General features: G+C 37.0%; 1 protein-coding gene, 1 long non-coding RNA gene and 1 pseudogene across 2 annotated transcripts; 2 read left to right on the forward strand and 1 right to left on the reverse strand.

Annotated features, from left to right (window-relative positions):
• Positions 1 to 24,013: 24,013 nt before the first annotated feature.
• Positions 24,014 to 36,630, reverse strand: LOC126972857 (trypsin-7-like). Its single transcript, XM_050819962.1, has 6 exons — positions 36,540 to 36,630; positions 35,087 to 35,279; positions 26,730 to 26,781; positions 26,066 to 26,245; positions 25,002 to 25,142; positions 24,014 to 24,224 (listed from the first exon to the last, which is right to left on the reverse strand). Exons 1-6 carry the CDS (start codon positions 36,586 to 36,588, stop codon positions 24,072 to 24,074), a joined length of 768 nt encoding a protein of 255 aa, XP_050675919.1. The 5' UTR covers positions 36,589 to 36,630; the 3' UTR covers positions 24,014 to 24,071.
• Positions 36,631 to 40,595: 3,965 nt separating this feature from the next.
• Positions 40,596 to 146,288, forward strand: LOC126972905 (uncharacterized; annotated as a pseudogene).
• Positions 146,289 to 187,961: 41,673 nt separating this feature from the next.
• Positions 187,962 to 210,202, forward strand: LOC126972900 (uncharacterized). The gene is made up of 8 exons (XR_007731211.1): positions 187,962 to 188,000; positions 192,027 to 192,178; positions 194,111 to 194,168; positions 195,662 to 195,919; positions 196,978 to 197,165; positions 198,896 to 199,019; positions 208,344 to 208,431; positions 210,061 to 210,202. It is a non-coding gene; the product is annotated as an uncharacterized LOC126972900 (long non-coding RNA).
• The last annotated feature ends 78,156 nt before the right edge of the window (positions 210,203 to 288,358 follow it).

Genomic DNA, 288,358 nt, shown 5'->3' on the forward strand with positions numbered 1-288,358 from the left:
TCCGTTGTGTCATTAAGAAAATCGTTTATGCTATTATAACCTTTCCCACGCAAATGTTTTTTAACAATTCTTTTAAATTTCGTAACACATTTGTTTTGTATATTTTCTGGGACCATATTGTAGAAGCATATACATCGCCCAACAAAAGACTTACTAACTCGACCCAACCGAGTAGTAGGCATAACAGGTTTATGTTTGTTCCTCGTGTTAACATTATGAATGTCACAGTTTCTAGAAAATTCCTCAATGTCCTTATGAACATACAAAACATTATCAAAAATGTATTGAGAAGCAACAGTCAAAATGTTTATTTCTTTAAATTTTTCTCTTAATGATTCTTTAGGACCTAGGTTATAAATCGCGCGAATTACCCTCTTCTGCAGCACAAAGATAGTATTTATATCGGCCGCACTGCCCCATAACATTATACCATAGGACATAATACTATGAAAATAACTAAAGTATACTAATCTCGCCGTATCTATGTCAGTCAACCGTCTGATTTTCTTAACCGCATATGCTGCAGAACTAATCTAAGAAACTCTTAACTCAGATCTTACCCTCATCGTTATTTTAACTCAGATTTTATCCTCATCATAACTCTTAACTCAGATCTTACCCCCATCTTAACTCTTAACTCAGATCTTATCCTCATCGTTACTCTTAACTCAGATCTTAGCCTCATCGATATTTTAACTCAGATCTTACCCTCATCGTAACTCTTAACTCAAATCTTTTCCTCATCGTTACTCTTAACTCTGATCTTACCCTCATCGTTATTTTAACTGAGGTATTATCCTCATCATAACTCTTAACTCAGATCTTATCCTCATCGTAACTCAATACTCAGATCTTATCCTCATTATAACTCTTAACTCAGATCTTATCCTCATCATAACTCTTAATTCAGATCTTATACTCATCGTAACTTTTAACTCAGATCTTATCCTCATCGTTACTCTTAACTCAGATCTTACCCTCACCGTTATTTTAACTCAGATCTTATACTCATAGTAACTCTTAACTCAGCTCTTACCCTCATCGTAACTCTTAATTTAGATCTTACTTTCATCGTAACTCTTAACTAAGATCTTATTCTCATCGTTATTTTAACTCAGATCTTATCCACATCCTAACTCTTAACTCAGATCTTACCCTCATCGTAATTTTAACTCAGATCTTACCCTCATCGTAATTTTAACTGAGATCTTATCCTCATCGTAACTCTTAACTCAGATCTTTCCCTCATTGAAATTTTAACTCAGATCTTATCCTCATCGAAACTCTTAACTCAGATCTTACCCTCATCGTTATTTTAACTCAGATTTTATCCTCATCATAACTCTTAACTCAGATCTTACCCTCATCTTAACTCTTAACTCAGATCTTATCCTCATCGTTACTCTTAACTCAGATCTTACCCTCATCGATATTTTAACTCAGATCTTACCCTCATCGTTATTTTAACTGAGGTATTATCCTCATCATAACTCTTAACTCAGATCTTATCCTCATCGTAACTCTTTACTCAGATCTTACCCTCATCGTAACTTTTAACTCAGATCTTATCCTCATCGTAACTCTTAACTCACATCTTATCCTCATCGTTTTTGTTAATTCAGTTCTTATCCTCATCGTTACTCTTAACTAAGATCTTATCCTCATCGTAACTCTTAACTCAGATCTTACCCTCATCGTTATTTTAACTAAAACCTTATCCTCATCGTAACTCTTAACTCAGATCTTACCCTCATCGTAACTCTTAACTCAGATCTTACGCTCATTGTAATTTTAACTCAGATCTTATCCTCATCGGAACTCTTAACTCAGATCTTACCCTCATCGTTATTTTAACTCAGATCTCATACTCATCGTAACTCTTATCTCAGATCTTACCCTCATCGTTTTTTTAACTTAGATCTTATCCTCATCATAACTCTTAACTCAGATCTTACCCTCATCGTAACTCTTAACTCAGATCTTATCCTCATCGTTAGTCTTAACTCAGATCACAACAATCGCTCAGTTTAGAACAGCATGGTTTTGTTAAAGCAAGATCTTCCAATACGAACCTCGTCAGCTACCTTCAGTATCTTGTCGACGCGGTTGATTCATCCCACCAAGTAGATTCTGTATACACAGACTTCTCAAAGGCGTTCGACACCGTGCCCCACGGACTACTAATTAAAAAACTAGAAAAATATGGTATCTTTAGAGCAGCCCTAAATTGGTTTGCCTCTTACTTATCGACTAGACAGCAATACGTGGTAGTGAAAGGCTATAAATCGAATACATTCACATCAATCTCAGGTGTTCCACAAGGCTCCCACATAGGCCCTTGGCTATTTAACGTGTTCATTAATGACATAGTATCTGTGTTCAGTAATAGCAAAGTTTTTCTCTTTGCTGACGACCTCAAGCTTTGCCGAGTGATTAGAACCTCTGAGGATACTGAACTGCTACAGAAAGATCTTTCAAGTTTGTCGAGTTGGTGTTCGGAGAATGGAATGTTATTAAATACCTCGAAATGTCACCATATAAAATTTACATGCAAACATAACATCATTGAATCCCGGTACCACTTTTGTGGAACAGCATTGGAAGAGGTAAATTGCATTCGTGATTTAGGAGTAGTCTTCGATAATAAACTGACATTTCTCCCACATATTGACAAAATCGTAGCTAAGTCTTCTAGAACTCTTGGTTTCATATTAAGAAATTGTAAGTATTTTAAAAACCCGCTCACTAAGATTATTATTTATAACGCCTTTGTGAGGAGTACCTTAGAATATTGCAGTGTTGTGTGGTCACCAGTCTATAAGGTTCACCAATTACGCATTGAGCGAATTCAAAAAAGATTTTTGAGACACCTGTCTTATTCGGTTGGTCTACACAAACTCCGTAAATCATATGTCGAAAGACTGAATTATTTTAAAGTGGAAAACCTATCAGTTCGTCGTCAATTATCAGATATGGTATTCTTGTTCAAAGTACTGCGAAGTTTTGTCGATTGCCCTATATTGCTTGAATCTTTCACTTTTAGAGTTCCTCGCCGATTACCATATAAACCCCTGGGTCTTTTGCGTTTACCGTTAGCTCGTACTAATCTGAAAATACACTCTCCTATATCTAGACTAAGCCAAACATATAACTCTCTCGATGTATCTGTAGACATATTTAACACGTCACCCATTGCATTTAAGACTGCTGTTCGGAAATTTTTGAATATTGTTAAATAGTATTTAAGTTAGTTATAATTCTTAAGCTATATTAATAGTAAGTATTTTTGAATGTAGTAGATAATAATAGTTCATGTAGTTTGGAACTTAATGTACTTGATATATTTTGTTACTTGATTTGCATGTTGTGGCACCTATATTCAGTGCACTTACAATTTTATTTAGACATTTACTTATTTTAAGATTACTTTTAGTGTAACTGTAACTGGATGTCCTTAAATAAATAAATAAATAAAAATAAATAGATCTTACCCTCATCGTTATTTTAACTAAGATCTTATCCTCATCGTAACTCTTAACTCAGATCTTACCCTTATCGATTATATTAACTCAGATCTTACCATCATCGTAATTTTAACTCTGATCTCATACTCATCGTTACTTTTAACTCAGATCTTTCCCTCATCGTTATTTTAAGTCAAATCTTATCCACATCGTAACTCTTAACTCAGATCTTATCCTCATCGTTACTCTTTACTCAGATCTTACCCTCATCGTTATTTTAACTCAGATCTTACCGTCATCGTAACTCTTAACTCAGATCTTATCCTCATCGTAACTCTTAACTCAGATCTTATCCTCATCATAACTCTTAATTCAGATCTAACCCTCATTGTAACTTTTAACTCAGATCTTATCCTCATCGTTACTCTTATTTCAGATCATACTCTTACCGTTATTTTAACTCGGATCTTATCCTCATCGTTATTTTAACTAAAATCTTATCCTCATCGTAACTCTTAACTCAGATTTTACCCTCATCGTAACTCTTAACTCAGATCTTACCCTCATCGTAATTATAACTCAGATCTTACCCTCATCGTAATTTTAACTGAGATCTTATCCTCATCGTTACTCTTAACTCAGATCTAACCCTCATCGTTATTTTAACTCAGATCTTATCCACATCGTAACTCTTAACTCAGATCTTATCCTCATCGTAATTTTAACTCAGATCTTACCCTCATCGTTATTTTAACTAAAATCTTATCCTCATCGTAACTCTTAACTCAGATCTTACCCTAATCGTAATTTTAACTCAGATCTTACCCTCATCGTAATTTTAACTCAGATCTTATCCTCATCGGAACTTTTAACTCAGATCTTACCCTCATCGTTATTTTAACTCAGATCTTACCCTCATCGTTATTGTAACTCAGGTCTTATCCTCATCATAACTCTTAACTCAGATCTAACCCTCATCGTAACTCTAAACTCAGATCTTATCCTCATCGTTATTTTAACTCAGATCTTATCCACATCGTAACTCTTAACTCAGATCTTATCCTCATTGTAACTTTTAACTCAGATCTTAGCCTCATCGTTATTTTAGCTGAGATCTTATCCTCATCGGAACTTTTAACTCAGATCTAACCCTCATCGTTATTTTAACTCAGATCTTACCCTCATCGTTATTGTAACTCAGGTCTTATCCTCATCATAACTCTTAACTCAGATCTAACCCTCATCGTAACTCTAAACTCAGATCTTATCCTCATCGTTATTTTAACTCAGATCTTATCGTCATCGTAACTTTTATCTCAGATCTTACCCTCATCGTAATTTTAACTCAGACTTACCCTCATCGTAATTTTAACTCAGATCTTATCCTCATCGGAACTTTTAACTCAGATCTTACCCTCATCGTTATTTTAACTCAGATCTTACCCTCATCGTTATTGTAACTCAGGTCTTATCCTCATCATAACTCTTAACTCAGATCTAACCCTCATCGTAACTCTAAACTCAGATCTTATCCTCATCGTTATTTTAGCTCAGATCTTATCCACATCGTAACTCTTAACTCAGATCTTATCCTCATTGTAACTTTTAACTCAGATCTTAGCCTCATCGTTATTTTAACTGAGATCTTATCCTCATCGGAACTTTTAACTCAGATCTAACCCTCATCGTTATTTTAACTCAGATCTTACCCTCATCGTTATTTTAACTCAGGTCTTATCCTCATCATAACTCTTAACTCAGATCTAACCCTCATCGTAACTCTAAACTCAGATCTTATCCTCATCGTTATTTTAACTCAGATCTTATCCACATCGTAACTCTTAACTCAGATCTTATCCTCATTGTAACTTTTAACTCAGATCTTAGCCTCATCGTTATTTTAACTCAGATCTCATACTCATCGTAACTCTAAACTCAGATCTTACCCTCATCGTTATTTTTACTCAGATCTTATCCACATCGTAACTCTTAACTCAGATCTTACCCTCATCGTAATTTTAACACAGATCTTACCCTCATCGTAATTTTAACTGAGATCTCATCCTCATCGTAACTCTTAACTCAGATCTTACCTTCATCGTAACTCTTAACTTTGATCTTACCCTCATCGTTATTTTAACTCAGATTTTATACTCATCATAACTCTTAACTCAGATCTTACTCTCACCGTTATTTTAACTCAGATCTTATCCTCATTGTAACTTTTAACTCAGCTCTTACCCTCATCGTAACTCATAACTCAGATCTTACCTTCATCGTAACTCTTTACTCATATCTTACCCTCATCGTTATTTTAACTCAGATCTTATCCACATCGTAACTCTTAACTCAGATCTTACCCTCATCGTAATTTTAACACAGATCTTACCCTCATCGTAATTTTAACTGAGATCTCATCCTCATCGTAACTCTTAACTCAGATCTTACCTTCATCGTAACTCTTTACTTTGATCTTACCCTCATCGTTATTTTAACTCAGATTTTATCCTCATCATAACTCTTAACTCAGATCATACCCTCATCGTTATTTTAACTCAGATCTCATACTCATCGTAACTCTTATCTCAGATCTTACCCTCATCGTTATTTTAACTCAGATCTTACCCTCATCGTTATTGTAACTCAGGTCTTATCCTCATCATAACTCTTAACTCAGATCTAACCCTCATCGTAACTCTAAACTCAGATCTTATCCTCATCGTTATTTTAACTCAGATCTTATCCACATCGTAACTCTTAACTCAGATCTTATCCTCATGGTAACTTTTAACTCAGATCTTAGCATCATCGTTATTTTAACTGAGATCTTATCCTCATCGAAACTCTTAACTCAGATCTTACCCTCATCGTTATTTTAACTCAGATTTTATCCTCATCATAACTCTTAACTCAGATCTTACCCTCATCGTTACTCTTAACTCAGATCTTACCCTCATCGATATTTTAACTCAGATCTTACCCTCATCGTTATTTTAACTGAGGTATTATCCTCATCATAACTCTTAACTCAGATCTTATCCTCATCGTAACTCTTTACTCAGATCTTACCCTCATCGTAACTTTTAACTCAGATCTTATCCTCATCGTAACTCTTAACTCAAATCTTACCCTCAGCGTTATTTTAACTCAGATCTCATACTCATCGTAACTCTTATCTCAGATCTTACCCTCATCGTTATTTTTACTCAGATCTTATCCTCATCATAACTCTTAACTCAGATCTTACCCTCATCGTAACTCTTTACTCAGATCTTACCCTCATCGTAATTTTAACTCAGATCTCATACTCATTGTAACTCTTAACTCAGATCTTACCCTCATAGTTGTTTTGACTTAGATCTTATCCTCATCGTAACTCTTAACTCAGATCTTACCTTCATCGTAACTTTTAACTCAGGTCTTATCCTCATCGAAACTCTTAACTCACATCTTATCCGCATCGTAATTTTTAACTCAGATCTTATCCTCATCGTAACTCTTAACTCAGATCTTACCCTCACCGTTATTTTAACTCAGATCTTATCCTCATATTAACTCTTAACTCAGCTCTTACCCTCATCGTAATTTTAACTCAAGATCTCATCATTCAAATTCAAATATTTTTATTCAAAATAGGATTTATAATCACTTATTGAACGTCAAAATCTACCACCCATTCAAAAGAGACTGCCTCAGACGTGAGAAGAATGGGCAAGAAACTCAGCGGGTTTTTTTTTTTAAATATTAAATATGGATTACAATGTAATATCGTACAATAAACATTTATAATTAAAGAGCCTGAGGGTGTTCGCTTTAATCCCAGTCCGTTGTGTCATTAAGAAAATCGTTTATGCTATTATAACCTTTCCCACGCAAATGTTTTGTAACAATTCTTTTAAATTTCGTAACACATTTGTTTTGTATATTTTCTGGGACCATATTGTAGAAGCATATACATCGCCCAACAAAAGACTTACTAACTCGACCCAACCGAGTAGTAGGCATAACAGGTTTATGTTTGATCCTCGTGTTAACATTATGAATGTCACAGTTTCTAGAAAATTCCTCAATGTGCTTATGAACATACAAAACATTATCAAAAATGTATTGAGAAGCAACTGTCAAAATGTTTATTTCTTTAAATTTTTCTCTTAATGATTCTTTAGGACCTAGGTTATAAATCACGCGAATAGCCCTCTTCTGCAGCACAAAGATAGTATTTATATCGGCCGCTCTGCCCCATAACAATATACCATAGGACATAATACTATGAAAATAACTAAAGTATACTAATCTCGCCGTATCTATGTCAGTCAACCGTCTGATTTTCTTAACCGCATATGCTGCAGAACTAATCTAAGAATTTCTTAACTCAGATCTTACCCTCATCGTTATTTTAACTCAGATTTTATCCTCATCATAACTCTTAACTCAGATCTTACCCTCATCTTAACTCTTAACTCAGATCTTATCCTCATCGTTACTCTTAACTCAGATCTTAGCCTCATCGATATTTTAAGTCAGATCTTACCCTCATCGTAACTCTTAACTCAAATCTTTTCCTCATCGTTACTCTTAACTCTGATCTTACCCTCATCGTTATTTTAACTGAGGTATTATCCTCATCATAACTCTTAACTCAGATCTTATCCTCATCGTAACTCTTTACTCAGATCTTATCCTCATTATAACTCTTAACTCAGATCTTATCCTCATCATAACTCTTAATTCAGATCTTATACTCATCGTAACTTTTAACTCAGATCTTATCCTCATCGTTACTCTTAACTCAGATCTTACCCTCACCGTTATTTTAACTCAGATCTTATACTCATAGTAACTCTTAACTCAGCTCTTACCCTCATCGTTACTCTTAATTTAGATCTTACCTTCATCGTCACTCTTAACTTAGATCTTATTCTCATCGTTATTTTAACTCAGATCTTATCCACATCCTTACTCTTAACTCAGATCTTACCCTCATCGTAATTTTAACTCAGATCTTACCCTCATCGTTATTTAAACTGAGATCTTATCCTCATCGTAACTCTTAACTCAGATCTTTCCCTCATTGAAATTTTAACTTAGATCTTATCCTCATCGAAACTCTTAACTCAGATCTTACCCTCATCGTTATTTTAACTCAGATTTTATCCTCATCATAACTCTTAACTCAGATCTTACCCTCATCGTTACTCTTAACTCAGATCTTACCCTCATCGATATTTTAACTCAGATCTTACCCTCATCGTTATTTTAACTGAGGTATTATCCTCATCATAACTCTTAACTCAGATCTTATCCTCATCGTAACTCTTTACTCAGATCTTACCCTCATCGTAACTTTTAACTCAGATCTTATCCTCATCGTAACTCTTAACTCACATCTTATCCTCATCGTTTTTGTTAATTCAGTTCTTATCCTCATCGTTACTCTTAACTAAGATCTTATCCTCATCGTAACTCTTAACTCAGATCTTACCCTCATCGTTATTTTAACTAAAACCTTATCCTCATCGTAACTCTTAACTCAGATCTTACCCTCATCGTAACTCTTAACTCAGATCTTACGCTCATTGTAATTTTAACTCAGATCTTATCCTCATCGGAACTCTTAACTCAGATCTTACCCTCATCGTTATTTTAACTCAGATCTCATACTCATCGTAACTCTTATCTCAGATCTTACCCTCATCGTTTTTTTAACTTAGATCTTATCCTCATCATAACTCTTAACTCAGATCTTACCCTCATCGTAACTCTTAACTCAGATCTTATCCTCATCGTTAGTCTTAACTCAGATCACAACAATCGCTCAGTTTAGAACAGCATGGTTTTGTTAAAGCAAGATCTTCCAATACGAACCTCGTCAGCTACCTTCAGTATCTTGTCGACGCGGTTGATTCACCCCACCAAGTAGATTCTGTATACACAGACTTCTCAAAGGCGTTCGACACCGTGCCCCACGGACTACTAATTAAAAAACTAGAAAAATATGGTATCTTTGGAGCAGCCCTAAATTGGTTTGCCTCTTACTTATCGACTAGACAGCAATACGTGGTAGTGAAAGGCTATAAATCGAATACATTCACATCAATCTCAGGTGTTCCACAAGGCTCCCACATAGGCCCTTGGCTATTTAACGTGTTCATTAATGACATAGTATCTGTGTTCAGTAATAGCAAAGTTTTTCTCTTTGCTGACGACCTCAAGCTTTGCCGAGTGATTAGAACCTCTGAGGATACTGAACTGCTACAGAAAGATCTTTCAAGTTTGTCGAGTTGGTGTTCGGAGAATGGAATGTTATTAAATACCTCGAAATGTCACCATATAAAATTTACATGCAAACATAACATCATTGAATCCCGGTACCACTTTTGTGGAACAGCATTGGAAGAGGTAAATTGCATTCGTGATTTAGGAGTAGTCTTCGATAATAAACTGACATTTCTCCCACATATTGACAAAATCGTAGCTAAGTCTTCTAGAACTCTTGGTTTCATATTAAGAAATTGTAAGTATTTTAAAAACCCGCTCACTAAGATTATTATTTATAACGCCTTTGTGAGGAGTACCTTAGAATATTGCAGTGTTGTGTGGTCACCAGTCTATAAGGTTCACCAATTACGCATTGAGCGAATTCAAAAAAGATTTTTGAGACACCTGTCTTATTCGGTTGGTCTACACAAACTCCGTAAATCATATGTCGAAAGACTGAATTATTTTAAAGTGGAAAACCTATCAGTTCGTCGTCAATTATCAGATATGGTATTCTTGTTCAAAGTACTGCGAAGTTTTGTCGATTGCCCTATATTGCTTGAATCTTTCACTTTTAGAGTTCCTCGCCGATTACCATATAAACCCCTGGGTCTTTTGCGTTTACCGTTAGCTCGTACTAATCTGAAAATACACTCTCCTATATCTAGACTAAGCCAAACATATAACTCTCTCGATGTATCTGTAGACATATTTAACACGTCACCCATTGCATTTAAGACTGCTGTTCGGAAATTTTTGAATATTGTTAAATAGTATTTAAGTTAGTTATAATTCTTAAGCTATATTAATAGTAAGTATTTTTGAATGTAGTAGATAATAATAGTTCATGTAGTTTGGAACTTAATGTACTTGATATATTTTGTTACTTGATTTGCATGTTGTGGCACCTATATTCAGTGCACTTACAATTTTATTTAGACATTTACTTATTTTAAGATTACTTTTAGTGTAACTGTAACTGGATGTCCTTAAATAAATAAATAAATAAAAATAAATAGATCTTACCCTCATCGTTATTTTAACTAAGATCTTATCCTCATCGTAACTCTTTACTCAGATCTTATCCTCATTATAACTCTTTACTCAGATCTTATCCTCATTATAACTCTTAACTCAGATCTTATCCTCATTATAACTCTTAACTCAGATCTTATCCTCATCATAACTCTTAATTCAGATCTTATACTCATCGTAAATTTTTACTCAGATCTTATCCTCATCGTTACTCTTAACTCAGATCTTACCCTCACCGTTATTTTAACTCAGATCTTATACTCATAGTAACTCTTAACTCAGCTCTTACCCTCATCGTAACTCTTAATTTAGATCTTACCTTCATCGTAACTCTTAACTTAGATCTTATTCTCATCGTTATTTTAACTCAGATCTTATCCACATCCTAACTCTTAACTCAGATCTTACCCTCATCGTAATTTTAACTCAGATCTTACCCTCATCGTAATTTTAACTGAGATCTTATCCTCATCGTAACTCTTAACTCAGATCTTTCCCTCATTGAAATTTTAACTTAGATCTTATCCTCATCGAAACTCTTAACTCAGATCTTACCCTCATCGTTATTTTAACTCAGATTTTATCCCCATCATAACTCTTAACTCAGATCTTACCCTCATCGTTACTCTTAACTCAGATCTTACCCTCATCGATATTTTAACTCAGATCTTACCCTCATCGTTATTTTAACTGAGGTATTATCCTCATCATAACTCTTAACTCAGATCTTATCCTCATCGTAACTCTTTACTCAGATCTTACCCTCATCGTAACTTTTAACTCAGATCTTATCCTCATCGTAACTCTTAACTCACATCTTATCCTCATCGTTTTTGTTAATTCAGTTCTTATCCTCATCGTTACTCTTAACTAAGATCTTATCCTCATCGTAACTCTTAACTCAGATCTTACCCTCATCGTTATTTTAACTAAAACCTTATCCTCATCGTAACTCTTAACTCAGATCTTACCCTCATCGTAACTCTTAACTCAGATCTTACGCTCATTGTAATTTTAACTCAGATCTTATCCTCATCGGAACACTTAACTCAGATCTTACCCTCATCGTTATTTTAACTCAGATCTCATACTCATCGTAACTCTTATCTCAGATCTTACCCTCATCGTTTTTTTAACTTAGATCTTATCCTCATCATTACTCTTAACTCAGATCTTACCCTCATCGTAACTCTTAACTCAGATCTTATCCTCATCGTTAGTCTTAACTCAGATCACAACAATCGCTCAGTTTAGAACAGCATGGTTTTGTTAAAGCAAGATCTTCCAATACGAACCTCGTCAGCTACCTTCAGTATCTTGTCGACGCGGTTGATTCATCCCACCAAGTAGATTCTGTATACACAGACTTCTCAAAGGCGTTCGACACCGTGCCCCACGGACTACTAATTAAAAAACTAGAAAAATATGGTATCTTTGGAGCAGCCCTAAATTGGTTTGCCTCTTACTTATCGACTAGACAGCAATACGTGGTAGTGAAAGGCTATAAATCGAATACATTCACATCAATCTCAGGTGTTCCACAAGGCTCCCACATAGGCCCTTGGCTATTTAACGTGTTCATTAATGACATAGTATCTGTGTTCAGTAATAGCAAAGTTTTTCTCTTTGCTGACGACCTCAAGCTTTGCCGAGTGATTAGAACCTCTGAGGATACTGAACTGCTACAGAAAGATCTTTCAAGTTTGTCGAGTTGGTGTTCGGAGAATGGAATGTTATTAAATACCTCGAAATGTCACCATATAAAATTTACATGCAAACATAACATCATTGAATCCCGGTACCACTTTTGTGGAACAGCATTGGAAGAGGTAAATTGCATTCGTGATTTAGGAGTAGTCTTCGATAATAAACTGACATTTCTCCCACATATTGACAAAATCGTAGCTAAGTCTTCTAGAACTCTTGGTTTCATATTAAGAAATTGTAAGTATTTTAAAAACCCGCTCACTAAGATTATTATTTATAACGCCTTTGTGAGGAGTACCTTAGAATATTGCAGTGTTGTGTGGTCACCAGTCTATAAGGTTCACCAATTACGCATTGAGCGAATTCAAAAAAGATTTTTGAGACACCTGTCTTATTCGGTTGGTCTACACAAACTCCGTAAATCATATGTCGAAAGACTGAATTATTTTAAAGTGGAAAACCTATCAGTTCGTCGTCAATTATCAGATATGGTATTCTTGTTCAAAGTACTGCGAAGTTTTGTCGATTGCCCTATATTGCTTGAATCTTTCACTTTTAGAGTTCCTCGCCGATTACCATATAAACCCCTGGGTCTTTTGCGTTTACCGTTAGCTCGTACTAATCTGAAAATACACTCTCCTATATCTAGACTAAGCCAAACATATAACTCTCTCGATGTATCTGTAGACATATTTAACACGTCACCCATTGCATTTAAGACTGCTGTTCGGAAATTTTTGAATATTGTTAAATAGTATTTAAGTTAGTTATAATTCTTAAGCTATATTAATAGTAAGTATTTTTGAATGTAGTAGATAATAATAGTTCATGTAGTTTGGAACTTAATGTACTTGATATATTTTGTTACTTGATTTGCATGTTGTGGCACCTATATTCAGTGCACCTACAATTTTATTTAGACATTTACTTATTTTAAGATTACTTTTAGTGTAACTGTAACTGGATGTCCTTAAATAAATAAATAAATAAAAATAAATAGATCTTACCCTCATCGTTATTTTAACTAAGATCTTATCCTCATCGTAACTCTTAACTCAGATCTTACCCTTATCGATTATATTAACTCAGATCTTACCATCATCGTAATTTTAACTCTGATCTCATACTCATCGTTACTTTTAACTCAGATCTTTCCCTCATCGTTATTTTAAGTCAAATCTTATCCACATCGTAACTCTTAACTCAGATCTTATCCTCATCGTTACTCTTTACTCAGATCTTACCCTCATCGTTATTTTAACTCAGATCTTACCGTCATCGTAACTCTTAACTCAGATCTTATCCTCATCGTAACTCTTAACTCAGATCTTATCCTCATCATAACTCTTAATTCAGATCTTACCCTCATTGTAACTTTTAACTCAGATCTTATCCTCATCGTTACTCTTATTTCAGATCATACTCTTACCGTTATTTTAACTCGGATCTTATCCTCATCGTTATTTTAACTAAAATCTTATCCTCATCGTAACTCGTAACTCAGATTTTACCCTCATCGTAACTCTTAACTCAGATCTTACCCTCATCGTAATTATAACTCAGATCTTACCCTCATCGTAATTTTAACTGAGATCTTATCCTCATCGTTACTCTTAACTCAGATCTAACCCTCATCGTTATTTTAACTCAGATCTTATCCACATCGTAACTCTTAACTCAGATCTTACCCTCATCGTAATTTTAACTCAGATCTTACCCTCATCGTTATTTTAACTAAAATCTTATCCTCATCGTAACTCTTAACTCAGATTTTACCCTCATCGTAACTTTTAACTCAGATCTTATCCTCATCGTAACTCTTAACTCAGATCTTATCGTCATCGTAACTTTTATCTCAGATCTTACCCTCATCGTAATTTTAACTCAGATCTTACCCTCATCGTAATTTTAACTCAGATCTTATCCTCATCGGAACTTTTAACTCAGATCTTACCCTCATCGTTATTTTAACTCAGATCTTACCCTCATCGTTATAGTAACTCAGGTCTTATCCTCATCATAACTCTTAACTCAGATCTAACCCTCATCGTAACTCTGAACTCAGATCTTATCCTCATCGTTATTTTAACTCAGATCTTATCCACATCGTAACTCTTAACTCAGATCTTACCCTCATCGTTATTTTAACTCAGATCTTACCCTCATCGTTATTTTAACTAAAATCTTATCCTCATCGTAACTCTTAACTCAGATTTTACCCTCATCGTAACTTTTAACTCAGATCTTATCCTCATCGTAACTCTTAACTCAGATCTTATCGTCATCGTAACTTTTATCTCAGATCTTACCCTCATCGTAATTTTAACTCAGATCTTACCCTCATCGTAATTTTAACTCAGATCTTATCCTCATCGGAACTTTTAACTCAGATCTTACCCTCATCGTTATTTTAACTCAGATCTTACCCTCATCGTTATTGTAACTCAGGTCTTATCCTCATCATAACTCTTAACTCAGATCTAACCCTCATCGTAACTCTAAACTCAGATCTTATCCTCATCGTTATTTTAACTCAGATCTTATCCACATCGTAACTCTTAACTCAGATCTTATCCTCATTGTAACTTTTAACTCAGATCTTAGCCTCATCGTTATTTTAACTCAGATCTCATACTCATCGTAACTCTTAACTCAGATCTTACCCTCATTGTTATTTTAACTCAGATCTTATCCTCATCGGAACTTTTAACTCAGATCTTACCCTCATCGTTATTTTAACTCAGATCTTACCCTCATCGTTATTGTAACTCAGGTCTTATCCTCATCGTAACTCTAAACTCAGATCTTATCCTCATCGTTATTTTAACTCAGATCTTATCCACATCGTAACTCTTAACTCAGATCTTATCCTCATTGTAACTTTTAACTCAGATCTTAGCCTCATCGTTATTTTAACTCAGATCTCATACTCATCGTAACTCTTAACTCAGATCTTACCCTCATCGTTATTTTAACTCAGATCTTATCCACATCGTAACTCTTAACTCAGATCTTATCCTCATTGTAACTTTTAACTCAGATCTTAACCTTATCGTTATTTTTACTCAGATCTTATCCTCATTATAACTCTTAACTCAGATCTTATCCTCATCATAACTCTTAATTCAGATCTTATACTCATCGTAACTTTTAACTCAGATCTTATCCTCATCGTTACTCTTAACTCAGATCTTACTCTCACCGTTATTTTAACTCAGATCTTATCCTCATAGTAACTTTTAACTCAGCTCTTACCCTCATCGTAACTCTTAACTCAGATCTTACCCTCATCGTAATTTTAACTCAGATCTTACCCTCACCGTAATTTTAACTGAGATCTCATCCTCATAGTAACTTTTAACTCAGCTCTTACCCTCATCGTAACTCTTAACTCAGATCTTACCCTCATCGTAATTTTAACTCAGATCTTACCCTCACCGTAATTTTAACTGAGATCTCATCCTCATCGTAACTCTTAACTCAGATCTTACCTTCATCGTAACTCTTAACTTTGATCTTACCCTCATCGTTATTTTAACTGATCTGAGTTAAAATAACGATGAGGATAAGATCTGAGTTTAGAGTTACGATGAGGCTTAGATCTGAGTTAAGAGTTATGATGAGGATAAGACCTGAGTTACGATGCATCTACTATACTCAATAACTCTTGTGTTTATAAGTATTAATTTACTTTTTTTTCTTTTTGAGTTTGACTTTTGAGTATTTTTGTTGCGTCACAATGTAAAACAAATAAAATGTAAATCTTGAAGTAAAAGAGTGGCAATGAGTTTCTTGCTACTTCTTCTCATTAGCTTTATTATCTCGCAGTCTTTCTGTTTTTTTATGTTTTCTAATCGTTCCTTGAATTTTCTTACTAATACATGCAATGTTTTGTTTGTTATCTTTTCTTTTGCCTAACATTTTATTTCTCTCTTCCATCAGTTTTAAAGTTACTTCTCCTAACTTATTTTTCTTCACTTTTTTATTTTCCAGAAGATTATATTTTTCCTGCACTGTTTTAGCGTCTTTTATTTCATTTAGTGTTGTCTCTAGATCATTCAATATTATTTGTGGTATCGGTGATGTTATTATACTTTTTATGTAAGAATATATATAATACGTTTTCTTGATTTCTTGTTTATGTCTTGTATTTGCCTCTTACCATTCTATGATCTGTATTGAAATTTAACTTATTAACTACTTCAATGTCATTAAATATGTGTTTTTCTCTTGTTAATATAAAATCAAATTCATTTGTATCTCTACCATTCGGTGCAAGCCATGTCCACTTTCTCGACTTTCACTTTTTGAAGAAACTGTTCATTATTTTTAAATTGTAAGCAAAGGAAAAATCTATGGTCTTTGCCCGTTGTCGTTTATGTAGCCACTACTGTACTCACCTAAGACAAATTCGTCTTAGTTTGGTTTCCTACCAACCTTGGTGTTAAAGTCACCCATGGCAATAATGTTCTTCTTTTGCATTAACTCAGTCATATCTTTGTAGAATTCATCTTTCGCTAACTTTGTATCTTCTTCGCAGGGTGCATGTACTTGGATAATCGACTATGGATGTTTAGATTTTGTTAATCGAATGTTGAGTACGGCAATTCCTTCTGATATTCCTTGGAAACTAATTATTACATAATAGTAAAAAATGTATTTCTCATATTCTCTTATCTCTTATCCTATTCTTCTTACTTCACAAAGACCTATAACGTCCCATTTTATATGTGCTATCGCTTCTTCTAGTTCTTGTAGTCTGCAGTCTGACATTAACGTTCGAACATTTAAAGTTGCAATGTAAATCTTATTGTAATTCCTATTTTGATATAGGGATGCATTTTATGGAGGGGGGGGGGGTGGTGATCGATGCAATCCCACGGTGACCAGCCGGATTGGGGTCGTCCTGTCTCTGTTTGCTAATGTTTAGTTGCTACTTAGAGTTTTATGAAATATTAGTAATTGAGCTTGACCTTGGTCTCATCAAATCAAATGCGTTTTTTCTATTTTCCTTTATTATAGAACTGTTGGTTACTGTTGTCTTTATAGCTTGATTTTGATTGTCCGGCGAGGTTAATTTGTCTCTTTTTCTCTTTTCATTGATTAGGGCTCCTTCCTTCACTACTAGTTGACCGTAATAATCTTAATAATCGTAAGTACATTACTTAGGATCCCCTTAATCAATAACAAGTTATACACTTCTGGCCGCTTTCACAAAATCTGTGTTATGGCGGCGTATGTAGCGTGTCAATGACTTGGAGATCTGTCTATTTAGCTGCCTATACTGGGAAGCATCATCCGGGAGCTGAAGGGCCATTTGGCGTCTTACATTCTCTTTGAATAGCTTGCTTTAAAAATCTTAGACTCTGCCGTTTAAGCAGCTTCCACGAACCTGTTATTATACTCATCCACGTCAACGCCGTCACCGAGGCAATCGAAGCTGTTTTACAATTCGGGTTTACAGTTTTCCGGGTTTTGGATCTGGATGGTTGCAGGTCGGAGCATAGGTTTCTCCAGTCAAGACCACTCCAATTTTTCGGATTGATATTCAATGTCCCTCTTATAACGCGGTGATCACTCCCAGTTTTCACTGAGATGATCACAGAGTCATCACTTAATATATGTCTTTTGGTCGACATAATGAAGTCAATCTTATTTTTGTGGCACCAACTGGGCTGATCCAAATCTATTTGCATTGTTCTAGCTTCATGATGAAGGAGTTTATAATATAGAGATCCTCCTTCTTCATGAAGTCAGCCAGCATCTGGCCTCGGGCGTTCTGGTTTCCATTTTTCTCTTCGGAACGCAGTGTCTTGACATTAAATGTTGCCAGAGCCAATGGTCTTCGTTGGTAGTAGTGTTGCCAAAACCAGGGATTCTTAGAACCCCCCACCCTGTCACTTAGGTGGCTACTACCATGCCCACCATGTGCGGGGCCGCCGGGTACTGGGGCCAGGGCCTTAGAGTGTCTGTCATGTTTTTCTGGGGGATTTTTTTCCATAACTGCCACGCTTGGCAGGCGGTTGGTAGGATGCTGCTGCCCACCCTCCGTTCTATGTTTCCCCTAGCCGCCCCATATGACACGGAAGGAGATGGGGTGGTTCTATAATGGTGCGACACCACACGCACTTGTACAAGACATTAGAATAATTATAATAGTATGATGTATAATTTTTATTAGTATAAATTCGGCTTGAAAGAGCGTCCATTCAAATTTAATGAGGACTTTGAAGCGTCGTTCATTTCGAATATGTTGAAATATTTTACTTTACTTGAAAAACTATAGCAAAATATATTTCAATAGTTATCTTGTCCAAATATAGCATAGTATAAGATTTTAAAACATACACAAGCAATCTCACACTTCAAGGTCGATAAAGGTCAAGGGATTCTTCTTAGTCTTTCGGAATGAAACTCCAAATTCTTAAAATGAAAGCTTGTTAATTTGTTTAATAAGAACATTTAAAGATCATTATAAAACCATAAATTCTAATCAAATTATTTATAAATTTATTATTGGTTATGGTTTTATAATATCATTTTGTTTACTATTGTTTATGGTTTATATATTTAAGTTATAGTTATAAATTTATTTCATTAATAATACTCATTTATTCTAAAATAACGGCTTTTCACCTTTGTGTCGTGCATGTAAAATAAAATACAGCACAATATGAATTATTTATGGATGGTCTTATTGCTTGTTTTAATAGCTTTTAGATTCATTCTTTATTATTATCCTAACTATAACCATTATTTTGCTATACGTAAAATATTACGCATAGATACAGATTTAGCGCGCGTAAAATTTTCGTGCGAAAATCAAGTGTTCTGTTCCAACAAAAAATGTTTCTATAACTTATTAATTTATAAGTTATTTTAACAGACAATTGAAAAGGTTGCTGCACACATGTTATTATTTTTTTTCTTCTATTTACCTAATTCTTTAAGCATTCGCAATTACTTTAAAACACAATTCTGTAATATCCGGCAAGCTTCTGCGCAATTATTAAAAAAATTACTATAAGTTATTTTTGTGTAAAAATATTTTACACTATTCTATATTAGTATTCAAAATAATTCCTGGAAAATAACATCTCCTGATGTATATATATTATTTTTATGGAAAAACATTTGTCAGGAAATTATGAATAGTTGGTTATCATCGGCAAATCGTTCTAACCTTCTCGAGGTTTGATTAATTTATGTATATTATCTATGTATGTCTTCTTAGGCATACATAAAGATATGAGCAAATGATGAGAGTTTTTAGAACACGTGTCTATATCAATAATGTACGATATTAATATAACGGGACCTAAATGTGAGCCCTGTGGTATACTCGAAGATACTTCAAGGCTCTATAGCTCTTTAGTGCAATAGCTTGACTTCGGAGCTATACTAGCTAGGAGATATAAGAAATCAACAATCAAATTAAGTCATAATGTAAACAGTATTTTGAAAATTTATTAACCTCTCGGTAATATGGTTTTATTTATGAAAGGTTTTGGAAAAATCAGTCTTCAACGCGTAAACTTGATAATCTGAATCTACGATTACCACGACTCGTCTGCAATATTGGTCATAATCAATAATTGGTAGGGTAAGGAGATACTCTTTTGCTCATAATAGACCACCCCCCTTGAACTAAAAAGAAATGCAGACCCGTAGAATGGCTGTCGCTACTGCACAGGATGTCTATAATTTTTTTATATATCTAAGAGGGGGCAAACGGGCAAGAGGCTCACGGAATGGGGAGAGGTAAACTGCCCATGGACATCCGCAACATCAGGTGTCAAGAGTTTCGTTGCCGGCCTATACGGGGGGAGTATGCTCTTTTCTTGAAGGTTCCTAAGTCGTATCGGTTCGGAAAAACCGCAGCTGGTAATTGATTCCACAATTTGGCTGTGCGAGGCTAGAAATTTCTTGCAAAACGCACGGTTGTGGTTTACCAGAACCCAACGTTATGCGGGTGGTACTTTGCATGTAATGTCTGGTAGTGAAATTCGGCTGCTGGAATCAACCCGAACACCTCCTCTGAGTACTCCCCGTGATAAATCCAGAGAGAACCCACATCCCTACGCAACGCCAAAGAATCAAGCCGATTGGAGGTGACATGATCGTCGATGATTTGAGACGCTCTACGTTCTATGCGGTCAAATGGAAGAAGCTGATACTGGGCCAACCGCCCAGAGGTGAAAACAGTACTACATGTGAGGCCGAATTTGTGCCTTATATAGTTGCAGGCGGTGGCTTATAGTGAAGTACTATCTCGCCTTACTGAGTACACCAAGCTTTTTAGAGGCCAGTGTGGCCTTCTCTTCTTGGAACGCTCCATATATCGACGCCAAATATTCCAATACAGGCTGTGGCAGTTTGAGGATTGATCTCAAATCGAGGGGATACGACAAAGGGAGACTTTTTAGTGGTGAACGCATAAATTTGTGTCTTCTTGGGGTTGAATTGGATTAAACTTTGTCGGCCTCATTCCGAGACTTTGCAAAGTATAGTCTCGATTTCAGGCACAAGTTAGCATGAAGCATACCCTGTGCTGTCGTTTGCATAGAAATGAATACTGCTGATTTGCAGCATATAACTGATATGTAGAAAAAGCAGTGTAGGGGATAGCACGCAGCCTTGCGGGACACCAGCGTTTATAGGTTATAAGCCAGAGCATCCACCGTTGATCACAACCTTGATGCTCCGATCGGCCATAGAGCTAGTGACCCATTTGCACAACCTATCGGGAAGCCCATAGCATGGCAATTTCACTATCAGCGCTTTATTCCACACAAGCTCACCGCCAAAGCCTCTCCCTTCGACTCAACCGCTTGCGCCCATTTATGGATGAGGTATGCAAGAAGATCACCAGATGAGCGACTTTGACGGAGTTAAACCGTACTGGCAGTCACCGATTAGCTGGTGCTCCTCTAGGTTTCCCAAGAGCTGCTCAAGATCGAATCCATTACTTTGGAGAAAATGGAGGTAATGGCAATGGGGCGGTAGTTGAACGGATCCGATACACCTTTCTTAGGGATCGGGTGCACTAAAGTACCTTCCATAATTTCGGGAGTACGCCTGATGAGTAGGAGAGCCGGAAAAGACGGGTCGGGACCGCAGCACATGTCTGCAGTACTATTAGGGGTATGCCATCGAGCCCGCTTGATTTATGAATGTCCAAGGTTAGAAGCGCCTAAGCACGGCGCCATGCTGGATTTTTGTATGACGCGCACGGTGGAATATTCGGTGGTGATGACCTTGGTCATCCAGAGTCGAGTTGGACGCGAAAACTGAGCCCAGGAGATCAGCTCTCTCTTTCGCGTCATAGGCCAGCGAGTCTTCGTCCCTGTGCAATGGTGGAATGGCTGGCTGGCAGAAGTTTCCTTGGACAGCCTTGGCGAGCTAGTGTCTCGCCAATTTTACCAATGTGCTTCGACTTCGCGGCAGCAATAACTCTTTTGAAGTACCTGGAAGCATAATTGTAGTGTTTTTTAAGTTCGCTGGGAATCACATCTTTAGATACCACCGCGTTGACCCAAACCTGAAAGCACTCCTGCTTTCGGCGAGAGGCCCTTTTGCAGGAGTGGTCAAACCATGGTTGGGATCTGCCACGGATAGGCACAGAGCAGGATGGAATGAAGAGTTCCATACCATGCTGTACCACACCAGCAGTGGCATCTGGTTCACCCAGGGACAAGCAGATCTGCCTCCATGGGTAGGATGCAAAAAAGTACCCATGCTTGCAAAAAAGCATCCCACTCTGCTGACCTATAGTAACACTCGCGGTGACAGGCTAAGAAGCGGGGCCGTGCTAGGCGCATTATCTCCACGGTGCTCCGAATCAGGCAGTGGTCCTACGACCCCAGAAAAATGTAGCCGTCCGGATGTGAGGTCAACAGAAGGTGCAACAGTGAAGGTGTATGATCTTCCACATCTGGGATTCCCGTTAGTGCAATAACCAGTTGCATCAGATCATATGCTAAGGCAAAGTCGTGAACAGATCTCAATGCATGATCGGTGATACGTGAGCCTAGCCATTCAACGTGGTGGGCGTTAATATCGTCAAGAATTACGAACTCTGTAGTGGGGATCTGCTCCAACACGGAATCTGGATCCATTTGGATGTGCTCGAGGAGCCGGTCAGTCTCTGCGTTACCGTTATGACCTAAACAGGCATACGTAGATACGCGGATGGTCGTCGCAGTCTACACGCAGCCAGATGATGGACAGGTCCTGTCCTTCAAGAAAACTCAGGCATCGAGAACAGACATCTTCCCTGACGTAATCGCCACGCCAGCTCGTGGTATAAAGGAGTGTTCCAAATTATAACCCGGGTATGAAAGGTAAGATGTCTATCTATATCAGCTAGAGAGGATATCTGTGTCTCGGATAAAAAGAGCAGGACCAGCTTCGGCGTCTCTAGGTGGAAATGGACGGCATTTAAATTTGAGCGAAGGTTGTTGCAAAAGTCCACTGCGAATGTGAAGGAGGTGGGTAGAGCCTCCTGCTCTCTATTCCCCGAGTCAGCACAGGTTTTCTCCCTCCAGAATACGTGGGGCAGCATGGGAGTCCACTGTCAGGTATAGGTCCTAATTGTGGACGCCCAGGGACGGATTCTCCAGGACTTCATAGCCTGGTACCGTCCTGGAGTATGGGGGTGTAGGCATCCGAATGCTTATTGATTTTTATTGGATTATTATCCTTTTCAAGGGTAGGTTGATGAGAGTTTGATAAGGTTCTGACTAGGAGGACTAGAGATTCAGTACGAAATAACGTTACTTTTTTACAAACTCGGTCGATTATTTTATATACAATACGGACATTTGTGTAACAGCGAATATGATGATCAATGGAACTCCTTAACGGCTTACAGAAATGCTGCGATTTGTAGCAGGATTTGTGCCCGTTTATCAAATTGCAATGCGCTTATGTTCGTTGCTGGTTTACAACATATATTTTTGCGCTCTTCGCAAGTCTCCTTTGAAATTGTCCTCGAGGTTTCCTTTGTTGAAACAGGCGTTAACAGCACGTTAAGTAGGTTTAGATATCTTTAAACAAAATACTTAGTGTGCTTCATATTCACAAAAAATAATTAAACATTTAAAATTTTCTAACCGATTTCTAAATAATAATAATTGTTACTTTATTATGTTATCGTAATAATTTCATTGACTTTTAGGTAGTCTTATATTTTTCATTTCATTTTCCTTAGAACTCTAAAAATTTGTTGATTATTAAATTGTAGAAGAATTCAAAATAATTTTTTCGCTCTTTAGTGAATATTGTATTGTTTTGGAATACATAATTTTCTTGAAGTCGGTTGTTTTTTTGTTAACGTTCTTTCCATCTTGAATGGTCCTATATTTTTTCTGTACAGCCTTTCATTATAGTTCGAGAGTACCAGGGTGAAAACTTATTATTATCTTCTTAAACGTTTTTTTTAAGATATTAATCCATCATAAATTTTCTTTAATTATGTACGTCAGCTATACTATAATATAATGATTTTGTTGCCACATGGATAAGAGGGGTTTAAATTAAATACGACATGTTTTATAACAATTTATTGAAATGAAATTGTATTTAAGAATATCAAGTGTTGATGTTCTAAACACCTGTAACAGATTTTATCCAGTTTCTGATCTCTCCATTTGCTATTTTTGCATAAACAACAGATGCACAGGCGTCAGTGGCACTATACAATGCAGTACCTATTTGTTTCTTAGATTTGGTAATGACGACAGGAGATCCAAAGTCACCCTAAACAAACACAGATTGATATTAAATAATAAAATACAACCAGCGCAATAATAACGTCGCACTTAATATAGAATAAAGTTATTACTTAAATTTGAATTCATTAGAAATTACTTGGAGATCTGTATATTAACAAAACAAAACAAATCTTATAACTATATTTACAATAACTATGACTATACGAAATTAAAACTATTATAACGTGGAAGCGTACCAATAACTCTGACAGAAATTCCGCGTTGGATAGCTAGGCTGATCCGTTGACTTGTGTTTAGAGGAGCCTTATTGGAGCGCGAATATTATTTTGATGGGTGCAGTTCTTACCAAGGACTTCACCAGTCGAGACCGTTCCAGTTTTGGATTGATATTTTTGGTGCCTTTTTTATGCGGTTATCAAATTACTAATATGTTATAATAATGTGGGTCGTCTTTGAAGTGTGTTGGATGTTAAATTGTTCTCATGTGTGGTCTCCACCTCCTCATCGCTGTATGTTGAAGTTGGAGCGGAATCTTTACCGACCTTCAACGAATATCGTTCAGTAATTCTAAGTATTTGAAACACCTAGTCGATACACCTAGGTAACGGTGCAAACGAGAGGCTTATTAGATTATCGAGTCTGCACCCGGTCTTCGGACTTCAGATAACCCTATTCGCAAATCTAGAATATTATCGAATAATAATTACCTGTATACCACGATTTACGATTCCGTCATGCTGATGGTAAGGAGTTAAGAAAACACGTCTTTATTAATATTAAAAAATAAAATAATAGTAATTACTTGGCAAGCATTATAGGCTCCTTCAGATCTTTCTCCACATATCATTTTTGGCGTGTAGTGGGGAAAAATTCGTTTACATCTCTCATCCGATTGCAATGTCGTTGTCACAGCCCGTAAGTTGCTACTTAATTGTCCATCTTGCTAAAAGTTACCAAAATCATTAAAATAAAAAGTTTTAAGCAACGTTGTTCTGGATTTTTTATGATACAATGTGACGAGATCAGCACGACGTCCACCTGAAAGTAAGATATACACTCTGCACAATACAATGTAGTGCCACTCAGTGGTCTTAAAAACACAAATAATAAGGCAGCATCGTAATTCCGCTCGTCAGTTTGAGACATAAGCTGATGCTATCTAATCAGCAGTAATGTTTCAAACCAAAACACAATAATGTTTGTAGGTTGCTGCTTGACGGCTGAAAAAGGGCACCCAACTTTCCTGCATCATGTTCAAGAAGTTCCCACAGGTTTATGCAAAAATTGCAAAAGTCCTGTAACTGATATCTAACCAATGAGCATTAGCTAAGTAATGCATTGCCTAACGTAAAGGATCTCAAGTAATATTAGCTCTGAGATACTGCAGCGCAAAATACCAGCCATCAAGAAGCGGCTGAAATTCAAACTCGAAATATCCAGTAGAATTCATATAAATAAGTAAATTAAAAAAATATTATTTGCCTCCCAACTCCATCTTAAAATGTTATGATAATGTATGAAAAAAAAACTTTTCGGGTTATTCTGTGGTTAGTAAATCTCGGTATATCTTTCACTCTCATCAATCAATTTCATAATGCAACTATCAGTTTCTTGTTATTTCTTCACATTAAGCCCAACTCTTTCCGTAATAAATAGAAATGGTATCATGTAAAACTTTTCATGTGTGTTTGATAGGTATCATTTTTAAACAAATTGATTTGATTTAATTGATCATTTGAATGATTCTTTCTCATTATTTTAATTTGTAATGCAGTTTTCTAGCAACTGTTTCCGCAGTACATCCCAGCTGCCAGTCAAACGTCATTTTGTGTAGCTCGAATGCTTGTACTATTGGAAAATACTCACAACAGTACGACCCCATCCACTAACAGTTATATTAGTACCAGCTGGAATATCTGCACCAGATTCTATAAGTTCAACGGCCTTCCTAATTTTCCCGTCAAGCTTCATTTTGCTTTTCAACTTTATTATGGCAATTCCATGATTTGGACTTATCTGATATGTTCCTGGTTCTAACTGTGCGGTCTGAAAACGGCAAAATGAAAGAATTCAAAAACATTTAAAATGACACCAGTTTTTACTAAGTATGGATGGAACTGTTAGGAATAATGAAGATAAATAAAATAAAATAACTTTATTTATGTAGGTCACGCACTGACTTTATAAATGCTGGACATGCTGTTCCATATGTTTGACAGCAAATTGTTTGTGCCTCTCGCGAGCGTCCAGAGAACTAATTTTGACGTATAATACAAATAGCTGCGAAGGAACGTACAATACTCTGAAGTATTATTACATTTTTAATTAATTTTGTTCATTTTCCGTGTTACAAATAGTAAAAAGTACACCATTTCTAAATAGTTTCCTACTATTAATATATCGATATTTACTGAGGTTGTCATCACTAGTTTTAGTGCCACAGACTCTCGCTACATGTAGCTACTGTATATTATTTTCGATTTAAATAATACTGTTGCTGGATACGGATGTTAAACATTTTTGTACATACCTGAATATTTGCCGGTACGACTGTATTACCAGTATCCACGAAAACATCTTTCCTAGATATAAATAAAATAGATTAATATTTGTACAAGCCGTAGTGCTTTAAGTATGTATATGTATACCTGAAAATGCAATATACTAAAGTCAATCCTATAGTTTATTTTTGAAGCAAATGCCATGAAAATCACACTTTGTATCGTTTGGTCGCTTATTTATGTCAAGGGCTGCAGGTACGAAACCAAATTGAGTGATGTCAACTATCAAATTTAAATATAAGTTAAGATGGATTATGCTTTCTCTGTTATAGTACCGATTTAAATAGGTCTATAATTTTAAGTTCTCGACATATCTGTGGAACAGGATATACAATAATTGTCTGCAAAGTCTTGGAATGGTTCCGACAAAAAGACTTGTCCATAAGTGGTCCTTAAATATTTTTTTTTAGAAATTTTATAATTGAAGGCTTTTTAGGTAAAGGCTACCAATCTAGCCTTAGTTGATGATTAAAATAAATTTAAATGCAGGTGCGTTTTCACAAAAAAAATATTTAAATATTACTATCACTAATATCTAAAATATAATTTTTAATGGTTTTTAGTTTAAACTAGATGAATTTATTGTTTTATTGTAAAAATAACATTCACTGATATTTATTTTCATTTAAATTAAGGTTTAATTTTTAATTAAAAATAAATAAATATATTTTTGTATGTATTGCATTTGTACAGGCTAGCAATAATCTCAGATTATTATTTTTTATTTCCAAAGCGTTATCTTTCAGTTTTCAGGTTGAAAGTAGGACTCGGGTCTCTCTCACATAATATTGAAGTGATATTATAATAATATCAACATAAATATAATATAATTAATCGATACATAAAATGTAATCCAAGTCGGTCAGGCTTTCCAATTCTTGGACTTTTTGCTAAACATAAATACCATGTTGAGATAAGGCTAGTAATAAAGACTATAATATATTTTTGGAACGAAGTTCCTTATGGCACAATGCGGAGGGGTACCCTAACCGAGAACAAATATACGGAACGTAAGATAATAATTATTTATATTATAAAAATAATTGTGAAGTAACAAATTATTATCATTTTACACATTTTTTCATTGCTATCAAGGCCAAACCAAAACAAAATACAATAAACGAATACTTAAATCATATTTAAATAGGTGTATAACTGCAAAATTACATTGGCAAAACATGTACATCATATTGTATAGTCTATGCGAAACAAGAACCGACATAAGATTTGAGGGCGCAGCTTCATTTAATAGCCGCATTTACAAATACAAATATACAAATATTTTATTTTGTTTCTAAAGAAAAGTTAGTATACAGTAAGCCATGTACAAGTTACTACAAAGTTACATACTGATAATACCTACTACACAACATTATACATACATTATAACATACCATTAGGTACATACATTAAGAAGAAGTTTACATAGGTACTTAAGATTGGTAAATGAATCTAGACAAGTAGTTGTTACTGCTAGTACTTCTTAAATGATCTGGGTACATACAGATAGTAGGTTTATGTAAAACAGTCATAAAAGCTTGTGCCTTTTTCCACAAAATAGCTATTTTGCTGGAGATTAGGTATGTAGTTTACATTATGACAACAATCCATTAATACATAGCTGAGCTCTAACTCCTAACTAAGTTTCAATGTGTCTAGGATATTAGTACTCCCCGTGTATCGGTCGGTGATTGCATAGTTCAAGAATGTGTAGATTTGACTATTATAATGCACAATTTGAGTAGTAGTTTAAAAATTTAGAGAAGGAAAAACAAATAAATAAAATAATATAATATTTCATGTAAGTAGGTAAAATATGATTTAAAGGTATGAGTAGTAATGAGTAAATATGTAGGTAGGTTAGGTTAGGTTAGTATTATAGTTAGGTAATTATACTATTAGATAATTAATAGATAAAAGAACATACTAGTGAAGGCTTGTTATTGTATATTTTATTATAGGTGTGGAATATAGATAGATATAATATATTCTAAAGGAATATGTGATTATCTGCTTTTACGGAAGGTATCTAAATTATTACCTAGATTTAAATTAACAAAGTTTAAATCTATCGGTATGTCTATTGAAATAAAAGTATTAATTATTAATATCGTATATTAATTAAATTATTACTTTTTTAGGCCAGCTCAAGTAATGTAAATAATACGTGTTATGTGATATATAAGTAAAGTAAAATTATTTTCGGTACATACCCAGACCATTTCGGCAGTTGAGTAGTTAATAAGGTAGCTAACGTGATTCACATCTTTGGTATGTTACACTAAATTAATTAACAGGATGTCTACCAATTAATAATAAAACACACTACATTATTAGCACAGTTTCTAATAAAAATAGTATTCATTGCGCAATATAATCTTTACTTCACTGTTGTATCAAAATTAGATGTACCTTCAATAAAACAATAAGTGTGTTGATACCGACATGAATCGACACATTATTAGCAGCTACTAGAAGCGACAAGATGCAGTTATTAGTTTTAAATTATAATTTTTTTTTTAATAATTTTTTTAATTTTTTTTTAAGTGGATTTCATTTATTCATCCTAAAGTAGATTTACTTACTAGCGAGATTACAGGAGTAATGTTTTTAAAAGTGTTACGTTATAATTTCTAGCAATTCTTCAGTTTCTCTGTAGTCTTTTGTAAGAAACCAGTTTTGAACTTCATTTTTGAGTTTATTTCTAGTCATTTCAAAAATATTCAGATCTTTATTTATTTTATTATATAGAGAACTTGATAAAAAAGGGATTTGTTTATTAGTAAATTTTGTTCTATTTGATGGAATTTGACAGACATTATGTCGCAGCCTTTTTTGGTTAATTTGTTCACGTATTATGTTATACGGGAGTTGATTATGTTTATATAAAAGCACATGTAAAATATACAGCTGTCTCACGCTCATTAGTCTGTTGTCACGGTACAGCTGCTTTGTAGAATGTCTAAATCGTTTAAAAAACATTACTTTAAGTATACATCTTTGGGCCCGTTCTATACTTATTAGGTATGATCTAGGGGCTCCTCCCCATACCGGGAGGCAATAAATTAATAGCGATTGGACCAGAGATACATTAATCTTTTTAATAAGTTCCGGATCAGCAACAAGTCGTAAGCTTTTAAAAATGTATATTAGCTTCCGAATTCTACTTGTCTGATTATAGATATGTATGTGTGGTGTGTGTCCATCTCAGGTGTCTATCTAGGTAGACTCCTAAGTACTTAATATGGTCAGCTTTTTCAAGATTTGGACAATTGCAAGAGACAGATCGATTTGGAAAATGGTTACAGGAATCTATTTTAATCTCATAATTCTCATCGGGACTGATTCTGCTTGAAATTGAAAAGGGGGAAATGGTTTCAGCCATTTAGCTACTCTGCACGGTCCAGTTTTTCTGCTATTTCCTTAACGTCTGCCCATGAACTTTCTGAAAAAATTAATGCAGTGTCGTCGGCATATGTTGAAATGACAGTGTTAGGTAGTTGCATGTTACAAAGCTCGTTAATGTATATAGTGAATAGCGTTTGCCCGAGTATGCTTCCTTGTGGAACTCCACAGTCAACAGTTTGCGTTTAGTAAGGTAGCTCTCAAAAAGTTTTAGCTGAAGACCCCTTATACCGATTTGCTCTAGTTTGTGTAAAAGGTTGGGAACAGAGACAATGTCGAATGCCTTCGTGAGATCCAAGAAAATGCCCAAACACTTTTTACGTGAATCCAGTTTATTGACTTACTCATAAGTAATTTTTGTTACAGCGGTAACAGTTGATTTTTTGGGTCTGAAACCAAACTGATTATTCGATAGTAAGTTTTTACTCTCTAGGTATACCATCAGCTTTTTATTTATGATTTTTTCTATGATCTTGGATAGTGCAGGTAGCAAGGAGATTGGACAATAGTTCGAAGCACTGTTTCTCTCTCCACCTTTATAAATGGGACATATGATAGATTTTTTCAATGCAGTGGGGAAAACTCCTGTCACGAAACAAGTATTGCAAATATGTGTAATTGGTTTGCAAATAGCATATTTACAATTTTTATAAATATCATTTGATATTCCGTCCCATCCTGGGGCACTTTGAGATTTGAGAGAATTAATTGTGCTGATAATTTCTGATTCAGTTACAAGAAAAAGAGCAAACGATGATGCAGGAGTTGTAGTAGGTATGTATGTATTTGGTATTTCACTGTCTTTTTTGGACATTACTTCTCATGAGAGACTAGCAGTTATATGTGATGCAAGGGAGGATCCTACTGTGGTAAAGTATTTATTTACAATATTTACAGACTCAGTAGAAGAATAGGATAAGCTGAGTAGTTCCTTACATTCGTTATTTTTACCATTACCTATATTGCAGATTTGTTTTATGTTATGCCACATATCTTTAGGTTTATGTAAGGAATTATTTAGTAATTTTCGTTCATATTTCCGTTTGGCTGTTTTGAGGATGGAGTTACACATATTACGGTACTGTCTATAAGTCTTTTGTAATTCAGTGTCATTAGGGGCTTTACGGCACTTTTTATGCAGATTGTCTCGCTTCCTGATTGATCTAATTAGACCTGGAGTTATCCAGGGCTTTATTTTTCTTTTAGCGCTCGCAACTCTCTTTAGCACAGTATTTTGTTTGATAACATTTGATAGGTACCTGAGAAACCTATTCGTTGCTACATCAGCCTCTGCAGAATCAAGAATGAATTTCCAATCGGTGGCTAGTAGCTCTGCTAGAGCAGCTTCATAATTAACTCTTTTCACAGTTTTATATTCAGTATTATCTCGCATTATAGTTTTTGAGATGTAAAGTAAGACTGACGCATGATCCGCGATATCTGTATTAATCACAGCCACAATATTTTCTCGCCGAGTTTTAAGCATAATGTGATCTAAGCAGCTGTTGTTTCTGGTGCTAAAAGTAGAATACCATGGCTAGCAACTAGGGATAAAAGTTCATCCGCTTGTGCTTTAGTGTTGATATTATCAGGACTGATATTAATATTGATGTCACCTACAATAATTATATTGTTTAACATTTTATGCTGTACCAATAATGAATCTAAGGATGAAATGAAATTGCTTGTATCTCTGAATGCAGGCGGCCTATAGATACAGATTATGCATGTATCTTCATTTGTGAGAATCAGACAGTTCGCCTCAAGGAGATGCGGTTCACTTACCGAAAAAGACAATTAAGTCTTAACGAAAGTCACTAGTCCATCATTTTGGTTTAGTAGTCGTGAGGTCTTATAAGATTTGTATCCAGAAAGCACTGGGTTAGTCCTATCACTACAAAGCCAAGACTCTGTAAGTATTATGATATCAATATTTAATTTCATTCTTGATAACAAAACATTTAGTTCATCAATGTTCTTATATATGCTTCTAATATTTTGTGTAATTATAGTCAGTGAGTCGTCATTGCTTTGTGTGATATATCGGTTACACTCCTCTGCATTCTCAATAATAACGGCCTTGGATATTGACAACTTGTCGATGTCCAAGGCCAAGTCAACTACTTCTGATGTTCAAATCAAGTTAAATCATTGAGTGTTAGGACCTCTGCCATTTTGGTATCACATTACATTTACATTACATTTCTGTATAGAAATTGCTGAGGAGACCGTACGTGGTGCCATCTAATTCGCTGAACTTCTTATCATTAGAGTATCTCATTTGTACATAGTATAAATATAAATTTTTAATAATATTAGGAATACTTATATTAAAACTAAAACGTGTAATACTATAAATAAAACTATAATATGCTACAGGGTGAGTATTTTGATAGCCTGCATATGTTTTGGATTTACAGGCTAGTCACAAGATATTCACTTTACCAGCCTCCTTTAGGGAGTCTAGTTGGTCAGTGCTGCGTAAGACAATAGCCGTTGACTCTTCAGTTTTCTTAATGAAAACTTTACCATTTTTCACCCAGCAAAACTTATAGTTCTCTGCTTTTGAGCTGAGACATATATATTAAGGAACGCGTCATACCTGGCACTCCTAGTTCATCTGCATTTAATTTATTATCTGTATGGACCTTGTTATACATTTTATAAGATGATAAGAACTTTTCTTTTTTTGTGGTGTTGTAAAATTCTGCAATTATATGCATCTTTTCTTTATTTTTATTATGTAGCAGTTCTTATGTCTCCGTCGTGGATATCCTCTTTGATTTTGGCTCCAATGCTTTTTAAAATTTGCAGTACATCTTCATCTGGAGTTACAGGAACGTTTCTTATTTCAACATGGTTCATCCTCTGTAACCTTTGAATGGTTTCCAATTGCCCCTGCATATTTTGTATGATAGTGACGTTTTTTTTATTTATTTTTTGTCTTATCTTCGACTTTAGTGGCCAGTTCCTGAAATTTAATTTCGTTTGCAGCATCACGCGCTGCCATCTCCATCCTTAGTTCATCGAACTTGGAAGCATATTGTTCTCGCATTTTTTTTAATTGAGAGTTTATATCAGCTGTAAGGGTCTCTATCACTTCTAGGACGGGTTTAGCTTTCCTTTTGCGTGTTAGTTGAATAGGTTTTTTTTAGTTGAGACTGTCTCCGTGAGGTCACTCAATGATGACAATTTAACTGGAGAACGCAGCATCGTATTAGTTTAATACCACTTCCAGTCTTCAGTATATCTTTGATTGGGTCCGGCGAAGCGGCGGAATGTGTGCAACACAAAACACGTCTACGTCTTTACCGGTCGAGAACGAGAAGCAATATTACGACTATGACATCTTGATACTCGTTAATTATTATAGATTATTATGTTTTCATATTCCGTCTTAATAAATATTTTACAGGATGAGTCATATAAAAGTCATAATATTAGTTCCATTTTATGCCACGACGGTTCTTTTTCCGTACAGACTTTATACCTTTTTGATGTTATTGAAGATAAATTTATTTGACTATTACGTTGCGCGCGCACAACGACATATAAAAATAAAAGTTTTCAGAAATTTTCTGACGTTTGCGACATAAAAAAAAATCAGTAAAATTAATATTTTTATAATAAGAAACTTCATTTTTATCCGGTGTCCCACGACACCACTTGTTTTTTTTTGTAATGTTGCTATACAATGGTAGCAACTTTGATATTTAATTTAGCAAAAAGGCAGGTATACAAATGATTTAAGTTTTCTTTAGTGTTAATTCCGCCAATATTTATTTTTTAAGCAATTCGACACGTATTTCGCCTCTACACGAGGCATTCTCAGAACGTGTTGTCTCGCCAAAATCTGGCACGAGATGCCTCGTGTAGAGGCGAAACACGTGTCGAATTGTTTAAAAACAAATATTGGCGGAATTAACACTAAAGAAAACTTAAATCATTTGTATAATTATGGATTTCCGCAAAGTAACGCCTACTTCAATAAATTTTCTTAAAAAGGCAGGTGTTTAAAATTATTGAAGTAGCTATTTTAGATAGCTTATTTTAATGTTTCATAGGCCATCGTAGTTTGGTTTTCTTTAGTAACCGCAAAATTAATAAAACCACACTCAATAGTAAATCTAAACTAAAGAAATCTACAAATTTAAAAACGGCTGTGATAGCCTACCACGCCTACGCATAAGCGTCATAACTACGGCGTCGTCTGCTTGCAAATATTAAACAAAGAGAAAGCTGCAAACCTCATTTTCAAAAACTAAATATTCTTACATTACCGTGCACATATATACTCGAAATATGTAAGTTTGTAAGAAAACACCCAAATCTATACACTAAAATCATAGATGTGCCCGGGGCACATAACGCACCTCGCTATAAAAATAATCTTTTGCAAACTAAATTAAATTAACATTACACAGTCCCTACCCAATGCCAGTTAAAATTTATAATAACTTACCAGAACACTTAAAAGCCGAAACCATATTAAAAAATTCATAAGCTCTTTGAAAAAGTTACTATTCAATTAATGAATACTTAGAGGAAAATAAAATATTTGAATGTCTGCCCCTCTGTCGTTCATTGCTATGCCTTATTGCGAGGTGCATGTGATAATTATTTAGTACTACAATTTTGTTTAGTAACTAAGTCGCATGTATATGTAATAATAATAATAAATCGCAATAAAATGGAACATGTACTTTAGTCCAATTCAACCCTAACAAGACACAAGTTTATTCGTTTCCCGCTAAAAAGTCACCTCTGGGCAAGCGCTCCCCAATACCAATAACACCAATACCCATTTGACCGCATACAATTATAATACTAAAGGTATCAATTCAGAGAAGATAAATGCCTTTTATGCCTTTGTTCGTGGTCAACTAGTAGGTGCTTATACTAAAGAATATAATAAACGTACCCTGAGACACAATATGCAGTGGTAAGAATATGTTCTTCGCTTATTATTGAGCCTCCACAAAGTGACAATCTTCGACCTCTTTTAGCCAACACAAGTGCTTGATAGGGAAATGCCTCGATAGTGGTTTCGTAACCCCCGAAAATTTTATCATCAATTTCAAAAGACTCATTGGGCTGAGTACCTTTGGCATATCCTGTAACCACCAGATAGATGATGGGAGTTAAAAGTTATTCATTTTCTGCTGCGGTTGACGTAGACATAAACGTTGTACACTCATGAAATGGTCTCATCCGTAACCGCGCTAAGAATGTTTTATTTTATTTAAGGTAGATTTGCTTATAAGAACGAATATTAATTAATAATGATGTATTTAATTATTGAGTTACGGTAATCTATGAATATTTTACATCTTTTGCTCCGTATAAGTTGTCCCTGTTCTGTTCTTAGCTAATATCACCAAGTCGAACAAAAACAAGCGGCACGGCTATACTATCCTTTTCTCGGAGCATTCTTCTGGCTATTTACAACCCTGGATAACTTCGTTGTGGATAAAACTAGAAACCTGATTTTTTTTTCAATTTGAACATGTTTCATTCAATTTAAATCTGGAATTTAAGAATTTTTACTAGTCGAAATTTCTTAATATTGTCACTCACTGACTGATTGACCCATCATCAAAACTAGCACTTCTAGCAGACATAGAAGCTTCAAATTTAGAGTACAAGTAGTGTTAAGTGTATAGAATATAAATCAATGAAAAACTTAGATATTTTCGAGTGCGGTCCCGTTTTCTAGATACATCTTTTCCTAGATGCATCAGAATTATTATTTATAGACAGTGTTGCCAGCGATATAGTCAAAATTCTGCATATTTTGGTTTATTCTCAGGTATAATTTTAAACCAAGTTTATTTGTAAGACCACTACTATACATAGGCAAGTCAATGACAAATGAACTTTATTCATAATTGAATAAATTTTGGCTAATGGCTCTAACTAAGCGCTTTTGAATAGTTACAATATATTTTTATTTAAAATTATTGAATTTATCATATTATTATGAGAAATATTTACCATATTTAACACACAAGAAACTCAACGGCCACTCATTTCAATCAAAAAGAGAATTTTACAATGGCTGTAATATACGTTCGTACAAATTAGTTCGTTAAGTGCTGTATCCAATATAATATGAATCCTGCTTAAATAATATAAATTATTTCTTACGAAGTAATAAATAATAAACTGTATAAAAATAAATTATCGTATATTGGATGCATCAACCTTTACAGCTTGTTTATGCATAAGCCACAATAATTGAGTATCACATTATATGTGGTTTTATAAAAATTATTAAAGATGTAGAAGAAAGAGTTTTATAAAATAAGTGCAATATGTAATTATAATAATTTGATGTTGACTTTTATTATGCACAAAATAAATTTATTTATTACCTTGGAGATGAATCAACGCAAGTATTGCGACGAATAGTTCACGCTTCATTTTTGTCTGGCGAAGTTTCCGGATAATTTCAGCTCTTTTATACTTTTCTAGTATGTTTCAATTAATCTTTTTTAATTAAAGTTGAATACTCAGAAAAAGTAATTAAAGCGATAGAGCGCTACTTAATTAATATGTTAATATTTAGCGTGTCGTTTATGTGAATGGAAACCTCTGTTTCTCTAGAAAAATAAAGTAAATGTAGTTAGAACAAAGTGACCTTCTAAAGGATGTCCACAAGGAAGCACCATCTTGCATCTACCATGAGCCCTTGTCAATGAGCTGCTCTATAAGATGGATAAACTTAGTATCAACACTGAAGGTTATGTTCATGTAGTGATGATGGTTCGAGGCGACAGACAAAGTACTATCTCATCCCTTATACAGAATGCTCTTAATATAATATCCAAAATGTGCCAATACAATGAACGGGCAGGTAGCCCTTAGCGATCCGATCCTCTAAGCTTTTAGCGATTTTAGCGCGCAATGTCTACGCATATTATTTTATGTGAAAAAATGCAAGAAAGGACCAACGAGCGTATGGGTTAAGTGATCACCTAATGTTAAGTGATCACTGCCGCCATTTTCTTGCAACGCCACAGATTTGTTGCACGTGGAAGAAAGTTCCTTCAAAACCACACTGTTGGGGAACGCCATACATCCAGATGGTGTATGGATATTATGCTATTACGCCACAAATTAGGATGTTATCCTAATTTGTGGTTAATCCTTGTGTCGTGCGAAGGTGGAATTCAGCGGCAAGAATCACATCGATGAGAAAATGTTTACAATTGAGCAACATTTTAACAAATAAAATGACCGTATTTATGCTCAAAGCTCTAAGGAAGCTGCCCAATTAGTCGACAGAGTGCAACGTGGGCACCATCCGACTAGTGATGGTTTGGTGGGGCATTATCTATAAAGGAGTAAATCGAGCCATACTTTTGTGAAAAAGGTATCAAAACATCGGCACAAGTGTATCTAGATACGATTCTTGAGAAGGTAGTGAAGCCCCTTAAGTACACCATGTTCAATAACCGAGAATGGTCCTTCCAGTAAGACTCGACGCCAGGTTATAAAGCTCGGTCTACGCAGTATTGGTTGGCAATGTACGTTTCGAACTTCATCCAAGTTGAAGACTGGCCGTCGTCTAGTCCTGATCTTAATCCTATTTCAGTCTTACCTACTTTTAGCAAACTTTATCTAAAAACCTACTACGAGTATTAGCAAAATTTTATTGTAATTGTTTGTAAGCAACTTAACGCATAGAAATCAATTTGGTCTTGCTCGGGGCTTATCAACAACTGATGCTGGTTTCGAGTTAATAAAGAATATTTTTTTATGCTTGGGAAGATTATTTTGATGCTTTGGGTGTTTTTTGTTACTTGACAAAAGCGTTTGATTTATTGAATGAGACTCTTATTAATAAATTATATAATTCCGGTGTACGATGAGTCTCGCTGAAACTGCTAAAATCATATTTAGAAGAAAGAATACAATTCATAAATGTAAATGGAAAGCAATCTTTGGTCTCAATGGGCGTACCTCAAGGCTCAATACGGGGACCTTTCCTGTTTCTGGTATATATTAACGATCATTTTTATAAAAAACAAGTATCTTAATATAGTTTTGTTGGCCGATGATACATCTTCGTTATTTAGAATCAAATGACAGCAAGATCAGGGTGATGGAATAAATAATACATGGTTAGGAGTAGCAAAATAGTTCAATATGAATAATTTATAAATGAATAGAATCAAAACATAATGTTTGAAATTTACGTTGCCAAATTGTAATTGACGATATTGCAGTATTTTAGGTGTAACTTTAGATTTCAAACTGTAATGGGGCTTCATTAACATAATTTACATACTTCCAAAAATAGCTGTACGTACCATATACCAAATAATAATTACAATAATAAACAATCAAAAACAACCTACCTGATAGATGTAGCAGTACCCAATACCCACAATCTTAAGTAGAATCACACCGAAAAAATCCAAAAATATATATAACTTGCAGATGAAATCAAACAAATGTGGCACCAAGAAACTGTCAGGATTATACTCATCATAATTTCGTCAACAGGTGTAATACCAAAATCTTTGAAATCTGCTCTCAAACTTTTAGATCTTCACGAAAATACATATATTCCCTTACAAAAATCAATAATTATAGATACTTGACAATCCAAGACGAAAATCATACCAATCATAATTCATTAACACACAACTCATCTACACCACATCTTCATACGCAAAATACTTGAACCAAGTTACTTGGCATATGCCCGTACTTAAATTCATTACCGACGTAGAGTCGAGAACAAAAATCTGTTGAAATAATAATAATACTTTATTTCATCTTTTTCTTACACTCACTGTACGTAACTTAATTTACTAAATGTGCCTTATTTATTGTATAATACTAATTATTAACATCTTTATATCGTTAATTGTAATAATAATAACATTGGAAAACGGTTTTGCAGTGATATTAAAATGAATGGACCTCTGACTCCGAAACTAGTAAAAACTGTATCAAATAAAATTTGATAAACAAAATTTTATGAACGATGTGGGACTCGAACCCACGACTCTAACCAACTGAGCTAACCGTTTGAGTAACGCCTCGTTATAAAATCTTGTTTGCTTTGTTCAACTCTCAGGTTGTGACTTCTTCCACAGGATCTACTTCACAGTTGATAACCTGCTCAACCCCAATATTTGCATATTAGGAAATTGACTTGAGATATCGCTCTTGTAAATCTAAACATTATGTTATGTTTTTAAAGTGATAACCCTCACTTCTAGGAATAATACACAAATAAAATTCGCTTTTTCAAGTGGAACCGAGGAAGCAAATAGGAAGAATTTGTGATATATAAAAGGCAAATATTAGGTCTATGGACAATTTAAACAATTTTAATCGTCATACGTTTAGCAACAAGTCGTCAATGCATCGAACAATGCAAATGCAGAATCAGCATCGTTCGGACAATGTTCTGCCTCATGTTACTGACGGTGGAACTAGTTCAAAGACTGATGTCACTATGCGAACGGTGAATTCTCGACGAATAAACTTTACAGAAAATGATAACAATTGTAATCAGTTTAATAATGATAGTTACTCTTCTAACAATCAGTCGGAAAATTTTCTCATACTGGCTTCTCCAATAGAGAATAAGTATATTAAAGAGACAGTTAATTTCACTGAAAATAATGGAATTTATGAAAACCATTCCAATAATAATTTAATTAAATTTGTTTAGAGCATATGAATGAGGAAGAAAGAATTATTATAGAAAAAAATTGTAGGGAATATAAGAAAGGATCGCAAAACTCTTACGCAGGTGATTTATCGCGACTAAGGCTAAATGCTATGGATAACGATACAGAATCCATGTTAGTAAATGTGATAATGATGATGAACGTCTTAGGGAAGTTGTAAGCGAATTAAACATGGAACTTGATAAAAATAATGATAAAATGAGCTTTTCTGAATTAGAAGAAAATATAGAGCCAAATATTGTTGATGATCAGGATTCAGATGCCCGTCATCTGCACCGCAAATTCAGTATCAAATAGGGAGCATGATGGTATTCCAATATTAAATGAAGCCATAGATTCAAAAACAAGGCAAATATTAGTTTTCGAATGGTTTAAAAAAGAAGTATTAGTTAATGATATATCTAAAAATAAACAACGCATCTTAGAGGCACATTTACCAGCAAATAATGATAATTTAGTAAAAGATTTCCTTAAAGAATATATTAATCCAAAAATAAATATTTTATCTATTTTGAATGTCCACTTTTCAGAAAAACGTTTTCCAAAGTTGTCATTAAACTATTTAAGAAAGATACTGTAGAGTTAGTAGAATGTACAGAAAGAAAAGTTAACTTAACAGATTCAGAACAGGATCAAAGAGATCATGAAGGCAAAACATGTCATAGGGGTATCAATGAAACTTTTCTTAAAATTAAACGGCACTATTGGTGGTGCAATATGAGAGAAACCATCACGGCTATTATAAATGCTTGTGAACACTGTAAGAAAATTAAAGTTAGAAATAAGAAACAGGGTGAAGAAGCCCCTGAGATTAAAATAGGTGATAATATTTTTATGAAAAATACTAGAACTAGGAAATCAAAATTTTTTCCTAGATTTGAAAAAGCAAAAGTAATAGACAAACCCATTAGAAATATTATACAAGTAGAGTTAAATAAAAGAAAAACGAGAGTCGCAATTAAAAATATTAAACGTCCTCCACAGGTCAGGGTAAGTGTTGATTGCACTGAACCATGTAGTCCTAAACCTGGAACTTCAGGATATCAACAACAGTCCAGGTATAGCAGCACTGAAAGTGGGAACAGCAGTGATGAAGAGTAATCATTGGACAATATTTAAAAGCTTAGATTTAGGTAATTTAACTTCGGAAATATATAAAAATAAGCAACAATTTAATAGTTTAATCAATGTTTTAAATAAAGAAGAGTATTTTAAGAATGATTTATTAGGATTAGACGAGCAAACGTTAGAATTAATACATTTAACAGAGGATAGATTAAATCAAATTTTACCGTACAAAAGGGTAAAAAGAGCTATTTTTAGTTCTTTAGGATCTTTAGTTAAAGTTATTTCAGGCAATTTGGATGAGCAGGATGCTAAATATTACAATTTTGAAATAAGCAAATAAAAAAATGAAGAACATTCAGTGGAACAACGAGTCTCATTAATGCAAAAAGCTTTTACTAAACTTGTCTATGTTTCAGAAGGTCTCAATTCAAATATTGAACTTCTTAAGTCACAAAGCAACGGGTTAGCATTGGATATGCGAAGTAAAATTAGTTACAATATTCTATTAATGAATTAATTTTACAGTATTCTGAATAACTTTCGAACAATATTTGATATCATTCAAGAGGTAGAAACTGCTATAGCTTTTAGTAAACTACATACTTTGCATCATTCAATCATTAATTCAACATAATTATTAGATATATTTACAAAAATAGAGAAGCATTTTAAATTAATTTATAGATAATTAATTTTCTAGTATAGAAAATTTAATGATGTTAGAACATAATCTTATACTAAAGTCGTATTTTAATGGTGATAGGTTAATTTTTGTAATAGAAATTCCTCTTAAAGATAAAGATAATTATATATTTTATAAAATCATTCCTATTCCTATTTTTGATTCCAAAACACATGAAACTCTTACAATAAGTCCTAAGTAGCCATTCATAATGGTGAATCGTTTGAAGTTCAGACCTGTCGTCCAAATATTTATGCATGGAAGATAATATGGTTCCATATCCTGAGGAAACTTGTATAGAAGAAATTATGATGCTAAAGAAATACAATCACTGTTCTCATCATTTAGTTAAAATCGAGAGCACCAAATTACAAAAGGTATAGTCATCATTGGTTACTTTATACAGAAGAAAATTTAGTAATTACAGAGTATTGTGGTGAAGAAGTACAGCGACATGAATTACAAGGAACATATATTATTTCACCAGATCAATCTTGTAGAGCTGAAATTGGTAATACTTTCATTGAACCATCTTTGAATTCTACAGATATAAGCTATAAACTTTCAATAATATCAATGCCAAATCTACGTGGAATACTGAAGACAAGAGAAAAACAACTTGATCTTCGAAATGTAGACTTCAGTGATGTGAAAGAAATTTTGAACAGTGCTAAATATAGTGTTAGTGAAAATAAAATTCAAGAATATGTGGTGATGGACAAAGTTAGTGTATGGACTTTAAGTTTATATGTTATTATTTTCTTATTTGTCATTTTTGTTTTGTATAAATTAAATTTTTTTCCAAATTATCGTGAGCCTAAGAAGTCTTCCGATAATTTCTCGCTTAAGGAGGGGGGAGTTAAGAGTGACAGCCCTACCCAAATTAGCTTTAGGTGCAATTCCACCTCAGCACTTTAATTAGAACATTAGAGTGGGGAATATTTAGCTGTAAGCATTAAAATAAGTATATATTGAATGTAATTACTTAGTAGACAGATTATTGTATAATAGACTTGCAATGTAATTTTTGAAATTAATATATTTTTTTAAATAAACCTTGGCTCAACAACTTAATTCATGCGGACGTGTCCGGGTGTAGTGCTACATAGTAAAGATTAGTTGTTTCAATCGTGAGCAAACGATGAACTTTACACAATACGTTAGTTTATGTACAATGATATGTTGACATAACTGAATGTACTGCATTTGACAAGTTTCATGCAAATTACAAATAAAAATTGTATGCAATGTTTTCAAAATACAAAAACATAAAACTTGTGGTAGACAATATTTGTATGAAACTTGTCTGATGAAATTGTTTGATCATATACATGTTGTCTACATGTACATGATCTCATGTTTTATACTTGTTGTAGGCTTGTAGGTAAACTTGTTTAAGAAATGCCAGTAAAAAATACATACAACTTCAAATTTTACACCCATCTACGATCAACAGTTACTTTTGTATCGCGATTTTAATATCGGCAATACAAGGTTTACTGGGTCAGCTAGTACTTGTATAAAAACTTATTGGCAACACAGTGTGAACGCAAGAATGTTTCAGACAATTGCAATACATGTTAAAAACAAATAATTGTGTTTTGACAAGTATTCTTCAAGTGTTGTATAAAACAAGTTTTTGACTTGTTTCTTGGTGTAAACGACGCGTACATAACCACACAAACTAAATAAAACTAATACGTCTTATATTACCTAAAGTATGCAAATAAGTCCATTCGTAAGTAAAAAAGTTAAACTGTAAGTAGTTCACCACAAAACAAGGTAATATTTACAATTATGAAGTTTAATAAAAATCTAATCGACACAATCAACAATAAGAAATGTAATGTCTCTGGCGGCCGGGCGGTATGTCAGCCATGTCATATTGGAAAATTAAAGGGATGCGGTCTGAACGATCGAAGAATCGATTTTTGATCATAGCTAAATGTTTTTTATCCTACTAAAAATAAAAATAAATCTCTCTAAAAGTCTTAAGGGCGCCGTAATTATTGGCCAAATGAGACTTAAAATCTTACGTCTCAAGGTGACGAGTGCAATTATTGTAGTGCCACTCAGTTATCTATCATACCTAAATAAGTATTTACTAAACTACAACACTCAAAGAAATTGATGTCTTAATTTCCGTCACCGCCATTTACAGGAAAATCTATATAATGTTTTATTACATTTTAAATTGAATCCCCTGTTCAAATCATTGATTCTGATCGGGAGATTACTGCAAAAATTTAGAAAATAATTACTATTTTAATTTCATTTTGACGCATGACAAAGACCTAGGTGACATTCTCCTTTTACAATAAATTACCAAAAAGTGTATCTGAATTAGCAGTAGTAAATTTAAATATTTTATTAAACGCAGACTCATGTCGAAGGCTTATTGCGTTAACGTTACGTAACGTTATTGTTGCGTTAACGATATTACAATGTGGAATTGAATAGTATTATATATGTATATATATATATATATATATATATATATATATATATCTTTATGTATTTTATGGTTCAGCCTTGTGCTGTTTTACTGGATTGCAATCTATTGATTTTATGTCAATAAAATATATTTTGAATTTAAGCGTAATTAGCGCTCCACCTCTTATGTGTATTTTTTCAGTATTCAACTTTAATTAATAGATAAAAAGATTAATTAAAACACAAGGGAAAAGCATAAAACAGTTGAATATTTTCGAAAACATAACATTTGAACCAAATTAAGAGTGAAATGTTTGTCAGAATACTTGTATTGATTCATCTCCAAGGTAATACATTAATTTATTATGTGTGTACAATAAATGTCATTATCAGAATGTCATATATACTATAGTTACTAGCTTACCCAGCAGACGTTGTTCTGTCAATAGAAAAAACAATTATGTAATATGTAAGTATTCGGGAATAATGTAGTCTAAAGCTATCGGAAGTACCTAATCAAAGTCATGAGTTAAAATTGGAACAAAACGTATTTGAATTATCTTATAATATGTAGTATTAAAATGATATGGAATAATATCGTATTTGTGTAAACATCTTTGACATTACCGCTATATTATTGCCAATTCTTTGAACTATTACAATGGGTATAATATTATGTTATCCTTAAAATAATATGATGATTCACAAATCCACCATACATTATTTTATTAAATAACAAAGAGTTTAGACAGCGTTTTTGTTCAAGCTCCCAGACTGCTTGTTTTATTCCGACACCGCTAACAAATATCGTCAATGTATACAAATACGAATATGTATACAAAAACGTAGCAAAGGATATACTAAAACATTTATTAGGAACAACGCGGAGAGGACTTTTTTTTAATATATTTTTAGTGGTCTTTTGGTAATGTGATCCTTTGGGTTTGCCTACATAGTGTAACAACACCAATGAAAGTGATGTGCGGCTGATTCGTACAACATTAATTTACGAAGTATTATCTCTGAAAATAGCGATGTTGGTTGAGATATTTAAAAATCAGAGATATAACAACAAAACCATATCTTCGACGGTCACGGGAATATTCATATATTAAAATAAACCCACGATCCAACATTTAAGATTGTTGTGGTTACTGTAATACACCACATTCACTCTTTGTTTCACATCCACGGTTCCGATTAATACTAAATCACTTATTATTCGCTAATTATTTATTGTATATAACACGGCTACATTATCTCTGGATCTCGCTGGAACGTGAAGCCTCCTGCTCCCCTTTCACCCCCATGCGCTCGTCCTGTTGCGTCAGTAGGGCTTGCAGGCTCATTACCATTAGGTAAATGACATGATATTTTCATGCTTTCACTGCTTTGTTTTTAAAATTATTCATTGTTACGTTTTGACTTTGGTTGTTAAAAGTTCTGAAGTTTCCGTTGTTCTGTGTCGCAAAAATAGCACTGTCAGAAAAATAAATACCTTTTTTTACTTAGCTAGAATCTTTTATTGACTTTTCATCAATATAATAATAATCAGCATCACAACACAACACCTTAACATCAATATATTATATTACTGAATAAGTCGTTTATTTATTAACAATAATAATATCCCAGTAGTGCTTCTTTTGCACACCGTAGCAAAGAGACGCTGTGACGTCATCGACGTCAGGTCCAAGTATAACCTGTAAGGTGACATGTTTAACGCGACCATAGCACTTCTACAACCTTCTTATTTAGATTATATGCTAAACGTGTTGTGTCTACGCCAACTGCAGTAGCAAATGAAAATATTTTTACTCCCATCATCTGTCTGGTGATTACTGGATATGCCGAAGGTGCTCCGCCCAATGAGGCTTTTGAAATTGATGATAAAATTGTCGGGGGTTACGAAACGCATTTCCCTACCAAGCACTTGTGGTGTCTAAAACTAAGGATCGCTACGGAGAATGTGGAGGGTCCATCTTGAATAATGAATATATTCTTACCGCAACACATTGTGTCGTAGGGTAAGTATATAATATTATATTTAAGTACTAGCTGATACCCCGCGACACACAGTATTGGGCTGCTACGTTAGCGGAATTTCAATTATATTTAAAAATAAATGAACTGTTACGAGATATTCTGTCGCGATACTTTATGTTAATGATGTGTTCTTCAAAGCCGTTGTACATTATTTTATGCTATCATCAATATCAAATCAGTTCTGTAGTTTCGGAGTCTATTCAGTGCAAACAAACAAACAACCACAACTTTATAATATTAGTATAGATATGCTCCAACCATGTGACCCCGTTCAACGTAGAGCTTCGAATTGTTGGGACTTACCTTACTTCTTTGTTCAGTAATCTTTGACCAGCTCGATCGCTTGGCTTGCGTAAGGGCGATGTTTTTCCTTGTATTTCTACTATTGCGATACTTTGAGGGTTCAACAAGAATAAGTAAAATAGTCACCAAGAAAGCCCAAATAATTGAAAAATGGAGTAGCCGTAGGCAGGGCACAAAGTTCGAGGAAAAGATGACCGTTGGGGCAGTAAAGTCCTCGAATTGTGACTACGTACCGGAAGACGCAGTGTTGAGGGCAGGGCAGGACCGATCGTCGTGGAGATTTTTAGGGGAGGCATTTGTCCTGCAGTGATCGTCTTCCAACAAAACAGAACGAGTAGCATTATAGTTTGCTTTGCCACGCAGTGTACTTCTAAACAGCTGCTACGAAAAAAGGACAATCTAGCAAATGGATCTATATACTAGGATCAAACACCACAATAAAACTACCCCTACTAAAAATACTAGACCATGGTTCTTGTCAAGGCTAACTCAAAATGTCATCGATTGACCAAAAATCTAATTTATATTACTTTTATTTAAATAACACTAGTTAAGAATTTATTACCATTAGTTATAGCAACTTCAAGACTCACAAAGGTCCACAAAAAAAAATATGCCAAAGCACGGATTATGTTCAAAATAAGCAAAAGGAAAACTATAATAACTCTAAGATGCTCGTCAGGCTTTGCCCAAACTAATAACTAAAACTTGAGTTAAATCCCTTGTTAAAGCAAAAAATCTACAACTAACAAATTAAACGCACTATCACTATTTAAAAGTAATAAGCATCCCTCCAACGATGACGTAAGCGTCATCGTCATCTTAAGAGGCACAAAATTTCATACAATCCTCACAACTAAAACTGCAAAATTTTAGTTTGAGAATGATGAAACATTAAACTGATTGAATCTCATCGTTATACGTGTGTTGTTTCGATCTGAGAGGAGCGTTCGAGAGTGTGCATCATGCCAAAAATAGTAATAAATAAGTGATTGATGTTCGACTAACAAACCCTTTAAACTTTGTCCTTCTTGTATAATATTTTATTTTGAACACACTGTATTGTGATATGCCTTAAGTAAATAATATTCGGACGACTGAGCTCGAATTTTTAAGAATATACAAGACTTGAACAAAACAAACTAATGGTACTAGAACTCGGGGTTTTCTGCTTCCCGGATCATCCAATATCGCATCTGAGCTATTATAGTCTTGTATATGGTGGCAAAATTTACGTTTTTATTCTAATATTATTGTAGCTGTTTCTCATTAAAACACGGAAGAAACTGCATTTTTTAAATTGAAACCTAGCTAGATCGATTTATCGTCACTCGAAATCCCCTGTATACTAAATTTTACGAAATCCTTGGAGCCGTTTTCGAGATTCAGATTGTACTCGTATATAAACAAAAATTGCTCGTTTACATAAAGTATTGTGATTTATCATTTTTATATTTATATTTTTCAGTTGTAATAGTTTATATACCAAACTCTTGCTCTTGCATTTGCTCGAACTCTTGACATTACGAAGATATGGTGCTTCAATATTTATCTCCGAAATATTTTCAACCTGGAACTACAAAATGTGGTTTTCTAAAACAAATAAACTGTGCAAAATAAAATTTGGAAGAAAAAATTTATGAACGATGCGGGATTCCAATCCACGACCTCCGGCATTCCGTGCCGGTGATTTAACCACTGAACTAACCGTTCGAGTACCGCATCGTTCATAAAATTTTGTTTTCCAAATTTTATTTGTGTATTAATCCTAGAAGTGAGGGTTATCACTTTAAAAACAACATATTGTTTAAATAAACTGTGGAATCAACTTTCATTTGCATTGTCTTTCAGGTTGATACAAGTATCTTAAGGCCTAAAAGTTTCTTCAAATAATAATTTGTTTTATCTATATCTAGTAAAGAAGTTACGGTGAGGACAGGCATCACAGACTTGGCGGAATCTAAGGATGTAAGTTAAACATAAATACTCAACATCCTTATCCATCCACAGTATTGAATAAATTGTACAATGATATTAATGTGTAATACGGACAGCCATGGAGATTCTTTTTCTTATTATTATTTTAAGTTGAACTGATATACTTCTATGTTTTTTTTTTAACTCGCATCACACCATTTATGTCTTCTACTCACATTGTCACTTGCGTCCAAAATAACATTAACATAATATTTGGAGTAAATCTATATATTTTATCCTCCGCATATGTCCAATTTACTTCAACATGACCATTTATATTCGTTTTATCATGTCTTCTTTGATTTCTTGATTATCTACACTAACACTGTTTCACAATTTATGTTATAAAACATTTTCTCATGCTTTGGGGACTCTTTTATTCAGCTTCATTTCCTATCTATTATTTTCGTGTTTCTTTATCTAATATCATTAAACGAGCAATTCTTGTATACACATGTGTATATAATCTGAATCTTGGAAACGGCTCCAACGATTTTCATAAAATTTAGTATAGAGGTAGTTTCGGGGGCTATAAATCGATCTAGCTAGGTTTCAATTAAAAAAAATGTAGTTTTATCCGTTTTAATGAAAAACAGCTACAATAACATTAGAATACAAAGGTAAAGGTCGTTACACTCTTGATAGAGCGGTCGTGGTCATCACGAAGTGAAAACTATATACAAGACTATAATAGCTCAGATGGGACTTTGGGTGATCCGGAATGCAGAAGACCCCGGTCCGAATCCAGGTGTTCTATTAGTTTTTTTTTTGTTCAAGTTTTGTACATCCTGAAAAATCCGAGCAAGGCTCGGTCGTCCGGATATTTCATTTAATATGAAATATAGAATTACAATTTATTAATATAAAACAGGCCAAAAACCACACAAGTTTGTACTGGACAAACAACTGAACGAAATGGAAAATAAACTGTAAGACTAGACCTACTCTGTTCTTTCAATGCTACCTTCATACTTACCAACTATTCAAAAACTTTTCAAATTTGCCTACACTTAAACTTCTTTCTGTTTCTGTTCCATCTATTATATCACCTTATGTTATTGCATTAACTGACTTTGGTACTTTACTTGATATAATTTTGTTCTTTTCGCTTCTTACGACTCAACATCATTAGAAATGTATTATTTGTTTAGAACCCGGGAAATGGGAATTTAGATTTATCGCTTATTGATTGTTGTCGGATTTGTCTTCTAGGCCTATGTTTACGGCCCATGTGATTAAGTTGTTTGGACACAAAAACAAAAATATCTAAAGAATCAGTTTAAAAACCAAGGAGAAAAGAGTTCTCAAATCAACGTTTTTCTTAATGTTTTCCCTTAAGTCGGTACTTAGTATTTAATGATCTGATCATTTGCCGTCTTTAGAACGCACCAAATATACCAGGAAAATATGAGCTTTATCCAAAATATAACGCCAGTACTAATGACTATGAAATTGCCATAATAAATCTAAAAACCAAATTGAAAGTGGACGGTAAAATTAGGAAAACCGTTGAACTTATAGAATCTGGTGCTGATATTCCAGCTGGTACTAATTTAACTGTTAGTGGATGGGGTCGTACTGTTGTAAGTATATTCCTATATTACACACAATCGAGCTGCAAAATATGAGGACGTTTGACCCGGAGATTGATTGTACTTCGGAGAAAGTTGACAGAAAATTGCATTGCAAACATAAACTTAGTATACTTGCTTGAGTAATAGTCGAACCCTGTGTGAGAGTGAGATAACTATCCTTACACAAAAATCTAGGTGTGAAAAAGAGACGGAATAGATGGACCATGAAACCGTATTGAAACAATTTATCCATTTTTCTCCTTTCAAATTGGAACGTATTTTAATTTTAGTGTTTTTATCGTAAATGTTCTGTGTTTAACGGATGTTAATTAAAAGATAATAATATAATGGTGTAATGTTTTGTATTAGATGTGTTGTTATCTACAGCAACAATCCAAATAAAGAAACATTTCACACTTATTTTTCTATACTGATTACGCGATGCTTATCTTCGTAGAACATTTTCACTAAAATATTTTGTATTATATTTTATATACGGAGTAAACGCTCTATTTTCTCAAGATTATATTAATTAAAAATATATGTTAGAAAATCAAATATTGTATACTTGAAAATACACTTCACTAGCACACTAGCACATATATAAAAGTAGCACACATGAAATTTTTATTTAGTCTCGCCGTAATGAGGAGAGTTTTTGTCACTTTAAGAATCATTTTGCTATAAAGCACCATTCGATGCGAATTTTATCCAAGATGGTTTTTGGCTACTTATTTTTCGAAATCCAACGTTCCTTCATTAATTTATTTCCTTTTAATATTAGCCCAGCGAAGCGGGCGGGAACAGGTTGTTATTAATAAATATACTACTGTTTAATATTTTAGTAGTATAGATTGATGTAAAGGTATTAAATTGATGGGCTGTGATATTGATAATAATGATAAAAATCAATGAAAGAACCTAGGTAATAAAAGATTTTATTTTTCTGGTAGAACTATTATAGTAACACGGTTCAACAAAAACTATAGAACTATTAACAGCAAAGTAAGAACGTAACACTAACAACTTCAAAAACAAAGCAGTGATAACACGAAATTATCACGAATTATCTAACGGTAATGATACTGCATACTGTACTAACACAACAGGATGAGCGCGAGGGGGTGAAAGCGGAGCAAGAGGGGGTTCTCGTTCCAGTGAGGTCCAGAAAATGTGAGCGTGTAACATTGTCACATTATTTCATCAAATAGATCGTCAAGTGCAGAGTGGTGGCTTAAAACAATTTAAATTAATTAATTTTAATGATTTTGGTAAATTTTAGGAGAATGGAGGAAGAGGCAGTAGATACTTACGGGCTGTGTCTACGACAGTGCTATCGGAAAAGATATGTAAACGACGCACAAGTTACATGACTAGAAAGATCTGTGCAGGAAGATCTGGAGGAGGCTACAATGCTTGCAATGAAATTAGAATGATTTCATTTTTAAATTTACAAAGATGTGTGTTCCAAACTGTTTACCATCAGGAAATCATTATCCTGCCAAACTGATCTGGCAGTGGGCAGGTCACATAGCTGTGCGCGATAGCGCGTCTATGCGTCTAGCTAGACGGAAAGAGAGCAGTTGGGACAGTAACATTCTCGAATGGCGACCACGTACCGGAAGACGTAGTATTGGTAGGCCCCCCACAAGATGGACCACCGATATGGTCATGATCGCCGGAGAATGTTAGATGAGGGCAGCGCAGGACCAATCGTCATGGCGATTTTGGGAGAGCCCTGCTGGAGAGGTTGACGTCTTCCGGCTGAAATTATGATGAATGATGAATATTATTTTTATTCGTGTTACACACATGCTTATTGATAGATAAAAATGAACTTGATGGTTTCTATAAAATATCCGTTTCATATTTACGTACACTGATGTAATCCTCATGTAGCTGACGCCCTAACAGAAGTTGAAACTAAAGTTCATATTTACCCTGCTGCCGAGTAACGTTTATGACAACAAACGACGTTCCTTGTCTTGAATTTTGTTCGTGAGTGGTACAGTTCTGTACAGTAGTACTATTAGTTATTCGGGTTGGACTTAGTATCCCGTAGCACTAATTTGGAGGTAAAAAATATTGTACTTGATAGCTTTAGTTCACGATTATAACGATATCATTCTTATTATAAGATAATGCGCCGTTTTCAAGAAAATAACGAAAAAAATTCTAACCTAAAACAGGTAAATAACGTAAATAAACACTACATGAGCACTGACATCGTGGCGGCAGGCTTAAAACTATCTTTAAATGATTTTGGTTTCTAAAAAAAGATCCCAGATAATGTGCAAAAACAATAATATTACGTTATTCAACATAATTGTTAAAAAAAGTTTGTGTGGTAGAGGTACTATTACTATAACATAAATGACTTGCTTAATGATACCACAGATTGGGAATGAAGTGACCGCCCTCAGGCTATTAAATAATAAGTTTAATTGTACAATATTACCTTGTAAACATATTTTTTCGATGAAAAAAAAACCCGCTGAGTTTGTTGCGCCCGTTCTTCTCAGGTCTGAGGCATTCATTTTGGAATGGGTTTTTGACATTCAATAAGTGATGTCACATCCTTTTTTGAATAAAAATATTTGAATTTGCGCTATCCGTCGTATTTCGCTTATCTATATGTTTAAAAATAAATTGATAAATCAACCCTAAAAAGCTAAGCATTGTCAATAAATTTTAATATAATTTACCTACTGATAAACTACATTAGTTTATCAGTCGCTACGAAAACTTGACCTTGCATCTCCTGCCTATTTTCTTTTTTTTTCAGATCTTTAATTATGTAATAATTTTGTAAATGTCCAGGACTTAAAAGAGACCTCGCAATTATTGCTTGATCTTTTTATGGTTATTAAAATTTTATCGAATAGTACAGAAACAGTGTAATGTAGCTTTTACACGAGGAAGGCCTCGTGTAAATGCTACATTACGCTACATCCTTATAAGGATAAGGGGCATATCTATGATATTTAATGGTTTAAAATACCAGCACCATATCAAGTCTTGAAAAAAATGTTAAACAAATTGAATTTGAGTAAGATAGTATAATTAATTCATATATTATAATGATAAATCATAAATCCTTTATTTTGCCAGAAAATATGTATCAATGGGTATAAATAATTTTAAGGTATCGGTCATTTCTGGCATGCAAAATTATTATTAAGTATTAATTCATTTTTCATTTCATTTCAATCATTACAAAATTCTAGTTATTATAATAATTGAATTAACATTAATATACTCTATATTTTATGCACTTAGGTCAATTAAACAATATGTGTTATTAAATATAAGTCATTATCTTAAGACTAGAATTAATATATTTTTTTAAAGTCAATTTCATTTATGGAATAAAAACATTTATCTATAAGACATGTAAAAGATCCTTCTTAAATCGTTGGACGGGTAATACGCGTAAGCTTGGAGGCAGTTTATTAAATATTTTTATATCCATGACATAGCTACGTTTTAGAAATATTAAAAGAAAAAAAAAATTATTAGCAATTTTTTCCGCATAATATAGAAATCTATGTGGAATCACCAGTTTGTCACCGTTTCTTGGATTTATCGGATAAATATCACTTGCTTTTTTAAATAGATCTTCATGTTGTTTGACATAGATACATATTTCTTAGATTAATATTATTTCATTTATACATACATGGAAATGGGAAGGAGAATACGTAATTCTTTAAGCAGTGGCTCACACGAATCTAAGTAATGAACTTCTGTCATAGCTCTTAAGCATCTCTTTGGGCTATGAAAGCTCTATTAGCCTCGCTAGAGTTTCTCCACAAGATGAGTCCATATCGAAGTACTGATGCGACATAACCATGATAAGCTGCAAGGGCTATATTTAGTAAAGTCCTTTTACGTAATTTATAAAACACACAAACATATCTATGAATTTTTGGCATACTAGTAGACGTGCTCTTTCCATTTTAAATTATTATCTAGAAATACTCAATTGCATAAATGCGTTTTTTTTCAATATTAACTTGAAAATTATTATCCACCAGCCAATTAACCACAGTATTTATTTCTTTATTAATTTAATTTTCATATATATTAATCTCATTTTTATTATTACATATTGTCATAGTTATTGGTGTTATTTGCGAATAAATAACAGTAATTTTTGTCACACTAGGCAGGTCAATAATATAAATAATAATACTATTATAATATATTTATTTGCAAAAAACATAGTATACAATGTTATTACAATATTATAATAATGAGCTCATATGTTTTGTTCGCACAATTCCAAAAATAATAATGGTCCAAAGTTTCTTGCGGAACACCAAATCTGTTTAATTTAAAGTTTTATTGATCGGCAATTATGGCCTTTTCGTCGATATAGTTGATCTCCACACATTGCTTACGATTTTTAAGTAAGACTCCATCCAGTTAAGAGCTGGTCCTCATATGTCATTTTGCTCTAACTTATCCAACCAGATGTTGTGTGATACGAAGTCAAAAGCCTTACTCATATCAAAAAATATTACTCACGTCGGTTTTTTTGAACCTATATTTTCTGATAATTAGTCGACTTGTTTTTTTGAAAGCGAAATTGTTACCTGTTTATTATAATATTATTTTTTGTAAAAAAATTGTTAAACAGCCATACATTGCTATCTCAAAAACTTTAAAAAAAATATATATAAGTTCAATTGGGCGGTAGACATAAATTTCTTTTTGTCATCTTTTTAATGTAACGGCTTGACAACTGATAATTGTAATGCGTCAGGGAATTTGTGTGTGTTCTAACTGGTACTAGTTCATCTTTGCATATTTTAATAATTATTGTGACCATTTCACCATAGCCTACTTCTTTAGTACTTCGCAACAAATATTGTATTATTTTTAATATTTCGCTTTCCTTTACTGGATTGAGAAAAAGACAACTTCTAGTTTTATTTTGATTTATACTAGATCTCAACTTTCGGTTTGTCAAACATTTATCACTGCTATTAGTGAAATCTATGCAATAATCATTAAAACTATATTATGCTATATCTTTAGTGTTGTTCATTTCATTGTTATTTACTATAACTGATTCTATACAGTTGTCACTGATGTTATTTTTTGTTAATAATTTTCCACGTTGTTATAACATAATTATATTTTACTGTTTGCTACATAATGGGTATTACTCAAATTTTTTTGATGTGGCAATACAATATTTTGGTGTTCTTGCATATTTAAAGTAATTATACTTATTGCTATCGTCTTTTTTACATATTTTATCAATATTACTAATGATAATGATAATATGATCACTGCATGTGTTATGTTTCGTTGATAGATTAATCTGTAATTTAGTTAAATTTTGCACGATTTGCTGTAACTGTTCAGAAATTTTATAACAATGTAGTGTATTTATTTTAAAATTACCTGATATGATAATTTTTCTATTCTTTTTACAGTATTTCCGAAGCAAAATTCTTAGTTTTTAAAAAAATATACTAACATCAGATGTTCTAAGATACATGATACATGATAAACAGATTTTTGTCCACTATTTCTATCCCACAACATTCAAATACTTTCGGTTTAGACAAATTTTTTGATACTATCCCTTGTTGTGTTAATATACAAACACAACCCTTTCTTTTTATTCTACTTTAATTTGATGTTACTAATAGTTTTTATTTTGTCAGCAAATTATTAATCAAGCAACCTATTAGAAGCTATGACTAGCATCAGCTGTTATTCTGTTATTATAGTTAACGTCAATATTTATTACTAACTCGCACTTCCTTGGAATGCTGTAGCATTTCAGTATATAGCGTAATTGTCATTTTACATTTTGACCGTTACAAGAATTTCAGTATCACTACTTTTAATTTTTAGTTTTCACTATTTAACCACATAATTTGCTATTATTATTAAATATGTTTATTTATATTGTGAACATCATAACAATTTCAGTACTATAATTAATAGATAAATCGTATTTTCGTCGAGTTTGAAGATTGAATTCTTTGTAGAATAGTTACATAGCTATTGCTTTTATATTTTATTTGCACTAAGTATATCATGTTTTGGATAACATTATTCTTAGGGAAATAACCACACATTTTCGTATGTTTTATATTTATATAAGTGCATATAACAATTTAAGCACAATTAAAACGTATTTTTGTTGAGTTTACAAATTGATTTATTTATAGAATTATTATTTAATTTATACTTTATATGCGCTATATTATGTTTAGATAACATTTTTATTAGGAATAAGCAGTTTCTCAAGCGAATTATAACATTTTACCGCTCCAACACTACTGTTTTTGAATTTACATGCGGAGTACTTGTTTACATGACTACACTAGCGCCGCGGCCGCGCCTCCAATATGCAATTTGTACGAGTTTTTTAAAAGCTATATCTAACGCGAGCATAAAAGCAGTTTTCATGCTAAAACTGTTGCGAATGTTTTTATGAATATTTCATAGTCTAAAAGGTAATTCCATTGAAAAACTTTTAGTATACGACATTTATTCTTATGAATTATGAATGAATCTTTTGTGGCTTTTGCGGGCGACTGGTGGCAATGACTTGTTTGATTTAATGACTACTGTCACGATAATATACTAACGCTCTGCGTATATACAAAATAATATATGCTATAATTTTTTTTATGATAATAAGAGACGAGACGAGCAGGACGTTCAGCTGATGTCACAGAATTCAATAAATTTTCAAGTGAGTACTATCAAGCTGTTATTGGATATGTACAAATTAATTTTAAAACTGTAGATTTTTTTATCAATTATTGACCCTACCAAAGACTGCGGCCCAGGCGGCCTTCATCCCCTCTTTCTAAAAAAATGTAGTAAACAATTATCCATACCTCTAACGCCTCTATTTTAGGGCTCCCTCGGATCACGCATCTTACCAAAGATTTGGAAAAGATCCATTATTGTACCTATTCACAAAAGCGGCGATAAGCACAATATAAGGAATTACCGTGGGATCTCAAAGGTATCAGTCATTCCAAATATGTTTGAAAAAATTGTATATGATGCCTTATTTCCAGCAGTGCGACCATTTTTAACACCGTTTCAACATGGATTTATCAATAAGCGTTCCACGGAAACAAATCTTTGTGAGATGCTAGATATGATTTCCGATGCTATAATGGACAAGGGGTTCCGTGTTGATGCCGTGTATACCGATTACTCGAAGGCGTTCGTCAAAATTTCCCACAGATTATTAATTGCAAAAATGGAAGCAATAGGTATTAACGGTGAACTCTTGAGATGTCTCACATCGTATCTGCGTGATAGGACCCAAGCTGTAACTGTCATCATTTGTACCCATAACATCTGGCGTACCACAAGGCTCCCACCTCGGACCATTACTCTTTATTATACCATTCATCAACGATGTGGTCAACTCTATAAAAAAATCTCAGTTATTAATGTATGCTGATGATAATAAATTATTAAAAGTTATTAAAACGAAATTAGATTGTAACAGTTTGCAGGAAGATTTAGATCGTATCACTGGCTATTGCTCAAATAATGGTTTACACTTGAACGTTGACAAATGTTGAACCATATCATTTACAAGAAAGAAGACAGAGTCAACGCAAAATTATAATTTATTGGGTAATAAGCTCCGCAGAGTTGACGAGGTGAGAGACCTTGGTATAATGTTGGACAAACAACTATAGTTTGAATCACACATTAATAAAATTAAAAACAAAGCCTACAAGATGCTTGGATTTGTCCTTCGACAAACAACTGATTTCAAAAACACAAAATCCCTTATTTTACTTTATAACTCCCTAAAACTCCCTGGTGAGATCCCAGTTGGAACACGCTTCCACCGCTTGGAACCCACAGTATGCCTGTCACGTAGATATGATTGAGGGCATCCAGCGCAAGTTTCTTAAGGGCATCTATAAAAGATTTGGTTTCTCGGCTAATAGTTAAACTTCCTTAGAATTAAGACGAAAACATAAGGATATTTTTTTTTATATAAATTAGTCAATGGGTTGATAGTCCTTATTTATTGAACAAAATCATATATATAGCACGAAAACCTTTTAAAGCGAAATTGTCGGCAGCAGTACACATTTCATCTTCCACAAGTTAATAGTAACTGCAGAAATAAATTTCTCCAAAGGTCATGCGATAGGTATAACAATAAATACCAACAAATTGATATTTTCTTTCAAAAGTACGGGAGGATTGTATCTCAGATCAGGAAATGTGTCTAACTCGTTTCCTGATTGCAGCTGCAACCCTTACCTTTATCAATAACTTTAGTGTTGTATGTGAGCCTACGAGTAGTTGTACCCGATAGAGTAATTAATCTAGCAATTATGAATCTACACATTTGTGAAAACTTTGCTGGCTTATTGTATTTTTCTAAATTAAGGCTAAAACTATGTAAAATTTATGGCTGTTTGTTTTCCAAATAAAAAAAAGAACTAGAGCAATCCCAATTATTGTGAATAAAGACCGAAATTCTTCAACAAAAGCAGCAAAGGATATGCTTAAATAACACGTACGTACGTTTCTTCAATTGATTTAAAATTTAAGTATGATAAAGGAGATATACTAAAAATCAACAAATCAATTAACATAAAAAATACAATGGGGCTAGTCGACTAACATTGTAAAAAATATACTTAAATTAGCAAAATATTTAACGAATGAGATGATGATGAAGATGAGGGTGTGTTCCCTGACCTCATGTAATGCAGCAAAGTTATACCTTTGTTTAAATTGGGTAGTTCTTTTGACTCTGCAAATTTTAGGCCTATTTCAGCTGCCTGCATTTAGTAAAATTTTTGAAAAACTTTTCATGTTATGTCGACAATGAAATTTTACTCCTAAATGTATTATGAAGTAAAAAATAGTGCTCTAAATCATTTACAATCATATTTAAGCAAAAGAGTTCAGATAGTCGATATAAATGGCAAACAGAGATCCGGTAAACCTGTAGGAATAGGTGTTCCGCAAGGTTATACTCTCGGTCCTTTTTATTCTTTATATACATTAAGATTTACCGTTTGTGGTAGATGACAGCCATGAGATTATATTGTTTGCTGATGATACTTAACTTATTTTTAAAGTGAAGTGCCTTGCTGATATTTATGACGATTATTGATAATTAGTGCGTTGGTTTGAGTCGAAAAATCTGTACAGTAAAAAAAACAAAATGTTTACGGTTCATTACATCAAACACAGCAGAGGTACAAACCAACGTACTTATAAATGACCAGAGATTGGAAGTTGTGGATACTACCTTCTTCTTGGGTATCAAGTTAGATAAAAAGCTTCAGTGGGGTCTACATATTGCCCAACTAGCAGATAAACTCAGATTTGTGGTATACGTCGTTAGTAAGATCAGAGAGTACACGAATGTTGCTACCGCTAGCTTAGTGTACTTCAGTTATTTTCACAGCATCATGACCTGCGGTATTTTTCTGTGAGGTCATGCTACTGATATTGATCCAGTGTTTACTCTTCAACAGAGAGCTGTTGGTGCTATTAGTGCTATCAGCTTGGTGATAGACAGTTAGTGAAAGAAAAATTAAAACAAATAAATATTATGACTGTTCATTGTTAGTACATTTATAAAAAAATAAAATACATTCACAAAAATTGTCTTATTTTTGCTCTTAATAGTAATTTTCTTAATAGTAATTTTCATTAGATTATAACATTAGAAATAAGTGATTGCTTGTAACTAATTCTAGAAAGCTTCATAAGATACATAATAGCTTTAAGGGTGAATGTGTACACTTTTATGATAAGTCCTAGCCACTTTTCAGGCATTGTCTATAAATAAATTAAAATATGTTATTGAAAAATGGTTCTGTCGTAAATCCTACTACCCGACAGCTGAATATCTAAGTGATTGGACAGCCTGTGACTAGATTATGATTATTTTATAGCAATAGCAATGAGAGTACATTATTGTATGTTTTATTAAAAAGAGCGTTTCCTGCGCCGCTTCATCTCTCTCGGAGCGCCATTTGTTTCCGAAGTGGTAGTAGTATTTAGTATATTAGAAATGACATCTAAAACAATTCTAAAGGAATTAATTTTGGGCAACCTAATGTCTTTTATGTCTTTGTATGTACATAGGCACTAAAGTGATTGTGATGAAGAAAATGTCGTTTCCACCCATATTGTCAACACTAGGATCAGACATAAACTTATAATGCCAACCACTGGGCTAAGTTGAGTTAGTTAGTCTTTTGGGGGGCGATGTACATATGCTTTTACGACGATCTTCCAGAAAATAAAAAAATAAATATTGCGAAACATTTGTGTGGCCAAATAAGCCCGCTGAGTTTCTTGCGGCCTGGCCTTTCTTCGCAAGTCAGGCATACTTTTTCAAATGGGTGGTTTGACTTTCAATAAGTGATATTATATCCTATTTTGAATAAAAATATTTGAATTTGAATTTACGGCTGTCATTATTCCTCTCCTGCTACTTTTTATTTAAGCGAGCATGACGAAGCCTATTACGAGAACTCATACAAACAACAGAAAAATAATCCTAATCTACATATTATGGAATACTTAAATACTTATGTTGACGTAGTCAGTTAGCTGTGACAGCGTGGTTAACAGCAGAAGCAGTGTTATGTATGATCTTCTGATTACACTTAAACTTCCAACAGAGGTAACACTCAGAAATATAATTAATTTAATTTATAATTAGTTTATCAATATTTAGTGTAGTTAAACTTATATTGTAATCATCATTTAACTAAATAAATAAAGATATCTTGTTTTTTGCCTATTTGTAGATACCTTGTTACTTGTTATTGACCATAATCAATAAAAAACGAGTTTGTTTAAAAACGGCAGAAGTGAAAAGTTTATGGGCAATATAAAAAAAAATACTATGTTTTATTATTATTGTAATGTTCGGGTGGCAAGAAGGATGTTGAAAATAAACGGCAAACTCGCTACGTAATAACACTTTATTAAAATTATATATACATGAGTTAATGCAAGTATTGCGACGAACATTTCACTCTTCGTTTTTGTCTAGCGAAGTTTCTGGAAAATTTCAGCTCTTGTATACTTTTCCAGTATGTTTTAATTAATCTTTTTTAATTAAAGTTGAATACTGAGAGAGATAATTAGTCCTCTTAATTAATATGTAAATATTTAGGGTGCCGCATATGGAAATGAAAAACTCTATTTCTCTAGAAAAATAAAGTGACTGCGGTTAGAACAAAGTGACCTTCTTAAGAAGGAAAAAAGGAAGCACCATCTCACCTCTACTATAGGCCCTTGTCATTGATGAGCTTCTCTATAAGAAGGATGAACTTAGTATCGACACTAAAGGTTATGCTCGTGTAGTGCAAATGATTTGGGGTGACAGACAAAGTACTATCTTATCCTTTATACAGAATTCTCTTAATATAATATCCCAAATGTGCCATGACAATGAACTGGCCGGTAACCCTTAGCGATCCGATCCTCTAAGCTTTTAGCGATTTTAACGCGCGAATAACACGCGCGCGAATGTATATCCATGCGTATTATTTAACGTGTAGCAAAAGAATGCTTATAGTAAGGATAATTTCAGTGAATTTATCTGAAATCTACCGAAGCAAGTTATAAAACCATCCATATTTTTTTTTCATATTGTGCTTTATATTATTTTACACACATGAAAACACAAACTTGAAAAACCGTATTTTAGAATATATGAGTATTTCGCCAAACAATTCTCTGTATGTACTGTATGTACTTCAGGCATAGAGCTCTGACACCACGGCAAAGTCAACGGTCTTTTTCCTGTGTCTTCAAGATGAGATCGGTTTTCTCCTTTGCCGTATGGGCCAGGGTGTCATTCCTCATGTGCAACGACGGCAGAGACGGCTTTCCTTAAGAGCAACTTTCGACAAAAACCAGAACTTGCGTGTTCCAGTCGGGTAACTTGAAAGCTACTCGCGATTTTGACGATGTGGGCGGTACCTTAAAAAATCTGGAGTTTATATCTTCTCTTTTGAACTTTGCAGTTCGGATCTTTTGAGCCCAGCGCCGCAACACAAGTTCGATACGCCTGTTTTATGCGGTTGCAGTCAGATGCTGCTTTATCTGATGCACCACAACAACTTGGAAGGATGCAAAAAAGATACGCATCCTTACCCAATTTATAATCGCGCTTAGTCATACGCTGTCCATTTTAAACCGCACACTTATTTTAAAACCACGTTTTCTTTTCTTTAAAACCAATGGTTTTTAGGCTGTCCTTGATTCCCTTTTTAGCACAAAACCGTTCCACATCACGTGGTTATAGTACCGAGAATAGTAGTATATTGCGAGAATCTAACTACAAAAGAAAGGTGAACTATTTAGAGTGTAAAAGGGTGTCGGGTATGGAGACCCTCTATCTGCAAAGCTTTTATCAGCGATTCTCTAGATAATCCTAAGGGGCCTTAACTGGGAAAACCTCGGAATCAATGTTGACGAAGCTTCCCTAACACACATGAGGTTCGCAGACGATAAAGCTGCTACACCGGAAAACATACAACAAATGATACATGTACTAGCGGATGAAAGTGAGGAGATAAGCTTAAAAATGAACACAGAGAAAACAAACGAGAATAAAAAACCATGTCATCAGAAAAAGACGAAGGTCATAGATATAACATTTAAAATCAAAAGACTTAAATGAAAATGGGCAGGACACATGATAAGAGGTCAAGAGAAATGGAGTAAAATTGAGACACGTACCATCGTGTCGTACCTTAGAGAAGGGAAAAAGAAAAGGTTCAGACCAAAGGAAAGATGATGACAATACACAAGTAGCAGAAGTAACATGGAACAAAGTTGCCCAAGATAGGCAGGAATGGAAAAGGTTGGAGGAGGCCTTTGCCGATTGCCTAACATACCTTCAAAAATAATTAAGTATTAGAATAGAGTACTTATATGAATACTAGTTTAGTAACAAAAATATATTTGTATATTATATTAATTAATCATTTTAGATATTATAAATACTTTGTAAATAGATGCTAAGTTCGTCTGAATAAAGGGCTTATTACATTTGGATAAAATACTTACTATATATATTGTAAGTTAGTTTTTCAAGTAAAGTAAACATATTTCATCATGTTCCAAAATAAATAAACAAAGGAAGCGATGCGACCTTTCAAAGTCCCTTTTAAATTTGAATGGACGCCGTTTCAAGTCGAATTTATATCAACAGAAACTATATATAACTAGATTTATTATCATTACTCAAAACCTTTGCTTTCATAGATATCCAGTACATGGAAGTAGTTTTCCCTATGCAACAAATGTTGATTTAAGTTTTATTTTTATACGATTTTGTGTCTTTCGAGACTGTTGGTCACGAACGCACCATTAATCTTAGAATGTGTTCGGTTAGATACTCGTATATTAATTTCAATAATAGACGATTGCATGACAATTTAATCGCAAAATTCAAGCCACAGAAATGTAAAAACATTATAAAGTCGTTATCATGCAAAATTATAAAAAAATCTACCTGCAATAAGTACGTACTGCCTTTTATTAAATAGGATATTATGTTTTATATTATTTTATTTATTATTATATTATAAATAAAATAAAATAAAAATAAACTATTATGTTGTAAGATCTATTTCACATTTTAGGTTAAAGGGTCTTTGAAAAACATAACATAATCAACATTGCTTATTATTATCTTTTGAAAAGCCATATTAAGAATAGTGACAATATTTATTCCTCTTATTTCTATATAATACGGTATTATTTTTTAACTACATTACACGCATACTTACTTTTTCTAATATAATGTATTAAAGCAAAACTAAATAAAGAAAACAGCACTGTTTTATACTCGTACATACGTTGTCGGCCAAGGTTGATACATATAAAAAGGTTATTATAGACTTCGTTGAGAAGCTGAGACATCTAAATGGGTTCCGTGTTCTGATGTAATTCTAAAGTACCAAGACTTACTTAAAATAAATAAAAAAAGGCATGAAAAAAGTTATTATTCTTTGGAATAATATAACAAAAAGCGGTCAAGTGCGAATCGGACTCACCCATGAAGGGTTCCGTAGCAGCAACTAACAGAATATAAAGTTCTTGTAGTAACGTACTATATATATACGAATAAATATTTAAATAATAGCGTACTTTTTTTCAATTAAGTTATTGATAATACGATTTATGACGTATATAAAAAACTACTTACTAGATCTCGTTCAAACCGATTTTCGGTGGAAGTTTGCATTGTAATGTACATCATATATTTTAGTTTTATCATTCTTTTATTTTAGAGTTACAGGGGGGAGGGGACACATTTTACCACCTTTGGAAGTGTCTCTTGCGCAAACTATTTAGTTTAGAAAAAATAATATTAGAAACCTCAATATCAGTTTTAAAGACCTACCCCACACGTATGGATTTGATGAAAAAAAGCTGATCGAATAGCCTCACATATATTAGCCACACCCACAACAAAAGTGTGTGTGTGTCTGTACTCATGTATCCATAATCCATAAAAAAACTATTTCTCGTGCTACATTACGTTTTCTGAAATAACAATATTGTAATAAAGAAGGTATTAATATAACCAATGAAACTATTACTATACCGCATAATTTTATATAATTGGCTGGAAATAAAATTTTATTTTTATTTAAAACTTATACAAATATTAAAAATCATTTAATTCACGTCCGTTGGTTGTGGTTAAGTAGACATATGATTTATAAGAGGCCTATGGTAGCCGAAGTATGGTTTAAATTGTCTAATTGACCAACTAACGTAAAAGTGTCGAATTTGGGTGTCGGTTTCGTAAAAATTTACTTTGATAATTTTTCCCTGCGGCGCCAAAAGAAGTATGATTTAAATAAAATGTAAGTTAGTATGAAAAAAGTTAATTATCACACTCATTAAGTTCGACAGAGTTTTATTTGCTTTGTACACGTCCTTTTACACATATAATTAAAGTAAACAACGACCGCTCATACTTAATAATTCAACACCGCCGTTCTTGCGAGTTTTATTCTAATGATTTTTATTTGAATATTACTCATGTATGAATATTAAATATATTGAAATACACTTAATTTGTGTTTGTTTCATGTAACCGAGCATTGCACATTTAAATTAAATATTTTTTTTGATGATTAACACATGCTAATTCCTACCATAATTATAATCAATGTAAAATATTCCTTCTGGTTTATCTGTAAAACAGATGACATATTTTCATGAAAAGTGTAGAAAATTATTAACTCCATGATAAAATAATAAAAAATAAAACGAGATATATTATTCCTATTCACACATTTTTACATACAAAAAAAAAAATAAGTTAAACAATTATTTTTAATCTGTTTTAATTAAAATATTACAAGTACCTATAAAAAAAGTTACGTGTAAGGAAGTAAAAGTCTCTTCCATGTCCTCTCCATTTGATCTATCCCTGGCTTTTCTCTGCCAATATCTCCCCGCAACGTTTACCACGTCGTGTTGCCATGGATAGAGTGGCAAGATGACGAGAGAAGAGAGAGAAGCCTATCTTCTTTTTCACTTTCGTGACTGCTTGAGACCACCGATATGTTTCAAGTCTCTATATCTATCTCCACTTCAGTCTCAGTATTCACTGTATCAAATCTTCCGCTTTTGTTTTGCTACAAATAAATGTTCTTCAAATTATCTCTTATCTTTAAGTCAACATAGCTTCTCTCCTTGGCTTTTTGACAGCTTGTGTCTTTCGAGTTACTATTTCCGAACTGATACAGATGATCTGATACTGATACTGATCAGCAATGTGCCCTGCCCACTTCCACTTGAGATTTGCAATCTTTCAGGCTCGCTAGCTCCTAGGTACTTCAATTTTGCAAGTGCGAAGCCTTTTAATATTTTAAATTGCAGTTATCCAAAATTGCATATTTGTTACGTTATTTAGACATGTAATAAAGAAATTTCAAATGAAAAGAATTGGTCAAGAATTATTAAGATGAATCCATACAATTAAGTTGGTATTCTTATAGTCGACGTTTTAATGAACTTCCGTTCAACAATAGTGAAGGAGTGCTTCGATCATTCAAGGCTCGAGTTTACATTTCCATCGCTCGTTGTGATATCAATTTGAAATTCATGATATTTAAATATTACTAGCAGATCTGCAGAAATATTTCTTGACACTAATAGTTTAACTTGTTGGATTGATGAGCCAAGTAATATTAAGAATCTACAAGAAAATAGTATGATAATTAGTAAAATGGCGGGTCAATGTCTGTCTACAGCAGCAGTTTCGTGAGAGGAAGGTAGATAGAATAGAAAGTAGACCAGTGGGGGGCTCCTTTGCACAGGAAGCCGGTTGTTTATGGGTACCCCAACGGCGCCTTTTTTGTGTTTCGGACTGAAGGGCACCGTAGCTAGTGAAATTACTGGGCAAATGAGACTTAACATCTGATGTCTCAAGGTAACAAGCGCAATTATAGTGCCGCTCAGAATTCTTAAGTTTTTCAAGAATCCTGAGTGGCACTGCAATGTAATGTGTAGGGCGTATCAATCACTATCAGCTGAACGTCCTGCTCGTCTCGTCCCTTATTTTCATAAAAAAAAAGATATACTTTGAGAGAACATTGTGATCACCTGATGACTTGCATACTGACTCGGCAGTATCTGATCATATCTATGTGGAGAAACTTTCTACAGTAGAATATAATACTACACAATCGGGGCTTCCACTTTTATCATCTTAAATATTTAATTAGGGACTCATGCTAAGTGAACTAAAAATAATAAATGTTAATCAGTTGCTCAGTCACACTTTCACTCCGATACGGGTTTCGTATATTACAAACTGTTTGTTTACGTCGATCGCCTTTTGATTTGCAACAGGTGATTTTTACTAGAATAAGTATATTCTTATGATTATTATGATTAAATCTTTATACAGTATATAATTCTTATGAATTGAATCATTATTCGGTAGTTTCTAGCGTAGATTAATTCTGTATCTTTATGCCTAAATTTTATTCCCAGTTTTTCACAAAACCTTATCCATACTAATCAAAACAATATAAATATGAAATAAAGTATGTGCAGATGCTACCACACTTCTAGGGAGTAGCTTTGTAACGTGAAATATATGGTATAATAATAATCTATTTTTTTTATTATTTTCTGACTTTGATAGCTCTGCTGTGTCCTATTCATTTCCTATTACTAACTTTGCCAAGTATTGATCTACATTTATTAAATTTGTAATTAAAACAAAATTATTATTACAAGATACTCATCCAAGCAAAACAACCTTTATTAATTTGGAAACTTCAGATAAACCTAAGCTAAGAAATTATTAGTAAAGATTCTTTCAAAAGCTTCTCTTTGTTTTCATCAACAAAGGTTTCCTTCAAGGAGGTTGATTTGGTAATGTTATTTCTTTGTAATACAGGCAACTTTATAGCAAGAACCTCACCACATTATTATTCAATGGTTGTATTAGAAGTAAGTCTCAATAATACATGAATAGATGGCTAAGACATTGTAATCGGCATTGTGTGATCGAAAGTGAGAAAGAAAGAAAACTTTTATTTAATCACTAGCTACCAATGAACACTACAATAAACCTTAAAACTAATGAAATAAATCTGCATAATGTATTCAATACTGATAATTAGTTATAGTAAGATCCGAACAGCATAAAATGATTAAGTAATTCATGTAAACTTAAAGTAGATATGTTCTCAATATAGTTTTAAAAATTCCAAAAGATTTACCAGTGGGAGGCGTCTTTGCACAGGATGCTGGCTAGTTTATGGGTACCACAACGGTGCCTATTCCTGCCGTGAAGCATTAATGTGTAAACATTAATGTGTTTTGGTCTGAAGGGCGCCGTAGCTAGTGAAATTACTGGGTATTTGCCCTTAGATGTTAGGTCTCAAATGAGACTTAACATCTAAGAATTTTAGGGTTTTTGGAGAATCCTGAGCGGCACTGTATTGTAATAGGCAAGGCGTTTCAATTTCCATCTAACGAACGTACTGCTCGTCTTGTCCCTTATTGTCATAAAAAAAAATCAAAATGTGCCGTACATATAAATACGAGGAACTCGTATTCACAACAAACTTTGATGTTAAATTTTTATCAATAACATTTTGAAGTTAATCAATATAATATTGAACTTTTTTACAATTTAAAATTTAAATAAGGGATATTTTCATTAAAAAAAAAGATAGTAGTAGCATATATAATGCTTCTAATATCTTTTTTTAGTAGTATCTTCAGCAGTAATATCTGCCCATAGCAGTGATAATATTATACAAGTCAGCGGCGCAACAAAGTCAGCAGGCTTCTTCTTTTTTTTAAATAATATTTCAATACAATGAACTTTTTGGTTTAAATTGCCTCACGGTGGTTGCTCCAATACATCTTTTTCTAAAAAAAATAAGTATTAAAACTCCAACACAATAAAATAATATCCTAAATCTCATTGGTGTCACTAATATGAATGAAATATGGTAAATACTCGTTCCTTTCTATATTTTATTAAATAAAAAACATTTTCAATGTTGTCTGTCCTTAAATAAATGAGAATTGCTTTCATAATTCAGAAGCACCCTTAAACGTACCTAATGGTCCGTAAACACAAAACTCAACTAATCGAGACGAACACGAGAGAAAACATAAAGCCTTATCTTCTGTTATCTATCTCTAAATAACAGTTGTATTGATCGAAAACCAATTCAAACTTTACTACATAAACCGAGTCGTATCTTTTGTTTAAGAATGTGTAAGATTTTAGTCTGTAAATTTATTAATTTTTTTAAAGCTTTATTATATATTAAAAGTCATTTATGAAGACAGCGACATCTGTTGACATGAATATGTTTTTCCGAAAGTTCTCATTTTGAAATATTTTTTGATTCATTGCTACTGATAATTGCTACTAATAATATCAAACAACATAAAAGGCGGCGTAATTGCTATCAGGGAAGATTTTCTGTTTTTTTTTTTTTTTTTTTTTTTTTTTATATATATAAGAGGGGGCAAATGGCAAGAGGCTCCCGTGAAGAAGCGTGCTGAGGCAACCGCTCATATTTCGCAACTCCAGGGGTCAATAGATGGTTGGTGACTGGGGTACCGTGTAAGGCTTCGTATCAAACACTATTGTAACAGTATATAATACATAAGCAGTATGGAAACTACGTGCAGACGTTATGTAAATCCCTCTGGAAAATAACCCAAGAATAAAATATGAAGTTTTCTTCGCGAATCGTAAACGCGCAGTTAATTGTTTTTTTAATGTATGCATGACCGTATTTACCAAATATGGGTGATGGATCACACGGCTCATATCGTACAAGAGTATATTCAGGAGGTCGGTATCAACGTGATGGCTTGGCCATCAAGAAATCCTGATCTCAACTCGATTGAACACGCCTGGGATGAGCTTGGGAGGCTAGTCAGAAATCGCAGACCACCACCTACTACCCTCAGGGCACTAAAGCAGGCCCTGGTAGAAGAATGAGAGAATATTCCTCAACATCGGCTCCGAAACCTAGTGTTCAGTATGCCAAACCGGCTCGAAGCTGTAATCAGAGCTCGAGGAGGCAATACCAGTTATTAAAAATTAAATAACATGTAATACAATTTAGATTTTTTTTACACTAAACTCATTGTTTTATCTTTTTTAAGTTAAAAATGTTATAAATGTATAATTTTAGTTTCTAGGAATTAAAGCCTATAAAATTTGCAACAAAACGTTTTTAATCTTAAATCTCTACCTTCTACAGTTAAGAAAAAAAAATTAATTTGAAAAGTGTGATACTTACTTTTGCAGGCCAGTGTACTTTCCCTGCCCACTCCTACTTTGGTGTACTTACATAATAACTAAAGATAACTAAATTATATTTAATATTCACATTCAATACAAGATAATTAGTACACAATAGAAGTAAAGTTTTGATTTGTCAACTTTGTAATTGTTTTTAATAATTGTATTTTTTTATCTATATATTATGCTAAATATATTATATTAATTAAGCAGTACTAACTTTCTCCCTATTACTTACAGTTACAAAAGAGACTCGACCCACTGAGCCGACACAAAATAAATTGAAAGGCGATTGGGCAGACATGTTGTTCGAAGTAATTCGTCCAATCAGGAGGTGATATTACGTCGACTTTAGATCCTGTAGACAATATCTCCTTCATATCAAGGACATACTCCAGGAGGTAACTGTTTATTTACTATAAAATAATATTAAAAAACATGATAGCTTTATAATTTATCATTAAATAGTAGCCCGGAGAGACTTCGTTCAGTCTAAAGTTAATAGTATAAATTAAATAAATATAATTTAATTTCAGATCCCGTTATTTATAATATCTCAACAATAAATGACGATAACAAACAAAAATAAGTTTCATAGACTGCAAATTCAAATTCAAATATTTTTATTCAAAATAGGATGTGAAATCACTTATTGAAAGTGAAAAAAAAACTACCACCCATTCCAAAATGAATGCCTCAGGCCTGAGAAGAATGGGCGCAACAAATTCAGTGGGCTTTTTTTTTTCATCAAAAATATGTTTTACAATTAAAGAAACATTTACAAAGTAACATTGGACAATTAAAATTATTATTTAATAACCTGAGGGCGGTCGCTCCATTCCCAATCTGTGGTATCATTATGAAAGTCATTTATGTTATAGTAACCGTTACCACACAAACGTTTTTTAACAATTCTTTTGAATAACGTAATACTTTTGTTTTGAACATTCGCTGGGATCCTGTTGTAAAAGCATATACATCGCCCCACAAAAGACTTACTAACTCGACGTAGCCGAGTAGTAGGCGTCATCAGTTTATGTCTGTGCCTGGTGTTAACATTATGGTTATGACAGTTTCTGACAAATTCACTTATGTGCCTATGAACATACATTACATTATCAAGAATATATTGAGAAGCAACAGTCAAGATGTTAATTTCTTTGAATTTTGCTCTTAATGATTCCTTAGGATCTAGGTTATAAATAGCGCGAATAGCCCGCATCTGCAGCACAAATATTGTATTCATATCGGCAGCGCTGCCCCACAGCAATGTACCGTAGGACATAATACTATGGAAGTAACTAAAGTATACAAGTCGCGCCGTATCTATGTCAGTTAATTGTTTAATCTTTTTAACTGGGTATGCTGCAGAACTAAGTCTGTTCGCCAATTCTTCAATATGGGGGCCCCATTTTGGAATCCAGAGTAATGCCAAGAAATTTAGCAGATTCCACCGATTTTATCACCTCTCCGTTTAACAAAACACTTGCATTAACATTTTTGACATTTGGTACGGTAAATTTTATATATTTCGTTTTCTTGCTATTTAACAACAGGTTATTAGCGCTAAACCAGTACACGATGTCAGATAGAATATAGTTCACTTCGTCATACATAGCTTGGTTTCTTTTCACTTTGAAAATCAGTGAAGTGTCGTCCGCAAACAATACTACCTTATGTTTTTTCTCTATAAGATTAGGAAGATCATTTATATAGATAAGGAAGAGGAACGGTCCGAGAATAGACCCTTGTGGTACCCCCATACTGAGAGGAGTCCCAGGAGATCTCCTGCCATTCATGTTGACCTTCTGAATACTATTGTTTAGATATGAAATCAGAAGATCGAGCGCAGTTCCCTTTATGCCATAGTGACATAGCTTCATGACCAGCGTTGAATGTTGAACACAATCAACAGCCTTAGATAAATCACAGAAGATACCAAGAGCATTCTGCGATTCCTCCCAGGCATCAAAAATATTCTTGATAAGCTCAATACCTGCATTCGTTGTTGAACGTCCCCTAGTAAAGCCAAATTGTTTCAAATGAAGTAACTTATGAGAGTTAAAGTAAGTAAGCATTTGGCTTAAAATTATTTTTTCAAAAATTTTACTAAGGGTCGGCAAAACCGACACAGGACGATAGTTATTCGGGTCAGAAGAGCACCTCGTTTTAAATATTGGTGTAATTTTGCTATGTTTCAGAAGGTCAGGAAACACGCCATAGTTAATACAATTATTAAAGACTATTGCAAGATATGGTGCTATGACATCAATTATTGAACTTATTATTTTAACAGAAATGCCCCATATATCAGCAGTTTTTTTCATGTCTATGGATTTAAAAGTTTTAATTATTTCTCCAGGGCTAACAAAACTAAAAACTTTGTTGACATCCTATAACATTTTCTAGAAGAAGTGACTCAGCAACACTGGTCGAGGAGACAAGAGTGTTTGTGATAGAAACTGGAATCTCAGAAAAAAAATTCTCAAAAGCAGTAGCAACTTCCTGCTGAGATTGAATTATTGTATTGTTTACTGATAGATTATATTCAATGTTGCGGTCTTTCAATCTTCCAGATTCCCAGTTAATAACATTCCAAGTCATCTTTATTTTCTTTGGTGCATTTTTAATTATTTGTCTGATATGCATAGACTTTGCAGTAGAACAAACATTTTTAAATAATTAAGAGTATTTTTTAACATACTCGAGAAAAGATGCATCATGATTATACATTGAACTCTCACTATATAGTTCATATAGCCTTTGTCTGCTCCTATGAATGCCAGCTGTTGCCCAATCATTAAATGAGAGGAGACCACCTGATTTAACTGTCTTAGAAGTAAATATAGAAGCAAACTCTGTTTTAATTATTTTAAATAACATATTATACATTTCATTGGGATTAATATTATATTTGAATAAATCCAAATTAGAGAGTTTAACTGACACATTGCCTCTATATTTCTCAATTCGCCTATTATTCACAGGAACAAACGTAAACCTTTTAATTTTAGTACATTTATTGACCTCAATATTAAAAGAAACTTTATAAACTGGATGATACAAATTTTAAAGCTTTCTCGGCCGGTACCGCCTCAACTGCTATTTTCCTTCATTTTAGATCGGTAATATGTTGGAAAATATTTATTTAAATATCATGCTGGTCAAGGACATAAAGACCTATATTAAATGAGAAATGTATTTAAGGCACTTAATTGGATAAGGATTAATGCTGTATTGCTTAAAATTGCTTCGATTATAAGCCATTATTTCTCGTAAAAAGTAAAGGACATTCCTAAGAGAAGAGACTTTTTTGTAGACATTACTAAGGTGTACTATTGTACACCTGTGTAATATTGTACTCTACAACACTATTTTGATCTATCTCGTAGGGTTCAGCCAGTGTTTGTTATGTAAACGCTAAAACTAAAAATGTGGTTATTGACGACAGCATAATATTAGAAATCCCTAAAAATTATCAGTGTATCTTTACTATATTATGCATGTATTATATTATATACAAACCTTTCTCTTGAATAATTCTATTATATTAAAAAAAACCAATCAATTTCCATTCCGTAGTTTTTAAGATCTAATCATACATAGGGGCAGACTGGGGAAAGCGACTTTGTCTTATACTATGTAGTGATTTAAAGAAATCACTTATTATTAAGTAAAAACTGACCATTTCATTAAAATAGACACATTTCTATTAGGCATTTAAGAATTATTTGCATTTTTTGAGCTTAATTAATACCAATACCATCAATAAAAATTAACACCAGCAATGGTGTTAAATTTTATACATATATTTAAGCCAGCAAGTTAAATAAGTTAATATTATCAAAACAATTATAAATTTACCCTGTTGCATTTGAATTGGCAATTACTTATAATTTTTACCATTAGATGTCCAAACATTATTGAGTATCAGCTTGAACTGAATTCTAGCAAGCGTAATCACATCTGCAATAACCTTCGCTGTGTGACAGATGCAGAATACGACAAAGGCACATACCATCAAGAGGTTGTGACCTGTGTCTTGTCTTGTCTTGATACCATCCATTGGTTTAATTTTTTTATTTTTATTTTTAAGGTATAGCTTATCTTTCTCACTCATAATCCTGTACGTCTTATGAGCATACTTTTACTTTTTGTTGCATTTGTACTACAGAGTGAGACCACAGTATTCCATGTTTGCGCTAGTCTAAAACCATCCTCCCTATTAAAATTCAAAGGATGTTTTTTAATTTCGATAGCTTCTCTAACAAGCCGTGGGATGTATTGGCGTTCAGCGGAACTCACCCGGGGTCATGCAAGTGTCATGGTTATTTTGTCTGCGCTAACGCGTTGATGTCTTAACGTATATATCGTAAGTACCCGTCATAATAATTATATTATTAAAGAAAAAATGTGTCTTTTTGTGTAATATTAACCCAAATAATTATGTTTAAACTAAATATTCCGAGGTCAATAATTTATAATTTTTTTGTTACAACGTGATTTTTTAGAACTTCTAGTTCTATTAATTTAGATATGGACTGCATTCATTTTTTTAATATCCTTTGTGAAATCATCACATTAATCATCATCATCAACACATCACACTAAGAATTTTGGCGACAATATATATATATCTCAAATTGCTTACATTCACATTGTTGCACGGATTTATTTTGCGAAATTCACTCCAATGCCTTTGAGAAACGTGTGCTTGATACTTCTGTGGCTTTCTTTGTCGTTTGAACTTTTATATGTGACATTTTAACTTTGTGAAGTAACACAATATATTATATAATTTTTATATGTTAGACAACTTGACTTACGTTATGTTTATCTCGAGGTTAATCAGCTTTGACTCCTAAAAATGTATGTAAATGTGAAAGAATATTTACGTTCGATCGAAGTAAACCGTTTTTAACCGACTTCAAAAAAGGAGGAGGTTCTCAATTCATCCGTATGTTTTTTTATGTTTTTTACCTCAGAACTTTCGACAGGTGAACCGATTTTGAACATCCTTTTTTTATTTGAAAGCTGGTGCTTCCCGCGAGGTCCCAATGCATTCTTGCATTTATTGATGAAAGAATAACAATAATCTTATATTATATACAAATTGACTAGACTTAGATATATTTATAAGATTGTATAAAAATACATAAGTAATTATTTTTATATTTTTTAGTGCATATTATATCTATTGTTTATGAATAGTGTTTTTGAAGACGGTTGTTTTTTTGTTAATTTTTTTTTCCATTACATATTTTCGTTTTTCTAGCAAACGCTTACGATATAACTTCATATTTTAAATAATTTGAGCAGTAAAGCAGTGAGCAGCATTATAAAAAAAAATCCCATAAGTATTTTATATGGGACAAGTATGAGGTATACTTATAACTTCAAGCTTAGAGGATACGCCTTACTTATAGGCTAAAAACGCCCGTCTTCCATCTCTTTTGTAAATAATAAAGCATGTTTTATTCAAAAAATAATGAATAATTTTTGGAGTTTACTCATTAAGAATCGATTTTCATTTAAGGCGCCCGGTATGGGAAAAATATGGAGAGTAAAACCTACTCATCAATTGGCATAGTAACGTTTTTGGTGCGCATAATTTCTAGCGCACCTTTCACTTTCTTGTATTTTGAAGCTTTATTATATTATTGAAATTGATTTATTATTATATTTTCATAAAGTAAAGTGAAAATTCTATAAATAATGGAAGAAAGTGGTGTAAATAATGGTGGGTACTAAATAAGTTACAATTCATACATTAATATGACATGTATTGTATATATAAACATGTGCGCTTTGTATTTATTAAATATTAAATTATCAATATAGTTCATACAAATGTATATGCGCTATGTACATAATTAAATAATAGCGCATTTCACGCCAAATTGACAATTTTTAACCTAACCTATTATTTTATTTTTTTAATATCTATAAATTTTTTTACGTTATTATGATTTATTTTCTATTTACTATTTTCGTAGTAGTCAGTTATGATAATTAATGATTCGATAATATAATTGTAATGATGTAATCATGTAAGATCTACTTAAATGTAAAATATTTGATATATAATATTTCGCCGAAAAATCGAAAAAAATGTTAATAAAATAAAAATATATACATTCTTTAACAATTTTTATTAATGCGTTTATTTACCCTTACATATGATGTCGATCTTTTTTAATTAATACACTTTTATTAGCTTCTGCTGTATGTCTGATTGTAACCGACTCCATAGGACTTGATTTTGTGTAGTACCTGTTCAAAGACAATCGTTCTTGAGGAATAAACTCCAGTCGTGCGTCGGAGTTGACACACACACTTTTTTATTTAAGGCTGATCCCAAAAAATCGCCAAATTAGAACATAGTTGAAACCATTTCTTGACGGTTTATATAAAGCTTATATTTTTCCAAAAAATAATGATATATCTCCAGAATATGAGTAGAAAATGCATTTTTTCATTACATTTCTATGTTTTATAGACAGTGCGAAAAAGAATCACCAAAATACTAGATAAAAATTGTACGAAAATGTATTAATTGTACACCAATACTATTTAACATCGAGCCTTCGAGATGTGGATGTATCGTAGAATACTCCGCATAAGTTGGACGGCAAAAGCGTCTAATGCAGAGGTACTTGTCCGAATACAGAAGAACATCGAGTTAGATAACCATCAAACAGCATAAGATCTCGTACCTCGGTCATAAATTGCGCAACTATACCGCCTACTGCAAACTATTTTGATGGGGAAAATTGCTGGGGAAAGAGGTGTTGGAAGATAAAAGAAGTCTGGGCTCAGAAATATAAGGGAGTGGACTGGCATCAAGACAGTCCAAGAATTATTCCGCTTAGCCATGGACAAGGAGAAGTTTAAAAAGCTGACTGCTGACCTCCAGTAATGGAGAAACACGTGAAGAAGAAGATGAGTGTTTCTTTTATTTTTATTTATTGATATAAGAGTAAAGTGTCCCTGAGACTTTGCCATTTAAACAGATATGTTTTTTTATATTTATAATTTTAACTATAATTGAAATAATGTTCGTTATTACTCTTCTCACTTTTAAAATAATTGTCACACAATTACAAAAAATATGTTAAGCCAGCGATAGTAAGTATAACCTAGAAAACTATGAGTATCACATTTACTATAGTAACTTTTTGGTTTTAAATAGCAGAAACTGTGTTAACAGACTATAAAGTGCTATTCCGACATAAAGACATCCTAAATGTACCCCATTGTGCGACAAACTACAAACAAAAGTCATTCTTCTCAAGAGCATATCACTCCAAAAAAAATTAAAGGCTTTCCTGAGTTTGACCTTTCATCCACAAATTCTATCAGATTAAAAGTTACTACAAACTGTTTTAATGTATCTTACTTTAAATTTAAACAAAATAATCATTATAAATATGTTCCATAACCAAACCTATGTAATCATCAAAATTTATTTATATTATGCTATGTGTTATTACATCCAATATACAAAAACTTTTAAATGATGTAAAATGTTCTCACTGCAAGTTTTCCAAATAAAATAATATCATTTCGGAACAACCTGTAAGAAATCTAGTAGCCGTGCGCTAGCGTAGCCACTGACACGTCGTGCTTCCGTCTTAAACGACGACGTGAGTAAGGGTGATTAAAATTTTGTTTCCTACATATATATATATTTTTTTTTAAACTACCTTTTACGATCAAGGATAGATAGCTGGTTGCGCCGCAATTGTCTATTCTCTTTTTGTAACTTTTGTTATGGCAAACTATAGTGCAGGTAGTTCCTGTAGAAATAGAGAGACACAGGTGCATTAGTATATGATTGGCTAATCTAATGCAAGTTGACTGTCGCACCGGTTGATAACTAATTATCACCGAGCACCAGCACAGTTCGCACGCATATTCATTCATCAATGGCCAACGGCCTAATTGCATCGCATAAAGTACTCGGTGTAACGCAATTCATTCTCCAAACGCCGAGAGAACAGTAACACACATTTTAGCACCAGGAGTTCCTACAGGATTATCGGGGGCCCCCAGCTGCAGACCATCTCTTCCTCGAACCTCAGGTATGTCTGTCTTTTCTTTCGCCTTAACTGATTTTGATTTCTAATATCATATTTCCACGCGCATGCGCTTATACAATAGCTCTCTCCGTGTGTTCATTTAATGTCATCAATATAGCGCCACTCCGTATATAATTAGATTGCTGTTAATTATTTTTGTCAAAAAATGCTTTTCACACACAATAATTAAAAATATTATTTTTATAATAAATGTATAATTATTATATTTACCAGTGGGAGGCTCCTTTGCACAGGATGTCAGCAAACACAACGGCGCCCATTTTTGCTGTGAAGTAGTAATGTTTACACATAACTGTTTCAGTCTGAAGGGCGCCGTAGCTAGTGAAATTACTGGGCAAATGTGACTTAACATCTTATGTATCAAGGTGACGAGCGCAGTTGTAGGGTCGCTCAGAATTTTTAAGGTTTTTCAAGAATCCTGATCGGCACTGCAGTGTAATTGGCAGGGCGTATCAATTACCATCAGCTGAACGGCCTGCTCGACTTGTCCCTTATTTTCATAAATAAATATTTATAAAACTCAACTTGTTCATTTTTTTTTATTAAGCCTCAATGTTATTCCTTATAAATTTACAAGAAACATCATAATATCGTTTCTTTTGAAAATCATAACGTTACAAATGAGGCAACAAGGTATTCAACCTTTAATAGCATTCTAACCTCTTCATATTGTGTAATGTCAACAATTTAAGAGATGTTATTGATTAAATTATGTATCTGCAGATTTATAAAATGGTTTCTTTAGGGTTTCTTATAAATCGTACATTAAAATGAAAGATATTATACAAATGGCATTTGTTTAACACTACATGATAAAAGTGAAAATCGGCAAATTAAATTTTGTTACTTCAATGCAAATGCATTGAATGAAATATTTAAAAGAGGATTAAAACACAGATACTTAATATTTACATTCATAACTGAACGTTTACATTTTAGTCCCATCATGTTCAACTTCAGCAGCTTACAATTTCACTAGATCCGACGATCTTCAAACCGAGACACATACAGTATTTCAAGAATGAAAAAGAATAGAAAAAGGCACCGCTTTGGTCTTACCGGCAAACTATATCTTAAAATAATCCCACTGGTACTTCATCACATTATTATTAGATATGCCACGCAATAGTGTGAATGATCAAGAGTATTAAGCATTTCAAATGTACCTTCAAAGTAGCTTCGATTGTTTCAATATTATTATTTTACTAATTTATAGTTTACAATCCGCTCGTCTCTCGCGTGTCTCCTCGCTGTGCATGCATGCATGGAAAAACTTAGAAACAATGCTCCAACTAGTTCGTGAAAGATGTCCAGATTAATAATAGTAGCCGATATTTTGAGTCATGAAACCACAAGTTCAACCACAACTCTATGGGTGTAATATGACATTGTGAATATGCGTATCACTCCGGCTAGGTATAAAACTGAATGAACCACATCAATGTAGATGTGGCGTTCAGGTAGACGCTCTTGGGCGTCACGGGTTATCCTGCCTAAAATCGGCAGGCTGTATCAGTCGTCACGCCAGCATTAATAAAGTCATCCGCAGGGCATTAGCCGCTCTTAATATTAAGAGCGGCTGGTATGTACCAGCTGTTTTAGAGCCAAATGGTTTTACCCGCCGCGATAGCAAGCGTCCTGATGGAATGACGCTGGTGGCTTGGTCACGGGGAAGGGTGCTGGTGTGGGTCGTGACTTGCGTCGACACTCTGACTCCTTCTCGTGTCCAAGCTACGTCAGTTGGTGCTGGGGCTGCTGCTTCAACTGCTGAACACAGAAAGCGATGCAAATATGTTGGTCTCAGTGAGTCATACATCTTTGTGCAGTTTGGTGTCGAGACACTTGGCCCATGGGGCCCAGAGGCGCGGAGAATATTCAAAATACTATCTTCGCGCCTCAATAGGGCTACTGGACACCCAAGCGCTGGCAGCTATTTCGGTCAACGGATCAGCCTAGCTATCCAACGCGGTAATGCTGCCAGTATTCTTGGTACGCTTCCACGTAATGATAGTTTTAATTTTATGTAGTCATAGTATTGTAAGTATAGTTTTAAATATAAGATTTGTTTTAACTGAATAAATAAACTCTATGGGTAATGTTTGAACCTAAATCGCTTTCGATCCTGACCAGATAGAAACCAGAACTCAATTTTTAAATTTTAAGATTTTATCATAAAGAACATTTCGTGTACATTCAAAAAAAGCGCGTACACCTTCCTTAAAGGCCGGCAACACTTCTATGATTCCTCTGGTGTTGCAAGAGAATGTCGGCGGCGGTGATCACTTAGTACCTGGTGACCTGTACGCTCGTTTCCTCCTTTTCCATAAAAAAATGAAATTAATATTATGGTACCCGAATTTTACAAATTAAAGTAACCAAAATTTATAAACGATGTTGGACTTGAAACCGCGACCTCTCGGGTTCCGTCCGAGCGCTCTACAAACTGAGCCAATCATTCGAGTGGTTCGTAAATCTTGGTATATCTTATTTGACTCTCCTATTTACCTTTTGTGGTTCCTGAGGAATAAAATTCCCAGAGCCACGCCGTCTTTATGCTTTATAGTGACTTGCGAAAGAGATTAAGAATGAGTAATTCATTCATACTAAAACTATAACGTATAAGTAAACCATTCATTTCGATACGGATACTTGAACACGGCTGATTGTTTCTTGACTGAAAGTCTTACTCACGCCATTCGCTTTTTTCAGGTAAATGAGCTATTCTATCGTTTATGATTCCCTGGTACATGCATGAAATAAAAAATAAAAATAAAATGAAATGTTTTGTTTGTAAATTAATCAATAGACGCATATCCTTTTGATTGCTGGTGTATGTAAAGACAGTAAGCTCAGGAAAGCACAGAACGACCCTTAAACCATACTCGTTATAATGTGCGAGAACGTAAATATATTCGCGTTTGATTTTACCACTCGTAAATAACATTCGCGGTGGCCAGTAACAACGAATAGGCACATTTACTGCTTACCTCTCCGATCCGAGTGAGGTGGAGCTATAGTAGCGGCGTCTCCCACTCGGATCCGAGTAAAGTAAGGCTCTAGTAGCGGCGTCTCCCACTCGGATCCGAGTAAGGTAAGGCTCTAGTAGCGGCATCTCCCACTAGTCTAGTTAGTAAACCGCCGGCGATTGAAGCGAGTCAATGTTGCTTTGCGCAGCCAATCTGGCTATATAGTCAACTTACGAAAACCAATATATTTATTTATTTATTTATCCATCTTTTCAAACATTCTTATGTACCAAAAAATGTAATCAAAATTCGCCTTAAAAAGTTTTAGTACCCAACTATTATTTTTTATTTATCTTGTTGGGTGTGAATGTGTTAAAAGGACTGAAGCTGTACCTACAACCAATAATATCAATTAATACAAATGTCTACTATCTAACTTGTAACGTAATACCTTAGTAGCATTATAGATCGTAGAAATATTAATCGTGCATATTAACTGTAATAAGCGTATGCCGAAAGATTCGTTCTGAAAGGAACATTTTATTTTATATACCGTAATATTAGCTCTTATAAGAACCATTTCATAATGCTATACATCAAGTCATAGAATCATGCAGATCACCAGTAGTCATCTCATCGAAGTACAAGCATCGTAACGTTCCCTCGAAGACCTCAGATATACTCACGTGATCAGTCATATGCTCCGCGTTACACAACCTCACAGCAAGGAAGAGCGTACTCCACTGAAGCGTCGCGGTGTCGATTACTATTCATTCAATTTTAATCAACGAGCGACAGAGTGGGTGCTAAATGCTCATTGACATCGGATGATCGAGGTTCGAAGCGAGTTTACACAAGCGCGCGCTCGCTGGCCGGTTTACTGCTAGCATTAGTTTTAGAGCGAGATAGAACACATAATATTATTCTCAATTCTTATTGAATGAAACGTTTAACTATTGGTCAAAATGTAAGCTTTAGTATTGGTGTGTATTTTCTAAACTTGCAAATATTTTTTAAGTAACAATTGTAATTGGTTAACTAGTTTTAAGGATTTTGTATATATATCATGTAACTGAAGTATAATATATCATCTTCCACATATTCCTCACAGTCTCCATACTACTCAAGCAGTTATTTTATTTAATCTACAAACGCTCAGTCTCTAAAGTGGTGACCCCGAACAAGAACAGCGACGGAAGGAACCCGAACAAGAACACCGACGGAAGGAAGCCAGGAAGCCTGAACAGAAAAACACCAAACCTCTGCCCGGCTACACATCGAAGAACAGCTTCACCAGCTCTCCGAAACGACGAATTTCTGTTTATTGAATCTCTGCTCGAGGAATATCTGCCCGACGAGGAAATGGAAGACACAAACCAGGCTCAGCCACTCCCAGCGCCCACCGCGACAGAAATATCCAGCATTTCACTGTCGATGCGTATACCACCATTTTGGCAGGAAAATCCACGATTGATTGATTGATTGTCACAGCTTTGAAGCCGTCACCGATAACCTCAAGAGGAGTCAAGCCCAGCTGACACAGATGGTGCTCGTCCAATTAGAAAAGGCTGACATCGAACAAATCTCCGACATCCTATTTAACATACCGAGAGACAAACAATATTCAGCAATCAAGGAACGTCTCATATCGTATGAAGAATCCGACAGCCGCAAGTTCCAGAAGCTACTCGCCTAGATGGAGCTTGGGGACCAGACGCCTTCACAGCTACTGCGACGCATGCGTAACCTTGCGAGGGACAAGGTTACCGACTCCATCCTCCGTATGATGTGGAGTAAGCTGCTGCCAGCCCACGTCCGCTACGTGCTCGCCGTCAGCGAGTCATTCAGCGCGAAGTCCACGCTGGAGGAACAAGCGTTGCTTGCTGACACGATGATGGAGCAAATCCAGGAGATAGCAGCCGTCTCCAGCCAGCCACCAGCCGTCTCCAGCCAACCACCAGCCGTCTCCAGCCAGCCACCAGCATCAGTTCCAGAATCATCGACGTCAAATCAGGTAGATCACACACAATTCCTTATTAACGAGATACGAAAACTATCACTAGAAGTCGCCGAACTCAAGTCAAGGCCATCTCAACACTATCATCGCCACCGATTTCGCTCGTCATCTCGCAATAGAACTTCGTCACAACACCGTTCCCGCACACTAAATAGCTCACCAACACTTTACTGCTATTACCATCGCCGATTTGGCAGTGAAGCACGACGTTGTACTACGCCCTGCAACTTCAAGAAAGAACCATCGGGAAACTAGAACGGACGTTAGCTGCGGCGGAACCCGGCGTCCTTCACACATCATATCGCCTTTTTGTCACAGACAAGAAAACAAAGATGTCATTCTTAGTAGATACCGGTGCAAATATATCCGTCCTACCAAGAAAACTAGGCCTGAAAGCAACGGCTCTACCATTTAAATTGTACGCTGCAAACAACACAACAATATCAAATTATGGCGAAAAAACATTAGAACTCGATTTCAACCTACGTCAACCATACAAGTGGAAGTTTATTGTTGCTGACGTCACTAAACCAATATTAGATGCCGATTTTCACAACCACCATTAACTCATCGTAGATTTAGAAAATCGAAGATTAATTGATGCCGTCACAAATCTTAAAATCAATGCGCCAGTAACGTCAACGACCTTACCCACAGTACGAAGTATACCCTACCACGCGATACTCGCCGAATTCCCCGGTACCACGAGATTAACATCGATGCAATTATCGCCTAAAATTAACGTGGAATATTATTTTGAAACCAAAGGATCTCCATTACATTGCCGTGCTCGTCCCATTCCACCTCATCGTCTTGAAATAGTGAAGAAACGCCCTGTGCTGCCCCGGGGCGTAAAAAGAATAGGGTAGCCCCAGGTCCAAGGGTGTCGTTAGAGGCGACTACGGGCTTTTTGAAAGTGGGAGAGTCACGCTGCCGTCTTATGACGTCAGCACAATCGGGCCAGACTCGTCCGGGTTGCTTACCACACTCGCACAGAATACCGGCGTGAAGTAGCGGCCTAGTGCCGCTATGTTTCGCATAGGTTAGTGTCGAGGACCGGAGGCCATTCCCCCCCCCCCAACAAAATATGAGAGCGGTATTGAAAGAGAAACTACCCCAGGAGGGTACTGGATCTTGTAGAGCCGGAGAATCCCTCCCCGAGCATTCGCGCTCGGGCTGCCCCTCGTACTCTGGGGAGGGCACAGTACCGCGTATGTCACAGGACAAACAGGGCAGCAACACCACGGCACCCCACTCCACGCTTAACGTGGACTTTTGTAGCATCCGGGGAATTCACTCCAACTTAAACGCCGTCCACCACTACCTTGAGACGGCGCAGCCGTCCTTGTGTTTCCTTATGGAGACGCAGATATCTTTAACGTACTCCGGGTATAAAATTGAGCATAATTTCATGCCTCATGCCGGGGTATGTGTGTACGTTAGGGAGGATATCTGCTGTCGCCGTATCGGCAATTTTGAGGGTAGGGACCTGTCTACTCTATGGCTCCGCGTAGATTTAGAGGACCATGTCCGCATCTATGCGTGTGTCTACAGGTCCCATAGTGGTAACGCAGAAACGGATTACCTCATGGGCTGCGTTCAAGCGGCATTTGATGACATGCTTGCTCAGATCCCCTCCGATGTAATCGTTGTCTTGGGTGATTTCAACGGGCACAATGCCAAATGGCTTGGTTCACGTACTATAGACTACGCAGGGCGATCTGTGCATAATTTTGCATTGGTGTATGGTCTGTCCCAATTGGTTGAGTCTCCAACGCGGCTCCCGGATGTAGCCACATGCCGTCCTTATTGGATCTTCTGCTGACTACACATCCCGATGGTTACCAGGTCTCTGTCGACGCCCCTCTCGGAACGTCCAACCATTGCCTGGTTAGGAGTGTAGTGCCTATCCGACGCCAACGTCGCAGACCACCAGCTACCCGCCGCGTTTGGTATTACAAGTCAGCAGATTGGGATAGGATGCGTTCCTTTTTTGCATCCTATCCTTGGGGCAAGGTTTGTTTCCCTTCGGATGATCCTAGTGCCTGCGCCGTTGCAGTAGCCGATGTGATACTGCAGGGCATGGATATTTTTATACCAAGCACTGTAGTACCGATCGGTGGCAGATCACAGCCCTGGTTCGATGCGTCAGTAAAAGCAGAATCTGACTGCAAAAAACAGGCGTATCGATCTTTGGTTGCGGTGCTGGGCTCAAAGGATCCGAACTGCAAAGTTCTGAAGAGGAAATATAACCGTGCCTCCAGATTTTTTAAGCGGCAAATCGCCCGTGCGAAATCGAAGCACGTCGTCAAAATTGGCGAGCAGCTTTTCAGCTACCCGACCGGGACACGCAAGTTCTGGTCGTTGTCGAAAGCTGCTCTTGGTAACTTCAACCAGCCGTCCATGCCACCGTTGCACATGAGGAATGACACCCTGGCCCATACGGCAAAAGAGAAAGCTGATCTCCTGTGCACTCTTTTCGCCTCCAACTCGACTCTTGACGACAACGGAAAAACACCGCTGACGATCCCGCGGTGTCAGAGCTCCATGCCTTAAGTACAGTTCCGACAGAAGACTGTTAGGCGAGCTCTGTTTTCGTTGGACGTCAGGAAGTCGAGCGGGCTGGATGGCATTTCTCCAATCGTGCTTAGAACGTGTGCCCCTGAGTTGACGCCGGTGCTATTACGGCACTCTTATTCAAAAGGCGTAGTCCCTGATTCATGGAAGTCAGCCCTTGTCCATCCGATCCCAAAAAAATGAGACAGTTCGGATCCGGCAAACTACAGGCCTATTGCTATTACCTCCCGACTCTCCAAAATCATGGAGAGCATAATTAACCGCCAGCTCTTGGTATACCTTGAGGGTCACCAGTTGATCAACGACCGGCAGTACGGCTTTCGCCATGGTCGGTCGACTGGCGATCTTCTGGTATACCTAACACATAGTTGGGTGGCGGCTATTGAAAGCAAGGGGAAGGCCTGGCAGTTGATCTGGATATAGCGAAGGCCTTTGATCGTGTATGGCACAAGGCGCTCCTCGCAAAACTTCCATCATTTGGGCTTCCCGAGAGCTTATGCAAGTGGACCTCCAGCTTCCTCACTGGGCGCAGCATACAGGTCGTTGTCGACGGTTATTGCTCGAATCCCAAGCCCGTGAACGCTGGAGTGCCCCAAGGCTGTGTGCTATCTCCCACGCTGTTTCTTCTGCATATCAATGATATATTGGACACCGCCAACATGCATTGGACTGGTGATGCCGTATACACGGGCCATGCAGGTCTCTCTCGGGAAAACGTCGAGCAGTGCCGGGAGAAACTTGTGTCTTCCATCGAGTCCTCTCTCAAGAAGGTCGCGGAATGGGGTAAGTTGAACCTTGTCCAATTTTACCCCCAGAAGACTCAAGTTTGCGCGTTTACCACTAAAAAAACCCCATTTGCCGTATCACCGCTCTTCGAGAACACTTCCCTTAAAGCCTCGCCTAGTATCGGAATACTGGGTCTCGAAATCTCGAGCGATTGCCAATTCCGTGGCCATTTGGAGGGCAAAGCCAAATTGGCTTCGATGAAACTGAGCGTCATAAATAGAGCACGGCAATACTTCAAGCCGGCCCATATTCTAGCGCTCTACAAAGCGCAGGTCCGGCCTCACATGGAGTATTGCTGTCATCTCTGGTCTGGCGCACCCCAGTATCAGCACGATCCATTTGACCGCGTGCAACGCAGAGCAGCTCGAATTGTCGGGGACCTAGCGCTCTGTGAACGGCTGGATCACTTGGCGCTGCGTAGAGACGTCGCTTCATTGTGTGTCTTCTACCGCATTTATCACGGGGAGTGTTCCGAAGAGCTGTTCAACCTGATTCCTGCCGCCAAATTTCACTTTCGCACGACACGCCACAAGTTACGATATCATCCTCACCATCTGGATGTGCGGCGGTCCTCCACAGTGCGGCTTTCAAGGAGCTTTCTTCCTCGTACTACGAAGCTGTGGAATGAGCTTCCTTGTGCGGTGTTTCCGGGACGATACGAAATGGGTACCTTCAAGAAAAGCACGTACACCTTCCTTAAAGGCCGGCAACGCTCCTGTGATTCCTCTGGTGTTGCAAGAGAGTGTGGGCGGCGGTGATTACTTAACACCAGGTGACCCGTACGCTCGTTTGTCCTCCTATTCCATAAAAAAAAGAAAAAGAATTTGAAAACATGATGCAACAAGGACTCTGCAGACCGAGTAAAAGTCCATGATCTTCACCACTATATATAGTACCTAAGAAAAATGGCGATATACGGGTATGCGGTGATTATAGACTATTGAACAGCATAACCAAATCCGATCGTTATCCAGTGCCGAGAGTCAAAGACTTCACCCATCATCTGTCTAGAAAAACAATATCGATCGACTTCAACCACGCTTACCAACAATTGAAGACCAGGGAACAGGACATAAAGAAAACAGCTATCATCACACCAATGGGTTTATTCGAATTTCCTCGCATGTGACCTGGTCTGAAGAATGCGGTATAAACATTTCAGCGATTTATTCACGAAGTGCTCCGTGGATTGGACTACGTTATCCCATTCATCGACAATTTGCTCATAGCCTCAGAAAACGAGACTGAGCATCGCGATCACATAAGAACAGTTCTTAGAAGATTGGAAGAAAACGGTATCACTATCAACCTCGCGAAGTGTAACTTAGGCCAAACGGAAGTCAAATTTCTTGGATACATCGTATCAAAAAACGGTATACAGCCACCAGAAGAGAAGATTAAAGCCATTACCGAATATTCAAAACCGAAAACTATATAAGGTTTAAGACGATTTCTAGGCATGTTAAATTTCTATCGTGACCACATATCGAATGCTGCATCAATACAAGCTCCGCTAAACGCTTACCTACACTATGTCAAGAAACGTGATAAAACAATAATTGAATGGACCGACGAAGCATCACAATCATTCGAAGAGTGCAAGGATAGCATATCTAATTCTACCTTACTCACTCACCCATCACATGATGCCCCTATCGCATATTCTGCGATGCGTCTGACAATGCATTCTGTGCCATCCTACAACAATACATTACACTCGGTTACTTCTCAAAGAAATTCTCAGAGGAGGAGAAGAAATACTCAGCGTATGACAGAGAACTCTCAGCCGTTGATGTTTGAAGGACGTGAATTAATTATATTCACAGACCACAAACCCCTCACATTCGCTATGAATACAACACATACTGCAAACGAAACGCCACGCCGAACGCGCCAATATTCTATTGATCAGTGAATTCACAACCGATATTCGACACATCAGTGGAAAAAATAATATAATTGCCGACGCATTAAGCCGCATAGAAACAATATCAGTATAGCGTACGCACAAGAGCGAGACAGCAGCATAACACAACTCAATCAACAACCAAACTTAAACTTCAAGAAAATAAATGTACCTAACACGAACCTAGAATTATATTGCGAAACATCAACAAGTCATGTACGTCCTTACATACCTACAGAATTCCGCAAACAAATTTTTAATACGAATATCACGTAAATTAATATCTCAAAAATTATTTTGGCCTTCAATGAATATCGACATCGGGAAGTGGAGTAAAACTTGTATAAATTGTCAGAAAAGTAAAATACAACGCCACACAGCCAGCAACATTCAATGTTTTGACGCAACCGATCGCTTTCAGCATATACACATATATATTGTTGGATCTCTACCTGCCTCTGCTCAAAGACATCGTTATCTGATAACAATGATCGACAGACATACTGGTTGGCCTGAGGCAATCCCTAGCGACAATATTACAGCCGAGACAATTGCAGATATCATCCACAATCACTGGATCTCAAGATTTGGATGCCCAGCGACACTAACTAGTGATCAAGGTCGACAATTCGAAAGCATTCTGTTTACCAACCTCATGAAAACTATGGGAGTTAAACGGATATGAAGTACTAGCTATAACGGAAAGGTAGAACGCTTTCATCGTTGCTTGAAGACAGCCCTTCGTTCAAGGTTAACAAACACCTGTTCATGGATCAATGAACTACCAACCGTATTATTAGGCCTGGGCGCAGTTCTACGATCGGACACAGGCGTTAGCGCCGCTGAACTAACGACGGCTATAGCCTTCGTCTACCAAGTGATTTCTTCGACATAAGCACACCAACATCATCTAACTCATTGGATCATACCTACGTTGATGAATTACGTACCCATATCGCAGCTAATAAACCACACTCACCTACTTCACATCGTAATAGCAATCAAGACTTACATACATGCAGTTATGTGTTTATTAGAATAGATGCAGTAAAACCGCCATTACAAACACCATATGAAGGACCGTACCGTGTTATCAAACGAAGCGGTAAAGTTTTTACCATTCAGTTACCAGGTCATCAAACAAATATATCGATTGACCATTTAAAACCTGCATATTTATTAAATGAAACTGAAGAAAACAATACATTATATGCATTACCTGTACAAGTTACCAAAAATCTTACCGATACCATTCCATACAAACATACCACCAATACCCAAGATACTAAGTTACCAGACGCTACGAACAACTTGACGTCCCAGCCTATCAAAATGTCAAGGACAGGTCGACACATCAAGTTGCCGGTGCGTTTCACTTGAAGGGGACTCCTGTAGCTATACCTACAACCAATAATATCAATTAATACAAATGCCTCATATCTAACTTGTAACGTTACCTTCGTAGCATTATAGATCGTAGAAATATTAACCGTGCATATTAACTGTAATAAGCGTATGCCGAAAGATTCGTTCTGAAAAGAAGATTTTATTTTATATGCTGTAATATTAGCTCTTATAAGAACCATTTCATAATACTGTACATCAAGTCATAGAATCATGCAGATCACCAGTAGTCATTTCATCAAAGTACTACAAGCATCGTCACGTTCTCTCGAAGACCGCAGATATACTCACGTGATCAGTCATATGCTCCGCGTTACACAACCTCACAGCAAGGCCGAGCGTACTCGACTGAAGCGTCGCGACTCGCGGCGTCGATCACTATTCATTCAATTTTAATCAATGAGCGACAGAGTGGGTGCTAAATGCTTATTGACATCGGATGATCGAGGTTCGACGCGAGTTTACACAAGCGCGCGCTGGCTGGCCGGTTTACTGCGATAGCATTCGTTTTAGAGCGAGATAGAACACATAATATTATTCTCAATTCTTATTGAATGAAACGTTTAACTATTGGTCAAAATGTAAGCTTTATTATTGGTGTATATTTTCTAAACTTGTAAATATTTTTTAAGTAACAATTAGTATTAGTAGTAATTGGTTAACTAGTTTTAAGGATTTTGTGTATATATCATGTAACTGAAGTAAAATATATCATCTTCCACATATCCCTCACAGTCTTCATACTACTCAAGCAGTTGTTTTATTTAATCTCCAAACGCTCAGTCTCTAAAGGACCAACGCATACTAGCTATTTGAATGTTAAATATTGTCTGAACACAATTATTATACTTAAATTCAAAGTCAAAAATACTTTATTGACATAATAGTCAACAGATTTCTCGTCAACGTCAATCACTAAAAATAAAATTTAAATACATTCTGATTTCACAAAAGCTTATTGTTTGCATATTAAAATAATGCAATCTAGTAAATTAATACAAGGTTGAACCATAAAAGGATAATGACCAAAAGTGGTACCAAAAAGTCTCATACATCAAGGCCAATATTGTATAGCAATTGTTTTCATAATTTTTGAACGAACGCGCCATGGATTAGATGTTTTAATAGGGAATTTTATTTTAAAGTATAAAAGTATGCATATTAATTTACTCCCTTTACATGACGTTTACAGATCCGGTCAAAATGATGTAGAATACAATAGTAACTTTCTTTGATTAATCGACTAACCAGTAATTCATTTTGTTATTTGTTATACTTAGTTAACGTTTACTTCAAATACATTTAATGATTATATGTATTAGGCCTGCTTTCTTATATGGAATAACAGTAACAAATAAATAAAAAGTAACAACTTTATTACTATTTAATTCTATATTGTAATGTCGTTAATATTGTCATACACCTTTAACGTGAAGCTGCGCTTAACAAATGATTTAAACTTTTATAGGTACAAAGGTAGGTTAGGTACAGATAAGATGGTGCCATTATAAAATATAAATCACTTAAAAATAAGTGATATTTTCTACATCAACCTGCCTGTTTAGTATTTCATCAAGTAATTTACCTCCAAAATCTTGATGGATTTTCTACGGAGAAATTTAAATCTCCCTCACAGTTTCATTTAAATTAATAATGAACAATGGAAACTCGTCCAGTACAAGGAAGTTACCGTTTGCCAATTTATATTTTGTTTGTATAACACTTATAATAATGTGCCGATATATTAACCTAACTGATATTAATTATTGATGTTAATAATGACTAACAAACTTGGTGTAAAGTTATATCTGAGAATAAACCAGGGATTTGCAAATTGTTGACTATATCGCTGACAACACTGTCAATACAATGATAATTCTGAAGTTTTCCGAATTTCAAGCAACCTTGTAAATAAACGCGGGAAACGTTATACATTCGAATAAATCAATCATAAGCAAAATGTCTTTTGTAAACATTTTGCATATTCTTGACATATTCTCATACCAAGTTTATTTGTAAGGCCTTTAGAGTATAATTTAGAAGAAAATGTTGATAATCCCTTATAGATTCGTCATATCAGTCTGTCTGTCCAGTCGTAATTCACAGCCATTTGTTTTTCCCCATACTTCAAAACTAAAACTCAATTTTTTTTATCAAACCCATACGTGTACCCTCTACCTATGGATAGGTCTTCAAAAATAATATTGAGTAAAAGTAACATTTTTAAAAATCTACTTAAAATACTTCTACAAATACTACGGTTCCAATTTTTTGACATGTTTATCTTCATTTCTTTATCTAAATTATCGCTGTTTCGAAGACACGACTACGAAAAAAAATCTCGATAGATTTATTTTATGAAAAATAGTCTTTTTTATTTGAATTGTTTATATTATCATAAAACTATGATAGCTATAAACACAAAACTTATTTTATTCGATAGTTTATGAGTATTTATTAATTTTCATTGTGGGATTTATCAATACGCTTTGTGAATTATTTTATATTAATTTTTTTCGAAATAAACCAAACGCGACGCCTTGGTTGCATACTCGCTCATGCCAGCAGTACGCCCTTGACCACTGTCAAGGGAGGTACTATGTTCGTGTCTCTCGGGCTCATATTACGTAAGATTTTAGCAAACAAGTACAAAGCGGGAATCATTGTAAAAAATAATGATGATGCGACAGCGTATTTGTTGAAATATATAGGTAAATGGAAGTCGGAAACTAAAATAAAATTTACGTAAAATTATTTTGAATAGTATGCCACGCGGGATTTTTGTATGTATGTACTTTAGGGAAGTTAGATAAATCCAAGATGGCCGCCGCACAAAATTATGATTTCATTAATATGGATATCGTGTCCGAGGTTCTCGAGGGTGCAGAGAACGATTTTGTGATCATTTTTGAAATCCAAGATGGCCGCCGCACATAATTATGATTTCAGCAATATGGATGTCGTGTCCGAGGTTCTCGAGGGTGCAGAGAACGATTTTGTGATCATTTTTGAAATCCAAGATGGCCGCCGCACAAAATTATGATTTCAGCATTACGGATATCGTGTCCCAGGTTCTCGAGGGTGCAGAGAACGATTTTGTGATCATTTTTGAAATCCAAGATGGCCGCCGTACAAAATTATGATTTCAGCAATATGAGTATCGTATCAGAGGTTCTCGAGGGTGCGGAGAACGATTTTGTGATCATTTTTGAAATCCAAGATGGCCGCCGCACAAAATTATGATTTCAGTAATATGGGTATCGTATCCGAGGTTCTCGAGGGTGCAGAGAACGAATTTGTGATTATTTTTGAAAACCAAGACGGCCGCCACGCAAAATTATGTTAACAACATTATGGGTATCATATCCGAGGTTCTCGAAGGTGCAGATTGTGGGATCATTTTTGAAATTCAAGATGGCCGCCGCACAAATTTATGATTTCAGCAATATGGATATCGTGTCCGAGGTTCTCGAGGGTGCAGAGAACAATTGTGTGATCATTTTTGAAATCCAAGATGGCCGCCGCTCAAAATTATGATTTCAGCATTACGGATATCGTGTCCCAGGTTCTCGAGGGTGCAGAGAACGATTTTGTGATCATTTTTGAAATTCAAGATGGCCGCCGCACAAATTTATGATTTCAGCAATATGGATATCGTGTCCGAGGTTCTCGAGGGTGCAGAGAACAATTGTGTGATCATTTTTGAAATCCAAGATGGCCGCCGCTCAAAATTATGATTTCAGCATTACGGATATCGTGTCCCAGGTTCTCGAGGGTGCAGAGAACGATTTTGTGATCATTTTTGAAATCCAAGATGGCCGCCGCACAAAATTATGATTTCAGCAATATGGGTATCGTGTCCAAGGTTCTTGAGGGTGCAGAGAACGATTGTGTGATCATTTTTGAAATCCAAGATGGCCGCCGCACAAAATTATGATTTCAGCAATATGGATATCGTGTCCGAGGTTCTCTAGGGTGCAGAGAACTATTGTGTGATCATTTTTGAAATCCAAGATAGCCGCCGCACAAATTTTATGATTTCAGCATTATGGATATCGTGTTCCAGGTTCTCCAGGGTGCAGAGAACGATTGTGTGATCATTTTTGAAATCCAAGATGGCCGCCGCTTATAATTATGATTTCAGCAATATGGATATCGTGTCCGAGGTTCTCGAGGGTGCAGAGAACAATTGTGTGATCATTTTTGAAATCCAAGATGGCCGCCGCACAAAATTATGATTTCAGCAATATGGGTATCGTATCCGAGGTTCTTGAGGGTGCAGAGAACGATTTTGTGATCATTTTTGAAATCCAAGATGGCCGCCGCACAAAATTATGATTTCAGCAATATGGATATCGTGTCCGAGGTTCTCGAGGGTGCAGAGAACGATTGTGTGATCATTTTTGAAATCCAAGATGGCCGCCGCACAAAACTATGATTTCAGCATTACGGATATCGTGTCCCAGGTTCTCGAGGGTGCAGAGAACGATTTTGTGATCATTTTTGAAATCCAAGATGGCCGCCGCACAAAATTATGATTTCAGCATTACGGATATCGTGTCCCAGGTTCTCGAGGGTGCAGAGAACGATTTTGTGATCATTTTTGAAATCCAAGATGGCCGCCGCACAAAATTATGATTTCAGCAATATGGGTATCGTGTCCAAGGTTCTTGAGAGTGCAGAGAACGATTGTGTGATCATTTTTGAAATCCAAGATGGCCGCCGCACAAAATTATGATTTCAGCAATATGGGTATCGTACCCGAGGTTCTTGAGGGTGCAGAGAACAATTGTGTGATCATTTTTGAAATCCAAGATGGCCGCCGCACAAAATTATGATTTCAGCATTACGGATATCGTGTCCCAGGTTCTCGAGGGTGCAGAGAACGATTGTGTGATCATTTTTGAAATCCAAGATGGCCGCCGCACAAAATTATGATTTCAGCAATATGGGTATCGTGTCCGAGGTTCTTGAGGGTGCAGAGAACGATTGTGTGATCATTTTTGAAATCCAAGATGGCCGCCGCACAAAATTATGATTTCACCAATATGGATATCGTGTCCGAGGTTCTCTAGGGTGCAGAGAACTATTGTGTGATCATTTTTCAAATCCAAGATAGCCGCCGCACAAATTTATGATTTCAGCATTATGGATATTGTGTTCCAGGTTCTCGAGGGTGCAGAGAACGATTGTGTGATCATTTTTGAAATCCAAGATGGCCGCCGCTTATAATTATGATTTCAGCAATATGGATATCGTGTCCGAGGTTCTCGAGGGTGCAGAGAACAATTGTGTGATCATTTTTGAAATCCAAGATGGCCGCCGCACAAAATTATGATTTCAGCAATATGAGTATCGTATCCGAGGTTCTCGAGGGTGCAGAGAACAATTGTGTGATCATTTTTGAAATCCAAGATGGCCGCCGCACAAAATTATGATTTCAGTAATATGGGTATCGCATCCGAGGTTCTCGAGGGTGCAGAGAACGATTGTGTGATCTTTTTTGAAATCCAAGATGGCCGCCGCACAAAATTATAATTTCAGCAATATGGGTATCGTATCCGAGGTTCTCGAGGGTGCAGAGAACGATTTTGTGATCATTTTTGAAATCCAAGATGGCCGCCGCACAAAATTATGATTTCAGTAATATGGGTATCGTATCCGAGGTTCTCAAAGGTGCAGAGAACGATTTGGTGATCATTTTTCAAATCCAAGATAGCCGCACAAAATTATGATTTTAGCGATATGGATATCGTGTCCGAGGTTCTTGAGGGTGCAGAGAACGATTGTGTGATCATTTTTGAAATCCAAGATGGCCGCCGCACAAAATTATGATTTCAGCAATATGGATATCGTATCCGAGGTTCTCGAGGGTGCAGAGAACGATTGTGTGATCATTTTTGAAATACAAGATGGCCGCCGCACAAAATTATGATTTCAGCAATATGAGTATCGTATCCGAGGTTCTCGAGGGTGCAGAGAACGATTTTGTGATCATTATTGAAATCCAAGATGGCCGCCGCACAAAATTATAATTTCAGCAATATGGATATCGTGTCCGAGGTTCTCCAGGGTACAGAGAACGATGCTGTGATCATTTTAAATTCAAAGATGGCCGCCGCTCATAATTATGATTTCAGCAATTTGGATATCGTGTCCGAGGTTCTCGAGGGTGCAGAGAACGATTTCGGGATCATATTTGGAATCCAAGATGGCCACCGCTCAAAATTCGTCCTCGACACCCTCGAGAACCTCGGATACGATATCCATATTGTTGTTATCATAATTTTGCGCGGCGGCCATCTTGAATTTCAAAATGATCCCACAATCGTTCTCTGCACCTTCGGGAACCTCGGATATGATATCCATATTGCTGAAATCATAATTTTGTGCGGTGGCCATCTTGGATTTTAAAAATGATCACAAAATCGTTCTCTGCACCTTCGAGAACCTCGGATACGATACCCATAATGTTGTAATCATAATTTTGTGCAGCGGCCATCTTGGATTTCAAAAATTATCACAAAATCGTTCTCTGCAACCTTGAGAACCTCGGATACGATACCCATAATGTAGTAATTATAATTTTGAGCGGCGGCCATCTTGGATTTCATAAATGATCACAAAATCGTTCTCTGCACCCTCGAGAACCTCGGATACGATACCCATATTGTTGTAATCATAATCTTGTGCGGCGGCCATCTTGGATTTCAAAAATGATCACACAATCGTTCTCTGCACCCTCGAGAACCTCGGACACGATACCCATAATGTTGTGATCATAATTTTGCGCAGCGGCTATCTTGGAATTAAAAAAAAAACTGGACGATACACGGCTAGTAGGGAAGCCCGAGAGTAAAAAATACTCTCCCTCAATCGGTGTCAATCGCTCTCTCCCTTGAACAAAAACGTCTCAAATATCCGTGACGTTCTTTTTCGTTTAATTTGTAAAAAAAAATAACCTTCATGCGCCTAAAGTAGTTTCACTTCAAAATGCATAAAAATATCACAGCATTTCGTACTCTTGCGCAACCGTTGTTATAAAATATTACGCGGTCCTTCCGGGGTGGGGTCGTTGACCCGCATAGCTCGGCTAGTGTCTCAGCATGCCATGTCATGCCCGTGTCGAACGTATATGTACCGCTATAGATATATACGTTCGATTAAGTTTTGCCTAAAGTGTTGGGAAAACCTCGCCTTAAAACTAAAAAAATTATACATTACATTACCATGCAACTTTCACCCAAAATTGGTTTGAAAGAGATCTAGTCAGTAGTTTTTTTTATACGTCATTAATCGTAAGCCACAACATACCTTTCATTCAATCAACTTATATTATTAAAGAACTTTTATATTATGTTACATGCTGCTACGGGACCATTCATGAGCGAGTCCGACTCGATCTTAGCCGCTTTTTGTTTACGACCGTCGTCTTATCTTTGTGTAAAATTTGAAGTTGATAGCCCAAAAGGCTTAGGCTCTGAGTTTAATGAATCAGTTAATCATAATTAATTAAGCATTAATAAACAAATCAAAACAAGTAAATCTATTATTTGAAAACATCCCATAGCTTTATTCGAATTTTCCGACAACATAATAATAAAATCCATAACAAAATATATTAATTTAACCATTGCCTCAGGGTATTGATGTTATCAGAAATAGTCGTCAGCATTTTGTCGGTGGATAATTTATTTAGTCACGTACACAGACCGTGACTCGACAAACGTACCTAGAGGCTTTTAGTAGTGTTAACATTAGTCCTGTATACTTATTCAATAAAAGATTTTTAGGGATTGATACATCATACCATTTGGAAGTATGAGTAGTGGTTTCTTATTCAAAAAAATTCTCAAAGTTATGTCTTGAAAATAAAATAAACTCTTAGTCCTGCATAAATACTTCATGAACGAACATGAGATTTTTAAATAACACCCTTGTTTTCGATAACCAATATTATGGTTGAAATCGAGTGCCTACGTATTGGAGGTCATCTTAGAAGATTAGAATTTGCTATTATGAGGAACATCTAAAAGATAAAGAAAGAAAAAATACTATTAGGAACTCATATGTATAATGCTTTCAAAAGAGAAAATATATAAGTAAACATTAATATTCACAGTCAACATATTATGCCCATCAATTCAAATAGATACAAAATTTCAATAAAGTCCATAACAATGTGAATAATTTGAGTAAGATCTATTCAAATACCAAAAGATGAATTGTTTACTACTCACCTTACAGAAAATTAAATTAGGCAATTTATAACATTTATCTTGTTATGAAATACAACAAAATAAAACTGTTTATTCCATTAGCTTAGAATCATCAATCAATGTATCAACATGACAGATTGAACGGAATGAATATTCTCTGGAAAAAGAAAATTTGTCTTCTGTGTAAATGATTTGACTATTCTGCGATTTATGTTGAAAAATTTATTTTATTTATACTTATTTACTTTCTTTATTTTACCATTAGTTACCACTACTTCCTCCACATTTTCCAAGTTTTACAATATTATTTGGTGATGCTGCCACATGCTTATATACAAAACAATCATAATAGATCTCTTATCATTGGCCGCGTTGTTAAGAAACGTTCTGGTTTGACCGTTGTTCCTTCGTCTTACTTTACAAATCACGAGAAAGTTTTTCACTTTTCGGGTTCATCGCACGGTGGTAGATTACGCATACGCGGGCTATAATTCGTGTTGGTCCGATATTTTCGTGTAAAGAATTATCAAAGCAGTTAAATATTGTGACATTGACTACTATGTATATAATACTTGAGGCATGTAAAACAAAATAATGATTTATTTAAAAAGGTTAGTGAATCAAATTGCAGTTCCCAGGGCAGGATTTAGGGGAGCAACCGGGACAACAGCCCCGAAGCGTCCACGAAGGAGGAGCCCCCATGTTAGAGACATCAAATTCAGACTAGTAAACAACTTTTTCTTTCCAATTTTTCTGTTAGGTTTGTAAAAATTTAATTTTAGATAATTATTGTTTCCGGTAATATTTATATGTTTGTTAAATAATAAAAGAATATTTTTATATGGAAAAGGAGGACAAAGGAGCGTACGGGTCACTTGTTGTTATTCATGAATTAACGCGCCCACATTCTCTTGCAACACCAGAGGAATCACAGGAGCACTGTCGGCCTTTTTTTGAAGGTACCCATGTCGTATCGTCCTACAGCTTTGTAGCAAATTAAAAGCCGCAGTGTGGAGGAACGCACTCATCCAGATGGTGGGGATGATATCCTGATTTGTGGCGTGTCGTGCGAAGGTGGAATTCGGCAGCAGGAATCAGGTGAAACAGCTGTTCTAATCTATACTTGATTTCAGAATAAATTATAGTATAGATTAGTGATTAGAAAAATAGTGTACATTTTGAAAATCATTGGGATTAGGGGGCCTCCACTGCTTTGTTGCCCCAATGCCTAAAAACCTCTAGCCTAAAAGTCCCGAATTTATTGTTCCACAACAACACTATACTTATACTACACAAGGAACAAGAATCAATTATTTAATTATACAGTGACTATAATCCAGAATATTTCAGAGGCTTCGTCCTAAATCGCAATAAGCATATAGATGTATTTAGGGTCTTGTGTCCCTTTTAGCTAAATTACAAGACGCCATCGCAGTCAGGGTAATGGTTGTGTAAATTTGATGTCCAACACCTGAATAAAGGACATGAGGATATTTACCTTTCGCTTCATTTTAAAGTACTTGCAATATCATGAGTGTCATGTGAATTCTGAAATTAATCTACGGGTACATAAAACAACAGATTGATATCTGTATAAAACATAGGAAATAAGATCATTTTTCTCCTTAAGAATCGATTTTCATATAAGGCGCCCGGTATGAGGAAAATATTATGGAGAGTAAAACCTACTCATCAAATGGCATAGTAACGTTTTTGGTGCGCATCATTTCTCGCGCACCTTTCACTTTCTTGTATTTTGAAGCTTTATTATGTTATTGAAATTGATTTATTATTATACTTTCATAAAGTTAAGTGAAAATTTTATAAATTATGGAAGAAAGTGGTGTAAATAATAGTGCCGGAAAATCTGATAAGCACGTGGGCACTAAGTAAGTTACAATTCATACATTGTATAAATAAACATGTGTGCTTTGTTTTTATTACATATTGAATTATCAATATAGTTCATACAAATTTATATGAGCTATGCACAAAATTAAATGTTTATATGGAGAGTATATATAGCGCATTTCACGCCAAATAGACAATTTTTAACCGAACCTATAATTTTATTTTTTAATTAATACGCGTTTATTACCTTCTGCTGTAAGTCTCTTTATGACCGCCTCCATTGGGCTTGATTTTGTTGAGTAGCTGTTCAAAGACAATCGTTCTTGAGGAGTAAACTCCAGTCGTGCGTCGGAGCTGACACACACTTTTTTTTGTTTCTACGTCCATTATTAGGACAGGCAAAGGGTTGAAGCCCATACAGCCTTATTCATTATTTAATAATTGTTTGTCAAAGCCATCTTTGCAAGATTTTTACAAAATTGTTCTTTCTAAAAAAGTAGAATCGCACGAGGAATAAATCGTTTTTAATGATTTTTGCTTCGTTAGGCGAAAGAATTATATCTTCTTGCGTGCATACATAATATATACAAACACACTTTTTTCAGAAAAAATACTAACTTAAGAAATACACATTTAAACAAAGGCAATTAAAATTGAAAATAAATATTCCGTACATCATTTAGAAGTTATCTATAATATGTAACTGCTTTTCTTTCAAATGAAAAAAAAGCCAAATCTAGCTTGATTTTTTACAAACCTACAAAAAGACGCACTTTTAACATGACTGGGAACACGTTTTATATATAAATCAAACTGTTTTGATAATAATTTAAATTAATCTAAGTTAAACTGTTTAATATTGAAATTGTTTAACTTGAGCAAAACTTAGGTTAATACTTAAATTTTATTTTTATTAATATAATAATGTAAGGAAATGTTATTCATTAATTAAGTGTTATTGATTATAATATATATTTTATTCTTAGTTTATTTACATTTTTAGTATCATTATTTAATCCTATACAAGTACCAATTAGTAAGAATGAGATAGGAGGAGCGGCAGCTGCAGGCAGGCGCCAGCAGCTGCCGTATACGTGAGAGAAAGGGAAGCCAGACAGACTGGCGCCGTAACACGTTACGTTACGAAGTGGTTTACCGAAACCCATGTAATGTGATGACAGTAGGTTATTATCATTACTGACAAATTAAGATAAAAAGTAATGGCACGACCCTTGACAAGCTTGGTTAATTAACACTTGATCAGAGCAGCTCTTACGCCCGACTTCGAGAATATTCCACGACGTTCTTTGAATTTTGATCAAGGTGCTGACTTGCGTTACGTAGAACATTTTACTCTTAGCTAGTTTTAGCTTTCTTTATCAAAACAACATCCTAGAAGTGAGGGTTTTCTTTAGAGTAGGTACCTAAGAAAACATTCTCTGACTATGTTTCCTAAGTCCCTGAAACAATTTGTAATGTTTTAAAGTGATAACCCTCACTTCTGGGACTTTGTTTTCAGATTTCATTGTTAAGTAAAAAAAAGCTAAAACTAGCTTAGAGTAAAATATTGTACGTATAAATTGTATGAATTACGAAGTATCGTATCGCACTCTCTTTAGAACGTATTTAATTTCGGGATAAAATATTATGTATTATTTATGTTATTTTCTATACTCAGGACATCGATTGTATGCAGAATTTTATGACGATTGGATGAGTAGGTATTTCAACAGAAACAAAAATAATCACATAAGTTGATCATTATTTAATCACACAACATCACACTAAGTTGTTAAATCTTTAATATTTTCTCATCATAAGTATAATAATATACTCTAAAAATCTCCTACACTCTTAGGGCACAAAACCATAATAGAACAGTACTTTAACTTCATACTAGAGCCCCGGAGCACCCACACATAGACACGGCCGCTAAGCAATCTTGGGGAGTCAAAACTATTGAGTGCCACGCCGTATGCTGCCGAGAATGGTCGCTGTCCGAGTTAAATTAGCTGCGTCGCATCGTCCGCGTTGTCTATCTTTTTATATGTACCAATCCTAGCACTCCGCCTATTATTATATAGGTATTCTATTACTTGTATTGTGTTATGGGTACCTAGGAGGGAGGGAGAAGATCTGATTTAACTACCACAACTCTGTAGATATTTTAAGTAGAATTAAGAATTTTAATTTTCTTTGGACTTCACCATAATGTGAAACTTTACAGCATTTCAATTCGAAACGTGTTTATCTCGATCTCTTGTTTATTGATCTGATCATCTGAGTTCACTAATTCTCACTCGCCTGTTTAGGCTGAATCCATGTTTACCACAAGAATGGCTACTGCGTAGATACAACATCAATAGGTGTGTTCAATTTTTCAATTCTTTAAAAACAAACAGCCAATAAAGTTTTCACTTAAATATAAACAAAGTATCAGTGACTATAATTTCTAAAATACGATTTGATATTATACATTGTCATAAGCGAGAATCAGGATAAACTGAAAATATTATATTCTTTAAAATTATTATACGAATATATTAAAGACACACCTGTATACCTCTGACTTACAGAGAGTAAAGAATTTCTTTCATCATTTCTTCAAAATTTGTCATCATCTATGTTTAATAAAATCCAGTTAAAGACACATAAAATTGATAAATTGAACTGTATTCTTTCTAATTACAGTAGTTTATGTGACTGTTCATAAAAAAGGGCATTAAAACAACATATTCATGTTAACATCACACGAGTCCTTAACGAATGCCTTATTAAGTATGATTATACTTCGATGCCTAATTATAATTAGTATAATTTCAAACTTATTTCCATTATCACTGCATGTTTCATACTAAACTTAATTTAAATTTTTACTTTGGCAGTCCCACCTCTTATTACGTAGCATTTACATCCTCCTTGCCTCCATGATGCATTCAGGACCTGCATATTATGACCAACAAAAATTTAAAACAATAATGGCGGCAATGAAAAGTTTGCTGGCATCTGTCATAGTTTTTTTTAATTCAGAGACAAACTAGAGTCGGTCCTTACTACCATAACGTTCGATATCTTACATGCAACATTTGTCAAACTTGTTTGCAAATTGACATTTCATTTCGAACTAAACGTAATGTCGACTGGTATTAGAATTGAGGTCAAAACAAATCTTTGTTATTGGGAGATGTTCGACATTTGAATGAAATAATAATATCGAAATCGATGTTAATATTTAGCAATAATAAAATTTTTACAGATTAAGAAATTTATTCTAACAAAAAAGTCTATTTTATATTGGTTATAATGTGCGGTGTTTGAACGCATCATAGAGGATTTATTATATTTGAGTAGGTATATTAAAAACTTAATGTCCTAAGTTAAATGCCTTATTTAAATATAGCGCTAAGCTACAGTCTGATAAAGTAAGCTATATTGTAAATTGGTAAAACAATAAACAATGTTTGAATTATCTGTGGAAACAATTTCAATATCTCATTATTAACGCTCTGCATTTGATATTGTTTCAATTTATTAACACAAACTGTGGACATGTCGCAATTGTAAATGATTAATGATTAACTGATTTAATTAAATTCAGCCTAGTTATTGAACGAGGCAATTCTGCAAGTATTTTTTTAAATACAATTATGGTTTCATAGCATCAGTCATCAATATAAAACTGAGGTTAACTTTAACTAACGATGTCAAAGCCTTACATAAAGTAAGCAATAATGAATTTTACTTACCTTATCATTTATCAGTGAATGTAATTTAAGCCTTAATAATTGTTAGCATCAGGTCGTCGAAAAGGCATTTAAAAGCCATAAAAAGGCATTTATTTATCAAAACTCATTCATTCCTACCGCTTCGAAACAAATGGCGCTTTGAGAGAAGAAACGGCGGCAAAGACTCTCCAAGCATTCTTTTTTGAGCTCTTTCTAATAAAATATAATATACAATATTGTACTGTCATTGTTGTTAATAAAACATTTTAATTTATTTATAGATAATTACTGAACAGCGACTGGGACTTTATTATAAAAGTACATAGGTATATTTACCCTTAAAATGTATCCTACGAAACATATTGAAATTAGTTACAACTAGCAATCCCTTACTTCTAGTATCGCAAGCTTTTTACACATAATATTTTCTACAATACTCTTGCATATATCGCTATTTCACGATTAGCACAATTTATTACAAGAAATTTCGCCTACTTAAGTAAGCTAAAGTTGCATTGGGGCCAAACGTTGTCATTGTTCAGTAAAGCTATTAGTGCCAAATAGACGGTCTACCAAATTTTATAATCTATGACAATATTTCATGAACTAAAGTGGTGATACATTACAATGACACTGCATTGTAATGTATCACCAAGGACTTAAGTTAAGGCTTTTTGATGGAACCCAAAATTGTGAGCTCCATCGCCTTCATAAAATCAACATTATGTATATTGAAGAAGAAGTAGAAATTATTTGTGTATTGTCGTAGAACCATTTCATATCTGTTCATAAAGCACGTATGTGAATTTTGATCGTAATGTGAAACGTATCAAATATAAAATATCAAATTAATAAGTATTAGAGATAGCTGTTGGGGCAACACAGACCTTAAATAGTGACCACGTACTGGAAGATGCAGTGCTGGTAGGGCCCCCACAAGATGGGCTATCATCACCGGAAAAAGTTAGTTGAGGGCCGACCGTCGTGGAGACCTTTAGTTTGTCCAGCAGTGGACTTCTCTCGGCTCTTAAGGCGAAAAGCAAATCATATTATATTAGATTAGGTAATAGCCTGAACTTCATATTTTGTGCGGCAAATAAAACATGCTTTATATGCGTTCATTGTTCGGTATTGTAAAACTGTTGTAAAAGTAAAATATCAATTTATACGGCAAGAGCTGCAGTCATGACAAATCCGTCTAGTAAAGCTTACGAGCAAATTAATTACTATAAGATAGTAAAACTAGGAATATAATGATAGAATGCTTGAAATAATAATAATACCCGTGTACGATACAGTTACTAATTAGTATATACACCTAATAATCATGTTATGACCATAAGTACTGTAAATAATGTTTAATTAGATAAATATTATAATTATAGTTTATAAATGTAAATAGATAAATAACGTAAACAATAAAACATTGTGAGGTATGCGGGGGATGACGCTTTCTCTGATTGGTTAATCGTTCGAAGCGCGGCGAGGCAGCCAATGAGAGAGCCGTACGCTCGGGCGAGATTGCTATAAAACGCCATAGAACCGGGAAAAATCCTCCAGTACCGCAGTACCAATAACAAGAAACAACAAGAAACAAGGAATAAAGGAAACTCTCAAGAAGTACCCAGCAGTTTTATTACTACGAGGAGCCCCTGCCCCTGCGGCGACCTACCCCTGCGGTGACCTACCCCTGCGGTGACCTACCCCTACGGCGACGTACCTGTGCGGCAGCGAGAAAGCCTGCGACAACCTACTCCGGCGGGAGGGAACTACCTACCGTCTTCGTCTTCAACCCAGTGAGGTCAATTCTAGCAATAGTCAAGTGTGCATGCTGCACATTTAATGGTCCTTCGAGCCGGATCCACGACCTCACTGCGAAGAAAGAGGAACTGTCTCGCGTTCTCCTCGTCGGAAATATAGAAGATGCCAGTCACTCGCTCCGTGGGAAAGGGACGGAAGTTCTCACCATCTGCGACAGACACACCTTCGTCTGAAGGGACTGCTGCCACGTCAGGAACCGGTACCAAAACATCCACGGAGAGTACCACCACAGGAACCACTGCGTCCACCAGCACCACAGGAACCACTGCGTCCACAAGCGCCACAGGAACCTCTGCGTCCACAAGTGCCACAGGAGCCACAGTGTCCACTAAAACCTCAGTGGACACCGACGATTCAACTGCTAAAACCTCCACAGCCAAATCGGTTTCAACAATGAAGAGGAGAAATACTGCCAAGCCGCCTGCAGCTACCCTGCCTGCTCCAGTTGTACACAACCCTGGAGCTGAGATAGTGAAGATAAGGGAGAAGCAGGCAGTACTGGATCCCTGTCTCAAGGAAGGCATGCCGCCGGAGACCAGGAATCGTGCTGGATCAACACTTTCCATAAAATAACATAGATAAGCCAAGGCCAAAGAAGAGCTTGCTCGCCTGCAAGTCGAATTAGCGACCGCTCTCCTAGCAGTCATAGAAGCAGAGGACAGCGGAGTTGAAGTGGAGGACAACGCCTCTGTTTTCTCAAAAACGGAAACTTTGACAAGAGTCAACGACTGGCTATCCAAGCAAACACCGCCTATGCTGGCTTTGACCCAGGAGCCACATCAACAAGAACCTGTATCATCGAACGTCCAGAGCCAGCCCCAGTCAGCTCCAGCGCCAGAAGCAATACAATCCTCACCGGCGGGAGCTACGGTCTTCAGTCAACTAGCTGCAGCCATCACACTTGCAGTCTCAGCAGTAGGACAACGGCCAAGAGTGATTGAACTTCCTGTCTTCAGTGGATACTACCAGGAATGGTTGCCGTTTAGAGCAGCGTACCGAGAAACAGAAGCCACATTTTCACCAGTCGAGAACCTGAATCGTCTACGCCGAAACCTCAAGGAGAAAGCTAGAGAAGCAGTGGAGTGCTTACTCATAAGCAACAGCAATCCAGAAGATATAGTGAAGATACTGGAAACAAGATTTGGCAGACCAGACTCAATAGCAACTTCGGAGATAGACACACTCCGCGCTCTGCCACGCCTGAACGAATCACCCAGAGATATCTGCATCTTCTCAACAAGGGTGACCAACGCCGTCTCTACACTGAAGGCCCTGAATTGCATCTTTTATCTGTACAACCCAGAAGTTTCAAAGACACTAATAGAGAAGTTGACACCAACGCTGCGATACAGATTCTACGACATCGCTGCCTAGCAACCAAAGGAGGATCCAGACTTGCTGAATTTCGAAAAATTTATGAAGAGAGAAGCCGATCTGTGCGCACCTTACGCACAACCAGAGAACACAGTAAGCTATCAAGCGATGAACATACTGAAGCGTCCTCATAGGGTCAATGCAACAATAGAAGCCAAGGAGAAGCCTAAAAATATAGCTTCTTGTCCGGTATGCCAGCAACTAGGTGACAAGACAGAAACATGTGAACAATTCGAGTCAGTTGAAGTCAGCTCAAGATGGGATATAGCGAAAGATCGTTGACTGTGCTTCCGATGCCTACGCTGCAAAGGAAAAACTCACCACTGCCATTCCAGAACATATGGTATCGACGGCTGCAAATACACGGAAAACAAGATGCTACACAGCGACCGAAGGAAGCCATCAGAGAAGCCAACGGAATCTAATAACTCACCGTGGACTACATCCAAGCAGTAATATTTGAAGATCATACCAGTTCGTGCTTCGGGTCCAGCAGGGACCATAGATACCTACGCACTATTGGATGATGGATCAACAGTCACACTCATCGATGACGAGATAGCAACCACCATAGGAGCTGAGGGACCAATAGACCCCCTCAGGATAGAGTCAATCAATGCTTTGAAGACGTCAGAATTCAATTCAAGAAGAGTGAACTTTATAATACAGGGGCCAAACAAAAGAAAAGAAACGTTATGTGCAAGAACAGTTAAGAACCTGAGAGTTTCACCTCAGCGAGTATCAATGGAACAGCTCCAAACCTGCAGTCACCTGCGAAATATAGGGAGACAGCTCACATACGCTAACGCAAAACCTCAAGTTCTGATTGGGCAGGACAACTGGCATCTCCTACTGTCTTCAAAGGTACGAAGAGGAAACGCCGATCAACTAGTAGCATCTCTTACGCCCCTTGGATGGGTCCTACATGGGAATCAGACTCGCACATTAGGACACAGCAACCACTTCGTATCGCACATCACGGAATCATCAGATGACATGGGGAAGCTGATGAAGGAGTACTTCGCGATGGACGCTCTCTGTATCAACCCTAAGAAGCCCAGAACGGACCCAGAAGAGCAAGCCTTACGCATATTAGAAAGACATACAGTCCATAAAGAAGAACACAAGCGATATGAGACGGCTCTTCTGTGGCGAAGAGAAGACATCACGCTGCCAGAAAACTATGAAAATTCGCTTCGTCGGCTCCATAACATAGAGAAAAGACTGGATCGTGATGAAGATTCGAAGACAAAATATAATTAGCAAATGGATGCACTGATAGAAAAGGGATACGCAGAGCCTGCACCTGTAGAGAAGACGCCGAATAGAACATGGTATCTGCCACAGTTCGCCGTCATCAATGCGATGAAACCAGACAAACTGTGGGTGGTCCACGACGCGGCTGCGAAAACAAAAGGAGTGGCCTTCAACGACTTACTGCTCAAGGGCCCCGATCTGCTGCAATCATTACCCGGAGTTGTGATGCGATTTCGTCAACATCCAGTTGCCGTAACTGCCCACATAAAGGTAATGTTTATGCAGGTGAAGCTTAAACCTCAAGATAGAGACGCTCTCCGATATCTCTGGCGGAAGAACAGGAGGAATGACGAGCCACCGGAAGAATACCGCATGACTTCGGTAATATTTGGAGCTTCAAGTTCCCCTTCCACAGCAATTTATGTGAAGAATATCAACGCCAAGAGGTTCGAAAGCAGTCACCCAGAAGTAGTAGCAGCTATTATAGAGAAGCATTACGTCGATGACTATCTCTATAGCTGCAAAAGCATAGAAGACGCCATTTGCTGCACGAAAGATGTACGCCTCATACATAGTGAAGCTAGTTTTGAGTTCAAACAATGGAGATCCAACACTTCAAGATTATTAGAAGCTCTTGGTGAAGAAAACTCCGGGCAGGAGTAAGAGCTGTGCAGTGAAGAAAAGTTAGAACGAGTCCTGGGACTTATATGGAAACCAAAGACTGATGAGCTCACATTTAACTTTAAAAAATCTGTCATCACTCATCAAAGGAAAGACGCCGACTAAGAGGAAAGCCCTGAGGATAGTGATGTCCCTTTTTGATCCACTTGGCTTAGCATCCCCAGTAACAATCAAAGCGAAGCAAATGTTACAAGAAGTGTAGCGTCGAGGTACATCATGGGATGAAAAACATCCAGAAGGCATCGCCGAATAATGGTTAGAATTGATGAAGCATCTCAAGAATCTCAGCGAAGTAACCATACCTAGGTGTTACCTACAATATAGTGACACTACCAATCTTCAACTTCACATATTTACCGATGCAAGCGAGGCGGCATATGCCACGATCCTTTTCTGGCGAGCGATAGCACCAGACGGCAGCGTGAGCATATCGCTTATCATGGCAAAGGCGAAAGTTGCTCCGCTAAAACTGAAGTCAATCCCAAGATTAGAGCTCCAAGCAGCAGTGATGGGGTCACGCCTAGCAGGAGCTGTAACAGAGGAACACCAAAGAAAACCAGCCTCAAGGACATTCTGGACCGACAGTCTTAACCTGGATAAAGACCGGGTCACGCTCCTTCAAGCCTTACGTGGCTCATCGTTTGGCCGCAATAGAAGACAATTCGTCGGTAAATTAATGGCTATGGGTACCAACCAAATTGAATGTAGCAGACGATGCCACCAGAGACGTCCTAACGAGTTTCGGCAAAAACCACCGGTGGTATATAGGGCCAGAGTTCCTGTACGGAAACGAAGACACTTGGCCAATAGAAACAGTATAGAATTATGTTGAACCCACTGGTGAAAAAAAAATCCATCATGTGACGATTCATAGTCAACAACGGCTCAGTGAAGGCTTACCGGACGTAACAAGATTCTCAAATTGGGATAGGTTACGATATACAACAGCAAGAGTTCTACAATTCATCGAGGTGTGCTGAGCAAAATCCCAGAAGGTGAACTATAGACGTCAAAGGAGGAATAAATCTACCGATCGAGATTGGAGACAGACCAGAAACGATAGAAACGTGCATCCTAAGACACCAGTCAAAGGCAAGAATTTTAAAAATCAATCACTGAAGGCTCTTCCTGTATCTGCAGAACTACTGATAAGGGCGGAAGCATTACTCATGAGGTCGACACAAGAAGATTGCTTCCAATAGAAAATTTAAAAGATAAAAAACCAGTCAAGAAAGAGAGTCGCCTTCATCAATTGAGTGTTGAATACACCGAAGGAATCTTAAGACTCAGAAGTCGTATCTTAGCGATTGAGAACGTTCCAGACCAGTTGAAGCGTCCAATGGTTTTAGACGGCAGCCACCCAACCGTCAAACTGTGGATCCAGTCTCAACATCGACAGAGACATCACAGCGGAGTAGAAGCCACGTGAACTAGTGCTGACAGTATTATTGGATTCTGCTGCTCTGTCCAGTAACACGCGCGTTGTTACGACAATGTCTGTACTGCCCCATGAAGAATCAAGCGCCGCCACAGCCTAGAACAGGAGATTTGCTATCATGTCGTTTAGCTCACAACAAACGACCTTTTACGTTCACAGGAGTGGATTATTTCGGACCCTTGACAGTCAGAGTTGGACGAAGCCATCAAAAGCGATACGTTGCCATCTTCACATGCCTCACCACCAGGGCAAAACACCTGGAAATAGCAGCATCACTTAGCACAGACAAGCTTAGCAAATGCTTCCGGCCACTTCGTGAAATAATCCATCACCACCACTATGTAACGGTTTCCAGCTTTGGTGACTGGAAACGGTCCGGCTATATCCAGAGCTACTCTCTCCCACGGAGCCCCAACATAATACAACTTCATAGCTCCTCTGTTCCGGGTCTGAGATCCTTTGACAGATGCACAACTCTTGCATTTACGACACCAGTCTTCCACATCATCACGGCAATGCAACCAGTAAAATCTCTTCTTTAATTTTTGTGAGAGTTCTTTTTATTCCCAAATGTCCACCTGAAGAACCATCGTGATAAGCTCTCAGGATCTCGTTCACCTTCTCCCTGGGAACGATCAGTTGCAGATGGCAATCCTTTCCTTGCGGGGTTTCCCATTTACGGCAGAGCAACCCGTCATGCATCACCAAACTGTTCCATTGTGCCCAGAGACTCTTGGTAGCCGTACTGTGTCTAGCCACTTCAGACCATTTTGGTTTAAGTGATCCACTTGCTAGCCAATGTAAAAGTGGTTGAAGATCTTAATCATTTTCCTGAGCTCTTCTCATTGCATCGTTGCTCCAGTTCTCGTCAATCGAATCTGTTCTGATCAGCCGGATCATAAAATTCTCTTTCTCCTCCTGACGAATGCAATGTTTGCATTCCATCGGACAAGGTCTTCTAGATAACGCATCTGCATTTCCATGACTTTTTCCTCCTCGAAGTTCGGTTTCAAAGTCATACTCTTGAAGTTGCTCAATCCATTTGGCCACTTGTCCTTCCGGATTCTTGAATTCTAGTAACCACTTCAAGGCGGCATTATCAGTCTTGACGAGGAATTTGCGACCCAACAAGTACTTTTTGAAATGTTGTAATGTCTTCACCACGGCCAGTAACTACCTACGAGTTACACAGTAGTTTCTCTCCGGCTTCGATAAAGATTTGCTAAAGTATGCGATTACAACTTCTTGATCTCCTCTCTTCTGAGATAGTACTCCACCGATTCCGGTGTTGCTAGCATCAGCATCCACTATGAATCCTCCCTCTGTGTCAGGATATCCGAGGATAGGTGATTCACACAGTCGTTTCTTCAACTCTAAGAAAGCTTGTTCGCATTCTTCATCCCAGGAAAAGGCTCTTTTCTCCTCCGTCAGTCGATGTAAGAGCTTAGCAACATCGGAAAACCCTTTCACAAAGCGTCGATAATAAGAGCATAGTCCTAGAAATGCTCTCACATGTGTCTTTTCTTTCGGCGTCGGCCAGTCTTTGACAGCACTTATCTTGGCAGGATCCGCCGCAACGCCTTGCTCCGAGATAACGTGCCCCAAGTTATTCACCTGAAGTTGAAAGAAGGAATATTTCTTTGGACTCAACTTCAAGTTGGCACCCTGCAGTTTTGTAAAGACTTTTTCGAGCTTCTTAAGATGATCTTCAAAACTTCGTCCCATAATGATTATGTCATCCAAGTAGACAAGGCAGGTTTCTCCAAACATACCTCCCAGCATATGCTCCATCAACCTTTCGAAAGTAGCTGGGGCGTTGCATAATCCGAAGGGCAATGTTTTGAACTGCCATAACCCTTTTTCGGTTGAAAAAGCCGTCTTCGCCTTGTCTTTAGGTTCCAGATCGACTTGCCAGTAGCCACTTTTCAAATCAAGAGTAGAGAACCACGTCATGCCACAAAGTGAATCTAATGTGTGATCGATTCTTGGCAATGGATAACTGTCTTTCTTAGTTACATTGTTCAAACGCCGATAGTCCACAAAAAATCTAGTTGATCCATCCTTCTTCTTCACCAGAACCACTGGAGAACTCTGGGTGAGAGAGTTCTATCACACCATTTTCTTTCATATCCCGAATCATGTCTTCCACTTCTTGTTCACGTGCAAACGGAATACGTCTTGGTCTTTGCCGTATCGGAACAGTGTCTCCTGTGTCGATCTTGTGTTTCACCAAACCAGTTCTTCCGATGTCCCCGTCGTTCTTCGAGAACATCCCGGCGTAGCGTAGCAGGAAATTTCTCGCTTTTATTAACTGTAGCTTGGTAAGATTGTCCTTACAGCCATCCAGAAGTTTCTGTATGTTCACATCCTGGCTTGCAGCTACGGTCTTCCACCCTTCTTCACACTTTCTTAACCAAGCTATCTCCTCACAACCTCCTATCACTGTTCCTTTCCTAATGATTTGCTTGTCCTCATGAGGATTAAACACGGGAACCATCGCGATTTGGGAGTTTCCCACAACAGTCCTGGCTGGGATCCATTTCGTGTCCGATGTCTCTCTTTCTATTAAAGCGCATTTACAAGGTCTTCCTCTGTCATCTCTTGGCAGGACTACCGGGACTAGGGTCTGCGATCTCGGTTTTAAAGTAGTGTCTCGTAAGCACAACACTTTCCCAAAACTTCCGCCTTTTATTGGAATTTCTTCACCTCCATGCTTCAATACACCATGTTTCATGTTAATCGTACACTGATGATTTCGAAGAAAATCCAACCTTATGATGCAGTCATCTGTGATATCCGCGATTACCACTTTGACTGCGGTCCTTAAGCTGCGCCCGATACACATGCTTGCGCCATAACGTGCCTCCAACGCGTCAAGAAGGTCCGTATTACTTCCTCCTTCCCAGCGCCAAGTGCTTCCAATACGGAAAGTGCTTCATCACGGAGCGCTAGTGTGAGGGCAGAGTGTGCTTCTTGGTCACTCCATCCACTTGCTCTTCTGACCGTCTCTAATTGTAGCTTGAAGGCGGCCCAGGAAGTCTTGCCGTCGTAGGGGGGTACTTTCAAACTTCTGGTCGATATGATTCCGCAGGTGACTCCTGAGTTGGCTGAAGGACACACGACCTTCCTATTGAGCTGATGAATGGTTGCTTCCATCTCCCCCATCTTCCTTTCCACAGTGTCAATCCGGGCGATCTCCTTTTCTACAGTGTCAATCCGGGCGATCTCCTTTTCTACAGCGTCAATCCGGGCGGAGTTTTTCTGCACCACTGATAAAATTTCCTTGGAGAGGCCTTCATGCAGACCTTGCAGCTGCTCCTCCTGTCGACGTGCTTGCTCTTCCTGCAAGGCTCGCAGTTGCTCCTCGTGTCGGCGCGCTTGCTCCTCCTGTCGGCGCGCTTGCTCCTCCTGTAGGCGCGCTTGCTCCTCCTATCGGCGCGCTTGTTCCTCTTGCAAGCCCCGCAGCTGCTCTTCCTGTCGGCGCACTTGCTCTTGCATCATGGTGGCCATCTGCTGCATGAGCGCGCTGATGTCTATGGCAGTAGCCTGCGGTGCTGACACGGTTGCACTGAGTCCAGCGCCGGATGCTTGTTGTGACTCGTCCTCTGCAGCTGCAGCTGCTCCCGCTCGCGTGGTCACTCCCTTCTCGTTCCTGGGCACTAATGGCATCTTTCCAATCCCACTTCTGACACCAATTGGCACGGGAGTGGGTCAGGGATTGGAAATAATACTCCGCTTATAGAAACGAGTCTTTATTTGCGTTCACTTTTTCTGAACTTACACTTGCCGGTCTGCCGCTGTTCCTCTTGTGGGCGGCAGTACCTTCAACGCGTCACACTGCACCGAACACTAAGTCACTTATAGCTTCTTCTTCTTGGAACACTTCCACTTTTCACTACTTCTTCTTTTCTTCTTCTTTTTCTTCTATACACTTTCGAGTCAGAACTAGAACTGCCGTAGGCCACGCTTAGTACGGCTTACATACCCCCGGATCTGTTCTATTTTTAAAATGATTCTCCCATTCCATCTTTAAATTTAAATTGTACTAGAAAATTCTTTTAACTATTTTTATCCTGCTTACACATTTTCCATTCCTTTTTTTCTGTTTGATTTGATCCTGAACTTACTACAAATTTCCATTAACTTAACAAAACACAAAAAATTCCATACACTGGTAGGTGTATCGAACCCGGGTCTACAGCGTCTAAAGTAAACACTTTTCCGCTGAGCTACGAGTATTGCTGACGGAGCCGTTGAAATTAACAATGTCTTGAAGTTTGACACTCTCGTCATTTACGTTGCAGCGTTGCTACGCAACATTACTTTATCGTTCTCTAAAGGTTTTACAGTGTTATTATAATTGTTAAATAAAGGTTCAAACCACTATAAGATAGTAAAACTAGGAATAGAATGATAAAATGCTTGAAATAATAATAATACCCGTGTACGATAAACACTGGCCTGCAAAAGTAAGTACCACACTTTTCAAATTAAATTTTTTTCTTAACTATAGAAGGTTTGAAGGAAAGTAAAGAACTAAGGAAGATTAAAAACGTTTTGTTGCAAATTTTATAGACTTTAATTCTTAGAAACTAAAATCATACATAAGTAACATTTTTAACTTAAAAAAGATAAAACAATGAAAATAGACATTTTTAGTTTAGTGGAAAAAAATCAAATAAAATGTATTACATGTTATTTAATTTTTAATAACTGGTATTGCCTCCTCGAGCTTTGATTACAGCTTCGAGCCGGTTTGGCATACTGAACACTAGGTTTTGGAGCTGATGTTGGGGAATATTCTCCCATTCTTCTACCAGGGCCTGCTTTAGTGCCCTGAGGGTAGTAGGTGGTGGTCTGCGATTTCTGACTAGCCTCCCAAGATCATCCCAGGCGTGTTCAATCGGGTTGAGATCAGGACTTCTTGATGGCCAAGCCATTACGCTGATACCGACCTCCTGAATATACTCTTGTACGATATGAGCCGTGTGTGGCCGGGCATTATCATCAGCATCCATTACCCATATTTGCTAAATACGGCCCTGCATACTCATTGAGAATCTCTTGAGCATATCTTTGCCCAGTGAGGGTGCCATTTTCTATGGCTACTAGCTCTGTGCGACCTTCTGAAGATATGCCAGCCCATACATGTACATTGCCTCCACCGTATTGGACTCTTTCTGAGATGCAGGCTTGAAGGTATCGCTCACCAGGTCGCCTTTAAACATTTCGCCTTCCATCAGAAGTGTAAAGGGAGAATCGAGACTCATCTGCAAACAAAATTCTTGACCATTCTTCTTCATCCCACTGCATGTGTTCACGGGCGTATCGCAGTCTCGCTACTCGATGCTGTCTCTCGAGTTTTGGGCCACTCGCTGGTCTTCGGGGTTTCAAATTTGCTTCAGCAAGTCTTCTTCTCACTGTACTGTCACTAATGTAGTCCCTCCGGGTCTGAAGTAGCTGTTGCTGGACTTCAACTGCATTTTGGTGGAGATTTCTTAACACAGTGGAAATAAAATATCTTCTCGGGCACTGGTACACCTGGGTTTGTCATTACAAGGTCTCCTCAGATGGTGTCCAGTCTCTTCGTACCTTCGCTTTACCTTCTGGACCGTTCGTACCGTCGCACCCACCATTCTTGCAGTGCGACGCATACTGATGCCTAGTTCCAGAAAAGCCATTCTTCAACTGTAAGAGGCATGATAAATAAATGTAATGTGCCTTTTAGCATACATTTTTAAAACAAGACCCATTGATCTTGAAAAAAATTTAAAACAGAAAGAAAAATGTGAATGGTAAAATTGTAATTCGGAAACGTCGACTTTGAAAAAGGAATGGTTTTGTTTTTGAAGTTTTTTTCAGCCAATTCTTAAAAGAAGGTTACCGTCTATAAATTATTTATGCACAAAATTAAATTCTCTTTGGAGTCCTTTTTACTTCGAAAGTATATCTTGTGAACTTAATACGTTATCCCAATTTTAAAAGTGATACTTACTTTTGAAGGCCAGTGTAGTTACTAATTAGTATATACACCTAATATTCATGTTATGACCATAAGTACTATAAATAATGTTTAATTAGATAAATATTATAATAATTATAGTTTATAAATGTAGATAGATAAATAACGTAAGCAATAAAACATTGTGAGGTATGCGGGGGATGACGATTTCTCTGATTAGTTAATCGTTCGAAGCGTGGCAAGACAGCCAATCAGAGAGCCGGACGCTCGGGCGAGATTGCTATAAAACGCCATAGAACCGATAAAAACCATCCAGTGTTAAACCACATACGCTCCGTATAGCGTATTTTAACGCCCAAGGCCTTAAGCCTCAACTAGACTTGGTGAAGGAGTTCGCTCACGAACATCAATTAGACCTATTCTTAGTGCAAGAGACATTTCTAAAACCACGTAAACGCGATCCGCGTATCGCTAATTACAACTTAGTCAGAAATGATCGCACCACCCGTATGGGCGGTACCCTCATTTATTTTAAAAGGTCTCTACACTGTATACCTATAGATCCTCCGGTCCTCACTAACATCGAGGCCTCTGCCATCCGAGTCAGTATGGCGAATCACCAGTCGATCACTGTTATTTCAGCTTATCTTCCGCCCAACAAACAAGTATTAGACACAGATATAGAAGCATTACTCGGCCACGGGGCCGCAGTCATAGTGGGCGGCGATCTTAACGCCAAACACTCCAGCTGGAACAGTAGAGCCACAAATAGAAACGGAATCTTATTAGATTCGCTGACAGACACGCTGAACTTTTCAGTAATAGCACCCGACGAACCAACACGTTATCCGGATAACGTCGCGCACCGACCTGACATTCTAGACGTTGCGTTACTTAAAAACGTAACGCTCAATGTAAATTCAATCGAGGTTTTTCACGAATTAGAGTCAGACCACCGGCCCGTCGTCCTAAATCTAGGCTCACCGGTTAACTTTCAACCACCGACGAAAACAGTGATCGACTGGCAACGGCTGGAAAAGGATCTCGAGTCTATCAAGTCCGACGACCTTGACCGTATACCGGACGTCATCGACTCGGTCGACACGGCTCACAGTGCTATCTCTCATGTGAGGTCACATATACAGAATAGGATCAAGGCCTGCTCCAGGCAGGTTCCGACGATGCAACCGCATCGCCTATACCTGCCTCCAGAGGTCAGGAACTTACTCACACAGAAGCACTGAGCCACTAGACTTTACGACAGGTACCCGTTGGTCGAGAATAGGCGCCACCTCCGCTACCTACAGCGGGTGGTACGGGAACGTATCGCGGAACTCCGCGGCGAACGTTGGGACCGCTTGCTCGGCAACCTTAAGCCATCACATGTGGTTCTGGAAGCTGCCTCGCGCGTTCAAACAGGAGCCGCCCACTGTCATGCCTCCTTTGGACAGACCGGGACTGCAGCCGGCGCTCGATAACGATGAGAAGGCTGAATGCCTCGCCGATAGTCTCGAGAGTCAGTGCTCTCCAAATGCAGCAGCTGACCCGACACACGTTGAACGTCGCTCCGCTCTGAGCCCTTCAGGCGATGTAATAAAACCCACCTCTTACGAAGAGGTGAAGCTAATCATTAAGGAGCTTCACTCCAAGAAGGCCCCGGGGCCCGATACTATAAACAATAGGGTTCTTAAAATCCTACCCTCGACTCTAATTACTTTATTGGTTACCATGTTTAATATTCTATTGTCTAATAGCGCGTTCCAATGGAAGGATTCCATTGTTATCGGTATCCCAAAACCCAATAAACCTAAAGCTAATCCGAGTAGTTATAGGCCTATTAGCTTAATTAACTCGATCGGGAAACCTTACGAAAGATTAATTCTCGCGCATCTTAATCATTACATCGCGGAGCTTAACCTGATACCCGACATACAGTTCGGATTCAGAACCACTCACTCGTGTCCCCAGCAGGCTCACCGACTCACCGAGTACATTCTCATACGGCGTCAATTTCACGCTACCACGGCAGCCGTGTTTTTCGATGTCGCGAAGGCCTTCGACAAGGTATGGCACAATGGCTTAGTATTCAAGCTGTATCAGCTGGGAGTGCCAGACAGGCTCGTGCGCATCATTCGAGCCTACCTTACTGATCGCTCCTTCCGATATCGAGTAGAGGGCACCCTATCCTCACCCAGACCCATCAGGTCTGGCGTGCCACAGGGTTCGGTCCTCTCTCCCACTCTTTTCTCGCTCTTCACGAGCGACATTCCCAAGTTTCCGAGTGTCCAGCTCGCTCAGTACGCTGACGACACGGCACTCTACTGTGGCTCCAACCGCTCAACCTTGAGCAAGAACATTAAAGTGCTTCAAGCCGCCGTCGATGAATTAGGCAACTGTATGAAACACCCATACCGTGGGTGAAGGATTACAAATACTTAGGAGTCACGTTCAACAGCAATATGAACTTCAAGAAACATATTGATACGGTATGCAATAGAGCCCGATTTGTCCTCAGTCGCCTTTATCCACTTGTGTTTGGGCGAAGCAAACTTCCGCTCAAACACAAAGTGACGCTGTACAAAACCATCGTACGGCCCATAGTGTCATACGCAAGCGTCGTTTTCGCGCACACCCGACCGAGCTACTTACGTCGTTTGCAAGTAGTTCAAAATAAATTCACTTGCATGGCAACCGGAGCCCCGTGGTTCATCCGAAACGTTGACCTTCACCGCGACCTAGAGCTTCCGACGATAGCTCAACACTTTAAAGAGATCTCGCGACGCTTCTTTGACAAGGCGCCTAACCATCCCAACATCTTGGTTAGGAAGGCATGCGGGTACACCCCCCTTCACCATAGTCTCAACCCAATAAGACGTCCCAGACACGTAACGGTAGACCCGGATGACGACATCAACATCGCGAACGCGACACCCACACAAACACCGACACAGACACGCACACACCGCCTTCGCAGGCGTAGGCGCGGTCAACCACCGCAAACCATTGGCATTCGTCACTCTGACGATGGCCAGCGGCGCGCACCCTAGATACACCACACATTTTTTTGATACCTGACGAGACGGTAGTCCTCGTCCTGTAATCGCTTCACTACACTCACTCACACACGGACTAACTGACGGACTGACATACACCACTTACACAATCACAAACACACTCCACAAACAGACACAAACACAAACATACATGCACACAAACATTTACACTACGTACATACATACAAACACACATACATACAATTATAAACACATACATACACACTTACATACATTACACAAAACATCACCACACTCGCCGGCTAGTGTGTTCTTATCACCTTTTCATCTTTAATCTTCATTTCATCTTCATTTTCATTCTCTCTCCTTCCCACAAGCACACAGCCGGTCTGAGGTTCGAGTCTCCTTAGGAGACGCCCCGCGACTGTTGCTGCGTAGTCTTTGCGGCCTCCACGGCCCACGTCCTACTTCGCTGTGAAAGCCAGGGCTGCTAACAGCACAGAGGAGGTTTTAGTCGGTATGGGGTGTCCGCTTACGCGGACACTCGAGTCCGATATATTACGCCCCGTTCCGGGGCGTAAATACGTAACAGTATTTCCTCCTCTCAAAAAAAAATCATCCAGTACCGCAGTACCATTAGAACAAGAAACAACAAGGAACAAGGAATAAACGAAACTCTCAAGAAGTTCCCAGGAGTTTTATTACTACGAGGAACCCCTACCCCTGCGGTGACCTACCCCTGCGGTGACCCACCCCTGCGGTGACCTACCCCTGCGGTGACCTACCCCTGCGATGACCTACCCCTGCGGTGACCTACCCCTGCGGCGACCTACCTGTGCGGCAGCGAGAAAGCCTGCGACAACCTACTCCGGCGACCTACCTGTGCGGCAGCGAGAAAGCCTGCGACAACCTACTCCGGCGGGAGAGAACTACCTACCCTCTTCGTCTTCAACCCAGTGAGGTCAATTCCAGCAATAGTCAAGTGTGCATGCTGCACACATACATTCATCTAACTTTCGTATTTAGAATATGAGTAGATGAAATTAAATTTTTAGTTATTTGATACTTTTCCGTTTTTGCATTCGGTTTTTTTAAACGTAGTTTTTTTTTAATACTTACACATTCAATTTTTAAAATTTTAAAATGTCTTTATTATCATAACAATATAAATAAAATGTACAAAAGCCAGTGTATATTAAATCCTAGCGGTACAACATCATAAGATCATATGTTTTACGAACAAAAGTCCATATCAAAACTTTTAACATACAGATACTTAATTTAGAATATTATATAAACTTACACATAGGGAAATATAATTAATAAATAAATTTTATGTAATAATAAGTTTTAATATTACTGGGAGATTAATATATTAAGATCCGAACGCACTAGTATGGCTACCCCTTGGTCAATACCATTGTGATGCTTGTCCCTACGGTAACATGCAAAACCAGGAATACCAAAAGTCAGTCGTCTGGTAAGCCTTGTTTCACAAAGAGCAATAACAACTGTATTAAGGTCACTCACCACGAGTTCAGCGAGTTCTTGTTGCTTTCTAAAGACGCCATCCGCGTTCCAGTATAAAACACGAAGCTTATGGGAACTAGACATAACGACCCAGGTGAGTTAAAATAAGTATAACTTTATCCATTAGATTATTATTGCATTTGCTAAGCTCTTGCTTAATTGTTTGTATGGTGGTTAGAATTTCCAGCATTTCTGTGATATTCTTGTCTTGTGGTAGTTTTCCAAGTGTTTCTCCAGTGTTTAGAGTTGACTGTGCATGTTGTTTAAGATTCAGACCATCATGTGATTCCGCCGTACACTCGGATCGTGTGGCATTCAGGATAGGTGGTATATCGATTTGTACTTTCGGAACTTTTTGGATGCCAGGAGGACCAGAACTAGTGACTTGAGCCCATGAGCGTGCACCTATTTTAGCACGTGGTGCTGCACCCACTAGTGCTTTACGTGTCGTTTTACGCTTAGTCTCAATCCAGTCTACATATTTTAATCTTCTCTCACATTTGGAATAATTCGCCAGATGATCCTGCTGGCAGTTACAGCACCGTGTAGGGGTTTCTTTATCTTTTTTGAACATTCCCAAGTTGGGTGTGATTGAGCACACTTTACGAAACGTGGTTGCCTATTGCAGTTGCGCGAGGCGTGAACAAAACCTTGACATCTGAAACACTGGGTTCCAGTCAATTTAGTCGGCTTGTAGCGCACAACTGTGACAACGCAATTAGATAAATATTTTATCTGCTTGAATTTGGTCATATCGGTTCCACTTTGCAGTTGAGCGAGAAGAGGGGGGCACGCAGAGGGAAACACAGTCTTGATTTCTGTAACGGTGACTCTAGAGAATCCGAGGGATGCCAGTTCTTCAGGAATGGTAGTATGGACGTATTTAGGTAAACCCTTAATTACAGCTTTGGGTAGTTTTTCGTCATTCCTTGTATATGTGTGGAAAGCCACCTTTTCCTTTGCTAAGCCATTTTTGAGTTCATGGTGACTTTTACATGCGGATAGCACTGCACTCTAATTATTTTTCGACCCCGATGCTGTACATGGAATTCTTTCACGTACTTCGCTACTGTGTCTCTCACCTTCTGGTGGGTCCACTCGCCTTCAAGTTCTATCACTATCGGGGGAGTATTGTTCACCGATTTCTTCTTAATTGCATTTTGGAAAAGATCCAATTTTGCATCATCAACACGAAGGATACTATAACGGTTCTTGGTTGGAATATGCCCATCTTGAGCCTCTTCCTCAGACTTTGCATTAATCTTCTTTGCTTGCTTCCATTTATCGATGGGTGACGTATCGTCTCTTAGTCGTTTATTACCCAAATTAGGGCTGGATTCTGACCTGGTCAGAAACTTTTCCATATTTGACCAAGGTGTGAATGTATCGAGAACTATCGATAGCACCTCGGCACATCACTAGCTTTGTTCAACTTGCGGCTGCAAATACCGTCAGTAACTGGGAGCGTGCGGCCGCAAAGACAACCGCGCGCCGAATGAATGAACACATTGCTTTACCGGCAATATAAAGTATCAACTTGACAATTTTTTCTAAATTAGGTGCATAAGCTGTTTTGTACTAAGCTATAGTATTTTTTTCCCACTCGTTAGTTTTCCAGGATGAAAGGTATCCAAAATGCCAAATTTTATTAAATGTTGTGCATAGGTTGTTGTGTACTACGCTATCTAACGGTCCCACGGATGAAAAGTATCTAAGATGTTGACCGAGGATGTAAAATATCATCATGCAAAATTTCAATTAAATCGGTCTAATTGTTTCAGAGATTAGCCCGTACAAACAGACAAACAGACAGAGAAATAAGAAATTCCAAAAAAAATTGGGACTTGTTCTATTTCTTTTCTTACATCCTCCTGACAGCGTTTGATCATTTTTTTCTTTTTACAGAAATTCGATCTCTACAGATTTATTATGAGTATGGATATAGATTATTAGATACTTAAATTAATTTCAATACGACTTTTCAGATACCTTTCATCTTGTATATTGTACAAGTATACTGGAAGTAGAGTTAACTATGAGCAATTACTCGTATAATGGAATACAATAACCATTTGATACTTTCTAAATACAAATTTGATTTGTTGTTCAAAGAATTTAATACACTCCATGAACAGAAGTGATAACTTCTTATGGGACCCACCCAAACTGCTTCGTAACGTAACGCGTTACGGCTCCAGTCTGTCTGGCTTCCCTTTCTCTCACGCTGTGGTAGGCTTATAGGATTAGGTTAGGTTAGATTATAGGATTCCAATGTTCAAGAATTGTGATTAATAAAATAATATATTTTATAATCAATAAAAGATTTCATTAATAAATAACCTTTCCTTACATTATCATATAAATATACATAAAAATTAAGTAATAACCTAAGCTTTTCTCAAGTAAAACAATTTCAAAATTGAATAGCACCTGAGATTAGTTGAAGTTATCATTTCTGTCGGGCACAGATGCACATGTTCTTTATTTTTATAAGCAATCCTAAACAAATATTTTAAATCATTCCATAAGCACCAGAGGTAACAAAAACGAAAGAAGGCACAGTACAATTATTGTACTTTTAATCCTACTTTTTAAAATTGTGCGACACACACTCACTAATTCTAATAATAAAAGTAAATAGTTCTAATAATAAAATTGAAAACATGTTTAGCGTTACTACGTTGCAATATAATGGCAAATTCAAATTCGAATATTTCTATTCAACATAGAATATAACATCACTTATTGAAAGTCAAAAACTACTAATATAAAATAGCATGTGGGCGGTCACACTGTTCCCAATCAGATTGCCAATTCTGTGGCCATCTGGAGGGCAAAGCCAAATTGGCTTCGAAGAAGCTGGGCGTCATTAATAGAGCACGGCAATACTTCAAGCCGGCCCACATTCTAGCGCTCTACAAAGCGCAGAGTGTTGCTGTCATCTCTGGTCTGGCGCATCCCATTATCAGCTCGATCCATTTGACCGCGTACAACGCAGAGCAGCTCGAATTGTCGGGGACCCGGTGCTCTATGAACGGCTCGATCACTTGGCGTTGCGTAGAGACGTCGCTTCATTGTGTGTCTTCTACCCCACCCCATTTATCACGGGAGTGTTTCGAAGAGCTGGTTAACCTGATTCCTGCCGCCGAATTCCACCTTCGCACGACACGCCACAAGTTAGGATATCATCCCCACCATCTGGATGTGTGGCGGTCCTCCACAGTGCGATTTTCAAGGAGCTTTCTTCCACGTACTATAAAGCTGTCGAATGAGCTTCCTTGTGCGGTGTTTCCGGGACGATACGACATGGGTACCTTCAAAAAAAGCGCGTACACCTTCCTTAAAGGCCGGCAACGCTCTTGTGATTCCTCTGGTGTTGCAAGAGAATGTGGGCGCGGTGATCACTTAACACCAGGTGACCCGTACGCTCGTTTGTCCTCCTATTCCATAAAAAAATGAATTAAATCAATAGGTACTTTATCACTTTTAATCACTTTAAGCATTCTTTATTAGCTTATTATTTGTTCATATGTGCTTACCTTTCTATATACAATATGAATATAGCCATGAAAATTCTCGTACTCCCATCTGACCAGCCAGATTTTAAACCACATATTTTACATATTTTTAATGCTTAGAAAGTCTTACGCATTAATTATATAAATAATTAAGCACATTAATTGCCCTGAATAATACATGAATAAAGTAACAGAAAACGAAAATTCGTAACAAAAATTGTTAACAGTCACTTTTATTTTGAATGAATGACATACCACATGACACTCAAACCAAAACAAACAAAAGACTCGAATATATGTTAGAGCGAGACAGCGTTAGCCGCTATTATTTTTAGCGCAATGCCATACATATTCGAGTTTATCACAGAGTTGCGCCAGGCTGCACGTACGAGGGGAGGTCAAAAAGTTCGCGGAATGACTGGGAAAAAAGATGAAATGATACATTATGTTATTTTTCCTTTTCAATATATTCCCCCTTAACACGAATACATTTTTGGGATCTGGCATATAACTTATTAATACCGTCGAAAAAATAGGTTTTGTCTTGGGCGTCAAAATACGCCGAAATCGCCGACTTGACTTCATCATCGTCTCTAAATTTTTTTCCACGCAGCTCTTTCTTCATTATTCATCTCTCGTAACTACACCGATGCGTGTATTATACGGAAATTTTAAAACGACAAAACAATAGCCGTTGTGATGACGCAAGGAGGTTGTTGATCTCCTTTTTGTTCGGCTTATAGTCTGAGTTTTTCCTAACTCGTCGTTATGATGAACTTAAGCTTAAGCTCAGCTTTCATTGTTTCAAAGCAATGTTTATAAATATGGACTTCGAATGAACTCTCTAGATCAGTCTGAGCAAAGTCTAAGTACACTTAATAAATCTCAGCCTTCCTCTTACAACAAGTTTGACAATGTTCAATTATACCACTAATATTACTAAACACTAGATGCTGTAGACTTGTAGAAGGATGTTATTTTATGGCTGTTGGTTGAAGTCAAAGTGAACAGTAACTGCTAAAACTTATTTAATTAACTTGTAACGTAATTGTGATTTTAACAAGAACGATGTTTTAATTTTGTTTGTTAAGCAAAATGTAGCTATGCTAAGGAATGCAGGAAAACTATGATTAATTGTAAAACGGACTTTATTATTTTAAATACGCCATACTGAAGAAAATAAGTAAAAATAATTCTAAAAGTAAAAAAAAATTATCATAATTATGGAATAAATTCGATATTCACCACAACTACATCATTACAGAATTCACTGTCATTCTCTGCTCTGTGAACAATATACTTCACAGAAACTAATAAATAACTCTTCGATGGTATTTAACTTCTCAAATGTACACTTTTAATTCCGTAATATGTCTTATAATTTTTAAATTCTCTGCGTATTTAATTAATATTTATTTAAAACAATTAAGAAAATTTATTGAAGTAGGCGTTCTTTTGCGGAAATAATAATAATAAAATTTTGCTAATTGTGTTTGTAGCCATTTGTGAAATTCTAACAATTATCTTAATTTAGAGCCGTAGTTTAACAAATATTTTAGTAGATGACCCATGGTCACAATTACTAGGGAATTAATTATGTCGTATACAGGAAGACGTAGTGTTGGTAGGCCCCCCACAAGATGGACCGATGATCCGGTAAAGTTCGCCGGAATACGTTGGATGAGGGTGGCACAGGACCCATCGTCGTAAAATGATTTGAGCGAGGCCTTTGTCCAGCAGTAGACGTCTTCCGTCTGAAATGATGGTAATGATGATAATTACGTCACTCATCAAAGGACGAGCAAGGAGTTTAGTTGAATATAAGTTTTATCATTAATAAAACGCAGATCGTATTTCTATTTACAAATCCTTATATTTGTGAAAGTTTAAAAATAATCTACTTACGATAAACCCTGGGGCTTACTCCTAAAATCGATATTCGATATATCGTGGTATTAATCGTGTCCTATTCTTAGTTACAACGTATTCAATGTCGTAACGATGATTGAACGAACGAAACATTTTTCGATATTATCGGTCCTAATTCATTCACTCTAACATCGAACATTTGTTAGAGTAGGGTAGGTGCAATGTATTCGGGGTATTATCGTATCGTTCCGAATATATCGTTGTCGATTTTGCGAGTAGACTCCTGACTTTTAAACTAAGCGTTCGAATTCCGGTAGGTGCAAACATGTGTATTATCAGTTAGTTGATTGGTTATATGTGAAGTATATAACACACATCAAAAAAATCTAAGCAACATGCATGGTATTGCAAATTTACCATTTATATTAATTAATGTCTTTATTCACTCAAAGTGCATAAGTATGTAAACTTTTTTGTTATTGATGAAATACTGGCTGGTTGTAAAAAAAAATCGATTATGTTTTGTTTTTTTCATAAAATTATGTGAAAGGGAATTTGTTTGAATTTAAGTGCGTTTTTATTTGCTACGTTTAGCCTTGATTTTATAATTTTACCAACCATTTAAATAAATTTAGCGACAAAATTGAATTGTTAGATATTCTTTATGTCATGGAGCGACGCGTCATTTGACGGAAATTAAATGCAAAGAGCTACATGTTGCAAGCGGGAAGTAATCAATCGCAGGTATCTCGGCATTTTGGCATTCATAGAAGTGTTATTTGTCATCTTTGGCGGCGCTACAATAATACAAGGGAACCCGCTGAACAGCATTCAGGCCGTTAAAGGAGTACAACCACTCGGCAAGACGATGTTAACCGCTCGAGAGATAAGTTTGGGGCTACATAATTCAAGTGGTGTTGATGTAAGTCCCCAAACTGTGCGAAATCGACTGCATGAGGCGACGGCCTACGAGCTCGACACCCATTTAGGTGCCCACCGATACGTCACGGGAATCGCGCTCGTTGAAATGAATGGTGTAGAGAACACAGAACATGGACCCAGGAAAAATGGGACAAAATTATGTTTTCCGATGAGTCGCGATTCGGGTTTAGGCCTGATACAAGAAGAGTGCAAGTGTACCGTCAGCCCGGAAATACTGAAAGGCTCAGGTGCATTCAGGAAGTTCATCCATACAGCGGCTCAACATTTATAGTATGGGCGGGTATTATGAAGAACAGGCGAACTGAGCTTGTTTTTGTAAATGGAAACATGAACGCTGAAAATTACGTTGAGGATATTCTCAGACCTTATGTCCATCCATTTGCACAAACCTTTGGCTCCGATTTTACGTTAATGCATGACAATGTGCGTTAACATACAGCTCAGCGAACCAGTCAATACTTGGCAACGCAGAACGTCCCGGTATTGCCCTGGCCTGCACCATCGCCAGACCTCAACCCCATCGAACACACATAGGAAATGCTCCAGAGACGTGTTTTGAAGGACTTGGACGGAGTGACAACAACCCAACAGCTGAAGGATTTGCTACAATTCCATTGGGAGCGAATATCGCAAGATTACATAAACAGTCTCATTAATTCAATGAATCATCGTTGCCGACAAGTTCTGAATAGCAGAGGAGGCCATACTTTGTATTAAATTATCCTATTCTTTCACAATAAATTAATTTTCTTTAGAAATTTCATCTTGTTAAAAAAATGTTTAGTTGCTTATGTACCTTAGTTTCTGTAGTATATTCTAATATTGTTAATTTCTGTTATTAAAGGAACTTATAAGGACAACAACTATTATTTTTACATCATAGGACCCTAAAAATATAATTTTAAAAATAAAATACAACGTTATAATGTAAAAACCATCGTAAAATTTAAATTAGTACATTTTGCTTAGACTTTTTTGCATGTGTGTATTTACAAAGTATATTTATAGACAATAAAATAATTATCTAGCTTTTCATTAATAATTATGATTACATGAATTAAAACTATTACTACGAGGGAATCTATCAGCATATCTGCGTTGGATAGCTAAGCCATAGATCATTGACAAAGTGTGCGTGAGAGAAGAGCATCCCCGAGCGCATAAGCGAATGTGCTGTTACTGTAAGCGATTTTGATTGTCATTTTCTGGCAAGGCAAATTCTTAGTATTACTTGGACGATGGAGACTTGCTCGGATTTTTAAAAAGGTAAAAAACTTGAACAAAAAAGACTAATAGGACATCTGTATTCGAACCGGGGTCTTCTGCTTTCCAGATCACCCAATGAGCTATCCACCCATCTGAGCTATTATAGTGGCTTGTATATAGTGGCAAAATTTACCAATATTATCGTTTTCGAGTGTCGTTTATTCTTGTCTCGGCCCCCGCGCCGAGCAGACTACTACACGCGCCTGTTCTCACGCTCCGCTACGCCGCCAAGCTACGCTCAGTGCTACACTACGCAGCTCCGCTACGTGTGGTGCAAGGTATTCTACGCCAAGTTCAACTGGTTACGTCGAATCGTTCCGGCCCGCTTGTTTACAGCAATTTTTATTGTAGTGTGTTGCGTGTCATCGCGGTTGAGCTGAAGAATACCTAACGGTGCTAACTAACTCAGCTAACGTTGACCCGGTGCGTTTCTCAGGCCTCCTGACCTGAGAGAAACCGGACGACCCGATCCCATTGCACTTGGGCTTTCCCAAGGGTGACGGTTCGCGGCAATAACCAATAGGGATAGCCGCGTCACCTCCGACCCCCGTTGCTCCCTGCCCTCGGCGGGGAGGCTCCCTCAGCATGGCTGCATCAGCGGACCATGTCAACGCCCTGATAGTCCATCTTGTGGCTTTGATTAAAGCCGCAAATGTTCAGTTCAACGAGTAACTTCTCATCACTAGCCTCTCTTCAGCCACCACCCCAAGTCGGCCCCTCGCTGACTCCCCCGATGAGTCCCCCGCGTTCCCCGATGAGCCCTCCGCTCACAACGATACTCCCGAGGACATGGAGTTCTCCAACTCCGCCTCCTGCGGCCGAAAACGGCCAGTCCAGTCCTCCTCTGAGGACTCTGACAACGGAATTGTCACTGGCTCCGTCGTCAACACCTCCCGACGTATCTCTGGTGAACCTTTCCAACTGGTTCAATCCAGGAAGAAGCGCCAGTCCAAGCACTTAGCCACCTCCACGGAGAGCGTACTCTCCGCCTCAACCCCAGTCCCTCTAATGTCTCTCGACATTAGTTTGCCCCCGGTCTCTATCACCTCGTCCATGAAACCGGCCACACGCTGCTCGCCTGTCCTCCCAGTGAATAAGCCCCCACCGCCTATCTTCATCCGAGATAAGGCGAAGTGGACTTATGTCGCACAACTCTGCGCCGACAAAATGGTGCAATACACCTGAGCTACCAACACAGGTTAAGCTATCCGCGTAGTCGTCCCGACTACGGAGGACTTCCAAATTTACTCGCCTCCTCACTCACAAGAGTGTCGTGTATCATACTTATGCGCTCCCGGATGAGCGCAAAGTCAAAGCCATCGTACGTGGCGTCCCCTATGTGCTCCCCAGTGAGGTCATCCTGGAGGACCTGACCAGTTAAGGGTTCAAGGCCGAGGCTGTACACAAAATGTACAGCCGATCCGGCAAGAAATACCCTTTGGCACTGGTCATTCTAACAAATGTCCCCGAGTCGAGGGAAATTTTCAAAAGAGAGCTCATCGTATGTGGGCTCTCAAACATCCGAGTAGAAGCTCCACACAAACGGGGCTTCCCAGGGCAGTGCCATCGCTGCCAGCTTTATGGCCACGCAGCGGCTAACTGCTCAGCCCCGCCTAGGTGCGTCAAATACCTAGAGCCTCAACCACCAAGGAGTGCAAACGCACCCGTGATGCAGAGACTCCTCCCACTTGCGTCCTTTGTGGGCAGGAAGGACATCCCGCGAACTACCGCGGATGCCCCCGCACCCTACGTCCCTCAATAACGAAGACTGCTAAGAAGCAGTCTTCAAAACCAGGGCCATCTCCGGCCACTGGCGCAAACTTTCCTCAACTCATGAACAGGACAACCGGGCCTTTACTCTCCACTTCTTGGAGACAAGCAGCCCCGGTCTCCCAGACATCTAATGTCAACTCCCACCCCGTGCAAGTCATCCCCGAGTGGCCGCAGATGGGCAACACCTCCTCAACCAGACTCAGGAGTGCATAACCCCCTGAGTTTCTTGACGAATGGAGAATTCGACATTAAAGAATTAACATTCTAGCTAGTAAATACAAAGCAGCTAGGTCTCCACACGAGCGTCTTATTGCGATGATAGAGCACCAAGACTTGGTGAACTCTATGTATTAATGTCCCAAACGCGTAACGCTTCATCACAGAACACGGGTCGAGTCAGGGCGTATCACTTATCTCATTCAATACGCGCGGCCTGCGCACCAACCTCCCAAAGATTAAGGAATTTGTTCGCAATAAGGACATCGACCTATTGCTAATCCAAGAAACATTCCTTAAACCCGACGCTTCTAAGGGGTTATCGATCCCTTCCTACTCTCTTGTACACAATGGCAGAGCCGACGACCGTTGTGACGGAGGCACAGCTATTTACTACAAGAGATCCCTTCAATGCTCGCATATCACTACTCTATCGCTTACCAACATGGAAGCAACAGTTTGCCAGTTGAGCATGTCACGACATCCGTCTCTGAATGATCAGTCTATGAAGCCTCAATCTACCTCCCTACCTCAAGATCCCTCTCCAGAGCGACTTTGAGACTCTTCTCTCACTAGGTGACTCAGTCAACTTGTTTGGAGATTTCAACTCCAAACACACTGACTGGAAGTGCCTATCCATAAACGGGAATGGCATCAAGCTCCGCCGTCTAGTTAGGTCTATGGACTTAGACGTCCCAAGTCCCATCTCTCCAACACACTTCCCGGATAACGTAGGACACTCTCCCGATATTTTAGACTTCGCCTTGGTCAAGGGTGTTGCTCTTAATTACTCGATGACCTGGGCTCTGACCATCGTCCAGTCTCTCTCAAGCTCGGGCCTCATGCCCCCACCCCTAAAAACCCTCCCCAACTGGGAAGGTTACAGGGAATCTCTTGCCTCAACGTTTGATGCCCCCAATTCACCGTATGCAATCTCGTCCAACTATTTCGATAGTACGGATAAGATTGACATCACGGTAAAAGCACTTACCCAAACAGTGCAGTCCGCTCTCCATGACAACGAGCGGGGGGTCAAGGTTAACAACCATAAACTCCCACTTGATGTCATGAACCTTATTAGAGCCAAGAATGCAGCTCTCAGAAGAGCTGCCAAGTACCCAACGCCCAGCTTATAGGTCACGCGCTAACTCCCTCCAGCGCCAAGTTAGGTTACGTCTCTCCGAATTGAGGAATTCAAATTGGGATTCACTCATGGAGAACATTTTCCCCTCACACCAGGCGTATTGCAAAGTGGCGAAAGCCCTTCGTACTGACGCAATATTTCACACTCCGCCTTTGATACGCCCCGACGGCAGTACAGCTTTCGAGGACAGGGATAAAGCGAAGTGTTTTGCTGAAAGCATTGCTTCACAATGCTCACCCAGCACTTCTTTTTTTGAACCCTTCCACGTAGAGTCGGTGGAGAATGAGGTCAGCCGTGTGAACTCAATGCTCTCACCAACGATCCCATTCCAAGTACTGTAGAGGAGGTAAAAACCATCATCGGTGGATTTAAACCTCGACGGTATTTCCAAACTAGCGCTCAAACACTTCCCCGAGCAGGTGATCTTCTTTCTTGTCCTCCTCTTCAACGCCTGCCTCGACCACTGCTTCTTCTCAACCGCTTTGAAAGAGGCCATAGTTATAGGGATTCCTAAACCAGGGAAACCCCTCAATATCCCCTCCAACCATCGCCCCATCCCTCCTCAAGGCTATGGGGAAAGTCGGAAAGAAAGTGTTTGAACGGGTAATTCTGTTCCGTTTGAGAAAGCATCTCTTTCCAACGGACGGTCCTCCCTTAATAATACCCCAACAAGTCGGCTTTCGTGCTAAACACTCCTGTCCTCAACAAGTCCACCGCATTGTAGAGTACATCTACAGCGGGTTCTATCCCAAACGTAAGAAGACAATCGCTGTCTTCTTCGACGTCGCCAAGGCTTTTGACAATGTCTGGCACGAAGGCCTAATATATAAACTCCACGCTCTAGGCCTCCCATCCCGATTAGTCCGCATAGTGGCTTGTTATCTTCACAATCGTACCTTTCGTTTCAGACACAAAGGTATCCTCTCCTCCCCTCGCCTGCTCACAGCTGGGGTACCACAGGGCTCAGTGCTCTCACCACTTCTATACATATCGTATACCAACGATATTCCCATCCCTAGTAATGGAGTCCAACTCTCTCTCTTCGCTGACGATACCGCTCTCTACGTTCAGTCCCAACAGATATCTTCAGTCCTCTCCAGGCTCAAACGCTCAGTGAATGAGCTAGGTAACTGGTTTAGGAAATGGCGTATTGAGGTCAACCCGGATAAAAGCTCCGCAGTCCGTTTTGATTTTAAGCGCAGACGCTTCTGCCAGGATCGACCCATTCATCTATTAGGCTCCCCTATCCCCTTCAGGTTCACAGCCAAGTACTTGGGTGTGACCCTCGACTCCCAACTCACCTTCAGGCCTCACGTCCAGAAGGTGACCGGAACCGCCTGCTTCTATCTGTCCCGCATAAACAGTATGTTAGGTAGGCACAGTAAAATGTCTTTTAGGAACAAGCGAACACTCTTCAAGGGTTGCATTCGACCGGTTATGATTTACGCCGCTCCAGTTTTCGCTCATGCGAAACCCAATATTATAGATAAACTCCAAACAGTCCATTCCAATCCATTTTCTGCCATAAGGCCGTCGATGCCCACTGGTGCGTTAGGAACGCAGACCTTCACCGGGATTTAAAGCTCCCCACCATGCAACAACACTTAAAGTGCTTGTCTGAAACTTTCTTTAAGTCCTCAGACAATCACCCAAATCCCCTGATTAAGGAGGCAGCGGATTATACCGCCCTCCTTCCTTCACGTTATCAAGTCAGGAGGCCCAGACACGCCCTCTCCGATCCCCCTAACCAACTCTCGTCTGACCTGGAACGCCTCTTGGCATCCGGGGATAATCAGACGCATTTAGATTCACCTCTAGTTTGTGATCATCCTTCTAATGTCACTAGTCCCAATTAGATAGCACCTTCTGTGCAATATCCCAGCGGAAACTCCATAGGGAGTGCCGCTTGCGCCTCTCTCTCCCCAAGAGAAGGTCGCCTTCGATGTAGGCTTAGAGGGCACCTGCCCAAAGCCAACTGCAGGTGGTGTTTAGTGGGTAGGCACCTTTAGTCCCACATAACAAACGCAGACTTAGGCTGCGTTGGTATGCATGAGCATTCACCACCTCCCTTCCGTCGTTATCCCGGAGGGTAGCCCTTTCCCATGCTTGGGCGCAAAAAAAAAACAATATATTCTTATGTTATTGTGGCAGTTTCTCATTAAAACATGAATAAAACTACAATTTTTAAAAATCTTAACCTAGCTAGATCGATTTCTCGCTCCCGAAACTACCTGTATACTAGATTTCATTTAAATCGTTGGAGCCATTTCCGAGATTCAGATTATATATATTTATATAAATAATTAATGGTTTAAAGATACAAGATTATATGTAAACTCACACAGATTGCGAACTGCGAGGTCGTGCAATCTTATGTAGGCATATCTTGGTGCTTTAATCTCCAAAAACTGGAGGATGCCTAGATGAAGAATATGGAAGAACAGAAATATGACAAAAGCTACAAAAAGCCGGCTCATCCAAACACTTGTTTTGCTCATATTTTTGTATGCTGCAGAGACGTGGACGTTGCGACAAGTCGATAAAAAGAAAATTGATGCTCTGGAGATTTGGTGCTGGAGGAGAGTGCTGGGAGTTTCATGGACTGAGTTTCACACAAACGTCTCCATTCTCCAAGAACTGGGCATAAAAATACGCCTTTCGGTATTAGTACATAGTCGCATACTTAAGTTCATCGGACACGTCTCCCGGCGTGAGAGTGATTCCATTGAGCGCCTTGTCGTGCCGGGCAAAGTGGAGGGCACCAGAGGGCAAGGAAAGTCGCCCATGCGATGGACCGACCAAATTAAGTTAGCTGTGGGCGGTCCATTGAATGAGTGTACCAGACTGTCGGCTAGCAGGAAAAAGTGGCAAATGCTCGTGGGGCGAATCACATCTGCCCCAGAAGATGTCACTTCATGATGACCACCGCTCTGGGAGAGAGTGTCACGAAGAAAAAGAAGAAGATCTTATCTACATAAAAATGGCAATCAATTTTAAAAGATATATTATGAAAAACATCAGATTAATACCTGAAACAAAATTAAACTTTTAATGCCCACTTCTAGCCTAAGTTAAGTCGACATTTATTGGCAATTTCGTTAGATTTAATAAAAGGTTGAAAACATAATGGAAATGTCCCTAAACAAGTTCAAAGCTGATATTAAACATAAACTTATAGAAAAATCTTATTATGTTTAAGTTAAAGGATTCTATAATAAATAAATAAATATGAATGCTTTAGTTTGAATCGGCGTAAGTATGTATAATACAATATATAAAGAAGGGACTAGGTAAACATATTATTACCAGGCACATTTGTAATTTGAAGTATCATATAAATGGTTCCGGATGGCTGAGTGTCCCTTTTAGCTAAATTACAAAACGTCACCGTTGTTACCGTAGTCGGGAAAATGTTGGATAAATTATTGTATAGATTTGATTAAGAACACCTAAAGGGATGGTTTGAAGTTTGTCTTATTTGTACTTATACTTTATGGTAAGGTATGCCTGAACTTTAAATTTTCTGTAATTAATGGTAAGACTTTAGATTATTTATAATTCTAGACAGGCATATGAGAAAATGACGAATAAAACTGAGGTTGCCTGCTTACCACTATTTTGAACAAATCGCCAGTGGAAGACCAGCTTGTCACGATCACCAAAGTTATAAGCCTGGCTTGTTTTCATTGGTTGTCTAGTAGCAAGAGACCTTAGATTAATTTAAAGAACATGTTTATTAGTGGGAGGTTTGTTATAAAAGGTAGTCGGCTTTATCCATAAAGCAGTAATGTGCAAGCATTACTGTATTAAGGTTTGATGGACGCCGTATTTAATGAAATTACTTGGCTACTGAGACTTAACATCTTACGATGTCGGAATACAGAATGTCGGATTCAATCCTGAATGGCACTGCATTGCAATTTGTAAATGGCACCGCAAGTGTCAAACCATCAACATAAGTATAGTAATCCTCGTTATATTACACACGTACACAAGTTCTTTAAAATAAAATTATTTAAACGCGGTATATCGACAGTTAAATTATTGTAAGTTGTATATGAATGGATAAAGTCTGGATCGAATAAATGTTTTGATTAAAACGTGAACAGTTTAATAGTTTAAATAAGTGAATTTAAAGTATTGTGCTAAGTATTTAAGAGAATAATTATTCTGAAAGTGACGGTGAGGTATAAAAAAGTGCTAACAATTGCATTCCACTATAGTTCTTATTTCTTTGAGGATTGCGGCGATAAAGGCATATGACACACGGCCGTATATGGTTTTATACTGGATGAGCAAACTGTAAGCGATGTAAATATTCTAATAATATTTTAACAAATATTAATAAGAGTTACATCTGAGACATACACTTATTGAACTAAGTGGTTGATGAATCGTTTTGTACAAGTTACCTACTTACCTAACATATAAAGTTCCGTAATGCCTTTATGAACAAAATGTTCAGTAACTATTCTTGTTACACAAAAACGTTTGAAGTGTACAAAATGCAATAACCAATACCATTCTGAATGTGTTGGTTATAATAATAATGATACAAAGTCACGATCACAGTGGATATGTTCCAGTTGCTCCCCAAACACTAAACAATGTAATTTAAATAGCACTTCCACAGTGTCTATAGAAACGCAGGCAACCAATTCTACTATATCGTCAAGTGTTATAAGTAAAATTGAGAATAAGATTATCGACGTAATTACGAAGGAATTACCGAGTATTATTCGGGAGGTTCTGGTTTCGGAGTTGGAACCAATTAAACAGCAGTTACAACAACTAAAGGATTCCACCGCAGTTCTTAATAATCAATACGAAGAATTATTAGAAGTTGTCAATTCCAAAACCACGGAAATATCATCTCTCCGCTTTGAAAAAGACACCCTATGCGATACAGTAAGCGAGTTAAAATCTCGAATTGGGTTTATGGAGCAAATTGCACGACAGAGCAATATAGAAATTATTGGAATCCCGGAACATAGAAACGAAAATACAAAGAAAATTGTCGAACAACTCTGTAGCGTAGTTGGGTTTAACCTTTCATCGTCAAAGAATATTTTATTGGCTACGAGAGTTGCTAAGTATAATCGTGAATCAAATAAGCCAAGAGCCCTTATATGTCAGCTTCCTAACAAATTAATGCGCGACAATTTACTTGCAGCTGTTATATTATATAACAAGACACACAAAGACACTAAACTCTCCTCAACACTATTGGGCATTGCTGGTCCCCAAGTGCCAATATTTGTGAACGAACACTTGACGCGAGCCAACAAATCCTTGCACGCTGATGCCCGAAAGAAAGCCAAAGAAAACGGTTATAAATTTGTTTGGGTAAGAAACAGTAAAATATTTATCCGTAAAGACGAAAATTCTCCCTCCAAGACTATTTTGAGCCCGGAACAACTGGAAAAGTTATTTAAATAATTTTCTTATTTATTTTAGAATTCTTGTTTATATTGTTTTCTCACCGTTCTGTTTAGATTTTAATTTAATTTAATTTATATGTCTATTAATTTAAATGTTTTTAATAATGCAACATTAGATATATACTACCAAAATATAAGGGGAATGAGAACTAAGTTGGAGGAGATTAATAAAAACGTATTATTACATAATTATATGATAATTATACTAACTGAGACCTGGCTCAATAGCAATATTTATGATGGAGAAATATTTGACGATCGCTATGAGATTTATAGACGTGATAGGCAGTCTAATTCTTCATATAGTAATAGGGATGGTGGCGGTGTTCTTATTGCCGTACATAAATGTATTAAATCTCATAGAATGACCTCTTTTGAAAGTATTGCTGAAGACTTATGGGTAGAATTAGAGATTAAAATTGCTAATGGGTTTGACAAATTAAGCTTATGCGCCGTATATACTCGTATGTCTCCTCCTATTGATAAAACAGTTCTTCAGGCCTTTTTCTCGAAATCATCTATTGCTGTAAATGAATCTAAGAAACATTTGATAATTGGGGATTTTAATATGAGTTTTATAAAATGGACCAGAGAGGATGATAATAAATTTCTGGAACCCATTAATTTTCAAACTCCAATAGGTACCTCTTTGATTGACCACATGGCTGTTTGTAATAGTAAACAATTTAATTCTGTGTTAAATAAAAATAGTAGAGTTTTAGATTTGGTGCTGTCAGACATAAAGAGTGTGACGGTAGTGGAGACATTAGATGCTATCTCAAGTACGGATTATCATCATCCACCATTAAATGTATCGTTAGACCTGCTTCAAATGAGTTATTTAAAAGAAAAAAATAATGTCCGTGAAAATTCTCTCAATTTCTTCAAGGGTGCATATGAATTAATAAAAAGTGAAATTTCATCGATAAACTGGTTGTCAGAATTAAGTAGCTGTATGGATATAGATGCTATGGTAACGAAATTTTATTCCACTTTACATAAATTTATAAAACTACATGTTCCTAAACAATTCAAACGAAATTATAAATACCCTCCCTGGTTCACACATAACCTTATTCAAGTGTTGAATGAGAAAGAAAAGATACGAAAACGCTACAAAAAATATATGAATGAAATGGATAAACTACAATATAACTTATTAAAAGAAAGATCTCGTGTGCTTATAAATAGTGCTTATGAAAAATATATAAAAAAAATAGAAGATAATATAAAAGTAAACCCAAAAATGTTCTGGTCTTACATAAAATCTAAAAAAGGTAATACAAGTGTAATTCCATCTTTAATGAAATTAAACGATAGTTCATCGAACGATGGCACTGAGATTGCTAACTTTTTTGCTGAGTTCTTTTCATCTATATATAATAACACATCAAAAATTGTATCACCACAAAAGGATAGACACACTACATCAAAATTTAATAAAAATAGTACAAATCACCTACAGGTAAGCGAAACAGAAGTTAAAAATAAGTTAATGTCTCTTGTCATTAATAAAAGTGCGGGAACTGATGGTATACCTCCCGTATTCTATAAAAATTGTGCTGCGGAATTATCGATACCTTTATCAATAATATATAATAAATCTCTGAGGGATGGTATATTTCCAAGTGAATGGAAAAAAGGGAAGGTGGTGCCTATATTCAAGATGGGTAATAAATCGGATATTAAAAATATTAGACCAATTACTGTACTAAGTACTCCTGCCAAAATATTTGAATCTTTTGTCTGTTCCCAAATCTCATGGGAAACTAAACATTTAATAAGTGAAAAACAACATGGTTTCGTTAAAAAACGATCAACCCTTACAAATTTGATGTGTTTTACTGATTCTGCTATAACTGAAATGAGCAATGATAAGGAGGTTGACGCTGTGTATACAGATTTTAGTAAGGCGTTTGACAAAGTCGACCACACCCTGCTAATAAAGAAGCTAAGAGATGCATACTGCTTCTCAGAAAGTGTATTGGTATGGTTAGAATCATATTTAGCTCATCGACCACAAGTAGTTAAAATAAGTGGGTATCAATGTAGAGAATTTCAACAAACATCTGGTGTTCCTCAAGGCTCTAATTTGGGACCATTATTGTTTACACTGTTTATAAACGATATTTCCAAAAGTATTCAAGAATCAAATTACGAGTTATATGCAGATGACTTAAAAATATATCGTACAGTTACTTGTTCAGAGGATCAAACGAAACTACAGAATGATATCCATCGTGTAATGTTATGGTGTAAAAATAATTTGATGGAACTCAATGCGTCCAAATGTCATTTTATAAAATTTTCTAGGAAACGAAAGAAATTGGAGAGTAAATATCATATTGATGGCATACAAATAAATCAAATAAACCATATCAATGATTTGGGTGTCATTTTAGACGAGGAGTTGAGATTTGATAAACATATTGACAAAATAGCTCACAAAAGTTTTAAAATGCTTGGGTTTTTCTTACGTAACACCAAGGCTTTTACATCAATTCCTACGCTTAAAATACTATACTATTCCCTTGTAAGATCTCAGGTTGAATACAATTCGGTAGTTTGGTGCCCCTATTACAAAACGTACATCACTAGGATTGAGTCAGTTCAAAAGAAATTTATATCCAAATTGAGTTATGTCACTAATAATTACACTATTATAAGTTACAAAGACAAATTAAAATTTTTCAATATGAAAACCTTAGAATTGCGAAGAAATGCGTCACAAATTCTTTTCTTATATAAATTATTAAATAATCAATTAGACTGTCCATTACTTCTATCTAAGATTGGATTATGTGTACCACCTTATCCTTGTCGTATTAGTACATATCTGCCAGTACATGTACGATTTTTCAGAAACAATTATGGCTCAAATTCACCTATCCAACTTATCTCAAAATTATATAACAGTAAATTCCATAGTAATAGTAGTATAGATATAAATTTTAATACATTTGGAATTTTAAAAAATACGCTTTTGAACCCTTATAATTTGGATGTATAAAATTATAGTTTTTAGTAATACTAAACACATATTGTAGTAGTATTACTTAACTTACAATAATAAATGAAGGCAACGCTGTGCATACCTATAAGTTAGATATACAAATATAAATATAAGAAATTTTATATTATAAGTAGTCATAATATTAATTGTGTGTCTAGTTGGTAAGCCTTTTCTAATAAATAAATAAATAAATAAATAAATAAATAAATAAATAAATAAATAAATCAATTTGAGTCGATTGAAGGCACCTGATTATTGGTTGTTCAAATTGAATTATAGAGATCAAGTGGATTACACAGACTTAAAACCTACCAATAGGTAGCATATATAAATAAAAGCATTTTATTAATATTAAGGGTAAAGGTGTATTAATTTAAATTTTTTGTTATTTGATACTCAACAATTTTTGAAGTGGGTTTTCTTAAACGTAGTTTTTTTTTATCATAAAAGTAGTGGACATCGAACCGATGTTAACACTCTGTTTTTTCTATAGTTGACGAAAAATTATTAAAATTGGTCCAAAGCAAATATAAGACGTATGAAAATATCTCTCCAGCGGACTTTTATGGAAATAAAAAAGGAGGTGTAAGAAATAATGGACTATGCTACGTGTCGAGTGCTAACATTAGTTCTAAGCAATGACTTTGTCGTTTTAAAATTACTGTTCCCCTCACCCCCTTTCCTCTATAAAATGTCAACTTCAATTTGAATTCAATAAATTACTCTTGCTGAGATTTTTCACGAAGAGACACCATCTTGTCGTTCTAATATGCGCAACACTGCATTCAAAGTTAACGCATTTCTAAAATCCATAGTTCCTCCATACCATATAAAATCAGTCTTACTCACCGCTACTGAAAATTTGGACCTTCTTCGCACAAATATTTGCTCAAACTCGACGACGAGCGACCTTTGGAACGTGTATACATAGCACGTGGCGGCTCGAGACGAAGACGTATCAATCGCACATGATGACGAATTTTAATGATTAAGCTGCAAAGAAACAAGTAAACGGAGACTAAGCTCACATTGGAATCGAAGTTGAGTTGGATATTCATCGAAAATGATTCGCACATCGGTGGCGCCAATCCTTCAATCCTTTCCATTATCTCCTGTTTATTGTAGGTACTAAGTCTTAATTGTGCAGTATATTATATTAACTATGTATTTATCTCTAATTCCAGTCAAATCGGTGCAGTGTAATATCAAATTTCCAGTCATTTAAAGGTTTGATGACGTTATTAGGTGGCAACCAGTAACGTGTGATTGAGCTGACGATCATAAGACCGTAAGTATTCCTCTTTTCAATGGCCTCCAAAATGCCTACCGAATCTAAATCTCGTGATAAATCTCCTATTTTGCTAAGTGTAGATAGTAGTGAGTTAGTTCGTGAGTTGGTTGGAAACGTGCTATTATAAAGGGCAGGCTTACCAAATTTAGTAATTATTTAGAATCTATAGCGAAGTGTGAAGATTTTTCTTATCAAAAACGCATTGATTTTAAGTTGAGTATTCAAGGATGTACTACTTTATTTTCTGAATTTAACGACATTCAAAGTACAATAGAAGAAAAGGTTTCTGATACCGAGTTGACCGAACCGTTAAATCAACGTGAACTTTTTGAAGACACTTATTATTCTCTAATATCTCATGCCGAATTTTTGCTTAAAAGTGATAAGGATGCTGACTGCTCTAATTCATGCCATAAAGGTACTAGTAACATTAATTCCGTTAAGTTGCCTACTATATCGATGCCTACCTTTGACGGATCTTATGAGCACTGGCTGGAGTTCAGAGACACCTTTATATCACTCGTTCACGATTCTCAGGATATTTCCAAAATTCAAAAATTTCACTACCTCAAATCGTGCTTAAAAGGCGACACTGAACTAGTCATACATTCTATAGAATTTTCATCTGATAATTATCAACTCGCATGGAATTCACTGCTCGATCGTTAGAGATGAGACTGTGAACTAAAAGTCTGCATTAACAGCAGACTTTTAGTTCACAGTCATGTCAAATCTTTGTTTACTATAACATCGCTAACAAAAGAGTCACCGTCATTAATCCGAAAATTAATAGACACTGTTCAAAAGAATTTACGTGCACTCAAAATCCTAGGCGAACCTACAGACACCTGGGATACCTTGATTATTTATATTGATGTGTCAAAGTAACGGAGAGAGAATGGGAAGCTCATAAATGCACTCTGTTCCCAAACCCAAATGTAAACAATTCTACAAAATTATTAGTAACCGATTTAATTCATTTTCTTCGTAACAGAGCAGACATGCTGGAGGCATTGCAGCGTTCACATAATGCCGACACACATACACACCTACAAAATAATAAAAAAACACACACTAAATCTCACAATATGTTACACTGCAATGTTTCCAGCGAGCCGAGTAAGACACAATATGAGGAACCGCGTAGTAAGATGTCGTGCATCAAATGTAACGCGAATCATAGGTTATTTTCATGCAAAAGGTTTATTGAAAGTAACTCAGATTCAAAACTTAAACTTGTACGCGAACACAACTTATGTGATAATTGTTTACATCCGGGACACAAAGTAATCAACTATAGATTTGGGCCTTGTAGACATTGCAACAAAAAACATAACTCATTGTTTCATAAGGCTAATTACAGTTCAGGTTCATTGCATACTTCAATGAATACTGAGACACCGATCGCTAGTGTGAGCGATGCACCCGAGTCCCTCCCCGCGACCGCACTCACCGTTCAATTAAACAAGGCACACATGCAAACGCAATCTATTAAGTCTACAGGTGTGCAATCCGTTTTATTGTCAACAGCTATCGTTAAAACTTGAAATAGCCGATGCACATGGTATATATTATAAAGCGCCAGCGCTACTCGATAGTGGTAGCCAGCGTTGTTTCATTTCCAAATCATTTTGTAAATGTTTAAAAGCACCATTAGTACAGTCTACAAACGAAATTCGAGGTGTAGGTGATTTAATAATACATTTTTCGCAAGTTTGTAATATCGTTATCAAATCTTGCGTCGATAACTTATTTACTGCTCATATTCAGTGTTACGTTCTGCCTAAATCACCGCTTCGATGCCTGCTGTATGTAAATTAAGCGCGCATATCTGTATTCCAGATAACATACGATTGGCCGATTCAGAGTTTTTAGACTACAAAAGTATTGACTTTTAAATTAGGGCAGATAAATTTTGGGATCTATTACTAGATGGAAGGATTCGTTTATCTTGTGGTCCGTTTTTACAAAATACAAAGTTAGGTTGGATTATTTCGGGTCCTATTAATATTAATACACGCAATAAAACCCATATCCAATGTAACTTCAATCAATCAATCGATACGCAATTACGTCGGTTCTGGGAGCTGGAAGAGCTGCCTAAGCGTCGGGTCACGCGCACAGATGAAGAGCAGGCTTGTGAACAATCGTTTGCTACCACGACTACACGCAATGACGATGGTAGATTCTGTGTACACATTCCTCTCAAGGAATCGCCCGCTGCTTTGGGTGAATCGTTCTCTCAGGCTGAACGCCGTTTTTTATCATTAGAAAAACGATTACCACGCAATTCTGATCATAAGAAATTATAAACTGAATTTATTCGTGAATATATTAATTTAGGTCACATGACTTGCGTTAATACTTTTCCCAATTTACACTACTTTTTACCGCATCATGGCGTCTTTCGAGTATACAGCAAACAAAGCTCCGTGTAGTTTTCAACGCCAGCGCAGTAACCAGTACCGGTAAATTGTTAGACGACATTCAGCTCGTCGGTCCTCCAATACAAGGAGATCGTTTAGGCATTTTATTACGATTTCGGTAATTCAAGTACACAGCTATCGCCGACTGTGAGAAAATGTATCGGCAAGTGCTTGTCGTGCCACAGCGACGTTCCCTGCAGCTGATCATCTGGCGAGAGGAACCGACGCAGCCACTTGAAATATATCAGCTGAACACAGTCACATACGGTACGGCATCCGCTCCTTTTCTAAGTGTTAGGTGTTTGAAGCAGCTGGCGATTGATAACATTCAAGTAAGAAGGGTGATTAACGATGATTTCTTGGTGATGACCTTTTGACCTCATGTGACAACAAGCAAAATTTAATTGATATTTGCAAGGGTACCATGGAGGTACTAAAGTCAGGTTGTTTTTCACTTCGCAAGTGGATATTTAACTTTAATATAGAAGATACAAAATTTATGTCATTAAATGACTGTTCACTTAGAAATTTAAATTTAGGCGCGCAAAATCAGTGTAAAGCTTTGGGAATTGGTTGGTGTAACGTTACTGATAATTTAAATTTTAACACTCAATTACGCAAAGACAATATTGACAATACTCCCGTCACAAAACGATTAATATTGTCTATTTTTTCACAGATATTCGATCCATTAGGTTTGCTTAGCCCGGCAGTCATCGTCGGAAAGGTGTTGCTACAAAGACTGTGGCTGTTGAAATCAGAGTGGGACGATCCTATCCCTACTACATGCACATACAGACATGGAACAGCTTTGTTAACAGCTTAAGTTATCTTAGCACAATTAAAGTTCCACGTCATGCCTTTCAGTGCAATGCTTTGCGCACCGAGCTTCACATCTTTACCGACGCGGACGTATGTACCAACCAGGTAGTAGTCAAGTTATGATTATCTAAGGCCAAAGTGGCCCCATTAAACCCCAGTGAGCATACCTAGATTGGAATTATGCGGGGCTATATTAGGAGCTCTGTTATGTCATAAGATACGCACATCACTAACTCGTGAGTTTGATGACGTCATATTCTGGACCGACTTAACGATAGTGTTAGGCAGGTTACACATGGCACCTTCATTGCTTAAGACATTTGTTCACAACAGAGTCGCTGAAATTAACGAACTTACATATGGTTACTCTTGGTGTCATGTTGCTGGCAAGGACAACCCAGCTAACCTCGTCTCACGCGGAGTGAGTATAAAAGACTAAGTATCGTTAACGTTTTGGTGGGAAGGCCCTACTTTTTTACAAAATATTGATTTTCACAATACTACACAATCAAATATTAATATTCCAATTCAAGAACGCCCTGAAGTTAAACCTACTGTAATTAATTGCTTCATTTCTAAACACTATGATAATAATATATTTTTATTTCCATTTAATAAGATTTCACAGTTTAATCGCATGGTTCGCGCCTCTGCCTATGTACTGAGGTTCATTCATAACGCGCGCAACAAAGTAATTAATAGGCTAACCGGTTCGATCAAGGTCAATGAACTCACAAATGCAATCAACTCATTAGCTAGGTTGTCGCAAAGAGAATCTTTTCCAAACGAATACAACTTGTTAATCAATGGTAAACAAGTTAAACCAAAAGATAGACTATCTTAGTTTAATTTATTTTTTGATAAAAAGTATAATATTATGCGAGTAGATGGTAGAATTAATAATTCAACTGAATTTAACTACAACATAAACCATCCAATACTTTTATCTTGTAAACATCCGCCAACCGCAAGCGCTGTTATATCACGTACGTGAGAACTGGTGGCCAGTGTCTGGCCGCCATCTAGCTAGGAAGGTGACTCATCAGTGTGTTATCTGCATGCGCATTAGGGGTAAAACAATCAATCCGATTGTGGGAAACTTACCTAAAGAGCGGGTAACTTCAACTTTTCCTTTCCTTCGATCCGGTGTAGACTATGCAGGACCAGTGTTCATACTCAGCCGTAGGGGTAGGGGTGCAAAATTGATAAAGGGCTATATATGTTTTTTTATTTGTCTTACAACGCGTGCTATACATTTAGAATTAGTTAGTGATCTGTCTACCGATACATATTTATTAGCATTAAAGCGCTTCATTTCACGGCGAGGAAAGCCAGCCGAAATATATTCAGATAATGGTCGTAATTTTGTTGGATTAAGCAATTGTTCAGTTTTTATCACACTGCAGTACAGACATTGTAGATTACGCAACAAAGCAACAAATAAAATTTTCTTTAATTCCCCCTTACGCTCCGCATTTTGGTGGCCTTTGGGAAGCTGGAATAAAGTCAAGTAAATACCATCTTCGTCGTGTGATAGGTAACGCACACCTTACCTACGAAGAATACAGCACAGTTCTTGCACAAATAGAAGAAGTACTCAATTCCCGACCTTTGTCTCCCTTGTCCTCGGATCCACACGATTTTTCACCACTCACCCCTGTACACTTCCTAATCGGCCGTCCTCTCACTGCGCCAGTCTGCGCCGACGACCTGCGAGACATTCCTATCGACCGACTTTCAAACTATCAAAGAGTGGAACAGCTGAGGCAACATTTTTGGAGTCGATGGTCGAAAGAATACATTTCCAAACTGCAGATGAGGAGTAAATGGAGAGAAACCGTAACCAAATTCAAACCTAACGCTATGGTTTTGATTAAAGACGATAATCTTCCGCCGTTGAAATGGCAATTAGGTTGTGTCATTCGAACGATACCCGGCAGCGACGGAGTTTCAAGAGTTGCCGACATACGCACAGGCATCACGCGACGAGCATACGCTAAGATCTGCCCTCTTAACACAGATGATGACACTGAGCTGAAGCTTTCAAGGCCGCGGGCATGTCGAGTGGCAACATTAGTTCTAAGCAATGACTTTGAAATTTTAAAATTACTGTTCCCCTCATCCCCTTTCCTCTATAAAATGTCAACTACAATTTGAATTAAATAAATTACTCTTGCTGAGATTTTTCACGAAAAGAAACCTTTTGTCGTTTAAATATACGTAACTCTTCATTCAAGATTCAAGTTCGTCCATAGCATATAAAATCAGTCTTCCTCACCGCTACTGAACACTACGTAACAAATTAACAAAACTTAAACAAATTAATAAAACCAGTTTAAATTATAACTAAATATATGAAAAAACATAACACATAAGATCAAAACAATTGAGCGTCATAGCTATACTTTTAGCGTATCGGGTGTGAATATCATAGTTTGGGTACAGTACCTTTGTCAGAAAAACACCAACACTTTTTCACTATTTATAATACGCCATTTTAAGAAGGAGTACATGAAATATAAATTATAAAGAACTTACACAAACACTGATACTATATGACACATTAATAACACGATAGTATACAATACTTTAGAAATTCATTAAGAATATTATTTAAAGAAATTACAATAATGAGATGTGGAAGCTTATACTTTTTATGGAATAAATTGCAATTGCAATTATTAATAACATTCATTTCTCTTTATTTTGCTGTGTTTTAATAGGTATATAAATATAAAATAAAATATTTAAATACTTGTTTGTGTAGTATATACATATAAAATACATAAACTAAAATAATGTGTGTTAGCCACATACTTTAAGCCTAATAGAAAGTAATTTGTGCTTATAGGCATAAGGAAAAAATACTGTAAGCAGCTGTTAATGCGAATGAACATCGATCAATGTTTTTACACAACTCTTTGTGAAGACAAATTAAATTTTCTCGTACTTGGGTATTGTTTTTATTTGGAACAGATGCTGAAACGGTAGGCTTGTATATTACGCCTCCTCTCCACTATCGGCGATGATCGTTACTTGTATGATAGCCTGTCATCGGCAAGTTAATTGTTGATCATCGTTAAAGCATCAACACGATCGTCCGTAATCATTTATTGAGCAGTCCTTCAAGATGAACATAATTTCATGATTTAATAATATTATTAATAATACGAGATTATAAACCGCATAACGATGAATATCTGAGTACCTATATACTTACCTTATTTTTGTCTTTGTGATATTTATGTTTGGGATTTGGGTTTCTATATTTATGGGTAGTTCTGATAAAGTTCTACGAATTTAAATGATTCTTCATATTCACCCAGTAGTCGTTGTATCTTATTCGCGCTATCTAAATAAAAGAACAAAAGTACGCCAAGACGACGACGCAAAGTACGTACGTCTTCACTTCCAATTCCAATGCCCTCCAGTTAATGAATGACCAGTGATCGTATGGGCACGCGCACGCAACTACACGCAAATTCCCTTTGATGCGTGCCCGAAACCGAAAAGTCACCGATCCCCGCGATCACTATGACGATTATAAACGATGATCGGTGACTAGAAACCAATAAGCCCTCCACACGATCTCGCGCGTAATTCCTGTAATCTCCAAATGTGAAGAGGCGCCATTACAGCTACTGTCATAGTGTGTCATGTGTTACGGATTAAATTGTGGGTTTGGGCCGTACTGCAGATAAAGAAATTTGAGGAGTCTATAAAATGCGTCGAAGGCAATCAGTAAAAATTTCAATAATATCACAGAGTATCTTATCTTTAAATTACAATTTAACCTTGATTGCGCCAGACATTAGCCAGGATATTTTTAGATCATTGTCGAAGCTTTAATAAGTCTGGCTTGGTATTTGAATAATAATAACATGATAAAAGTAGCCATTGTCCATACTGTTCAGGTCAAGAGTATTGTTCCTTCTAATGACGTCAACACTTAAGTCCCCTACGCAGTTACCCCAGGACTCCACCCTGATAGGAATAAAAAACAACTTTTAAATTTTTATTATTTAAATTGACGAGATATAGTCTTTGTTGAGCAACGTCAAGTAATATATATGTCGCAAGGATATGATGAAAACAGTGGTTTAGTCAATTCTCGGAGGATGTTAAAATAACAACACGGTTTTATTATTTTTCGAAACAAATCTAGCGATTTGACCAAATGCCAGAGTTGGTTCCGTGAAATGACAAAAAGTATTTTCTTTAGTATTTATAATAATTACTGGGAAAGACTTAAACATAATTTGGTAAGAATTTTGTATTCTCTCTCAGGTGAGGGGGGTGAGAGAGAAAGGGAGAGGGAGGGAGATGTCCTCTGTTCCCTGCCTCATTCCCCCACTCCCATGAAAAGGTAACGCACCAGTCTCCTCGAAAATCAAATTAATGTAACCTAACCTCAAAACAGTTAAAGATTCTCTAAAGGCCAAGTAGAAGCCCCGCTTCGTGGGGCCTGTATTATTAAAACAAACCACAAATAGGTTCGAAACCATTCCACCTAACCTGTCCGGGTCGGGGTATGACTCAAGTCTGAAGTTCGCTTCGCTCGCATTTACATCCTAAGTTCTTCTAGTCGCGTCATTCATTGTCATTTCACGCAACTAACCCTGGCATTTGATCAAATCACTAGATTTTTTTTTATTTATTCATGTAAGGAACAAACAGTTTCATACAATTATCTTAATAACTATGAGTTAATATAAACCTTTAGTTCCCTGTGTTATATACAGGTTATGGCGCATTTATATACACATAAGGTGAATTTTATAAAGTATATAAAATATGTAAAGATACTATAAATCTTATAGGAAAGTATGTAACTTATTTATATTTATCACTTTTGTTTTTGATTTTAAGGTATCTTTTTAATTTATTTATGGAGTTACAAAATATATCAATATGATTAAAGGAGTTATTATAAAGTCGACAGGCACGTCTTGAAATGAAATGAAATAAAATGAAATTTTATTTGCAGGAAACATTGTACTTAAGGTGTTAACAATATAATGGATAATCCAATATGTTTCGTCAATTGACATGCAAAATATGTTACAAAATTGTCTAAACACTAATCGTACTGTTATATTGAAACATGTCGGATTTCACAATGTTATCAATAATATTTATAAAATGAAATTTTAAGATATTATAATATGAGACGTAAATAACTTAATAATTCATTTAGTACCTATGTATAATATTAACAAATTCAATGTCATAAAAGTATATTAATTTACATATATTATTATCAAATAGACTAATTCATTTTGTAACTTATGAAACTATTGAGGGTAAAACAAGTTCAACTGATCGGAATTGAGAATAAAGGTTTTTTTTTACTGTTACGTTCACACATACGAGGTATCCTAAATGTAATCTTCTGTAATAACGCAGGGGCGTCAATAACATAACTTATGATTTTATATAATATGGTTATATCGAATTTGTCACGACGGTATGATAGAGATTCTATTTTATGTTTGTCTAATGATAATAATTGGTAATTAATGTATTCATCATGTTAAGTTCTAAATTCTAGAGCCTTAATAAACTTTTTTTTGAATTCTTTCTAGACGATCAACGTGAATTTGATAAAAAGATTTCCAAACTGCACATGCAAATTCCAAGTGGCTTCGTACAAAACTATTAAATAATATTTTATAAGTTAAAGGATCATCAAATGGTTTTCCAGCACGTAAAATGAAAGCAAGTTGTATATACCCTTTATTTACGATTTTATCAATATGATTAACATAGGTGAGTTTCAAGTCTAAAATTACGCCTAGATCCCTAACTTCAGTGAATCTTGTGAGTTCTTTACCACGAAGATTATAATTGTAAAGTATTGGATTGCGTTTTCTTGTAAAAGTAATGTTTGTGCAATTAATTTCAAAAGTATTATTTGTGCAATTAATTTCAAAAGTATTTATATCACTTTGTAGTGCAATGCAATCATCTATATTACGTATTACTTTGTATATTTTGGTATCATCTGCATATAATATTGAGTTAGATTTCTTTAGAATCTCAGAAATATTGTTAATATACAAAATAAATATTAGAGGGCCCAAATGCGATCCTTGTGCAACACCAGAACTTATTGATTTAAAATCAGAAACGAAACCACTAGTTACAACAGCCTGACTCCTATTAGTGATATATGACTTTATCCATCGAAAAAGATCACCATGTATACCGAGTTGCCAGAGCTTCATCAATAGAGTATCATGACAAATTTTGTCAAATGCTTTGGCAAAATCGGTATACACAGCATCTACCTGGTATCCCTTGTCCATAGCATGTAACAAAATTCATTAAGCTCCAAAAGATTACTATCAACACCTTTAAAGAATCCATGTTGATTTGGGCAGATATGTTGAAGGACAGCTACAGAAAATTGGTTCGTTACTATTTTTTCAAATATTTTTCCAAATTGACATAATTTAGATATTGGCCTATACTTTTCTATATCCATGCTAACAGAACCTTTCGGTACAGGGGTAATATACACTTGTTTCTAAAGGTACGGCATACATCCTTCATCAATAGACTGCTTATATATTAAGAAAATAGGAAGTGCCAATGATCTAGCATAATTTTGTATAAATAATGTATGAATGCCATCGGACCGGCTCCTTTATTAGTATTAACTGATTGAAGATATTTTAGAACCATATCCATAGTTAAACTGACTGTACTAATTTCTACTATTGCTGAGGGATTTATTTCATTGTCATTATAGTGGAGTGGATGATCTTTAGGCTTTTCAAAGACTGATTGAAAGTGTTAATTAAACATGTTACAAATTTCTTTACCATCTGAGGACGTCGATCTTTTATATTGTGACAGACCCTGATAAGCTAAAATAGATTTAATATAAGACCAAAAAAAGTTTGGATATTTCTTAATATTTTTTTCAGAAAATTCAATATAACAGTTATAACATTCCATTTCTAGTTTGCGAGCTCTTCTTCTTAATAGGGAGTTACTAATATAGTCAAGGGGATTACCATATAGTTTCCATTTTTTGTGCACTTTTCTTCTTTCATTTAACTTTTTTCTTAAGGCATTACTGTGCCATATGGGCATTGAGTTAGAAGTACGTTTCTTACGATAAGGAATGAATTTAGAAATTAAATTATTAATTATATTATAAAGTTTTAAGACACAGTTTTCTACATCTAATGATTTAAAAAGCGCAAACCAGTCAGTAGCCAATAACTCTTGATTAATTTCATTGTACTTACCCAAATGAAAATTAGATTTAGCTTTAAAAGGAAAAATATTATTTAATGTGAGTACTATATACAGGGATACATCTTCATTAGTGAGCGGGTCTTCACAGTCTTGAACAGTACAATTAGTGTTACATAATACTAAATCAAGTAATCGGTTGTTAATATTTTTTATTCTATTATATTGTTGCAAATTAGAAAAAGCAAGGAATTCAGAGAAACATTATATAACTTGGTTACCACTGGGCATTAGTAACAGATTATTGCTTTGTAAACGTGCCACTGTGCATTAGATAAATTAAAATCGCCGGTTACTAAAAACAAATCGTGTGGTCTTCCTATAATTATTTTACCAGTAATTTCAGTAAACGAAATCATAGTGTCTTTATAAGAAGGTACATGAGGGATATAGATGCAGGCAATATTCACAGAACGTGTCGGTCCACTTTGAGTATCATGTAAAGGAATTGAGATCCACGCACTCTTTTTAAGCTATTTAAATAAATTATTATAACAATTACTAAAAATAATATTCAAATAACAAATCTATACAAATAAATCTTATAATTATTTATTTGTATAAGATTAAAAATAATTGAATAATTTTTTAAAATATTATATAAACCTTGACCTCTATAAATTTCTAGTTGTAAGTAGCAGCTGGCGGGACCAGTCGCGCTGCACTGGCTGTGAGTCGGCGCGAACAGCTACTGCCACGTCACCGTCTGCCTCCCACGACCTGTCGCTACGATAAACATAATACCTACGATCGAAATACTCACCGCTATGAAAGTCAGCTGTTAGCCAGGTTTCAGTTATCAAAATTATGTCATAACTATTTATTGATACTTCAGAAATAAATTCATTAGATTTTGTTCTTAAGCCCCTAACGTTCTGGTATTAAATTTGAAATGATTGTTAAGTCAACATTTTATTAGCCTAAATTTAATTAAAATAAATAAATACCCAACCAATATTTGTGTATATTTATCATATTTACCTAAACTTCGTATACGTGAATAAAAACTAAGTTTATACATAAGACGTAAGTACCTGTTTACCACTACAAGTATAATATACAATAATAAATTTTAATGCGAAAAAGTTTAATGTGATGTTACTATAATATAATGTAAGGAGAATTAGTCACTTTAGGTTATTTAAATCTTGTTCACTTGTTATTCGGTGAGCCTTAGATTTTTCACTTTTTCTAATAACTAATTTACAGTCACGAATCCATAAATAAGAGTAGTGTAAATCTTCTTTGATTTTCCTGGCCTGCTTCAGAAGTAACTTATTAGATGGAGTAAGGTGATCTGACACATATAGGTTCACTGTAGGTCCAGGCAAAACTATATCAGCTTTTGTAAGGCCGCGGAGCGCGCGCACCGCTGCTATCAGCGTATCCTTGCGGAGTCTCCTGTTAAACCTGACTATGATCGCGGGGGGCCGGCTGCTTGAAGACTGTGTTTGACCTTCACTTATGTTGGGATTCACAAAACGACGAACACGATGGATGTAATCTACATCAGATTCTTGTAATTGAAACCCCACCTTATGACAGATATCACGTACAATAGATAGCAGATTTTCACCATTCGAGACTGGCTCTCCTGATATTTCAACATTATTCAATCTCGAGTGTTGATCCTGCTCGTTATTGACACGACGAAGTTCATCAATTGTAATGTTGGCAGAGGTCAAATCCTTTTGTATCTTTGTTTCCACTGTAGGAATTCGGCTATTTAAGTTGTCAAAGAGAGTAGCGAGGCAAGATAATTGACGGTTAAATTCCTCCACAGCCTTGGTGTTTGAGGTTATATCCGAGCGCATGCTGTTGAGATCTCCACGCATAGCTTTAATTTCATGCAAGACAGTAGTTATGTCCGCTGTGGTGGAAGACATATTGGCATTGGGACATTGTTAACATTTCCATGATGCCTTTTTATCCATTGCCATTTTGCGATAGGTTGTTTCAGCAACGCCTGCGCAGCCGAAATGTAATTGTCATTGGCAGTGACTACATAATACGCCGTCATGCACTGTTTCTAAACATTTTGCACACTCCATATTAACTTATAAAGATAAAAGTTACAAACGTAATAGTACACCTACTTAAGTACTTGCGCACATAGAATTAAGATTGATAATTAATCGTCGCGCACACTACGTTAGCTTGGCGAAAGTGCGAACGTAAACAAACGAACGCAGTGACCGCACTCAATGGGCTCGCGACGATGACCGAATTAGATTACTGATTACTGAGAACTAGATTTGTTTAGAGAAATGATAAAATCGTGTTGTTCTTTAAACATACTCCGTGATTTGATCAAAACACTTAGGGAATTGACCAAATCTCTGTTATTATCATTTGCCTGCGACATATATAATTTTAACAGTCATTATTATTGCAGTCTTTTCAGAGCACAATGAGACTTCCAGCAGCAATATCAGGATTTAAGGGAAAGAAAATAATATGCATAGATTTATTTCCGAGTTCCCGATTCAAGTAATTAGTAGGGAATTAATTCCCAATTGAATTCATAGGTACTTAAACCTCGTATTGAATCGAGCAAAATTGGCGAGATACTTATCCTTTTATATTATTATTATGATCAAAGGACTCCATTGACGGGCCATGAATGGATACCTTTCGATTTAATTATATAAATAATAATAATACAATAATTATCAACATTTGTACCGACACAATTCAAATCAAATCAAATCTAGGAAATTACACTTATGAATGGTAAAATAGAATAAAATGTTCTTTTCTTTTTACATTTACCACCACTTCAGAAAAGGTTGAGTTTTAATGAGAAGAAACTTTTGCCACTCTTTTAAATCAACATTAACAGCTTCATCGTTTTCCAAATCATTTCAATTACAATATATATAAGTGATGTAACAAAAATACTTAAACGTCAATTAATCAATGCCTTATTGAGTACAGTATATGCATCAATCCACACACACCGTAAATAAATAAAGGTATTTTGCAAGCATTTTACTAGCGATTGTCAAAATATAATAACTTTAATTTTAAAAACATGAAGCAGAATATCTGGTAATAGGATCATCCTGCCACCACAAGTAGCGCCCGTTTACGAGCATTACGCATGAACCAGCCATCGCCGCCATCCACCATATTTTAGGAAAGGGAACGAATCGCCCCACGTCACCGCCACAAGCAGTGGCATTGAAGTGAGCATGACGACGCCGGTAATGAGAATGAAATGTTCGTCTACATAATATTCAATACTCAATAAATACCTCTTCTTGCAATTTCACTTAAATTTTGCTTAGTAGTACGAGGAAGAAAGCTCCTTGAAAACCGCACTGTGGTGGACCGCCACACATCCAGATGGTGGGGATGATATCCTAATTTGTGGCGTGTCGTGCGAAGGTGAAATTCAGCGGCAGGAATCAGGTAAAGCAGCTCTTCGGAAAACGTCTCTACGCAACGCCAAGTGATCCAGCCGTTCATAGAGCACTTGGTCCCCGACAATTCGAGCTGCTCTGCGTTGCACGAGGTCAAATGGATCGAGCGATACTGGGGTGCGCCAGACCAGAGATGACAGATATTCCATGAGTGGCCGGAACTGCGCTTTGTAGAGTGCTAGAATGTGGGCCGGCTTGAACTATTGCCGTGCTCTATTAATGACCCCCAGCTTCTTCGAAGCCAATTTGGCTTTGCCCTCCGGATGGCCACGAAGTTGGCAATCTCTCGATATTTCAAGACCCAGTATTCCGATACTAGGCGAGGCTTTAAGGGAAGTGTTGTCGAAGAGCGGTGATACGGCAAATGGGGTTTTTTTAGTGGTAAACGCGCAAACTTGAGTCTTCTGGGGGTTAAATTGGACGTCCGACATCTCAAGTTCTCATGTATAAATTAATTAGGTTTAATTATTTTCTTCTCGTCTCTCAGATTTTACATAAATTTAAAAATCGTAATCGTTAATAGTAAAATCGTACAAAATAATATTATTTTGTGTTAATAAAATAAAATAATAATTAAAATTAATTAATTAAATTATTTTAATAAATTATAATCACTATTATCGCTATTGTCTATGGTCTTCTTTTGACTTGGCTAAATGAATGCCTTGCCTTTGCCTTTGCCGTTCTGAACGATTAAGAAATTTAACAGGTGTTAATTGTCAAATTGCTAATAATTGGTCGTGCAAATTCGGTACAACTATTTCTAACCTCTTTTCTGCAATGTGTTCTTGCTCAAAATGCTTCCATATTCAGGTCTTCTATACATGCAATCTATATTTCCACAACACTCGAGGTACTTTAATTTACGTTCTGTAATCTTTATATATATAAAAAGTGGTGTTTGATGCAATATTATACCTAATTATAAACAAAGGAGCCTCACAACTATAATGTTACGGTAAGACAGCCGGAACCGGAAAAAAAATGAAATGCAATTAAGAAATACTAATTGCATAAAATAATAAAATTTGATATTAATTCTACGAAAAATTAATTTAAACATTTTCACAGTAAATTTAGTATTTTAACAATAAATGAAACAGCAAACATCTTCAAAACATTCAAACAGTCAAAACAGTGTCTATTAAATATCAGACCTTAATAAAAAACGGGTTTATGTTTTCAAATAGGTATTTGTAACTAAATCCTATATATTTCAGATATATCTACAACAATTATATTTATTTTAATGATAAACTAAAACATAAATATCAATAGTTGCCAACTTTTGCCGGTAGGTGGCAATTTGCGCCCATAAGTACAATGCTCTATTTTAGAGTACGGTTGTCATCTCACTTCCCATCAAGTGAAACTTATGAGCCTGAAATGGGACATAGTAGGATGATATTGTAGCAATTTTTTTCAAGAAAATAATAATTATTACTAGCTTACATCTTATAAATAATATACTATCCCCTAGCCCCAAATTAGGCATAACATGTCCGGTACATTTATAATATATTACAATCTTAGATTAAGGATTGGTCTCCGCTACGGTCCAAGTAGATACCGCATTACCTGAGAACAATAGCTATGTTATTACGGCAACTATTGGATGCTTGTATGTGTGGCATATAGACACTCAATGGCATCTTTCAAATTTTATAACATACGCTTCGTGTTATTTTACATTGAAATTAATAAAATACAAAATACTTACTGATGACACTGGTATCTTAAAATATTTAAGTGCCAGTGTCTTTCTTATTTCTTGGAGTATTATTTTTATAAAGTTTGACTATGCAGCCTGGCATTTTAGCTTCAAGTTTATTAGCAAAGTAACAGAATATGTGGCACGTCAAAGTCACATATTGTTCGAGACTGGCTCGAGTACTCCCACTTGGGCCGTAGTATTAGTAGCAGCACTTTGCGACTACGCCTGCGGTATCTAGTTGGAGCGCAGCGGAGATCAATCCTTAATCTAAGATTACAATATACATACATAGTGATGTCGGCTACACCAGCCAGTTACACGAGGGCCCACGCATTGCGGGTCAGTCGCAGGTGTGATGAGTCATCTTGCTGACATAAGCCTTAGATAGGTATTAATCAGTCAAGATACCCGTTGTATTATTAGACATAGTTAATTAATTTAATTCAAATATTTTCTATGTTTAAAAAATATCTAACCGTGTTCTTCGAACAAGTCTACATAATAAATACACAAACTTTAATTTGCTAGACACTACCATAACCAAAATGTTAACACCAGGAACAGACATAAACTTATAATGCCTACTGCTCGGCTATGTCGAGTTAGTAATTCTCTTGTGGGGCGTTGTAAATGTTTTATAACAAGATCCCAGAAAATTTTCAAAATACATGTATAACGGAATTCAAATAAATTGTTAAAAAACGTTTGTGTGGTAAAGGTTACTATAACATGAATGACTTTCTTAATGATACCACTGATTAGGAAGAGAGCGACCGCCCACAGGCTATTAGATAATAAATTTTATGTATAATTTTACATTGTAACCATAGTGTTATAAAAAAAAAGATGCCCGATGATGATATGTGCCCGTTCTTCTCAGGTCTGAGGCATACCATTTGGAATGGGTGCTAGTTTTTGACTTTCAATAAGTGATTTTATTTCCTATTTGGAATAAAAATATTGGAATTTGACTTTGAAAAACATTCATACAAACAATACGTTCGTACTTCCTGTGATTCGAGCCTATCTATAGTGAGCTATGAAAGCATCACCAAGATCATCAAAAACTGGGCTAACAGACTATCCTGATTGTACTAATAATAGGTTTGTTGAAAGCATTATAAACGGCTGTTTGTAAATTATAAAATAAGTAATATGAACAGTATTTGTATGATAAAATCCTCGTTTTCAGAGTACCCCAAGGGAAATCAGATGATTGCGTTTTCAGCAACTAGCGCAGGAAATAATATTATTACTATGTAAGTACCTGCGTATTGAGGCGGACTGATCCCGTCCCAGGAGATCTAGCTTAGCGCTATCTTTTATAATGTTATTTAAGGTTTTAGAATTACAAATTGATATCTCTCACTATATTATTATATCAATATAAAAATATAGGTACCTATCTATAATGACTACGCAAACTTTAAGCAAATTTTTTATTGGATATAGCACTATAGTTTTTATAAAAAAAATGCAATGGTTTGATTTATGGAAGACGAGGAGTCTCTTGCAACACCAGAGGAATCACATGAGCGTTGCCGGCCATTAAGAAACGCGTTTTTTTGAAGATACCCATTTCGTATCGTCTCGAAAACACCGCACAAGGAAGCTCATTCTACAGCTTTGTTGTACGTGGAAATAAAGTTGCTTGAAAGCCGCACTGTTAAGGAACGCCACACATACAGGTGGTGGGGATGATATACTTATTTGTGGCGTGTAGAGCGACGATGGCATTCGGCGACAGGAATCAGGTGAAATTTTGCAAGAATTGACAAATTAATATTAATTCCTCGATAAATTTAGGGTGTGATGCGCTCATGTTGATGGTTGGATAATATTTACTGCCCTAGGACTACGCATTATATGTATGAGTGATGACGACGCCCGCCGCCTGAGCCGTATTCAGCGATGGCGACTCTTGCCTCTGGTTACTGGCGTGTGCTGGACCGTGGAAAGCAAACCCAAACTAAGTCTGGAACACTCGGTCACTTGTCGCGCATTACATCTAGTCTGTGCTATGTGTATGTTTCACGTGTGGATCTTGCGAGTTTGCATTACATCTAAGAAACTCCGAAAGTCGAGTATCCTCAAACATTGTTACGCCTTTGAGCTATATTTGAGCGCTAAATGGGTTATTATGAGCCTCTTCTTCCCACTTATCTGTTGGTATAATGGTTGTATATTAAAGTATTTTTTCTTCATTTATCCGTCAGTCCATTCCAGCTCATTTGCCAATTGTCTTGACTATTATATATTTTATACTTATCTTATGCGAATTATATCATAAAAATGTGTTAAAGAATTCAAATTCATGAATTTAGAACAAATTACGATGATAGAAATATTAGCATCATTAGCCAGCAATTTAAATCTACGTAGACAGCCGCACGTTATTGCAAAAATAGTGTACAAACCATTATGTTTTGAACTACATACTTAGTTTATTATAGAATTATAATATACATATTAGTTTGTAAAATTTCATGTATCCAGTGCAAAACCCAGGACATCGTATTGCTCCCAATGTGCAACATTATATTGTTGCTTCTATAAATACGCCGATTGCAATATACGGGCAAAACGTAAATAAGTTTTTTTAATACTATAATTATTTTTGAAGTGAAAACTCAAAACTTCAGCGGCGTTGAGCACTTTTAATTAGATGGGTATAAGGTGTAAAACTCCGCGTCAGGGCCTGTGACACGATCGAAAATATGTAAGACAGTCGTTGAAGTTATGGATGCAATTGATTTTTCTGTGAGATAAACTTTTTATTGTATAATGTAATTGTTCTGAAGAGTTAAATTTTTTCATGTATTTGAATTGACATTTTTGTGTACGATAGTTCAATAAATTAATATTGTATTTAACCACATAAATGTTAGTACTTTGATACTGATAAACAAGGCAATTCGTGCGAAATTATTCCCTAACCATTAAGTTTTCACTTCTGCCGGCAAGCCCGCAGTGTAAGCAACTCGTTATTTCTTTTAAATGTGTATCCAATTTTGTGGGGACGAGGCCTTAGTGTTTTTATTATTTCAATCGACGTGTAAAAAAGTCGGCCGCGCAATAGCTAAACTTTCACCCTCGTGTCTTTGGCTCTGTTCTCGCCCATCACGTAGGTACTATGTGTTTTAGAATTCATATTTTATTCGACTTCTTATAAGGACTTATTAAAATAACGTTTTTGTGATTCCTTCAGTTTTAAAAAACAGCAAAGGCTGCGGTGACCTTACATCCTCAGGTAACTAATATGTATACTTCCTCTTCTGTAAAAAATAGGCCCTCTCTTCAGGACTTGTAAATTGTATGCATCTAAGCTTAAGCTTAAAATTTTCAATTAAATTCCATAATGTATACTAAATGCGTCATCAGTTATATATTTGAAACTTTAAAAAACTAATTCGTTACGTTAATGCGGAATGCGACTTTGCTAGAAGACGATTTTAGCAACATTTTTCAAAATTCTGGGCAAGCACGTGTAATTACATATCAATCTACAATAACTGTCCTATGGTTTTCAAGCGAAACTAAAAAGCGTAAAGTCCTGATTTGCTGAAAAAGAAAAACAATCAATTTAAATTAATTTAGTATGTCGTCGAGTGTGTCGATCCGTTAGAGTGACAGTAACACAGTTCCTTAAAACAAATCAATTGAAAAATAATACAACTAGTCTTTTTTTTAATAAAACAAGTGCAATAGTTGAACAAGTATTCGAGGCATATAGAGGAGTGTTTTTGTTTTAATTATTAACAGTATTGTGTTAAAAATAGGAAAAACAGTGAACAAATTTATGAACAGCTGTTTTTTGTTACGTGCGGTATGTACGAGTAGCCTCAACTCATCAACAGACTTAATTTAATGTTTTGAGGATAATACATTTATTTATTTAATCTGTGAGTTATATATTTGTTATCTTATCGGTAATATTGAACTTTTTTTACCGCTAAATCATTTACGAAAACTTCCAATCACGTTCATAAAAATAAAATTAATTATACTGCCATCTGGAGTTAATAAATTTTGTTGCTAATAATATTATTTGTCCGACATCGATTTGACGAACAAGTGTTTTGTACGTGGCAAATTCTACGCGTCGCCAGATGGCGCTAAATGCTGCAAGCGCTCTGCTTTATGTCACAAACAGTGTAGTACAAGTCCAGACAGTGTTTAAATTCTCTTTGGTCCAGACGCTAAAAAAAATAACAAATGGACGTGCATAACATGCACGAAAAAAACAGAATGTATTGAAAGTGAGGTTTGGACTTGGAGCAACCGGGCATCTCCTCTCTCGTCTGGTTTCAGATTCGAAATGAACAGAATATCTCACTTTAGCGCGAGGTTGGACGCAATAGAGTACAGAGTTTCAGAACTCGAGGACACGACTGTTAAGAGAAATAAGGATCTCAATGACACTATACATGCACTTCAAAAACAAATAAACGAGTCAGAGCAGGAGAAATTGCAAAATGATGTCGAGATAAATGGTGTAACGGAGTTGGGAGGGGAAAATTTTCTACACGTGGTTATAACTCTATCTCAAAAAATAGGTATCAACTTAGACGAACGGGAAATTGTAAGTGTACACCGGCGGGGGAACCGCTCACAGCCAGAAGCGGTAGCGGACAAAGGAGCGAGGGTGCGAGCGGACGCGGGTACGGTCGGGCAGGCCGTGCGGCCGCGGCCCATTGTAGTCCGTCTAGCGTGACGCAACCTCAGAAACGAAATGCTACACGCAGCCCGAGTTTGTCGCGGGGCTGACACCTCGAGAACGACAGTAGGCGACCAACCACGACGGTTTTACGTAAACGAACATTTGAACTACACTAGCCCATCAAAAACTTATACCATTCGTTCTGAGGAGGACCTAACAAAGGTTTTTGCTCTCTAATTTCGTTGGAGCTGTATATTTTAACTGCTTTCTTGAATAAATGTTTTGTTTTGTTCTTAAATTTAAGCTACTACAACTGTCTAACATGTTTATACGTACTATATTATTTAGGCAAAAAATAAAGCTTTACTCAGTACTTCTTTAACCTTGTAAGTTTGTTATGCTATGTTATATTATGTTTTTATTTTAATGAAGAAATAAGATTTTTTTTAAGTTTGTGTTTTAAAATTTGCTAATTACTGCTCATTAAAAAAGATAAATAGAGATATTGTATTACTTTTTGATTTAATCGCTTTTTTTAGTTATTGTTTTATGTGTTTATTATTTGGTATATATTGTCGGCCTTATTTTAATTTCTTTTATTATTTCTGTGTCAACAATTATTTGCATATATCAAGTAGACGACAGCATAGTTATACATCTACTTAGATAACATTTGGTCTTATTTTTAAAGGTACTCTGGTGGATTTATTGTATCACTACTATTTGCAGCAAATAATATTTTATATTATTATTGTTTTTTAAATAACAATAGAACATGTAATGTTGCAAAAATACAATGTGCATATTATTATTGCATTATTTCCTATATTATTATTATTTCTTTATACTGCAACATCACCATATTTAAATGTATCTTCAATTTCCAATCCTACTTGCAAAATAACCTTTCGAAAAATGTTATTTAGTGATAAAATAAAAATTGGACTTCTTAACCCTGGCTCGTTAGGAACGAAACATGACGAGTTTCTTGTAGCAGTGCAGCGACACGGTGTGGATTTGTTGGCCATAAACGAGACCTGTCTGCGCGCGGGGGAGGAGGGGCGCCCGCCATCACCAGCTGGCTACAGACTGCTTCATGTTCCGCGCCCGCCTGCCGATCGCTCGCGCGGACGAGGAGTTGGGTTTTTTATACAAAAAAAAAAAAAGAGTACAGGTTTTGTTACCGCCTCAAACATGTATAGTAGAAAAAATGTGGGTCAAACTTAAATTGCGAGGAAAAACATGTGTGGTAGGTACAGCCTATCGGCCACCATGGTTAGATCTCGATTTATTTCTAAATACACTCACAGAAGCTGCTGGCTCATTTGTATGGTGTGAGCATTTAGTTATATTAGGCGATTTTAATATCGATGGCATAAACAAAACCAGTATTAGTTATAAAAAGTTTGAACACTTTATAACAGCGTTTGGTTTAGAGCAACAAGTAACGCAACCAACACATTTTACGTCCTATTCAGAATCCCTTCTAGATTTAGTTTGTAAAATAAAACGCTTAGTTTAGGGAGTATAGGGGTAGACTACATAGAGTCTCTAAGCATTTATAACGTGTACATTAAATATACCGAAAAATAAAATACAACCTAAACATATTGTGTGCAGACCTATTAAATACATTGATTCCATAAATTTTATTGATTCGCTTAACAATATTATGTGGAACAATTTTTATTAATAACTAATGTTAATGAAATTGTATCTTTGCTGACATATTATATCATAAACTTATTCGATTTTTACGCACCAAAAAAATTATATATGTTTAGGAAACCCAATATCCATGGATTACTTAAAACATTAATAATGAAACGTCGTGATGATGCACAAAAATTAGCAAAACAAACAAAACTTGAGTCACATATACAATAATTCTATAAAGAATTAAAACGGTATGTTTCTCAGGCCTTGCATAGGGAAAAGGAAGTGTATTACAATATGTACATCAACTCTAATATTGATAATCCTCAAAAAATGTGGAAACACATAAAACATAATATTCGAATAAAATCAAAAGAAAACAACCCATTACCGCCCCACTTAAATGATCCAAATAAAATTAATTCTCACTTCTTGAATATCCCTATAACTAGTAACATTATCCACTCGTACGTATTATGAGATTCACCATTTCGGTAACTCAACTTTTGACTTTATGACTTTTGACGAGAATGCTACTCTCATATATATGGCTATAGAAGAGCCCAAGTTGAACGCGAATTGGTATTGATGACATTTAACAACATTTGACAAAAAAAAAGTAACAATCTTAATACTTCTTAATTTCTCACGTGCTTTTGAAACTTTAAATATAAATCTCCTACTTTCCAAGCTAGTCTACTATGGTTTTAGTGAAAATGGTATTAAGTGGTTTGAAAGTTATCTTACTAATAGAGGCAGTTCGATTCAGGCAGGCAACGCGACCTCACGTGCCGCGTTATCTGTCCTCCTTCGAATATTTTTATTACCTGCGTTATCGCACTATCTGCTCAGACCACCTGGGCTAGCTATTGTTATCGCGCGCTATTGTTCGGGACTCTTTGAGTCTCGCACCTGTTACATTCCTTCGCGGAACGTAGCTTAGTTATTATCAGTGTTAATTACCAGGTTCTACGATCGTGTTAGTTAGCACCTGTGCTGTGTTTCGCGATTCTGCACGCTAATCGTGTGTGTTTGTGAGTTGCAGTTCGTGCCGTGTGTGTCTTCTCCGCGGGAGCCTGCACAGCGTGCATCGGGGTTCCGGCCCAGCCAGTCTACATCCAGCAAAGCTAAGTCTAAGGCTTAATTATTATTATTAATTTCTTTTAATTTTTGTATATTTTATTATTATTAATATTATTTATTAATGTGCAAGTGTACAACTAAACTATAGTTGTCAACTTAGTTATTATATTCCCCCTCTACCTGACTCGGGCAGCGGGGGTGTTGCCCGCTCAACCTAGGTAATAAATATGACAACCATGGTTTCACCAATGGTTGCCGACGAGGGCCTTCTAAGCGCCCTACTAGATAGGTTATTCACGGAGAAGATCGCTCCGCTAATGAAAGTAACAATCAACGAGACAGTGGATGCCGTTATCAAAGCGAAATCCAAATCTATAACTCGTCGTCTGACGTGTCTGGTTCCGACGGGGAATCCGAAATGGAATTAGGCAACATCTCCGATGTTAGTTCCGTGGCCTCGGTCGAACCGAGAAAAGTGATCACCCGATCAGCCCGCCCGCCTGTCCTTCAGGCTTACTTTGACGCGCAGGCGACCCCTAAGGTCCCCGCGGTCACTCCTGACCGCACGGAAGCCCCTCAGGCTTCCAGTGCTTCACCGGCCCAGCCGGAAACCGCTCTACCGTCGAGAGCGGAGAGTGTCGCGTCGGACACGGACGGCTTCACCACCGTGAGCCGTAAAAAGAAGCGCGGTCGCGAATCGCCTTCTGTCGATGGCACGCCCGCCAAGAAAGCCGCGGCCAAGACTATCTCCACTCCCGCGCCCGCGCCTGCTAAAGCCCGCGTATCACCTCCGACTAAGCGCCCGCCCCCTATTTTTATAGGAGACCGAGGCCGCTGGTTGGTGATCAAAAATAGGATCCCAAAGACGCTCTCCTTCCAGGCGAGGGCGTACCAATCTCTTATCAAATTAGAGACCAAAGAGGTAGCGGACCACCGCGCCTTGACATCTCTTCTTAGAGAGCTGAGTGTGGGTTTCCACACGTACGCCCTGCCTGAGGAGAAGCGTCTGAGGGTAGTTATTAGGAACGTCCCCAGAGAGATAGACGAGGCCGACATTCTGTCGGACCTCAAAGAGCAGGGTTACCCTGCACACGAGGTGCACCGCATGCGCGGCACCAACAACAAACAACCATTTAACATGGTTCTCGTCGTCCTCGACCTCACGCAAGAGGGAAAGAAAATTTTCAATATTAAATCGGTTTGCTCCCTTCAGGGCATCCGGGCCAAAGCTCCTCGAAACCGCGGGGGGCCTGGTCAGTATCACAGATGCCAGTTATACGGGCACTCGGCACGCAACTGTGAACACACCCCGAAGTGTGTGAAGTGCCTCGGCAAACATGGCACGCCGGAGTACCATGCGCGGAGCCCCGGCCTGCGTCTTGTGCGGGGACAAGGGGCACCCCGTGAGCTATCGCGGGTGTCCCAAGGCACCCAAACACAAGCGTCACCCAGGGCGCCGCCAGCCGCAAGGCAGAGCAGAGAAGGTGGAGTTAACTCCGACCTTCAAACCTGCGCCGCCTCCGAAGGTAAACGCCTGGGCGAGGTCTCCTCCAGCTGCCAACGCTGCCACAGAGGCCACTCTCGCGGCCCCCGCTAGCGTCCCGCCCGGCGGCGTCGGTCCCTCGACCGAGGCCACCGGCGCCTGCGTCCGCGGCAACAGGTAACCAAGGCGGCAGCGCCTTTGCCTTCATGTTCGAGCTGTCAGAGCTGTTCGACATAGATGAAATCACAGCCCTGGCCAGCAGGCTCGAGGCTGTCCGGGACGACCCGCCGTTGCTCCTGCAAGTTATGGCAGACAACGCCAAAATTTTCCGAGCCCTCACCGATATAGGGCGAAAGTATAAAAACATTCGCGATGCCTAATTACGTAAGCGAACGGGTTAAACCACATACGCTCCGTATAGCGTATTTTAACGCCCAAGGCCTTAAGCCTCAACTAGACTTGGTGAAGGAGTTCGCTCACGAACATCAATTAGACCTATTCTTAGTGCAAGAGACATTTCTAAAACCACGTATACGCGATCCGCGTATCGCTAATTACAACTTAGTCAGAAATGATCGCACCACCCGTATGGGCGGTCCCTCATTTATTTTAAAAGGTCTCTACACTGTATACCTATAGATCCTCCGGTCCTCACTAACATCGAGGCCTCTGTCATCTGAGTCAGTATGGCGAATCACCAGCCGATCACTGTTATTTCAGCTTATCTTCCGCCCAACAAACAAGTATTAGACACAGATATAGAAGCATTACTCGGCCACGAGGCCGCAGTCATAGTGGGCGGCGATCATAACGCCAAACACTCCAGCTCGGACAGTAGAGCCAAAAATAGAAACGGAATCTTATTAGATTCGCTGACAGACACGCTGAACTTTTCAGTAATAGCACCCGACGAACCAACACGTTATCCGGATAACGTCACGCACCGACCCGACATTCTAGACGTTGCGTTACTTAAGAACGTAACGCTCAATGTAAATTCAATCGAGGTTTTTCACGAATTAGAGTCAGACCACCGGCCCGTCGTCCTAAATCTAGGCCCACCGGTTAACTTTCAACCACCGACGAAAACAGTGATCGACTGGCAACGGCTGGAAAATGATCTCGAGTCTATCAAGTCCGACGACCTTGACCTTATACCGGACGTCATCGACTCGGTCGACACGGCTCACAGTGCTATCTCTCATGTGAAGTCACATATACAGAATAGGATCAAGGCCTGCTCCAGGCAGGTTCCGACGATGCAACCGCATCGCCTAAACCTGCATCCAGAGGTAAGGAACTTACTCACACAGAAGCACAGAGCCACTAGACTTTACGATAGGTATCCGTAGGTCGAGAATAGGCGCCACCTCCGCTACCTACAGCGGGTAGTACGGGAACGTATCGCGGAACTCCGCGGCGAACGTTGGGACCGCTTGCTCGGCAACCTTAAGCCATCACATGTGGCTTTCTGGAAGCTGCCTCGCGCGTTCAAACAGGAGCCGCCCACTGTCATGCCTCCTTTGGACAGACCGGGACTGCAGCCGGCGCTCGATGACGATGAGAAGGCTGAATGCCTCGCCGATAGTTTCGAGAGTCAGTGCTCTCCAAATGCAGCAGCCGACCCGACACACGTTGACGAAGTTGATCGTGAAGTTGTACGTCGCTCCGCTCTGAGCCCTTCAGGCGATGTAATAAAACCCACCTTTTACGAAGAGGTGAAGCTAATCATTAAGGAACTTCACTCCAAGAAGGCCCCGGGGCCCGACACTATAAACAATAGGGTTCTTAAAATCCTACCCTCGACACTTATTACTTTATTGGTTACCATTTTTAATATTCTATTGTCTAACAGCGCGTTCCCCGAACAATGGAAGGATCCCATTGTTATCGGTATCCCAAAACCCAATAAACCTAAATCTAATCCGAGTAGCTATAGGCCTATTAGCTTAATTAACTCGATCGGGAAACTTAACGAAAGATTAATTCTCGCGCGTCTTAATCATAACATCGCGGAGCTTAACCTGATACCCGACATACAGTTCGGATTCAGAACCGCTCACTCGTGTCCCCAGCAGGCTCACCGACTCACCGAGTACATTCTCATACGGCGTCAATTTCACGCTACCACAGCAGCCGTGTTTTTCGGTGTCGCGAAGGCCTTCGACAAGGTATGGCACAACGGCTTAGTATTCAAGCTGTATCAACTGGGAGTGCCAGACAGGCTCGTGCGCATCATTCGAGCCTACCTTACTGATCGCTCCTTCCGATATCGAGTAGAGGGCACCCTATCCTCACCCATCAGGTCTGGCGTGCCACAGGGTTCGGTCCTCTCTCCCACTCTTTTCTCGCTCTTCACGAGCGACATTCCCAAGTTTCCGAGTGTTCAGCTCGCTCAGTACGCTGACGACACGGCACTCTACTTTTGTTCCAACCGCTCAACCTTGAGCAAGATCATTAAAGTGCTTCAAGCCGCCGTCGATGAATTAGGCAACTGGTTCAGAAAATGGCGGATTGAAGTGAACCCCACCAAGAGTGCAGTGGTACTCTCCGGTAACGCGAATAGCATCCGCGCTAAAAAACAACCGACCGACGTTATTAAACTGTATGAATCACCCATTCCGTGGGTGAAGGATTACAAATACTTAGGAGTCACGTTCAACAGCAATATGAACTTCAAGAAACATATTGATACGGTGTGCAATAGAGCCCGATATGTCCTCAGTCGCCTTTATCCACTTGTGTGTGGGCGAAGCAAACTTCCGCTCAAACACAAGATGATGCTGTACAAAACCATCGTACGGCCCATACTGTCATACGCAAGCGTCGTTTTCGCGCACACCCGACCGAGCTACTTACGTCGTTTGCAAGTAGTTCAAAATAAATTCACGCGCATGGCAACCGGAGCCCCGTGGTTCATCCGAAACGTTGACCTTCACCGCGACCTAGAGCTTCCGACGATAGCTCAACACTTTAAAGAGATCTCGCGACGCTTCGTTGACAAGGCGCCTAACCATCCCAACATCTTGGTTAGGAAGGCATGCGGGTACACCTCCCTTCACCATAGTCTCAACCCAATAAGACGTCCCAGACACGTAACGGTAGACCCGAATGACGACATCACCATCGCGAACGCGACACCCACACAAACACCGACACAGACACGCACACACCGCCTTCGCAGGCGTAGGCTAGTATAGTTGTAGTATATATAGTATAGTTGGTCAGTGCAGAATATTTATGTTATTAGCATGTTATGAACCTTGGTTTAATCAAGATTTTATTAAGTTCGAATTAAAAATTCAATAAAAGTTCATGCAATACAGGCTTACAATTTTCAGGTTCGTAATCAAGGACAATTTGTTTCTGGAATAGATCCAAATTATCTTGCAGCGTATAATAATAGCAGTATATAAGCCATGGACAATGGTAGCCAGGTAGATGTAGTATATACCGATTATAGCAAAGCCTTTGTCCGAATAGACCATAAGACGCTTTTATCGAAAATTCAACTTTTCGGTAATGTCGGGGACTTGCATCGGTGGTTTTCATCTTATATTGACAAAAGGTCACAAGCTGTGGTAATCAGTAACTATATCTCGAGCTGGGTAACCATTCCCAGTGGGGTTCCGCAAGGTTCGTTACTTGGTCCTTTATTATTCACCATCTTTATAAATGATATTTCCACCTGCTTTCATAACACTCGCTTGCTCTGTTTTGCTGATGATATGAAGATATTTAATACCATTGCGACTCTTAGTGATGTTGAGAACCTTCAAGCTGACTTAGACCGACTGGACAACTATTGCCAAACCAATAAGCTTGATCTCAATCCCTCCAAATGCTCTGTAGTGACTTTTACACGTAAATATAACATTATACCATCGGATTATAAATTAAAAAGTCAAACACTAACAAAAAACACTGTTGTGCGTGATCTTGGAGTTTTATATGACTCTAAACTGTTATTTGATGATCATATTGAACATATAGTCAAGAAAGCTTCAAGCGCCCTGGGATTTGTACAACGCACATGTGCTTCGTTCAAAAACATCAAAACATTTAAAATTCTTCACTGCACATTCGTACGCAGTATACTCGAATATTCTTCCCAGGTGTGGAACCCACAATACGACACATACATTAGACGAATTGAGAGGATACAATTAAAATTTATTAAGTATTTATGTTTTCGACTCAAAATTTCTTTTAAATCAGATAACTATTATAATTTTTGCAAACGATTTCACATACTCCCTCTCTCCATGAGAAGAGAAATAGCAGATATATCTTTCCTCTTGAAAATTACTTCCAATTTAATTGACTGTCCCGAATTATTAACTTTAATTAAATTTAATACCCCTGTTAGCCTTTTGCGTTTCAATCCTCTTATACATACACCATTAGTTAAAACCAAATACAGGCAAAATTCCTACTTGTGGCGAGTGAGCAGTAACTTTAATAAACTCGATAAGCGAGTAGGCTTAGACTTTATTCTGCACAAGCGTAGCATCGGCTAGACACATGTTGAGTAACGAATTCTTTCATTGAATTGTTAGAGCACAAGTATAAGTATGTAATTTATTTTATATCTATCACTATCGTTGACAGTATTAACTGAAGTGTTCGAAACTATTATAAACTAATATGTCGCTATCCGTGAGGACCTTTAATTGGCTTTTTGTCACTATTAGATTTTATTTAAAACTATTGTACGCTGTTGGTCTTCCTATATGAAATAAATAAACAATAAATAAATAAAAATAATGACAATAATGGACGTTATGTGGCAGCTGCTCCGGGTAAGTTGCTATTGTATCCCCGTACGAACGAAATACGGTTGCAAATATTGTGTCGATTGGGATTTCCTTTAGAAAAAAAATACGTCTAAGGCTATTAATCTCATCTTCTTCTAATTCTCGTGTTTCAAGAATTTAAAGTGGTTAGAATTATTCAAAAATAAATTGAGGTCAAGTAAAATTCTGTATAAACTTCTGTTGAAAAATAAAAACGTTAAATATTTATTTACCTTACACCTACTACTTTGGATTCGTTTCCATTGAGATTATATTATCCTTACCAATAACTGCAAATGTCAGTTAATTTTTGCACACAAGTTGGCAGAGATACTATTATTATCATTGCACAAAAATGCATAATGTTTTCAAGAAATTTGTGCGTGTTGTGAACTATGTTGGGATCATTTTGTTTTTCCTGAGTAAAAAATATAAATTAAGCCATTTTGCAGTACCATAGCACTCACCAAAACATGTATATCAATAAAAGCAAAAGAGAGAGACAGATATTGATGATTTTGATTTTATTTGAAAATAATTTAGGCCTAAGGCTTAAGGGCGAGGTAAAAAGAGTGGAGAACGTTTCCATGGAAATAGGTCACTATTGTTTCCTCTTAACCTCTTACATCTCTCAAGATGACGAGCGCATCTTAGTACTGCTCAGATTTTATTTAAATATAATAAACGGCACTCATTTTCAATGGGCAGGTTAGGACCTGTGTTCAGATAAATAAATTTTTTACGAACTTTTTCCTAGTCTCGTTAAGGTTGCCTTTAATTGTTTCCATAGAATCTATCTATAGCATAGATTATCAGTATCATCATCATCATTATCATCAGCAGCCGGAAGACGTCCTGTAGACGACTGCTGGACAGAGGCCTCCCCCAAAGATTTCCACGAAGATCGGTCTTGGGCTGCTCTCGTCCAACGTATTCCGGTGATCTTGACCAGATCGTCGGTCCGTCTTGCGGGGGGCCTACGATTATTATTATCAGTATTTAGTAGTAAATTTGTTGTAAATGGTATTATATTTATTAAAAAAAACAGGTAATCAAAATCCATTAGAGATGAGCTCATATCGAATTATATGGACGATTTTTTTTTTTTTTTTTTTGAGAGGAGGAAATACTGTTACGTATTTACGCCCCGGAACGGGGCGTAATATGTCGGACTCGAGTGTCCGCGTAAGCGGACACCCCATACCGACTAAAACCTCCTCTGTGCTGTTAGCAGCTCTGGCTTTCACAGCGAAGTAGGACTTGGGCCGTGGAGGCCGCAAAGACTACGCAACAACAGTCGCGGGGCGTCTCCTAAGGAGACTCGAACCTCAGACCGGCTGTGTGCTTGTGGGAAGGAGAGAGAATGAAAATGAAGATGAAATGATGATGAAAGATGAAAAGGTGATAAGAGCACAGTGGTGATGTTTTGTGTAATGTATGTAAGTGTGTATGTATGTGTTTATGATTGTATGTATGTGTTGATGTATGTATGTACGTAGTGTAATTGTTTGTGTGCATGTATGTTTGTGTTTGTGTCTGTTTGTGGAGTGTGTTTGTGATTGTGTAAGTGGTGTATGTCAGTCCGTCAGTCAGTCCGTGTGTGAGTGAGTGTAGTGAAGCGATTACAGGACGAGGACTAACGTCTCGTCGGGTATCAAAAGAATGTGTGGTTTATCTAGGGTGCGGGCCGCTGGCCATCGTCAGAGTGACGAGTGCCAGTGGTTTGCGGTGGTTGACCGCGCCTACGCCTGCGAAGGCGGTGTGTGCGTGTCTGTGTCGGTGTTTGTGTGGGTGTCGCGTTCGCGATGGTGATGTCGTCATCCGGGTCTACCGTTACATGTCTGGGACGTCTTATTGGGTTGAGACTATGGTGAAGGGGGGTGTACCCGCATGCCTTCCTAACCAAGATGTTGGGATGGTTAGGCGCCTTGTCAAAGAAGCGTCGCGAGATCTCTTTAAAGTGTTGAGCTATTGTCGGAAGCTCTAGGTCGCGGTGAAGGTCAACGTTTCGGATGAACCACGGGGCTCCGGTTGCCATGCGCGTGAATTTATTTTGAACTACTTGCAAACGACGTAAGTAGCTCGGTCGGGTGTGCGCAAAAACGACGCTTGCGTATGACAGAATGGGCCGTACGATGGTTTTGTACAGCGTCACTTTGTGTTTGAGCGGAAGTTTGCTTCGCCCACACACAAGTGGATAAAGGCGACTGAGGACAAATCGGGCTCTATTGCATACCGTATCAATATGTTTCTTGAAGTTCATATTGCTGTTGAACGTTACTCCTAAGTATTTGTAATCCTTCACCCACGGTATGGGTGTTTCATACAGTTTAATAACGTCAGTCGGTTGTTTTTTAGCGCGGATGCTATTCGCGTTACCGAAGAGTACCGCTGCACTCTTGGTGGGGTTCACTTCAATCCGCCATTTTCTGAACCAGTTGCCTAGTTCATCGACGGCGGCTTGAAGCACTTTAATGTTCTTGCTCAAGGTTGAGCGGTTGGAGCCGAAGTAGAGTGCCGTGTCGTCAGCGTACTGAGCGAGCTGGACACTCGGAAACTTGGGAATGTCGCTCGTGAAGAGCGAGAAAAGAGTGGGAGAGAGGACCGAGCCCTGTGGCACGCCAGACCTGATGGGTCTGGGTGAGGATAGGGCTTCCGATATCGAGTAGAGTACTCGATATCGGAAGGAGCGATCGGTAAGGTAGGCTCGAATGATGCGCACGAGCCTGTCTGGCACTCCCAGTTGATACAGCTTGAATACTAAGCCGTTGTGCCATACCTTGTCGAAGGCCTTCGCGACATCGAAAAACACGGCTGCCGTGGTGGCGTGAAATTGACGCCGTATGAGAATGTACTCGGTGAGTCGGTGAGCCTGCTGGGGACACGAGTGAGCGGTTCTGAATCCGAACTGTATGTCGGGTATCAGGTTAAGCTCCGCGATGTAATGATTAAGACGCGCGAGAATTAATATTTCGTAAAGTTTCCCGATCGAGTTAATTAAACTAATAGGCCTATAGCTACTCGGATTAGCTTTAGGTTTATTGGGTTTTGGGATACCGATAACAATGGAATCCTTCCATTGTTCGGGGAACGCGCTGTTAGACAATAGAATATTAAAAATGGTAACCAATAAAGTAATAAGGGTCGAGGGTAGGATTTTAAGAACCCTATTGTTTATAGTGTCGGGCCCCGGGGCCTTCTTGGAGTGAAGCTCCTTAATGATTTGCTTCACCTCTTCGTAAGAGGTGGGTTTTATTACCTCGCCTGAAGGGCTCAGAGCGGAGCGACGTTCAACTTCACGATCAACTTCGTCAACGTGTGTCGGGTCGGCTGCTGCATTTGGAGAGCACTGACTCTCGAGACTATCGGCGAGGCATTCAGCCTTCTCATCGTCATCGAGCGCCGGCTGCAGTCCCGGTCTGTCCAAAGGAGGCATGACAGTGGGCGGCTCCTGTTTGAACGCGCGAGGCAGCTTCCAGAAAGCCACATGTGATGGCTTAAGGTTGCCGAGCAAGCGGTCCCAACGTTCGCCGCGGAGTTCCGCGATACGTTCCCGTACCACCCGCTGTAGGTAGCGGAGGTGGCGCCTATTCTCGACCGACGGATACCTGTCGTAAAGTCTAGTGGCTCTGTGCTTCTGTGTGAGTAAGTTCCTGACCTCTGGAGGCAGGTTTAGGCGATGCGGTTGCATCGTCGGAACCTGCCTGGAGCAGGCCTTGATCCTACTCTGTATGTGTGACGTCACATGAGAGATAGCACTGTGAGCCGTGTCGACCGAGTCGATGACGTCCGGTATACGGTCAAGGTCGTCGGACTTGATAGACTCGAGATCCTTTTCCAGCCGTTGCCAGTCGATCACTGTTTTCGTCGGTGGTTGAAAGTTAACCGGTGGGCCTAGATTTAGGACGACGGGCCGGTGGTCTGACTCTAATTCGTGAAAAACCTCGATTGAATTTACATTGAGCGTTACGTTTTTAAGTAACGCAACGTCTAGAATGTCGGGTCGGTACGCGACGTTATCCGGATAACGTGTTGGTTCGTCGGGTGCTATTACTGAAAAGTTCCGCGTGTCTGTGAGAGAGTCTAATAAAATTCCGTTTCTATTTGTGGCTCTACTGTTCCAGCTGGATTGTTTGGCGTTAAGATCGCCGCCCACTATGACTGCGGCCCCGTGGCCGAGTAATGCTTCTATATCTGTGTCTAATATTTGTTTGTTCGGCGGAAGATAAGCTGAAATAACAGTGATCGGCTGGTGATTCGCCATACTGACCCGGATGGCAGAGGCCTCGATGTTAGTGAGGACCGGAGGATCTATAGGTATACAGTGTAGAGACCTTTTAAAATAAATGAGGGTGCCGCCCATACGGGTGGTGCGATCATTCCTGACTAAGTTATAATTAGCGATACGCGGATCGCGTATACGTGGTTTTAAAAATGTCTCTTGCACTAAGAATAGGTCTAATTGATGTTCGTGAGCGAACTCCTTCACCAAGTCTAGTTGAGGCTTAAGGCCTTGGGCGTTAAAATACGCTATACGGAGCGTATGTGGTTTTACCCGTCCGCTTACGTAATTAGGCATCGCGAATGTTGTTTTTATACATTATATATGGACGATGAAAAGTTTGCAGCTTATAATCGGTCCCCCGCGGCAGTGCCGGCTGGTGAGTAAACAACATTTCCATAAGTATTTAACTAGCCTCAGAAGCTACTTTGCCGATATTCATTCATTAAAAAAAACATTCTAAAATAGAGGATTTTAATCTATACGAGACAAAGCCAAAAATATACAATCGACATAAGTAGCTATATATCATAATAAAGAGTTAGAAAATATAATATAGTTTCAGTTCGTAAAATAATAAAGAAATTTTATAATACATTTCAAAGTTTTCACCATTTTTATAAGTAAATGTCATTTCGGGGTCATTTAGGTAATAAAGAAGCGTTAATTAATCAACGTACATAAGCTCAGAATGCTATTATTTTCTATATAAATAAAATGATACAGGTTTTCATTAAAACGAAACTCTCTAATAAAAAAGCGATTCACTCGTTTGTATGAAACGTGCAGTCATTGATAGATTGACAGATGACGGCTAAAATCTTGTAAAAAAGGGAGATAGCCGCAATCCACTACATTTTAAGCAACTGTTCGCTTTCGAACTTATCATGTAATTCAAACTTATGTCAAACCACTGCACGTTTCATACTAAACAAAATTTCAATTTTTACTTAGGCAGTTCCGCCTATTATAACGTAATATTTACACCCTCTTTGGTTTTCATTTGTGTGCATAATCATGGAAAAGCTACTGGATGTATTTTAAATAAGTTTAATAAGTTTAATTCTTTAGAAAATTGGCTCTTATCTTAAATCATTGCGATATCTTCATTTAATAAAACGCTATTAAAGTTTTAAGAAACAACGATTTTAATAAGCATTACGTGTTCAGTCATCTGTGTACGCTGAGGAAGTCATGGGTCAGCTAGTTCCTTAATATTGCCTTAATATTACGCATTTGTTTAGGTGGCCAAATGAAGTCATGTGAAAATTTAAAGTAACAAATATTGTATTCTTTTCTAAAAAGTAATGGATCGAATTAACACTGTTTTTAAAAATTATTATAGGTAAAACACGAACGATTGCTGTATCAAAATATTAACGCCAGTGTCTAATTAGCTTTATTTATTTACTTCGTGTTCCTTCAACGTTCGTGACTCTCCGCATTCTAATTGCGGCGAACGTTCTCCTTTTACTCCGAATGTTACTAATTCGACGAAAAAAAGTTATTTAACAAAACTGAAAGAGCAGAGTAGAGTAAAGCAGGGATTTGCAAAGGTTGGAAAAACTAATCTTCTTTATAAGCCTTACCATTGACCTGTCGCTACATGAAACTTTTCGTGGCTATTCGTTACGTACGATGTCATCTAGATAAAAGGTACTAATATAATATATTAAATAAAATCAGCGCTTCTCTTCAATTGATATGGTTAAGATTTGTCATATACTTAGTTCATTTCAGAAAGATTGCACCTGTTTTTAAATATTTATGGACTTCGAGAATCTCATTCAGTATACGACTTGCTTGCAAAAACCAAAACCCTGTTTTTGTTTCATAAAATGTGTATATAATTTGCAAATTTTGACATTTTTTTCCAAAAATAATCTACATGTTAACTGAATTTAACAACATCAGATTCTTATTAGTTTTATTCTATACTTTCAAATATAAGAAGAATAAATTACTAATCAAGGCAAGAAATACAATATCCTAGTTATTACTACTACATTGTCACATCACTTCATATTATAAAATGAAATCCTCCGCCGCGTCTGTCTGTTTAGCTGTCGTTTTGTGCTGTTTTCACCAATAACGTGTTTCTCGAGGAAGGTTTTAATATATAATTTGTTGAGTTTTTGTATATATTGGCTTAAATAGAACGATATTTGTTGGAGGTGTCGGAAAAAAATAAGCTGTCTGGGAGCTTACAACGAAAACACTGTCTTAACAATTTGAGATATAACAAAATAATGTATTGTTGAACTGTGTATCTGACATAGGTCTACAGAAAATATCCATACCATACTATATCCATTAAAATACTTTAAAAAAATAGCAATTATGAAGCAGTAAAAAAAGCTGTTTGCACAAATACAATATTAATCCTTATCATTTTATTGCTGTATATTCAACTTTGATTACACATTTCAGCATGTCAGCTAGTGAGTAAATGAAACGGTAATTTTGTATCATAACGTATTTTTTACCATCCTTAAGAAACATTTTAATATTTTGAAAATTATTACATAAGTAACAATTGATTAATAATCATCTTCATCGTTTTAATTAGGAATACAAAATAAACATAAACCAACAGAGACAAGTCCATATCCAGTGAATGCGTATAACGATTACCAGAATCGGTTTATCGACGATGCAAAATTCGAAGCTTATAGCAGCCCAACCGGTACGGCTGGTGAGTAAATAACAGTATTTAATGAATTAATAAGCCTTTATTGCAAGCAACGTAAGAATTAGTACAATATATATAATCTAATTACTATTCTATTCTAAGTGATATTATTAATCCTCATCTTCGTCTTCGTCTTCCGATATAGGCCTTCTCCAAAATTTTCCATTGTAGTCTTTCCAAAGCAGATTGTCTCCACGTTGGTCCAGTTACTTTTATAAAATCATCTTCCCATCTAATGGGTTATCTTTTTTGATTCCTTTTCCCTTGTCTTGGATACCAATTTATAATATCTTTTGTACATTTTTCTATATTGCTTGGTATGTTCTGCCCATTTCATGTTTTCTTTTCATTTTGTGTTTTTTCTTTATGAAAATAAGGGACGAGACGAGCAGGACGTTCAGCTGATTTATTAATTATTATTATTAAGTTATTGATACGCTCTGCCCATTAAATTGCAGTGCCGCTCAGAATTCTTGAAAAACCCCAAAAATTCTGATGGGTACTACACTGCTGCGCTCGTCACCTTGAGACATAAGATGTTAAGTCTCATTTGACTAGTAATTTCACTAGCTACGGCGCCCTTCAGACCAAAACACATACATTAATGCTTCACGGCAGAAATAGGCGCCTTTGTTGTACCCATAATATAGCCGGCATCCTGTCCAAAGAAGCCTCCCACTGGTTGTGTTATTCTTACCTTGCCTTTCCTTTTGATCATTAAGGCGCAAAGAAAAAAAAAATAAAATAATAGTATTAATGATAAACTAAATTGGCCATAAGTGACATGAATAAAACTTAGTACGAAATTTGTAGATATACAAAAAGTGAATTTAATTCTAGGGACTAAGTTGGATGCAAGTGCCTAACGCTGATATTCAGAGTAATATACTTGTTTGACTTTAAAAGGACCAAATTAGAAAAGACTTGTATAATTACAAATAAATAATTCTAAAGATATCATTATAAAAAAGCTCTCTTTAATCAGCTATTAGGTACTTTTAGCACGTTTATATTTTATGTATATAATTTGTACGTATATTTCGTTGTTCCAAATTCAAGAATCCTTATTAAGTAGGTTTTAGTTCCGGATAATAGTTAGAGAATAAGGATAGTTTTTATCACCCACATCCCAATTGTTAAGTCCACTGAGACGACGTCTTGTATGAAATAAAACTTTTTACTACCTTCTTAAAATTCTGTCACAGGTATGAATGTTCCTGAAATATCAAAGAAAGTAAGTTTTGAGGACAATAATACAATAAAATAATCATGCAAACTTTTCTAAAAACAGTAGAAAAATGTATAAGGACCTGTGAGTGCATGACGTTTTTCAATTTCTTGGGCGTAGGTCGTATTTTCGTAAATGCCTTTTGTAGTACTTCTAATAATTGTATCAAAGTAGGAAAGTATGATCATCATCATCAGCCGGAAGACGTGCACTGCTGGACAAAGGCCTTCCCCATAAATGTAATAAACTATACAGTTTTTTTTTTAATTTTTACTTTGTAGATTATCTATAGACATCTACTTAAATAGATTACTTGCAAAAACGATTGACTTATTATTAAGTTTCAGATAATTTATCTATATTAAGAATGCTATGATCTTAAAACATGTCAAACACGACTCATCTCCGTGAGTTTCCACAGCAAGCAGAGCTCGGTCATAAATCTAATTGTTTCTCTGCTTCGGCGTGTTGTGCTTCAGACAATTAATGACAACTGTTAATAATTTTACAGTGATGAGTAAGCTAAAAGAACAACATGAAAAGTTTAATGCGAATTCTATTCTTATTAAATCTCGATCCGAAAAACAGTAAGATTCAACAAAATTGATTATTAAGAAAAATACCAATCGCATTGAGAATCTCCTCCTTTTCGTAGTCGGTTATAAAATAAGTAATTAATTACTATGTGATAACTATAAAGGCAATACTAATATGAATTTAATTTACATCAAAACTGTATCCTTAACTGTCCATATACATTGGACCTGGTAAAATTAAAATTTTACTAGGAATTAATTAATTAACAGTCATAGTTTGATTATAACATGTTATATGTGGTTATATGCCATTTCCAGTAAAGGATATCGCAATACGACGTACCATTTCTGTTTGAAAAAAATATACAATAATTATATTAAAGATGAACTTAACTATTTTCATCTAAGTATGTATTTTTCGAAAAATCGTATTTTTATTTTTTAGTTTTTATGTTCATCATGTAAACGAAGATAAGATAGAGATAAGTGTAATTTCCGCTTTTAAAATATGTGGCTTCATATTATATATGGCTTCAATATTTTTAAATTTTTATATTTTGATGCGTATTAGGAATCTTCAAGCTTCGACCATACTTCTATTTCTCCTCCGGCCGGCAATGCATTTCTTGACCTCTAATATTGTGGATTTCCATGTGTGGCTGGTTTTTACTTTCCATCATCCATCTCATTGCCCTCTCTAAGAGTCAAAAAAACTTTTTTTTGTAATTTAGAACAACAATCTATGCTTAAAATATGTAGGTCTCAGTGAGTCTTACATCTTTGTACCGTTTGGTGTCAAGACACTTGGCCCGTGGGCCCCAAAAGTGCGGAGAATGTAAGAAGTACTATAGATGTATATCAATTTTGATACGCTCTTTCATTTAATAAACACACACACTCACACACTTACGCCTCTTTCACGTCGGGGTAGGCAATGACAGCAGAATGCCTCTTGCTTGTGTCATTTCAAATCTCACGCGCTTCCTCTACATTTATTACTCTTTTATACAAGCTTGCCGATTTCAGGTGCTTCGGACCTTTCCGTTTTTCGAAACGTTCCCAATTTGGTGGACGATAATTGTCCTGCAAGGTCTTCCGCGATCGACTTGCCCACACACACTTGCCTCATATATTTGATTTGTCACTCTTTCTTCACTCATTCACGTATAATTCATAATTTGATAACACTACTTACTATTGTAATATTCCATTGATAAAAATTAATATTTATATCAAAAGCCCTCGTGCACAAAATATTTCCACATTGTTTTAGTGCAATAATAGTTACTGATTAATAAACCAGAACTTAACAAATGTAAAGAATAAATCATTACGTTCTACGATGAAATATTATGTAAAAATATGTATTCAATATAAACAGACAATCTTGGTCTAAACTTGTAAACAAAGTCAACATTTATTCTCCGACTAATGACGCCGAATCTTTATTAGTTGATCTACCTGCTGAAAACAAGTCCTACAGTAAAATTTGAAGATATTATAAGATATTCGTACAAAATTAATTTCTTTATTTTACATATTGTAGCCAAATGTGTATCCCTAAGAAGCGGGGAGTCCTGTTCTAAAAATTTGGTTATTAGAGATGATAACGGTCCAGCCATGGAAGTTGTTTACTACGAAATCTCATGCCAGAACTGAAGCCACCGTGCACCGTTCGGTTTGTATATTTCACGTAACATTTATACAGTTTGCCACTTGAAATTTAAAATAATTTAAATTTTATTCCTATGTTGTTCATTGTGAACAACGTATGTGAAAATGTGTTTACAGAAAAAAGATAGATAATATCATAAAATGATAATTCTGTTGTATCTATTCATTATAAAAAAAATATAATATAAAAAAAAAACATAATATGGTGGTGGTGTTCTTATGCCTAATAATTATTTTTATAATTTTCGTCTGTTTTCGTAAGATATGGCTAACTAAATTGTATGCAGTTTACCACTGTACTGGGGTTCATGGGGTACTGGGGTAAGTTCATGTATATTTTAGTTTTTATTTCATTCCAATCAACCGAAAAAGAAAAATAAATTTAAATGATATGACAATATCCACGCGAGGTTGCGAGCGCCTGCTCGTAATATTAATAATGTATTTGGTTTTAATTAAATTATATCCCACCATCGTGCATCGGTCGAAATTAAATTATCTCCCAGTTGTCATATTGAGTTGTTGCCACGTGGCTCCCACTATAATCCTTGTATTCATTCTACGAAGTGATACTCTTTCAATATACTATTATATTGTTTTTACGACAGCTATGTTTCCAATAGCTACAATAAAAAGTCATTATTATTCAGCATGCGAATAGCATAATATTTTGTGTTTGCCAATTGGAAAGCGGAACAGTTTTTAAAATTGGCAAAGCGCGCGTCAGTAAGCGTTTTCGATAAATTGCTGCGATTCAGCAATTGTGCCTCATAACTGTCCTAAATATTCATTTTCGGCACTAAATTGCACGCGATGCGATTAAATCGTTATTTATAACAACCACATCAAATGGGTAAATTATAATTATTAAAATATATGCCTTTGTGTCCTGCATTTTTGTTATTTTAACGAACTTTTTGGTGATCCTATCTTATACCGATACTCTGTGCCAAGACTTTCTCATTGGATTTCTACTGTGTTTGTGCTTATACTGCTATATGCCAAAGATTTTAGATTCTAGATTGTAAAATATATTGCAGCCTACATTTCTTGGGCTAATTATATCATTAGCAATTTAAAAGGATTTACTATAACCTTGTGATGTAATAAATGGAATAACTATTGGAATTACTAGTCATCTAATAGTTGCAGCATTAAATCTCATACTATATTTTGTATTTTATTTTAAGTGATCATAATATTAAATGAAGTCTAGTTCACTAATAACCTCGGATCATTTAAGACAACCTTCGCCTTTTTTTCAGTGACAATAACCTGTGACAACAACGCATGAGACGAGCTGGATGTTCAGCTGATAATAATTGATATGCCATGCCCATTACAATGCACTGCCACTCTGCATTATTGAAAAACTCTGAGCAGCACTACAATTGCGCTCGTTATCTTGAGACATAAGATGTCAAGAATCATTTGCCCAGCAACTTCACTAGCTACGGCGCCCTTTATACCGAAACACATTAATTTATTTATTTATTTATTTATTTATTGGAAAACAAACAGCTTAAGTTATATACACATTGTAACACATAATTTATATTACACAAGCCAATAAAGTTTCCACTTAAATATAAACAAAGTAGGAGTGAATATAATAAAAAATACAAATGAAACAAAATTTATCAATATAATAAATACATACAATAATGCTGTTGTGGTAACCATAATCTAGCTTGTCCTGTGCAAAAGAGCCTCCCACAGGTAAATATTCCCTTAGTCGTTGCTTAGGAATCCCTTGGGACTTCCCTATTATTTTTATGCCCCGGGAGCAGTTTGTCTTGTTATTACATATTATTTATGCTAGCTGGTACCAATAGATTGCATGCTTTCAACGTGCGAATGGCGACTGGTGACGATGTGGCTACGTTGCCAAGACGTGCTGCGGTTGGAGCTCATCATGTCGCAAAACTGTGTAAAGAATACGGACCTGCTAACGAAAAGGCCTAATTTTATTTTATTATTACAGCTTTTGTTCAAATTTATACTGATTTGTAACTCAAATAATAAAGATGTGTTCAATTAAAAACTTTGTTTTTATGTATGATATAATTTTATACAAATGCTACATGGCTACACTTTCGTGTTACAAACAACGAGAACGTGTTACAAAAATAACCACATAACTATGGGCCACAAGTTTTTTAGAATGGATTTATGATTAATTCTACTACATATTCATTATGCATTATTCTGCATAAACGTCCAAAATTACTCCTTGTAACATGTGCTAGTAGTGCTTTCTGCAACATTCTTAAGATAGCTGATAATTATTGAAATTTAATTTTAATTTATTGAGAGTTACAATGAAGACGAATAATCTGCACTTAAACAGTAAAAAAACAAAGTGTTTACGGTTCATTACACTAAACACAGCGGAGGTACAAACGAACGTACTTATAAGTGACCAGATATTGGAACTTGTGGACACTACGGTCTTCTTGGGTATCACGTTAGATAAAAAGCTTCAGTGGGGTCCACATAGTGCCCATCTAGCAGTTAGACTCAGCTCTGCGGCTTATTATGCCGTTAGAAAGATTAGAGAGTACACGAATGTTGCGACCGCTAGATTAGTGTACTTCAGATATTTTCACAGCATCATGCCGTACGGTATTTTACTATGGGGTCATGCTGCTACCATTGATATAGTGTTTGCCCTGCAACAGAGAGCTGTTCGTGCTATATATCAGCTTGGTTATAGACAGTCCCTCAAAGAAAAATTTTAAGAAATTAATGATTATGACTGTTCATTGTCAGTACATTTATGAAAATTTAATATACGTTCACAAAAATCGTCACCCTTTTTGCTCTTAATAGTGATTTTATTTATTATAACACTAGAAATAAGGGATTGCTTGTAACTAATTCTAGTAGGCTTCATAAGATATATAATAGCTTTTAGGGTAAATGTATACACTTCTATAATAAAGTCCCAGCCACTGTTCAGGCATTATCTATAAATAATTATATATGTTTTATTAAAAATTAGCTTTGTCGTAAATTCTACTACTCCACAGCTGAATATCTAAGTGATGGGACAGCCTGGGACTAGATTACGATTGCTTTATAGCGATAGAAATGACTGTACAATATTATATATTTTTATTGAAAAGAGCGCAAAAAAAAAATTGGGAGAGTTTCTTGCGCCGCTTCATCTCTCTCAGAGCGCCACTTGTTTCCGAAGCGGTAGTAGTATCTAGTATATTAGAAATGACATCAAAAAGAATTCTAAAGGAATCAATTTTGAGAAATTACATGCCTTTTTATACCTTTTTTATGAAATAAGTTTAAAACTCATTTTATTGGTAAAATGCTCATAGTTTACTCTCATATTATATACAGTGTGTGTAGGTTGATGTTACCATTCATAACTTTTAAGGTTTTTTGTGATTGATTTATCTTTTTACTGTACCTATTGTATAAATATTATATTGAAGCTGTAAAATATTTATTCAATATCATTGCAATTTGTGTCTTGCCACTTCTAGCTCAACTTTTCTGAAATCATGGTTGATGGTAAAATGTATAACTTTGAAATTGATAGGTGTAATTTTGTTTCTCAATAAATGAGATAATTCAAGTAATATTCTCAGATAGTTCCACTGATTTGGGAACAACGCAAAACACTTCAGGTGCAAATCCGATTGGGCTTGTTAGCGTTGCGAGTACGAGAGTTGCATTCATTACTTCTCGTCAATCGTATTTGCTTTACAACATACTGGATACTGAATTGAGTAAACTTTGGAATTCTACATTAATCCAATATAATTCGATGCAACACCAGAGGCCTTTAAGGATAGTGTGCGCGCTTTAGATATTCGTATCGTCCCGGAAAGACCACACAAGGAAGCTCATTCCACAGCTATGTGTTGGAAAAAAATCGTCAATCTTACATTTGCACATTCATTCTATCAATTGTTATGTAGTTTATCTTTTATACTCAATAATTTTTTTCGTTAAAAGTGATCAATGAATGATGATTACTTTTTAAGTTGATAGTAGACTATAATGACCAAAGCATAGTCGACGACGTGGTAAAATGGATTGTGCACCCTGAATTGGGGGACGGGAGAGGGTTTAGAGGAAGGGGGGGCGGGGCGTTTATCTCCTGACTATTATTACTATTTGTTTCTTCTGTCTTACAGCTCTGTTTTTTAGTGGTGGAACCGCGTTAATTTACAAAAAAAAATCCATTTTATGAATATTTCATAATTGAAATTGCTACATTTTAAATATTATTTAACGAATGCGTTGATAAAAACTTTTTTGCAATATATTTAATAAAATTGACAGCATAATATGAAAATATTTTTTCTTAAATATTTGTCTCATAATAGCGTAGCATATTATTGTGATTTGTGCTCATTATTTTTAAATCTTTCATAATAAATATATAGTCTTTAAGGATCAAATATTTATTATAATGACCACTAGAATGAATTTAACATCAATTAATGACAAGGACGATGATGAAGAAGAGATCGATGAGGATCAAAATATTTGCTGGAGTCATCTTTTGTTCTTGCCATTTCACCCGGTTTTCGGCATTCTGGTTTGTGTCGTTATTCTAAAATCTTTGCTGGTAAGTTTTATTCGAATTTGCAATCATTTACAATTTAACCTTGAAATTTAAGCTAAAAAAGGTCCGAAGAATTTGACTTGGTTTGGACTGTTTCTAAAAAGCAATTTAATAATAACAGTACTTAATTCAAATTCAAATATTTTTATTCAAAATAGGATATAAAATCACTAATTGAAATTCAAAAACTACCAACCATTCCAAAAGGTATGCGTCAGACCTGAGACGAACGGGCGCAACAAACTCAGCCTTCTTTTACATGCATAATATTATCAAGAATATATTGAGAAGCAACAGTCAAAATGTTTATTTATTTAAAATTTTCTCTCAATTATTTTTTAGGACCTATAAAAAGCGCGAATAGCCTTCTTCTACAGCACATAGGTGGTATTGATATCGGCAGCATTGCCCCACAGCAATATACCAAGACATAATACTATGAAAATAACTAAAGTAAACTAGTCACGCCGTATCTACGTCGGTTAATTGTCTAATCATTTTAACCGCGTATGCTGCAGAACTAAGTCTATTCGGCAATCCTTCAATATAGGGGCCCTATTGTAATTTTAGAATGATTTGACTTAGTTCCTACTATACAGATTCCATTTACTGCAATAAAAATATCTTCGCATATAAAATTTTATAATTAGTTTCTGCAAAACTAGAGCAAGCAAAATCTAATTTGGTTGAAAATTTTTTTTTGTTCGTTATTTTAGGGACCCATACAAACCGTATACCCTATTGTTCATTGCTGTAATACTATGGATCGGGTATTATACCCTGTGAAAATAGCATATATATACATAATAATTATGTGATCCAATTTACAGTCTGGATACTTTGCTCCATATTTTACACAAGTAATTGTTTTTGATTAGTAAAATGCTTACTTAGTGGAAATTGATTTAGTTATAAAAATTAACATAAGTTATCTTACGTAGATTGTTTCTTAATAATTGTTAATGTATTTGAATCAGTCATTTGAGAAACCACATGAGTCACTCAAGCTAAAGATTATATTGTTAAAAACATTGTATTTCAATAAAACATAATGTTGTATGTAAATATTTAACATTTAAAATGCTTGACTTTTGTTGTTTCTCAAATAAATATCAGTTTAGGAAATAAAACTCAACATTAACATCAGTTTTTTATTAATTATATCAAAATATTACAAATTTTCTTCACTTTCTTCTCTATTAGTTGTTGGAATTTCAAAAACAGTGTTATAAAAAGCTTGAATTTGTTCATCTCCTGGTAAATGTCTTTGTAATTTTTTTATGTCATTAATTTTTTTTATGTTAGTTGGGACATATCCATCAGGGTAAGCTGTAGATGATGTCAGAATGAGCGGATATCTGCTTGAATTTCTAAGGCGAAATGTGTGGCACACAACACCATCAATGAATTCTCTGGCTTTTACCAATCCAACGAAATAAGCCCATAAAATTAAATTCCTTATATTACCAAGAAACAGTACACTGTCCGTTTTCGGCGTCCACACCAAGACTATAACGTGGATAGTACATGTATGTTAAATTTACCTGTACACATCTTTTTGTTTCTTTAGACAAATTAATTTACTGAATCATCTATTACTTTTATGATATAGGGTTATCTGAAGTTCTGAAGAATTATCATAACCTGAATGGTGAGCCACATAGCAAAATCTGCAGACCTGGTGACTTGTAAACCATAATTGAGAACCATTACCGCAATAACTGAGGCTGAGGTACGATCATGTTTATCGAAGTTAAATTCTAAATTATTTATAAATTTATTTAAATTTCGATCAAGTTCAGTAATTTTATAACTATTTTAGGTGTTTTACATGAAAGTAATAGATTTTTTTCATATAATGGAGCGTTTCCCATATACACACAGACACTTCTAAAAATGCCTGAATGAAATTGAACTGCAGTATAATATTGTGGTCGAAAAATACGTGAAAAAATACAAAAAAGTGAGTTGTTGAATAAATTTACAAAGTTAATTTTTTTTAAATTCAAATAATCCGGAATGTGATTGACTGGCCTCAAGCATGTTCTGTTTCATCTGTTTTGCAAACTGTTTGATTTTGAACGATATAAATTAGACTTTGGTTCTTCATATATTTTGAGATTTCGTTTTAGTACCTATATCAAAGAATATATAATAGTATAATGACGTTCTAGAACGTATTCTGCATTTTCTACCACATTGAAATTTTGACGAATTTCAGAACTTAAACTTGAATTTTTTTTTTATGTTTCACACAGCAAACGCAGAGGAGCTGAGTAGCTACATTATGGATCTGTAATATGCATCGAGGTATTTTTGAACGATAATCAGATATACTCTATATGTTAAAACAAATTGATTGCCAGCCTTTTCTCTGTAAAGTCAAAAATTAGACCTGGACCTAAATTACATGGCGTAAAAATGATATTTTTTTTGGAGAGGAGGAAAATACATTTACGTATTGATGACCCATATGGAGGGGCTCGGGTGTTAACACCCCCCCCCCAACCGACTAAAAACCTCTGTGCTGATAGCCCTTAAGGCTTTTACAGTGTTCAAAGGCTCATGGAAAATACAATTTGAATAAATAATACTTGATATCTAAAACTAAATTCAAAACGAATGTAACTAAGCCAGCGTGTCTTTGAATAAAAAGCGTATATATTTTTCAATTAAAAATGTAATAAGCTTCAACGTAACTCCATGTCCAATTTGCGACACTCAGTAGCGTTTCAAAAGTGGCCAGTCACACAGTACCGCTGGTTTCATCCAAATTCAAGGTGAGATTTATATATTACGAACCATTTTTTTCAAGATAATTTTATATTAAATTTATCACCACGGCATCAATCTTTTGAAGTCTCAGTTATATGACTAAAAGCATCCTGTTCCATACCACAAAAAACAGTTTTAAGGGTCCAAATTGCTCAAAAAAATTGGAGCCCTTATAGGATACCTTATTGACAAATTTTTATACATCAATTTCGAACTTAATACAATAACACTAATCTCATATTCTAAAGTGATTATGACAACCTCAGACCTCATTTTTCTTAAATTGCGAAAAATTACATATAAAAACTTAAAGTAATAGGAACTCTGTAACCATAGAAAATCGAACTGAATAAACATATCAATAAGTTAGTGAAAACTAGACATGATGTAAGAAATGGTTGAAAGTTGAAAGTACGACGTAAGCTAAAATAATAACAAGGCTAATATTTTTCTTAGGTATAGTTTTTTTATAAAAGGATGGACAATATTTAGCTCAATTCAAATAAAATCAAGACACCAATAGTCTTGGAAAGTTACAATATCAATAATTTATTTTCCTGGGAAGCAATACACGCATAAAACATAGTTTTTTTTATAAGTATTCATCATTATTCTGTATAAACCCAGAGGCCAGTAAGACATGAGATTTTATAAACCGTACTGCTTCCATACGTAATGCGCGTGCCGAAGAATTCCAAAACAAGCAGTAACGAATGATAAATAAAAAGAGAAGCTATATGTACTGATGAAGTATTATTAATCTTGTTAGTCTTATGATATATGATATTTTATATTATGATGTACATAATATACTACAATGATGGCAAGCATTCCCAGAATTCATGGTTTTCGATCTATTTTTTACAATTCTATGACGTACTTCCTCAACTCCATGATGTAACGTTTTTTTTTCTTCTACTCCACCTCGACTCAACCTTATCGATGGAAGCTCAATATATTCCAAATATTAAAATTTAATTAAATAATAATAAAATAAAAATTGTTTGCCTATATTAAAAAATAAAAGCTAATTTTGTTTTACTGGAATCTTACACATATTTGTTAAGTAATAACTAGCTGTACCTGAGAGACAATTAGAAAAGTTAGAGACATGTATTCAGAAAACAGGAGGAGCTAATAAAGCAACCAAACAACTATGGTAAAGAAATAAAGCTAGGGAGAGATGTCCTTCAGGGTGACCCATTATCACCAAAATTATTCATTGCTGTTCTTGAAGAAATTTTCCGCCAATTAAACTGGGAGCAATGTGGTCTTAAAATATTCAAATTCGAATTCAAATTCAAATATTTTTATTCAAAATAGGATGTGACATCACTTATTGAAAGTCAAAAAAACTACCACTCATTCCAAAATGAATGCCTCAGACCTGAGAAGAATGGGCGCAACAAACTCAGCGGGCTTTTATTTTTCATCGAATAAATATGTTTACAAAAAGCAATATTGTACAATTAAACTTATTATTTAATAGCTTGAAGGCGGTCACTCCATTCCCAATAAATGGGGATAACCTGTCACATTTAAGATTTGCAGACGAAATCGTAATATTCTCGCAAATACGAGACTACATTAGATTGAGATAATGATAAATGAGCTGGAGACTGAAAGCCGAAAGAAGAAAACACCCAGAAAACCAAAATCATGACAAATGGAAGAAAAGAACCTATATACATCAAGGAAAATAGAATTGAGTTTGTTGATGAATATGTATTTCTGGGCCAAATAATATCAACAAAAGATCTAGCAACTAAAGAAATAGAAAGACGTATTGGAAGTGCATGGAAAAGATTCTGGAGTTTGAAAGATATATTGGGTGTGATAGATGGGTGTACCGCAGGGCTCAATCTTAGGTCCTTTTTTTGTTCCTGGTTTACGTCAATGATTTACCATACCTTATTCAAAATAATGGTAATGGTAATCCCTTAGAATATGTGGAAGATTATATTTACCTGGGGAAAAGGATAAGTTTCAAGAAAGACAACAACACCATAGAAATAGAGAGAAGGATTAAACAAACCTGGAATATATATTAGAGCCTAAAAGATATATTTAAAAGCAACTTACCAATAACTCTCAAAGCTACAGTTATGAACACATGTCTACTACCAAGCCTAACTTATGGTAGCCAGACCTGGAAATTCTCTACAGAAGCTGCGCATAAAATTAATACATGTCAAAGAGGCTTAGAGCGAAGCATGTTAAACATAAAGAAAATGGATAAAATACGACACACTAAGATAAGAGGCATCACCAAAGCTACAAACGCTTTGACCTTCGCCCAAAAGCGGAAATGGCAATGGGCTGGACATGTAGCGAGAATGGCTGATAGAAGGTGGACCATAAGAGTTACCCAGTGGAAAGGTCCTTCAGGCAAGAGGAGAAGGGGAAAACCCTTAGCCCGCTGGCAAGATGATCTGAAAAGATTAGCTGGCATAGACTGGTGCTCCATAGCACAAGACCGACAAGAAGGGCATCTTTGGAGGAGGCCTTTACTCATACAGGGGTTCTTGTTAACCCATAAATTGTTTATATTGTATTTTAATTTAATCTTACACATTACTAAAAAATAACCAAAACTAAATAACAAATACAATGTAAATTGGTGTTTACTGTAAAAAAAACTATTGTTAACAAGAAATAAAAAGGCTTATTATTATTATTATTATTCAAAATAAACATGATATTATACTGTTTGCTGACGATACATCTTTGTTATTTAAAATAAAACGCCAGCAAAAAACTTTCTGTCAGGTTGACGACGACATTGCTGAAGTAGTAAATTGGTTTAATGTTAATACCTTAATTTTAAACGAAAGAAATACAAAATGTGTAAGGTTTACACTTCCACATTTTGTTTCCACACTTCCAAATATAAAGTACCAACCAACACCTATAAAAATTAATAATGAAAAACTTGATGTAGTAGAAACGACAATATTTCTAGGCATTACATTAGACTTTAAGCTACAATGGGGTGCTCACATAAAAAACTTATGTAATCGACTTAGCTCTGCAGTATTTTCGATAAAAAAAAATAGGCAGCTGACAGATGTTGAAACGGCTAGACTTGTTTATTTCAGCTACTTTCATAGTGTCCATGTCTTACGGAATTATATTGTGGGGTAGGGCCGCAGATATTGAAAACATATTTGTGCTGCAGAAAAGAGCAATTCGAGCAGTCTATAAAATGCGTTCAAGGGATTCATTGAGAGAAAAGTTTAGTGAAATAAATATTATGACAGTACACTGCCAGTACATATACGAGAACCTCCTATACGCCCATAAAAATATTAGCCAATTTATAAAGAATAGTGATGTACACAGTGTCAATAGGTACTCGAAACAAACATAAACTCGCATTTCCATCAGTAGATGGCAATTCCTAGTAAGGCTCCGTAAAATTGCTAAATCTTTTAAAGTGGATTGTGTTGTATTTTATAATAAACTTCCAAATGAAATTAAAATGTTACCTATTAAAAAATTTAAATGTATCGTAAAAAATAAATTAACATCTTAGGCCCATTATAGCGTGAAAGATTATTTCAATGATAAAGATAGTTGGAATTATTGTTCTAAATTTTGATAATGAATATTGTTATACTCATTTGAATGCTATTGTAACTTTTGTACTTCATCCTGACTTGCACTAAATAACTTATAAAGTTTTACAGTGAATAAAGATTTTTTGACTTTGACTTTGAAAAATAAACAAACTAGTATGGCCATCAAAAGAAAACTCTTCAACACCAGTATTCTGCCTGTATTGACATATGGCTGCCAAACTTGGTCCCTAACAAAAGCACAAATCAAAAAATTTCAAACATGTCAGAATGCAATGAATAGAAGCATGATGGGGGAGAAACATTTAGATAGATTAAAAATATCAATCATAAAAAAGCACACAGGAACGAAAGACGTATCTATAACCATTAAGAAACTTAAATGAAAGTGGGCAGGGCATACAATCAGAGGACAGGCAAAATGGAGTAAAACATGTATGAATTGGTACACAGGTTACATGAAAAGGAAAAGGGGTAGACCTTTCCAAAGACGGGTGGACCAAATAAGAACTGTTGCAGGTGGCACATGGACTAGAACTGCGGGGCATAGAAATTTGTGGAGGAAATTAGAGGAGGACTTTGCCAACAATAGGCAAACAGACAAGGTTGTTGAGGGAGTTTAAATTTCATTTTAAATATAAATATTCTAGGTTAAGTAAAACACTTTGTATAACTTGTCTGAATCAAGGCTTATATTGTTATAAGAGACAATTAAAACTATTAATTTGAATCCATTATTGTCTCTCTTATACACAAATACCACTACCATATTATAACATTTTGCTTACTTACACCCTTATCGCATGATGCATGGAAAAGAGCAATACTTGAATACAATTTATATAGATAAAATTTATTTAGATAAAATTATATCGATATGTATATGCATGCATTTGTTGAGTAGCATGATATTTTTATTGTTTACATTAATTATTCTATTATTATACATCGATTAAACGTAAAGTAAAATGAAACATACGTCGTAATATTATGGTTCATTTTTAATTGTATATTTTGCTTAACACATAAAAAATTGTATTGAAATCGGAAATCATGATTACCGATGATAGGAGTCCCTTCGTTGGACATACTTTTTTTGCTGCTCTGATTACTACAGTCAAAAATGGCACAATAAGGCATATTTGTTTTTTTTTAAAAGATAATTATTCTTTACTTGACATCAAATGACTGGTCTCACTTGAGCCTCGAGTAGCTACATTTGTACACAATAGTGGCGACAGGGTAACGCCCACATGCCACATCCACTAGTTTTTTCTATTCCGTGATTTTGACCAATTCACGCACATTAACACAAAGTGTCATACGAATCGCGAGTGTAAGACGTACGTTGCCTGTTTTTATCAGATATCTAAAAGAAAGAGACTCTATCTAGACGTAGAAGATTTTTCTTTCTCTAGGTGATTTTATTTCTCAAACAATCAGATTTTTAAGAGCATTATCTGCTTTCCATGAGGACTTACGGATTGTCATTGATTCTCGAACTTCCTGCCAAGAAATATTTATAATTTGGCGACATGTGCTTAATACAAAATTGTGAGATTTGCTCTATGGAAGCACCTCATATTTTTAGATTCAGTGAGGATAGTATTATAATTTGTAGTATTCACTTTATACAATAGATGCAGATGAAGATACACAAAGAGGTGACATTTTTACCGCAAAATGATCAGCATCCTTCACAACGTCTATGGCTCCTGATAAGTAGAGAGAAATAATCTTTCTTTCTAGTATTATTTAGATCTTAAAAAAAAAATATTTAAAAAATTAAGTTATTTACTCTTTTTAACTTATCGATTACATTTTTATTTTATGCAATTACCACGTTGATGCAGTAAACATTAGCGGCCTAACAATTAAACTTGATATAAAATTATAACTGAGAATAAACCAAGAATATGCAAAATGAATACAAATTGTCATTTCAATGTCAAGCAACCTTCTGCTTGACATTCGGAAAACTTCAGAGTTATCTTTGTATTGACAGTGTTGTCAGCGATACAGTCAACATTTTGTATATTCTTGGTTTTTTATCAGGTATTACTTTATCCCAAGTGTATTTGTAAGGCCGTAGATAATATGTTTTGGACAAAATACTTCGTCATCTCATCAATACATAGCATTAGTATAAAATAAAAAACTTATCATATTGACTAACAAAAAATGTTTCAGCTAAATTGCCCAGACTGAATAAAATTCTTCAGCGTTAAAGCCGATGGAAAGAACATAACTTACTAGACCCATAGTTTCCAATCACTAAAATACAAAACTCTAAGCCATCGAAAATTGCACATTTCTTTGTAAACGGTTCTATCTCGATATCATTCTGGAAAGGATATTTCCTTATTAGCTTATGTGGTTCTTTTCATCCTCGCTCTTCGTTGGAAATTTATATTATGGTTTTACACTTATAATGTACTTGTCGAATTTCAAAATAACCATTTACTTTTCTTTGGTTCGTCAAAAATCTCGTAGTACAATTGAAGGTCGTTGAACTATATTGATGTTTTTTTTTCAAGCTATATTGGGGAATTCTGCGATGTCATTGTTACTGTGGATATTATCATAAAAGGATTTGTAAGTAATTTGGCTTTCCTAATAGCATGTGGCTTTGAAATCATTGTACCATGTAGTAGATAACACAAAAAGAATGTTGCAATCAAATTGATTCACTAAGAAAGTAACGTTAATCAAGAACTTTTCAACCGACTTCAATAAAGGAGGAGGTTCTCAATTTGTCATTTTTTTTATGTTTGTAACCTCAGAACTTTCGACTGGGTGAACCAATTTGATACTTATTTTTTTAATTGAAAGCTGGTACTTCCCGAGTGGTCCCATTGCAGTCAAGGTAATTTGTAACTGCATACATGGTTAAAGGTGAGATGTGCTTGAGTCGCACGCGCAACGTGAGGAGGCGAGAGGCGAGAGCGGGGCCGCGGCGGGAGGACACCGATACCAAAAATAACGATAATCGTAACAAGAATTAGATTAATTAATTAGATAGTATAAAAATACGCAATTATTTATATACTTTTTAGTGAATATTATATCTATTGTTTTGGAATATAGTTTTTGAAGTCGCTTGTTTTTTTTGGTAAATTTTTTTGTTACACTTGCTAGTGCAAAGTAAAGTAAACAGAATCAGAAATATTTTACGATTAAAATATTATTTTGCCGTCAGGTGTACTTCTCAGGATTGTAAAAGAGGTAAATTTCACATAGCTTTGATATTTTTAAATTTGATGAACTTAGGTGGATGCAACAGTAAGAGTTGATGTGGTACAATTATTTGTCTGTGCGTTTCTGAAATACCTTTTTCTATCTTGATTTGCCTTCTATTTTTAAGCTTGCTTATCTATCTTTAATGTCCTACGCAATAACATTTACGCAAAACATGATTTACTTACCAGGCATATCATATTATATTAATGAGAGGAAATAAAACCAAAAATATTTTTATAAATATTAATCTTAATCTTTTATCTTTTATCTGTTATTATTATAATATTATAAAGTTTATACACATCCATTTGCACTAACATTTTTGCGATTGTTTATGTTGAAATTTATATTTCCGAATTACTCCAATCTTTCTAAATTCAATTCTTGCAATCAACTTAAGAATTATTTGTTTCAGCTGGCTTTCTATATTGAAAAAGGTATCCTCATAACGCATATTGGTAAATGTTGGAAACACTACTTGAGCCGTTAGCCAACACCAGAGGAGTCACACGAGCGTTGCCGGCCTTTAAGGAAGGTGTCCGCGCTTTTTTCGAAGGTACTCATGTCGTATCGTCCCGGATGGAAGCTCCTTCCACAGCTTTGTAGTACGTGGAAGAAAGCTCCTTGAAATCCGCACTATAGAGGTCCACCACACATCCAGATGGTGGGTATAATATCCTAACTTGTGGCGTGTCGTGCGAAGGTGGAATTCGGCGGCAGGAATAAGGTAAAATAGCTCTTCGGAACACTCACCGTGATAAATGCGGTAGAAAAAACACAATGAAGCGACGACTCTACGCAACGCCAATTGATCCTGCCGTTCACAGAAAAATGTGTTTCTCTTTCAGTGGAAGAATGAAATTCTGCAAGCGAAATCCAGTTCATATTACAGTCGCTGGTTGTATTTGACTTTATTCTTTGGCCCTTTAGATGTTCTAGGATGTACCCCAATGTATCTCATCCTGAATATCATAATACCAAGTAATATTGATGAAAACAATGAGGTTTTACTAAACACTATTATGAAATTTGCCCATTTGTACATGTTGCTTGGCTATTTCAACTAAATAGCAGATTCGCCAACGAAGAATATTGCATTTTATATGGTATGTTTCAGTTATATTTTATTTATGTATATATTTTGCAATACGCAGCCAAGCCAGTAAGTAATATTGCCCACAGTAAAACTAAATTAAAATGAATTATAGGAATAACTTATTAATAGTAGTAATTAATGTCAGAAAATTAGGAACACCATTTTGTTTTTGTGAACTGTATGTATCCTGAGGCTGATGGCAGAGCTCAACTCATGTCAGGACAAAACTATAAAGAGTTAATAATATGATTGCGACTCATTCAAGTATTAAGGCTCATGTTAATGAAAGCCTCACCTAATGATATAACTAAATACATTTTTGATATTAGATATTATGGATGCCTTTTTATTCAATTATCACTATATGGATACTGTTTCCAAAAATTTGTACGATTTCAATAAAGTACGAGTAGCCAGCCGCCACTTTGCTCGTGTTGATGTCGATTACGTGACAGTTTGACCAAAACATTGGAGTATAATATTTTGCACGAAACCTATTCTTAGATTAATGTTGTCATTTGTTCGAAAGTACCGTCAAAATCAATTGAGTAAAGGAATTATCATCATCATATCAGTCGAAAGACGTCCACTGCTGGATAGCTGAAGCTGGAGGCCTTTCCAAAGATCACGGAGACAATCGGTCCTGCGCTGTGGGAGGTCATCAAACCGGCGATCTTGACCAGATCATCGGTCCATCTTTTTTGGGAGGCCTACCAACACTATGTCTTCTGATACGTGGTCGCCATTCGAGGAATTTGCTGCCCCAACGGCCATCTGTCCGTATAGCTATGTGCCCTGCCCACTGTCACTTCAGTTTCGCAATCATTTAAAAATTTAAGTAAATATAGCCGGAATTAACAGACAGACAAACATTTTATAAGCTGTAAGTCTTGGTATAAGTCCATGTAATTTTAGTAAAAAGATCTTATTTTTACATTGCATTTTTACCTTTTTATTATATTATGTGATTTTATAATCTTATGATAAAAGATTTTATGTGTTCAAATTTAATAAAAATATGCTATTTTAGATAGTAAATACATCTTATCTAAATGTATTTTCTTACAGATACTAAAGTTCCACATATTGAGTATACTGGTGGTGTTAGGTACTAGTAGCTACTTTGTCAGCATGTCAGATGTATTGACTTCGGTTGAGATGCGGCGGGTCAACTTGGTACAATGACTCGTCGCAACGAATGGATCCCAAGTTTTATACCTTAAGATGAAAAGCCTACATTGGATCAATTACATATGGTAATATTTTTTTTTATGAAATAGGAGGACAAACGAGCGTACGGGTCACCTGTTGTTAAGTGATCACCGCCGCCCACAATATCTTGCAACACCAGAGGAATCACAGGAGCGTTGCCGGCCTTTAAGGAAGGTGTACGCGCTTTATTTGAAGGTACCCATGTCGTATCGTCCCGGAAACACCGCACAAGGAAGCTCATTCCACAGCTTTGTAGTACGTGGAAGAAAGCTCCTTGAAAACCGCACTGTGGAGGACCACACATCATCCTCACACATTCAGATGGTGAGGATGATATCCTAACTTGTGGCGTGTCGTGCGAAGGTGGAATTCGGCGGCAGGAATCAGAAAAAATGTGTTTCTCTTTCAGTGGAAGAATGAAATTCTGCAAGCGAAATCCAGTTCATATTACAGTCGCTGGTTGTATTTGACTTTATTCTTTGGCCCTTTTGCATCGTCTTGCATTACGTTGATGGCAGTTACTGTAACCTATCACCAACTAATCATAATCGAATGGCTTGTTATCATGTTCGACATTCTACACTGATGTACTTGATATCAGAATTTTATACGGTAAGAAATCTTAACAATCTACATAATCTGGAGCGGGTTCCAATGTCGTGCATGTCATGGAATTTGATAAACGAAAGTATGACGGTAAAAAATTGGATACTTTGTAACGTCTGCTTCGATGTAAACGGGATAGTAAACAAAGAACTGTCTTTTTAATAAACGCGATGTAAACTTACTCCAAGTTTCAAATTATTTCTCCCTGTCATGTAATTTTGTAGTGACAAAGGTTAGATAAACACAAAAAGTTTTAAATTTGGAGTAATTTTACTTCGCGTTTATTAATAGCACAGCTTATGTACACAGTACAAATTTCATCCACTCTTTCGTCCATTCTCTTTAGCTAAATTAAGAGGATGATAAATAATATATAGACTAATGTTAATTGGATGATTTAAAACTAAAACAAATAGCGTTAAATTATGTTTTGCGTAAAATTATCTAATTGAAGGCAAAAAAATTATGGAATGAGCTACTAGCAGTCTAGCTAAACTAGCAACTAAAATTCAGTGTTCATTAAAGTGTCAGAATAGTATACTAAATTGGACGAAATATACTGAAGATGCAAAGCTAGCGAAACGTGCTCGAGACGGCGGTCAAACAATGACTCCTTGATCTGTTCCGGAGACCTAACCTACCTAGGTTAGGTTACTGTACAATATTCCCAATTGCTAATTGCTAATCCCTTCCACCTGGAAGGGATTAGCAGGCTAGTCTTAGTGGTAGCCTGATGGATTTCTTTTCACATTAAAGCTCCTTTTAAATAACTTGTAACTTTAAGTGTCAACATGATAAATATTATAGTTTTAAAATAAAATATTTGCCATGTTGAATATAATGTGAGCTGGAAAATTGTTGTTTAAGTTGAAATTTATTTGTCAATTATTTAAAATTCTGATCGTTCTGAATAGCTCGTAAATGAAATCCCTATTTTTAAGTCACCGTTTTCAATATAATATGCAGTATTTCAACCCTGCATCCATCAGTTTTTTTGACACATTTAGTATGACACTATACTAAACTATCGTGGCCTTAAAAATAAAATTGAAACTGATTTTCTTTTCCTCTAAGTAAATTTTGTTACTTATATATAAATAAATATTCATTACATTTGTGCATTTTATATCGTAATTAAAGAGCTGACTTCTGAATTTTTTTTTTACAGATTGAATTGGTTGTTGTGAATGGACAGTGCAAAGAAAGACCTGTAATGTTTCGAATGTTTAAGAATTGGCAATATTATATTGATATTTTGTCGATAGTGTTACCACTTTTCACCGATATAATGGGTACGTGGAAGTGTCAATTGGCAAGATTGTTAAGGTTGTGGTGTCTTTATAAGTTTCATAAAATCTACTAAAACTACTGTTCTTAATTTCGTCTCAGCAAGACTCAGCTAGAAGTGTTGCTATAGCCTTGTTCTCTTTTAGGTATAAATGTTAACTTTATGTATGATACACATAAATGAAATCTAAATTTTCGTGGTAAAATAGTCTGTGCAACAAGTGCGATAAGTTGGGTAATCGACAACGTCATGCGAGTTGCACATAGATACTATTTTGTATTTCAAATGCGACGATTTATGTATTTTTTACGACTCCATATTCGTTTTAAAACTTTTGTAATTTAAATTTAAATTTTATTTACTAAATCATACTGTCAGACGCGTGAACCTCAATTCAGTTTTGTTAAAGTAAACTTTTCGCACTCAATGCACGCACGCAATTTTAATATGGGCAAACGGCTCTTTTTCAACTACAACAGCGAGCGCCAAGATGCTGCTTTTCCCGCCTGAGTACAATAATATTTTATTTATATTAGCTTGGCGTAAAAGTGATATGCCTATTTCACAGGTATTTTATGATAATATTGTACAGTAGCGTACAATCAAAATAAATTTGGCGGTAGCTAGTAAATAAAAATAGTTACGATAATATAATAGAAGATGCAGAGAGAACCCACATCTCTACGCAATGCCAAAGAATCAAGCCGATCGGAGATGACTTTACCGTCGATGATTCGAACCGCTCTTCGTTGTATGCGGCCAAATGGAAGAAGTTGGTACTGGGGAGCACCCACCCAAAGGTGAGAACAGCACTTGTATATTCTTGGGGTTTAATTGGACTAAATTTTGTCGGCCCCATTCCGAGACTTCGAAGCGAAGCGAAGCATAGTCTCGATTTCAGACACAAGTTTGTTCCGGTTCTCGTCGAGGCTATCCCGGGACATGTTGGCACGGCCGGTGTAGGAAGCATACCATGTGCTGTCGTCTGCATAACAATGAATACTGCTGATTTGCAGCATATCATTGATATGCAGAAGAAACAGTGTAGGGGTTAGCACGCAGCCTTGCGGGACACCAGCGTTTATGGGTTTTAAGTCGGAACATGCACCGTTGATAGCATTGATGCTCCGATCGGCCAAAAAGCTAGCAAACCATTTGCACAACTTCTCGGGAAGCATATAGTATGGTAGTTTCGCTATAAGCGGTTTATGCCATACTCGATCGAAGGCCATCGGTATGTCCAAACTCACCGCTAACGACTCTCCTTTCGACTCAACCGCTTGCGCCCATTTATGAAGGTGAGGTATGCAAGAAGATCACCAGCTGAGTGACCCTAACGAAAACTGTACTGGCAGTCGCTGATCAGCTGGTGCTCCTCTGGAGGTAATGGCAATGGGGCGGTAGTTGGACGGATCTGAGCGTTCACATTTCTCAGGGATCAGGTGCACTAAGGCCGCCTTCCTTAATTTCGGGACTACGCCTGATGAGTAGGAGAGCCGGAAAAGACGGGTAAGGACCGGCGCTAGCTCCGGAGCAGATGTTCGTAGTTCTATCGGGAGAATGCCATCGGGCCCACTCGATTTGTGAATTGCTGGCTGGCAGAAGTTTGCTTGGACAGCCTTGGCGAGCGACCAGAACGCCCGAGTTCCCGAGGGAAGGCGTGCAAGTCTCTCGCTAATTGTGCCAATATGCTTCGAGGCATGATTGAAGTGTTTTTTAAGTTCACTGGAATTCACATCCTTAGATACCACCGCATTGACCCAAGCCTGATAGCACTCCTACTTTCGGTGAGAGGCCATTTTGCAGGAGCGGTCAAACCATGGTTGGGACCTGCCACCGATAGACGCAGAGGAGGATGGATTGAAAAGTTCCATACCTTGCAGTACCACATCAGCAACAGCGTCAGCAGCGGCATCTGGATCACCCAGTGAACTACAGATCTGCCTCCACGGGTAGGATGCAAAATAGCACCGCAACTCGTCCCACTGTGCTGACCTAGAGTGCCGCACGCGGTGACAGCCTAAGAAGCGGGACCGTGTTAGGCGCGTGATCGGCACGGTGCTCCGGATCAGGCAGTGGTCCGACGATCCCAGAGGAGGGTGAACGGAAATTAGGTAACCGTCCGGATGTGAGGTTAACAGAAGGTCCAACAGTGAAGGTGTATGATCTTCCACATCTGGGATTCGCGTTGGCGCAATGGTAATGGTAAACTCTGCGTTACCGCTATGGGACCTATACAGTAATGCGTAGATTCGCGGATGGTCGTCGCAGTCTACACGCAGCCAGATGATGGATAGGTGCTGTCCTCCAAGAAAACTCAGGCGTCGAGAACAGACATCCCCCCTGACCTAAACGCACACGCCAGCCCACGGTATAAAGGAGTGTTCCAAATTATACCCCGGGTATGAAAGGTAAGATGAAGCAGCCAGAGAGGATATCTGGGTCTCGGTTAAAAAGAGCAGGGCCGGCTTCGCCGTCTCCAGGTGTTAGTGGACGGTATTTAAATTTGAGCGAAGCTCGCTGATGTTGTAAAAGTCCACAGCGAATGTGGAGGCGGGTGGTTTGAGCCTACTGCTATGTTTGCCCTGAGTCAGCACAGATTTGCCCCGTCCAGAACCCCGTCCGGTACCATCCTGGAGTTGTCAATTTTTAGTCCGTGCTGCTATTTGTATTTGGGAGGGGGGTGTAGGCCTCCGGATACCCCACTCACCGGACGAAACACAGCGGCGTAGCCGGTATTTCACGCCGGTTTCGAGTGGGGGAGTGTAATTTCTCCGGGCGTGCAGGCCCAATTCGGTTGTGTCCGTGAGTACCCAACATGGCACTACCGCTACTAAAAGCTTCCTCTCAGGGGTTCATTTACGTCGGATATTAAGAAATAATGTAACCTACCCTGATTTGCAATTTTTTTAACCTTTGTTTTGGTTTAAGTAACACAGTAGTAGAATACTAATTCTATATCTTCAATATCAACATGTCTTATGTTATAATATAATATTCTACAATTATAAAACCCGCTAACATTGTTGCAAACTACCTGAACTGACTGCTGATGTTAACGCGACCATTGATTATGATGAGTGGGCTAGTCCGCTAAATAGAAAAGGGGGTGAGTTCATAATTTATATACACATACTAGCTGACGCTGCAAGCGTTGTATTGCCATATAAAGAAAAAAGAAAGAATTTCAATACGTAAAATTTTTTCAGGTTTATAAAATAGATAAGGGCCCATTCTCAGATCTACCAAATATATCGCACATAACATTTTTCATGCTACAATAATTATTATTGTATTCGATTGCCATCTTGCAACTCTATTGCGGATCTGTGGATGGAACAAAATAATATTAAAATCGCGATACAAAAATAGGTGTTGATCGTAGACGGGTGATAATTTGAAGTTGTATGTATTTTTAATGCTGAATTATAATAAAAATAAATTAAATTAAAAAAAATATTTCACAAGGGGGTCACCCTTATCATTTAGGGATGTATGAAAAATAGATGTTGGCCGAATCTCAGACCCGATATGCACACAAAATTTCATACAAATCGGAGGAGTTTCGGAGGATTTATATATAAGGTTACGTTATGTTCACGTGGGCAACTGAATTCCACCGGCATGACCGGGACAGAACTCCCATTTAAAATGATGTATATGAGTCAATTTTGATGAAATTTTGTATATTACTCGATTATATTTTGTATTTAACTCATAACTAATTATTTTTTTGCTAACTAAAAGTGAAGATAGAAGTTACAGGAATTTTGAGCTCTCTTCTTTTTAATAGATGTAATTTCAGGATATTACTATTATTTTTATAATACATGACCAGGAAAGAACCTCTGCATTGTTTTTAAAAGGTGTGACGGCATTACTGATGACATCACAATTGCTATCTTGCTGAAGATCACTCATTGGTTCTTCCAAAGAAAACTACACAAGTAATTATTTTAATACCTTCGTTAATTCAACGGGCAGCGTTACGACGTCCCAGAGAGGTCCGTACCGTACGACAGCCCGAGTAAGATTGACTCAAGTGTCGACCGTGCGGCTATATTTATAGGACCCGGCGCACGTGCTAATCCACGTGTTTTGAAATGCGGCCGTATTTATGAGGCTCGGTGCACGTGCACGTGTTTTCAATTCGTGTTGTAGTATTTGCGCCGATACGGCCATTCTGACAGGCGGTTCGCGCTCTGCACAAGCCTGGTTGGTATTTGTAAGTTGTGGTGGCTTCTTATAGATTCTCGTTAGTTCTTATCGACCGTTATTGTAACTATAGGTTGTCGAAGGTTCCTGTAGAGTTCTCGAAGATTCTCGTAGAGGATGGATTGTTCTCGTAGATTTCTCAAAGATGTTTTTAGAGAATTGGGAGGTCCTCGGATATTCTTGTAGAGGATTGGTAGTTTTTCGCAGAGTTCTCGGAGATTCTCGTAGAGGTTTCGGAGGTTCTCGCAGAGTTCTCGGAGATCCTCGTAGAGGATTCGGAGGTTCTCGTAGAGGATTCGGAGGTTCTCGTAGAGGATTCGGAGGTTCTCGTAGAGGATTCGGAGGTTCTCGCAGAGTCCTCGCAGATTCTCGTAGGTTCTTGTTGACCTGCAAGTATAGAAAGTTTTTCTGAGTAGTGCATCTGTTATCAACTTAAGTTCCTTTGTTGTAGTTACATAAACACAAATGCTATAATTTTAACTGAGGATTCTCATAGGTTCTCGTAGAGTTCTCGTTGAACTGCAAAAATATAAAGTTATATGAGGCTTTTCGGAGGTTTTCGAAGAGTTCTCGGAGGGTCTCATGGTGTTCTCGGGGAGTCTCGTAGAGTTCTCGGAGGGTCTCGTAGAGTTCTCGGAGGGTCTCGTAGAGTTCTCGGAGGGTCTCGTAGAGTTCTCGTATATTAACAAAAGGTTTTCATCAGAATGTTTTGAATTATAGAATAAAACTGTTCACAATGTGTATCCATCAAGAGTCCGTGGTTAGCACAAGTGTGTAACGTGAGTAGGTCAGAGGTAACACGTTCCAGAGACTCGTATGGATCTGTGGTGTGTACGTGTCTAATCACAATTCCACAAGGCTTCCCAACGGTATCTCCATGGTTCTCTTATGGATACATCATGGGTCCGTGGTTATCCAAGTTTATGACATGATTAGCTCAGAGGTACCACTCTCCAGACATTCATACGGATCTGTGGTGTGTGCGTGTCTAATCAGAATTCCACAAGGCTTCCCAACGGTATCTCCATGGTTCTCTTTTAGATACATCATGGGTCCGTGGTTATCCAAGTTTATGACATGATTAGCTCAGAGGTACCACTCTCCAGACAATCGTATGGATCTGTGGTGTGTACGTGTCTAATCACAATTCCATAAAGCTTCCCAACGGTATCTCCATGGTTCTCTTATGGATGCATCATGGGTCCGTGGTTATCCAAGTTTATGACATGATTAGCTCAGAGGTACCACTCTCCAGATATTCATATGGATCTGTGGCGTCTACGAGTCTACTCACGATCCCACAAGGCGTCCCAATGGTATCTCTGATGGATACATCAAGCAAACGTGGTTATCACAGATGTATGACGTTGTTAGCCTGAGCTACCACCGCCAGAGATACCACTTTTCAGACACTTTTCTCGTAGGACTCCCTCGTGTATTTATAAAAGATATTCGTCTAGTTGATCTCGGTGAGTAGGTAATTCATTTTCCGCCGATACGGTCAACTGTTCACCAATTTGAGGTGCCAGACGGATTAAAAATTAGTGCACCATACAGTCAGGCTAAATGACTGCCATCATTGCAAGATTAATGCCAAGCTCGCAGAGATCATGAGTTTTATGGACGCAACCGTGCCCTTCTTCAAAATTATCTAGTCTTCCTTACACCACACGTCGTTCTGCACTACGCATTGCAGCGCACTCGTTCCAGTCAAATTAAGTAGACTTGAATCCTTTATCTTCGCTTCGGTAGATAAAGCACATACGTGCACCGACGTTTTCTGCATAGTCTCCATCATTTGCAATGACTTGGTATCCCTCCCATCTGATTTCCATATTATGGGTATGCTTCCATTGTTTTTAAAAGGTGTGACGTCATTACTGTTGACATCACAATTGCTATCTTGCTAAAGATCACTAATTGGTTCTTCCAAAGAAAACTACACGAGTAAGTATTTTATTACTTTCGTTTATTCAACGGGCAGCGTTACGACGTCCCAGAGAGGTCCGTACCGTATGACAGCCCGAGTACGACTGACTCAAGTGTCTTTTTTTTTTTTTTTTTTGAGAGGAGGAAATACTGTTACGTATTTACGCCCCGGAACGGGGTGTAATATGTCGGACTCGAGTGTCCGCGTAAGCGGACACCCCATACCGACTAAAACCTCCTCTGTGCTGTTAGCAGCTCTGGCTTTCACAGCGAAGTAGGACGTGGGCCGTGGAGGCCGCAAAGACTACGCAACAACAGTCGCGGGGCGTCTCCTAAGGAGACTCGAACCTCAGACCGGCTGTGTGCTTGTGGGAAGACTCAAGTGTCGACCGTGCGGCTGTATTTATAGGACCCAACGCACGTGCTAATCCACGTGTTTTGAAATGCGGCTGTATTTATGAGGCTCGGTGCACGTGCACGTGTTTTCAATTCGTGTTGTTGTATTTGCGCCGATATATACGTTTTTTTTTATAATTGTTTGATGCCTTGATTTTAAAATATAATAAGTATTTTTTTTAAATTTGTCAATGTGATATTATTATGTCCATGGGGTATAATCAAATTGAGACAGTGCTGTCTGCCCGGGGAAGTATTGCTTTTTCTTATGAAATTTCAATGTGTTTCGTTCTGTTTGATGGCTATCCGGAGGCCTAATTATATCGAAAAAATATTCAAGCTTTGCGTTTCCGTTACATTATTTTTATAGTATTCTATAATTGTATTTCGTTAATTGATGTAATGGATCATCGACTGCACAACTTTTCTTTTATGAAAATAAGGGACGTGACGAGCAGTACGTTCAGCTAATGGTAATTGATACGCCCTGCTCATTACAATGCAGTGCCGCTCAGGATTATTGAGAAACCCAAAACTTCTGAGCGGCACTACTACTGCGCTCGTCACCTTGAGACATAAATTTTGTCAAGTCTCATTTGCCCATTAATTATTTCACTAGCTACGGCGCCCTTCAGACCGAAACACAGTCTAATGCTTACACATTACTGCTTAACGGCAGATATAGGCGCCGGTTCTGTTTCTATTTTAGGATTCTTTAAACTGCTAGACTTATGGCACAAAGGCACAAAATTATCACCGTTCAAATTTAAATTTCTTTATCATTCTTATATTTAATGTCCGTCTTGCACAAACATCGTAAATGAATTAAGGCCGGGGACCGAGCCAACGACCTTGAGGAATCGAGCGGAGCTAGGTTACCTCTCCCGTACAAGATCGTCATAGTTTTAATTCGGAATCAGACGCATTTTTAATTTATTACAAACATAATCCAACAAAATAAAACTTAGGCATGTGAAATAGTATTGGTGTACAATTAATAAATTTTGAATTATGAAGAACACTTCCTACTCGGGTTTTAAGACTATACGGGTTTCACTTTCGGGCATGAAATGTTAAGAAGTGTTTATTATTTATTTTATCTCTGTCTTCACAAATCTATCTTTCTCAAGTAATTGGCTCCCCGAGTTGTCCCGTCAAGCACCGCAATGCCTGCAGGAGGATATCTTTTCTGCATTGTACATACATCATTTAGAAACGTTCCCCTTATTCAGAGAGCTCCCGCTATATTTCAGAAGCCAACTTGTAACGAGACTTAAAAGGGTCGTCATATTTCCCGGTAATAGCGATATGTTCCTATTGGAGTACTTGTATACTAGTTAAGTATTTATTATGTTAGTTCGGTAAGTAGTAAGCCCGAAACCAGTCTTGAAAATTAGAAGTACACCTTTTGTCTCATTCCATTATAGTATTGATGTGAGACAAATTTATTTTACAAAATAATTCCAAGGATGTTCGATCATCCAGCCTATCATTCTTTTCACTTTTGTGAAACACCATGTTAAAGAAAAACTATATGCACGGCCCTCTAAAACGAGACGCAAGTAAAAATCCTAGCATGGTTCGTAGGTTCTAACTTCGAACAATGTCATATAAGCCTTATTAATATTTTTGTTGAAAAAATTAATATTTAAAATGACACCTCGCTCGATTTTGACAGTCGCCCTGCGAGGGCAGTAGCGATAGCAGAGTTGGGTGACGACCGGTTTCAGTAACGTATCTCTAGTTAAGGATACATTGCTATCACCGTTTAATGTCAAGATGATTTTTGACGTTTAAGATCAAGTGTTATGTTCAATATTGTTATATTATTAGTTACTAGCTGACCCAGCAAACGTTGAATTTCCGATATTAAAATCGCGATACAAAAGTAACTGTTGATCGTAGATGGGTGAAAATGTGAAGTTGTATGTATTTTTTTAATGCTGAATCATAATCAAATAAATTAAATAAAAAAATGTCAAACTAATTTAAAATAAAAAATTGGCGTGGACCCTTAACATTTATGGGGATGAAAAATAGATATTTCCCGATTTCCAGACCTACCCAATATGCACTCAAAATTTCATGAGAATCGGTCGAGCCGTTTCGAAGCAGTTTAACTACAATCACCGCGACATGAGAATTTTATATATTATTAGATAGTCTAACGCTATCTGTTCATAGGTTATTGAAATGTAAGTAAGCGTAAAAGGATAGATTTGTCTACCTCTAGTAAGTTAAACTAAGGATAGATAGGTTATTGAAAAGGGCCGTTAGTCGTTAGAATTGTTAACTTAAAACTGATGGCCTATGATAGCTTTGAAAACGTCGAAAAAAATAGAGGTTGGCAGTTAACCTCTATTTTAAGCAATGCACGCAGACTAATACAAAGCGACTTACAAATCGCGAGTATAAGACGTAGCTTGTTACGCACACTAAACCTGACCTGTTTTCATCGGTTGTCTAGCAGCAAGAGGCTCTATCTAGACGTATTAATTATCTAAACCATTATATAGTTTCAATGTGGTATGGTTTTGTAATTTGAAGGTACTAGAAACCAAATCAAAATTGATTAACTTATTATTTACCCATTTGCTTCAAAAATAAGGTGATCACTTCACTGTTGCGATGCAAATTGTAGTCTAAGTACACAAATCGAATTATTTTTATTTTAGAAATATGTTTTAATAAGTCCATGATTATTATAATAATATTATTTCCATACAAAGATATGTATTGTATGTATTCTAGATTTGTGACTAAATGACTCGTAAAAAATTGGTTTCAGGTAAATTTATTGTGCAAGAGGGTGATATATTTTCATGTTTGTATTTAATAAACGAAGGCGAGGTTGAAAAATGGTATACTGATAAGAGGTGAGATCTTAAGTCAATATTAATTTCAGAATTTGTATAATAACTTACCTATCTTAATCTTAATAAATTATATAAATTAGGTGTCACGTTATTTGTCCGCGATGGACTCCTAAGCTAATGAACGGATTGATATGGGGTCCAACTTGAGAGATATGATAATTTGTATTTCGAATACCTATAAATTGGTAATTACTTTTATTTTCAATATTTGTTTTGTATGGACATATTTTTTTGAGAGTATTTATTGACGCACGGTTTGACAGTTCTGCTGTGAAATAATTTCATTATAACAAGAGGGAGCACATTTTACGAAATAATTGTTGATGTTATGAAATATTATTGACAAATTAATAAAATCACTATTTTATGTATTATGTACAGAACAACGTCCGTCGGTCTAGATAGTTGTTTTATAAAAGTTCCGTAAAAATATGGCATTGTTAAATCCACGGAACAAAAAAAAATCTGGTCTGTGGTTAAATCCAGGGACTCATCCAAAATCTAATTCAATGGTCAGATCTCCATGAGAATAAAATCATGAAAGGCAAAGTTTAGAGCAAACACTCTTTTGGCCTTTTCCATAAAGAAAATAAACAATTAAACGGACATTAAAACCAAATTCATAATTTTTATTTAATTTTGTGAAGTTTAAATATTAATACAAATAAGTAATTATGTTAAGTTACGATTATACATTTTTGAATGGATATTAATTCTATCGTCTTATTCATATTTTAGTGGTAAGAAAAACATGGTTTCAACATTAACAAGAAATGGATATTTTGGATTGATTCTCGCTGTTTTTCCGAATACACCATTTTCATACTATAGAATGACATCGTAGTCGTACAGTAAGTGAACACAACAATTATCGACTCTTTCAAAGGAATCATTAGCTGTAGGTACGAGAACGTAAATAAAATATTTGCTAGAAATGGTAGAGCTTTAATATTTCTTGCGTCCTCATTGATATAATTAATGGCAATTGGTTATAAAAAGGTGTGGGGGCTATTATCAGTGCCGGATTATGAAAGCACGGGGCCGTAGCAAATTCTTTCAAATAATTCTTGATATATATTGGAATTGTCGATTACCGAGTGTCTGACGTGGATTGTCTTATTAGTAGTAAAAGTTGTAATTTCACGTTTTTGTGATATCAAGTAAATTCCATATACGAGTATATTAATAAGTTTCACTCAAACATTACGCTTAGATAGTTGACAGAGACGACCAAGGGATACAATGAACGGAAGATTGGGCAACAGCATCCTTCTGAGAAGCACCAACATCTACTGCAATCACCAACCCGCCTGCCAAGCGTGGTGATTATGGCTAAACCCCTGGGGGAGGCCTTTGTATAGAAGTAGACGTCTGATATGATAATGATGAGTCTAGAGATGAGTGGGTTTAGATATGCAGGGCCCCTATTTCACGCGGGGCCCGCTGCAAATCTTGCTACGTGGTAAATCCGGTACTGGCAATTATTGCTTGCTCTTACGCTACGTTATCAATACTTGAAATGTCTGTCACTGCTGCTCATGTTACAAATGGTTACCAACAATTGCTTATCATGCCACATTATAGGCGGCTTCTGTACGACGAACACGATGTAATTATATTATATTGCAGGTCGTTGACTTCGTATACCTTCGATTCGCCAATTGGCAGGATTTGCTGCAGGGCTACCCGAATATAAAGTATGAATTGAACAAAAATGCCAAGCTATTTAAGAAGGAATTGTTTGTGTGATTAAAATAAAGACTGTTATTATAAATTGTATTTTTATTCCAAGGTCTTTTAAATAAAAGGCAATAAAGGCATTTATTTTCTCAAAATTGATTCCTTTAGAATTCTTTTTGATGTCATTTCTAATAACTACTAGATACTACTAAGAAGAGTCTAATCTAATCTTGGCGTGCCATTGGTATCAATTTATTTTATTTGATTTATTGCAAACGATTTTTAACTGATATTAAACGAAATTACACTTTTGAGTTGGAGGTTCAATTGATAAGATTTTTATGTTACCTTCACACTAAATTATCTTGCAATTTCCTCCAGTAAAACTCGTGCGAGTGGAAAGTTTATCTACCCCAGTACTTAGTTTTAGTGGAGCAGGGCAGCTAGTCTATGAACCAGAAAGTGAAAAGTACTAACTACACGGTCAGCCATGACCAAATTAAATGTGCCGAGGATAAGTACTGAATGACATTTATAAATTAATTTCTACAGCAATTTGTAAACAAAAGCCACGACCGCTTCGTCAATAGCTTACCGAAAAGACTACAACGTTTGAGAAATATTGTAATTTATGATAGAACGATACCATCTCCAAATTCACAAATCGAAGAAAAACGACACTCCGAATATTTCACTTTCCCTAGTTTAACTTCAGCCATAAAATAAACACTAAACTCAATAACATCGGGCCACGACTAGGTTAGATACATTGTTTCAATGCTGAATTAGGATCTATTTCTATCGAATATTGAAAAGCAATAAACTTGCAACCATTTATCCATTCACGATGAGTTATTAAGGTTAAAAGGCATACAAGGTAAAAGGGTGTATTCTTTTGTTAGGTGATTTATATATTACAATGGTAGCTTTTGTTTATATTGTCGTTGCCCGTTTTTTATGGATCATGTTAATATTTTTGGTATGAAAATCATAACAAAAATTCTTGTACAAGTAATTCACTGGTACCAAATATTATCCTAGCACATCAAGACATATTATTACATTTTGAGAAAAGCATATCTTAAAAAATTCTTCGTAGGTAATTTGTAATTTAGAAATGATTGCGTTTTAATCCTAGCGAAACTTTTTCCCTAATATTAAAATTTGCTCCGAAATCTTATCATGTAAAAAGATTAATCTTAACCATTTTCTTATATATATCAAATGTTAACATTTTATCTAAAATATTGTAAAAATTTAATCAGGTTTTATCATGCTTGAATAGGGTTTAAGACCTGTATGTTTCAAACAATGGTGTGAATATTAGGTAGCAGGGATTGTCAAAGAGGATGTAAATACTACGTAATAAGAGGTGGGTCTTAATTGAAATTTAATTTGGTATAAAACACGCAGTAATTTGACATAAGTTTGAAATAGTAGTAATAACAGTATGGCAATTGGCAACGAAGTATAATCCGGCTAAGTTTGAAAGCGAACAGTTGCTTAAAACGTAGTGGATTTCGGCTATCTCCGTTTTTTACAAGATTATCAATCTTTCAATGACTGCACGTTTCATACTATTGAGTGCTTCGCTTTTTTCTTAGAGCGTTTCGCTAGGCTGGGTATTGTTTATGGGAATTAGATGCTTTGAAGCTACGTAGGTATACAAATATTTTTCATCTACATAAGTAGGTTGGGGAAAATCCATTTCGTATAAAGAATCTTATCTCTTAAGTTGTACTTTTTGTATCTAGCTAGATTTTATGATAATAAAAAGGTTACATTAAAAAAACAAATTAGTAATATGTGGTTACCAGTTATTTTTAATTTGGCTTTTTTTTCTGTCAAAATATGTGAATGTAATGATGATGAAAAAATTTTCTTTATTTAATTGTATCCGCTGCGCTCTAACTAGATACCGCACTACCTAAGAACGAACAATAGCTTATTTTATTATGATAACTATTCGTTTTTATAACGCATATATATATGATATATTTTATAACGCTTCGTGTTATTTTACATTGAAATTAATAAAATACAAAATACTTACTGATGATATGTGAGTGTCTTTCTTATATCTTGTAGTATTATTTTTTCAAAGTTTTACTACGCAACCTAGTTTCAATTATAAGCAAAGTTTAACAGAACTTGTGGCACGTCAACGTCACATAATGTTCGCGACTGGCTCGAGTACGCCCACTTGGGCGTAGTGTTAGTTGCCGCATTTAGTGACTACGCCTGTTGGAGCGCAGCGGAGACTCATCCTTAATCTATGTTTAAAATATCGATTATCGATAAGTAAAATATACTCTTGAGTGGTAATACTTAAGCATAAAAAAGTTTGATCTATCGTTCACACTGAAATGTATGATCAATAATTCATATTCGGACCAATCAAAGTTATAACAATATACAAACAATGATCTACATTGCATTGCACACCGTTCAGGAATAAGAAGACAAAGTTTTAATTAATATTTGCGATAGCAGTCCGGATTGATAACATTTGGATTGAATGTCTGCAGTTCCGAATTGACTTCAGAGTTCAATTATTATATTGTAATGTAATACAAAACTAGTTGAATTATATTTATTCGTCCATCTTAACAAACTAAATTTTACATGAATGAAAGTAGATTCATAGAATATAAAAAGCGGCCAAGTGCGAGTCGGACTCGCCAATGAAGGGTTCCGTAGCTGCAAGTAACATAATGTAAAAGTTATATAGAAAGGAAAATGATATTAAATTATTTAAATAGAAAAGGCGAAAAATCTTTGCTCAAAATAATACAGTGTAAATGAGCTCTCATCATTTATACGTATTAAAAAAACTATATAATATATATCTTTAAGCGATTTTAATATATATATATATATAGTTTAAAGACATAAGATAATATTATGTTTAAGCATATTATATCAATACACTGAATCTTTCAAAAGTAATGATATGAAATACACATCTTTGATATTCATGTCCTCACAAAATACTTAATACTATGACGCGCACACTTGAAGCCTAACGACTATGAGATGGCCGAGAGCAAAACAACATTAAGTGTTGATCATTCTTATATATATTATATTTCCGGGTCCCTCGTTATTAATAGCTTCTTATTTTCTATCGTATAAGTGTTAAAAATATTTTCTTTATTAATCACGATTATTTGATGATTATTATTTAACAAATTTAGAACATAAATCTTTCTACAGACTCTACGAATTTGTAATTAAATTTTAAATTAATGTAGTGCAACGAACAATCGTGCGTGTGGTGTCGCACCAGAATAGCACCACCCCATCTCCTCCCGTGGGTGTCGTAAGAGGCGACTAAGGGATTCAAAGAACGGAGGATGGGCAGCAGCATCCTCCCGAGAACCACCAATACCCACTGCGATCGCCAACCCGCCTGCCAAGCGTGGCGATTACGGCAAAAAAGCAACCCAAATATTAAAAAGGACACTGAAAGGCCCCGGCCCCCAATCCCCGGCGGCCCCACGCGCCTGGTGACCATGGTAGCAGCCACATAAGCGGCGGGGCTGGGGGTGCTAAGAATCCCCGGGTTCGGAATCGCTACCACCGACGAAGACCATTGGCCCTGGCAACATACAATGTCAATACACTGCGGACCGACGAGAAGTTGGAGGAACTGGAGGAAGTTTTAAGCAGAATACGATGGGATGTCATGGGGTTATCTGAGGTCCGAAGACAGGGTGAGGACTCAATAATCCTTAATTCCGGACACCTGCTATACTTCCGGGAGGGCGGCCAACTGTCCCAGGGTGGTATCGGGTTCCTTGTGCACAAGTGTCTCGTCAGCAATGTAACTGAGGTGGGGAGCGTACGTCGAATAGGGTAGCGTACCTAGTACTCAGAATTACTCAACGGTATTCGCTGAAGGTCATTCAGGTTTACGCTCCGACTTCGACACACTCAGACGAGGAGGTGGAGGCCATGTATGAGGACATCTCAACAGCCATTCACGCTCCTAAGACCCACTTCAATGTTGTCATGGGAGACTTTAACGCAAAGCTGAGCAAACGTAGCGGCGATGAGTTGAGAGTGGGGAAATTTGGTTATGGAATTCGGAACGCCTGAGGCCAGATGCTGGCTGACTTCATGGAGAAGGAGGATCTCTATATGATGAACTCCTTCTTCATGAAGCCAGAACAACGCAAATGGACTTGGATCAGCCCCGATGGTGCTACCAAAAATGAGATTGACTTCATCATGTCGACCAAAAAACATATCTATATTCAATGATGTCTCTGTGATAAACTCAGTGAAAACTGGGAGTGATCACCGCATAGTAAGAGGCACATTGAATATAAATCCAAAACTGGAGCAGTCTCGACTGGTGAAGTCTACGCACCGGCCTGCACCAATCCAGATTCAAAACCCGGAAAACTTTCAACTCGAATTGCAAAACCGCTTCGAATGCGTTGACGTGGACGAGTTTAATAACAGGTTCGTGGCAGCTGTTCAAACGGCAGGGTCTAAGCTCTTTAAGACCAGCCGTTCAAAAAGAACCGGAAAAATCTCTCTCTCAAATTGATGCATGTAAGACGCCAAATGGCTCTTCAGTCGCCGGACGATGCGTCCCAGTATAGGCAGCTAAATAGACAAATCTCCAAGTCATTGACTCGCGATATACGCTGCCATAACACAGATTTTGTGAAGGCGGCCATAGAGCGTAACAAAGGCTCCAAAGTATTCGTACGACATTTGTCTATTGGGCAAAGCCAACTGGCGAGGCTAAAGATAGGCGACGGCAGGGTCATTTCGTCTAAGCCCGAACTATTGAGGGAGGTCGAGAAGTTCTACGGACAGTTATACACGATTGCACTGCAGGTGCCCACCTGTTACAAACAAGGCTGCAGACCCAAGAGCCAAACTAACCCGACACTATACCGAAGATATCCCAGACGTCAGCCTTTACGAGATTAGTATAGCCCTAAAACAGCTTAAAAACATTAAGGCGCCGGGTAATTCCTATTCAATTCCGTCATCCACGAGGGCAAAACGCCGCAAGCATGGCATAGTAGTATAGTGGTGCTGTTCTTCAAAAAAGCGATAAAATGATTTTGAAGAACTATAGGCCTATATCACTTCTGAGCCATGTATATAAGTTGTATTCTAGGGTTATCAGGAATCGTCTCGTGCGCAGGTTTGACGACTTCCAGCCTCGCGAAGAAAAGGCTTTAGTACCATAGACCACATACATACTGCCGCAGCGTATGTATGTGGTTACACAGAAGACGGAGGAGTATAACCAGCCACTATGCTTGGCGTTCGTGGACTATGAGAAAGCCTTTGATTCGATCGAGATCTGGGCGGTGCTTCTGTCTCTTCAAGGTGCCACATGATATATCGAAGCGTTGAAGTATTTGTATGATAACGCCACCATGTGAGTCTGTCTCCAGGATAAGCTCTCGAAGCCTATTCAACTGCAGCGGGGAGTCAAACAAGGCAATGTTATATCGCCGAAGCTGTTCACCGCTGCATTGAAGGATATCTTAAAGCTTCTGAACTGGAACGGGCAGGTCATCAACATCAACGGCGAATATATCACTCACCTTCGATTCGCAGACGATATCGTAATCATGGCAGAGACCATGGAGGACTTAAGCCATATGCTCGATGGCCTCAATACAGCTTCCCAAGTAGTAGGTCTCAAAATGAACATGGATAAGACGAAGATCATGTCTAATGCCCATGTCACACCTATGTCCCGTAACAATTGGGAACTGTACTCTCGAAATTGTTGACAAGTACGTCTACCTTGGACAAATAATCCAGTTGGGCAGGTCCAATTTCGGGAAAGAGGTCACTCGTCGAATCCAACTCGGATGGGCAGCGTTCGGGAAGCTCCGTAAAATCTTCTCGTCCAAAATACCACAGTGTCTGAAGACGAAGGTTTTTAACCAATGTGTGTTGCCAGTGATGACATACGGAACACAAACGTGGTCGCTAACTATGGGCCTTATGAGGAAGCTCGCTGTTGCTCAGCGGGCAATGGAGAGGGCTATGCTCGGAGTTTCAGTGCGAGATCGAATTAGAAATGAGGAGATCCGTAGGAGAACCAAAGTCACCGACATAGCCCAAATGATTGCGAAACTGAAAAATCAGCGGGCAGGGCACATAGCTCGGCAGACAGATGGCCGTTGGGGCAGTAAGGTCCTCCAATGGCGACCACGTACCGGAAGGCGTAGTGTTGGTAGGCCCCCCACAAGATGGACCGACGATCTGGTCAAGATCGCCGGAGTAGGATGGATGAGGGCAGCGCAGGACCGATCGTCATGGCGATATTTGGGGGAGGCCTCTGTCCAGCAGTGGACGACTGCCGGCTGAAATGATGATGATGAGTGCAACGAACAATCGTGCACAAAGGTCTTGAAATGCTGATTGTAGACTACAGTCTGAAAGGCATACATACAAAATATATAATTCATTAATACTCTTTCACCCCAATAGTACGTTAAAGAGATATCAAGTAAAATCATCAAAAAGCAATTTACGTTAGAATATTTATTTTTTTTCATTTGTGTAATATTAATAATTTAAGGGAAAATATTTTCTTGTAATGTTTTACTTAATAAAAAAATCTTACCTGCAATTGTATTTTCAAACGTTGCATTGATTTGTAAATAAACCAATGACGTTGTATATATACTATATTATAGACATTTATACGACAAATTACGTCGTATAAAAACAAAGCCGAAATATGTAACATGCCACAAATTGTAAGCTTTGACTGCTTTATCCATATGTTCCGCTATCAGTATGTGAATTATATGTCCATAAATGTGTATAGAATGTCAATGAGTTATTGAATGAAAGAAAAACTCAAAAAATGAATAAATGAATGTAATGATTTGTTATGGAAATAAACAGATACATCACTATAGTAAAATGAAGTTAAATAAAAATATAAAAATTTATCAAATTTTCGGTTTTGTGATCTTTCTTCGCAGAGTTAGAAATTATGCATTTTAGCAACTGGTATGAAAAGGTCGAATGAAATGAATACTCCATTTGAGTTGATTTAGCTCTAGTGTCAACTAGCGACTAGCAATCAGACCGGATAGAGATTCAATATTAAAACGATGTACTACTCACTAGTAATATAGGTACAGTTTATGAAGTATCCTGCTTTTCCAATCCTCCATGAATAACTTTTTACATCTTCAGATCTATGTGACCAGTTCTGTAAGTACTGACAAAAAGTAAGGATGTATTTGAAATGGACTGTAATAAAATCCTAGTATCCTTTTATGCTTACTTCCATTTCAATAACCTAGCGACAGATAGTATTGGGCTATAACAAATAATATAACTATATTCTGCATAACTAAGGATAGATAAGATCTAGTCATTAAACGGTGATAGCAATGTATCCGTAACTAGAGATACGTTATTGAAAACGGCCGTTAAAGATCAACATTTTTTATCAAGACAATGGAGGTCTAATCTAGTACCTACTTAATGATTTTTTTTGCCCATAAACCTAACGGGGTTTCTCTAGTAATCCAGTGTACTGAAAAGTGATTTAAATATTCTTAGTTTGTTGTTCTTGGTTTGAGCTGATGGACTTGTTATTAATGCTCTAAATAAAAAAAACTAGAAAGATCAAAATTATTTTTTTAACGTTCAATTTTTTTTTTCGTTCAGCTTCTAAAGTCAAGATGGACATTGAAAATGTGAGTATTTTCTGAATACGTAAATAACTTAGCAGAAACTGTAATAATATTGTGTAAACATTTTTATACAGTGTTAGGAAAGGATGCGGCTATTGAAAGCACTGTGCGTTCTATAGACGTACATATATTACTAACCAATGTAGCTATAGTTCAGTAATATTTTGCTTTTCTTTTTCTTTATCAATCAAATAATAAATATATTTTGCTATAGGTATTATATGAAAATTAACATTAACATTTCCAGTGGGCAAAAGATTGTCTCACTAGGTTTTTATTTTACTGAGTTTAAAGATAATATAGCACATCAGAAGTTATGGCCTCTAATATCAACAATGTAATTGACAATCAAGTTTCTATATTTAGAAAAAGAATTTCTTATTTACAGCCATACTTAGATTAAGGATTGGTCTCAGCTGCGCTCCAATAGATGGCGCAAGCGTATTCGCAAAGTGCGGCAACTAATACTACGCCGAAGTGAGCGAACTCGAGCCAGTCTCGAACAATGTGTAGCGTTGACTTGCCACATATTCTGATAAGCTTTACTAATATACTGGGATCACATTTCATCAGTAAGGATTTTGTATTTTATTACTTTCAATGTAAAATAACACGAAGCGTTTATTACAAAACTTTAAAGATGATATTGAATGTTAAGATGCCACGCACACAATTCAATAGTTACCGTAATAAAAGCAATAATAATAATAATAATACCGTAATAATTGAAGCGCAACGGAGACCAATCCATAATCTAAGCTCCCTTATTTAATAATACATAAAATTCTATAAAAATATCAGAAAATTAACAAAACGCAAACAGAATATACCAGTGGGAGGCTCCTTTGCACAGGATGCCGGCTAGATTAATTATATGTACCACAACGGCGCCTATTTCTGCCGTGAAGCTGTTTCGATCTGAAGGGCGCCGTAGCTAGTGAAACTGGGCAAATGAGACTTAACATCTTATGTCTCAAGGTGGCGAGCGTAATTGTTGTGCCGCTCAGAATTTTTGGGCTTTCAAGAATCCTGTGCGGCACTGCATTGTTATGGGCACGGCGTATCAATTATCATCATCTGAACGTCATGCTAGTCTCAGCCCGTATTTTCTTAAAAAAAACAATTTCCATTTAGAATGAAAGTTTTCACAACATTTTTGCTACCATCTACAACACGATGAAGGCAGTATTCTATTTCCAGTGAGATCTTTCACATTTGAATAAGCCGTGGACATAAATAAACGGTCTACGAATATCGTTAGGTCCGTTGTAATAAATCAAGCCGTTGTCCGCTCACGATTCTTAGAGCCGAGATCATTTTTATAAGTTACGATATCCTATTTATATCGTGCTTTTCTATTGTACCATTTACTCCGGCATTTAGTAAACAATTTAATTAGATTTTTTTATGAAAATAAGGGACAAGATGAGCAGCACTTTCAGCTAATGGTAATTGATACGCCCTACTCATTGCAGTGCCGCTCAGGATTCTTGAAAAACCCAAAAATTGTGAGCAGCACTACAATTGCAAGGTAGTGCGGGTTATATTTCATACGCGAATCTTTATTGGTTTATGACACTAAGATTACATTCTCATTCAAAATTTCATTACCAATTCAGGAGGCTTAACTTTACACCCGTGGGCTTTAAGATACTTGATAGTCACGGCTGACTGTAAAGCTATAAACTTTGTGATTAAGAAGCTTACGTCAAGAAATCATTTCGGAAACGCAATTCGATACGTTCTATGGTGCGTAGGTAGTTACATCAATTATGATATAAATACGTATTGTAGAAGGGGTTGGTTATTTAAACGGACATAATAAAACTGTTACATCTGTATTTTAAAGTTTCCACTTAGAATTACAATATACACTTATTATTAAACATTAAAAGACAATTAGTGTCCCCTTACAATTCACAATAAGTAATGCCTACTCTGGCCTACTCGACCTTACCGCTCTGGCTTATATAGGGCACTACCGTCTACCGTGATGATGCTACCAACTGTTACTTGGCACTGCTGTAGTGCCAACTAACTCGCACGAATCAAATTAACTAAAGATCTGAATATAAGATACTATTAGTTATTTCTAATCAGTGATAAATATATAAAATAACATTACTAACACAGTAATGAGTTACTTAAATAAATGTAATTATCATGACGTTTGTAGCGCTTGTTAAGACATTCAGTTGACAGTATTTTGTTTTAATATCTATTTCTGAATAATATTTTGTAGGTTTATACGAATTCTTTACAGCAACATTACTCAGCAGTTTAAAACTGTATGTGAACCATAAGACGAGGAAATGCACTGACACAAAACCAATATCTCCATTATCCATCCATTAACCAGTTTCTCGAGCACGCCTGAATAAGTGACAAACCCATTACGAACTCCTGTATAAGCCTTTTGTTTCAACGCGATCAAAATTTTTAAAGATGTTTCATTTCTTATAGATATTTCAATTATATTGTAAAGATATGTTATTTATATAATAGATAGTTATTTAAAAAAACCAACTTCAAAAACTGAACGGTATAAAATAACTTAATAGAGATTTATTTTAATATACCTTTTACGCAAATATTATACCTTAAATACTAATACAATCCTATTATTTGTAGTTTGTACTTTAAACCTATCAATGGGTACCACATAGATATTCATTACTTTATCTATTTAAGAATCTACAGATTATCTAATATCAAGGATTAATGTTTAAATAATCAATACTAATTGAAAATAAATACTACCAATTGATAGGGTTTAAGTCGGTGCATACCCGCTTGGGTTGTTTTGTTCTAGACGAAGCTATCCCGCTCAAAGTCACGCGTGGCGAGTGTAGGTACCTATCTGCTATTACATTTGGCTTGGCACCGACTTTATCGATACCCGCATCAAACTAAAGAAGAATCGCGTAAATCGGATCATATATCTCAGCGTAATCGGTGTACCTCCTCCTTTTTGAAGTCGATTAAAAATAATAATCTAATAGCTTGAAGATAAAATACAATTCACAAGTTACTTAGTTACTTATTTTGTTACTTATGTTTATAATACTCATTTTTATTCATGTACTGAATATTGTGTCGCGTATTCCAAAGCCTTCTAACGACTGTGTGATGGCGGAGACCCAAAATGACATTAAGCAGTTGATCTTTAGAGCCATATCAACACTCTGGAGACATTAAATTTCCGGTTTCCATTCCAACCTAGCCATTGGATTTGTCGACGTTTTGTAAGGGTTAATCTAATGAAATGTATATACCACAAGTCATAAAGCGTTGCTTTGGGTAATTTTCATCTGAAGGTCAAACAAATTTGTAATGCGATTGATAGACGACATTTTTTAGGCACAAAGAAATTCGCCTTACAAAATTGTTCTGTTATGTTGGTATTTAATCGTAATAGGAGATAACTACTTATTTTTATTAAACAAGGAACAAGTAAGGGAGTTATAATGAATAGAAAAAAATATTTTTGCGTTCATACAGTCTATAATATATTTATAGTTCGATTAAAAAGCGAAGGTAAAACTTATAAGACTGTTGCATTGGATTTTGGTATTATTGAGGACCCTTTATTTGTGAAAATTATACATTTTACCTCATAAGAAAGGTTACTTTAATTACATTAACAATTCCACATTTTCTAAATATCTTTATATTATTTTTGATCAATGTTCATCATACAAACCTTACATAAATTATTTTACTGGTTTTTCTAACCGAACGCATATAGACCCCAGATAATAATATGTATAATATAATATTAAACTTCACCAATACAAGACCCGATAACATTCCAATGTTTATGAAAACATGAGCATTATTAATGTTGAGGATCATATTGAGCAGAAGCGATTTATTTTACAAAGGAAGAAGATTTAATCGAATACACAAGATTGATTCCGCAATTTTGCCGTAATCCCTTGAAATCTTACCACAATATGCTTCAACGTTCTATCTTTCTATGAGTATGTCGGGATTCCAAAACGTTATGTTCAGCTTCGTACATTCTCCTTTATATTAAGTACAATAGTTGTCTTCAAATAATAACTTTTTCTGTATTCATTAAAGGAAAAAGGCATAAAAGGCATTTATTTTCGTAAAAATGATTCCTTTAGAATTATTTTTGATGTCATTTCTAATATACTAGACACTACTACCGCTTCGCAAACAAATGGCGCTCTGAGAGAGAAGAAGAGGCGCAAGAAACTCTCTTTTCTCTTTCTCTCTCTCTCCTTCCTCCTCATTCTTACTTTTAGAAAGTCTTCACTGTTATTTTTTCGGAAAACATATTCCTGTCTGCTTGCGTGGCCACAATTCTACTGACAGGTGAACAATTTAAAATTAATAGAAGTTCCTTTTAGGATAATAGTGTTAACAAGGCATTCATCAACTTTATACATACATAACAACTATTATCCTGACTACTTACCTCTTGTAATTGCTTAAAGAGATACTTGGCCCTGGAAAAATTATACATTAATTGAGATTTTGATAAATACATTTTGTATGTAATTGTAAGTAATTGGTAATTATCTTATTTAAAATAAAAAATTGCACCAACTTTTAAAGTGAACACAACATTAGAATGCGCGATGTAGCGATAGAAAGTGATTTGTGACTAAGTCTTATATTACAATATATATACTATATATATATGATATGTTGCATTGTCATATGTTTTAGAAAATTTTAGCAACCGTGTATAAATCTAAAATAAGTTGTGTTTTAGTGCTTTTGTTAACCAGAGTACACTGTGATGATTTGAAGGATGTAATAAAATACATGCTCTAACGTAAATCATCACCAAGCGGCGGATCTAAGCGCATTCCGTTAATGACATCAGAGAGTGTCACATGTTGTCAATGCATTAACTTTATTATACCTTTGTCTTTATTAAACCAGTGAATCAGTACAACAAAATCTTTAATTTTCAATATCGGAACACTTGGCTAGTGAACCTTCCCTAACAGAGGTCCTACGACACGGATAAACATCGGAGACCGTGAGAAGAAAAGATAAATTACTTTAAATTGGTAACAAGAACAACGCCCGGTCACCGACCACCAGCGGCCATTTTATGTTGGAAGTTTATTCATGGCGAGCGTTATTGTTCCGATATAATATATTTGTGTTGAAGCTGAAGATGTCACACACGCAATCGTTATACAATAATATGTGAAGGAAAAGGAAGATCTATCGTATCCACATGGAATTAATTATGCAGTGGCATTAACATTGTGAGTTCGTTCCATAGCATACCTACTCCTTTACCTTTATTTCTTTTATAGAATTTAAATCCAAATTGAATTTATTAAATAATTACGTATATAATCTATCTACTATCTATATTCGTATGTCAAATTGCTAGTTAATTCGTAAACGTCAGCCATTAAACGTAATACATAGGTACTTATTTGGTACATAAATAATCATAAGTACTAAAAATTAAGCAAAATTACTTATTCCGTTTCATCATCACCTCTTTATATCTAACCATTACATCTATAAACTACTAAAACAGGTAAAATTTAAATCGATACGTAAATAATTGATGCCTTTTTTCCATTTTACAAGTACCCTCAAGATTAATACAATTATTATTTTGTTATGCAAAACGATACAATTAATATGTTTGTTACTTTAAATTAAGTGAAATCATTTGCTTTATCAATACTTTCCTTGATTTCATACCTTTCTATATAATAACAAATATTTAGCAATTTGCTTTTAGTATTTCTTATTACGTTTCAGCAACCGAAGTGAAGTCTAACGCGAGGATATAAGTAAATTAATGCCTTCGTGTCCTGGGGTCTTCGCACTTTAAACATTTAAGTATTACGTTCTATTTGTCATTGCATTTTGTTTTAGTACAAAAATTCTTAGTTATTTTAATTTAACATTTCGGTATATTAAACAACTTTATTTGTTTTGTACTTCATTCATATATAACGTATATGTGGTTGATTTAGTAGTAACAGATGTAACTTAACAAATTAAGTATTTTAACTTATTTTAATATAACATTTTGTTTTTTAAATTTATTATTTTCATTAATATTCATATAATAACACAATATGTCTACACTTATTGAATTAAAAAGAAAGCGAGCATCCTATAAAGCCAAACTTACTCAATTTAATTCTTATTTAGAGACCATAACAACTTGTGAAAAACCAAGTAAATCACAAATCAGTGATCTAAGCCTTAGATTATCTAAAATCGAAGAGTGGTATGGTGAATATGATGTTTTACAGATTGAAATAGAAAGTGTTCCAAATATTTCAGAAATTGAGTGTTAAAAGGAGTATCAGTATCGTGAGAAGTTTGAAATTGAGTACTTCTCGACAGTTGGCAGCGTGCGAGAATTGGTGAGCAGGTTTACCGCTGCGCAGCCGGGCAAGGACCATCATGGGTCGGCCGACTCTGTATCTGGTACTGAACTTATGGCAGGTAGGGCAAACCTAAAGTTACCGACGATACACAACGTTACCTACCTTTTCGGGTCGCTATGATGATTGGTTGAGATTCCATGATACCTTTATGTCACTTGTACATTTAAATGATAGCATAGCGAAGATAAATAAATTTCATTATCTGCAATCATCATTAAAAGACAAAGCTGAAAACGTTATTACATCCTTAGATTTCTCCGCCGATAATTACGACATTGCATGGCAGTTATTGTGTGATCGCTTTCATAACAATAAGGTTTTGATTAATAATCATATTCAGGCATTATTTGATATTGAGCCCATAACGAGAGTCATCTCTTGCGTTGCGCCACGTGATCGACACCATTAATAAAAATCTTAGGTCACTTCAAACTCTTAACATTAGTACACAGAACTGGGATCTACTTATAATTCACATGGTTTCTAGTAAGTTAGACAATTTTACAAATATATAAACGAACTAGACAAAATGCCAGACTTAGAAAACTTTATAAATTTTTTGTAAAATCGTGCAGAACTACTAGAGACGATAGATCAAACACACATTAAACGCAGGCATAGCGAACCAATTAGGTCCCGTGCGCTTGTTGTGAACTCAGATATGCAAACACAACGTTCATATACGTGCCCATACTGCAAACAAATCATGCCATTTACCAATGTCCTAAATTTAAGGCTTTAGCTGTTCAAGCCAAAATAAACAAAGCAAAGCAAATGAAACTTTGACTTAATTGTTTGCGTCACGGTCACGAAATTAAACGGTGTAGGTTTGGTCCATGTCGAGTCTGTGCTAAGTGGCACAATACTCTATTGCATACTGATGATGCGTCATGTAATACGTCAAAACAGTCTTGTGCTACAAGCTCACACATCACAAGCGAGAAGCGCGCCATGGTGACGACGCCTGTGCAGCAGAATGTCGAGTGTCGCGATTCCCATTCCACCAGTGATGATGAACCAAAACAAATTATTGTTGGCTTGTCATCCACTCATTGTGGTTACACTCTTCTGTCAACAGCGCTTATCGACGTTCTTGGCGGCGACGGTAGATGGCACGTTGTTCGTGCACTCCTTGATAACGGTAGTACGTACTTTATAACTGAAAAACTTAGTAAAGTACTAAAGCTTCCTGTTTATACAACTTCGACAACCGTCGAAGGACTGAGTCGTGAAGCGATTCGCATTAACAAACGTTCCACTGTCACAATATCCTCTAGAACGGAAACGTACAAAAAAGATATTTCGTGTTTCATTATATCACACATAACTCAAAAGCTACCTGCCACATATTTCGATACAAAATCATTAAACATACCTAAGAACATACGTTTAGCTGATCCAAGCTTTAATACACCGTCCGAAATCGACATGTTGCTAAATGCTGATGTTTTTTGGAATACATTGGAGAACCAACGCATTGCATTAGGTAAACATCGACCGATTCTTAGTAAAACAAAATTTGGTTGGTTAGTGTCTGGCGCTATGCTTACACAACATTTGGATAATAACACAAAATACGCGCGTGAATACAGTCCATTGCAATTTCTTAAATGAAGTGGAGCTTCAACAACAGCTTAATAGATTTTTTGATTTAGAATCAACACCTTTCCCTCGTAAAACAACAAAGGCAGAGAATGAGTGTGAACGACATTTCGCTACTAAACGTCAAAGTGACGAACGTTTTGTTGTCCGTATTCCCCTTACACAGTCTCCTGAGGTGTTAGGCGATTCGTATGAACAGGCATTAATACGACTGCAGTCATTAGAAAGAAAATTTAAACGTGATCCATTACTCAAACAAAAATATTGTGATTTTATGCAAGAGTACATTGACCTCGGCCACATGTCTGTAAATACAAATAGCTCAAGTTCTAATGAAATACACTCATATATACTACCTCATCATGGTGTTTTACGTGACTCTAGTCTTACAACGAAACTAAGAGTTGTATTTGACGCTTCCGCGAAAACTACCACGGGTATATCATTTAGTAATATCCAAAGTATAGGACCAACTGTACAAGACGATTTAATTTCAATTTTAATTCGCTTTAGACAGCATAAATATGTTGTTACTTCTGATTGTGAGAAAATGTACCGCTGCGTATTTGTTGCGGAAGATCAGAGATATTTGCAACAAATATTGTGGCGTTTTGACCCTAGCCATAAAATAGATGTATACAAACTCAACACCGTAACATACGGCACAGCATCGGCTCCTTATTTAGCTACACGATATCTTACACAGCTAGGTCATGAATGTAGCGATTCTTTAGTACGAGATGCTTTAGATGATATATATATCGATGATTATATAGGTGGTCACTCCTCTAAATCCACACTTCTACACATTATTCAAGGCGTGATCACTGAGCTCAAAAAAGGACAGTTCAACTTGCGAAAGTGGCGATCGAACTGCCCAGATATTTTGGATAATATTCACTTTAAGGCAATGATGCAAACGACAGCTTGCTCAAACTCATAAATGACGATCATGCAAAAACATTAGGTCTAAGATGGTCATGTAAATCAGACATGTTATTATTTTCTGTTCACTCGGACTCATCACGTGATAGACCAAGCAAACGGTCAATTTTGTCCACTGTGGTTCAAATATTAGATCCATTAGGACTCGTTAATCCTTGTATCTTGCAAGGCAAAATCATTTTACAAAATCTATGGGCTTCCAAGATTTCATGGGACGAACCCCTTCCTCCAGAAATTGAGAAAGATTGGTTAGGTTTCATAGAGTCACTTCCGCAATTAAATTATATTATGATCCCACGTCATATATTGTGTACTTCACCAAATTGTATAGAACCCCACGCCTTTAGCGACGCATCTCAGCATGCTTATAGTGCTTGCATTTTTGTACGATCCATTTCTATGGATGGCAGCATTACAGTTCATCTCATTATGGCCAAGAGTAGGGTGGCGCCTCTGAAGGGTATTATGACAATACCACGACTAGAGCTTTGTGGTGCGTTATTAGCTGTTCGACTTGCAAATAAGGTAATTGCTGCTCTAAGATTAACGGTGGACCGTAGTGTATTTTAGTGCGATGCAACCATTGTCTTAGGATGGATTCGTGCTCCTAAATCGACATTAAAATCATTTGTGTTAAATAGAATCAACGAAATAACAGAACACACTGACCCAAAAGCTTGGAGATATGTACCTACTCATCAAAACCCGTCTGACATTGGATCAAGAGGATGCAACGCGAGACAGTTACAAAATTCAATCCTTTGGTTGTCAGGTCCAGCATTTTTATTACAACCTGAATCGAAATGGCCCGTTCAACCAAATTTTATACCTACCATTTTACCAGAAACTAAAGTTGAATGTAAAATGATTTATGAACAAGATCACTTTATTTATAAATATTCAAATTATGGCAAATTGCAACGTATAACTGCTTATGTATTACGATTTCTTTACAATTGCAGGCATCCTAGCAAGAAATCAATCGTACATTTAACGGTATTTGAATTGAACTCTGCCACTAACACATTATGCAGACTAGTGCAACTAGATATGTTTGCCCATGAATACACACTTCTACTTAAAGGTAAACCTCTACCACTTAAAACACGTATTCTTAGTCGAAATCCATTTATAGCAAATGAAAAATTAATCCGAGTTGGTGGTAGACTATCCAATTCTAATTACGATTACGACACGAAGCACCCTATCTTATGTCATGCTTCACATTATGTAACAAAATTGTTATTTCGGCATTACCACAAAATCCTGTTACATGCAGGGCCTCAACTTCTTTTAGCTACTGTAAGGCACAAATTTTGGATAACAGGAGGTCGAAATTTAGCACGAAAAATAACAAATGAATGCCATGCATGTTGTAAGTTCTCTGGTAAAACTATTCAACCGTTAATGGCTAGTTTGCCAAACGGAAGGCTTCATAGTGAGTTCCCCTTTTGTAATACTGCTGTAGACTACGCTGGTCCTATACACATAGCCGACAGGAAAGGTAGAGGGTGTAAAATAATAAAATCTTATATCTGTGTTTTCGTCTGCCTAGCCGTAAGAGCAGTTCACATAGAACTGGTAACAGACTTAAGCTCTGAAGGTTTCATCGCCGCATTAAATCGATTTATTGCTCGCAGAGGTAAGCCTGCCAAACTCTTCTCAGATAATGGTAACAACTTTCTCAAATCAAAATGTAATGACATTAGTTCGTATGCAGCGGATCAGTCGATTCATTTTAAATTTTGTCCTGCTTATAGCCCTCATTTTAATGGCCTAGCCGAAGGTTCCGTTAAATCAATAAAACACCACTTAAAAAGAGTCTTAGCCCTAGCGCATTTGACATACGAAGAGTTAAACACGGTTTTAATTCAAATAGAAGGAGTACTCAATTCCCGACCTCTTACTCCTATATCGTCCGATCCCAATGATTTGATTCCTTTAACTCCTTCTCACTTCCTGATAGGACGGACTCCAATTATGTTGCCCCATTCTCAGGTGAATGTAGAAAGGGAGGCTCAAATTTGCTCGTTGCCTCGCTATCAAAGGACTCGAGCACTCACGCAACACTTTTGGAACAGATACTACAAAGAATATATATCAGAGCTCCAGAAACGCACAAAATGGCAGCGGACAGACCAAAAACAGTTGCAAGTCGGAGACTTAGCGATGCTGAAAGATGATCATCTTCCGCCAAACCGCTGGCTGCTTGGACGGATCACATACTTATATCCAGGGCCCGACGGTGTAGCTCGTGTTGCTGATGTTACTACTTCTTCTGGAACCGTTCGAAGAGCATATAACAGAATTTGTGTCCTGCCTGCCTCTGAAAAGTAACTTGGATCTTGAAGATCCAACCCCGGGGAGCATGTTCGCGCGCTAATAACCAGCTGTGGTCTCATCGCCTCATACCCCCCACCCGCGGCGGATCTAAGCGCATTCCGTTAATGACATCAGAGAGTGTCACATGTTGTCAATGCATTAACTTTATTATACCTTTGTCTTTATTAAACCAGTGAATCAGTACAACCAAATCTTTAATTTTCAAAATCGGAACACTTGGCTAGTGAACCTTCCCTAACAGCCAACAACAAACAGAGGCTGTTTTATTTTTATTTTGAAATGTTACTATGAAATTCAAATTTTCGATAATGAACTCAAATGCATTAGATGTTATGCCAAGTAACTTTGAGCCTTAAACTAAAGTTGCAATGCAATTTGCAAATAGGTACAGCTCATTTTGTATGCACTCTAAAGTTTCTCAAATCACATGAAATATTGTTGTGAAACTTTTTGAATAGTTTCCTTTTTGGTACTTTCATGCTTTAAATTTATATTTTGTTTGAGTCTTATTGCTAAGTTTTCTTGACTTTTGTTCGAGTATCCCTAGTTAAGACAGAGATCATTTTAAAACTGCTCGATCTCTCGTTTCAGCTCATAAGGCCTAGTCATTCCAAAGGCCTTTACTTTCTCAGCTGGCAGATTACCTGTTATTTTGTGGTTTTGAAATTGTGTGAAATATTTTGGCATGGCTTGTCTATGTTAGTTATTACATCACGTGGATACTTGTATAATTGTAACAAACCTTCAGTTGTAATCACAATCTTAAAACAGTTATATTTATTTCCAATTAAATTAAATTCAATTGAAATTTACCATTCTTGAAAGTATTAAGTAATTTGTGTTCGCTAATACAAGACAAGGGCCAAGTACCTACACCTTTGTTCGAAAGCTTAAGCAAGAGTTATAAGCGAACCTTTGATGGTTTTATCCCCTAATATTAACTTTAAACGGCCAGTCATTTTGTAGGGATTAATACGGAGTTAGCATGTTAATTGCCTACTCTAGATGAAATCTTCCCCAGTGAAGTTCATAGTTTCAGGTTTCTTAAGACAGTAATTAACTAAATTCAATCTATTCTTGCATAGTGACTTGACACTCTATTATCGCTAAGAAATAAATTGACATACATAAAACAATTATCAATAGTATATTATTACCAGAGGGAGGCTCCATTGCACAGGATGCCGGCTAGATTATGGGTACCACAATGGCGCCTATTTCTGCCGTGAAGCAGTAATGTGTGAACATTACTGTGTTTCGGTCTGAAGGGCTCCGTAGCTAGTGAATGAATAATGTAGCGCAATTGTAGTGCCACTCAGAACTTTTGGGTTTTTCAAGAATCCTGAGCGGCACTGCATTATAATGGGCAGGGCATACCAATAACAATAAGCTAAAGTTCCTGCTCGTCTCGTCCCTAATTATCATAAAAAAACTGAGCGCAGATGAAGTCGTGGAGAATTTTTTGTGACTAAAAATAAATAAAAGCTCAGTTTAAAATAATCATATTATTTATTTATAATCAAAATTGAAAATTATTTAAGTGAATGAAATTCTCCTTGAAAGAAACCCTTCGTGTTGCAAACAAAAGAGCTCTTTTTACAAGCTCTACGAAAGGGAGTTAATTAACTTTTTCCTGTTGAGGTTTTATCTGATGTTTTAGAGTTCTACAAGATTGTTATCATTTGCTGTGGTGTTCATGGATTTGTTTGAAATTGAACTGAGCAATAGAGTTCAAATTTAAGTTATTAAGGATATTTTTTTTAATGACGAAGGGATGAGACGAGCACGACGTTCAGCTGATGGTTTTTGATATGCCCTGCCCATTACGATGCACTACCGCTCAGGATTCTTGAAAAACCCAAAAATTCTGAGCGGAACTACAAGAGCGCTACATTAATTTAACTAGATACAGCGCCCTTCAGACTGAAACAGAATAATGCTTACACATTACTGCTTCACGGCAGGTAAATGCGCATAGAGGTGCATAAATATAATATAATTCTTTGAATCGAATCGAATCAGAAATTAGGAGATCCGTAGGAGAACCAAAGTCTTCAAATGGTTGCGAAACTGAAGTGGCAGTGGGCGAGACACACAGCTCGACTGACAGATGCCCGTTGGGGCGGTAAAGTCCTCGAATGGCGACCACGGACCGGAAGACGTATCATCCTGGATCGTCGTGGTGATCTTTGGGGAGGTCTGATGATGGTGATGATACATGTATATAATCAAGCGTTTTATTTACTAAGTGAATTATTAATAGCATATTTTAAATTCACTAACAAACTGGTATTTCTAATTTTGGTAAATTAAATTTTATTTATTTATTCAAATCTCATTTTCTTCATAATTACTCATAACAAGACACAAACTAATAATAATTTTAAATTACTTACACATTTAATTAAATACAAGTATTATTATTCAAACAAAACAAATCTTATAACTATATTTACAATACTACGACTACATAAAATTAAAACTATCATTACGTGGAAGCGTACCAAGAATACTGGCAGCATTACCGCGTTGAATAGCTGATCCGTTGACCGAAATAGCTGCCAGCGCTTGGGTTTCCAATAGCCTTATTGAGGCGCGAAGATAGTATTTTGAACATTTTCCGCGCCTCTGGGCCCCATGGGCCAAGTGTCTCGACACCAAACGGCACAAAGATGTATGACTTACTGAGACCAACATAATTAATTAAATAGATTTTATATTTTTTAATTGTAATTTATATGTATATAATTCCAGGCCCGTGTTTGAAATATCATTCCAGAGATATTCCTAATCTTTGAAAATACAACACATAAAACGTTAATAATAACAATTATTATAAGTATGAAAACAACTTTAAAAGTTCGAAGAGTATAAAAAGTAAATAATTATTTGCATATTGTAGTAACAAAAGTGGCAAAAAGTTGAAAAAAAACGTCACGGTTGTGTCACGGTTCACGTCGGCTCCGCAATTAAAAACGTTTTAAAATTGTATTAAAGTTGGTTCAGATAAATTAACTAGTTTTATAAGTTTGACGAAGTGTGTGACTCATAATAAGTATACTATTTTCAAAGTAAAACGTAAGTGATTACAATTTAAAAAGTTGTTAAGACCTAGAAAAGGCTAAGCGGTTGACAAGTGCTTCGAAATATTTAATTTAATTTAGCTTCTTTGAATTGTGTAAATGTTTGTAATGTGCAGTGTTTAGTGATTCAAAAATTAATCTAGAAAGAGTGGAAAAAGTACTAGGGGCGTATAGCAATCAAACAACAAAGTGAAAGTGTTAAAGCAGTAAACAGTAAGTTCCATACCTCTTAGGCATAATTACTTAACATTTAATTTGCACTAATTGTTGAACTCACGGATCATTTAACTATACAAACACTGATATAAAAAACTGATACCGAAATAAAATACATAATTAGTGTGATAAGCGTAATACATCAAGTATACAAATAATGCTTTAAAATTGCAATACACCGTCAAAAAAATAGAAACTTGTTCAATCTTGTGACATTATTTATAATATCTAATTTACAATTACCCTCAGACCCATTTCCGCTTTCTGCGAATCAGTACTGTTATTTCAACTTAATAGATATTGTACTGTTGGATAAGTGGTTACGCTGTGCAACACACTGTACAGTAAAATACCGCGAGGTCGTGCGATCGAATCTCAAACGGCAAAGATATTTTTTTTTTCTTCTCTAGCCATAATAAGAAGTATATTTTTTCCACACAAAAAATGTCATCGAAAATTGGTTTAAGCAGTTTAACAAGCAGTGGCCGTAAGAAGGCAGTTCTTGTAGTATGCTATAAATGTAAAAAACATGTAGACATAAAAAGCACTGCATTATGTTCGATCTGTAACAACAGATATGAACCAGATTGTATTGGATATCCTGAAAAAACATATCGCATGATGGATCTGGAATCCAAACAGAAATGGAAATGCATGACCTGTATTAAAAACAAAAAACAAGTTAAAAGTCATACTTCGAACGTAACACTGAGAAATAAAAAAAAGATTACAGCTAAAACCTCACCGCCTATAGAAGAATCACAAACCCTAGATTCGCATATACTAACAGACTACAACACATCCTCTGAATCATACAATACATCAGCGAAACTATCAAGTAGTTTGGATGGCACATTGTCAGTTCCAATCTCAGACTTAGTATCTTGGTCGGAGATGAAAGATACCATTTCTCAATTAACCGTTAAGCTTGAGCTCAGGCAAAATGAACTTGATAACAGAATATTGGAAAATATCGATCTTCGAAGTCTAGTACAGAGGTTGACTGATGAAAACAATAAATTAAAATCATCACAACAAACTTCTTCGTCAGTGGAAAATATGTCTAGTAGCAGTATTAAAAATGCACAATGCACAACATCAACCCCTTTTTCGCCCAAAAATTATTCAAACGGCAACCCTATTTACGAAGATAGAACACTGTCCCTGAAAAAACAAATTACAGATCTACAGCAGCAGTTGGATAGCGCTAAAATTGAAATTTCAACTCTAATAAAACAAATAGAGACACTAACACAATACTTGCACAATAAAAGTGGGGACCTCAAATTGACAACGTCTCCTCCACCCGATACATGCACCCTTTCGATCACAACAAGAAAATTCGAGCACGAACCTAAACGAAGAATACTTATATTCGGAACCCAACAATGTGTCGGCTTGGCCTCAGCCTTATTGCAGTCGAGAAGCAATACTAAGTATGAAAAATACAGAGTTTTTGCGGAAACGAAGCCTAACGCGAAATGTTATGACATAGTGAAGAACTGCATTAGAACAGCCTTAAATCCGGACGATAAACTAGTGATATGTATAGGGGAAAATGATAACAATTTAAAGCAAGTCTTATCACAATTAGAATTAATACTACAGTCCTTTTATAACAATAGAATAATTGTATTAAATGCTTATAAAAGTCACTCCTTTAACACCTCAAAATTGAATTACAGTATAGAAAATTTATGTAAAAACTTTAAAAAAAGCTACTTTATTAACAGTCGTTATTTTAAGTTTTCAGAGATCTGTAACTCTATAAATTATGTAATAGACTGTAACGACTATGATGAGACCTACTTGTACCCTAAGAATATTAGGGAATTTGTTATGCGTAATGCAACTAGCGGTAACACGACTACGTGTAGAAAGGAGCCTAAAAAAGGCACAATTCCTTTCTATTTCGATGTACAAAACTGTGATAAAAATAAACAAAATGTTAAGCCCACGGCATCTATCGAAAATGTAAGCAAAGGTACGATACCTTACTACTTCCCTGTACAAAAAAATAAAAAAAATCTTTTTCGAGCCTAACACCCGTACATTTCATATTATGCACCAAAATATTGCTAGTATTTTATCAAAACGGGAACTATTAGAAATAACAGTCCAGCAGTTAAAAGCGTCACAGAAAGATCCAGATGTAATATGCCTGTCAGAAACTTTTATAAAAAAAGGATATGAGCATTTTATCAAAATATATAATTATCAAATTGCTGCCAACTTCAGCAGAGAACAGCAAAGAGGAGGTACTTGTATCTTAGTAAAAAACGACATTCCTTTCAAAGATTTACCATACATAAAAAAATATGCTACCCAAAACACATTTGAAGCCTGTGGCATAGAGATTGAATGTTATAAACTGCTAGTTATTTGCCTATACAGAACACCTAACTCAGATCCCACCCAATTCTTATGTAAATTAAACGACCTTTTGAGCTACTCAAATAATAAATATAAATTTAAAATGCGTATAGTTATAGCAGGGGACCTTAATATAAACACTTTAAAAAAAGGCAATATTACTAATCATTTACGAGACATAACCTACAATTTTAACATGAAAATTCACATAGACGTACCTACTCGCAAGTCATCTTGCATAGATCATATTCTTAGCAATATTCCAAATGCTAACGCAACAGTCATGCCGCTTTATCTCTCTGACCATGACACAGGCCAAATGTTAAGTTTTTCTGTTAATGAAAAGCCGCAAAGAAGTACTACATATTTTATTTATAAAAGAGATTATAATTTGGACAATATTCGCAAGTTCAGGGAATGCTTAAACAATTTATCCTGGGCGCATATATATATGCAAAATGACGCAAATGCATTCAGTGAATTTCATGAACTATTATGTCTATTTTACAATCTTTGCTTCCCAAAAGTGAAAGTAAAAATAAATAACAAAAATAAAAATAAACAAAACTGGATAAGTCAAGGCTTAAAAAAAAGTTGTTTGAATAAACGTAAACTAAGATGTAAATACTATAAAAATAAAAATACTAGTAATAAAAATAGATATAAGACATATTCTAATATTCTAAAAAAATGTATTGTGAATTCAAAAAAAAATGAAAACATTAAGTATATAAACAAACATGATAATAAATGTAGAGCCACATGGGCAGTAATTAAAAATGAAATACGAGACACAAACTGCAAAGGAAACATAGAAAAAATTATAGTTAACAACACGACAATAACAAAACCCGTTGATATTGCTACTGCCTTCAACAATCACTACATTAACTTAACACATAAAACAACACAAAAAAGTATTAAAAAATCATATAATATTAGTGCCCATGTAAACTCAATGTTCCTAAAACCCATGACAGAAAATGAGGTTAGACGAGAAATAATGTCTTTAACTAACTCCAATTCTGTAGGTTATGATGAAATCAACACCAAAATTATTAAAGAGTGTGCTAATCAATTAACTGCCATTTTAACACATTTAATAAATACATCGTTTGAGACGGGCACTTTTCCTGACGCCCTAAAATATTCATTGGTTAAGCCATTATTTAAAAAAGGTGAAAAATGTAATATTAATAACTATCGTCCAATAACTTTGATACCCATATTGTCTAAGATATATGAAAAGTGCATGTACAGAAGATTAAGCGAATATTGCGAAAAATTTCATATAATTAGCAACGAACAGTTTGGCTTTCAAAAAAATAAGTCCACTTCATTAGCGGTATTCACTCTTGTAAAGTCTATAGTTACAAGTATCAACAATAGCAATCTAACTACTGCACTATTTTTTGATATCTCGAAAGCCTTCGACTTAGTCTCCCACAATCTGCTACTAGATAAGCTTGAATTAATCGGTATCAGGGGTCCTACACTTCAGTGGATAGCATCATATCTTAGCAACAGGCAACAATGTGTCGTTATTGATAAGATAGATGACAATGGAGATATGGTCCCTTTATTGTCCGAATACAAGCACAATAAATGTGGCGTTCCACAAGGAAGTGTGCTGGGCCCTATCCTATTCTTATTATATATAAATGATATTATTAACATAACCAAACATCAATGTGTGTTATTTGCTGATGATATCACAATCGTTGTAGCGTCTGAAAAAAATAATAACTGTATCAATAATCATGAGATTGAAATTAATAACACTATAAATAAATTAATACAATGGCTTGATATAAATAATTTGAAAATAAATCTTAATAAATCCGTATATATCAATTTCAATAAATGTTATAATCCTAAATACAATATACAACTAAAAATAACGACAATTAAAGAAGAAGCACATACAAAGTTTCTAGGAGTAATAATAGATGAGAACTTCAATTGGAAAGAGCAAGTAGATAATATATGTAAGAGAATAAATAAGTTCGTATATGCGCTTAAGCAAGTCAAAAGAGTAACAAGCTTAAAAACTGCTATAATGACTTATCACGCACATGTAGAATCGGTACTGCGCTACGGGCTTATATTATAGGGACACAGCACAGATATCAAGAGAGCATTTATTGCTCAAAAAAAGTGTATTAGGGCAATGTACGGGATGCATCCTGAGCAATCGTGTCAACCCATATTTAAAAAACTAGGATTGTTACCTTTGCCGTCGCTTTACATCTTCGAGATATGTATGTTTGTAAAAAAAAATAAAGAATTGTTTAAATCAGCTAATGATCTAAATCCGCGGAACCGACGTGATCCACAAAGACTTGTTCTTCATGATGTTCCAAAAATTACCAAATATAATAAAAGTTGTGTATGTAATTGTGTTCGTATTTATAATAAGTTACCGAGTAGCATAAAAAATTTAAATTCTAGATTATTCAAGAATAAGCTATATAGTTGGCTAAATGATTATAATTTTTATAGTATTAAGGACTTTATGGAAATGAAATTCTGATTATATTCATTGTGTTTAAATATTTGCATGCTAGGAATAGTGCTGGCAAAACATGTAAGCTCTTATTATTTATTTAAATTTAAACACCATTGTATACTATGTTTTTTGCAAATAAATATATTATTATTATTATTATTAACTTATACAGGGTTAATAATAATAGTAATTCCACACCGAAAACTGTACACCTTGTGGTTTTGGGGTGTGCGAGGCAGCTCCCACTCTGTACTTGAATATATCGTGTAACGGTCCTAAATCTGACGCTCTCGTGTAACGTTAATAAATCTGACGCTAAGCTCAGGTAGACAGCCCACGCGGCGAACAGCCCGAATGTCTGTATAAACGGTTCGCTTCAAAATACCTAATAGAAATTCTCCTCATTTGGGTAACAAAACTTAAATTATACTCGTAGTTAATTTAGTTATGATTAGTTAGACACAGTAAAATATTTTCTTTATCATAAGAAAACACCATGAAATGATGAAAGTACATAAATATATTAATAAGAATATTTTAAAGATGTTTAAATAATTATTATTATATTAAAACTATAGAAATTTTATATAGAGATTCTACTAGTTGTGCTGTTTGGTATGTCAACTGTATGTATTGAGTTCCTTTCTTTTCCAAAATTACCCAACAGTCTAAGGACCTATATTATCATGCTATATCATCTTTGTTCATGCATGCATTGCACGGACCTGTATAAATACCACTGGACAGGCTATTCCATATGTTTGACAGCAAATTTTTGCCTCTTTGAAGCGCCACTCGCGAGCGTCCAGAGAACGAATTTTCACGTATAATACAATTGCCTGCGAAGAAACGTACAGTACTCTGAAGTATTGTTGCGTTTTGAATAAATTTCGTTCGTTTTCCGTGTAATTGTAACCGTATCCGTTTCCGTGTATTATACTTCAAGAATCAACGTAATAAAGTACTTACTCAATTTTTTTCTGGTTGTTATCACTAGTTTTAGTACCGCAGCCTCTCGCTACATGACCAACAGCGCCAAAATGGTGAATACAAAAGCAAACAAAAGTACTTTGACCGCCGCCAGTCCAGTGGGGATACAGTAGAGGTCAGTGATGCATTGTGATGATTATGAATTAAAGAAGCCAAAAATGTCGTCATTCAAACCCTTCCTTTCAACATATTTTATTTTTCCAGATATCTTACTGTGACTGTACTATTTTTTCATAAAATATTATAAGAATAACTTACAGTAAGTTGTTTATTAATGTCAAAGAGCATTTGTGTAACGGCCCTTTCTGTAATCTTTCAACATTTAAAATGACCTACTGTGCGCGGTTATTACAATAATAAACATTATACAATGAAACTGTACGCAATGTTTTGATTGTATAGCAACTGAAAGTCTTTGTAGATATAAAATATTGCTCAGAGTTTTACGAAGGAAATTGAAAAGAATATGAATTCTATAATGCTTTTATGATTTAACAACCTACATCCTCAGTCTATATGGGTTAATAGTTATAAACTATTCAAATATTTGTCCAAAAGATGAAGTGTTAAAGACGAAGTTTCTCAACTTTAATTCCACATTCGATAAAATTTTATTTTGATATTAAGAATACCAGTGGGAGGCTCCTCACCGGATACCGGCTAGATTATGGGTACCACAACGGCGGCTATTTCGGCCGTGAAGCAGTAATGTATAAGAATTACTGCGTTTCAGTCTGTAGGGCTACGTAGCTAGTGAAATTACTGGGCAAATGAGACTTGATAACTTATGTCTCAAGCTGACGAGGGCAGTTGTTGTACCGCTAAAAATTTTTGGTTTTTCAATAATCCTAAGCGGCACTGCATTGTAATCAATTACCAACAGCTGAACGTTCTGCTCGTCTCGTCGCTTATTTTCATAAAAAAAATGAATTCTATAATACATAAGGACATCTTGTATTATAGAATACAATATATATCATTATGATAAACTTTAACTATTAGTTTCACAAACCTGGACCAATGAATTAATCACAAGAAGATTTCGTCTGAAATGGGCAATTAACATGATAATTCCCTATTAATCTCAACAAAATGGCGATCCATTAAAAGTTTAAATTAAGGGTCAAATCATCAAAGGTTCCCTTCTGCTCCTCACAATGTTCAACTTATTAACAATATATTCTTCTATTAAAAAATATTAATTATCAAAATTCCAAAAAGTATTGTTGTGTTTTCATTTAATAAAGATATGAAACACTGATAATTCATGTGATAGTAGAAGGTATGGTGTGTGATAACATACTATCGTAGTATAGTCTGAGGTGCAATCACCGGAAATTTAAAAAGTAATTTAATTCTTTGTATTTAAGTAATTAATGGAACGCGCTGATAATACGTCTGGTAAACTACAGATTTACTACACACAAAAATACCAAAAATCAAAGTCTAGATAACATTAAGATTTTGTTTGATCCGAATAAAATAGTATTAATAATTGATTTATTATACAAATGCTATGTTATGACAAGAGCTATGCTACAAAATGATTTAAGCTTATTATATGATATACACATCCAATATCCTCTGACGCAGAAGTGAGTTTTGGGATAAAATATACAAATTTAATTTGTGGAAAAATTTACAACCTGAGTGTTGAACAAGACATAACAAGATTTACAATCGATTCGTCACTCGAACGGTTGGCTCAGTTGGTAACAGCGCCAGCGCAGCTCAAGTCCCGCATCGTTTATAAAGTTTTGTTATAAAAAAATTAACAAAAAAACAACCAACTCCAAAAACACTATACAAAAACAATAAATATAATATGTACTAAAAAGTATAAAATAATTGCGTATTTTTCTACAATCTAATTAACTAATGTAATTCTAGTTATGATTATTGTTGATTTTTGCTTGCAATGTGATATATTTAATTGCAATGGGACCACAAGGGAAGCACCTGCTTTTAAATAAAAAAAAAGAAATAATCAAAATCGGTTCACCCAGTTAAAAATTCTTAGGTAACAAACATTTAAAAAAAAGAACATACTGACGAATTGAAATCCTAATCCTCTTTTGATGTCGGTTAATTAAATTTATACATCCACTATAATCGTTTAAATATGTTTAACTATTTAGAATATCAATAACGAGCCGTTTTTACAATAATTTCTTACAGAAATAAAAGTGTGAAACGTTTTTAGCTAAATGAAGCAGGACAGTAAATCGTCACTAATAAGTATACAACTCAGCATTAAACAACAAAGTGTTCTCAGATTCATGAACACCACAAGAACATCTAATACACTGACACAAAACCAATGGCTGCTTTCAATTTTCCCGAGCACGCCTGAATAAGTGACAACCCCATTACGAACTTCCGTGAAAACCTTTATTTTCGCGAGGTCGATATTTTAAACGAGTATTTGAAATACTCGTTTAAAATATCGACCTGTAAGTCTGCCTCTTTAAGTTAAAAGCTTAAAATGATATGTATCTTATATATAAAATAAACTATGTTTAAAAAAACTGACTTCAAAAACTTTAATACGCCTCTTATGTAAATATAATAAATACCTTAAATATTAATAAATTATATAAATTTGTTTGTGCTACTTATTATACTTAAGTTGGTGCCTGCCCGCTTGAGTTGTTTTGTTCAAGACCCAGCTATTACGCTCAAAGTCACTCGTGGCAAGGTACCTGCTATTACATTTGGCTTGGCATCGACTTCAAGATGGTCGTTAGATATTATACTTAAGTTGGTGCCTGCCCACTTGGGTTGTTTTGTTCTAGACCCAGCTATTGCGCTCAAAGTCATTCGTGGCAAGGTACCTGCTATTACAATTGGCTTGGCATCGACTTCAAGATGGTCGTAAGATATTATAATTAAGTTGGTGCCTGCCCGCTTGGGTTGTTTTGTTCTAGACCCAGCTATTGCGCTCAAAGTCACTCGTGGCAAGGTACCTGCTATTACATTTGGCTTGGCATCGACTTCAAGACTAGGTAGCGTATACAAATAATAGCATTTTATAATGTTTATTTATATAATATTAATTAATTTTTACTGTTTATTGTCTGTTATCAGGTAAACTATATGATTTCGTTGCTTTTTAATGTCATATATTAAAATAGTAAATTTAAAAAAAAGTAACTATGGGTAGCCCTACGAAAGATGCCACGCGGGTTATATTATTATTATCAGAATATATAATAAAATATAATCAGAATGTTTGGGTTTTTGAAGAATCCTGAGCGGCACTGCATTGTAATAGGCAGGGCGTATCAATTATCATCAGCTGATCGTCCTGCTCGTTTCGTGCCTTACTTTCATAAAAAGAAGTTGTTGAAAGATTTATAAATGATATACAAATAGATAAATTTCAATCACGTTATAATTTAAAACCTTGGTATTATAATCAAAGGACCATTCTTTACAAAGTCTGTAAAAGGAAGTTAATTTACGTTTTTTCGCTTTTGATTGCCTCTGTTGTTTCAAAGTCTTTGAATTGTTAATTATTGTTTTGTGGATTCTAAATTATATTAATTCTATAATGCACTTTGCAATGAATATAAAAGCTTCAGTTATTTGTGACAGAGTTAACAAGAATTACTTAGCTCAATACGTATAATATATTTAGCGCATAGCCCATTCTTCACTACGTCCTTGTAAACCAAACATGAATTTATGTAAATAATTGGAGTGGGAAAAATCTCGTAAAATATATCTCTGAAGGATCCATTTATTATCTATTAACTTGAAGAATAAATTAAAAGTAAGCATTATTAGGATTAGTAGTTAAAGTTCCAGGTCTTAGACAGATCTTTATATATATATAATTCCAGTGTCCTGATGTTTGTTTCCAATGAACTCCGAAACTAATAAACGGATTTTAATGAGGATTACTTCATGGAGTGCGAGAGATAGGATACTTTTTATTTCGATTTTGGACTCATAATCATTTTTATTTTCAATATTTGTTTTCTATGGACATAATATTTTCTATGAGAGAATTTAGTGACGCACGGTACAACAGTTGAAACTAAAATTCTTAATGCGAAGTAAAATTTTTAAAAAGAATACTACAAGAAATAGGAAAGACACTGGGATCACACTGATGGTCATCAGTATTTTGTATTTTATTAATTTCAATGTAAAATAACACGAAGCGATTGTTACAAAATTTGAAAGGTTTCATTGAGTGTCAAGATGTCACGCACACAAGAATCTAATAGTTGCCGTAGTAAAAAAGCTATTGTTGTAGACCAATCCTTAACCTAAGTATATAGCTGAAAATTACATACATATTTGAAGGATTCAACATAATATGCATGATGTTTTCAAATAACAGCCGAATGTGTATGAAAACAAATATTGATTCAATTTATGAAACATTATATCATTTAACAAAGAAACAGAGATCAAAGTCAGGCTTTGTTTGAAATTCCATTGTTAACTGTTAATAATTGTTACGCCCGCGTTGAATACGATAAGGTAATTTCTTCTTTCAAATTATTATAAATACGATATATCAACTGTATGCCTTCACATTAAGCGTACGAGTATATTTTATCTCAAATAGGTATCACGGAGGAGTAAAAAAAGAAGGACTCCTCGCCGTGATATTAGCAAGTGAAGCACCGTTATACTAGTGTGTGTGCGGTTACAGGGGATACTAGTTACACAATTTTTTCTCCCTTAAATAATCATATATGTTCACAAATACTTTATAGTAACGTTATTACACTTTTTCACAACGCACGACGGCATTTTTAAAATATTTTATTGAGACGCAAACTGATCTATCACAGACGATGACAATTCTCATAATGGCCGCCTATCGGCCTATAGTAGTAAAAGTGTGTGCGTGGTGCTATGTATTTACACGTTAATCGGCTTGTTTTGGTGCTACACTGTTATGTAAGGTGACACGGAGTCCTTATTTTTTTACTAGTCCGTGATAGGTATACAGAATCTCGTGTCGGAACGTCGATCATAAGTCCAATTAAATAGTGATGGGCCACCTTACTCATTACAGTATATGAGTGCAGTGAAGCGGCTGTTGCATTCCGCACAAATATGTGGTGGTGGACGAAGAAAAAGTATAAAAATAATTGCGTATTTTATACAATCTAATTAATTAACCTAATTCTAGTTACGTATGTATAGCAAATTTAAGACATTTATGGTTTTCTCATTGATGCTATTACTCCTATCTAGACCAAATTACAATGGGACAACATTGGAAGTAGCTTTCGAATAAAAAAAGAATTATCAAAATCGGTTCACCCAGTCGACTTTTGAGCTAACAAACATAAAAAAAGAACATACCGACGAATTGAGAACCTCCTCCTTTTTTGAAGTCGGTTAAAAAAAACAAATATTTTCATATAATTATAAAGTTACCAAAACCCATGTAATATGAAGAGAGTAGCTTATTATCATTACTTACAAATTAAGATAAGAAGTAATGGCACGACCCTTGACAAGCTTGGTTAATTAACACTTAATCAGAGCAGCTCTTACGCCCGACTTCGAGAATATTCCACGACGTTCTGTGAATTTTGATCGAGGTGATGACTTGCGTAACGTACAATATTTTACTCTTAGCTAGTTTTAGCTTTCTTTTACTAAACACACGGACGAGTAAAAAAAGAAGGACTCCGCGCCGTGATATTAGCAAGTGAAGCACCGTTATGCTAGTGTGTGTGCGGTTACGGGGGAAACTAGTTACACAATTTTTTCTAACTTAAATAATCATATATGGCCACAAATATTTTTACAATTTTCACAACGCACGACGGCATTTTTAAAATATTTTACTGAGACGTAAACTGATCTGCCACAGACGATGACAATTCTCATAATGGCCGCCTATCGGCCTGTAGTAGTGTAAGTGTGTGCGTGGGGCTATGTATTATTATGTACATTAATCGGCTTGTTTTGGTGCTACACTGTTATGTTAGGTAACACACAGTCCTTATATTTTTACTAGTCCGTGACTAAACAATGAAATCTGAAAACAAAATCCTAGAAGTATATCCTAATTCTAAAACTTCTCTGCCTATGTTTCCGAAGTCCCCGAAACAATTTGTAATGTTTTAAAGTGACAACCCTCAGTTCTGGGATTTTGTTTCCAGATTTCATTGTTTTGTAAAAGAAAACTAAAACTAGCTTAGAGTGAAATATTGTACCTATAAATTGTACGAATTACGAAGTATCGTATCGCGCTCTCTTTATAACGTATTTAATTTCGGGATAAAATATTATATATTACTTATGTTATTTTCTATACTCAGGACATCGATTGTATGCAAATTTTTAGGACGATTGGGTGAGTAGGTATTTCAATAGAAACAAAAAAATCACATAAGTTGATCATTATTTAATCACACAACATCTCGCTAAGTTGTAAAGTCTTATTTTTTTCTCTTCATAAGTTTATACTTAGCTACACTTTAAGAGCACAATACCGTAATAGAACAGTACTTTAACTTCATACTAGAGCCCCTGAATCGACACATAGACACGACTTACACTGCCGTTAAGCAATGTTGGGGAGACAAAACTATTAAGTGCCACGCGGCGACTGGTTCTTTTTATGAAAATAAGGGACGGGACGAGCAGGACGCTCAGATGATGGTAATTGATACGCCCTGCCCATTACAATGCAGCGCCGCGCAAGATTATTGAAAAACCCAAATATTCTGAGCTGTACTACAATTGCGCTCGTCATCTAGGGACATAAGATGTTAAGTCTCATTTGCCCAGTAATTTCACTAGCTACGGCGCCCTTCAGACCTAAATACAGTAATTCTTACACATTACTGCTACACGGCAGAAATAAGCGCCATTGTGGTAGCCATAATCTAGCCGGGATCCGGTGCAAAGGAGCCACTGGTTGCTGTCCGAGATAAGCTGCGCTGCGTCGTCCACATCTTCAATCTTTTTTTATGTACCAACCCTAGCGCTCTGCTCAGATATAAATAGGTATAAATTTCAAGGAGACTACTGAATTACGCTACTGTCCTTATTATTACTACTTGTTCTTATTACATTTATTGTGTTAAGGGCATCTTGGAGAGATCGCTAATTAGCGATAAGGTCGTGTGATAACTCTGTAGAAATTCAAGTGCAATCAAAAATTTTCATTGCATTCCGCCATAATACGAAACTTTACAGCATCTCAACGTGAAACGTGATTATCTCGATCTCTTGTTATTGATCTGAGTTCACTCATTTCTACTACAAAGCCGCTCAATCCAAGTTAACCACGAAAATGGCTACAGCGTCGATACAACATCAAAAGGTGTGTTCAATTTTTTATTTATTGTAAAACAAACAGCCAAAAAGTTTCCACTTAAATATAAACAAAATATGAGTGAATATAATTTCTAACATACGATTTGATATTATATAATTATAAATAAGGCGAAAAAAAGTAATGAAAATTTATCTTATTTCTTTGATTTGACAGATTGGAAGGATGTTTAAGATATTGTTTAATTTATTAGCAAATGTTTTCCCGAATATGTATTTTGCTTTAATAAAGAAATAATGTCTTTGTATACCTCTGATTAACAGAGGTATACATTATACAGGTGTTCAAGAATTTCTTGTCAACATTATGACATCAGTACAATATTAGCTGTACTCATATTTCAATAAAAAAACTACGCAGGAGCTATCCTGCTAATATCTTCCTATCTACGTGCGTCCATGCAGAATGAAATGTCGCTATGCCAACTTAATAATCCTCATCGTGAATAAAATGTCACTTTTGTTATTATGTTTTCAGTACTTAGATAATATATAGCGAGATTACAATATAATAAAACTAGTCGTTGCCCGTTGCATTCGCAAGTAAAGGTTTTATATCATTAAAATGTTAAAAGTAGCGATAACAAGGGATAACATAACAGAGAGAGTTGTCTACTGAAACATGCAGGGCAAGACTGTCAGCCATTAACATTTAATACCTCTATACAAATTCCTATTTGGTCAGTCTTGTCGTCTGTAAAAACAAAAAATATCAATTTGTAAATAATAATTTAAAATAAATATCTGAAAAAAAAATTTACGCGTCTATCTTCAATAAAACCCAGTTAAAGACACATTAAATTGATAAATTGAACAGTATTCTTTCTAGTAATAGTAGTTTATGTGACTGTACATAAAGAAGGGTATTAAAACGACATATTCATGTTAACATCACACGAGTGTTTAAATTTAATGATTATACTTCGCCAGCTTATTGTAATTAACTATTTGAAACTTATGTCAAATCTTCTCACTGCTCGATTCATACTAAACTAAATTTAAATTTTTACTTAGACAGTGATGCCTCTTATTACGTAGTATTTATATCCTCTTTGCCTCCATGATGCAATCAGGAAGTCTTAGAATTATGACACTACATTATTCTAAGTAGGAGCTGCATATTATGACTAACAAAAATTTAAACCAATAATGGCGGCAATGAAAAGTTTTCTGGCAGCTGAGTTATGTATCGGGCGTCGGGAATTAAGTTTTTAAAAAGCACTTTATTTAACAATATTTAATGTTACTCACAGGCAAATTGGAACAAGACTGATTAAACAATATTATAATTAAACTAAAGAAATCTAAAAGACAATGGGTGCTCGATCAGCACTACGTCGGGGTCCGGGGTGGCAACGTATGCAGGTTTAGCCGTGTTGGGCCTGCGTAAGCCCTCCCTCCTTAATCTCGTTTTCCCTACGTGCATTTTTTAAAATTCTATCTATTATATTACCGTCGTAATTATCTTCAAAATTTACGGCTAAGGAATCTATGCTATTATGGAAAAATTTAACCCTAGATAATGCATCTGCATTAGTGTTTTGACGTCCTTTTTTATATATTACGTTATAATCATACTCAGCAAGCTTTAGACGCCAGTGAGTTAACTTAGAATTAGGGTCCTTTAATGACATAAGCCAAGTGAGTGGTCTGTGGTCTGTATAAATTGTAAATTTGTTACCATATAGATAAGGTCTAAAATATTTTGTTGCCCATATAATGGCTAACAATTCTTTTTCAATAGTCGAATAACGCGATTCTGTGTCGGAGAGCATACGTGATGCGTAAGCTACCGGCTTATCCGATCCCACTTTTCCTTGGGCTAAAACCGCGCCAAGAGCTACATCTGATGCATCTGTTGTTAATATAAAAGGTTCATCAAAGTTTGGATATTGTAAGATTGGGGCATTTGTTAAGATTTGTTTACATTTATTAAAAGAATCAATAAATTCAGCGTTGTGTGTAATTTTACTGTGTTTCTTTAAACAAAGTGTCATTGGTTTTGTAAGTTTAGCAAAATCTTATATGAACTTCCTGTAGTATCCTACAAGTCCAAGAAAAGCTTTTATTTCTTTTTGATTTTGGGGCAATGGGAAGCTTGATACGGCTTTTATTTTGTCTTTATTTGATTTAAATTTTCTTTTAATATTTTGTCTACATCTGGATTTACTTTTAATGCATTTATTTTACTTGTTTCTAGATTTTATTTTTTTATTTTTGAACCAACAGCACACAAAAATTAAACTAATAAAAATATTATGCGATGGCCGACTGCCAATTACAGGTTCACACTATTTATGGTATAACATTTAACGCTCTAATTAAACTATGATTAAATCAAAATAAAAAATAATTAACTAATAAATATAAAGGTGTGAATATTTCAATAAAAATATGTATGTAAGTATGTGTGTATGAGTGTATGTGCGTATGAGTGTATGTGCGTATGTCTTAAGTCGTTTTCAACTCTTCGATTACAGTATACTTGAAATGATTTCCTTTTTGAAAGAGCTTTTAGTATGGAAGAATATATCTTTTGGTAAGAAATGTTTATTATAGCAGCTAAGGGTACGGCAGACCACCGAATTCTGTGCATAAATAGAGTGAGTAATTGGGACATTAAAAAGGGTGGTATGCCTTGTACGCTTATTCAGGATTCTAAATTGCATGAATGAAGATGTAAGTTCGGGCAGTCAATTTTGTTGTTGCACACGTCATACAGAAATAACATATCTAGTAAAGTTCGCCGGTCTTTTAATTGCATTAATTTATGTTGGCTACAGGATTCCTCATAACTAGAACCATAATGCTGAAGGCGATATTCTAATACTTTTACAAATTTTGATTGTATATTCTCTATTTCATCGATATATATCCTATAGTATGGGTTCCAGATATTACAGCAGTATTCTAAGACGCTACGAACATATGAGAAATAAATAACTTTTATACACTCTAAACCTGAAAAAGGTTGACTTACACGTATAACGAAACCTAGATTCCTGTAAGCTTTTTCAGTTATTGCAGCAATGTGATCTGACATTGACATTTTTGTATCAAACACTATTCCTAAGTCCCTAATGCTATTCGTTCGTGTTAAAGGAACATCAAGTAATGTGTATTGGTATTCTAATTTATTTCTTTTTCGCGTAAAGGTGATTTGAAAACATTTAGTTACATTGACTCCAATACGGTTGTCATGATAATAGTCACACAGTCTGATCAAATCACTCTGAAGGTTTATTGAATCTATTTCAGTCTTAATGCGAGCGTAAATTTTAGTGTCGTCAGCATACATAAGAAATTTAGCAAACTGGAAACAGTCGCCAATATCATATAAATAAGATAAATATAGTAATGGTCCCAAAATTGACCCTTGCGGAACTCCAGAAGGAACATCCACAAGGTCAGAACGATGCCCAGCCAAGACCACAGCTTGCGAACGATTGTACAGGTAAGACTCCATCCAACGAAGAAGATCACCACGAATCCCTAGTTCCTGCAACTTGCGTAAAAGTATAATATGGTCGACTCGATCAAACGCCTTCTCAAAATCAGTATAAATTACGTCAATTTGATAACCATCATCCATTCCACGCTGAACGTAATTAGTAAAAACAGCAAGATTGGTATTAGTGGAGCGACCATGTATGAAACCATGCTGCTCTAGAGGTAAGTGACGAATGATTATGGGGTACAGGTAATTGTGTGCTACCCTTTCCATTAATTTACCTAACGTATTAAGTATTGATATAGGCCTATAATTTTCAACAGATGCTTTAGACCCTTTTTTATGTATTGGTACAATATTAACAGTTTTCCATATTTTTGGGAAATATCCTTCAAGAAAGCAGCGATTAAAAATTAGTGTTATAGGCGCTGATAGTGATGCAGAACAAGCGACCAGAAAGCTTGGTGGAATTTTATCACAACCCGGGCCTTTTGATGTAAGAGTTCAAGAGTTTTTAGTAATTTTTTTACCTCGTTAATCGTAAGTTGAATATTGCTGATTGTATCATGACAAATAGACTGTTCCTCTGAAAAAACTTTATATTGCGATGCAGGTGAATCAAAATTTTTGAAGAAGAAATCATTAAAAGCATTACAAATATCATATTGATTTGAGATAGTCTCATCTTTATAAAGCATCACGCCAGGGTAAGCAGATTTATTATTTCTTTTGGATTTAACATAAGTCCAGATTAATTTAGGTGTAGATTTTATTTTATCCTCAGAGTTTCTAATATATTCTGAATAGCAACTTTTTTCAACGTTTTTAACACGCCGACGTAATTTAGAAAAGGAAGCATAGTCGTTCGGATTATTGTATTTTTTCCATAGATGATGATATTTTGCTTTCTCTTTTATTATATTTATGAGAGCCTTAGTGTACCACATAGGATATGTGTAAGTGTGCGAAACAGTTTTATGAGGTACAAATTGCGATATCGATTCATACAATATGGAGTAAAATTTATCGATCACGTCATGCAGTGGTAAGCATTCAAGCGAAGTCCAATCGTAATTAGAAAAAAAGTAGCTTACAGCATTATAATCTACCTTATTATATAAATAACGTTTCGTATTAGTACGTTTTATTGACGGTAATACGATATCAATAACACAAATATCAATTGCAGGGTGGAAAATATCCTCTTTAACTAAAGGTGATTTTGATTTATTGATAATTAAAGATGTATTGGAATAAATTAAGTCTAGTAGGTTGTTATGAGTATTAAAAAAGAAATTATATTGAATTAACCCAAGAAATGCTGTTAAGTTTAATAACTCCGTAGCAGTATTCTGGATAACGATGCTTCCTTTTTTTAGTACAATAGGATGCCCCTGTTTCCACTCAATACATGGCAAATTAAAATCCCCTGCCAGAATAAAATGATCATCAGGGTGAGAATTAAATAATTGCGATAATATCTCGCAGAGTTTCTGTATCCGTGATGGAAGTATCTGGTTAGGAGGAATATAAGCACAAATGATATTTAAGTCACATAGTGAGCCTAGAGTGCGGGCAGGTATAGATATGCACATACATTCCAGATCATCGTGTTCAAGGTCAAAGCGCCGGCGAGCACCGAATCGCTTCGCACAAGCAATTAATACTCCCCCACCAAACGCATCACCACTCGTGGTACGGTCACGACGAAATACGTCGAATCGCGCAGAATCGCACAATTCCGAGTCTAAAATACTAGGACATAACCACGACTCAGTAATAAGTGCTATATCTATTTGTGATATTGATAGGTTATTAAAAAATATGTTTGTCTTTTTCCGCAGTCCTCTTACATTTTGATAGATTAAGTTTAATCCTATATTTTGCCTATTCAGTGTGGAAGACATAATGAATAAATAAATAAGTAATTATTTTAAGCATTGTCACGTAAAAGTTAATGATAAATTGAATAGAAAATAATGATTTAAATTTTATTTGTAATTTTATGTAATTATTGGTTGATTGTAACCGAGAGTTATCAGCACTAACTAATATGTGACGGGAATATAATATATATACAGTATCTACTATCAGGAAAATAAGTATAAAAAATATAGATACAAAACTTTTTGCAAGTGTTTGGAAATACATTATTATTTTTGAAATTACTGTAAAAGAAATTGTTTTGTGAAAGAGTTGTGATTTATTATGTGTGTAAAACAGTTTTTTAGTGTGAATGTGAGTTATTACTAAGTTGTGTAGGTATTCTATCGTATAGTTATTGTATGTGTTGTTGTTGTGTAAAGTGTATGGTGTGATGCATATTAAATTACAACAAGTGATAAAAACGAGTAACAAATTAAAACTAAACAACTGTACATATAAACTAATTAGCATATTTTGATTTAATCCCCCGAGGTTATAATAGAGATAGGTGGCGAGGTTTCGTTGCGACGTACAAAAATTCGGCAGTTTTTTGTCCAAATAAATTTAAAATTCATATCTTTACATTTTTGTTTGCATTCTCTGAACAGTGTACGGTTATTCTTAGTAAGATGTTCATTTATGTAAATTTTTGTATTATCTAATGTACTAACCTCGCCACGTATTCCAACATCAGACGGTTTAACATTCCGGTTTTTACGGGATGCTGCTATGATCGCGTCCTTAGTACGACGATGACGGAAACGAGCAATGATGGTGCGACCCTTAGCGGCACTACTTGTTCGACGGGCCTGGACTCGGTGCGCAAATTCCACATCATCACTCTGAATGCTAATACCTATCTTTTCAGCCAGTTTAAGCACTATGTCAGTAATATCTTCATCTTTCGATTCTGGTACACCCACCACCTCAATATTCTGCAAACGACTCCACTGTTGTTGGCTTGCATTTTCTTCCTCCAAACGTTTTATACGCGTGGTATGCTTGTCGACATCTGCTCGTAGCCGTTCGTTCTCTTCTCTCAGGCGTTTTAATTCGGCAGAAGTGGTGCTCAGATTTTTTATCAAATCGTCATATTGATTACTTATGTAAGTGAGAGTTGATTCTATAGATGAAATTTGGCTTTTGACCGACGACAGTTCACTTTTTATAGCATTAGAAATTAATAATAGATTATCAGATATTTTTTCTAACTTAATGTTGGCTACAACTGGGATACATTTATTTACGTTATTATAATTTATCAGCGTGGTTCTGAAGGAACCTTTTTTTACCGTGTCAAAGGCTGCGGGTGACTCTAAATCTTCCGACCAATAAAGTTTTTCTTGTATTGGCCGTCGATGTGATGTGTTTTCATTTGAACCAATTTTTCACATTTATGACCTATTTTAATCTTCCTAATTAGTTTATTTAGGTACATCGGAATATCTACCGCCGATGTGCGCAATATATTTTTATTTAAATCTATTGTACTTTTTAGGGACCTCAATAAGTCACAACCTATAAGACCTCTATATTTAGGATCGAAATCAAATATAAGAAATTTATGACTAAGATTAATATTAAAAATTGGTAGTAAGGGTAGGTTTATTATATAATTATGACGAGAAACGCTATGAGGCGTTGATATTTCAAAAGTTTCATATTCCACATAAGGTTCATAATAAGTATTAAAAATAGCATCTAGCATCACACTTCTGACACAGTCACACCGACTTGCTCCAGTGTCAATAAGAAACTTACCTCCTAATTCGGGTATTTCTATGTAAGGGAGGTGATCCCTGACCAAAAAGTTTATTTTCACTAAGTCTGGTCTGGCAACTCCTGGGTTTGAGTAAAATCCTGCTGGTACTCCCCTTCAGGTTCCTGTACTACATTATATGGGTACTCACCTTCATTGTCGTTGCTATGGTATTCATTGCCATATAATACTGGTTGACCTTGAGAATAAAAAACGTTCTGAGCAGCATACTGGGGCGTATCCGGTTTACTCACGGACCGCATAGTAACATCTGAACTTATATTAGGAGTTACCTGTCTTTGAGGTACATTAAATTGCCTAAAGTTCGCGCTGTTACTCTTCCTAAAATTACCTGAGTTTCTCTTAAAATTAGGTGTAGGGGGTATAGACATATTTTGACGATTTACGATATTAGAAGGCTGGTGGTGCCACTCAGTAAGATTTCCTTGCGCTAAAAACCAACAGTAGGTAGTATAGTAGATAGTATTATTAAAAAGTAAAATTTCTGAGGATGCGTCCCTATAAAATTCCTTGATGGAATATTCCGCTGTTGCGAGACTTTAGGGGCATCCTTTTACTTAAAATGGGAAGTAGGTGACCCGTCATAAAAAGGTTTACTGTGGACGAGCCCAGCCTCTTCCTGCCTTGCTGCCATAATTGCTGACTCTAATGTTAACGGTTTACTTATTCTAACTCCTAATGAAACATTGATGTCTAATTGATTGGTATATTGCTCTATAACTATTTCCTCATAGTACGAACGGTCACCGTGTTTACCGACCGAGTACAGAGTATCTAACAACTCACGGAGTCGTTTGCCAAATGTTTCCGCATCTTCTTATTTATTCCTACGGACCGAATATATGCAGGAGCATCACCTGGATTTCATTGGGCGGTTCTCCTAAACGTCTAATTAGAGCATTTTTAATGGAGTCCCACGTTATTAACGACTCTTCGTAGGCTATCGCATCAATAGCGACACCTCTTAACTTACTTTTCAACAAGCATATAAATGCCGGGTGAACCCGGAGGGTTCACTTAAAAGTTGTATAATATTCTCTACTTCTCTAATATAAAAGTTTAATAACTTTGGGTTCCCATCATACCGTGGTAATAAATCGGCAAGGAATTTAAAATCCTTATCACATTCACTGAAAGACATTGCGTTTCGGATTACACTATTGTTCTAATACTCGGTAATTATCACCTAGATACACTTTTCTTGTTACTAAGTAAGTATAACCCGTTATTTAGCGATATTAGCTGTACGCAACGTTCTTTAACTTTTATAATAAAATATATATAATATTAGGACAGTAGATATAGCAGGATACTTGAATAGCGAGAGTACTCACCAAATCAGCATCTGCATCTGCTGTCGAGTCTTGCCCAGCGCGTGTATTCCCAATTTTCCGGGTCTTCGTGCGCGTTGATGATGATGTCCCAACGACCTACGAGGTTCTTTAATTCTTACGGTTTAGCGGCTCGAAAAGCACAGCTACTTTACACTCGGAAGATTTTGTACCGACGTTAAAAAGAAGCTACCGCGATACTACTCGACTGCGCCTGTTATGTATCGGGAGTCGGGAATTAAGTTTTTAAAAAGCACTATATTTAACAATATTTAATGTTACTCACAGGTAAATTGGAACAAGACTGATTAAACAATATTATAATTAAACTAAAGAAATCTAAAAGACAATGGTTGCTCGATCAGCACTACGTCGGGGTCCGGGGTGGCAACGTATGCAGGTTTAGCCGTGTTGGACCTGCGTAACTAGTTTTCTTTGTGTCATAGTTTTTTTTGATTCAGAAACAAACTAGAGTCAGCCCTTACTATTATATCCTTCGTTATCTTACGTGAAACATTTGTCAAACTTGTTTGCAAATTGACATTTCATTTCGAACTAAACGTAATGTCGACTGGTATTAGAATTGAGGCCAAACAAATTTCTTTTTTTTTCGGAGATGTTTGAAATTTGAATGAAGTTATATTATCGAAATGGATGTTATTATTTACCATTTTTACAAATAAGAAATTTGTTTAAACAAAACAGTCTATTTTATAGTGGTAATAATGTGCGGTTCTTGAACGCATCATGGAGGGTTTATAATACTAAAAACTTAATGTCCTAAGTTAAATGCATTATTTAAATATAGCGCTAACCTACAGTCTGATAAAGTAAGTTATATCGTAAATTGGTAAAACAATAAACAATGTTTGAATTATCTGTGGAAACAATTTCAATATCTCATTATTAACGCTCTGCATTTGATATTGTTTCAATTTATTAACACAAACTGTGGACATGTCGCAATTGTAAATGATTAATGATTAACTGATTTAATTAAATTCAGCCTCGTTATTGAACGAGGCAATTCTGCAAGTATTTTTTTAAATATAATTGGACGTAGTTCCTGAAAAACGTTCCAAGCCACAAACATCACATTTTATGGAATTCGTGTTTGAAGTCTCATAAATATTAGTGTATTCCATACAAGAGGGCTGGGCTACTAAGTCATAATGTCATTTAAAGAATGACAGTAGAGCTGCCATTTTTTGTCAGTCTGTTAATATGAATCACGTGACCAGTTTTGTGTTCTTAACTCAATTTCGACATGATTGTGGTTTGTAATGTTTTTCTGGAATTACGTCCAATTATGGTTTTCATAGCAGCAGACATCAATATACAACTGAGGTTAACTTTAAGTAACGATGTCAAAGCCTTACATAAAGTAAGTAATTATTCACTTACTTATTTATTTATTTATACTTTTAATCATTTACAGAAAGAATCTTACCTTATCTTTTATCAGTGAATGTAATTTCAGCCTCAACATTTGTTAACAAGTCGTAGAAACAGCATTTAAAAGCCATAAAAAAGCCATTTATTTTCTCAAAATTCATTCCTACCGCTTCGGAAATAAATGGCGCACTGAGCTCTTTTTTGTGATAAATAAAATATAAAACATACAATTTTGTACTTTTATTGTTGTTAATAAAACACACAAATAAAATTTGAAAAACAAAATTTTATGAACGATGCGGGACTTAAACCCAAGACATCCGGCGTGCAGCAGCTCTAACCAACTGAGCTAACCGTTCGAGTGACATATCGTCGTAAAATTTTGTATTCTTTGTTCAACTCTCAGGTTGTGGCTTCACCTACAGGATCTACTTAACAGTTGATAACCTGCTCAACCCCAATATTTGCATATTAGGAAATTGACTTGAGATGTCGCTCTGGGAAATCTAAACAATTTGTTATGTTTTTAAAGTGATAACCCTCACTTCTAGGATAATTACATAAATAAAATTTGAAAGAAATTTGAGTTGGCCAAAGCATACAACATTTTATGTCGATACGTCACAAGAACGTTTAGCTCAGTTGGTTTGAGCACCGGCACGGAACGCCGGAGGTCGTGGGGTCGAGTAGCGTATCGTTCAAAGAAATTTGTTTTTAAAATTTTATTTGTGTATTAATAAAAAGGCATTTATTTTCTCATTTTTAGAATTCTTTTTGATGTCATTTCTTATAACTACTAGATACTACTACCGCTTCGGAAACAAATGGCGCTCTGAGAGAGAAGAAGCGGTGCAAGAAACTCTCCCAGCATTCTTTTGTTGCGCTCTTTTGAATAAAAATATACAATATTGTACAGTCATTTCTATCGCTAAAATAATCACAATCTAGTCCCAGGCTGTCCGATCATTTAGATATTCAGCAGTGGAGTAATAGGATTTACGACAGAGCCATTTTTTTTATAAAACATATAAATTTATTTATAGATAATGCCTGAACAGTGGCTGGGACTTTATTATAAAAGTGTATACATTTACCCTGAAAGCTATTATGTATCATACGAAGCATATTGAAATTAGTTACAACTAGCAGTCCCTTACTTCTAGTATCATAAGATTTCTATACAAAATATTTTCCTTAATACTCTTGCATATATCGCTATTTCATAATTAGCACAATTTATTACAAGAAATTTCGCCTACTTAAGTAAGCTAAAGTTGGATTGGGGCCAAACGTTGTCATTGTTCAGTAAAGCTATTAGTGCCAAATAGACGGTCTACCAAATTTTATAATATGACAATATTTCATGAACTAAAGTGGTGATACATTACAATGACACTGCATTGTAATGTATCACCAAGAACTAAAATTTGTTAGTGTTATTATGTTTAATAATATGTTAAGTAGCCCACATATTTCAACAGTATAATATTATAGACATTTACTATATTATACTAATGTTTTTGTTTTACGTTAATTAACTCCGAACCTTCTAGATAATAAATAACAATTTTGTGCTGAAAAAGAGGGTTTCTTGCGCTATTTATAAAGTAGTTAAAAAATATCCTAAAAATTCATTAAGAGAAATATTAAAGTTATAACATATTTACTGTTGCATCTCAATATATTACTAAACATCGCCTCAAATTTTTTCACCCAGCTATCGCATGTCCCATTACAATCGGCCACGGCCGTCCCCCGTACCCCATGACCAAGCTTTTTGCCACATTATATTAATTTTTTTATAAAGAAGTATTAGCATTCGTTTTATTTAAAATATTTTTAAAAAACTTTATATTGTTTATTAATCCGGCTTTACTCACGTTTGATCCGTGTCACGGTACCGACTAGTTTCGGATCGTTCGGAGGTCCTTTATCAGCGTGAGTGTGACATCCAGCATCCTGTGAAAAGGAGCCTCCCACTGGTATATAAATCTTGAATCACAGGAAATTTTCTTAAACATGATGTTAATTATAATGTCCAACACCAAAGAGTTTCAAAAATTAACAAGTCCTAAAATATAAATCAAGAAACCTAGACACTAGAACATAACATCTAGTCATTAACAATACTTTTAGAACTGATTTTTGGATCAATACAACTCTTATTTAGAGATAGCTAACAGAAGATAAGGCTTTATGCTTTTTCTCGTGTTCGTCTCGATTAGTTGAGTTTTGTGTTTACGGACCATTAGGGAACGTTTAAGGATATTCGTGAAATAATAATATGTTACCAACGCCCATTCATTTGAGTGTAACATTGGAAAAGATTTTCACTTAAGATAATACTAAATCTTGCTCGTTCCTACTATATTATTATATTTGGGATGTTTCTCATCGGGATACTAAATTTAAAACATGACAATGATAACGGGGTTTGCTATTTTTGAGTTTTCAGATACATCGCCGTTGTTTCAAACATTATGATTATGTACAGTACAATATTGTATATTTTATTAAAAAGAGCGCAAAAAAAGAATTCCGGTAGTAGTAGTAGTAGTATTAGAAATGACATCAAAAAGAGTTCTAAAGAAGTCAATTTAGAGGAAATAAATGCCTTTTATACCTTTTTATGAGGCGACTGAAGCGAAAAAGATTAGGGCTAACAAAAAAAAGAAGTTATATTTCAAAATTTTCAATTCTTCTAACGCAGCATACATTTATAAAGCATAATAATCCCCTTTCTAATAACTTTTAAAACGATGTTACAAAAAAGTAAAAACAAGCATTGCAACAGTTTTAGTCAGTGTCTAGATAAAAACAAAAACTTACACAATTACTAACTACTAATTAGATAACGAACCCCCACCCACCCAAACTGCTTCGTAACGTAACGCGTTACGGGTCCAGTCTGTCTGGCTTCCCTTTCTCTCACGCAGTGGTAGGTTTATAGGATTAAATAAATTAATTTTAAAAATAAAATATATTTTTAAATCAATTAAAGATTTCATTAATAAAATATAACCCTTCCTTACCTTATCAGATTAAAATACATAAAATTTAAGTAATAACCTAAGTTTTTCTCAAGTAAAACAATTTCAATATTGTTAATATAATAGTTCACCTTAGAGGAGTTTAAGTTATCACTTCTGTTGAGCATCCCGAGACGCACACGTTTTTATTTTTATAAACAATCCTACAAAAATATTTTAAACCAATTCATAAACACCGGAGATAAGAAAAACGATAGAAAACACAGTCGAATTGTACACGTCCTACTTCTTAAAATTGCTCGAATATCTCAGTAAATGGTGATCACTTCAAAACACCAAATTAACACAACTGGAGACGAAAAATATATTTAACAATGGAATAAGGCCTGGAGCTACGTCTATGTAATTGATTTGGTTTTGATGTACCCATGCAGTGTAAATATTGCTCAGATAGATATAGTTAATAGATAGAGTTTTAATATGTCTCGTCTTCTGTACTCTAGTAATAAAAAAAATTGAACACATGTAAATCGTTACTACGTTGCAATATAATGATAAATTCAAATTAAAATATTTTTATTCAAAATAGGGTATAACCACGGACGAGTAAAAAGATAAGAACTCCGTGTCACTTTACATAACAGTGAGGCACCAAAACAAGCCGGTAAACGTGTAAATACATAGCCCCGCGCATACACTTACACTAATACAACCCGATCGGCTGCCGTTATGAGATTTAGCATCGTCTGCGACAGATCATTTTGCGTTGCAATAAAATATTTTAAAAATGCCGTCGTGCGTTGTGAAAATGAGTAATAGTTATTTATGCAACTGTTGTGTAATAAGGGGAATTAAAACACGAATGTGGGTTTATCACACGAGGCGAAGCCGAGTGTGATAATAGTATCACATGAGTGTTTTAATACCTAATTATCAACGGTTGCATACAAGACTTTATCTACACCCAGAATATGAATCCTCTAAAAGATTCTGAAACAGTTAGCTTACTGCTAACATTAAAACGGCCAGTCCTAGTAGTAACCTAATATAATCCCTTACTGATTATATACAAATAAACTAAGTATTAATAAAAGAATTATTAATTTTAGTAGTAATTTACATTTTGTATAGTGCAATTATTAAAATTCACTTAAATATTATGTTATTTTGCAGCGTTTTAAATATCCAGCGGTGTGCTGTCAAAAATTGAATCGCTCATTTTTTCCAGAAAAATGGCGGGGTTTCGAATAACCTACTTTTTTTTTACGGCGCGCCATGTTCTGGTAGTGTGAAACGCGCGTAAACGAAAATGTTCTTTTTTTGAAATTCATACAGATACCACGCATCGAGCAATAAGAATGTGGCTGTTTTTTGAAACTCTTTGTGCATGAAGGGATCGAAAAAAAACCAAGGAGTGTTGTTATGAAATTCAGTACAACATTACAACACTCTTTTGGATGATGTAATGGTTATTGGGTGTTTTAATGTTGGTAATAAGCTAACTGTTTCAGAATCTTTAATAGAGGATTTAAAGCATGGGTGTAGATAAAAACAATAATATGACTACACTAGCATATTAGCACTTGCTAATATCACGGCGCGGAGTAATCATTTTTTTACTAGTCCGTGGGTATACGAGTCACTTATTGAATCAAAAGTGAAAGTGAAAGTCAAAAACTACTCCAAAAAACTAATCCATTAGAAAAAGTATGCCTCAGACCTGAGAATGACGGGCGCTTGAAGCGCAGTAAGCTTATAAAAATATGGTTACAATGTTAAATCGTACAATAAAATTTATTATTTAATAGCCTGTGGGCGGTAGCTCTGTTCCCAATCAGTGGTATCGTTAAGAAAGCTATTTATGTTATAGTAACATTTACCACACAAAGGTTTTTCAACAATTCTTTTGGATTTCGTAATCTATTTATTCTGAAAATTATCTGGGATCTAGATTTAAAAGCATTTACAACGCCCCACAAAAGACTACCTCGAGTTAACCGAGTATTAGGCATTATAAGTTTATCTACACCCATGCTTTAAATCCTCAATTAAAGATTCTGAAACAGTTAGCTTATTGCATTGTTATTTGAATTTGAATTTGAAAGTTGTAATGTTGTACTGAATTTCATAACAACACTCCTATGTTTTTTTTTTCGATATCTTCGTGCGCAAAGGGTTTCAACAGACAGCCACATTCTTATTGCTCGATGCGTGGTATCTGTATGAATTTCAAAAAAATAACAATTTCGTTTTACGCGCGTTCCACACTACCAGAACATCGCGCGCTGATTAAAAATTGGTTATTCGAATTCCCGCCATTTTTCTTCGATATTTTTATTGCTTTGTTTACAAAAAATGAGCGATTCAAGTTTTGACAACACACCACCAGGTATTTTAAACGCTGCAAAAGAACATAATATTCAAGTGAATTTTAATAATATTGCACTATACAAAATGTAAATTACTAGTGAAATAAATAATTCTTTCATTAATACTTAGTTTATTTGTATATAATTAGTAATGGATGATATAAGGTTACTACTAGGACTGGCTGTTTGAATGTTATCAGTAAGCTAACTGTTTCAGAATCTTTTAGAGGATTTAAATTCTGGGTGTAGATAAAGTCTTGTAAGCAACTATTGTTAATTAGGTATTAAAACACTCATGCGATACTTTTATCACACTCGACTTTGCCTCGTGTGATAAACCCACATTCGTGTTTAATACCCCTTATTACGCAACAGTTGCCATAAATAACTTTTATGTTTGTTCCTGGTGTTAACATTATAGTTATGGCAGTAAGCAAATTCACTAATATGTACATACATTACATTATCAAGAATATATTAAGAGACAACAGTCAATATGTTTATTTCTTTAAATGTTTCTCTCAATGATTTTTTAGGACCTAGATTATAAATAGCGCGAATAGTCCTCTTCTGCAGCACAAAGATGGTATTAATATCGGTAGCAACATAGTAAACTTGTTTTGCATTTAATCATCGCAACAGTATTTTGTGACGTAACATGAAATTTTATGACACTTTGTGAAGGAAACCCGAAAAAAGTTACTTGAAATTTTACGAGCGTTGCCTGCGGTACCGTTCAAGGAGATTTTAAGGATTATTCGTTAAGTCCAAGAGTTATAATGCAAATTTAAAACAAAAAACGACAAACAGAAATGTTTCTCAGTCATCAATTAAAAAATTTTTCATTCTTTAAAAATATGCAAAAAAGTTATAAATAGGATAAAAAGACAATAAAGAGACGACTTCATGCAATATTATATATTTATTTATGTTATGTAGGGTGTACATAAAAATATATATAATAGTTACATAAGTCCCCAAGATCTTTCACATAAAAAAAGCATTTATTTTCTCAAAATTGATTCCTTTAGAAATATTTTTGAAATCACTACAAACACTGCCACCGCTTCGGAAAGAAATGGCGCTCTGAGAGAGAAGAGAAGGCGCAAGAAACTCTCCTAGCATTCTTCTTGCGCTCTATTGTAAAAGAAACAAAATTGATTGAATAATGGTAACTAAAACATGATATGTTGCAGAGAAAACTTATAAAAGTTAACTATATTTTTAACGGTCGAAAAAAAATGTGTAAATCCTTTTAAAAAATTAAATATCTGCTTTTATTACGTTATTAAATCTTTCAAAACGCGTTTAAAACGATGCAATTGCGAAATACTTATAAAACCATGATGATAAACAACTACTTATAAGGTATTCTAAAAAGAAAAAGATCTCAAGGGACTGTGAAGGGAGAAAGTTCGCAGTAACTCGTTTGAATTAAATAGCTATGGAAACTTTTCCAGTAAATTATCTTGTGAATGGATACCTGTCGCGAAATTGTTTGTAGTGCTATTTTCATCATTTTCAAATGACAGTAAAATAGGCTCGGTAGTGAGTATATAACAATGTATATAAAGACTTATTATATACCAGAGATCAAAGCCAGAAATCTTGTATAAGCCGGGTGTTTTTATGAAGATTCCATCATATGGGCTTTCGTAGATTTTTTAACAAGAGGATCACCAGTTTTTTAACCGATGTTGCCCAGATACAAAGCATTTTAATGCTTATATATATTTTTTTAACAGTCTAGCTCAAAGTTTGAGTTTGAAACGAGATCATTACATGGTGGGTGGGTACATGGCTACGTATTTAGTAAATCCAATATTCTCATTACTTTACTTTCACTAGTTTAGTGTAATGAATTCATTACGTTATATTAGACTTTTCCGTCAGCCATCATTGCTTAATAAAAGAATATGAAAGCGACACTAGATGCTTGATTTATTTGCCGTGCGCCGTGCTAGCGCAGCACGCGCCCGGCGGTCGCGAGCGCGTGGTGGCCTGTGCCTCGCGCACTATGATGGCTCGGTGCTGACGTGCGACGCGGGCTCGGCGCCGTGCTAGCGCAGCACACGCCCGGCGGTCGCGAGCGCGTGGTGGCCTGTGCCTCGCGCACTATGATGGCTCGGTGCTGACGTGCGACGCGGGCTCGGCGCCGTGCTAGCGCAGCACACGCCCGGCGGTCGCGAGCGCGTGGTGGCCTGTGCCTCGCGCACTATGATGGCTCGGTGCTGACGTGCGACGCGGGCTCGGCGCCGTGCTAGCGCAGCACACGCCCGGCGGTCGCGAGCGCGTGGTGGCCTGTGCCTCGCGCACTATGATGGCTCGGTGCTGACGTGCGACGCGGGCTCGGCGCCGTGCTAGCGCAGCACACGCCCGGCGGTCGCGAGCGCGTGGTGGCCTGTGCCTCGCGCACTATGATGGCTCGGTGCTGACGTGCGACGCGGGCTCGGCGCCGTGCTAGCGCAGCACACGCCCGGCGGTCGCGAGCGCGTGGTGGCCTGTGCCTCGCGCACTATGATGGCTCGGTGCTGACGTGCGACGCGGGCTCGGCGCCGTGCTAGCGCAGCACACGCCCGGCGGTCGCGAGCGCGTGGTGGCCTGTGCCTCGCGCACTATGATGGCTCGGTGCTGACGTGCGACGCGGGCTCGGCGCCGTGCTAGCGCAGCACACGCCCGGCGGTCGCGAGCGCGTGGTGGCCTGTGCCTCGCGCACTATGATGGCTCGGTGCTGACGTGCGACGCGGGCTCGGCGCCGTGCTAGCGCAGCACACGCCCGGCGGTCGCGAGCGCGTGGTGGCCTGTGCCTCGCGCACTATGATGGCTCGGTGCTGACGTGCGACGCGGGCTCGGCGCCGTGCTAGCGCAGCACACGCCCGGCGGTCGCGAGCGCGTGGTGGCCTGTGCCTCGCGCACTATGATGGCTCGGTGCTGACGTGTGATGCGAGCGCACGCGCTTTGAAAGGTAACTTAGAATATTTGAAAAAAATGTTAAAAAATTCCAATGGACGCGGATACTTTAAACGCTGGCCTGTTTTCTCTGTCAGAAGATAGTGGTGTGTTTTACCTATTCTTAATTTCTCTGCAAACAGGAATAAAACAGCCTCACATAATTAACAATACAAACTTCAACATACGTTATATTTATTTTATTTTATTTTATTAGGAAAACAAACAATATTACATGACATAAATAGGTTACAAAAAATATACATCTATTAACCATTTACAGTTTTCGCATATAAGAGACTATAAGCGTGTTACAAATAATTAACAAAAATACAAAAAAAGATCAAAAAGTAATACAATAAAAGTATATAGATATAAATACACAAAGACAAATTGAATGGATATTATAGTATTCAGGTATTCAGCAATCAAGAGAACACACACTCAACCAATGCCTCGTCAATGTACCTCTTAACGCGTTTGGTGACGTATTGAATATATCGAAATCTGGCAAGTCTACTGATATCCGATTTATTCCTTGTGGACACCTTATAAAATATGAATGTTGCCTGTAATTAGTACTGCAATGAGGAACGTATATAGTACATTTTTTCCTGGTGTAGTTATTGGGCGCTTTGATACCAATTTGTGATGTTAATTTAGAAGAGTCTATCATGAAGAGTTATGACATGACAGAATGTACTAGGCAATCAGAAATGATACGATAGGTCATTAATCTCCGGATAGAGTCTAGCGTCGATTAACAGGCGGGGAAAGACGGGCAATCAAGAACCAATCAACTATGTTTAAGCTGAAGTAACGTTGTGAATAATGAGTTGTTTTTAGTGGTACTATTTTAAGTTAAAAATGTAATCAAATATCAAAATATTTAGACTATTAAATACCATCACAGACCACTTTAAAGGTTTCTTTCACTTGTCAATTAGTTTGATTTACTTATAAAAGCGTTTTTTTAGTTTTTATAAACTATTATTTGCATTGTTAAATTAAAAATTTTCTTTCTAATCGAATACGATAATTTCCTAAAATTAGATAAATCGGTTAAAGATAATGGTTGAAATTTAAAATTAACATTAATTCCTGCTTTATAGACGATAGATAAAAATGATTTAAATTAACAAAAGTCTTATTTTGTAAATTGAAAAATGGAATAATTTTATCAAATCAATGTATTGTCATCAGTCCTCGATATATCTGCAAAGTTTGAACGAGATCTGGCTCTTTAAAGTGGGTCAAAATCGCGCCCAAATGAGTCGGTTACACACAAATATACATACAGGTGAAGCTAATAAGAAGCGTGTAAAAAGACAGCCACGCTTGACATATTAAGCTCCTAAGTATTTTGATTGTTACCACTATTATTGATGGAACCAGTAGCTACCACACACATCGAGAAATCAAAAGTGATCAAGGATTATCGGGCTGCCAGATCGTCTATATGCTAGTATATTCGCATACTTTTTATATTATTATTATTAAGGGGGCAAAGAGGCAAGTGACGAAAAGTTATGAAAAATGCCAGTTATAGAGACTGCCGATAGAAGTGAAAACATAGAACTTTTAGTATTATATTTGAAATTTCATGTTGTTTTAAACAATTAAATTATTAACTTTAATTTATTTTTTAAACTTATTTTCTCTAATATATTAATCACACAAAACACTGTTTCAACATTGCACTGTTTTCACATCTGTCACAGTCTATCCAGAATTTCATATTCGTATCAAGTTGTTATTCACGATTGTGCCATTTCAGAATGTGTTTTAATTAAATTTTAACTAATACAGTCAGTTTCGGGACGTATTTTATCTACTCCCTTTTATCTTAATCAATTTCTAAGAGACAAATCAGCTATGAACTAAAGAAAGCTAGTAAAATATTATAATTTACGTAAGCTATGTCTGGAATACTAATAAGTTAAAACATTATTATATGAATGCTGCTTTAGTCCAAAATTTTTCTTATGAAAGTTCTATTCTTTATCTATGTGGTTTTGTATTGGTGTTATGTAATATGCAATAATTATTATTTGAATATTTTTTACAACTTCTACATATAATAAATTTATATAATTTATGTTTATTGGTTTTGCTTCAGTAGACATTTGAAATACAAGAGGTTTATGGTAGCTGAAATATGACATAAATGATCTAGATGACCTATTAAGGACAGAGCGTGGAATTTTGGTGTCGGTGTGCGTAAACTTCACTCTGTCAATTTTAACCTAACCCTAAACTTTAAATCCTAGCAAAAAGATTCCTACACAATTTTGCAGCTGTAAATTTCTTTAAGAAAATATCAAATTACAAAATTGCAGATTTGAAGCCTTATTCAGCCGTAATAAAATCCGATTAAATTGAGGCTTTATTCTAGATTAAATGAACAAGTGAACAGCTATTTATGAATAAATCGTGGAGATTCTTTTCTGTTTGGTAATTTGATAAAGTTGGAAGCCAACACAATTGAAAAAATCGTTACGAAAGCCTCGATGGAACGAGAATTACTCCATAAACAGTTTTACAATAAAAAAAACCTGTGCGTCTCGGACCGCTTGACAGAAGTGATAAATTAAACTAATAATGTTAGTAAAGATTATTTTATTAATAAAATCTTTTATTGAGTAACGAGTCAAGTGAAGTCAGCAGCGGGTGTCTGAGAAGTGGCGCTAGTGTAGCGGTGTGAAGTGTGACGCGAGAAGTGAAGGGGTGATGAGAGGAGGGGAGAGGAGAGGGGCGACGAAGGGTATATAACTGTCTAGCTCGTTATAAAATAAATTATGATTCCGCTACCTGCGCTTGAACGGACGAGACGTGTTTGCGCGCTGGTTTTCGTGGAACTTACTATCGCAATTCCTTGTATTATTAATTACACGCGACCCTTTGGCGCGCTTTTTAACGGTTCGAAGCAATTGAAAGTTAATACGTGCATTGTTCTGTGTCGCAGGACATGAAGAGGAGCTGCCCTAGCCCCGGTGAGCAACCCTCGGCGAAGGTGATCGCCGAGATTGATGTGGACAGCCCGTCCTCGCCGCTGGAACAGGAGTCCGGCCAGTGGCTGCACGGCGGCCTGCCGGACTGGATCGCCGTGACGCGGCGTCGTGCGGGAAAGCCGCGCCCGGACAACGGACGCCCCAAGCCGTTGGCGACGGCCAACGTGTTCAAGCCACTCCCGGTACAGGAGACACCGGGAGCCAAGGTAACGGCCAAGCCCTCACAGGTAAGGCCGACTCCAATAATCATCTCAAAGGAGAATTTTAATTTTGAGAGATGCCGAGCGGCGATTCTTGCCGCGGGCATTAAAAATTTTAATTTTAATATTCAGCCTCATATGGCACAGCTGTCCTGCAAAACTAAGGCCGATAAAGAATCGGCATTTGCAGCGCTTAAAGGTGTGGAACGTTTGCAGTTCCACACATACACTGACAAGGACGACAGAGCCCACATCTCTGTCGTCCAAGGTCTATACTATAGCTCTGCAGAGGAGCTTTGCAAGGCTCTACAAGAACTAGGGCTTAAACCCACCAAGTTTGTCGCCTTTAAGGGCGACGTACTGGTACCAAGGTACCAAGTAAGGCTCCCGAAGAGCACCGATATCGGTGCCTTCAGGAAAATCAAATACATCTGCCATCAATCGGTGCGAATTTATAAATATAAAGCAAATAATAAATACGGCACCATGTGTTCCAGGTGCCAGACATTCGGACATGCAGAACGGAACTGCAACCGGGCCGCCCGCTGCGTCAAGTGCACGGGAGCCCACCTCACAGTGGAGTGCGACCGGAAGGAGGAGGCTCCAGTCCGGTGCTGCAACTGCGGCGGAGAGCACGCGGCCTCGTATCGCCAGTGCCCCCAACGCCGCATCTACCTTGAGGCCGTCAAGGAGCGCCAGGAGCGCTTCCAGACCCGCCAAAGCGCACCACCCCAGCCCCGCCTGTTCAAATCGAACATGGCGAACGGCCGCGGGTGGAACTCAGTAATGACAGGGAACGCCCCGTCACCGTCAGGCCTTCAGCGACAGGGCCATCAGCCACACACAACGCGGTCCACTGCCGGACCGCCGCCCCTCACGGGCACCCAGTCCGGAAGACAAGTCTTCCCAGGCCTTAGGCCCACTGGCCCTATGCCAGGTGTCTTTAAAAGAGCCGAGACATACTCATCACCCCTTAAAACAACCGAAGAGCCAGACTCTGAGGAAATGTCAACCCACGAAATTATAAAACTTATTAAAATCGCAGGTCAGCTGAAGCCTCTGCTCCGCCGCAGCATGAGCTACGAGGAGCAAATCATCACAGTGTTTGAGTTCCTGAGCATCCATGGATGAAGAGACGGCGACCCCTCCCCCGACTGGCACTGCTCGTCCTCTACGAGTAGCGTCGCTTAACATAAACGGTATTGTGAGTAGGAAAAGAGAACTCATACATTTCCTATGTACACACAACATCGACATTACACTCATACAAGAAACACACCTCGTACCCACACGACGTTTTTCAATTCCCGGTTACACCTGTTACAGACGTGACGGACAGACAGACAACCGCGCCCGAAGTGGCGTCGCGTTTTTTGTTAAGTTAAATATATCGCATCATTCGCTTCCACCGGTGGAACATGATATATGCGATACAATTGCAATTAGATTAGAGTCTCACCGCGGACAGACACCCATCACAATAGTTAACTTTTATTGCCCTAAGAAAGACAGTAGAATCACGACAGCCATCGCAAAAGCTCTCTCTCTCGGCCACACCGTCATCTGTTCCGGAGATTTTAACGCCCGCCATAGACACTGGGATTGCAATCGAGCAAATTCCAATGGATCGCTTTTTAATCACTTTGCAGGTCACGAATATAATATTTTAATTCCGGACAAAGCGACCCACCTCCCCTCCAACCCTAGGCACTCTGCCGCTAAATTACAACTCACCCTTACCAAAAATATCACAAACGTTACAGACCCACTGACTTATGACGTTATCTCGGACCATTGTCCCATTATTTTCGAAATTAATAGCCTAATCCCGCGCATCTCGCGACCTATCTTTAAATACGGTAATGCTAAATGGGACACTTATAAAAAACATATTAACGAAGCCCTCCCCTCCCCCGGCTCCTTAAAATTACACCGATCCGAATTAGTGGACAACGCCATACAAACACTGACTGACGCTATAATCAAAGCCCGTAACGCGAACATCCCGACGTTCACACCGAAACAAACAAACAAACTTCCACACGACATAACAAGACTTATTAAACTAAAAAACCAATACCGACATCACGCACAGAGACTTCATACGCGTCGGTTTAACACGATTATTAATTCACTTCAAAACCAAATATCTTTTAAAATAAAATCTCTCACTTCCAACGAATGGAACAAAAAGCTCCATTCGTTGGAAGTGAAATCGCTTGACACCCGCGACAATTCCCTTTGGCAGTTCGCGAGACGCCTTAAAAACGTACACACCCCTCTACCCTGCTTCACAGCACCCCCTCGGGCCCCGCCCGGTCGGACGCTGAAAAGGCCGAGGCCCTAGGTACACACTTTGAGCGACAGCATAGACTCACCGTGGATCTGAGCGACCCCGACACCGAACGCGAGGTGTAGCGGTCTCTAGACCATCTTTACAAAATAAACGGACCGACCGCACCTACGCCAGTTGTACCTCGCGAAGTCAAATTAATTTTAAAAACCTGTAAACCGCGAAAAGCCCCCGGGCACGACCACATACAGAATATACTTCTAAAACACCTCCCTTCAAAAGCAATAGACACCTTAGTTAATATATTTAATGCGTGCCTCCGTCTTACCTATTTTCCCTCGTCCTGGAAAATAGCAGTAATCACCGCGATACACAAACCGGGAAAAGACCCCACCTCCCCCGCGAACTACAGACCGATTAGTTTACTTTACTGCTTACAATTAGCACACAAAGTAAAATATTAGAAATTTTAATTAATAAACGAATAAACTCACTTATAGAATCAAACCTATCTGAGGAACAATTCGGTTTCCGAAGGTCACACGCGACTACTCACCAACTGGCGCGCGTAGTCGAACATATAACACACCAATTTAACTTGAGACACCAGACTGGTATGGTTCTACTCGACCTTGAGAAAGCCTTCGATACCGTCTGGCATGATGCCTTAGTTCACAAATTATTCGAAGCACAAGTCCCCTTTGAATATTGTAGAATAATAAAATCATTCCTTACGAATAGATTTCTTAGAGTTAGAGTCAAAAATAGCTTATCCCCCCCACATCCAGTAGTAGCAGGTGTTCCAAAGGGCTCCATCATCTCACCGAGGGCATTTTTACTCTATATGAGAGACATCCCAAAACCTTCGAACACGGTCGTCGCCCTGTACGCTGATGACACAGCTTATCTGTGCAGCAGTAAGAATATCAAATCTATAGTCTCCCACCTTAATACAGCCCTACATTGTGTTAGCAACTACTTCTCTAAGTGAAAGCTTAAAATCAATGACACAAAGACCGAGGCGGTACTTTTCTCATACAAAACTTCCCGTAAACTCAATCTGTCTTTAAAGCCACATATTAATAACCACCCGGTCGAATGGCAGTCACAGGCTAAATACCTAGGACTTATCCTCGACGGAAACTTTCCTTCACGCCTCATATTAATTATGCCCGCTCTAAGGCACTTACTGCCTAGAGCCTGTTGAGACCTATTTTCTATAGGAATTCCACTCTCTCAACTAGTAACAAGCGTCTACTATACCAGTCCTACATACGCCCGGTCATGACATACGCAAGTCCGGTATGGATTAACACAAATCAAAACAATTATCGTAAAATACAAACTGTGCAAAATATATCCCTTAAAACCATCTACCGGACCCACCCGCGTACATATCTTAAACGACTTCATGTAAAGAAAAACATCCCAACACTAGAACAACACATACAAGAGGTATCTGATAGCTTCTACAGAGGGCTAAGCCGACTGAAGGACGGAATAAACCCCGCCCTCCGGTCGACTTGTAGTCGTAAGTCACTCACAGAGTACTGCCTCAGCATAAAACGTTACAAACATGCATTACCACATCACAACTGGTTAGAGCTCACAGAACACTAGCGTACACACACACACACTCACGCACACAGAGTTCTAGCTAGGTCTGAATAAATAAAATATTGTAAATTGGTTTAGTTATAAGAAATAAATAACGGCGAAAACTGGCCTCCTATTTCCTCTCCCTCCCTTCCTTTCCCAAGTAGTGTAAGCGGACATCATCTTTATCATCATCAGCCGGAAAACGTCCACGTGCTGGACAAAGGTCTCCCCCAAAAATTTCCACGACGATCGGTCCTGCGCTGCCCTCATCCAACGTATTCCGGCAATCTTGACCAGATCGTCGGTCTATCTTGTGGGGGGCCTGCCAGCACTTCGTCTTCCGGTACGTGGTGAATATTCAAGGACTTTACTGCCCCAACGGCCATCTGTCCGTCGAACTATGTGCCCTGCCCACTGCCACTTCAGTTTCGCAATCGTTTGGACTATGTCGGTTACTTTGGTTCTCCTACGGATCTCCTCATTTCTGATTAAATCTCGCAGGGAAACTCCGAGCATAGCCCTCTCCATTGCCCTCTGAGCGACCATGAGCTTTCTCATAAGGCCCATAGTTAGCGACCACGTCTGTGTACCGTAAGTCATCACTGGCCACACACACTGGTTGAAAACCTTCGTCTTTAGACACTGTGGTATTTGGGACGAGAAGATTTTACCGAGCTTCCCGAATGCTGCCCATCCGAATTGGATTCGACGAGTTATCCCTTCTCGAAATTGGACCTGCCTAACTGGATTGTTTGTCCGAGGTAGACGTACTCGTTTCGAGAGTACAGTTCCCAATTGTTATGGGAGTAGGTGCGACATGATCTTCGACTTGTCCATGTTAATTTGAGCCCTGCTCCTTAGGAACCTGTATTGAGGCCATCGAGCATATGGCTTAAGTCTTTCATGGTCTCTGCCATGATTACGACATCGTCTGAGAATCGAAGGTGAATGATGTATTCGCCGTTGATATTGATGCCCAGTCCGTTCCAGTTCAGAAGCTTAAAGACATCTTCCAACGCAGCGGTGAACAGCTTGGGCGATATGACATCGCCTTGTCTGACTCCCCGCTGCAGTCGGATAGGCTTCGAGATCTGATCCTGGAGACGGACTGACATGGTGGCGTTTTCTATACAAACACTTCAACGCTTCGATATATCGGTAATCAATGTGGCACCTCTGGAGAGACTGAAGTACCGCCCAGGTCTCGATCGAATCAAAGGCTTTCTCATAGTCCACGAACGCCAAGCATAGTGGCTGGTTATCAAATCAAATCATTTATTAATAACACCATGTTACAAGTAAAAAAGCAAAAATAGGTCAATTTAAAATTCAAATTATCATTTTACATAGGTAGGGAAGTCCTACCTCACAATAATACAGTATTATGTAATTATAAATTGTTATGTATATAAAGAAAATAAATATTTTTACGTATTGTAAAATAAGTTCTACCTAGTCAAATAACTGGCATCTTGTAGAACTCCTCAACTGAGTAAAACGTATGTTCGAGAAGCCATTTTCGGAGTTGTGTCTTAAACACCGTGGTGGAAGTTACATCTTTCTTGATCGAGTTCGGCAGCCTGTTATCCGATTTACGCAGCTTATGGTCTGGTGTGACCAGTAAATGTGCGAGATTGTTGCTGCGTAAAGATCTAGATGTATTAACACCTTTCTGTCGGAAGAGGCTTATATTATTATACGTGTAGAGTGATATTTGATAAATCAGCTCGCAAGGTAGAGGCATGATTTTAAGTTCTCTAAGCAGCTCTCTACAAGATACATCGTCCGAGACGCCCACAATGGCGCGCACGGCTCGTATCTGCATGACAAAGACTCGCCCAACGTCCGCGGCCCGCGCCCAGAGCTCCGCACCGTAGGTGAGATTGCTGTGGACGGTAGCGTGATAACACGAAACTATCACGCTGCGAGATGCGGTGCTGGCGAGCCGGCGTAATGCAAAACAGGTACAACCTAGTCTATAGCAGAGCTCGTCAATGTGGACATCCCAGGTGAGGCTACTATCTAGATAAAATCCGAGTAATTTTGTTGATTGTACCATCTCTAGTGCGGCATCGCCCGCGGTGACTGTGAGAGGCGGCGGTGGTGTACCATTCAGGTAGAAGGACATAAAGCAAGTTTTATCTCTATTCAGGGCCAGACCGTTTGATCGGAACCACTGCTCAAGTTTTTGAACAACTGAGTTTAGCCTCTGCTGCAACTCGTATGTTGTCGGTGCGGTAACAATGGCAGCGACGTCGTCTGCGTACATAAATACCTCTGCGTCGCCGACCGCGTCGGGCAATTCATTTAACAGAAGGCTGAACAGAGTGTTGGAAAGACAAGAGCCCTGGGGGACTCCGAGGGTCGTGACCATCTCAGATGACCTTAAATTTCCGTTTTGCCCTACAACAGTCTGAGATCTCTTGGACAAGAATGAGGTTAGTTAGGACAGTGCCAGGCCGCGTATACCGTAGAAGTTAAGTTTACCAGAGATACGGTTGTGATCAGCTGTGTCAAACGCGCGTGAGAGGTCGCAGCACAGGAGAGCGACGTGCTGGCCCGCCTCACATGCGACCAGTACGCGCCATACCACCTCGCGCACCAGGTCCGTAGTGGCGCGTCCGGCTCTGTAGGCGTATTGCCTATCAGTCATTAAGTCGCGATCTCCTATGCAGGACAGGACCCTGTGGTTCAAGCCCACTTCGAATATTTTGCTGATGGCGGGAACTATCGATATCGGCCGGTAAGACTTGATGTCAACTTTTTTGCCTTTACCTTTATATAACGGGGCTATTTTTACTCGCTTGAGAGCAGAGGGATATATACCCTTGCGAATGCAGGCATTTTGCATGCAAGTGGGTTCGTGACGGCACGAAGTAGGTTAGCTGATATACCATACAAGTCTGTACTCTTCTTAGGGGCTATGTACTTATTTACAATAAGCAATATCTCGTCTGGGGTAAAAAACGTAAGCCGTATCGACGAGTTACATCCATTCGATTTAGTACAGAGACAGTTGTATGCGCAAGCAATATCAGCCAACGGGGCGCCGCACTTGCTGGCGGCGGTTGTGAACTCGAGATTCATCGCATCTACCAACTGCTGCTTAGTGCTAAAAGGAACTCCATCAGCGTCGCGTATAAAGTCGGTATAATCGATTCTCTCACGGTTTCCTCATCCAAGTTCTGAATTAATTATATTCCACATACATTTCGCTTTATTCGGATGGTCACGAATCAGACCAGAGTAGTATTTAGTTCTTTTCTCTTTTAACATTGTATTATATTTATTTGAATATTGTTCGGCGATAGCAATTAGGTCAGTATTACTAGGAAACGATTTTTTTAAGTTTAAGATGTCTAATAACAGATTTTTAAAATTTCTTACTTCGCTATCGATCCAAAAATGTTGTTTAGGTATGTAGGGCAGTTTTTTAAGTGGAAAACTTATTTCAAATTTATTAACTATTAGGGCCAGCAGGGCTCTACTAATGATTCCCAGTCGACTGATTCAAGGGCTTTCGAAAAGTTTGCTTTATTCGCTACTGTGAACAAGCGTCTTATAGAGAACTTAGGTGGTGGCGTGGCGTTACTAAATATATACGAAATACTGTTACGTATTTACGCCCCGTTCCGGGGCGTAATATGACGGACTCGAGTGTCCGCGTAAGCGGACGCCCCATACCGACTAAAACCTCCTCTGTGCTGTTAGCAGCCCTGGCTTTCACAGCGAAGTAGGACGTGGGCCGTGGAGGCCGCAAAGACTACGCAACAACAGTCGCGGGGCGTCTCCTAAGGAGACTCGAACCTCAGACCGGCCGTGTGCTTGTGGGAAGGAGAGAGAATGAAAATGAAAATGAAGATGAAAAGATGAGAAGAACACACTCGCCGGCGAGTGTGGTGATGTTTAGTGTAATGTATGTAAGTGTGTGTGTATGTGTTTATGATTGTATGTATGTATGTTTGTATGTGTGTAAGTAGTGTAAATGTTAGTGTGCATGTATGTTTGTGTTTGTGTCTGTTTGTGGAGTGTGTTTGTGGTTGTGTAAGTGGTGTATGTCAGTCCGTCAGTCAGTCCGTGTGTGAGTTTGTGTAGTGAAACGATTACAGGACGAGGACTAAGGTCTCGTCGGGTATCAAAACAATGTGTGGTGTATCTAGAGTGCGGGCCGCTGGCCATCGTCAGAGTGACGAGTGCCAGTGGTATTCGGTGGTTGACCGCGCCTACGCCTGCGAAGGCGGTGTATGCGTGTCTGTGTCGGTGTCTGTGTGGGTGTCGCGTTCGCGATGGTGATGTCGTCATCCGGGTCTACCGTTACGTGTCTGGGACGTCTTATTGGGTTGAGACTATGGTGAAGGGGGGTGTACCCGCATGCCTTCCTAACCAAGATGTTGGGATGGTTAGGCGCCTTGCCAAAGAAGCGTCGCGAGATCTCTTTAAAGTGTTGAGCTATCGTCGGAAGCTCTAGGTCGCGGTGAAGGTCAACGTTTCGGATTAACCACGGGGCTCCGGTTGCCATGCGCGTGAATTTATTTTGAACTACTTGCAAACGACGTAAGTAGCTCGGTCGGGTGTGCGCGAATACGACGCTGGCGTATGACAGTATGGGCCGTACGATGGTTTTGTACAGCGTCACTTTGTGTTTGAGCGGAAGTTTGCTTCGCCCACACACAAGTGGATAAAGGCGACTGAGGACAAATCGGGCTCTATTGCATACCGTATCAATATGTTTCTTGAAGTTCATATTGCTGTTGAACGTGACTCCTAAGTATTTGTAATCCTTCACCCACGGTATGATTGTTTCATACAATTTAATGACGTCGGTCGGTCGTTTTTTAGCGCGGATGCTATTCGCGTCACCGAAGAGTACCGCTGCACTCTTGGTGGGGTTCACTTCAATCCGCCATTTTCTGAACCAGTTGCCTAGTTCATCGACGGCGGCTTGAAGTACTTTAATGTTCCTGCTCAAGGTTGAGCGGTTCAATAGAGCGGAGCCAAAGTAGAGTGCCGTATCGTCAGCGTACTGAGCGAGCTGGACACTCGGAAACTTGGGAATGTCGCTCGTGAAGAGCGAGAAAAGAGTGGGAGAGAGGACTGAACCCTGTGGCACGCCAGACCTGATGGGTCTGGGTGAGGATAGGGTGCCCTCTACTCGATATCGGAAGGAGCGATCAGTAAGGTAGGCTCGTATGATGCGCACGAGCCTGTCTGGCACTCCCAGTTGATACAGCTTGAATACTAAGCCGTTGTGCCATACCTTGTCGAATGCCTTCGCGACATCGAAAAACACGGCTGCCGTGGTAGCGTGAAGTTGACGCCGTACGAGAATGTACTCGGTGAGTCGGTGAGCCTGCTGGGGACACGAGTGAGCGGTTCTGAATCCGAACTGTATGTCGGGTATCAGGTTGAGCTCCGCGATGTAATGATTAAGACGCGCGAGAATTAATCTTTCGTAAAGTTTCATGATCGAGTTAATTAAGCTAATAGGCCTATAGCTACTCGGATTAGCTTTAGGTTTATTGGGTTTTGGGATACCGATAACAATGGAATCCTTCCATTGTTCGGGGAACGCGCTATTAGACAATAGAATATTAAAAATGGTAACCAATAAAGTAATAAGAGTCGAGGGTAGGATTTTAAGAACCCTATTGTTTATAGTGTCAGGCCCCGGGGCCTTCTTGGAGTGAAGCTCCTTAATGATTAGCTTCACCTCTTCGTAAGAGGTGGGTTTTATTACATCGCCTGAATCGAGCTCAGAGCGGAGCGACGTTCAATTTCACGATCAACTTCGTCAACGTGTGTCGGGTCGGCTGCTGCATTTGGAGAGCACTGACTCTCGAGACTATCGGCGAGGCATTCAGCCTTCTCATCGTCATCGAGCGCCGGCTGCAGTCCCGGTCTGTCCAAAGGAGGCATGACAGTGGGCGGCTCCTGTTTGAACGCGCGAGGCAGCTTCCAGAAAGCCACATGTGATGGCTTAAGGTTGCCGAGCCAGCGGTCCCAACGTTCGTCGCGGAGTTCCGCGATACGTTCCCGTACCACCCGCTGTAGGTAGCGGAGGTGGCGCCTATTCTCGACCGACGGATACCTGTCGTAAAGTCTAGTGGCTCTGTGCTTCTGTGTGAGTAAGTTCCTGACCTCTAGAGGCAGGTTTAGGCGATGCGGTTGCATCGCCTAAAAAAAGGTTAAAAAAAGCGACTATATTGTGTTCATTTCAAATTCAAATTCAAATATTTTTATTCAAAATAGGATTTAAAATCACTTATTGAACGTCAAAATCTACCATTTCTGACTGTGACTGTGTGAAAAAATATTCGTTTTATTAAATTACTTACGCTTTTTGCATATCAATCTTATATAAATAAAATAACCTAACTGATGATAAGTCACACCATATTTTTTTGAGTCGCTAATGTATTATTTAATCACTTTTTATATCACACTTAGGCTCGTTGATTGATACACAGGTGACACACGACTAAGGAGAAAAGTGTGCTTAAATTGTCTACAAGCACACTTTTGCCATTCCGTTATTAGACTGCGAATGATATGTCCATATGTATTCATTGTTTATAGATAACAATTCGCTTAAGGAACGAAACTTTTACATTGTATGTCATTACAAAAATTTAAAATGACAATAAATTAATTGAATGATTGATTTAAATAGTAAGTCCATTTACCTTAGGCTTAAATAAAATAAAATTAGGATTTTATTAATTGAGTTTTAAAAAATGCATTGAAGGAATTACTTACAAAATAAATAGTGTAAACATTTATCGTTATAATAAATATGTCTTTTACCTGATCTGTCTAATAAATCTACTATATTGTTTTGTAATTAAAATTAAAAGTAAACTTTAAGTAAGTAAGTAAGTAACTTAAAGTAAGCCTTTATTTATGTTAATAATATTACGACCGGTGAATTGGCTGCTGAAAGAAATATTGAATATAATAACAACATGGAAGAATAATCAGCTATTAACAAAACTATTTCGAATAGATAGAGCTCAGAAACCTCTATGTTACGGATACTTGAACATGGTTGATTGTTTCTTGGTTGAGCGTGTTTTCACGCTACTCGCTCTGGTGAGATTGATGAGCTATCGTCTATGATCCCCTGGTAGCCCGGCGAATATGGCAGATCATGTTTTTATTATAAATTTTTTGTTATCCTTCAATTTTGCTATCCGTCTTTACTGGATAAAAAAACGTTAAAAAAATGTTAAAAAATTCCAATGGACGTGGGTACTTTAAACGCTGGCCTGTTTTCTGTGTCAGAAGATAGTCGTGTGTTTTACCTATTCTCTGTAAACAGGACTGTTATTATTACAAATTAAATAATTGTTATTTGTTAGAAACAAACCACTAAAACAGCCTCACATAATTAACAATACAAGACATGACAGAATGTACTAGGCAATCAGAAATGATCTGAAAGCTCATTAATACTCGGATAGAGTCTAGCGTCGATTAACAGGCGGGGAAAGACGGACAATCAAGAAGCAATCAACTGTGTTTAAGCTGAAGTAACGTAGTGAATAGTGAGTTGTTTTTAGTGGTACTATTTTCAGTTGAAAATGTAATCAAATATCAAAATATTTAGACTATTAATACAATCACAGACCACTTTAAAGAGATCTTTTACCTGTTATTTAGTTTGGTTTACTTATAAAAGGTTGTTTTTTTTAGTTTTTATAAACTATTATTTGCATTGTTAAATTAAAAATTTTCTTTCTAATCGAATACGATAATTTCCTAATATTAGATAAATCGGTTAAAGATAATGGTTGAAATTTAAAATAAACATCAATTCCTGCTTTATAGACAATAGATAAAAATGATTTAAATTAACAAAAAACTTTTTTTTCTAATTGAAAAATGGAATACTTTTATCAAATTAATGTATTGTTATCGGTATTCGTTACATCTACAAAGTTTGAACGAAATCTGGCCATTTAAAGTAGGTTAAAATCGCGACCAAATGAGTCGGTTACAAACAAATATACATACAGGTGAAGCTAATAAGAAGCGTGTAAAAAGACAGCCACGCTTGACAAATTAAGCTCCTAAGTATTTTGAATGTTACCACTATTATTGATGGAACCAGTTTAGCTAACACACACATCATGAAATTTCAAATTTTCATACTAAAAGTTATAAGTTTTCAACTCTATCGGCAGTCTCTATATCTGCCACTTTTTTAATAATGGCCATGAATGGCTGATGTAAGAAACTGATATAACGATAAAATTACATTCCGTTATGATCTCATTTTAATTTCATAATTTGAGCTAGACTTTATCAAATAATTTAGAAACTCAAATTCAACTGCTAATTTAATAAGTAATAAATTTTATTTCATGGTTTACTCATAAAATTGTACATTTATAAATATTTGGGATATATAAAAGCGCTTTGGTGTGACATGCCATAGTTTTTGACATGACAAGGGTATAATGGTCTCATAATATGTATCCTTCAACAAAGAGAAAGCAAACGTAAATCTAATAATCTTCACACTATTTCTATACTAGTATTTTTTTATATACGCTTTTCTCAAGGCTTTATAACTGTTTGTGTAAAAAGAAATACGGGTTGCACTCCTGGAGTGCCGGCAGAAGTGAAAACTTGAACAAAGAAATACAAGTATAACTATCGCTTTAGGGAGAGTCTTTGCTAATGACAAAGCTTAAAAACCAAATAATTAAACTGTAATTTCATGGCTGAGATTCGATCCCTCGACCCCGCGGTGTTTCGTCTTCGCCATCACAATGATTTAACCACCGGTCCAATGACGCCTTGATCATTAAGTTGAAATAGCCGTACTATAATAAGTTAGAAGTATAAGTCTTTCATCAATTTTTTTATAGACGGTCTTACGAATTTGCGATCAGGCTACGTGTCCTGACGCGAGTTGAACATTTTATACCCATCCCATGAAAATTGTCCGCTTTCTAAGATTTTGATAGCTAATAAATTCCCTATAAATGATTTTGTTTTCCAGTCAGAATTTATTGTTATCGTTTATTTTAAATTAAACCTTCTACCCAGACATTAATTAACATTCCGTGGAAATCGCGGAATATTTTCTTTTTATTTCTTTTTCGGCTAGAACAGAATAGTTAAAATTGTTGACGTCATTATAATAATGTGTCATGTAAATACATTTTTAAGCAAAACATTATAAATTTATTAGAAACTCTGCGTTGAAAGCTGGTATATGTACATTGTACATGATATTGTTACATAAAAAAAGCTTAGATAATTAATACGCATAGATAGAGCTAGACAACCGATGAAAACAAACCAGGTTTATTACTTTAGTGTCTTACGTGTGATAATCTGATGATGACGATTATCTGCGTGATTTGTAGGTAACTTTGTGTTAGTGTGCGTGCATTGTTCATTTGAGGGTAACAGTCAACCTCAATTTTTTTCGACGTCTTCACACCTGTCCCAGTCTATCTAGAATTTCATATTCGTAACAAGTCGTCATTCTCGATGTCTGCCATTTCAGAATGCGTTTTAATTAATTTTTAACTTTTACAGTCAGTTTCGGGACGTATTTTATCTACTCCCTTTTATCTAAATCAATTTGTAAAGGACATTAATCAGCTATGAACTCAAGAAAGCTAGTAAAATATTATAATTAACGTAAACTGTGTCGGGAATATTAACGTATTAAGACATTTTTATATAAATACTGCTTAATTCCAAAAATTTTCCAATAATAGCTATATTATGTGCTTTTGTGTTGGTGTTATGCAATAATTATTATTTGAATGTTTTTAACACTTATACGTATGTTAAATTTATTTCATTCGCGTCAGTCAATTGGTTGTGTGAACCACAACCAATTGACGCGAATGAATGTGTAGACATATGAGATACAAGAGGTTTATGATAGCTGAAGTATGATATATATATATATATATATATATATATATATATATATATATATATGAATAGTATATATATCTTAATATATATAAAAAACGTGACACGTTGTTTGTCTGCAATGGACTCCTAAACCAATGAACGAATTTTAATGGGGATTACTTCATGGAGGGCAGTTTAGTCCAACTCGAGAGATAGGATATTTTTTTTCTCGATTTGGGACCTTATAATTATTTTTATTTCCAATATTTTTTTGTATGGACATATTTTCAATGAGAAAATTTATTGATGCACGGTTTGACAGTTCTGTTGTGAAACAATTTCATTATAGTTAACAACAGGGAGCAATGACGTATACATAATATACGTCACTGACAGGAAGCATAATATTTTACAAAATAATTCTTGATGTAATGAAACTTGACAAATTCATAAAAAAACAGTATTTTATTTATTATGCGCAGAACAACGTCAGTCGGGTCAGCTAGTATATATATCCAAGTGATTTAGATGACCTATTAACGACAGAGTGTCGAATTTTGGTGTCGGTGTGCGTAATCTTCACTCTGACAATTTTAACCTAATCCTAAACTTTAAATCGTTGAATTAGCAATAAGATTCCTACACAATTTTGCAGCTGTAAATTTCTTTTATAAAATATCAAATTACAAAATTGCAGATTTGAAGCCTTATTCAGCCGTAATAAAATCCGATTAAGTTGAGGCATTATTCTAGATTAAATGAACAAGAGAACAGCTATTTATGAATAAATCGTGGATATTCTTTTCTGTTTGGTAATTTGATAAAGTTGGAAGCCAACACAATTGAAAAAATCGTTACGAAAGCCTCGATGGAACGAGAATTACTCCATAAACAGTTTTACAATTTAAAAAAAAACCTGTGCGTCTCGGGACACTCGACAGAAGTGATAAATTAAACTAATAATGCTAGGAAAGATTATTTTATTAATAAAATCTTTTATTGTGTAACGAGTCAAGTGAAGTCAGCAGCGGGTGTCTGAGAAGTGGCGCTAGTGTAGCGGTGTGAAGTATGATGCGAGAAGTGAAGGGGTGATGGGAGGAGGGGAGAGGGGGTAAGAAGAGGAGAGGAGAGGGGCGGCGAAGGGTATATAACTGTCTAGCTCGGGATAAAATGAATTATGAAAAGGATTGGCCATGCTCATCGTGTACACTCGTGTTCTTTGTAATTTATCTGCACCGAAAAAAAAAAAAAATCTTATGAAGTGTCTTTTTGTGAAAAGAGTTCTATAAGATTTGCCGGTAGTTTGTTTTGACTTTTGTTGATTTATTAATTACCGCGGGGATTGCCACACACTTTAGAAACTCGCTTATTTGCAACTTCTCTCACTTCGCTGAGTAACCGGCTTCTCACCAGCGGGATTCCCGGTGAAAGGCGGTTTGGGGGGAAATTGCGGCAGGCGTAGAACAGTGTCGGTGAGATTTCCCCAGCTCCATGTTACGCGCCTATCTTCTCATCATGGAGCACGACTCCAAAGGCCCTTCTCAGGGTCAAACAAAAACAACACCCGCAAACCGCGCCCTGCTAGCGCATCGGGCTCTGCCAACGGCCGCGACCAGCGCTACACACGCGACCACGACCGAGACCGACGCTTTACGCGCGACAGAGAACAGTGCGACAACCACAACCGCTTTCCGCGCACCGACCGATGCCCCGCCCTATACCCATGTGCCGGGCGCGATCGTAAGAAGCCGCGCGTCATCCATGTCGCGTGCGGAGCGATCTCGTGCGACTTCCTACTCGCGACCAAACACGCCGGTCACTCATGCAACCACAACTGCTGAGGTCGGCCTGCCCTGGTTCGACAACAGCCCAGCCACCTGCCAGCGCCCAGAGGAAGAGTCTCCGCGAATATCAGCGGAGACAACAACGGTATTGATAGCCTCTTTACTCGCCTCTGGGAAACTAACGGCATCACTCTACGATTACCTTAAGCTGGGCGGGCCTGTACTTGAATACTTCGAACGTCAGCGTTGTATTGGTCAGCCGCTGACGATACAGGAGTGTGCACAACTAATTCTCACACAAGACTCAAGCCCGCTCACTGCACCTGAACCGCCGACCACGGCGTCTCGTCGACCATGCCCCTCGCCGAGCCCGGAGGTAGTGGAATCAAGTAAGAGGCATTGTGTAATGCCTACTTCGATTGTACTCCTTTCCAAGAGCCAGCAGGGGTATGCCGAAACGCCAAGGGCTCAGAGAGAACCCCGGACATAGACATAAATAGACGCTACGGATACACCTACGCCTACTGTCCCGGTGACTTACGCTGCCATCGTCACGGCACCGCCACCACCTACAAGTGTGGCAAGCCGACTCCAACCGTCGACAGCTGGGTAAAAAGCAACCACGACATCGACCACCGCCACGCTCGGGCATAAAACGCCTCAGCCGGCAAGTAAGAGACTCCCGCCACTAATTTGTGAGAACCTCCCAAACTGGGTGCACCACTTCCGTGCACTCAAAGAAAAGTTGGGAAGGGCCCCAAACGCCCGCCCGTTTGGAGAAGGGTACAGATTCACCCCGGCAGATGAAAATGAATATAGAACCATTCAGAGATACCTCACAGAATTGGAGAAAACTGATAGGATCTCTTGGTTCAGCTATTCACTGCCGGCGGAGAAAAGTGCGAAATTCGCAATTAGAGGGCTACCCGCGACAACTGAGCCACAAGAGATTGAAGAGAAGTTGCGCGGGCTCGGCTTCGAGCCAGAATATGTGAGGAAGATACGGGCCAGACAAGGGCGTCCGGGCTGTATCTTCTTCGCAATAATGAAGAGGACGCCAAATCTCACACCCGGCATCTTGAAATCAAAGAACTACTGTGTATGCCGGGTGTAAAATTTGAAGCCTGGAGATCGAAGAGGGGGCCGGCACAATGCCACAGGTGCCAGCAATTTCGCCACTCCTCGCATGGGTGTCACAGGCCACTTGCCTGCGTGCGATATGGTGGGGAACACACGGCGAAGGAATGCCCCCGCTTACTTTCTGAACCCGCAACCTGTGCGAATTGCGGAGGCCCTCACCCCGCAAATAACTCCCGATGCCCTGTTTTCAAGGAACAAGTAAGAAACAAGAAAGCAGGGCCATACCCAGGCGCCAAGCCCCACCCACGGTCACTGCGACCAAAAAGAAGAAGAAGGTCGAAAAGAAGAAGCGCCCTAATGAGGAACCTGTACAGAAAGATGCCAGATCCAGAACAAGGCCTCCAACCACGGCCACATAGAAGCCAACGAAGGGCAAGAAGGACCTGATGATCAAGGCTTCTTTGGAGATATTCCAAACGGTCATCCTTGCCCTTCAAAAGGAAGATGACGATTTGGCTTCAATCATCCTCAGCGGGATGAACAGATTGATGGAGATCGTAACCTCATAAATGGATAACCCGCTGAGAATAATACATTGGAATATCAGAGGAATTAAAAAGAAGCTGCCGTTACTGAAGAACCTCCTTCGAGACCAGAACGTAGACATTGCCCTCGTCAGCGAAACACTGCTGGCGAGGGCTGACACACTTCGGGTCTCAGGCTTCATCACTTACCGCAAGGATGAAGTCAGTGAGCGCGGCCCCTACAGGGGACTGGTCGTGCTCGTTAGAAGGGGGTTGCTTCACCAACCACTCCCGATGGTGAATCTGAATAGTATACAAGTCCTCGGTGTGGAGCTCTAGATCAGCGGTCAGGACTTGCGCATCTTCGCCATTTAAAGGCTGCCACAAACACCTTCCGGATGTGATTGATTTCACCGTTCTCAAGAACTTGGACTGTCAGCTGACTCAGGAAACTCTTATAGATGAGCTTCTGTCAGACCACCTTCCAGTTCTTATTACTTTGAACGCCACCGCAACGTGAGCACCACCAAGACCATCACGCCGGGTTACGAACTGGAAGGTGTTCGCGGAAGAGCTGGCAGCCAGCACTCCATCCCGGAAGGTAGATACAGCCGCAGACGTCGAAGCCCTCGCCGTGGACCTCACGGAGAGTATCCAGCGGTCGCTGGCCACCGCCACAAAGGAAACTGAGTCCAGGAATATACCGGAGTTGCCCGCAAAATTGCGGCAACTCATCCTCGAGAAACGAGTCCTACGCCGAAGATGGCAGGAGACCAGGTGCCCGACACTAAAAACTCGATTAAATAGGCTGGGCAGCCTGGTCAAGAAGAAGATCGAAGAGGATGCCGCCGAGAGCTGGGAAGAAACGATTAGCGAGGCCGCGGACGATGTATCCGTACTTCATCGTCTGTGCCACCAGATTACCAATTCGGCGCCCCCAGCTCGCCCGCTGCGTCACTCCGACGGAGCCTTCAGATACGCAGCGGTAGAGCGTGCCGACATCTTCGCCGAACATTTTGAACGCCAGTTCCAGCCGAATCCAACTGACGACGCAGCTCACGTGACAGCAGTTGAGAGAGAAGTCGCCGAATACCTCGGACGACCGGTAGCGGCACAAGAAGACGCGGTGTTCTTCTCCCCAACAAAAGTGAGAAGCTCCATCCTTCGTACGAGGCCCAAAAAGGCCCCGGGTGTGGATGGTATTAGATGCGTCATCTGCCGCGTCAAACGATCGCAGCGATGACGCGACTCTTCAATGGCATCCTGCGCTCGGGGCACTTTCCAAGTATCTGGAAAGAAGGCCTCGTTATAATGATCCCAAAGCTGGGGAAAGACACCGCGCTAGCACAAAGCTACCGGCCCATAACTCTTCTGGCGACCCAATCGAAGAGATTTGAATCTCTCCTGCTGTCACTTCTGAGACCCCACATCCAGCTTAGGGAAGAATAGTTTGGATTCCGCGCTGAACACAGCACCACGCTGCAGCTGTCCAGGGTACTCCACATCCTCACCGCTTCTCTCAACAAGAGAGAGAAAGCTGTAGCAGTATTCCTGGACATGGAGAAGGCGTTCGACCGTGTTTGGCACTCTGGACTCGTGCAAAAAATAGCTGCAACCTCGACACCTCCCCGCCTGGTGAAGATAGTCACCAACTTCCTCGAAAATCTTCGGTTTCGAGTAAGGGTAGATGATGCCATCGCATCGCCCAAAATGATGATCGCTGGCGTACCGCAGGGGAGCTGCTTGTCACCCCTGCTGTATGCCAAATACACAGATGACATCCCGCTCGAAGCGACGGCAACGCTGCATACATTACCACGTCACTCAATGTGACGCACGCCGCTGTGAAGATGCAGCGCCAGCTGGACACCCTGCCGGAATGGCTCAAAAAGTTTCGACTATCGGTGAACGTGGGCAAAACCAAGGCGCTCGCAGGTAGGTAGGTTGCAGCTAAACGGACAGGACATTGCGTGGTCCCCGACGGTAAAGTACCTCGGGGTCACCATCGACCGCCAGCTCAACATGAATGAGCACGTCACGAAGACCATCGCGTCTATAAACGTCGCGATGGCCTTACTTCGTCCAGTGCTCTCCTCAAGCCTCCCTCTGAAGGTGAAGGTCTTAGTGTACAAGACCCACCTACGCAGCCGACTCACGTACGCGGCGCCTGCATGGTACGCGCTCGTGAGCCAAACTAATCGGAAAAGGCTTCAAACCGCTCAAACCAAGATTCTCCGTCGCATCACGGGCGCACCATGGTACTTGAGGAACCAGACAATTCAGAGGGACCTAAGAGTCGAGAGCCTGGACGACTTCATTTGTCGTCTCGCCGTCAACATGTTCGCGCGTGCCGACGCGTCTGATCTCCATCACCTGCGAGATCTGGCCCTCTGGCACGCGCGACCACCTGACGCCCGCCGCTACCCGCGCGATCTCGTGCGGGACGAGGATGAAGAGTGACGTGTTTGTGCCCGGCCCGGCTGATTGCCCTCCTTCTTCTGCGGGGCTGATTGCCAGGGTCCGCGCAAACCGGCGATAACTCACCGGACTTGACACCAGAGCTGAGGGAACAGGCGCTTCCTCAGCTCCTAAGATTACCACAAAGGGGAGCATCCACTCCCCCGACAAATGACACCATTTTAAGCGAAGAAGAGGAGAGCAAGGAGCCATCGCTCCCACCCCAATGACCTGCCCGTATCCACGGGCGGCGAGTGAATTCTGCTGCAGGGGACAAGAAGTCCCGATCAGCATTCCCCCACCGCGCCCTCGCAAGCGCGGCGAGAGAAGACCAAGACGTTAAAATGAATTATTATGCAGTGTTAAAGTGTTGTTTAATAATTAAGAGAGTCAATTATCAATATCTGAGTTTTTTAATTTTAAAATCTATAATACAGTGATGAAAAACTGTTTTTATTTTCCCTGACTTTATTTACAATTGATTGTAAAATATTATATTTTATTCTTAGTAACAATTCTTGAATATGATCATTAGAATTCTGTGGATGTACATTATTAGTATTATTATTTAATCCTTTATAAGTAACTGTACACTTCCCAACTAATGCACTCACATATGAAAACAACTGATCACTGAGCGAAGACATTTATTCCAAAAAATACAACTAACCTATGTAACGGCTAAAAATATTTAAAGCGTGTTTAGAAAATACCGTCTTAATAATACAGCGCCATCTAGTTTCACACTAATGGTAACTCACTGTGTAGTTCACGCAGTGAAGTTTACATAATACTTAACATTCCGCCCACCATGGACATCCAACTATGTCTATTATACATAAGTATCACTGTATTTACACAATTTCTAAGTCACAATACAAATATTATAGTTTAGCCGCCCACCCTAGCAAATGTGAAAGTACAATTAAATATAACATACAGCAATATTGATAGCTACAATAAACACACCTTAGAACAAATATGATAATAATACATAAGTTAAAATTATACACAGTAACCTACTTTGATGTAACACAACATACTTAACAAAAATATTTTAAATCTTTAAGGTTTTTCTACAGGCAGCACTATAAGTTTAGATACTGGTCGTTTTATAACAGAATTTTTACATCGTAACGAAACTACTCTTGTCAAACTGTCCGAGCCAGAATGTTTCTCGGTGATAATACGGTACAGCCATCTGGCTGGTGGGAGATCATTTTCCTTAATTAAGACTATATCACCCACGTTTGGCTCTGGTGTTGTTGAAGACCATTTATATCTATGGTGAAACTGCGTCAAATACTCATGTGACCATCTACGCCAAAATTCTTGTGCTAACCGCTGAGAAAGATGCCATCTTTTTAAACTACCAATATTAGAATGTTCATAGTTACTGTCAGGGAGTAGCACTAAGGGTTCTCCAACCAAAAAATGTCCCGGTGTTAATGGAAACGGATCGTCCGGATTAGTGCTGATTTGAGAAAGGGGCCGAGAATTAAGGCAAGCCTCAATCTGCGCGAGGACAGTGGTCATCTCCTCGAAGGTCAGTGTATGATTACCAATAACCCGTTTGAGGTGGTGGTTTGGTAGACTTCACTCCCGCCTCCCACAATCCTCCAAAATTTGGAGAATGAGGAGGTATGAAATGCCAGTTGGTACCATTGTTGCTTAACCAGTTAGCTATTTCTGAAGCTATGCTTGACCTTTCTTGGGTGAATAAGCCCTTTAA

The sequence above is a fragment of the Leptidea sinapis genome, chromosome 27 (assembly GCF_905404315.1).
Source record: "Leptidea sinapis chromosome 27, ilLepSina1.1, whole genome shotgun sequence".
In the NCBI taxonomy this organism is placed as follows: domain Eukaryota; kingdom Metazoa; phylum Arthropoda; class Insecta; order Lepidoptera; family Pieridae; genus Leptidea; species Leptidea sinapis.

What these genes read in the sequence shown, in the direction of transcription:
- LOC126972857 (XM_050819962.1), bottom strand. Translation starts at nt 36,588, where the DNA reads ATGAAGCGTGAACTATTCGTCGCAATACTTGCGTTGATTCATCTCCAA. An exon ending in GTGGATGGGGTCGTACTGTT is followed by an intron (nt 25,143 to 26,065) that starts GTGAGTATTTTC and finishes GGTAACTTTTAG; the next exon opens with CAAGATGGACAATTAAGTAG. An exon ending in GAGCCTATAATGCTTGCCAA is followed by an intron (nt 24,225 to 25,001) that starts GTAATTACTATT and finishes GTGTTTGTTTAG; the next exon opens with GGTGACTTTGGATCTCCTGT.